The sequence below is a fragment of the Dipodomys spectabilis genome, unplaced genomic scaffold (genome assembly GCF_019054845.1).
Source record: "Dipodomys spectabilis isolate Male_0828 unplaced genomic scaffold, ASM1905484v1 ptg000039l, whole genome shotgun sequence".
Lineage (NCBI taxonomy): Eukaryota > Metazoa > Chordata > Mammalia > Rodentia > Heteromyidae > Dipodomys > Dipodomys spectabilis.
The window spans coordinates 1,870,370-2,114,359 of NW_024870716.1; the positions used below are offsets into that span (position 1 = coordinate 1,870,370).

Consider the following 243,990-nt stretch of genomic DNA (forward strand, 5'->3'; position numbering starts at 1 on the left):
TTATTTTAATTAAAAAAATTATTGTCACACTTAAATAATAAAAAATTCATGGAACTACTTACTATGATTGCCCCGACTGTATAACTAATGAAACTGGGTGACAGAAAGCCAGGTAACATATTCATAGTTAAATAGGCAACAAATGGTAGATTATTGTTATATACTATAAACTGTATAAGTATGCTTGGAAAATCTATGAACTTTCTACTAGTTTTGTAACTTACTGCTATGAGCTTAGCAACGTATCTAGTCTCTTGTTGACTGTCTCAGAAGGCTATAGGTTAGAAGTTGAGGTACAGAGCGAGCAGCTGAGTCTTCTGCTTAGAGACTCATCAGGCTGAGACGGATGGGTTGGCAGGGCTGTGTTCCCTTCTGGAGGTTCTGGGTATGGATCTACTTTCAAGCTCAGATGGAAGACTGTATTAAGCTTCTTTGAGTTGTAGGGTTGAGGTCACTGCTTCTTCGCTGGCTCGCTGTTGGGGCTGGCTTTTACTCCTAGTGGTTGAGTTCTCATAATGGTCATGCATCCCCCCCACTGAGTAGGAGTGGGCCAAGTGCCCTCAGGCATTGCCTTGAATCAATTTGACTTGTATTCCTGCAACATCTTTCTCTTACCAGTGGAAGGAAGTTCTCTGTAGAGGGCTAATGAGATTGGATCTGGTTATCTTAGATAGTCCATTAAAATCTCCCATTTCATGGCCTGTTTTTTTTTTTTTGCCTGTTTGTTTTTTGGCAGTCACATGGCTTGAACTCAAGGCCCAGGTATTGTCCCTGAGCTATTTCGCTCAAGGCTAGCACTCTACCACTTTGAGCCATAGCTCCACTTCTGATTTTTCTGGTGGTTAATTGGAGATAAGAGTCTCACACACTTTTCTGCTCTGGTTGGCTTTGAACCACAATCTTCAGATCTCAGCCTCCTGAGTAACTAGGATTCCAAGTGTGAGCCACCAGTGCCTGGCCTAAGGCCTTTAATCTTTCTTTTTTTTTTGGGTCCGGTTGTGGGGCCTGAACTCTGGGCCTGGGCACTGCCCCTCAGCTCTTCAGCTCAAGGCGAGCGCTCTACCACTTGAGCCACAGCGCCACTTCCAGCTTTTTTCATTTTGCTTATGTGGTGCTGAGGAATCGAACCCAGGGCCTCAGGCATGCAAGGCAAGCACTCTACCACTGAGTCATCTTCCCAGCCCAAGGCCTTTAATATTTATGTCATCTTTTTCACCTACAATACAGTTTATTCACAAAATTCAGGGAATAGGTTATGGATATCTTTTATGAGGATATTCTGGCTTTGGGATAGTGGTTATCTATGGGATGGGAAAGAGGAACAGAAGGAGAGAGGGATTATAGGATTATGTTAGCAAGCCTTCAAATCAACTTCATATTTTTGAAAAATAATCTGAAGCAAGAATGACAAAAGTGTAGCAAGTAAAAAGAAATCTATATTGTATCCCTCATAATAAAATTATAGAAAGTCAAAAGTCAGAAAATACAAACAAGTAGTAAGAGGAGAAAAGGCAAATTAATTCCATAGGAAGAAAAATTAGACTGTCAACTGAATTCTCAAGAGAAATGTTAATTCTGTACAATTAAAATAGTATTTAATAATAAAAATGAAATAGTGGAGATCAAAGGAAGAATGAAGGTGAGCTAGGTACAGTATTCCTCAGTATTTGGAAGGTGGAGATCAAGGAATTTCAGTTTGAGGCCAGGCTCTTGCAGAAACAAAGTTTGCGAGACGCTATCTCAAACAATGTTTGTGCATGGTGGCACACACCTGTCATGTCAGTAACACAGGAAAGTACAAATAAAAGAATCACAATCCAGGATGACCTAGGCATAAAGCAAGACTACCTCAAAAATAACAAAAAAGGACTTGTGGAGTGGATTAAGTGGTAGAGTACCAGCTTAGCAAATGTGAGGCCTAGAGTTCAAACCCCAGTACCTCCAATAAAAATGAAGATGAAATAAATGCATCACCAGAAGACTTACACTAAATAAACAATTTAAAAGGAGGATTTCACTAAAGCTTGAAATTCTAGCTACTTAGGAGGCTGAGATCTAGAAGACTGCAGGTTGATGTCAACTTGAGCAGAAACGTCTCTAAAACTCCATCTCCAATTAACCAGGACAAAGCTGGTCTAGAGACATGGCTCAAGTGGTAGAGCACCAGATGTTTAGTTTAAGCCCTGTTGCTTGCAAAAAAGAAAGAAAGAAAGAAAAGAAGGTTTCAATGTTCACACTTTGAAATTATTTTTCTACCTTTTGATTCCTTAAAACCTTTTAACAGTTTTGACTAATTTGGGCCAAAGGTATCCTTTGAAATCTTAGTTATAGCTATTAAGCTTTTGAATTCAGATGCAGAAAAGTTGAACAAAAATGTGAAACATGTTAATAACTTTAAATTATCAATGATCATGTAACACCACATATAACAGTATAATTATGCCTTTGATATATATAGCAATTTAATAATATAGTAGTTATATCTCTAGTGTCTATACATTAAATATATTAAACATAAAATACTAATAAATATGATCTAATAATAAGCTGAGAGTCAATTCACTTCAGTGGAAAGTCTCAGAGGAAGCATGTAGCAACTGTTTTTTTTAGCTAATAAGCCCACATTGATTTCTAGCAATCAGGATAGACTCAGATACCTTTGGGACATTCAGGTCATCTCTTGCCTGTCCCATTGGCCACATTAACCCAGAAACCCTTCCACATTTCTTTGTTAGAATGGTGCTGTTAGCACTATATTAACAACTGCAGAAAGATTATTATGTAATTATTGCTAGAGGAAAGATGAAAGAAGTTACTATTGATACTTGTTAAGAATTTGATGTTTTCCTTTTCTTTGTGGTTAAAACTACAAAGGAGTCTTTCAAAGATAAGAGCAACAATGCTGTCAAAGTTCAGGAAAGCTTGCCAAAGTCTTTCTTTGCAGGAGCTTTTGAGGAATAAGGTTGCATTATTTCTCTTTATGCACAAAAGGTCTTAAGTAGAAAAGGCCAGGACACTTCCTAAGACTGGAAAGTTATGGTACATTATTATCTTTAATGTGAATTTCTCTGGAATTCAGAGGCACAGCCATTACCTCAGAGAAACAGGACACATTCTGCACCAAGAAAAGGCAGAGCATGGTAATAATCTTTCTGGGTCCTCTAAGGGTTCTCCTAGTTTCTACTGCTACTCAATTTTCCTGTCAGTACTTTTTTCCTCTGAATCTTCTCCTCTTCTGTTTATCTGTTCAGTTTGTTCTGTCTGATGTAGTTTTCATTTCTGTTACCTAAGATGCTTTGGTCTGCCTCTCAAGACCATTTCTTTTCAGCCTTTTGTGAACATAAGACATTTGGGTTTCACTCTGGTCACTCTGGTGCATATACTTGTTTGTGATTCCTCACAGCACTTCAAGGCAGTTACTTTTAGCTTCTGTTTTACATTGGGGAACACTGAGACAAGATTGGCTTTGTATGTCTTGCTGCATTCTTTGTTCCTTGTTCTGAAGGTCTGCGTTATACAAAAGAACTTGGAAAATTTGGGCGCTAACGATAGAAAGCAATCCATAAGGAGTAGAGGGAGATGAAGGCACTATTGATAGACTTGGAGAAATTTGAGATTTACAAGTGACTATAAACACACAAGGTCAGAGAGGATCCATATATTTAATTTAATTTAAGTATATTCTATAAAGGTAACTGGAAGTACAGAATAATACAAGAGCTACTACTTTGGATCAAACCTTTCCAGGTAAAAAAAAAATGTCTTACTACATTCCTTCGATGTCTAAAATCCTTTAAGGGTTCTTAATCAGGGCTGTTGTCTGTGAGCAGTGAAGTCCTAAACTATTTTCCTCCTTAGTCATTCACTTATTCATTCATCAGCACATGAACTTTCATTTATAGATAACACATCTTTTTGGAAGTACTAGGGTTTGAAGCCACGGTCCTGAGCTTGGTAGATAAGTGATCTAACCCTTGAGCCTGACTTCTAGTCTCTAGATAATGCAGTGTGTGTGTATGTGTGTGTGTGTGTGTGTGTGTGCACGAGAGAGAGAGAGAGAGAGAGAGAGAGAGAGAGAGAGAGAGAGAGAGAGAGAGAGAGAGAGAGAGAGAATGTAATTGGGCTTAAACTTAGGGCCTAGTGTTGTCGTTAGCTTTTTCAGTCAAGGCTGGGGCTCTACCACTTAAACCACAGCTTCACTTCTGGTATTTGTGAAGAGTAGCCTCACAGACTTTCCTGCCTAGGCTGGCTTTGGACTGTAATTCTCAGATCTCAGTCTCCGGAGTAGCTATGATCATAGTTGTGATCCTCTGATGCCCAGCTCAGCCCAGTTTTTGTTTTTGCTTTTTGGTTGGTTGTGGGGCTTGAACTCTGGGCCTGGGAGCTGTCCCTAAGCTCTTCAGCTCAAGGCTAGCACTCTGCCACTTGAGCAATAGTGCCACTTCCAGTTTTCTGGTGGTTAATTGGAGATGAGTCTTACGGATGTTCCTGCCCAGTATAGCTTTAAACTATGAAGCTCAGATCTCAGCCTCCTGAGTAGCTAGGATTATGGTGTGAGCCACCAGCTCCTGGATGGTACAATTTTTGCTAATGCTTTGAAACCCCACTGCTCTTGACACTCTAAGAGACACAGTTTCTGCAGTTACCTCTTATTCTTCTCACAATCTCACCCTGTGTACTAGATTGTTATCAGTAGTTTGAAAACATTCTCCAGAAGCTTTAACAATAAAACATCAGAGCTGGCCGCTGGTGACTCCCACCTGTAATCCTAGCTACTCAGAAGGCTGAGATCTGAGGATCATGGCTCAAAGCCAGCCCAGGCAGGAAAGTCCCTGAGATTGTTATCTTCATAAACCACTAGAAAACTGGAAGTGGTGCTGTGGCTCAAGTGGTAGAGTGCTTGCCTTGAGCTGATGAGTGCCCAAGCCCAGAGTTCAAGCCCCACAACAGACTAAATAAATAAATAAATAAAAACATCAGTAACAAACTTTAAAGCAGTTAAGGAAAAATAATAAGGCTAGCTGGGGACTCATCTAGAGTTGAGGCTTTGTAGAAAAGATTATCACAGGGTTTAGAAAATCTAGAGACTGGGGCTGGGAAGTTGGTTCAGTGGTAGAGTGCTTGCCTCACATGTATGAGGCCCTGGTTTCAATTCCTCAGCACCACATAAGCAGAAAAAAGCTGGCAGTGGACTGTGGCTCAAGTAGTAGAGTGCTAGCCTTGAGCTGAAGAGCTGAGGGACAGGGTCCAAGCCCAGAATTCAGCTCCACAACTGACAAAAAAAAATATCTAGAGACTTATAGAAGTTTATCATTTCTAAATGTAAACTTTTGGATAGACATAAGACGTTGGGAATGAGAGGGCACTTAGATATTTGGTAGGCATAAGAAGAGATTTCATTCAATATATTTCTTATATTCCAAAGAAAACACCAAAGGCAATGAGAAACCACAGTGCTGTCTCTGAGTTTGTCCTCCTTGGCCTGTCTGATGACCTTTTGATCGAGGCTCTGCTCTTCATGATATTCCTGGCCATTTATCTCCTGACCATACTGGGGAACCTGATGATGATGCTGGTGGTCAGGACCGATTCCCACCTCTGTACCCCTATGTATTTCTTCCTGGGACAGTTGTCCTTTCTGGATCTCTGCCACTCTTCTGTCACTGTGCCTAAGCTCTTGGAAAACCTCTTATCGGAGAAGAAGACCATTTCAGTGGAAGGCTGCCTGGCTCAGGTCTTCTTTGTGTTTGCCACTGGTGGCACTGAATCCTGCCTGCTTGCTGTGATGGCTTATGACCGCTATGTTGCCATCAGTTCCCCTCTACTCTATGGCCAGGTGATGAACAGACAACTGTGTATTGGGCTGGTGTGGGGCTCATGGGGCTTGGCCTTTTTGGATGCTCTCATCAACATCCTTGTAGCTCTTAAGTTAGACTTCTGTGAGGCTCAAAATATCCACCACTTCATCTGCGAATTGCCTTCTCTCTACCCTTTGTCTTGCTCTGATGTATCTGCAAGTTTTACCACCCTCCTCTGCTCCAGCCTTCTGCATTTCATTGGTAATTTTCTCCTGATAGTTTTTTCTTATATTCGCATTTTGCTCACCATCCTGAGCATCAGATCCACCTCAGGTAGAAGCAAGGCCTTCTCTACTTGCTCATCCCACCTCACAGCTGTGAGCTTCTTTTATGGCTCAGGATTACTTCGCTATCTCATGCCAAATTCCGGATCCACTCAAGAATTAATCTTCTCCTTGCAGTACAGTGTGATCACTCCTATGCTGAATCCCCTCATCTACAGTCTGAAGAACAAAGAGGTGAAGGCAGCTGTTAGAAGAATGTTGAGAAAATGTTCCTAGAATTTCAAATGATAGATTGAAAAGCAGAATGATGAGTAAAATGGATAGATTGTCAGTGAGTAATGCCTTATTAAAGACACTATTATGACATATGGATATGCACAGTATCTTAAAATTTTCGTTAAAATTCTTGAGAAAAGGTGGAATTTAAGGTATAGACATCCAAGGACTATGGAGACATCTGATACTGTTTATTGGACCTAAGCATGCTCAACAGAACCTGATGACTATCTACTTCAAACTGTTTACTCAATAGTCAATGATCTGTAATGTGTGTGTGTGTGTGTGTGTGTGTGTGTGTGAGAGAGAGAGAGAGAGAGAGAGAGAGAGAGAGAGTGTGTTAGCTGTCCATATAAACTTATAGTTAGGTTACTATTCAGCCTTCATGGTACTGTAGAAATAGCAGAATGTGAGTGAGCCAATGGCAGAGAATATGCTGGACAGAGCCAATGGTAAACACAGGAAAAAAATCAGCTGAATTTTGGGAAATGTCATGAAACACAATTAGAGATTTTTCCAGTTAAAAGATTTGAGTGTATGAAGTGTATGGTCTAGAATTATCATGGTCAGAAATTGTTATTCTTTTTGATGTTACCTTTTACCTTGTTTATAAGTTGCCAATCTGTCATTCTCACCTTTGTTCTCTTTCATAGCAAAGAACATTAAAAAACAAGGATGTTTTTTATCACTACTTTTTAATGCTTTCTATATGTTTGCTATACAATAAATATTTTCTGAGTGTGCAGGTTATGGGCCAAAAACCTAAGAATGTATTTACAATGAATTCTCAGGCAATAGCCCACTGTGGAAACATGCTGCATGGATAGAATAGTCTGTGATGTAAATGCTAATCAATCCATGAATTCACAGACTCTGCAGTCATGGCTGGGCAAGCAAAAACAAAAACAAAAACAAAACTTTTTTTTTTAGTACTGGAGTTTGCTCACCAGGTAGGTGTAATACCCCTTGAGCCATGTCCCCTTCTCTTTTTTCCTTTTGTTATTTCTCAGGCAGTGTCCCTCTTTTTTTTTTTCTGGGCCTAGGCTACAATCCTCCTTTTTGTTCTTTTTGTGTAGCTTGTATTATAGCTGGATGCCACCGCACCAACACTTTTGTTGATTTGAGATCTTGTGATCTCTTTGCCCAGGCTGCCCTAGTACTGAGACCCTTTCAATCTCTGCCTCTTGAGTATCTTTTTATGATTACGGATACTAACCACTAATTTTTTCCAGTCCTTGGATTTGAATTCAGGGCTCCTTGTTCTTGCTTGGCTTTTTCATTCACGGCTGGAACTCAACTACTTGATTCCACTTCTACTTCCAGCTTTTTGCTGATTTATTGGATATAACAGTTTCCCAGATTTGTCTTCCTGGGCTAGCTCTGAACAGCAATCCTCAGATTTCCACCTCCTGAATAATTAGGACTATGGGTGTGAGCCACCACTCCCTGGCTACAACAGTTTTTTTAATTTAAATTTTATTTTGAACGTAATATACAGAAGGGTTACAGTTACATATATCAGGTAATGAGTGTTAACTTTCCCTCATTTTCTCCTTTTCCCTTCCTGACCTCCTTCCCCACAAAGTTATAAAGTTCATTTCCTACACAGTGTCGCTAGTGAGCATCACTTCTGAATTGATTCACCTTTTGTCCCACCATTTCTGTGATTCTCCTTCCCCTCCCCAAATCAGATAACCTTATATACAAGACAAAGGGTACAGAAATAAAAAACAGTGACAAAAAGGAATGAAAAAAAGGAAAAAAGAAAGAAAAAAGAACTGCAAACAGTACAATATAAAAACCTCTTGTTTCCATCTTGCTACAACAGTTTTGTCCACTAAGGCTTATCTATTGCCTTTGGTAAATTTATTTTGATAAAGGCCACATACAAAATTCTAAAAATAGATCACCAAATACCTTCTTTTTTTTCCTTTTCATTTTTATTGTGTTAAAAAAATTCAAGCCGGGCTCCGGTGGCTCATGCCTGTAATCCTAGCTACTCAGGAGACTGAGATCTGAGGATCATGGCTCATAATCAGCAGGGGCAGGAATGTCCATGAAACTCTTATCTCCAATGAGCCACCAGAAAACCAGATGTGGCATTGTGGCTCAAGTAGTAGAGTGATAACCTTGAGCTGAAGAGCTCAGGGACAGCGCCCAGGCCCAGAGTTTAAACCCCACAACTGACAAAAAACAAAAACAGAAACAAAATTCAAGCACACATACTACTTAGTTATTTCTATTTCTAGGGGTTGTTCACTAATACTCTTAAATTTTTAAAGGGCACCATTTACCTTATCCTATGAACTCATGGCAGCATCCCTGATCCTTAGCACCACTCAGATATAAGTAACATAGAATGGAGCCTCTTGTGGAATGGTAGTTTGCCTGATTTGCATCTTCTTTCCATATAGAAACTTCCCTTTTCTGTGTACTAGAAGCCCCTGATGATTACAAGGTCCTTAATAGCCTGTGTGCTGGGTAGTTTCTCATTTGTTCCACAAGATCACCTGTTTGGAAAGCAACTGTCTAAGCATAGGGCTGTCTTTTGAATGTGTCAGAGAATCAGTGAGAAATGAAGGACAAAGGCCCTCTGCTTGTATGGAGGTTCCTCAAAAGACTCCACATAGAGCTCCCCTATGACCCAGCAATCCCACTTTTGGGCATTTACCCTAATGTTTACAAACAAGACCACACTAAAGCTACCAGCACAACTATGTTTATTGCAGCATAATTTACCATAGCTAAGATATGGAACCAACCCAGATGCCCCTCAGTAGATGAATGGATCAAGAAAATGTGGTATATATACACAATGGAATTCTATGCCTCCATCAGAAAGAATGACATTGCCCCATTTGTTAGGAAATGGAAAAACTTGGAAAAAATTATATTAAGTGAAGTAAGCCAGGCCCAAAGAAACGTAGGTCCCATGGTTTCCCTTATTTGTAATATCTAGTATATGTATGAGTCAAGCGGAAAAGGTCAGATAATGTGATGTCAGGAAAATGAACCCTTAGATGTGTATTTTAATGTTTTTTTCTTTCATGCATGTGTTTCTAACACATTTATAAGATTATCTCTTTGTTGCTTTGTATGTCCCTCCCCCACAGTATAACCCCTGCTTTCACTATATTTGATGTCAGTATAACTTGTGGAGGAGATGGGGGAAAAACCAGTTGTTTAAGGATACAGGTGGACCTGTTGCAACAATGAGAAGTACAAGTTGTCATGTCCAAAACGAGCTTTACAACGTTGGTGCGGGGGGGGGGGGGGGGGGGGGGGAAGGGGGGAGGGAGAAGGATTGGGATTAGGGGGGGACGGGGGAGGCTGGGAAGGGATGTGAAGGGTAAACAAAGGAGGAGGCTGCAATGCTTGGTAAGAAATGTACGCATTATGGCTTCAGTGCTTTCAGATGCTGCCCATCAATTCATATCCCTTTAGGGGAAGGAGGTAGTAGAAATCATGTGATTTATAAAATCTGGGCTTGGGGGTCTCAGTCCTGCTTGGTAGCAAGCACATGCCAGGATAAATCTCCTGGAGATGGGTCTGTGTTTTCACAGAGTCAAAATAGAAGATATATCTATTTCATCTTGCCATTCTTTCAAAATGTCAGTATTTTTCTAAAGGACATTATTATGGTAAATAGGAAAATTTGAGCATGGGATATTCGTTAGATAGTATGATATTGGGGCAATATTTCTTTCTTCCTTCTCTTTCTTTCTCTTTCTTCCTTTGTTTTTGTTTCTTTCCTTCTTTCTTTCTTTCTTTTTTCTTTCTTTCTCTCCTTCCTTCCTTCCTTTCCCTCCCTCTCTTCCTCCCTCCCTTCCTCCCTCTCTTCCTCTCTCTCTTCCTCTCTCTCTTTCCTTCTTTCTGTTAGGTTTTTTTTTTTTTTTTGGGTCCGGTTGTGGGGCCTGAACTCTGGGCCTGGGCGCTGTCCCTCAGCTCTTCAGCTGAAGGCTAGCACTCTACCACTTGAGCCACAGCGCCACTTTCTGGCTTTTTTCTCTTTTGCTTATATGGTGCTGAGGAATCGAACCCAGGGCCTCAGGCTTGCAAGGCAAGCGCTCTACCACTGAGCCACCTTCCCAGCCCGTTTCTGTTAGGTTTTAAAAAAGAGGTTGCCAAGTAAGAACCACACCATGCACATGATATTCAGGTAAGGGGTAGGTTTATTCATTGTCCCAGCTGGAACTGTTGTGCCCACGTCGCAGGACCCCACCAAGAAGACCACCGAGAGTCAGACGTTCTGAAATGCAGAAGCAAGGTTTTATTTAGACGGGCTGCAGCTTGAGCCTTGTCCTGCACTCCGACACAGCGGAGCCTAGGAGGAGAGCCCTGAGGTAAGGATTTGCAGGGCTTATAAAGGCACACAACCGGGTGTTTGGATTACCACCACGTGTTGCTCTGCTAGCTGAGATAAGCAACAAATAGTCACTGCCTCAAGAATGGAATTACTTTAATGCTTCAGCACCAGGCCATGTTGGCCCTCCACACGGCTGGGAAAGAGCTGGGAGAGTTGGGAAAGAGAGCTGGGAAAGCTGGGAAAGAGTCTGGGCCTGGGCTAGGCCTTATCTAGGGTATGGGTGGATAAAGGTGTGGCCACATCAAATTCAGATGTGACCTCAGCGGATGCAGATGTGACCTCATCCAGGTGTGCCAGTTGCCTAGGTAATGCAGGTACTGGGAGGAAACTTTGCTGCGAGGAGGGTGGAGTCTGCTCACCATCCAAGAGTGGACCTTACACTTTCTTTCTTTCTTTCTTTCTTTCTTTCTTTCTTTCTTTCTTTCTTTCTTTCTTTCTTTCTTTCTTTCTTTCTTTCTTTCTTTCTTTCTTTCTTTCTTTCTTGCTTTCTTGCTTGCTTGCTTGCTTGCTTGCTTTCTTGCTTTCTTGCTTTCTTTCTCTCTCTCTTTCTTTCTTTCCTTCTCTCCTTCTCTCCTTCCTGCCTTCCTTCCTGCCTGCCTTCCTGCCTCCCTGCCTTCCTGCCGGCCTTCTTGCCTTCTTACCGTTCTGCCTTCCTTCTTTTTGTTGGTCATGAGGCTTGAGCTCTTCAGCTCAAGGCAAACACTGTACCACCTGAGCCACAGTGCCACTTCTAGTTTTCTGGTGGTTAATTGGAGATAAGGTTCTCATGTAGTTTCCTTCCCGGGCTGGCTTTGAACCTCAATCTTCAGGTCTCAGCCTCCTGAGTAGCTAGGATTACAGGAGTGAGCCACTGGCATCTGCTACAATATTTCTTGAGGGCGGTGATTTTTGTGTGATTTTGTTGAAAAAAATATATTTGTATTCCTACTAGATCAGAGGAGTATGTAAAAGGAAATGAAAACTTAAAAGTTAAAAAGCAATTTCAAAATTTAATTTCTGAGACTTTGTGTTAATTAAAATTGTGGGTTTAAAACTAATGGGCAGAGGTCTCTATAAGATGTAGCAGAAATTGGTTTATGCTTGTGGTATCCTTCCTATTCCTAATATCTTGTCAGTATCTCTCTGAGCCACTGTTTTAGGACTAGAGTTTGGACTGGAGAAAAGCCACAAAGATCTGTGTGAAATCAGTTTCCAGATAGCAAAAAATGAGCATAGAGGAGAAGAAACAAAACAAAATCAATGTGAGTCCTAATTCTAGAACATATGAGGAAAAACTGACAAAAAGTTAATAATTGGGGCTGGACAGGTGTCTCAGTGTTAGAGTGCTTGCCTTGGATGCATAAGGCCCTGGGTTCAATTCCTCAGCACCACATAAGCAGAAAAAGCTGGAAGTGGCTCTATGGCTCAAGTGATAGAGCACTAAGTAGCCTTGAGCTGAAGAGTTGAGGGACAGCGTCCAGGCCCAGAGTTCAGGCCCCACGACCGACCCCCCCGCCCCCAAAAAAAGAAATGTACTGATTACCTTGCCCATGTAATTGTAACCCCTCTGTATGGTATTTTGACAATTAAAAAAAAAGATATTCTGAACCAGGTAGAGTGCATATAAATATTACAAGCACTAAAGAGGATGAGGCAAATGGATTAAAATTTTGAGGTCAGCCTGGGCTACATAGCAAGAACCTTACTATATCTATTAATATCTCTATCTCTCTTTGCATCTATTTATCTGTCTATCCCAAGAGATTCCAAATGTTCTATGAGACATAACTTCAGTTTTTAACAAATTATTTTTAAAGATTAAAAAAATACAAAAATGCAATTAATATTTTGAAAATAGGAAACATGGCTACTGACAAAAATATTAGTATATGAAATAAACTCCAAGTATATTTTATTATTAGGATATCTCAAACTTGTTAAAGATGGAATATCTTACTGAGGAATTCATATATAATAAAACACACAGACAAAGATATTAACGGAATGAGTTCTTAGGAAGTCCCAACATCCATCCAATAGGAATGTCTAATAAAATTTGAAGAAGCAAAATCTTAAATAATTGTAACAAAATCTCCATGATTTAGAAAGAGTGTGACTTTTGAGTTATTTCAAGGAATTGAAAATTTTATATTAGGTAAAGTGAAATGGTAGGCAAATGATAGAGTCAACCTTTAGCTTCAGTCCAGAAATGAAAATTTACAGCCACACAACTCATAGTGAAAGTAGCTAACCTGAAATATCCAGGACAAACACCTTCAGAGAAAACTAGGACAATACAACCTGAAAGCTGTTAGGGAAAATAAACACAAAAATGAAATCCTAAAGGCTAAATGTGAATTGGTGTGAGTATAAAGCCACTGGGGGCTATAGACACATGGGATTCTTACCTTCTTGCAAAGTTTTCCTCTGAGACATGTAAAGAAACAAAGGCTGAAAGTCTCGGAGAAGTCATAATTTTAATCACACACTGTACCATCAAGAAGACAATCGAAGGGAATCTTTATATCATTGCAAGAAAGAAATTGTAAACAGAATTGATCTAACAAAAAATAACCTTCAAAAGTAAGGAAGAAGGAACCAGGTATGATGACTGACACATGTAATTCTAGCTGTCTAGGAGGCAGATAACAGGAGTATCATAGACTGAGGCAGCCTTGGATAAAAGTGAGGCCCAATCTTAACCAACAAAATTTGGGGTACAATGGCACTTGCCCATCATTCAAGCTATGTGGGAAGGGTAAATAAGATGTTTATGGTTCAGGCCAGATTGGGCATAAATATATGATCCTATTTGAAAATAACTAAAGCAAAAAGGGCTGGAGTGGTGGCTCATGTAGTAGAGGACCTGCTTAGCAATTGCAAGACCCTTAGTTCAAATCTTAATGCCACAGATTTTTTTTTAAAGGAAGAAGTATAGACTAGCTTAGCAAGCAATATATGAGAAAATATATTTCCATCGGATATACACTACCAACATTTTAGCAAAGTTCCTATGATATAAGATAGACCTTGGATATATACAAAAATGATATAAATGAAGGCAAAACGTAAGCTTTTGAAACCTTTGCATCTTGAAGTCTGTTTAAAGCAAAATAGTAGCAATACAATATACATTTTTATAGAATAAATAAAGATGAAAACAGACAGCAGTGGCAAGGAAGATAGGAAAACAATTGCACATGGAAAGTGAAATAATTAGTACAGCACAATGTTGTGCTTGTTTTAGGGGAGAGACAAATTATTTTAAAATGTATTTGGTAAATACAAAGATAACCATTAATTTTGAATGTGAATGATCTAAACATATATACAAAGTGCACTAAAAAGCAAGTCCCAAATATATGCTTTGTATAAGAATTAAAATTTAAGAAGGCAATAATACATTTAAAAAGTGATATACTAAGATATATTTTGGAAAATGACTCAAAATAAAGGGAATCCTCTGGATTAAATTTTCAAAATGTACCTTAAAATAAAGAAGATCCCTCTTGGAAAGATAAGGCTGTTACATATGATAAAGTCATCTAATTTTCAAACACACATAAATTCATTTATATATATGTTGTGTGGATCTAAAGCTAAAGCCTTAAAAACACACAAGGAAAAAACTGATAGGTATAAAAAATATAGACAAATATAGACAATTGTGAGATTTGAAGACCTCTTTGTCATTAGTAGAAGTATATAGAAAATCATCATCAGGGTCATAGAGTGTATCAGAAATGTTATCAATCAACTTATCTAATAAGCACTTACAAAATATATGCCAATATCAACAGAAAGTATTTTCTAGTGTATATACACAAATCATTCAACAAGATTCTACAACACAAAATAAATCTTTGCAAATTTAACATTAAAATCATTTTATTGATGTTTAGACCTCAAGAGAATAAAAATGGGATGCTAAAGACAATTTTATGCATATAAATTTGATAACTAAGATGAAATGGATATATTTCTGGAGAAATCGCAAATTATTAAAGCTAACTAAAGATAGAAAACTTAAGTTCCTCTATTTATTTATTATATAAATTGAATTTGTAGTTAGAAACTCAACAAAAGAAAATACAAGAATAAGGGGGCTGGGAAGTGGCTCAGTGGTAGAGCACTTGCCTTGCATGCCTGAGGCCCTGGGTTCGATTCCTCAGCACCACATAAGTAAAAAGAAAAAAGCTGGAAGTGGCACTGTGGCTCAAGCAGTAGAGCACTAGCCTTGAGCTGAAGAGCTGAGGAACAGTGCCCAGGCCCAGAGTTCAGGCCCCATGACCGGACCCCCCCCCAAAAAAAAAAAAAAAAAAGAAAGAAAAGAAAATACAAGAATAAGTCAGGTATAGATGGATTTATTTATTTATTTATGTACCAACAAATTGGGAAAATTTATTGGTACCAATAAAATTGGTATAAATTCTACCAATTTTGTGTGTGTGTGTGTGTGTGTGTGTGTGTGTGTGTGTGTGTGTTGGCCATGGAACTTGAACTCAGGGCCTGGGCACTGTCCTTGAGATTTTTTGTTCATGGCTAGCATTCTACCACTTCAAGTATACTTCTGGCTTTTTTGGTGCTTAATTAGAGATAGTCTCACAGATTTCTTGCCCAGGCTGGCTTTCACCTGTGATCCTCAGATCTCAGCCTCTTGAGTAGCTAGGATTACAGGTGTGAGCCATTCACACCCAGCTCTACTGGTAATTTAGAAAACTAAAAACCCTTTTTTGGAGAAAATACTAGAGAAGGAAACAGTTTTTAGCACAACATTTTCCAAGGCTAACATTACCTTCAACCTAAAGAATATCAAAATTGGATGAAAATAATCTGTAGTTCAATTTCCATTATTCATAGACTCACAATGTCCTCGACAAAAAATTAGGAACTATAAACCAGAAATATGTTTTATAAAAATAGTGCATCACAGTCAAAACAGGTTTATCTCAGGAATGCAAGGCTGGTTCAACACTGGGAAAATGAATATACTTCACTATATTTGCACACTAAATGAAAAAAAGAACTTCAATAAAATTTTACATGTACTCAAGATTTTTTTTTCATCATGAGGCCTGAACTCTGGGCCTGGGTGCTGTCCCTGAGCTCTTCAGCTCAAGGCTAGTGCTCTACCACTTGAGTCACAGTGCCACTTCCAGCTTTTTCTGCTTATGTGGTGCTGAGGACTTGAACCCAGGGCCTCATGCATGCAAGGCAAGCACTCTTACCACTGAGCCACCTTCCCAGCCCTCAAGATTTTTTAACTCTAAAAATAAAGCTGAAGTAATCTTCAATGTTCTTAGTTTTATAAAGTATATAGTAAAAAAACAGCTAACATACTACTAAATAGTGAGGAACTTAAGGGTTTCTGCTTAACAATGTACACATTCATCATTTTTATTCAATACTAAATACTCAGTACTAAAATTGAGATTGTAGCAAGCACAAAGCAGAAATAAAAAAATGTAAACACATTTTTTTAATTTGCAGCTGACATGATTGTCTTGGTAGAAAATGCAAGCAAAATTTTTAAAATTAGTAAATGAGTTAAGGCAACAGCATATGACATGAATATAAAACACCATGGGCTGGGAAGGTGGCTCAGTGGTAGAGTGCTTGCCTTGCATGCATGAGGCCCTGGGTTCAATTCCTCAGCACCACATAGGCAGAAAAAAAAAGCCAGAAGTGGCGTTGTGGCTCAAGTGGTAAAGCGCTAGCCTTGAGGTGAAGACCTGAGGTACAGCACCCAGGCCTAGAGTTCAGGTCCACAACTGGACCCCCCCCCCCCAAAAAAAACCACCAATAATATTTCTGTGTATTGGAAATGAAGAATTGAAACTTGAAATAATAAGAAAACATATTATCACATATAATACTATCAAAATTTGTGCTTTGGATAAAGTTAACAAAATATATGTAAGGTCTTTATGTCTCAATACAAAAAAATACAGATGCAAGGAATCAAGAAGATCTAAATAAGTAGAAAAATATACTGTATTTTTAGATTATGGAGCTGAAAAATACAAAAATGAAACTAAAACATTCAATAGAGATCTATAGCACCAGATTATATCAAATAAAAGAAATGATAAACTGAAAGATAGGCCATTGGAAATGAGAATAGGAAAAATAAATAGTAAATAAATCACAGGTTTAGAGATTACCATCCAGAGAGCTACCACAAGAGTCAGAAAATATTTACTTTAATGGAAAATGAAGAAACAATACTTAAAAACTTCTTAGACCTGAAGAAAATATGGAAATTTAAAGTTTAAATCCTCAAAATTGCAATCCAAAGAAGGCTTCAGTAATATATATTATAACCAAATAACTGTCAGAAACTAAAAGCTAAAATAATATATAAAGCAGTGAGAAAAGAAGCCTAATATATATACAAAGGAACTTCTAAGAGGTTAATAGTGGATTTCACAGCAGAAATTTTGCAGGACCAGATGATATATTGAAGGTGTAATGATCTATTCAAAGTGCTTTAAAAATTATTACCTAAATACTATATAACTATGAAGGGGAGATAAAGTACCATCAAGGAAACGAAGGATGAGGGATTTCATCATCATTCAAATTGCCTTACAAGAAATGCTAAAGAAACTTTTAATCATTATAGATAATAACATGAATACATAAAAATTTAAAATTCACTGGTAAACAAAATAGTCAAATTAGAATGCTCTAACATTGTATTGCAGTTTGAATTCATTCATAAAAATATTATTGCTATTGCTATTATTTTAGCTATTACTAAAATATTATTGCTATCACTCATATTACTGTGATATTATTCACTCATAACTTTAGTATAAAAACATTATAAATTTTGATATCCAAAACAGAGAATGTGAGAAAGAATAAAATTGTAGAGCATTTGTAGAAAATCAAATTTAAAGAACCATCAGTTCATTTTCAAACCATTCATGGATGTTTCATGGAAATATCATTAATTTGGAAAATCATTAATTTTGAACTATATCTCATGCCATATAGAAATTTAGCTTGAGCTGTCCTAATTGTTTGTGACTAGTGAAATAATCTAGATTCTAGAAGAAGCCTTGGGAGTATATTCATGATTTGAGAGTATGTGTGGGTCTTCTAAAACACTAGTTCTAAAAGAAAAAAATAGAAATTAATTGGGCTTAATTAAAGTTTGAGTTTCTGTTAATCCAAGGTAAGAAATATAAATGAATTCTAGACTTGGAATACTCTGTCTATTCTCAACAAAAAATAGAATAAAATACTGATAAGAAGAATTTGTACTCATTTGGCTATTCTGATATTCAACCTAGTTGTATTTAACAGTTTATTTTGTGTTTTCGTGGGAAGATGATCAGGAGCTAGTAGATAATCACTTCTCAGCTTTTAGAGGAATCCTAAAGTGTTCATTCCCCTTGTATTTGGCTGAGGGGAAAAATCTTTGCCTTCTGCATGGGTGTCACATTTTCTTTTTTCTGTCTATTCCAGTGGAGCTTTTCATCTGTAAAATTCCTCATTTAATAATTCAAGGTGATTGCTTCAACCTAGAATTCCAAAGATGATTCATAATAAATTCCCCTGTTGGTATAAAAAAAAATTCTCTGCTTAGTTAATTATTACAATGTCAACCTTCTTGTGTGACTCCAGGGACTGTCTGGCATTGAATTAGCTGGATTTTTGGCTCCTTTTCAGTCTGTCATCCGCTCGCTCCCTAAATTCAACTGCCTTCCTCTGACTGGGTACACCAGAGGATCTTTTCTTCAGAAAATGCTAGCAATTGACTATTAGTCATAGAAAAATTAAGTGGACGAGTGGCTGTGATCAGTGGACAAGTGGCTGTGATCAGAATTAGGGAAGGTGAAAGAAATCGCTAAAAGATTCCCCAACAGAATAAGAAAAATGTGCTGAAGGTTTGTGTACAGTGTCTTTCAGAGCCTGGGCAAATGTATTTATTTCTTCTCACCCAACTTCCTAGGTTGAAGACTGTACATATCCTGCAGCTGAAGAGTTGTGAAGCATGCGATCTTGATGAGAATCACCTGAGGTAAGATGTGTTCGCGTCTCCACTCTGAGCTCTAAGATGCAAGCCAAGAGCTGCTTTTTCCTTCGTCCATCTTTTCATGGATTTCTGAGACATTTATTTGATTTCCAATTATTCTCATTTCTTTCTTGCTATTTTGGAGCTTTCCTACATTGTTACCTCCTTCAGACTGGCTCTCCTTGGACTAAGCTGTGCCTCTCCTAATTCTAAGATGGGCCTTTTTTTTTTTTTCTGGAGTATTGATAACTGAAAACAAATAGAAAAATCCGATGTTTTATGTGTACTATATAATCAAACTTTGACAACACTCTGCAAGGTGCGTATTGTTATTTTAACTTTGAAGATGTGTAACTCGCAATCAAAAGCTGAAGTACGTGTGCAAAGCTCGAAGAACTGGAAACTAGCACACGTGGGGTAAAGGCTTCCATATGTATGTGTCTCCAAGGAGCTCTACTACACCTCTGCTTCTCTCCTATCGAGTCTGTATCTCTTCAGGGTCTGGGGAGGTTAGAGGTGCTGAGATATTAAGTGAATTAGTCTCAGCGGCGGCGGCGGCAGCGGTGGTGGCGGTGGTGACCCACAGTAATTCGACCGCGGCACAGGGGGCTGGGGGCGGGGGCTGCGCGGGACTCTTTTCTTTCAGACTGACCGCTGGAGCTGGGGAAGGCTCAGAGAAGGCTCATGCGAGATTTGAAGCAATTGCAAGAGGACCCACCCGTGGGGGTCAGTGGTACACCATCTGAAAACAACATCATGCCGTGGAATGCAGTTATAGTTGGGCCAGAAGGACACCCTTTGAGAATGGTACTTTTAAACTAGTAATAGAATTTTCTGAAGAATATCCAAATCAACTACCACCTGTTAGGTTTTTATCCAAATTGTGTACGCACAGGATAGCCTATGTTTAGATATCCTTCAGAATCGATGGAGTCCAACATAGGACGTATCTTCTGTCTTAACATCAATTCAGTCTTTGTTGGATGAACCGAATCCAAACAGTTCAGCCAATAGCCAGGCAGCACAGCTTTATCAGGGAAACAAACGAGAATAGGAGAAAAGAGTTTCGGCCACTGTTGAGCAGAGCTGGAATGATTCATAATAGACAACTGGTCTGTTCCTGTTTTTCATCATTGTTGTGTATAATTTACCTCCCAGTAGAAAGGCTAACAATTTTTAAGTACCACAGGTTTTAAGGATTCTGCAAAAAAAAGAAAAAAAAGAGAAAGAGTCCTTCAGTTTAGAACCTACAAAAAACTTGTGTATCTTGATTAATGTACTTTTTATTGCATGGTGTGAACTAAGTCATTTCTGCATAAATTTGTCATATATCCTGTTTTGTATTTTTTCCAAGTATATAATGTTGGTGAGAAATTTTCATGACAGAATATAGGCATTTTGTAAATCTGTACTTTTTTCAAATATTGAATGCCTTGTTTTTGAATTCTTCAGATTTTTAAATTGGAGAAAAGCACTTAAAGTTTTTTATATACGAATATTACACGTAAACCATTAAAATACATAACTTCAGTGTGAAAAAAAATAAGTGAAGATTTCAAATCATTTTAGAGTAAAGTCTCCTCCATACTTCAAAATATCAAGATCTGCTGCTTTTTTTGGCTCTTCAAAAAGGAATTTTATAAAGTCTACATCAGGTAACTTACAGCTTAATTATGTTAATGTAATTGAGTGGTCACTGTTTTCTTAAACATCAGTACTATAAAATAGTATCTTTAAGAAATGTATATATTGTAACAAGAAACACATTTGGCCCTCTCATTTTCCTAAGTAGAAATATTGCAATGCTGTCTTAAAAAAAAAATACATTTGTAAAGCCAAGAAGTCAAAACTGACTTTACAATGTAGAGTGCATTTACACCCATTTTTTTTTTATTGCTTCGCAATAGAAGTTGGAATTCTTTTCAGCACAAACATGCTAAAACTATACTTAAATTATTTTAAATGGTACCCAATTTAAAAATTATCAGTAGACCCAAACAATAGTTTGGTAACTTGAGATTTGTTTTTCATTTCTGTGCATGACCTTAGTTGTTTCTACCGAATTCTATTGACTGAAAATATGGTTTTAAAATTGTCAACTAGGGACCCAGGGCACCACACTCTTGGCCTTGAGGGCCTCTAGCACCAAGGGCTGAACACTCACCACTAGAACAATAAAGCAATTAGTCTAGCTACATGGTTAATATGCTGCAGAAAAATAACTGGTTGGATTCTTCCACCTCAACTAGCTGATTTTCTGTCACGTTAGCACAATTTTAGATCTCTGATGCTTCCACTGTAGATGTTTGATATGAGTGTGTGTGTGTGTGTGTGTGTGTGTGCGCGCGCGTGCGCGCGTGTGCGCACGCGCGCGCGCACACTGGTCCTGGTGCTTGAACTCAGGGCCAAGGTGCTATCTCTGAGCTTTTTTATTTTTTGCACAAGTCTAGCACTCTACCACTTGAGCACAGTTCCACTTATGGCCTTTTGGTGGTTAATTGGAGAGAAGACTTTCATGGACCCTCGTTTCTGGGTTGACTTCAAATTGCAATCCTGAGACATCAGCTGGGATTACAGGCATGAGCCATTGGTACCCAGCTTGATTTTTTTTTTTTTTTGGTCTTTTACCACTTTGCCTAATACTATATATACATATATATCTATATATGTTGGATAAATTCTGTATGTCTTTTGTTCTTATTTTCCACAGAGCTAAGAACTCACATTTTTCATCTAACAAAACAAGAAAACCATTTGAATGCTTGTTTTAATTATGTGTCTTGATACACAATGTATAATGGAGAATACCTTAATATAAGGGTAGAGGGATTATAATTTAATCAAGGGTGGAGTTTTACTATTAAGTATCCATTGTAAATTTTATAGTCTTGTAACCAAGGGAAATACATAGCTGTTTTCTATGAATTATTGTGATTTAAGCACTATCATTTAGCTTTAATTAAAATTACCCTGGTAGATAAATGTCTATTTTTTAAGTAAAACATGGTCATTAAATTTATGCTTGTGTGTGTTTTATGTGTGTGTTACAAGGTTAGTCAAAAATCCAAAAAATTAAGTTTGAAAATATTTAGACATATAGGAAAGTTGAAAGACTAGTTAATAGTTTACCTTGATCCTTGAAAATGGTTAACATTTTCCTCATTGCATGTACCTCATCTACCTTTCCATCCATGTATGTTTGTGTCTATGTATCAGTATAGTTTATATAATTTGAGAGTGAGGACAGAAGGATATTTACACATCCATCCTTGAGTATTTCAACATTCATCTCTTACAATGAGAATGTTCTCCTAGATTACCACAACCCCACAAGCAGCCTAAGACAATGAACAATAACAATAATATCTAATGTTGAATCTGTTTTTTTAAACAGGCTGGATTTGAAGCATTTTCACACACACACACACACACACACACACACACACACACACAGTACTTCTTTGTTCTCTAAGATACATTTTAGCTGTAAAGGACTCTTAGAGTAATTGTTCTCTCAGTGTTTGATGGGCCCCATGCCGTGCAGTCCACTATCTTAGGGCAAATATGAAGGCTGCAGGAGGCTCGGCTATGTAGTGGCAAGCTCTGTCCTTGGGTGCTCTTCCCCACTTGTTGGAACTGTGCGTTCTGTATAGACGGCTTCAGTTACTATGTGGTGTGCACAGCTATTCCTTGCTCAGGTGGAGAAATACCATTCAAATCATAGATGTGAAAAGGCAGTGGGATTTGTATGTAAATCTAGAGAAATTCTACTTCATTCCGATGTATGTAATGAGATTTATTTTCAGAGTTTTAAAATCTATTATAGGCTGGGAAGGTGGCTCAGTGGTAGAGCGCTTGCCTTGCATGCCTGAGGCCCTGGGTTCCATTCCCCAGCACCACATAAGCAAAAAGAAAAAAAGCCAGAAGTGGCGCTGTGGCTCAAGTGGTAGAGCGCTAGCCTTGAGCTGAAGAGCTGAGGGACAGCACCCAGGCCCAGAGTCCGGGCCCCACGACTGGACCTAAAAAAAAAAAAAAAATGTTAAAAATCTATTATAAAATAAAACAAAGCAAAACACTTCTCTTGAGGGGATGTAAATGCATATATGGGGTATATGTCATCAGGCAAAGAGGCAGGATGCAGGACAAAATTAGAATGCATTTAGAAAACAGGTGCAATTTATTCTTGGTGCTACTTTAGTATTTTTCCTATAATGTTAGGTGTGTCTCATACATCTAGAGCTTTCAGGCTAATACTTTTTGAAAGCCTGTGTTTTGTTTACATAGATTGACCTGTCTTCCAAGAGCAGTCTATCTCTCTCTCTCTCTCTTTCTCTTTCTGTTTCTCTCTTTCACCTAATACCATGGAGAAATGCCTATGGGCTAGTTATTACACACAATGTCCTCTGTTTGACTTTGAAATGAACAGAGGAGCTTTCCCTTGCCAGGGGCAAACTGTCCTCCCCAATAACAGTGCTCCTTTTTTTTCTAAAAAGATTTTCATGTTAGGTTTCCATAATTCATAATACATGTATTGTATACATATTGTGTGTATATACATCTCTATGTATCTATATTTATCTATATTTATAGATATAGAGGTGTGTATGAGTGTTTGAAGGGATTAGAGGAGGTAAAGGAAAAGAGAATGTGAGAGAATAAACAATACAAAAAGACATTGGAGCTCTGAATAAAAATAGCAAAACAAAATACAGAAAACTAGCAAATAATAGGAGGCAGTAGGAAAGAGGAAAGAGAGAGTGAGCCAGGGATCAGTCTGATGAAAAGATAGCATATACCTGTGTGACATACCACTGTGAAACCCCTATGAACAATTAACATGCACTTTTAAAAAGTGAATGACAGGAGCGTAAAATGAGTGGGCCCTAGTGGGAGAGGTGGGAGGGAGAGCAGAGAGGGTGAAGACACCAAAGGGGGTCGAAGTACAATGAAGGTTGTTGAGATTGTTTGGGAAAGGGGGTGGTGAGTCTGATTGGAGTACATTGAATGCGTATATGGGCCTGTCACATGGGCCAGTCTACAACTAATTATTGCTAATAAAAATGGGGGGGGAAATGAATGGATAAGCAAAAATACCTAAGTTGCAAAAATCAACAATGGTGATATTTCAGGCATCACCCAGTCTAAATGGAAGTTTTCATTTTACTCTTAAAAGATTGTCCTAAGTAACTAATTTTAGGATGTTACAAAACAACTTGATTTGGTTAATGCTTAAATAACTTTGAGGAAGAAACCAATAGACTGAAGACTAGCATGACCTTTATTCCACTGGCTATTTGTATGCAAGATTTTTCCATTGATCGAAGACTGAGTGTCTCCTCTGTTACTGGCAGCACCAATTTATCTTTCTCTCTTCATATCTCCCTTTCCTTGCAACAATAGAATTCTTTTTTCAGTCTCAATCCCCAGCATTTGCTATGGTCATAACTTGGTATGTTTAAATTTTTATGTTTTTGACATAACAAATATTATCTCTGGCCACTTGAATTGCACCAACAAGCTTAGTTTCTTTAAGGAAAAAAATCAAGTTGGGCTTCTCTCTATGTTTATAGGATCTCTGCAGCTGGGTTGTGCAGTTTTGGTTGGCAGTGCCTCTCAAATCACATAGCACAGGTCTTATTCATGGCTACTGTGAACCTTTGCCTATGGTCCTTTGCTCTGGAGATGATGTGAGCACTGGATACCCCATGTCTTAAATGTGAAAGAGGAAAAATCCCAAGTGATTATCTCCTCTTATCTGTTCCTCACATAATGCAATAATTGCTAGGTGTTGCCTATGATTTGTCATTTTTATATCACTGATGTTGAATGTCATATTGCTCACTTTCAGCATGACTTCTCCTTTAAAACATTCTTCTCAATGTTGACTCTTATGAGCTGAGCAGTTTATCACTTAATGGATCTGGAAGCAGTGTTATAACCCAGTGGATACCAGCTGAAAATTCAGGTAATTGGATTTTGTTCTTTACCACAACAGGGAGGATCTGCTGTCTGGTCAGTCACCATCAGTCTTAATGGAAGAACTAGTACAGAAAGAAGGCCAGTGTACTGAACAGTTATCTAAAGATTTAGACAGGTGAAATCTAGACAGGTGAATCAGATCATTATGGGGAAATAGACAAAAGTTAAAAAGAGTGAGAGGGGCTGAGAAGGTAGCTCAGTGGTAGAGTGCTTGCCTTGCATGCCTGAGGCCCTGGGTTCGATTCCTCAGCACCCCATAAGCAAAAAGCTGGAAGTGACGCTGTGGCTCAAGTGGTAGAGTGCTAGCCTTGAGCTGAAGAGCTGAGGGCCAGTGCCCAGGCCCAGAGTTCAGGCCCCTTGACTGGACGCAAAATCAAAAAACAAAACAAAAAGAATGAGAGTAGAGCCGGACACCAGTGGCTCATGCCTGTAATCCTAGCTACTCAGGAGGCTGAGATCTGAGGATGGAGGGTCAAAGCCAGCCCAGGCAGGAAAGTCTGTGAAACTCTTATCTCCACCTGAAATCCAGAAGTGGTGTTTGTCTCACGTGGTAGAGCAATTGCCTTGAACTGAAGAGCTGAGGGATAGCACCCAGGCCCAGAGTTCAAGCCCCATGACCGACCAAAAAAAAAGAGAGTAGAGTTCAGGTAACTGCATGGAGCTTTCAAGCCTGGTAGGAGTAGTGACTTCATATATCATTAAATATGTAGGCTTTAGGACAGCCACTCTAGATGACTTCACATTTTCTGATGCCTTACTATTTTTCTGTTAAAGTTTCTTACATTTTTACCGTGGACCCATTCCCATTATATGCTATCACTATCACTATCAACATCTTTTAAATTTCTTACAGGGATGGGGGCATGCCTTACACATATGCACAACCAGTGATCTCATGTAAACTTATTGGGGAAAAGATGGAAACAATGAAGTAAGGATTCTCTTAATTTCTACCTGGTCCAACATTTGACTTTCCCTTCTAGTTAGAATTAGCCAGTTCTGGAAGTAGAAGTGTAGCTCAAGTGGTAGAACCCCAGCCTTGAGCAAAAAAAGCCAAATGAGAGCATGAGGCTCTGAGTTCAAGCCCCAGTGAAATAGATAATAAATAAATAGAAGAGAATAGACAATCTCTGCTCTAAATTCCCATCTATTTTGATGTAGATCTAATCCTTTCTCTATTTCTCAAGTAATTCACTTCTGAAAATTTCCTATTTCTCTTCAGATATTGTTCTTGTATGAATCACTCTAAAAATGAAACACTCTCGCTCAGAAAAAGATAATAATACATTGGTGATTTAGAATGTAAATATCAATTTAGGATATTGAATTATAATGATGGGCAACAAGTTAGCTTTTAAGTATCTGGACATGGATTTGGGGCTAATAGTAAGAAGACATTTAGAGTTAGGTCTGGGGTAACAATGGAATATTGAAGGTCTTTTGATGGATTTTGTTTCTTGTATTCTAGAAGGAGTACTTCTCTATATGACAATGAAAAACTACAGTGCTGTCAGCGAGTTTATTCTTCTTGGACTGTCTACTGACCCCTACATTCAGCCTCTACTGTTTGTGTTCTTTCTTCTGATATATCTCCTCACTCTGATGGGGAATTTCCTGATGCTGCTGGTGATCACAGCCGATTCGTATCTCCACACACCCATGTACTTCTTCTTGAGACAACTGTCCTTCCTGGACCTCTGCCACTCATCTGTCACAACTCCTAAGATGCTGGAGAATCTCCTTTCTGAAAGGAAAACCATCTTTGTGGAGAGCTGCTTGGCTCAGGCCTTCTTTGTGTTTGCCACTGGTGGCACAGAGGCCTGTCTGCTGGCTGCCATGGCCTATGACCGCTATGTAGCTATCAGTTCCCCTCTGCTCTATAGTCAGGTGATGAGTAACCAGCTCTGTGTTGGGTTGGTATGGGTCTCCTGGGTCCTGGCTTTTGTGGATGCTCTCATCAATATCCTCCTGGCTATCAATTTAGACTTTTGTGAGGACCATATTATTCCCCACTTCAGCTGTGAGCTGTCTTCTCTCTTCCTTCTATCTTGTTCCGATACCTCGATCAACTTCACACTCCTGCTCTGCTCTTCTGTCTTGCATTTCTTTGGAACCCTTGTTATGATAGTTTCTTCCTATGCCCGCATTGTCTCTACCATCCTGAGGGTCAGCTCCGTCACAGGCAGAAGCAAGGCCTTCTCCACCTGTTCCTCCCACCTCAGTACTGTGATCTTGTTCTATGGATCAGGTTTCATCAGCTACCTTTTACCATCTTCAGGCTCTGCTCTGGAAATGTTCTTCTCTTTGCAGTACAGTGTGATCATTCCCATGCTGAACCCCCTCATTTATAGCTTGAAGAACAAGGAAGTGAAGGTAGCTGTGGGGAGGAGAGTCAGAAAATATTTTCATTTGCTTCTGTAACAGACACAAAAGTGATCAGATATTAGACTTTGAAAGGTTTTGGTTGTCCATGTTGAGTGATACTCCTGGAAACCTGAAGACTTTTCTTTTTTTGGAAAGGTTTGTGAAAAGGACAGAGAACTCTTAAGATGACCAGTCTTTTTTTGGGGGGGTCTGGTCGTGGGGCCTGAACTCTGGGCATGGGCGCTGTCCCTCAGCTCTTCAGCTCAAGGCTAGCGCTCTACCACTTGAGCCACAGCACCACTTCTGGCTTTTTTCTTTTTGCTTATGTGGTGCTGAGGAATTGAACCCAGGGCCTCATGCATGCAAAGCAAGCACTCTACCACTGAGCCAACTTCCCAGCCCGAACTGTTACATTCTTTGTTTTTTTTGGGGGGGAGTCCGATCGTGGGGCCTGAACTCTGGGCCTGGGTGCTGTCCCTCAGCAAGATGACCAATCTTATTCAGAGTTGGAAAAATCAATCAGTTAACACTTTTATCCAGAGGATCATTAATGAATATCTATTGGTCACTCACTAATATTTTACACTTTTTTCCCTAATAATTATACCATAAATTCTTATGGTAACTGATTCTCTCAGATTCATATGGTAATCAAGAAGGAAGGGTGTTTTTGAAATTAAGATAGGCTAAATCTTCTGTCCCTTTCTCCTGACATTGTGTTACAGCAAGGAGTGAAATCAAGACTTCAGTGAGGTTATTCAGAACCTTCCTCTAAGAAACTCAAATAGCAAACAAACACAAGAAAGAAAGCAAGTTCTTGGAACAGACTGTAAGCCCTCAAGAATTCAGAACTGTAGCTGTCATAGGTTTAATAACAGCAAATATGTTACATTTCTTAAGCTTAAGCCAAGAAGAACACTTAAAGCTCTTGTGACAGAAAGATGCCCCCCTCTGAATCTCTGGAACCTGTACATATCCTACGTTAAATGGCAAAAGGAATTGAGAAGATGGAATTAAAGTTATGAAATAGGAAGGGTATCATGAGTTATCCAGGTCAGTCTAATTATATGAATCTTTAAAAACCATGAACACTCTCCAAGTATAGGCACGAAGAGGGGTCATGATAGTACAAGCATAGGGAACATTCAATGCCCATTGCTGACTTTTCTGATAGAGGGAGCCATGAACCAGTACTGTGGACAGCTGCTAGAAGCTGAGGACCTCACTAGCCATGAACCAGCCAATAAGAACTTCAGGGAAGCTCATAGAATTCATGACACTCAGCTCTGACAACACCCTGAAGTAGCCTGGAAATGAAGCTTGCTGACACGTTGCTTCTTGGCTTGTGTAATATAGAATTTGAAAACAGATGAGCCCATCTAGACTCTGATCTAAGGAACCGTGACGTAACACATTTCTATCATTGTAAACTACTAAGTTTGTGGTAATTTGTTGTGGCAGCAATAGCAAATTAATATAGTACTTTGTTACCTTCTAAAATCCTACCACGAGTCCATGGAATAAATTCAGTTGTCAGTTCTTCTCTACTGCTGAGGAAATGAGATGTGAGATGACAGTACGCCCATCTTATGCTTCATAACAAGAAGGTGGAGCTGGAACTCAGCTGGAGTAGTCCAACTGAACTGAACTATGTTGACAGTTATTGAGCTACTGCTCCTTTCCATAATTATATACTACCCAAGTCAGTTGCTTACAACCAAAGATGGTAACTGAGCCTAAAATGACTATCAAAGGTGAATTGTAGACTAACAGAACTTCAATGAAATGCATAGCATTTTGAATAAGACACTACTTACTTACTTATTGTTGCATAATGTTATTACCTTTACGCATATCCACATATCCACAGTCTTTTCTCTTATAGTAAGAGGCAACCCAAAGGGGGCTTTTGCTGAACTCTGAATTAAAAGTCCCCAGAACTTCCTATCTGTGCCCTTTGATCCAAGCGATTCTCTGCTGCAGTCCCTTTGTAACTGCCTTGGGCTCCAGTAGAGAGGATTCAGTGAAACACTGCTAGTGTGGAAGATAACACCTCAAACAAGCATTGCTTTCTTATTATCTTAAAGAAAACAGTAAACATCTCAGAAGGTCACCTTGTTCCTCTTCAGTTCCAGTAGTAAAGTGATGACAAAGACTTTGTGCTCTAGGGACAAAGAATGAGATAAAGGTCAACAGGGTAATTTGGGACTGTTTGAACAATACATACTTTTCTCACTCACTGCCCCTATTTCTCTATTCTATCTGAAGCCAATCTTTGTACCCCTGAAGATGGCTGAAGATGTATTGAAGTGTTGTCTTCCCTTGGCTGCCATATGATAAATCTCCTTTTCTGCCTTTTACCTCATTTCTTTATTTGGCAAATGAGGACAAGTGGTTAGACCTAACTTGGGGCCCTGGACTTTAAGGCCTGGGGTCTAAAAACTCAGTTTTATTATCTTATTTGCTATTTTTAAAAATCAGTATTCAAGTGCCTACTTATATTAGTCTTTGTATTCCAAGCAGTCTTTTTTTTTTTTTTTTTTACTGTGGTTTGCTCATTGTTACTTACCGTATCTTTGGCTATCCAATATATTTGGTCTTTTATATAGTCACACATAATATATTTTCTTCAAACATTAAGGTGTTTTAACCATCTTGGTAAAGGTCTTCACTTTTAAATAGTTGTTCATAAACTAATTTGATATTTTGTTTTTACGTTTAGGTGTAATGATTTGGGTTTGTAATTGGTGAGATAGAGGTCTAACTGCATTAGATTATAATGTATAGCAACTTACATTATTTTTTTCTAACTGAATTAAAATAGTAATTAAGTCACACATTAAATTCTGAGATAAATTTTAGTGATTTATTTTTTTTTGTTGGTTGTGGAGCTTGAACTCTGGGCCTAGGCGCTGTCCCTCAGCTCTTTAAGGCAAGCACCCTACCCCTTGAGCCACAGTACCACTTCCAGTTTTCTGAGTGGTTAATTAGAGATAAGAGTCTTATGGAGTTTCCTGCCTGGGCTGACTTTGAACCTCGATCCTCAGATCTCAGCCTGCAGAGTAGCTAGGATTACAGGCGTGAGCCACTGATGCATGGCAACTTCTGTGATTTTTTTATCTCTTCATAACAAAATGCCATACCATATTATTTTTTTTGAAATTTGATAAGAAACATCTCCTTCCACATTATCCCTCCCATACACTATCACTATTATTCTTTCTCATCTTCTATGTGATCTTAAACATATTTCTTTTTTATTTATTTTTTTATTGTGGAAATACTGTACAGAGGGTTACAATTACAGGGGCAAGATAATGAGTACATTTCTTATCAAGCATTGTAGCCTCCTCTTTTGTTTCCCCTTCCCATCCCTTCCCATCCTCCCCCCCTCCCGTCCCCCCACCCAATCCTTCTCCCCTCCTCACCCCCCCCCACCAAAGTTGTAAAGTTCGTTTTTGACATAACGACTTGTACATCTCATTGTTGCAATAGGTCCACCTGTATCCCTATTTAAATGATTTGTTTTTCCCCTTCCCCTCCACAAATTATACCGACATGAAATACAGTGAAAGCAGGGGTTATACTGTGGGGGAGGGACATACAAAGCAACAAAGAAATAATCTTATAAATGTGTCAGAAACAATCGCATGAAAGAAAAAAACATTTGAATGCATATCTTAGGTTAAACATCTTTCATTCTACTACAAAAAAAAATGTTTTGTTGTGTGCCAGTACTGTTTGAACTCAGGGCTTTGAGCTCTCACTTTGCTTTTTCTTATCAAAGCTGGTGTTCTATCACTTGAGTCCCACCTCCACTTAAGGCGTTTTGTTAGTTAACTGGAGATAAGAGTCTCTCAGATTTGCTTGCCCAAGCTGACTTCTTTGATTCTTAGATCCCAAGAACTGCTCTGAGATTTGGCAGTCTCACCAAGTATGTATCCAAAGGAGTGAAAACAACTCAAAAGGGACATTTGTACTCACATATTTGTTGCAGCACTAATAATAGCCTAAATATGGAATCAATTAATTGTCCACCAACAGATAAATGGATTGAAAATATAAAACAAATACACAATGAAACCCTGCCATTTATGGTAATCTTGTGAACTTGGAAGTCTCTGTATTAAGTGAAGTAAGTCAATCACAGAGGGACAAAAAACTACATGACCTTATTCATATGTGGAATCCAAAAAGAGTTGACTTCATAGAAGTAGAGATGGCAAAGTGGTTAGCAGAATCTGGAGGGTAGGAAGGAAGGAAGGATGGGAAAGTAACTGTAAGGTCTGCACAGGGACACCTCTCTACCTCTTAGCTAAGTTTCCACCCAGTGTCTGTTACCTAGGTAACTGGCAGACCTGGAAGCAGTCACCTTCCCCTCCTGCTAGGTCACATCCTGGGCCACCTCTGACATCCATGCCTCCCATCTGACCTTAGGAGGGTCCCAGACTCTGAGGTCACATCTAGATCCAATGTGGCCACACCTTTTCCCCACCTGGCTACACCTCTTCCTGTCCCTGGCCTAGATAAGTCCTGGCCCAGGGGTGGGCCGCCCCTTCCTTTTTCAGCCAAGCCTCTCCACCATGCACTGTGGGGACAGTAGTTCAGTAAATAAACTTCTTTTCCTGCCTGAATAGTGCATGGTATTCTCTTCATCAGCTACCTAATGAAACTTACCTATTTAATATACCTTACAATAACAACTAAGAAGAATAAGTTCTTCATTGTTGGCAATAACAAATTGTTCATAATAGCTACATAGAGGATTTGAGTGGATTTGTCATATATGATAAATGTTTGAGTTGTCTTGACTTCATCATAATGTATACATAGAAGTATCAAAAATCAGGGCTGGAAAGATTGGCTAAGTGGTAGAGCTCTTGCCTTGCATGCCTGAGACCCTGGGTTTGATTCCTTAGCACCACATAAGCAAAAAGAAAAAAGCCAGAAGTGGCGCTGTGGCTCAAGTGGCAGAGCGCTAGCCTTGAGCTGAAGAGCTGAGGGACAGCGCCCAGGCCCAGAGTTCAGGCCCCATGACTGGATCCCCCCCCCCAAAAAAAAAGAAGTTTCAAAAATCATACTTGCCTAATAAATATATACAATGACTAGATTTCAATTAAAGACCAAATAAAATTTCACAAAAAACCCTGAGTTAATGAGTTGAAAACTTGGCCTCAGGCTATGCCTCCAAGGAATACCAGGCCTCAATAATGCTCTCCTGGGATCCAATTCAGCTGCCCTCCCATTGGTTATTTAAGCTGACTGACTTACCTGGTTGGACTAGAGAATGGTAGGTTTTGATGATATTCTCAGGTACTTAGGATGGTTTGGGAACTAGTTGTAAAACGGGAGTGAATGTGTGGCTGGGCATTTTGACTCCTTAGTTTATATTGGCTCTTTTCAAAGGAGTAAGTCTGAGTTTAGAAATAGTTTTGAAGTTGTGTGTGTGTGTGTGTGTGTGTGTGTGTGTGTGTGTGCGCGCGCGCGCATGCGTGTACACTGTATTGAGAGTCTGGGTGCTCTCCTTTAGCTTTTTTTTTTCTCTGTCTCTCTCAAGGCTGAATCATATCTTTACCTCTGGCTTTTGGGTGGTTAATTGGAGATAATAGTCTCATGGACTTTTCTTCTGATGCTGGTTTTGAATGGTGATACTCAGATCTCTGCCTCCTGAGTAGCTAGGATTACAGGTGTGAACCACCAGTACCTGGCTTCTGAGCATTTCTTTTGACAGCAGAGATTATTGGAATGTCAGTCTATGTTCTTTATATTCAAAAAACATTCCCAGAAAGAGAAAGAAAATTGTTCCCATATTTAGATAGTTGTGAATAGACTTCCAGAAGTCAGACCTGTTTGCCTATCAAGGTAGGTACCTGGGCCATGATTGCTCAATCTGCAGAAGACAGAACAAGGTACAATCCCTGAATACTCCTGGCTAGTTCTCTGAGTAGCTTATTTGTCCTTCTTCCCTCTTGCTGCTTTGGCACAGTCCTTTCTTTCTCTTTGGGACTTCTAATCACCTAATTTACTTTACTCACAGCAAACTCTCACCCCTCTTCTTGTTCCTTACCTGCAGCTCATTTCTGTGTCCTTGTTTCTCTATAGAAACAAGGTAGAAACACTGAATTTAGAGTGGTGAACAAGTCAAAAATACAGGTCTTGGCTGTTAAGTACTGTTAAGCATTGTTTATAAATTATTCTCAGAATTTTGCAGAGTATTGTTGTAAAATTAGTGAAATGAAAAAAAAAACCCAGGAAGGTTAAGTTACAAGTTGAAGTAGGAGTTTCCAGTCTTTCCTCAAGCCCAGTTTCATTCCCTCTCCTTCTCCTTCATCGCCAGAGCCCACCACGGTATCTCCTGAAAATCCATTGGAGATCAGAAGATCACCTCTAAAAGCTGTGCTGTAGAGAATAATGGTATGGAAAATAAATCTTAACAGCCTTGTTCCATATATCTAAATCCAACACCTCAACTCTGTGGGATCCAGAGAGGTCTGTTTATTTGTTTGGTTTTTAATTTGTGCCTGTACTGGAGCTGGAACTCAAGGCTTTGTGCTCTTGCTGGCTTATTCCACACAAGTGTGGTGCTCTATCAGTTGAGCCATTCCTTCACTTCTGACTTTTTGCTGGTTAATTGGTGGTAGCAGTCTCTCAGATTGGTCTGCTCTGGCTGGCTTCAAACTGGGATCCTTATGTCTCAGCCTCCTGATTAGCTAGTGTTAGGGGGTGAGCCATCACTACCCAGCTGAGTTGTTCACTCTGTTTTAATAACACCTCTCATCTTTGTCTATGTTGTGTCCATATCTGGCACGTGTGTAAAGATAGAGCAAAAGACAAGACACAGACAATTTCAGGACCAAATTTCACGATGGACTTTGTTTCTCACACCATTCTCCTAATTTCCTTGTGCTTTTTAATGAAGTAGATAATGTCCTTTAGAGTGACCCCTTGGGTGCTTCTACCAAGAGCAGCAAAGTTCTGGACCTTGATCTCTTCTATTTGTTTCTTTCTTCAACTAAAACTTGTGGAGTATCTCCTATGAGTCAGTGGGCTCTTTTGTGCCTCATGCTGGGATGATTTGTTTTAAGAAATCCTTTGGACATTTTCCAGTAAGCTCTCTCTCTCTCTATATGTGTGTGTGTGTGTGTGTGTGTGTATACTAAACTCAGGTTTTTCTACCCTTCTTAGACTTTTATTTTATATTTTGTTTGTGTAGTCTGCAGAAATGAATTCTAAATATTAGTGTATTTTCAAGCATTAGAAGAAAGAAAAAGACATGATATTTCTCTAGAGGTACTTTTGTTTCCTGGGGCCCTTTTAAATTTTCCTTCCACATCTCTGATAGTTCCTTCTTTCATTTTCATATCTTCCTTCATACTTAGAGCAAAAACACATATATCTTTGTGAGACTGGTTTATTTCACTGAATATGATGATTTTTAGTTTTGTCCATTTTCCTGCAAAGTGATGTAATTTCATTCTTTTTCACATCTGAATAAAATTATTTTGAGTATATACTAAATTTTCTGGCTTCATTCATGTATTGAGGAGTACCTAGGCTGATTTAATAATTTTGCTGTTGTGAATTGTGCTGTCATAAACATGAATGTGCCGGTATCTCAATAATAAGTTGACTGATTCTTTTGTATATACTCAGAAATAGTATAGTTGGGCCATATGGATATTATGTTTTAGTTTCTCTTTTTTCTTTTTTTGCCAGTATTGTGCTTGAACTCAAGGGCTTTGCACTCTTACTTGGCTTACTTGCTTATGGCTTGATACATATCTCCAGCCCATGTTTTATCTGGTTAATTGGAGATGAACTCTCATAACTTTTTCTGTCTGAGCTGGCTTTGAACCTTGATCTTCAGGTGTCAGCTTTCTTTTTTTTGCAATTTTATTTTATTTTATTTTTTTATTGTGAAAATACTGTACAGAGGGGTTACAATTACATGGGCAAGATAATGAGTACATTGCTTATCAAGCATTGTAGCCTCCTCCTTTGTTTCCCCTTTCCATCCCTTTCCATCCCCTCCCCCCCCCCCCCAGGTGTCAGCTTTCTGAGTAGGCAGTGTTATAGACGTGAGCCACCAGTGCATGGCTTTATTATTGTTGTTGTTGTTGTTGTTAGTGCTGGTTGTCTGGCTTAAACTCAGGCTCTGGGCCATGTCTTAGAGCTTACTTGGTCAAGATCAGTGCTTTACCTTTTGAGCCAGAGCTCCACCTCTGGATTTTTGGTGGTTAATTGGAGATGATAAGAGTCCCATAGACTTTCCAGCCCAGAACAGTTTTGGACCATGATCCTCAGATCTCAACCTACTGAGTAGCTAGGATTACATGCACCAACCACCAGTACCCAGGTACTGGCTCTATTTTTAAAGTTTTTTTTAAAGGAACTCCATACTGATTTCCAAAGTAGGTAGACCAGTTTACATCCTCACCAGCAGTGTATAAAAGTTTCTTTACCCTCTGCCTCATATCCTCAGCAGTATTTCCTGAGTTTTGTTTTATTTGGCAATAGCCATTCTGACTGGGATGAATGGAATTTCAGCATTATTTTGATTGGCAATTCCTTTATGGCTAAGGATATTTTCACATTTTTATTGGCCATTTGAACTTCTTTATTTGAAAAGGTGGATTACTGGTATGTACTGCCAGTCTCGGGAATATGATCAAAGTATATTCTTTTTCTTTCTTTCTTTTCTTTTTTTTGGTCATGGGGCTTGAACTCTGGGCTTGGGCGCTGTCCCTGCTCTCTTCAGCTCAAGGCGAGCACTCTCCCCCTTGACCCACAGCGCCACTTCCCGTTTTCTAGTGGTTCATTAGAGATAAGAGTCTCACGGACTTTCCTGCCTGGGCTGGCTTTGCACCATGATCCTCAGACCTCAGCCTCCTGAGCAGCTAAGATGACAGATGAGAGCCACTGGTGCCTGGCGATCAAAGTATATTCTATAGATGTATGAAAAGAAAATGTCATAGTGTAACCCACTGCTCTCACAACTATGTAAACTAATCAGTGTCAAGGGGAAAGGAGAATTGCTTTGAACATGTGTCTGAGAACCAAATGAAGCCAGTCTGAATGTGTGAAGTTCATCTGTCCTTATATTGATTGGATTATTTGGTCTGTTAGAGCTTAACTTTTTGAGTTACTTAATACTCTGGGTTACTTAATTCCTTATTCGGAGACTATCTGGCAAAGGTTTTTCTCCCATACTGTAGGTTGTCTCTTCATTCTAGAAATTGTTTCCTTTGCTGTGCATAAGCTTTCAAATTTGATGTAACCCCATTTGTTAATTCTTGCTATTATTTCCTGAGCTATTGGAATCCATTTCAGAAAGTCACTGTGTCTTTGAGTGTTTTCCCTATGCTTTTCTCTAGCTGTTTCAAAGTTTCAAGCCTTTACATTAAGGTCTTTGCCCATTTTGGACTGATTTTTATACAGTTTCCCAGTGCTACTTGTTGAAAAGGCTGTCTTTTTTTTTTTTTTTCCAATGTATGTTTTTCATACTTTTGTGGAGAATCAGATGGCTGAAGATTATGGGCTTATTTCTGTATCTTCTATCTTGTGTTTTTGGTCTCTGTGTCTGTTTTGTGCCAGTAACATGGACATGTAGTATATTTTAAAAGCAGGTATTATGATATCTCCAACATTGTTCTTTTCCATCAATAGCACTCTGGATTTTTTTTTCTATTTCCATGTGTATTTTGAGATTAGTTTTTCTATTGCTGTGAAGATGTCATTGGAAGTTTGATGAGAACTACACTGAATCTGTGTATTACTTTGGGCCATTTTAGCAGTATTAATTCTGTTGACCCATAAACATAGGAAGCATTTACATCTTCTATAATTTATTTCTTCAATGTCTTATGGTTTGTTAAATAGATTTGTTGTTGTTGTTGTTGTTGTTTGTTGTGGGGCTTAAACTCTGGGCCTGGGTGCTGTCCCTAAGCTCTTCAGCTCAAGGCACATACTTGAGCCACAGCATCACTTCCAGTTTTCTGGTGGTTTATTGGAGATAAGAGTCTCATGGTCTTTCTTGCCCAGTCTGGCTTTGAACTGCCATCCTCAGATCTCAGCCTCCTGAGTAGCTAGGATTACAGGCGTGAGCCACCAGCACCCGGCTAAATAGATATTATTTTATGCCATTATTATTGGTATTGCTTTCTGGACTTCTGTTTCAGAGAGCTTGTTGTTGATGTGTACAAAGGCTACTGATTTTTGTGTGCTCACTTTGTATTTTGCTACTTTCCTGGAACTGTTTATCAGATCTGAGAGTATTTTCGTAGTGTCTTTTAGGCCTATTAAGTATAAGGTCACATCATTTCCTTTTTTTTTTTTTATTGTAAAGATACTATACAGAGGGTTACAGTCACATGAGTAAGGTAATAAGTACACTTCCTATTGAGCATTGTTACCCCCTCCATTGTTTTCCCCCTACCATCCCTTCCTTCCCTACCTTCCCTGAGGTTCTTTTTTTTTTTTTTTGATTGTGATTAAGTGATTACATAATTTCCTGAATTTCACAGTCTTGTGGAATAATGATGCTCATTTAAAGTTACAAGTTCATTCTAACTTTCCTGGAGCAAATTGTCTATCACAATCTATAACATATATCGGTGTATACATGTTATACACCATACATGTGATCAGCAGCATGGGGATATTTAGTAGTGGTTCGACCAGATGAGTGGGAGTTCTTTGTTTCTTAAGTCCTGTTAGTTTTGTCATATCACCTAACATTTTGGATTTAGCATCCACTTATCAGGGAGACCATGTACCGTTTGTCTCTTTGCTCTTGGCTTACCTCGCTCAACATGATTCCTTCTAGCTCCATCCATTTCCCTGCAAATGCCATTATTTTGTCATTTCTAATGGCTGCATAATATTCCATTGTGTATAGATACCACAATTTTTGGATCCATTCATCTGTGGTGGGGCATCTGGGTTGTTTCCATATCCTAGCTATTGTGAACAGTGCTGCAATAAACATGGAGGTGCACGTGTCCTTGTATATTGGTTCCTGTTGTTCAGGGTAGATGCCTAGAAGTGGTATGACTGGGTTGTAAGGGAGGTCAATCTTTAGCTTTCTAAGGACCCTCCAGACTGCTTTCCAAAGTGGTTGTATAAGTGTACATTCCCACCAGCAGTGTAATAGGGTTCCTCTTTCTCACATCCCCTCCACCATTTGTCGTTGGCTGATTTGGGTCACATCATTTTCAAACAAGATCATTTTGTTCTTCCTTTCTTATTTATTTCTTTTATATTTCTTTCTCTTAGTGCTGTGGCTAAATTTTCAGGCACTATGAAAAACAGTGAACACTTTTCTTATTATGCATTGGGGAGAAAATGCTTTCACAATTCAGTAAAATATTGGCTACTGGTTTGTCATATTTTGCCTTTATTATGTTGAAATATTCCTACTTTCTTCAGAACTTTTAAGGAACAATGGATTTTTGTCAAAGGCTTTTCTGTTTCCATTGAAATGATAATGTGATTTTTTTGTTGTTGTTGGTCAGGGGGCTTGAACTCTGGACTGGGTGCTGTCTCTGCTCTTCAGCTCAAGGCGAGCCCTCTACCACTTGAGCCATGGTGCTACTTCTGGTTTTCTAGTGCTTTATCGGAGATAAGAGTCTCATGGACTTTCCTGCCTGGGCTGGCTTTGAACCACGATCCTCAGATCTCAGCTTCCTGAATAGCTAGGATTACAGGCGTGAGCCACTGGCACACAGCTGATAATATGATTTTTGTTCTTGATTCTATTTATGTGTTGTGTTATATTTATTAGCCACTATTGACCTATCCTTGCCTCCCTGATGTGAAATCAAGTTGAATATGGTGTATAATCTTTTTACTGTATTGTTGAACTTGGTTTGCATGGATTTTATTGAGAATTTTTGCATCCATATTCAGTGAGAAATTTGTTTACTGTTTTCTTCTTTGTGTAGGTCTTTAACAAACACCTTAGTTATGGTCAACACTTATACCAAGTATAAACACAACCAAAGATTTTTTTAAATCTGTTTCCATCCCTAGCTTTCTTCCTTGTCTAGCCAACTACTCTTACAGCAGTGACTCTTGAGAAGAATTCAGAATTTCAGCCTCTTGAAGCCATGAAACGAAAATTTTCATTCTTCATCTATATCAGACATGCCTTCAGTTCTCTTCAGAAGAACATTACCTAAAATAAAACAAGAAAACCCCAGCAGCCTGTGGCAATATGGGGCAGAGGGCTGATCTAATGACAGTCGAGTCACTTAAAATACCAAAGTTGTTTGTGGTGTCTGGATCAACAGTCAATGAACTTTGGATCCCATGGCCATCAGGAAATACTGTGTTTGAAGAAGAGAAATAAGGCACTGAGTATTTGGGCATATAAGAAGAAGTTTCATGTTTCTTTCTTTTATTCTAAGGGAAAGTCCCCTGTGTAGCTATGAGAAACTTCAGTGCCAACTCTGAGTTCATCCTCCTTGGCCTGACTACTGATGCCCAGGTTCAGACTCTACTCTTTATGCTGTTCCTTGTTATTTATGTCCTGACCTTGACAGGGAACTTCACCATGCTACTGGTGATGCTGACTGATACTCATCTTCATTCACCCATGTACTTCTTCCTTGGTCACCTCTCTTTGCTAGATCTTTTGTATTCATCAGTCACTGTGCCCACAATGCTGGACAACCTCATGTCAAAGACAAAGTCAATCTCCATGGGAGGATGTTTTGCCCAGGCCTTCTTTGTGTTTGTCAGTGGGGGCACCGAGGCCTGCTTACTTGCAGTCATGGCCTATGACCGCTATGCTGCCATTTGCCACCCTCTGCTCTATGGCCAGATAATGAGCAGTCGGCTCTGCAGGGGACTTGTCGGGGGCTCCTGGGGCCTGGCATTCCTGGATGCCTTCATCAATACCCTTCCAGCTGTAAATTTGGAGTTCTGTGAGTACAGAACTATTCACCACTACACCTGTGAGCTTCCTTCTCTCTTCCTCCTCTCCTGCTCTGATATCTCTGTCAATATCACTATCATGCTCTGGTCTTTTGTCATCCATGCCTTCGGAACTTTTCTCCTGATTTTATCTTCCTACGGTTGCATTGTTTCCACCATCCTGAGCATCAGCTCCACCACAGGCAGAAAGAAGGCCTTCTCCACCTGCTCCTCTCACCTCACTGTAGTGATTCTGTATTTCGGTGCATCATGCTTACGCTATCTCATGCCAGCCTCAGGGTCCCCCTGGGAGTTAATCTTCTCTTTGCAGTACACAGTGATCACTCCCATGCTGAATCCCCTTATATACAGTCTGAAGAACAAAGAGGTGAAGACAGCTGTAAGAAACATGTTTAGAAAACATTTCCAGCATCGGCAGTAGTTAATCTTAGACACAAGATAAAGAAACAACTTGAAAAAAAAACTGGTTATGATGCAGTGTGTTAAAACCCAAATAACACTAAGTCTGATGCTCTTTGAAAATATTGTTTTGCTTGGTTGCTTTGCTCTCAAAGTCAAAGCATTGACTCTTTCAAGAAATTAAAACATGTTGATTTATTATATACTTAGTGGACATTTCTTGGTTTGCTGCCCCAGTGCTTGCTTCTAATAATAAGACCCGTTTCATTTGGCAAAGGACCACTGTCTCATTTTATTTGTAGTGGTGGCTCTGACAATTATAGTGTCCTATCCTCTACTCTAGAAGGAGTGATCATGGGACTTGGTGCACTGACCATTGTTTTACATTTCCTTTCAACAGAGACTGTTCCAGGGGGTGGTTCATTAATTGCAAAACTGTCACATTCCCTCCTTTCCCTTGCAACTACCCCCTTTGTGAGTTGTTTTTGCTGTTCTTTCTATTAAGAGGTCTGTTTTCCCACCTGCTGAATCTGCGCTAGCCTTGTGGCTTGCTTTGACCTGTAATGCCAGCTCCAAGTCTCAGGTGGCCTTCCACATTTTACTTCTTTTAGAGTCACGCCTCTGTCATCAGAACAAGCTAAGGCTAGTCTAAGGTAGATAAGAAACTAACCTAGATAATTCCTTAGGCAAAATCAAAGTTCAGCAAAACAAAAAATCTGGAAGCTGGTGCTGAAGGGGTTGGGTAGGGTCAGGGGGAACGGAGTAGACAAATGAAGAGGAGGAGAATGCAGACAAATATCCAATGTCTATCCTACAAAATTGAGAAGAATGAGGGAATGGGTAGGGGAGGGATGGGTGAGAATGTTGAAAGGGCTGACATTGATCCAGATATATTAATAAACTGATTTGTTAAGTAACAACTCCTTTGTACCACTACTTACATATAAGAAGAAGAAGAAGAAAATATCCCGTGAGAAAAAGAACACCTCAACCTACTGACAGCTGATGCCCACATGTAAGAGCCCAGTGTGCTTCCTGCCTTCCCCAGGGATGATTGCCATAGCACAGAGCCACTCAGCCAAAATGAGAACTGCCCAGACAGGTTGCAGATTCATGACTAGTAACAAATGCCTCTTCGCTCAAGCTACTGGTATATGCATTTGTTCTTTGCTCAAAATTACTGTGTGTGTATATGTGTATGAGTGTGTGTATGTGTGTGTGTGTGTGTACTGATTAAAAAAATGAACTCATAAACCAAAGTAGGCCAATATTACTTTTCCTTTAGGGAAGTTGTATATTAGCCAGTAACAAACAAAAGGCGAAGGTAATTGAAAATGAGACAATCTGGAAGCACGGTCCTGAGACAGTCCATTAGGTTCTATACTGAGATCACAACTAGTTAGATTATTTTCTTACTCAGAGTAAAATTTTTCAATAGGAAAATGATTATAAGCATTTTTAAAATTAAGCAGCTGTTCAAAGGGATTTCAATTCAACATGTCAATTTATAAGTATAATAATTCTTGATCAGTGTCATCCCTTCCATCAGTCTCCACATCTCTTCCAACCCCATCCATCCTCCCAAGTTACCCCAAGTTACCTGGTTGCATTTTCACATATGTGCATTGAATATTATGACTGCATTTGCCCTCTACTCCTTTCTTCAAACACAATGTGATGATCCCCCACAAAAAGAATATAAGATGTAAAATTAGAAACAGAATAAAATTATTGATTATTAAGAATAGGGCCAAACTTGAAAGGCAGGAGCTTCCTGTAGAGAAAAAAAAACTCCAGGCTAGTCATTAAAAGGAATTCCAAAGATAAAGGCATGAAGTAAACACCAGGTTACTGGAATTCGGTAAATAACAGTGAAATGCAGCCAGAAGACCTGGAAGGTGGCTTGATTTGGGGGTGTGATAAGAAACTTGGAATGAATGGATCAAGAAAATGTGGTATATATACACAATGGAATTCTATGCCTCCATCAGAAAGAATGACATTGCCTCATTTGTTAGGAAATGGAAAGACTTGGAAAAAAAATTATAATAAGTGAAGTAAGCCAGGCCCAAAGAAACTTAGGTCCCATGGTTTCCCTTATTTGCAATAACTAGTATATGTCTGAGTCAAGCAGAAAAGGTCAGATAAGGTGATGTTAGGGAAATGAACCCTAAGATATGTATTCAAATGTTTCTTTCTTTCAGGTGATTGTTTCTAACACATTTATAAGATGATTTCTATGTTGCTTTGTATGTCCCTCCCCCATGGTATAACCCCTGCTTTTACTGTATTTCAGGTTGGTATAATTTGTGGAGGGGAAGGGAAAAAACAAATTGTTTAAATAGGGATACAGGTGGATCCATCGCAACAATGAGATGTACAAATTGTTACGTGGAAAAATGAACTTTACAACTTTGGTGGTGCGGGGGAGGAGGATTGGGTGGGGGAGGTGGGGGGAGGATGTGAAGGGATGGGAAGGGGAAACAAAGGAGGAGGCTACAATGCTTGATAAGAAATGTACTCATTATCTTGCCCATGTAATTGTAACCCCTCTGTACAGTATTTTCACAATAAAAATATATATATTAAAAAAGAAACCTGGAATGTGGTTTTTGCTTCAAGGACTTATTACTTTGCTTATATAGACCATAATTGCTATATCACTAACTTGCTTCTTTGATGGGAAGATTTGGGATAAGGACTTTGCCTTGTGACTTATTGCCTTGGCTATAACTTTGCCTTGTGACTTATGGCCTTGGTTATTTAAATGACTGGAATTATAATAGCCATTTTGTAATCACTAACTGCTAGCTCTGCTTCTGGAACTTGCTTCTTTGCTGATTGTGAAGCTACTACTGACCACCTACCTGTGAGTCTTCCCCCCTCTCCCCCAATGGATCTTTCCTTTAAGTACTCTGAGCCATTTGACTTTATTACTGTTCTCACTGTCTTAGTATTGTGAAGGGCAGTTGCCACAGCTAACATAGATTCCTAGACCTATTGATTGTTGGTGACTCTATTAGCTGATCATGGGTTCGAATCCCACTGGCCTTGGGAAATAGGGATACTTCAACAACATGTTTCAATTTCCTGGGGTTCATTTTGTTAAACTGTCACTTAATTACAACAAGCTGCTCAAGAAATGCTTATGCCAAGAATTCTTTTTTTTTTTGGGGGGGGGGCGGGGGGCTCTGGTCGTGGGGTCTGAACTCTGGGCCTGGGCGCTGTCCCTCAGCTCTTCAGCTCAAGGCTACCACTCTACCACTTGAGCCACAGCACCACTTTCCGGCTTTTTTCTTTTTGCTTATGTGGTGCTGAGGAATGGAACCCAGGGCCTCATGCATGCAAGGCAAGCGCTCTACCACTGAGCCACCTTCCTAGCCCAACCAAGAATTCTTCTAAATGCTTCATACATTGTCCTGTGTCCAAGTTCAGCTGACCTAAAAGTATTAGGTCCCTCAGATGTAGAAATGGAGATGTCAAGAGATATAAAACCTGTTTAAGACCTCTGAGAGAATAGATGGTAGACCCAGAATTGCTTTCAAGCCAGGAAGTTTTAATTGAGAATCCAGGTTTTTAATCACCACTTTGTTCTACATTGCCCATTTTTCTATGTCTGTTACTTGCCCACTACCATTCCACACATATCCATTACCATCTATGGGAACCAAGATTAGATTCTTTTGATGGTATAAAAATCCAAACAGTGGGGCTGGGAAGGTGGCTCAGTGGTAAAGCACTTGCCTTGCATACTTAAGGCCCTGGGTTCGATTCCTCAGTACCACATAAGCAAAAAGAAATAAAAGATGTAAAAATCCAAACAGATATTAGAATGCTGTGACTGCTTTAGGATGTTGCATTTCTGTCCCATTATATTACCTCTTTTTCTTAAATCATTTTTAAAATTTTGCATAGCCAAGCCAGAGTCTATTTCTATAGCTTAGAGCCAAAGAAAATAGTATATTCTTGAATTTGATCACGAAATTCACAGAGGCAAGAACTGTATGGAAGTATCAGAGGAAAAAAAGAAAGTATGAGGACAATTAAAATTTGTTATTAATTGTGACAGAATGAACTGAAAGGAAATAGACATCTAATTATATTCTCCAATGAGAAACAAAGAAACACCCTAACTAATAGGGAAGAACATCTTTGGTACTCCTTACTCACTCTGCAGGAGTACAGCATGCTTCCCCTTGAGACTGTTCTCTTCAAAACTTTTCCTTTGCTTCCTAGCAGGGATCTTTCAATGCAGAGAAAACCCAGCCTCCACGTAAGCAGCTCAAATCTGAGCCTTCTTGAATAAATGGATTCTTAGGTCAAGTTCAGTTTTCTTAGACAATATGCAAGGGCAAAAATAGAATGGTTAAAGCAAGAGCTACACACAATTAAATTGGGTTTAGGTAAGTGATGAGTTTGAATATTAACGGTATATTACTTCTCTCCAAAGGTATTTTTGATAGAAAGTACTAAAAGTTTACTTAAAGGTGTAAAATTAAAATCCTGTGCACTGTGTTATCATCCTAACAACTCAGTTGTTTCTTTTTTTCTACTTAGTATATAGGCCCCTATTGTGTAAATCTTTTTATATAACAATGAATTTCAGCTAATTGTATTTTTTAATATTTTATGACATAGCATATTAAATGTTTTCTGGTTCCAAATATCCTCTATAGTTACCAGTTTAATCAAATAAAAATATTCTGTCATATGTTTCTACTAAAATGCAGCTGGCCAGGTTTGGTGGCTCACTCTTGTAATCCTAGTTACTCAGGAAATGGAGAGCAGGAGGACTGTAGTCCAAGGCAACCCAGAGAAAAAGTTCATAAGACCTCATACAGACAAATAATGTGGGAAACATAAATAGGAGGGTCAAAATTGAGGCTAGTCTAGGTATAAATACAAGAACCTGTCCCAAAATAAAGCAGAACAGTTGGGCATGCGACTCAAGTGATATATCACCTGCCTTAGCAAGGGCAAAGCTAAGTTCAAACCCCACTTCTGCCAAAAATGTAACTATTCTTGTCATTAGAGCTTACAGTGAGTCCTAGAGTTACTGTCTTGAAATAATATTGGAATATGTATTTTGCACATGCAGTCCTTTTCTCTTCTTTTGAAGCATTTGTTTATAATAAATTTCCAAACGATATATATTTTTTAAAAAATTTCCTGTTGCTACCAAGGCATAATGATATACCAACAACATACCAGGTAATATAAATCTCTTCAAACCTTTCTCTCTTTATCATCAAAACTAGTTTATTTCCACATAAAGAGAAATAGAACAGTATTATTGTCTTGTTTTAGTTTGCACATTTTTATTCTGAGTAGAGGAGAAATTTTACACTATTCTGATAATATATGCATAGGATTTGGGTGTCACTGAGTGTTAGATCATAAATCCCAAAGAGGAAATACTATAGAAAGAGGGAAATATAAATGTATTGAGATGACAAAGCAGAATGGGAGAGACTTTCCTGTGCCCAAAAGCATGTTTAGATCATGCACAAAAGAATCATCTGTAGCATAGTTCTCTAGTTCTTACCAGAAACACAGAAGTTCAGACACTGATAAGTTGCATTCATTCTGAAACTAGTATTACCCGCTTAAGGACACATTTGTCATTTTGATAACTATCCTAATGAGTGCAAAGTGACATCTCATTGAGCTTTACATTTCATTCCCCTGATGATTAGATAAGGTAAGCACTTCCAAATATACCCGATGATCATTTGTCTATCTTGGTTTTTTTTCTTTATATTTTTTTGTTTTGGTACTTTATTTTTTAGTACTTTATTTCAGATCACAATCCTTTATTAGATAGTGCTTTGCAAATACTTTGTGTCATCCTGTATATTTTCACTTTGTTGATTATTGTCCTTTGTTATACAGAAGCTTTGAGTTTGATGTGACCTAACTTGTCTGTTTCCCCTTTTGTTGCCTATACATTCTGGAAGAAGGTAACATAATCACTGTCTAGAACAAGTAGTTTCTCCACTGTTTCCATTTAGTAAGTCAGTTTCTGTTTGATATTTGTGTTTAGTGTGAGATAGTCTTAATTTCATTCTTCTGCATGTGGATAGATATCCAATTGTTCTAACACTATTCGTTGAAGGCACTGTCCTTTCCCTACTGGATATTCTTGATGTCAAAAGTCATTGATAGCCGGCCTCATGCCTGTAATCCTAGCTACTCAGGAGGCAGAGATCTGAGGATCACGGTTCAAAGCTAGCTCAGGCAGGAAAGTCCTTGAGACTCTTTTCTCTAATAAAACCACTGGAAAACTGGAAGTGGCACTGTGGCTCAAGCGGTAGAGTGCTCGCCTTGAGCTGAAGAGTGCCCAAGCCCAAAGTTCAAGCTCCATGACTGACAAAAAAGTCATTGATAGTGGAATGCGTTACATGTGTCCCTATTCCATTTTTTCTCATAAGCTCAAACATCAGCAATGTCCCAGTGGAGTCCTGAAGCACAGATGAGGTAGTAACAAAGCCACAGCTGTTTCAGTTGACAGAGAAGTATTTCCTTTTATCTTTTAGTCATTGTAATTTTGGGTCATTTGCCATCACAACACAACTTAGCCTAAACCTGTACCTTCCACTTATTCTTCTGTAGTTTCAACAATCTCTTTTCAACTCTGGCCTGCCTCCATTTCTCCTTTTACAGTACAGATCTTGTCATAAGCATACAATCTTTGTGAGATCACTTCCATTTCTGTAACTTATCAAGTATCCAAATCATTTTTCTTATTTTTAAAACATCTTGAGCATTCATTGTCAGGGGTGAAGAGAGCCTTCGTTAAATTAAGTTGAGCAGAGTTCACCAATTAATCATATTCTAGCTCCGTTGAGCCCCTACTCCTTAAGCCATGCCTCTAGCTCAACCATATTCTTTATGTCTCCCAGATTTCTGAATGCAATAAGTGCATTGTCCCAGGGGGAATAAGGGAAGCATAAAAAGAGGTGACAATGGACTAAAAAGTGAGTGAGAAGGATACCACAGTATTGACCATTCTCCAAAAACTTGCTGTAAAGAGAAGTAAAGACAAGGAAGTGGATCTCTTATGCTTTCTTAGATACTTTAGATACTTAGCTCCCCTCAAGTTTAATTATAGAAGAGTAATTTCTAATTTATAGAGGAAAGCCAAAGTTATGGTTTCATTTTTTTGTATGTATATGTACTGGTCCTGAGGCTTAAACTCAGGGCCTGGGCACTGTCCCAAGATTTTATGCTCAAAACTAGCATTTGAGCCAAGCCTCTATACGATCGTCAGATCTCAGTGTTCTGAGTATCTAGGATTACAGAGCCACTTTTTAGTGTGTGTGTGTGTGTGTGTGTGTGTGTGTGTGTGTGTGTGTGTGTGTGTGCAGGAAGTACAGGAAGAAGGTTGTTCCCTGGTACTCCCAGGACAACCTGGTCTGGTCTTAGGGAAGCTGACTCTCTCTGTAAGAGGAAGGGCTTAATTGTCTCCACTTTAGTTTTAAGTAGAAAACCCCTCAGCAATAATGAGCATAAAGGTTAACAGAGAAGAAGAGAGACAGCAGGATTACAGAAAGGAACATTATCCCTGTGAGAGAGGAGGGAAGAGTGAGATGAGAGCTGGAGAAGCAAGGGTATTGAGGAGTAAATACCTTCATAGGAGCAATGGAAAATTTTGGTTATGAATGCCTAAGTATGTATTGTGGATGTGCATGCACAAACACAAGAATCAGAGTGCTGTCTTTAACTAGAAAAATCCTTTACACCGCTTCCTGGTCTCTGATTCTTAATGAGTTAAGGAATTTGTGGCCAGAAGCCTTTAGTACTCCTGTGTCCTGGCATGGTAATAGCCATGTGATTAGCCGCTGTGTCCTGGGACTGGTGGCTACTCTGGCTCTGGAGAATGTTCTCTCTCCCTTGAGCTCCTTCTTAACACATCCTTTCCCCAGGGTTCACCTGACATAAGATCCCAGTGCTTTGCAGAAAGAAGTATAAGTCATGCAAACTGGCCAGGATCTCTCCTTGGGACTGAGGGACTAAAGGGGAGAGGGCAGAGGGAAGAAGAAAAAGACCTAAGATATCACTGAAAAGATGCTCATCAGAGCTTATTGGATATTATTTGGCTTTGAATCACCATCGGCCTCTATCTGTTTGTGGTCATATTACTGATTGAGAAACAAAGTGTATTTTTTTTTTTTCTGGAACCTATCAGGAGGCTTCTCATCTTTAGCTACTTCCAGTCTCTTTCCAGCAAAGTATGCTGTGGCAGGCAGCCTGACTTGAAAGCCTCTTGAAGACGGGTCAGATTCAGTGGAGTCCTTCTCAGGAAGGTTGGTAGGAGACACCCAGAGGCACCTGTGCACACAAGTATATTCTCTCTGTCTCTGTCTCTTTCTCTCTCTCTCTCTCAACTAGGAGGAATCTTCATAGAGATCTGTAGGCATCCTTCATTATGCGTGGGATGAAACTAGACCCAGATTAGAGAAATGTCTTCCTGAAAGCCAGACTCTCTACCTCAACCAGGTAATGGCTGAGTTGGAAGACTGAGACACTTCTGCCCTTCATCAGTATGGAATCTTTCCATGATGTTCCTCAAGACCTACAAAAAATGTTAGCCTTTTATTTTAAAATATGCTACTGGCTGTATAACTAGATGGACGGTAAGGGGGATATTACTGAATGATTGGAAATGGAAAAAGGGAGAGAATAGGGAGAAAGAAAAAGGAGTAGTAAGAACACTTAGTAATGGAACCCTTTCTTCAGTAAAATTCTACTATCAAACCAAGTGTGAATTCAAACTAGATAAAAGGAACGATATGGTAACTGAGGTGACTGTGAGGGACCAGACACCCTCAGACTCCTTAGCCCTCAACAGTTAATGATGGCCTCAGAAGCGCTTTGACAGAATGAGCAGAATACCATTTAACACACTTGGATAAGATTGCCCTGGTACTGTTCTGGAATGCTGAACTGAGAATTCAAGAGGGCAATCGTCCAGTCCTAGACTCAGATGGAATCAAATTACTGAAGTACCCAATGTGGATAGAGAAGACACCATAAGGTCATTTCTTCTTTAGGAGTTTAGCTTTCTTTGCCACATGGCCTTTCTCTCACACAAACTTTTCTTTCTAGAGAAAACAAAATTAAGCCAACTTCCTAATGCTCTTTAAGTCTTGTAAAAATTCCAAGTCTACACATATATTGCATATATGTGGGAAAATATACATTAGGTAAACTGTTCAAGAGAAAACTGACCATCATTCTATGAGCCAGAGGAGAAATGTGTATTTATCTAACTTCTGTCAGTATCTTTCCCTGTTTCTCTCTCTGTCTCTGTCTCTCTCTATATATACACATACACGTATATATGTATATCTCTATATCTGGGTTTTATATAGTATATCATAGGCTATATGATCCAAACAGTATTGCTTTAAATTACTCATACTTTTTTTTTTTTTTTGCCAGTACTAGGGCTTGAATTCAGAGTCTAATTCAGCTTTTTTCACTCCCAGCTGGAGCTGTACCACCTGAGCTATAATTCCATCCCAGCTTTTTGTTTGCTGGTTTATTAGAGATAGAGTTTTGTACATGTTTCTGCCTTAGCTGGCTTAAAACTGAAATTCTTAGATTTCAGCCTCTTGTGTCACTAGGGTTATAGGCATGAGCCTCTGGCACTCATCTCAGTTGCTCACTTTTTACAAGTAAATAAGTCTTGAAAAACTAACTTTTCCCAGATGATACTACTAGAATATGTGAACCAGGATTCAAATTAAGGTTTTTACTTTAACCTTAGTGCTTTTTTCATTTTCAGCATCAGCTGACCCAGCACTATAGAGCCCACTGGCTGAGTGTGAAAACCAAGCATTATTGGTGTATAATTTAAGTGAACTTCTCACTAAAGAAGTTGTATCTGACCTCTGCACACCCTCAACCCATGTAAGACTCAGTCCTAATAAATCCACCAAGGGAGGTATGCAAGAAGCATAGAAGACTAATCCAGACACCTGGCTCATGGCCGAACCTTGAAAGGCTTTGCTATAAGACATCATGCAATGTGGTCTCTTCATTTGCAAGTAAAAGAAAAGAAAGTAGCTGGGGCTGGGAATGTGGCTTGCCTCACATGCATAAAGCCCTGGGTTAGATTCTTCAGTCATTTTCCCAAGGGTTTCCTTACCCATAGACAGTTTTCCAGGTTATACCACTGGGCAATTCTCCTTGTTTTGATTGATAAAGTTATGGTGGATGATGAAATTGCATGAAGAGTTAGCCATTACACTGAGACAGTGCTAGTAAATACAGAAGAAGGGAAAGTAAAGAAATTGTATTTCAGGAGACATGTCCTCATTCTGAGTTTCCTACTAGGTGAGGAAGGATACTCTGGATGAGCAGAAACTTGTTTTCTGAGAATGACTTAAATCAATTTTCCACCAAATGGAGAACCATATATTTCAACTGAAGGTCCTGTGAACAACCATGAAAAATGTCACTCTTCTTTCTGAGTTTGTCCTTATGGGACTTTCTAGTGATCCCGAGATCCAGATTATGTGTTTTGTGCTGTTCCTGGTGATCTATCTTCTGACTTTGGTGGGAAATCTGGTAATGATTCTGATCATCAGGGTTGATCCTCACCTTCACAAGCCCATGTACTTCTTCCTTGGACATTTATCCTTCTTAGATCTCAGCTTCTCCTCTATCACTGTGCCCAAGACGCTGCAGAATTTCCTCTCTCAGAAGAAAAGCATCTCAGTGTGGGGTTGCATTACCCAAAGTTTCTTTTTCACTCTCACTGGGGGAACAGAAGCTTGTCTGCTCTCTGCCATGGCTTATGATCGCTATGCTGCCATCTGCCACCCTCTGGTCTACAGGGTGGTCATGAATAGACCTTTCTGCATGGCTATTGTGAGCACTGCGTGGGCAGTGGGATTCCTGATTTCCTTGCTGAACTGTCTCTTTATCCGGAAGTTACACTTCTGTCGTTCCAACATCATCCGGCACTTCAGCTGTGAGCTGCCTCCACTTTTCCCTCTGTCCTGCACCGATCCCACTGTCAATAAGATTCTTCTAGCTGGGTCGTGTGCATTTTTGGGTCTACTGACACTTTCTCTGATCCTCTTCTCATACTCCAGAATCATTTCTGCAATATTGAACATCCGTTCCTCTACGGGTCAAGGCAAAGCCTTCTCCACTTGCTCTTCTCACCTCACTGTGGTTCTCTTGTTCTATGGGACAACTTTTTTCAGATACCTAAGCCCCGCATCAGGCTCAGTGTTGGAACGTGTGGTCTCCATTCAATACAGTGTGATCACGTCCTTGCTGAACCCACTCGTCTATAGTTTGAAAAACCAGGAAGTAAAGGCCGCACTGCAGAGGATGCTGAGGCAGCCACAACATGTCTTAGGCTCAGCAGAAGCTATGTGATCCTGCTCAGGAGATAAAGAAATCATCTCTAAGGGAGAAAGATTTTTCATCTTGGAAATATTGGGTTTCGACTAAATTCAAGCGTTTGACTTACAAAATTAATAAAAAATGAAGACTTGAGAGAGGAGTTCGATGCAACGGTGTCTATCCAGTGCCCCTTTGCAAAATAAGTTGAGAAGGGGTGTTGGTTCCATCTGAGAATGTCTCAGGGTTGAGAAAGATGAATTCTGTTGGAGCAAAAGCAGAATCTCTGGCCAACTTACTGAGGATTTTTTTACCCTTGGGATTTTCACAAAGGTGTACAATAAACAATGAGCTCTATAACAAAGAGGAAACCAAATATAGATATACAGTACTGTGCTGTAAAATGGAGCTAGTCAGAGACTTCTATTCACTTGACCTAGTTTCACTCAATGGCATGAAACAGCTAATGTGTTATGTATAGGTACAGAAAAATACAATAGAAAAATGAATGGATTGTCCATCACACTGAAGATCAGTATAATGTGACTGCTTTGTTTTCTCTGAGTCCTCCTATGTGGAACTTACACTTAAAAAATACAGTATTTGCCTGTGATTTAGTGAACATTGCTCTAAAAGAAGCAAGCCAGGCACAGAGACATGAATACTGTCTGATCTCAGCTATTTGTGGAACCTAAATAGTAAGTCTCTCAGTCTTACTGACAGAGTATACAGGTAGTTACAATTACCAGAGACTAGGGGAATGGATGGGGAGGGAAAATGGGGAGGAGTTAGTAAAAGGTACAAAGGCTTAGTTTATAGGAATAAGTTTTTGAGCTATACTGCTTGGTTATTACATGTACATTTCTGTGTGCGTGTATATGCACGCACACACACACATTCACGTGTGCACGCACACATGTGCATGTACGTGTGCAGGTACTGGGGCTTGAACTCAGGGCCTGGGCACTGTCCCTGATACTTTGTGCTCAAATCTAGTACTCTAACACTTGAGCCATGGCTCTACTTCTGGCTTTTTGGTGGTTAATTGGCGATAAGAGTCCCATGGATTTTCCTGCCAAGGCCAGCTTCCAACCATGATCCTCAGACCTCAGCCTCCTGAGTAGCTAGGATTACAGGTGTTAGCCACTGGTGTCCAGCTTACATTTTAAGATTGCTAGAAAACAGATCTTTAATGTTCTCTCTCACCACAAAAAATTGGTAAGTTGGTAATTGATGGATATATTAATTAGATTTATTGAAGGTCAAACACCATATTATATCCTAGCAGAATATATTTTATATAGTTTGTCAACTAATCCATTGTAGTATGAGAAGAAAGTTAAATCAAGTATATAACACAATAAAAATGATGAAAAACATTTTTCCTTACTATGAATGTGGTATATTATTTTATAAATCATTAAAATGTTTGCCTCTTAGACTTCCAGAATGACAGTCTAATGGAACTGGGGTTTTTTTTTTATTATAGTGAGAATAGACATATTTGACATAACAACTTTATTTCCTTTGGATCAAGTGGTGGTTTTATTTTTCACTTTTTGAGGAAGCTCCCTACTGTTTTCTACAGAGGCTGCAGTAATTTACAATACCAACAACATATCTGCATATCTTGACCAATACGTGTTGTCTTTTTGTCATAGTCATTCTAACAGGCTTGAAGAGTTATTTATTTTTTTGTAGTTTTAATTTGCATGTCTCTGATGATTACAAACTTTGAATATTTTTCATGTATCTTTTGGCCATTTCTATGTCTTCTTTTGAGAAATATCTATTCAGATCCTTGGCTTATTTAAAAATCAAGCTACTGATATTTTAGGGGAGGAATACAAAGGCTCAATACCTATGTGCCTCTGATCACATAAAATAATGAACTCCAGGAAGTGGAAACAAGAGGTTTTTTTTCTCTGTTGTTATTTTTACTGTATTTTCTTTTTATCTTGTTTGTTCATTTATCTGTCTTTGGGAGGGTCAGGGTAACAAATAAATGTAGCAGTGGTAGTCACTAGACACTATGATGAAAGTGAACTATATAACTTGCGGGTGGGGACAGGAGGGAAAAAGGGAAGGGGTGATGCTGTCCAAAAAGAAATGTACTCATTACCTGACATATATAACTGTCACCCCTCTGTACATCACCTTCACAATAACAATAAAAAAATTTTAAAAATCAAGCTAATCGTTTTCTTGATATCAAGTTGCTTGAACTCCTTATATGCTTTGTACATTAGCTCTATCTAGTTATGGTCTACAAATATTCCCTCCCAGTCCACAGGCTGTTCCTATTCTCTTTTGTGGCCTATGCATTTGTGGAGCCCTGTTCAAGAAATCATTGCCCAAACTAGTCGCCAAATGCTATACATTTTCAAGTCTTAATGTTTGTCAGCTATTCATATTGAGGTGAGAGGAGGGTCTGATTTCTCTGTATGGCTATCTACCTTTCAATTCCATTTATTGAAGAAAAACATCTGCCCATTATGTGTTTTATTACCTTTGCAAAACCACCAATTAACTTTAAATTTCTTGGACTTTCTATCCTGTTCCACTGGTCAATATGCCTTTATTTTGTGATCACCGTGGTATTTTCATTGTAAGATCTTTATAGTAGACCACTTAGGCTAGCATGTATGTTTTAACAATTCTTCTAGTTTATGAGAACATGGAATATATGTCTTTGTCTTTTTTCAATTTCTTTTATTGATATTTTCCAGTTTAGTGATCAGATATTTTACCTCTTGGGCTAAACGTACTCTGTGTGTGTGTGTGTGTATGTGTGTGTGTGTGTGTGTGTGTGTGTGTGTGTGTGTGTGTGTGTGTGTTGGTCAGTTGTAAGACTTGAACTCAGGGTCTGGACACTGTCCCTGAGCTTTTTCACTCAAAGCTAGCATTCTAGCACTTTGAGCCACAGCACCATGTCTGGTTTTCTGGTGGTTACTTGAAGATAAGAGTCTCACAGACTTTCCTGCCTGGGCTGGCTTTGAACCACAATCCTCAGATCTCAGCCTACTGAGTAGGCAGGATTATAAGCAAGAGCTACCAGCACCAGGCTAACTGTACTCTTGGACAGTTTGTGTGTGTGTGTGTGTGTGTGTGTGTGTGTGTGTGTGTGCATGCGAGCTCACACACAAGTGTGCTCTCCCGTGATGAGATTGTTTCCTTAATTTCATTTATGGAAAGTCAGTTGTGATTATATAAAAAAACTAATGATTTTTGTATGTTGAGTTTAATAAATTTTACATCAGTTCTAATTTTTTTGTAGAGTTCTTAGGGCTTCTGATACATAAAATAAAAGACAGTGTCATTTCTTCCATTCCTTAAGAATGCCTGCTATTTCTTTTTCTTTGCTGATTGCTTAGCTAGGACTTCTAGTAAATAGGAGTGGTGAATGTGTTTTACTGTTTTGTTTCTATTCCTAGAGGAAAAGCATGTCACTGTTGAGGGTGACACTAATCAAAAGGGACTGCATATCTAGTTTTTATTCTGTTAAGGCACACTACTTCTATATCTATGTCTTTGAAGATCCTTTTTTTAAAAAGTCATAACTGGATGATTACCTTCGCCAAATGCTTTTTCTGCATATATTCAATTTTCCATGTGTGTGAATTTCGTTCTGTTAGTATTTCACAGTTGTTGATTTATGTACATTGTATGTTTATCCCAGGCCTGCCTGGGATAAATACCATCAGAGGAGTAATTATTTTAATGTACTGTTGAATTTGATTTATTGGTATTTGGTTGAGTACTTTTTCATCTATGTTCATCTGAGATTGTAGCCTATAGTTTTCTTTTTTTCAAATGTTGTCCTTGTCTGAGTTTGGTATCACAATAATGCTAGTCTTAAAAAATGAGCTTGGAAATACTCTTTCCTATTTTTTTGAAAGAGGCAAGAAGCATTGGTGTTAATTCTTTTTAAATTTTCACTAAAATTCAGCAGTAAGCCCTCAGTCCAGTTTGTTGTTGTTTCTTTCTTTCTTTTTTTTTAAAGAATTCTTTTATTAATTTTTTTTTTTTTTTTGTCGGTCGTGGGGCTTGAACTCTGGGCCTGGGCGCTGTCCCTCAGCTCTTCAGCTCAAGGCGAGCGCTCTACCACTTGAGCTACAGCGCCACTTCCATGTTGTTGTTTCTTTTTGATTCAGTCATGGAAACATTTGTGTTCCCAGGACTTCATCCATTTCTTATAGGTTCTCCAATTTGTTAGTATATATTTGTGTACCATTATCTCTTGTGATCTTTTTATTTCTGTGGTAGCAGGTGTAAGGTGACCCTCAATTCTGATTTTATTTGAGTCTTTTGTTTTTCTTTTTTGCTCTAGCTAAAGATTTGTCAGTTATACACACACACACACACACACACACACACACACAAATTTATTTCCTTCTTCTAGCTTTGGGCTTCCTTTTCTAATTTAAAAGAAAGTATTAGCTTGTGTATTTGAGCTCTTTTTCTTTTCTGTTGTAGGTACTTCTCGTTATAACCTTCCCTTTCAGGACCACTTTTCCCCCATCTCATTAGCCAGTGGTATGTTGTGCTTCCATTTTTGTTTTTCCCAAAATATCTTTAAATTTTCCTTTTACTTTATACTTTAATTCATTGGTGATATCAGGAGTATGTTGTTTATTTTCCACATATTTATGAGTTTTCCAATGAATAATTTCAAATAAATATAATGATACAACTAAAAACTTCCAGATAAACCAGAATAACCCAAACCTGAAATTGGTAAATGAAGAGAAATCAAAAGATTTTTAAAAACTGGGTAAAGCTGGGCACCAAAGGCTCACGCCTATAATCCTAACTACTCAGGAAGCTGAGATCTAAGGACCACTGTCAAAGCCAGCCCAGGTAGGAAAGTCCATGAGACTCTTATCTCCAATAAACCACCAGGAAACTGGAAGTGGTGCTGTGGCTCAAGCGGTAGAATGCTAGCCTTGAACTGAAGAGCTGAGAGACAATGCCCAGGCCCAGAGTTCAAACCCCTCAACTGACTGACAAAAACAAAACAAAACAAAAAATAGGTTACTCCTGTTTTTAAAGAGCAAAATAAATAAGCAATTTTATTATGCTTAAGATTGAACCCAAGACCTCACTCATTCTAGGCAAGTGCTCTACTATTGACTTATATATACAGCCCTCCTCCCACTGTTAATTGACTGTGTATGCCCTGGGGAAGAAGAATAGTCAGAGCTTCCTATTCTGCCATGTTGCTGACATCACCACTGAGGGAAAATTTCTAAACCCAATACATGAAAAATGCTAACTATAATAAACTGACAAGTAGTAGTATATTAAAATTAAGAAATTTATTTATCCAAAGACTTTCTAAAAATGAAAAGATAAACCACAGAGTGAGAAAGGTTATTTAAACCCACATGAATAGTAAAATCTTAGTATCCTACCTAATCAAAAGAAAAATTAATCAACTTACTAAAAAAGACAATGACAGGAACTTCATACAGGACAGGCTAATTAATACCAATTCTCCTTTAAGTTATTCCAAAAATAGAAATGTGATGAGTTACCTAGATTACAATGTGAAATATATTTCTTTCTACATCATAATATGGATCTCAAACACACACAACACACACACACACACACACACACACACACACACACACACACACACACACACACACACACACCTACATGCACACATTTGAAAGCCACTGGTTTACTCCACCTAAGTTTAGAAGTAGAATGTGTTCTTTTTTCTCTTATTGTTGTCCTAAGTTCAGATTTTCTTCTTCCCTAAATTATGTCCAGTTGCTTTGAACCACATGCCATCAAACCCTTTCAGACATTGCCTGTCATTCTCCTTTCATTAGCAACTCCATTACCTGTCATCATTTCTGGTGACTTCATCCACATGGACAATTATCTAAGCAGACAAGTATGAGCAAGTATGATTGAATCACTTGCAAAAATACAAAAATATTCTCATAGTCACTATCAGTTCTCTTGAGGGTCATACACCAATGATTGAGATTGAACCCAAGGCCTTTCCACCAAGATTTGCCAAACTGCTCCATGTAGAATTAACAGCACTTGGGTATCAAGTTTATAACTTGAGTCCTGTAGAGCATCAAGTTGAGTCATATTTGAGGCCATTCAAGCTTCAGATGGAGGAGCACTGTGCTGCAATGTGGGGAACAGACGGGGTGGTACTGGTCAGTAAGCCCAGGATGGGCTCTTCAGACCCATTCCCAAACATCTGCCCTCTTATTCTTCCATACCTATGATGAATGGTGCAGAGTCTGCAGTCTCTGAAATGCAGAGACCATGTCTATATGAGTTCAAATTTCTACCAGCATTCTGACTCCAACCACTTAGGTAATTTCTGAGAAATTCTATTTTTTTTTTCTTTCATTCTCTTGCTGATTTTTTTTTTCTCATAGTAACCTTAGAGATTGGTTGCTCAGGTATACCCTTAGTGTTCTCACTTTTGAAAATTCTCTTTCATCATCTACCATATGATCAGGTTGAGAATTTCCCAACTCTTTCTACTCTGCTTCCTTTTTAATAAAAAATTCTGTCTTCAAGTTATCCCTTGGCTCTCTCCTTTCACTGTGAGCCTTTAGAAGTAGTCGCATAGCAGCCTGGATGTTTTGTTGCTTAGAAATTTCTTCTGCTAGATACCTTCGTTTATATAAGTTTATCTCTCTTACGTTCCACATTCTATAGTCCCAAGGTCTTAACACAATGTAGCCAGAGTCTTTGCAGCCAGAGTCTTTATTCGTTTCCAATACCCTCTTTCCAGTTCCATTTTGCCATAATGGCCTTTATGGGTCCATATTCTGGCTCCAACCACTTAGGTAATATCTGAGAAATTCCAGACTTTCAGTCTTTCTAAGCCTTTACCAGAATTGCCCTTGCAACTCTGCTCAGAGCAGCAAAGGCTTTTTCTAGCTTTCAACTCAAAAATTTTCTAACCTTTACCACTACTGAGTTCCAAAGTCACTCTGATATTTTCAGGTATTTGTGAAACAACTCCACTGTTGGTACCATTTTTAAACACATGCCCCATTTTCTGTTTCCATAATAAAATAGCTGAGTCTAGGTAAATTGTAAAGAGCAGAAGTTTATTTGACTCATTATCCTGGAGGCTGGATGGTACAGAATCTTCTCAGCATCTTGTAAGGGCTTCCTTACATCATCACAACATGACTGAAAGCTCCTTTTCCTCTTCCTTCTCCTTCCTTTCCTACGTTGTCACAGCCCTCTGAGACCATGGACAAGACAGTAATGGACACCAGACTGTGGAATTGAGGTTTGGGCACCAGGGATTGAAGCCTTCCTCCAGCTTCAGGTCCTTGGGTCCATTTTACAAGATATTTATTGAGTGGAGTACAGGAAGGTATGTGAGGTCACAATATCCTTGAAGTCACAAGCATCAATCATGTGGTATACTCTTACTCAAGAAGCAGGTGTAAGTAGTGCATGACTTACAGTTAGCATTGATTTTTGTCTGTCCTCAAGTTCCCAGAAAGTTTGGTGTGGAATTAACCTACACCCAAGATAGAAATCTGAATTCACATCAAGCGAGGACTGACTGAACTTTCCAGGAAACTCAGTGTTCTGAGGGTTCATGTTGGGAGGAGGCATTCCACCCTCCCAATCCTTTCAGGTCTCACAGCTCAGCTTTTGGGGACTCTCACACTTCCTTACTTCTTACTTCTTTCCTTTCTTTTCTGATAATACCAGGGTTTGAAGTCAAGGCTTCATACTTGCTTGGTTTGCTTACACAGTTGGTGCTCTTACCACTTGAGCCATATCTACAGCTCTACTTTTTCCTAGTTAATTGGAGTTAGATTCTCACAGACTTTTCTACTTAGGCTAGCTTTAAATCACAGTTGTCTAGGTCTCAGTTTCTTGATTAGTGAGTACATGTATGAGCCATCAACATCTAGCTTTGACCTCTATTTTCTTGACACTAAACTAAGGATACAGATAATTTACCTCCTTGAGTTAGGATGATCACATATACACAAAGACACTGCAATATATAAAGTGCCCTATAAATGTCAGCAAATACATATTTGCTAATGACTAGAGAGCCTTTCTCGCCTCAGGAGTCCTAATGCAAGACTTTCCTCAGCCTTCCCCTTTCCTTATAACTGTGGACATACAAGAAGCAACAGTCTTCACTGATGACTGTAGGAAATTCATCTCTTATACAAAGCCTTAAAACTTTTGAGTGAAACCAGGTTCCGATGGCCCATACCTGTAAACTTAGCTACTCAGGAGGCTGAGATCCAGAGAATCATGGTTTGAGGATAGCCCAATCAGTCCTTGAGACTCCATCTCCAAAATAACCAGCAGAAAGGCAGTCTGGAGACAAGCATAGGAGACAAGCTAAGTAAGCAGACTGAGCAAGTGCTAAGCACTAAGTGCAAATCCCAAATCCAGCAAAATCAAAAACAACTTTAAAATATAGAGAGAGATGGTGGTTAGGTCATTAGGTAGTTAGTAACCAAAGGCATAGTTTCATATGTCTGAACAGACATTTAAAGGCTATACTATAATTCATTACAATCAACTGACTAATAATCCTTTTCCAACACTTCCCTTAAAGTGGTGAACACTTGCATTTTACTTCCTTTTTTAAGTCATGATGGAACAGGAATCCAGAAAGAAAGGAGTCAAGGCTGATATATTCCCCCCCCCTAAAAAAAAAAAGTCTCTGAAGGTATTTTGAACTTTTGTGGAGAACCTGAAACCCTATTTGAGACATCTCTCTGATGCTGGGGAGGAACACTGCTGTGTTCTAAGAAATGGTGTCTTCTACACATTAGAATCTACGTGTGGGCCCAAGTCTTTCTTTCTCTCTACTAGATGTTCCTTAATAGGGCAGCCGGGGACCATCCGGCTTCCTGGTGAAGCTATAATTAGAACCATCAGAGCTGTCCCTTCCTTATAAACACAGAGAGGGGAACACTTCATCACCTGTCATTGCAAATAAAAATTCTTGTCCTGCCATTCTTTCTATTAGTTTTCCAATTTTATTTCTTCTCTACTTTACAGATAGGAAGTTCATATGCAAGAGCATACCCCTTTCTGCCTTCTGAGCTGCCTTGGGATGATGTCCTTTATTATCATTCACCTTCTAAGCTGATCCTAAAACTCCCTCCCCCACCAAATCTTAAAAAAGATAGAGTCCTCTGTCCCTGTGATTATCCATGTATTTAATTATGCCATCTTGAAATATTGCCTAGGAGTTTGAACTGTGAAAGGTAAGGAACCTCTCTGGAGACTGGAGCATCAGATCAGAAGCCAGACCACGGTTTAGTTTTCTATTTTGCCTCTGCTTATTACGATTTTTATTGTGACCATGAAATAATGCACATGATTTCTAAATATAAACTGATTCTAACAAGGAGACCCCAGGATTGGGCTGATGTTTTGTAGGCCTTTCTCGTCTTTGCCAGTCGACTGGCAAAGCACTCGAATGCTGCAGGGGAGCATTGTCCAACAGAAACACAATGCAAGCCCCATCTGTAATTAGAATGATTAGTAGCTGCATTAAAAAAAAAAAAAAAAAAAAAAGCTAAAAGTAGTAGGTGATGTCAATTCCAAATTCAGTTCCAAATATTACTCAGGAGCTCTTTCCCATGTTTTTCTTTTTTTTTTCAAATTAAGTCTTCTAAACGTGGTGTCGCACACAGTCTTCCGACAAGCCACATTTGAAGAGCTCACGGGGCCACGCGTGTGTGTGTGTGTGTGTGTGTGTGTGTGTGTGTGTGTGTGTGTGTGTGTGTGTGTGTGTGTGTGTGTGGTGGGCAATGCGACAGCACCATCTTGGGCAAGTCACCCCGCACATCCCCTGCCTCACTCGCTGCACGCAAGCCCGGGGGCCTCACAGACGGTGCCAGGGGGCGAGACACGCAGCCTAAGCAGCTAAGCGTCTGGCACCATCCCACGCGTGGCCCTCACGGCCACGCTCGGGCCTGTCGCCAGCGCGTACCAAATCCAAGGTGATGAACGGAGCTTCCTGCGGAGAGCCCCGCTGGGAGGCTCCGTGGCCGGCCTGGAAGATGGTCCACGTGTGGGAAGCGCACGGCCACCACCGTCCGCGGCAGGTCGGGGATCCGCCGCATCCCGGGCATCGAGGTCCACGGCTCCGATGGATGGCCCGAGCCACGACCCCGCTATTCGTTCCTCGTTACCCACCCCCTCTTTAGCACCCTCCCCCCCCGTTCCTCCCCCCCGCCGAGCCCCGGAAGCGGGCGGGGATTTCCTGTGCCCGCCCCGCCCGCGCCCGCCGGCCGCAGTCGCCTGTCGGTCGCCCGCTCGCACGCCCGCAGAGGGCGGCGGAGGGCGGAGGGGAGGGGAGGGGAGGGGCCGGCGGCCGCCGCCAGGCAGGCACCGGGCTGCGGGCCAAGCCGGGCCCCGGGGTGAGTGCGGGGGCCGGCCGCGAGCGGGTGGTGCGCCGGCTTCCTGGGGTGGGAGGGCGCGGGGCGGGGGGGGCGCGGCTCGGCCACCCGCGGCCTCCGCTGGCCGCCGTGCCCCGGGGCCCCACCGCCGTGCCGTGCCGCGCCCGCGCTCCGGCCCCGCCGGGCAGCTCGCCGCTGTCACCCGCTCCCCGGGGTACCCCGGCACCCTTCCCACCGGCTTCCTTTGCCCAGCTCCGGTTCTGCCTGGCTGGGATTCTCTGAAATCTTACCCCGCTTCCCGGGGCGCGGTGACGGGAGGAGGGAAGAAGCCACCTCTCCTCTCCACCACCAGCCACCCCCCTCCGCCCAGCCCCGGGCGGGCCCCGTCCCGCCTCGGCCACACCCCCGGCGGGGGACCAAGAGCCTCTCACAGTTGTCTGTCCCTGTGTCCTTGGGCCGCTCTTTGTGTGTGTGTGTGTGTGTGTGTGTGTGTGTGTGTGTGTGTGCTTCTGTCCCAGAGCACTGACTGCAAAAACTTCTCTGTCCACAGATGCCTTTGCCAGCCTGATGCGTGAGAAAAAAATAAGGTGGGAAAGGAAAATCCAAAAGAACCCAGACTCCAGTAGACATGGGATCGTCCTGGAACTAGAAGGAATCAGGTTAGGACTGCTCCCTTACCGAACAGTCCAGGTGCTGCTTCTGCCATGAACATCTTAGGAAATGCAAGCTGGGAATAGGTACCCAAGCCCTGCAGAGGCTGAGGTTGTTGCTAGCCTTTCTGTCAGATGCAGCATGGGTCCATTGAGCTCTGCAGAAAGAGGCTTCCCATCAAGGGATTATTCTAACTGGGGAGATGGAGAAGTGGGTTTGAAACCGTGGTCCAGATGCTTTACTAGCCATAAAGACCTGGAGGAACATTTGCCATGAAAGCTAGAGAACATGGAATGAGGAATGGGAACCTTATGTGTTAAAAGTGAAGAGAATACAGGGGCTGGAATTAAGAGAAAAGAGCTAACATGGGAGTTTCCTTTTTATTGTAAATAATATGATTAATACTTATATGTATTAATAATTATTTCTTGGGAGCTTGAACTCAAGACCTAGGTGCTGTCTCTTAGCTTTTGTGCTCAAGGATGGTGCTCTACCACTTGAGCCACAGTTCCACTCTTGGCTTTTTGGTGGTTGGAGAGCAGAATTATAGACTTTTCTGTCTGGTTTGGCTTTAAACCATGTCTTCAGATCTCAGCCTTCTGAGTAGCTAGGATTAAAGGCATGAGCTATTGGTGCCCAGCTCCTTTTATTATTTTTTTGGGGGGGGGTCCGGTCATGGGGCCTGAACTCTGGGCCTGGGCACTGTCCCTCAGCTCTTCAGCTCAAGGCTAGCACTCTACCACTTGAGCCACAGCGCCACTTGCAGTTTTTTTCTTTTTGTTTATGTGGTGCTGAGGAATCGAACTCAGGGCCTCGTGCATGCAAGGCAAGCACTCTACTACTGAGCCACTCCCTTATTATTTCGTTATTGAGATTTTCCTTTAACATGAGAAGTCTCTGAAGAGGAAACCTCAGCTAAGATGCTTCCATCAGGCCTGGAACCATCTCTGGACTTCTGAGATGACAAGGGAATTTCTTCAGTCTTTGCATTAGGCCTGGAATTCCTTCAGACCTCTTTTATTGAAGACAGGTATGCCAGGAAACAAATGACTTCGCATCTGTTATGCCCTATTGAGTTCTTGCAGATGTTATTGAGTGGATGGATCCGGGACCTGTTCTAACCTGTCCCTGGAAATCTTTTATGGGTTCAATTCTTGAGTATTGAATAAGAAGCATAAAAATATGTTGTCAAGCGAAAAAAAATTCTGCATAATGTTAGACTCTTTCTCAAATGAGACCTGTCCTGCTCTACAAATGTCTGAAGAAAATAGAGTCCACAACTCAGTCTTATGTACTGTAGTATTATTAAGAATTTGTTCATCTAAACTAACTCTCTTCCCTTTTACAAGAGAGAAGTGAAAAGTCATTTCTTCTGTTTGATCAGTAGAGTGACATCCATCAATAACTCCACTCATCAGCCTTCTTCTGAAACAAGAGAAAATGGTGTCTGTTGTTTTTATCATTTCCATCTCGCTGAATTTCTTATCCCTTTCTTGACTTTACTTTCTTCCAAAGAACACTTGCTGGCTTCCTATACCTTTCTTTAAAATTGAATATATTTTTTCTAATGGGATATGACTAGTGCCTGCCTGTCAAACAAATTTGTTCCTCTGTCTCAAAGCACTGGGCTGTTCATTCATCCTAGCTCAGGTTAACAGCCCTACTCCTCCTTTACTATCCCTGTTCCAAGTTCTTTTTTCACTTTTTTTCTGATGAAACTTTAGCTGTGTGCTGACCAACAACTTCTTTTATCTGCAAGGGCTGTTTCAGAGATTTATACCAGCTCTCTGAGTTACTGGTCTTTTACCATGTCTATAAAGGTTCTCCTGAGAATGACACATCATGTGTCTTTTTGTTGAGTGAGATACCATTTATTTCAGCATTACAATTTCTTTAAAAAGCTGTTTCTTTATGATACAGTACATCCCCTGGCCAAGATTTCTTCCTGTAGTAATTATCTCACTTTAATTGATGAGAATGTGATTTATGGCAGAAAATCTTATAAATGATATGCCCATCTTTGTTGAGGGCAGTTCTGAGTGCATTCTTTCCTGTGTTGTTTCCAGTTTTATTACCTTTCTGTACTTTCAGTGGTTCTTTAAGGGAGTTTTCCCAGCCTTCAAGGATATTCTGTTTTTTCCTTGAGGTCCCAAAGTAACAGTGACTCTTACATAGCATTAACATTTCTCTTTCTTTTTTCCTTTCTTTCTTCCTTCTTTATTCCTGTCTCTCTCCCTCCTTCCTTCTACTTCTCTTTTTCTTTCTTCTTCCTTCTTTCCACTTATCTGTGTGTGTGTGTGTGTGTGTGTGTGTATTGTGCACGTGTGTGTGTGTGTGTGTGTGCATGGTAGGGACTCAGGGCCTCATGCTTGCTTGGCTTTCTTGCTTTATCATTTGTGCCACACCTCCAGTTGGTTATTTTGGAGACAAATTCTCATGGACTGTTCTGCCTGGGCTGTCTTTGGGCTGCAGTCCTCTGAATCTTAGCTTTCTGAGTAGCTAGGATTACAATATAAGCCAATGGCTCACAGCTAGCACCTGCGGTTTCTTAGTTCCTCCAAGAAGCTTAAGTCAGGCTCAGTTGATTGGAACAGATCAAACTTTTAGAGCTCATCTTCCCTCAGTCTCCTCTTAACCTAGTTTCATATTTTATCCCTGGGGCTGATCTCTTTAACTTCTTTAGGAATATCACTCCCTTTTCACTTTCATGGGAAAGAGCTGTTATTGATTTCATTGCTTTCTTCCAGGTCACAAACTTTGACTTGCCACAAAAATGCTTTCAGAACAGACAACAGCCCTGGGGACAGGATGGGAGTCAATGAATGTACAACTGGATGGAGCAGCGCCCCATGAAGAAAGGGGAAGCCTGGAAGAAGGGACATGGAGAACTGCACCAGGGCCACTGGAGCACCCGTGTCACAACCTTGAAGAGGAGCCACAGTCCCTTCAAGAGAAAAGTGAGGATCCACAGCATGCATGGGAAGCACAGGGCATAGTCTCCTGATCTCTGTTCAGAAAGTAGGATTACAAAAGAAAATCCATAAATTGTCACGGACAGAGCAGCAAACTCAATACTAGGACCAGTCCATTCTTCCCGGGTCCTTTTCTCAAATACAGAATAGGCTCTTGGCTCTCCGAACAATGTGACTGGACTGTTCCTGTTTCTTACATAATCACTGTTTCTACATTAGTAGTGTTAAATGTGGGAGATGGAAGTGGTATCTGGACTGATTACTGTTGGAGAATACAGCCAGTAAGTTTCATTTGCTGAAAATTCTATTACATTCAAGTAATGTAAATTCAAACCACAGTTTATATACCTAAGAGCCACCTAGAACCCTCGCAGAACATTTTGAGTGAAGGCCTCTTCAATTTTTTTTTTTTTTTTTTTTTGGTTGTAGGGCTTAGACTCTGGGTCTGGGTACTGTCCCTGAGCTCTTCTGCTCAAGGCTAGTACTCTACCACTTGAGCCACAGTGCCACTTTCCTCTTCGTTCTTATTTATGCTTATGGGCATAGATGTAGCAGAAGATGAGACCTTCAGCTCCTGTAAAATGGGACTAAGGTACATATTGGAAAAGGATTCATAGTTCATCTCTAATGGCTCCTCTCTCCCCTCACCAGCTCAGTCTGCTCCCTGGGTTCCTGCAATTCCCCAGGAGGGGAGCACCGGAGACTGGGAAATGGCAGCTGCACTTCTTGCAGCCGGATCACAGGTGGGCTGTGTTTCCCTTGGCCTCTCCCAAGGTCTCATCACAAAGGCCCTTCTATAGCTTTGGCATCATTCCACTGATGTGTTAGTTCACATGCATACTGATGGTATGCTCATCTTATAATGGTACAGCTTCTATCCCTTTCCCAGGGGCACATAAGACCCTTAGAGCTTTTGATGTGTGGCTGTGTTATCCACAGGTGGGATTTTTAAAGAACAATTGATTAGCTATCTTTAAGAAATAAATCTGAAGCCAAGCATGGTGTGGCATACTGGTGGTCTGAGGCTAGTGTAGGTGTCATAGTGTGAGCCTGTGTTGAAAAGTAAAACTAAACATAAGACAAAAGAAATAGCAAAAAAGTAATGCTGCAAAGACTAGGAAAAGAGAACCTAAGGAAGTTTGGAAGAATATGAAAATGACAGAATTGTGAAAGTGATAAAGCATAAGAGAAAAAGAAATCCCTAAAGAGAGACAGGTTAGTGAAGATTCAGAAGGGAAAAGACTAGCCATGGAAAAGCAGTAATGCTTATAATCTGTACCTACACTTCCAGAGTCCTTGTCCTGTTTGCTCTTTTCAAGTGCTTTTTCTGAGAACAACTCAATCCTCCCAATTTATAGTTAGAAAATCAGAGCAGAGACAGCTTAAGATTCCTGTACAACAGTATTCTGCCTCGATGTGCCAAAATGCATAGTCATTAGGTTCCAAAATCTAGACCCAATTACCACATCACCATATTGTGTCACCAGAAGAGATAAGGCTCTAGCATAAGAGGGAGGTGGGAAAGAAAATGTTGTTTCTATCATTTTGTATTGCTAGGAAAGGAAAGGATAAGTGGAGGCAGGTGAAGATGATACAGACTTTCTTGGAATGAACAGAATGAGGCAGGTAAGAAGAGACTGAGTAGATACCTGTGGTTAGACATACAGAGTGGTGAGCCTGTGACTTCTCACTGTTGCACACAGCATTCCCCTCTCTCACTGCTTGACTCATTTCTCCTTTTTTTTTACATTCTTTTATTATTATTACCTTTAAGTAGTCGTACAAAGAAGTTCCCGTTCTACAAAACGTATGTGAATACAAGGTGCCTGACAACATTTTAACTCATTTCTTTCTTCCTTCCTTTCCTCATCTTGCCTTTACCCAAACTGTGTGTCCTGTGCAGCAACCTGGGAAGTTATTTCCCAAGATCCTTTTGGCCCTCTCTCTTCTACTATCTCAGCCTTTCATACTGAGATCACATTTTCCATAAGGAACAGCTGCTGACAGATGATGCTCTGTTTCAGGGCCTGGTAACCATCAAGGATGTGTCACTGTGCTTCTCTCAGGAGGAGTGGCGGAGCCTGGACCCCTCTCAGACAGACTTTTATGGAGAATATGTCATGCAGGAAAATTGTGGAATAGTAGTCTCTCTGAGTAAGCATGGCCTTCCTTAGTTACAGACAGGTTGTACCCTGGGAGGGAGGAGCCTTCTGCTTACGGCTCTTGGAAGTATCTGCCTAGAGATCTTCTAGGGAATCTGTGTAGGCTTCCATCAGAGGAAGAACACCAGAATTACTTTAGAGAATGGTGGTGAGGGGTAACTCATAAAACAAACAAAAAACACACCTTAGTTGGGAATTGTGACATTCTTACAGAGCAAAGAAAGGAACCTCTGGATCTAGGTCCTTGGAAACTTGGGAACCATATAGGGGAAGATGGGGGTGCAGGGGTGAGACAGTTATAGTAAAACAAAAAAGTAGGACATAACTAAGGTTATGACTAGCAAGGACTGGAAAGATTTGAGTGGAAGAGGTAAAAGAATTGGATTTTTCTAGGACAAAGAAGAGACACCTAACAGAATGGTAGGGGTCAGAAGGCTTGTTATTTGGCCTTATTTTACCTTGAGTGTCAATGACTAAGCTAGGAAACAGTGTTTGTTTTTCTTTTCATAGACATAGAAGTACTGTTGAACTTACAGACATCTCTGTTTTCTTTTACTGTGGGCAGGATTTCCAATTCCCAAACTGGACATGCTTTCTCAACTAGAAGGAGGAGAAGAGCAATGGGTCCCTGATCCCCAGGACTTAGAGGAGCGAGATATACTGAAGGTCACATACACTGGTGAGGACCCAGAATAAACTTTCATTTCCTCTCTTGGGGGAATCCTCATTACATGTCCCTCTAATCAAAAGATTTCAGGATCCTATTCTTCCAAAAGGAAGACAGAATATCAGAAAGGGTCAGAGGGCAGGCACTGGAGTCATGGATTTGGGTTCTGGAATGTGCAGGTGGAACCTTAGGTTTCTTCATCTATAAGTTATTGTCAGAATTGAATATGTTAGCACATTAGAACAGTGGAATTATATGCCTAGCCCAAAATAAGCACTTGGTAAATGTGATTGTTATTGTTGAAACTGTTGTTCCACCTCCTACTGGTTGCAGGGATGACTTCTCAATGTCCCTGGAATTGCTGACAGGTGGCCCCCAGCCAGTGATGATTGGAGCACATTCCTTCAGTCAGTCTCTACTTCTATACTTAGGCAGGAAGTTGGTGACTCATAGTAATGGACAGCCGTAAATGAACAGTAGTATATAAATAAAAAAATAGCATAAATCATTTACTGCGTGTTTATTGTGAGCAGACATTGTGCTATTGAAGTGTTGTTATTTCTGTTTTAAAGAAGAAATGAAGGCTAAGGAAAGTAAGTGGAGTATCTACTACTCTACTACTCTGCTTTTAAGCCTAGGCTTTTGAAAACTTCTGTACCTATCACTCTATCTTGTACATTAATTACAAGATATTCTCTACTCCTTTAGGAGTGAGGCGGGGCCTCATACAACCTGTATGGCATCATGCATACTTGTGTCTTGGGTCCTGTGGGTAGTCTTTTGTGACTCCTCCTTTTAGGGTTTATATCTTCCCTTCTTCACAGGAGATGGAAGTGAACATGAGGGGGATACCCCTGAACTAGAAGCAGAGCCCCCGAGAATGCTGTCCAGTGTGTCTGAAGATACTGTTCTCTGGAACCCGGAGGAGAATGAGAGCTGGGAATCCACACCCAGGAGCTCTAGAGGAATGCTCCTGGGCCCCCCTTTCCTCCAGGAAGAGAGCTTCTCAAACCTTTTGTGCAGCACAGAGATGGATTCCCTGTTAAGACCCCATACTTGCCCTCAGTGTGGGAAACAGTTTGTGTGGGGTTCCCACCTTGCCAGGCATCAGCAAACACACACCGGAGAGAGACCTTATAGCTGCCTCAAGTGTGAGAAAAGCTTTGGGCGAAGACATCATCTGATCAGGCATCAGAAAACCCACCTTCACGACAAGCCCAGCAGGTGCTCTGAGTGTGGAAAGAATTTCCGATGCAGTGCCCATCTGGCCAGCCACCAGAGAGTGCATGCAGAAGGCAAATCCTGTAAGGGCCAAGAGGATGAAGAGGGCCCCGGGGCTCGGAAACGGCAGCGCGCCCCCCCAGTGCCAAAATGTCACGTGTGCACAGAATGTGGGAAGAGCTTTGGCCGAAGGCATCACCTCGTGAGACACTGGCTGACTCATACTGGGGAGAAACCCTTCCAGTGTCCTCGCTGTGAGAAGAGCTTTGGCCGGAAGCACCACCTGGACAGGCACCTGCTGACCCACCAGGGACAAAGTCCCCGGAGCACTTGGGACAGAGGGGCATCTGTCTTTTGAAATGTGCTTCCGCTGCAGCTATGATCAAGTCTTACCAGCCGGTGCTACCAGTAGTCACTGCCAGGGCTGCCCCTCTCCTGTATTCCCATGGCCAGATTTGTGAGCTCTGACCCTATGTGTAGAGGGTGATGTGCCAGCAGTGGATAGAGCACTTCTCACCAGTTCTGTGAGCTGACCATAAAAAACAGAGTTCTTTGGACAAAATGTTGGGAAACTATGCATACTACAGGGGCTATTGTTTGACCTGAGCCTATTATCAAGGGTTCAGTGAAGCCAGCAGATAGGGGCTGAGGTCCATTCTTATTGGCTGAAGTCTATGTCATACGGGTGGTTAAATATTTTGTATATCACCCTTTTCTAATAATTATAATTATACCCTCTCTATATACAATGGGTATATAGAGAAAATCCATTTAACATAGCAGAGGCTCTGAGAACACCTGCAGCAAACTGCTTAGCGTCTATTAATGCAGTGTTTGCTAAATTTACCTGGCCTCCGTGTCCTTTCTGTTTCGTGTCCCACAGAACTGGTGACTTCATAAATATATTCCATTGAACACTGGATTAGAAAGTAATGAGGAAACAGGAAAGAGATAACGATCAGAGCCCCCATTTTTATCCACATGGAAGTTGGGGCAGATGTTATTCCTGTGTGGGTCCGTCATCCCTCTCCCATCATATACAGGATACCTCTCACCCCTACCTGCTTACAAACCAAAACCAAAACCAGTGATAGTTCACTCCCTTTTTCCTATTCCCTTCAGCACATACAGGTATCATCATGTGACAGTATTCAAAGATGGACCCTCTACATCCAAGTAATCCAGGCCCACACAGATGAAAAACCTTACCCCCTTGAACAGACCCCTCTCCTCTAGTCTGTCTTTATGTGTCTGTGTATACGTGTGCAGGATCTTTGAAGAGAGCATGCTCAGTGAAAACTGTACAAGCTAGATTTTCTTGGGGTTGTGTTCTAGGGATGAGGTAGTAGGGCTTGTGTGTGTGGTTTTTGTTTCCTTTCAAGATAGGAAGTAATCTGCGTGATTAAAGAGGCCCCTAAGTAGAAATGGTCAAATGATGAGTTGTGTACAAAGTTTTCTCTAGTATTTCTCAGATGCAGACAATTGTGGACTTATGTGTCAAAGTCTGAATCTCTGGGCTGACAATTGTTACCTGGGGGGGGAGAGAGAAAGAAAAGTTCAATGAGGTAAGCTGTGTCTTGTGGATTTCGGGCAAGGTGCATATATAGGTTTGTGCTGAGTGAGGTTTTCAGTCTTGTCTTGTTTTAAGTGCTGGGAAATTAGGACAGGAGTAACAGTGTTTGGAACTTGTTATCATACTATACTCTTGTTTGGATTTGGTTCTTTCTATGGGGGAAGAGTTATTTTTGAGGATCTCATTCTCTGAGAGTTTGAACTTGAAGGGAAAAGGCTGTTGGCTTCGTTTATCAGCTGATGCAGGGCAATAAGCTTTCTGACTAGTTTCCCACCCAATTCTGGGAAACTGTTCACACCAAGATTCTTAAGTATAAGGCATCTTATACTGGGGCTGATAGAAGTATTCTGGCATCTTGTTAGTTGATAAGTAGATTATTATTTCTATTTATTGATGATTTTAAATCTTAGGATTTAAAATCCATCTTGTATAGAAGAACAGTTTGGGACTAGGGAATAAGAGAAGCAAAGAGGATAAAAATGGAATTTTTTCTCTTTAGATTCTTGTATTTTCCCTAAGACACTTATGTCGCAAACGCAATTGAAGGAATTAGCCAGAAATGCAAGAGGAAGTGAATTGCATGAATCTCCTTTATTGACTGTTTCATATACTCAGGAATAACTGGGTGAATCACAGCTTCTCAGAATTCTGGGCTCAAATGGAATAGAAAATGTGTTCATGTTGCTAACTGTGCTTTTTTCTTCTAGTAGTCCAGCTCCTACCTCCCTCCAGCTATGGAGAGCAGCCTGCAATGCACTTGGCCTGGGATGTGTTTCTCTGGCCAGCCCTTTGCAAGCTGACTTTACCCTAGGTTCCAGAGACAGTGTTTTAGGATCAGTATTATGAGATGTCTAGGGGAATAAGTAAATATTGGATTTCAGTGTTAAAACTGAAAACAGCATTATACCATTTGTTTTATTATCCTGCCTTAATACAGATCAGCTCTGTATTAGGCTATGTATAACAATGTTTTGGGTCACAGTCCCATTTGAAAATATGAAAAAAACCTGAAACCCACTGTCTTTTTTTCCCGTTAATGGGCCTTGAACTCAGAGCCTTGGACTCTTACTTGACTTTTTCACTCAAGTCTGGTGCTCTATCACCAGAGCCTTAGTGTCACTTCTGGCTTTTTGGAGATTAATTGGAGATACTAGTCTCACAGACTTCCCTGCCTACACTAGCTTTGAAACTTGATCCTTAGATCTCAAGCCTCCTGACTAGCTAGGATTATAGGCATGAGCCACTGGTGGCTGACCAGAAGCCTAATTTTGAGAAAAGCAGATGATGCAATTCACTCAGTTTTGCATACACATGTAGCAAGTTTAGAGCCCATTCATGGAATCATTGAACTGAGGGTCAAAGAATGGAATTAGCCCTGACTCAGTATGGTTATTGTATATCTGTGTCAAAATTACAAGGCCAAGGTCGCTAAATATTTACGGATGAATATGCCAGATGAACAAAATATGAGGACAGAGTCTGATCTCTAATGACTAGAAGACATTGCTTACATTCTACTCTTCAGTTTTAAAGGAGGATCTGAGATGCTGACAAACCCAGCTCCTCATAAACTAGGGACTTGTGGGAAATGATGTTCTATACTATTGGATTATACCTCTCACATAACTACATGTTAGCCTCCAGATTTTACTCTGACTTGGTGATTGTATAAATAGAAAGTGAAGCCTCAAAGTATTGGTACAGTTACAGAACCCAGCTGAAATGCATCCTGGAGTCTAAGGGCCTTCTGTGGAAGGGGTGAGCCTTTGAGTCATTTCTTGTGTACTACTGTCTTCTCTACCTCGGTCCAACACCACCTCCCTTGAACAAATAATAAAAGAAGCAACAGCCATCAGATGTATATGAATAAATTTCAATGATCCCATGTGGATTCTACCTGAAACTTTCATCTTCCACTCAACTCCCTTTACTTTGATGAACACCCTTTCCTCTTTAAATAAAAAGCATCTCCATGTTTTCTCTAGACAAAATATCAAAAGGGAATTCTAAGTTTAGGAATCTACTATGCTTTTCTATTTTTGGAGTTATTTAAAAAAAACTCTAACATACAGTCTCTTGCTTAGAATAGAAGAATGTAACAAAGTATTAGCTCTCACCGAGGCTATTTACATCTTAAGCCTTGCTTTTTCCCTTGTTAAATGTGACCTCATGGGATAAAGAGGGAATAGTTTGGGACAAAGCTCCATCCTTCCCAACACTTCTGCAATCAAACCACATTTTCCTATTTCATCAAGTGCAAAGGAAGCCCTGACTCAGACCCAGAAGGACTAAAGACAGTTTTGTTCAACCTGTGTTCAGGTGGGTTCCCAGAAGAGATCAGTGGAGCTCTCCAATAACCAAAAAGTGAACTCTACTCCCATAGGTTCCTCAGTGGAAGCTAGCAAAACTTCCCTCTAACCCCTTGTGTGCTATATCAGATGTGGTACTCAAAATGTGATTCTTAGAGTCCTAGAAGCACTATTATGCTCCAGAAATGGGACAAATTAGTGAACCTTTGGCTGGGGGTGGGGTTGAATTTTATTTCAAACAGTGGCATATATCACACTCTTCAGATGGATCTTCACACTCCTGCTCTCAGTCTTTCCAGGCTAGTGCTCCATTCTACTCATGTTAGGTCATGAAAGAACTGGAGCTAGTTCCCAATTTCAGCAATGACCACTTTTATGATTGGCTGGGCTGGAGCTCTACATATGAACACGGAGGACACATGTCCTGAAACCTGAATACACAGATGCAGACAACTCAAAGAATGTAAAATCTATTCAAGGAAATGTCCATCTTTTGATAGTTATCTGGTACTTTTCCTATGTGTCTAACATGTCCTGGAGACAGATGGAGTGAGTGTTCAGCTCAACGGCAGACAGTAAGTAAAGGCCTTTTGTGTCAAGCCCTTAACAAACCAGATTTTCTGAACTCATAAGTGGATTAGGGGCCATGTGAGGGATCTGACAATTTCCTGTGTGCTATAGGCAAGAGCAGAAGGAACACCAGAGATCCCAAGGCTTGTCTAGTAAAACATGACACAAGGGCAAATCAAACCATACTCTGTTTACTAGGCAGGGGTGACCAATTAAGCCATAGTGCAAAAAAAAATGCATTCTGCTTTGAAGATTCTATCCAGTGGAGGCTGGGGAAAAGGAACTGTCTTGAGGTCCTGGGTCAGCCTCCTCCAGTTCCTCTTCCAGGTACACCCATGGACAGACTAGAGGGACAATTGCAAACGAGCCCACAGAGGCTGGGATAGCTCTATTGAGCTGTAGAGTGTAGCTCCAGGCCTCAGGCTCTCTCTCTTTCTCCTACAAGTTCCGTTTTCCAATGGGCAGCGCTCTTCCTCCGTTTTTCCTTGTCTTATCTCCAAGTCTTTTTGTGTTTTTTCCTTCTTGTTGTTTTCTGTTGTTTTTTTTTTAAATTTTTTGCTTGATTTTTGTTATTTTGCCTGAGCAATGCTGGTTCTTCCCAGGGGCGTTTTTTCTCTGTATCTCCTTCTGTTCTATAATCCTAGATTCTCTTTTCCAGCTTTGGCTATGTCCATTCTATCATGAGTCCACTCAGCACCTATTCCCTCTCCCTCCTATCTTCTATCAGCTTTAAGCCTACTCATCTTGGGTCGTTTCCCACTGCTTTCCCCCACATTCTTAGCTTGGCTGTAGTGCTTCAGCTGTCTCCTTCCTCCCTCTCTCTTTCTCTCGCTCTTCTACCCCCTCCCACACATAGTATATCCTTACCCTAGTGCCAGACCTATTTTCTTTTTCTGTTCCCTAAAGGCTCTTTTTCCCTGGGTGTTGCTTTAAAAAAAATTTTTTTTTTCTTGTAAAGATGCTCTACAGAGAGGTCACAGTTATATCAGTAATGTAATGAGTACATTTCTTGTTGTGCATTGTTATGCCCTCCTTTTTCTCCTACTATTGGTGTCTCTTTTAAAGTCATTTTGCACTTTCTTCCATTTAGTTTACTTGCTTCCTACCTTTGTGGCTCCTGAGAAGCAAATGGCCCCAATTCTACAAGCAGTGTTTTTGGTGCCTTACTGTGTGCCAGGCACTGGAAGTCCTTGGCCTGCGAGATCAAGTGCGACCACAATCACTATGCTGTGAGAATTCCCTGGCCATCACCCGCCATGGTGTAGGACTTGGTCGCTGCATACTTGCACCCCTCTTCCAGGGCATTTTGGGGTAAAGCCCACCAGTTACACAGCACTGCTGCTCCTACCAACTGACTTGTAAATGTTGGAAGACACAGTCAGCCCTCTGGTGTCAGAAAGTGAATAGACACACGAAATACGGGAGATTTCATCAAGCCATTTTGCTTCTGTACAGAAGGGTGGTCTGCCATTCTCTCCCCAGGCAGGCACACTGGACAGGGTGGTCTAATGGATTTTTATTCCAACCGAAGGAGTTGTTCCTTCTCCTGGTTGCTAAGGAGTCAAGCTCACCATGTTTTGCAATTGGTCACCAAAGTGATAAAGTAATACAAGGAATCTAGAAAGTACTCTAACCATCAGTGAAAGGTCCCTACTGAAAGGAAGCTGTCCTTTTGGTGGCAAAGGCTTACATTCTTCTCATCAAAGCTAGCTGGGAATGGGCCTGAGAAATGGTTACAGATTACCTTCTAGACCACCTTGTTCTTTGGGTTAAAACATCCTAGGTCTGCAAAATCGATATGGTTCTTATCAGGACATTTGATTAACTTTGTTCTAAAATTTTGAGACAAATTGATTTTTTTGTTTCTTTTCAGATAGTTTCTGATGATTCTCTGGTTCTGTTGGCTTCCTTTTACCACTTTAAATACAGGGTAAGCCAGGTGCCGGTGGCTCACGCCTGTAATCCTAGCTACTCAGGAGGCTGAGATCTGAGGATCGCGGTTCAAAGCCAGTTCGGGCAGGAAAGTCTGTGAGACTCTTATCTCCAATAAACCACTAGAAAACCGGAAGTGGCTGTGGTTCAAGCGGTAGAGTGCTCGCCTTGAGCTGAAGAGCACAGGGACAGCGCCCAGGCCCAGAGTTCAAGCCCCATGACCGACAAAAAACAAACAAACAAAAAACAGGGTAAACTTAATTAAAGCCTGGGAAAATCCCAAAGTTCAGATCATCTCTAGATGGGATACATTGAAAGTATTTTGCTATTACTTGGCTTTGCATAGGCTTAAGGCAGCGAGTCTCAGGGTATGAAAGGAGAAATAGCATAACTAAGATCTGGGTTTATTTGAAGTACATCCAAATACATACATCAGGAAAAAGTTCCCAGGATGTGTGAATACATTCCCATGTCCACTGCCACTTTCTCTCAAGAATAAAAGCACTTTCCAGTATTCCTTTCCCCATACTCCTTTGGTTTCACTTTTCCCCACAAATCAGCTACTTCGATGTTTTAACTTCTCTAGGAACTGCTGTGTTGTGTCACATAATTACCAAGCTGTTCTTAAATCATACATTCAAAACAAAGTCATACTTAGTCCTCAATATGTTATAGTTTCAGAAAAACAAAAGGCCAATATAGTCATTATCTGGTCATTGCTATTGTCTGCTTTTCTTTTCTTTTCTTTTTTTTTTTTTTTGGGTCCGGTCGTGGGGCCTGAACTCTGGGCCTGGGCGCTGTCTGTCAGCTCTTCAGCTCAAGGCTAGCGCTCTACCACTTAAGCCATAGTGCCACTTCCGGCTTTTTTCTTTTTGCTTATATGGTGCTGAGGAATCGAACCCAGGGCCTCAGGCATGCAAGGCAAGCGCTCTACCACTGAGTCACCTTCCCAGCCCTATTGTCTGCTTTTCTAACATTCTGTAAATCTTTGTAGCTTCCTGTCTAGGGATTAGCACTCCAATTGATCATTCCTTTGTTGAATTTTGTCCAGCAAAGCATTCATCATGATTTTATGTGTGTGTGACAATCTTGGAGCTTAAACTGAGTACTGTCCCTCTAGCATTTTTTCAAAGCTGGCACTCTGCCACTTGAGCCATAGCTCTACTTTCCATACTCTTTGGTGGGTAATTGGAAATCAGTATTAATGGGCCTTCCTTTCTGGATATAAAGTTATGAACCACCAGCAACTGGTCACCATGATATTTAAGGATTCTTAATATTTACAGACATTTAACATCTCAATTTATCCTAGCACAACTCCAATAGTTTACAAGGAATCTAAGAGTTTGAATGAATTTAAAGTCTTTGTAATAGAACGTTGACTAGACTCTTGGTCTCCTTAGAGTGTGTAGTTTTCTACTCTAGTACATGACCACCCCCTTAGAAATTACTTCTCTATGATGAGGATCAAGCCCTGTGCTAGATGCTTTCCAAAATGAATTGAAGAGTCCTTTGTAAGATGTATTTTAACAAATTCAGGGCAACAACTACAAAGGGTATAATAAATTGGAGAAGGAACTTTCTCCTAAAAGGAATTTTAGGGAAGAACACATTGGAACAGGGAGACACTCAAAAGCTCTATCTAGCCAGGCGCCAGTGGCTCACGCTTGTTTGTAACCTTAGCTACTCAAGAGGCTGAGATCTGAGGATTGTGGCTCATCTGCCAGCCCAGGCAGAAAAGTTTATGAGACTCTTATCTCCAATTAACCAGGTTAATTAACTGGTTAATTGGAGATAAGAGTGGAGATGTTGCTCAAGTATCATCCTGGAGTAGAAAAACCAAATTAGGAGAGTTGCCCAGGCCCTGAGTTGAAGCCCCAAAGCAGGCAAAAGAGAAAAAAATAAAAGCTATCTGTCTCCTGACAACCCTCTGAGGTCTTGAATTCGACTTCTGTCTAACTCTGTTAAAGTTGGTGGCTTTCTTCTACCCTTTCCCCCCACCCCCCTCCGGCAAGGACCCTCTGGGTCCTGGAGCAGGAAGACAATGCTCCTCCTTTTTCCCCTCTTCACTTCACATGCCATTACAGACCGCTCTTTCTCCAGGCCCAGCCACCCCCCCCCCCCACTCCCCCTTTTCCATGAACGCTCAAAGGAGACAGACCACACCAGGTAGAATGGTCTGGTAAATAGCTTTAATCAGACGAGAGCCGCAGTGTTGGGGCCCACGGGGTCGATCCCCGGGGGGGACTATGGGTTCTCGGCTGCGTTCCGTGGACTGTCAGACTTCACGGAGGATTTGCTGCGCACCTTGCCCTGTCCGGGGCCACTGCAGTCACTTTTCACCGCCGAGGACTTCTGGATGGGCTTCTTCCCCGGCTTCTCGGGTTCCGGCTTCCTCTCCTCCCTGACCTTGGCGCTCAACCTCCTTTCAGGCCCGGTATCTTCCTTGGAAGCCCGTCCTCTGCTCTCATCCATCACCTTGGCTCTGGCTTCCTCCTTGGCGCGGACGCGCACCGACCCCCTGGCCTTGGCCTTGACCCGCCTGGTCTTCACGGTGACCTTCGAGTTGCATCTCCAGACCTCCCTGGCTTTCTTGGCCGCCTGGCGACGCGTGTGCCTCCTCCGGGGTAGGGCCTCGGGTCGGATCCTCCTCCAGCGGTTGGCCTCCTCCTGCTTGGGCCGGCTGGACTTTTTCCTGCCCTTGGGGATCTTACAGACCTTGAAGTAGCCGGCCGCCTCGCTGCCGCTGACCCGCAGGAGCGTGCCCCTGACCTCGGGCTTGCCCGAGTCCCCCGAGGAGCGGCCGGGCTTCTTGCGCACCAGGTAGCCCGCGTTTCCCAGCTCCCTCTTGAGCACCGCCAGGGTCAGGCCCTTGTGCTCGCCGATGGCCCTGAGCAGCAGCTGAGATACCCTGAGCACCGAGCGCGGGTCGCGTCTGGGGAGGCTCCCCAGAAATTTCTCCGCAGAGTGCTGGGTTTTACTGTCGGCACGTTGGGGTTTGTCACTGGGCTCGGCTGCTTCCGCCATGGCCCCGCTTTCCCCCTGTGCGGGGCCACCGGCTATTTTGAATCAGCTCTGAGCGGGGCTTTGAACTTCACCTGCCCAACGCACAATCCGCTGAGGCTGGCGGCCGCGTCACAAAGGCAGGCGTGGGGTGGGGTGGGGTGGGGTGGGGTGGGGTGGGGTGGGGGGTGGAGGACTTTCAGATCCCAATTCCAGGACTGGCCCATCCCAATCAAGTGGGGGGGGGGGGCTCTGTGTGTGTGTGTGTGTGTGTGTGTGTGTGTGTGTGTGTGTGTGTGTGTGTGTGTGCCATTACTAGGGCTTGAACTCAGCCCAGGTTCTGTCCCTGAACCTTTTCACTCAAGGCTGGTACTCTGACACTTGAGCTATGCCTCCGCTTCTAGCTTTTTTTAAATTTATTTATTGTCGAGGTGATGGATAGAGGAGTTACAGTTACTTAAGTAAGGTAATCAGTGCATTTCTCGTCCAACTTGTTACCCCCTTCCCTCATTTTTTAAAAATGATTTTTACTGAGATTGATTACATACATTTCACTAATTTCACAGTATTACGGGATAGCAATACCTAAAGTCAGAAACACGTGTTAACCCTCACAAGGCAAATTGTCATTGTCATGGTGTATAAAGTTTGTGAATTCTATCAGCTTTGACAACTATTTCTTCCCAACCTGGGGATATGTACATTTCTTTCCTTTTGTAAGAGGTTCCCTCTATCCCTCTCCTTCCCTCCCTCCCTCCCATCGCTGCCCTTGAGTTTTTAGTTCATTTTTATCAATGTCCAGTGCAGCTGATGGACCCCTCTATTGTATTTTTTTCCCTGTTTCCCTCTGATTCTGTGCCCTCCTCCAAGCTTCCCTCAGATGTGCACATGTATATACATGGAGTCATTTAGAAATGATGCGACAAATTAAGAGGAGGGCCTTTGTTTCTATTTTGTCATATCTCCTTGCATTTTGGATTTAACATCCATATATCAGGGAGACTGTGTACCTTTTGTTTCTCTGATCTTGGCTGACCTGGTTCAACATGATTTGTTCTAGTTCTATACATTTCCCTGCAAATATTTTGTCTTTTTTTTTTTTTTGGTTTGTTGTGGGGCTTGAACTCTGGGCTTGGGCACTGTCCCTGCCCTCTTCAGCTTAAGGTGAGCACTTTACCGCTTGAGCCACAGCGCCACTTCTGGTTTTCTACTGATTTATTGGAGATGAGAGTCTCATGGACTTTTCTGCCCAGGCTGGCTTTAAACTGTGATCCTCAGATCTCAGCCTCCTGACTAGGATTATAGATGTGAGCCACCAGTGCCTGGCTATTTTGTCCTTTCTAATGGCTGCATAATATATATAGGTATCACAATTTTTTGATCCATTCATCTGTAATGGGGCATCTAGATTGTTTCCATATCTTGACTATTGTGAACAGTGCAGCAATGAATATGGAAGCACATGTGTCCTTGTATCCTGGTTCCTGTTGCTCAGGGTAGATGCCCAGGAGTGGTATGGCTGGGTTATAGAGGAGTTCTTTTCTTTTCTTTTCCTTTCTTTTTTCTTTTCTTTTTTTATTGTGAGAATACTGTACAGAGGAGTTACAATTACATGGGCAAGATAATGAGTACATTTCTCTTTTTCTTTTTTCTTTTTATTGTGAAAATACTGTATAGAGGGGTTACAATTTTACATGGGCAAGATAATGAGTACATTTCTTATCAAGCATTGTAGCCTCCTCCTTTGTTTCTCCTTCCCATCCTTCCCCGCTCCCCACCCAATCTTCTTCCCCCCTCCCCCCAAACTAAAGTTGTAAAGTTCATTTTCGACATAATGACTTGTACATCTCATTGTTGTAATGGGTCCACCTATATCCCTATTTAAACGATTTGTTTTTCCCCTTCCCCTACACAAATTATACCAACATCAAATACAGTGAAAGCAGGGGTTATACTGTGGGCAGGGACATACAAAGCTCAAAGAAATAATCTCATAAATGTGTTAGAAACAATAGCATGAAAGAAAAAAAACACTTGAATACATATCTTAGGGTTCATTTCCCTAAAATCACCTTATCTGACCTTTTCTGCTTGACTCAGACATATACTAGTTATTGCAAATAAGGGAAACCATGGGACCTATGTTTCTTTGGGCCTGGCTTACTTCACTTAATGTAATTCTTTCCAAGTCTTTCCATTTCCTAACAAATGGGGCAATGTCATTCTTTCTGATGGAGGCATAGAATTCCATTGTGTATATATACCACATTTTCTTGATCCATTCATCTACTGAGGGGCATCTGGGTTGGTTCCATATCTTAGCTATGGTAAATAATGCTGCAATAAACATAGTCATGCTGGTAGCTTTAGTGTGGTCTTGTTTGTGAACATTTAGGTAAATGCCCCAAAGTGGGATTGCTGGGTCATAAGGGAGCTCTATGTAGTCTTTTGAGGAACCTCCATACTGCTTTCCAAAGTGGTTATGGGTACATTTCTTATCAAGCATTGTTGCCTCCTCTTCTTTTTTTTTTTAATTTTATTTTATTTTATTTGAGAACATACTGTACAGAGGGGTTACAATTACATGGGCAGGATAATGCATACATTTCTTACCAAGCATTGCAGCCTCCTCCTTTGTTTACCCTTCACCTCCCTTCCCAGCCTCCCCCCTCCCCCCACCTAATCCTCCCCCCTTCCCCCCCCCCCCCCCCCCCGCAACCGAAATTGTAAAGCTCATTTTTGACATGACATTTTGTACTTCTCATTGTTGCAACCTGAATCCTTAAACGACTTGTTTTTCCCCATCTCCTCCACAAGTTATACTGACATCAAATATAGTGAAAGCGGGGGTTACACTGTGGGGGAGGGACATACAAAGCAACAAAGAAATAATCTTATAAATGCGTTAGAAACACATGCATGAAAGAAAAAAAAACATTAAAATACATATTTAAGGGTTCGTTTTCCTAACATCACATTATCTGACTTTTTCCGCTTGACTCATACATATACTAGATATTGCAAATAAGGGAAACCATGGGACCTATGTTTCTTTGGGCCTGGCTTACTTCACTTACTATAATTTTTTCCAAGCCTTTCCATTTCCTAACAAATGGGGAAATGTCATTCTTTCTGATGGAGGCATAGAATTCCATTGTGTATATATACCACATTTTCTTGATCCATTCATCTACTGAGGGGCATCTGGGTTGGTTCCATATCTTAGCTATGGTAAATAATGCTGCAATAAACATAGTCATGCTGGTAGCTTTAGTGTGGTCTTGTTTGTGAACATTTAGGTAAATGCCCCAAAGTGGGATTGCTGGGTCATAAGGGAGCTCTATGTAGTCTTTTGAGGAACCTCCATACTGCTTTCCAAAGTGGTTGAACAAGTTTACATTCCCACCAACAATGAAGTAAGGTTCCTTTCTATCCACATCCCCTCCAGCATCTGTTGTTGTTAGAGTTCTTGATTTTTGCCGTTCTAACTGGAGTGAGGTGATATCTCAATGTTGTTTTGATTTGCATTTCTTTTATGGCTAGGGATGTTGAACATTTCTTCATGTGTCTATTGGCCATCCTTCTTTCTTCTTCAGAGAAGTTTCTCTTTAAGTCTTTCGCCCACTTATTCATTGGGCAGTTGTTTCTTTGAGGAGTTGTTGTTGGGGGGTTTAATTTTTTGAGTTCCAAGTATATTTTAGATATGAGACCCTTGTCCGTTGTATGGCTAGTAAAGATCTTCTCCCAATCCGTGGGCTTTCTATTGATCTTGCTAGCTATGTCATTTGCCCTGCAGAAGCTCTGCAACCTTATGCAATCCCATTTGTCCAACCTTTCTTTGATTTGTTGTGTTTCCGGGTCTCTATTCAGAAAATTTCGGCCTGAGCCAAGGAGAACTAGGGTTTCTCCTATTCCATCCTGTAATGTTTTCAGAGTGTCTGCTTTGAGTTCAAGGTCTTTGATCCATTTGGAGTTGATTCTGGTGCAGGGTGATATATAAGGATCTAGCTTTAGTTTTCTACAAGTAGTTAACCAATTTTGCCAGCACCATTTACTGAAGAGGCTGTCTTTCTTCCATTCTATTGTTTTAGCTCCCTTATCGAAGATTAGATGGCTACAGGTCTGTAGGTTCATTTCTGGGTTTTCAATTCTATTCCATTGGTCCTGAGGTCTGTTCTTATGCCAATACCAAGCTGTTTTGATTACTATGGCTTTATAGTAGAGTTTGAAATTTGGTATTGATATTCCTCCAGCAGTGTTCTTTGCGTTGAGGAGTGTTCTTGCTATTCGGGGTCTTTTATTGTTCCATATGAATTTTTGGATTGCCTCTTCTATTTCCTTGAAGAATGAGGGTGGAATTTTGATAGATATTGCGTTGAATTTGTAGATAGCCTTGGGAAGTATTGCCATTTTCACGATGTTAATCTTTCCAATCCAGGAGCATGGGAGGTTTTGCCATTTTTTAAGTTCTCTGTTGATTTCCTTTTTCAAGATTTTAAAGTTTTCATCATAGAGGTCCTTCACTTCTTTAGTTAAGTTAATTCCTAGGTATTTTATTTTTTGTGGGGCTATTACAGATGGAGTTGCTTTCCTAATTTCAGCCACACTTTTCTCATTGTTGGCATACAGAAAAGCCATTGATTTTTGGGGGTTAATTTTATAACCTGCTACTTTGCCAAAGTTTTGAATCAGCTTGAGTAATTTGGGAGTGGAGTCTATGGGATTCTTTAAATACAAGATCATGTCATCTGCAAAGAGGGAGAGTTTTATTTCTTCTTTCCCTATTTGGATCCCCTTTATGTCTGCATCTTGTCTTATTGCTGTAGCTAGGCATCCTAATACTAGATTGAAGAGAAGTGGAGAGAGTGGGCATCCTTGTCTTGTTCCTGAGTTAAGAGGAAATGGCTTTAGTTTTTTGTTGCCTCCTCTTTGTTTCCCCTTCCCATCCCTTCCCATACTCCCCCTTCCTCCCCCCACCCGATTTCCCCCCCCCCCCCATCAAAGTTGTAAAGTTCATTTTTTGACATAAGGACTTGTACATCTCATTGTTGCAATGGGTCCACCTGTATCCCTAGTTAAACGATTTGTTTTTGCCCTTCCCCTCCACAAATTATACCAACCTCAAATACAGTGAAAGCAGGGGTTATACCATGGGGGAGGGACATACAAAGCAATATAGAAATCATCTTATATGGTAGAAACAATTGCATAAAAACATTTGAATACTTATCTTGGGGTTCATTCCCTTAACATCAACTTATCTGACCTTTTCTGCTTGTCTCAGACATATACTAATTATTGCAAATAAGGGAAACCATGGGACCTATGTTTCTTTGGGCCTGGCTTACTTCACTTAATATAATTTTTTCCAAGTCATAGAGGAGTTCTATATTTAGCTTTAGCTCCAGACTGCTTTCCAGAGTGGTTGTATTAGTGTACATTCTCATCAGCAGTGCAATAGGGTTCCTCTTTCTCTGCATCCCCTCCAGCATTTGTCGTTGGCTGACTTTAGGATGTGGACCATTCTGACTGGGGTAAGGCAGTGTCAGGGTTATTTCTATTTACCTTTCCTTTATGGTCAGGGATGCTGAACATTTCCTCATGTGTTTCTATGCCATTTTTATCTCTTCTTCTGGGAAGTCTCTCTTTAGTTCCCTTGCCCATTTAATGATTGGTTTGTTCGGCTTGGGAGGAATTAGTTTCTTGACTACGTTGTATATAAGGGATATTAGGCCTTTGTCTGATATATTGCTGGTAAATATCTTTTCCCAATTGGTTGGTTGTCTTTCTAGTTCGGTAGCTATGTCTTTAGCTGTGCAGAACTTTTTATTTTAAGGTAGTACCATTTGTCCAATCTTTCTCCAATTTGTTGTGATCCTGGGACTCTGTTCAGGAAGTTCCTGCCTGTGCCTATAAATTCAAGTGTCTCTCCTACTCTGTCCTGCAGTAGTTTCAGAGTTTCAGGTTTGATGTTAAAGTCTTTTAATCCATTTTGAGTTGATGTTAGTGCATGGTGACAGACTGGGGTCCACTTTTAGTTTTCTGCATGTGGCCACCCAGCTTTCCCAGCACCAATAGTTGAAGAGGCTATGTTTCTTCCACTGTATGTTTTTGGCTCTTTTGTCAAATATCAGCTGAGTATAGGCAGGTGATTTTATTTCTGGATCTTCTAATCTATTCCGTTGGTCTTCGGGTCTGTTTTTTTTGCCAGTACCAGGCTGCTTTTGTTATTATGGCTCTATAATAGAGCTTGAAGTTTGGTATCATGATCCCTCCTGTGTTGTTTGTTTTGCCTAGAATTGCTTTGGCTTTGTTGTTCCATATGAATTTTTGGATTGTTTTCTTTATTTCAGTAAATAACATCATTGGGATTTTGGTGGGAATTGTATTGAATTTTTATATCATTTTTGGCAGTATGGCCATTTTCACAATATTGAGTCTGCCTATCCAAGAACATGGAAGGTCTTTCCATTTCCTGGTATCCTCTTTGATTTCTTATTTTAGGCTTTTATAGTTTTCACTAAATAGGTCCTTTACATCTTTGGTTAGGTTAATTCCTAGATATTTTTTTGAGGTTATTGTGAATGGGGTTGTTTCCTTGATTTCCCTTTCTGTTTGTACATTGTTGGTGTACAGAAAGGCAACTGATTTTTGTGTGTTAATTTTGTATCCTGATACTTTGCCAAAGTGGTTTATAAGTTCTAGAAGTTTGGGAGTGGAGTTTTGAGGGTTGGTAAGTTATAATATCATGTCATCATTTCTTCCTTCCCTATGTGAATCCCTTTAATGTCTTTTTCTTGCCTTATTGCTCTGGCTAAACTTTTAATGGTTAATGAGAGATAAGAATCTCATAGACTTTTCTGCTCTGGCTGGCTTTGAACCAAGATCCTTAGATCTCAGCCTCCCAAATAATTAGGATTGCAGGCATGAGTCACTGGCCCAGTTTTTATTTTGTGGTGGGCAGGATGGAGGGCTTATTTTTAATTTTCATAACCTTCTGAGTGTCTCCTCCTCCTTGGTCTCAACTATCCCAAACCTTTAAGGCCTGTGTCTTCCTGACATCACCTGTATGATCTCCAGTATTTTATTCTGGACACATACTTACTCATGGCCCTGAATACCATCTACCCACATTTCCCTAAGATGAGAGGAACTGCTTTCAACTCTCCAAAAACAAACCACACATTGTCTACATAAAGGAAAGGTGGAGTCATGTGCCAGGGGCTCACGCCTGTAACCCTAGCTACTTGGGAGGCTGAGATCTGAGGATTGTGGTTCCAAGCTAGACCAGGCAGGAAAGGCTGTAAGACTCTTAACTCTAATTAACCATCAGAAAACTGGAAGTGAGCTGGCCCGCGGTGGCCCATGTCTGTAATCCCAGCTACTCAGGAGGCTGAGATTTGCTGTTAGAAGCCAGCATAGGCAGGAAAGGCCCTGTGAGCCTCTTAACTGCAATAAACTACTTAGAAAAAAATGGTGCTGTGGCTCAAGTGGTAGAGTGCTAAACTGGAACAAAAAACAAAAACAAAAAAACTCTCACTGACAACAGTGCCCAGGCCCTGATTTCAAGCCCCAGGACAGGTTAAAAAGAAAAAATGAAGGAAAGAAAGGAAAGAAGGAAGGAAGGAAGGAAGAAAGAAAGAAAGATAGATAGATAGATAGAAAGAAGTGGCACTGTTGGCTCAAAGCAAAAGAGCTGCGGGACAGCACCCAGGCCCTGAGTTCAAATTCCATGACCTACAAAGAAAAGAAAAACAGGAAGGGTGGTCTTTGAAACACAAGCCACTCAGAGACCTCATCTTTAGGTATCATCCATTAAATATCTGCAAAAATGGCTTCCCTGACTCTGCACACAAGACTGTGAAGCAAAAAGAAGGAACCATGATGGTCTCTCTACTCTAAACATAGAATCTTTTTGTAAAATTACCTTTCTTTATTGTCTGTAAGCAGTTTAAAAAAAAGTTATCATTCAACAAACCAGCTTATAAGTACAATGCATCTTAATGGAGAAACATCGATCCTTACACCTGGGAAGTTGTGGTTTCTTCTTCTGTTAGAGTGAAATAATCAAATGTTCTTTTCCCCATGTGAAAGGTTGTGTTCATTTTGCCTGGCAAAACTAATAAATCTTCACTTCCTTTTCTCCAAAACCCTGATCTCATTATGAATTAGCTTTGAGTTCAAGGGACCAAATTCCTGGTACCAAGATATATTTTCCTTTTGTTGACTTATCATCTTCTATCTTTCTTAAATTTCATAATAATAGATATACTCTTTTCTTGGCTCACTCATTTTCAAATTCCTTTGTTACATGCTTGAGAAATATTACCTTTTGTCATTCCTGGTCTACTTCCTTACATGCTCTATCAACTGCCAAAATAATAAATAAAAAGTATTTTTGAAACCACACATAGGAGAAAACTCTAGGGCCTTTATGAGACCTCAAGAGATGTGGAGGGCGGGATTTTTAAACGAAAGACTGGACTTCAGGATTAGTATTCAAAGGTTTGAATTATCCAGAGGATTGTTAAAAAAAAAAAAAAAGAAAGAAAGAAAGAAAAAGAAAAACTCTTTCCTCTAAAGTTTTTGAGTTCTAAAATATAACTTTTTACAAGACATACACCAGACTACAAGTAATTACTTTGCAAAGTGTCTACTGTGTTGGCACTACAGGCTTTCAGATACAGCTGTCACTTTCTCTCAATTCATTAGTTGCTTATGTATAGCAATTCTTCATATTTTTATGGGAAATTTTGGTCCTCTGAACTCAATACCAATTCATAAAGAGAGCATGATTTTGAAGAAAAAGGGAGCAAAGATAGAATAATTTTTCAAGATAATATTCAAACTATACACTGTTTTCTCAAGGGTAGGGAGGGGCGGGCAAGTTTTTAAGGAAACATCCCTAAAGTTTATGCCTCTAGATGTACATATTGAGGTGTGATTGGGGTAACCAGATGGTAGCCTTGAATCTGATCATTTCCAGATGTGTTGGCATCAATCTCTTGCTGTCTCATATGCAACTACATGGTCAACAAGATAAGGAGGGGAGTCTGGTGACCTTGTCCAGACATTCTTGGGTTCCCTCACATAGAGGAAAGGGGTGGGGAGGGAGATTGGACAAGGAGAAAGAAAGAAAATGCCTTTTCAGCTTGCAGAACTGAAAGCATGATTGTTAGTATGTTGAGTTAGTACACATAAACTACAGTTGCGTGCACATTAGTGTCTCTTCCCGTTATAATATGTTAGGTATTTCCTTATGGCCCACTCACCTTAAAATCTCTAAGAAGTACCAAATCTACTGTGTGCTGATGAATAATATCTGTGTCTCTAACTAGGGAAGGTTTAGTCCTATAAAGTTAAGATGCTGTGGTTTGAATGTGGTTTGTTCTCTCAATCCATGAAAACAAAACAGAAAAATAAAACACCTCACACTGAGTTTCATTGCTAATGCAATTAGCAATTTTGAGGGGTGTTCAAGTCAGAGACATGGAGAGCTTATGAATGCCTTTTTCACACAAGTGGACTCTCACTGTCCCTGAGGACTGAATTAGTTGTTACAACAGCAGACTGTTATAAAGCCAGGTTGCTCCCCTTGGCGTTGTTTACTCTTCCACATGCTGAAAGAAGAGGAAAAAGAGCAGAAAGGCAATCTTAACAGTCCAACAGGTTTTACTTGGAAGGAAAGCTTAGGAAGGGCAACCAAGTCTCCTTCAGCCTGGCTGAAGGGGAAATGACACACATCCCCTTCGCCTTATAAGTAGGGTCCCTTTAAATACTAGGCAGAAAAAGTGAAATCGGGGGACAGATGGAAGCTAGGTGAGGTGAAGGCGGGATGGGTGAGCAACATTGTTTTGACTGAGGAGTTTCAAGGTCCCACCAGCATCTGTGTCCACCAGTGGATCAGTACTAGATGTGGCCTTGGTCTCAGGCTCTCTTCCAAGATGGCAGGGTACATTTGTTCAGGGGGAAGGGGAGGGGAGATGATTCAGCAGCCAGGACAATGCTAAAATATGGCTGTCAGAAGAAAGGTGAGTGCTCTCAGTTGAAGTCATTTTCCATCATGTGCACCAGCTGGCCATTGCATTTTCCACCATGAATCGAAGCAGCATAAGGCCTTTGTTTATGCCATGCTCTTGGACTTCCCCATCCTCCAAAGCATAAGACAAAAGAAACCTCTATTCTTTATAAATTATTCAGTATCGATATCAGGCATCTTATAATTGCAACACAAAATAGGATGAAGATATAAATGTTCATTCTTCCCTGTCTGTGGCTCCTGGAATTTAGCAGTTATGTATCTTTTAAAATAATTTTTGTAAGTTATTTTTCTAAGTCTTCAATATAGGGACACTGCATAGAAAAATACCTCCAAAATGCTATAGGCTATAAAAAGTGAATATTCCTAAAAGCGCAAAGTCCTTAAAAAGGAAAACATCAACTCTGCCAAGTGCTTGTGGGTTATGTCTGTAATCTTAGTTATTCAGGAGACTGAGATCTGAGTATCATGGCTCAAAGCCAGCCTATGCAGAAAAGCCCGTGAGATACCTATCTCCAATTAACCAGAAAAAAAGCCAGAAATGGAGCTTGGGCTCAAGTAGCAGAATGCTAGCTTTGAGCAAAAAAAAATCTCAGGGACAGCATCCAGGTCCTGAGTTCAAGGGCCTATGTCCAAGACTGGCACAAAAGAAAAAAAAGAAAGAAAAGAAAAGAAAGAACAACAATACAAAACAAACAAAAATACCCTCTGTTCTCTTATGGCTATTGCTATAAGACTCACAACCCACCCATGCTGCTGTTCAGAGAAAAACAGTACCAGAGAGAAATAGTACCAAACAAGTCTCTGAGGGCCAAAGACTGGAGGAGAATGTCAGACACTTGCACAGGCCCAACTTTTATCCATACTTCTTAGCCTGGCTTGTTTTCTTTTGCTGTTTGTTTTTGGCTTATGAGTTTGTTGTGGGTTTTCTTTTTACTTCCCCATACATTCTTTATTTCTCTATAATAATAACAGAGTGCTCTCTCATAATTATTTCCTATACCTCCTTTCTCTCCATAGCTTCCTCGTATCATCATTCCTTATAATACTAAAATTTTAATACTTTAAACTATTGTTCAACTACTAGTTTGTCCCTTAAGAATTGAATTCTAGGGGGGGGGAGGATTGGGAGGGGGGGTGGGGGGAGGATGGGAAGGGATGGGAAGGGGAAACAAAGGACAAGGCTACAATGCTTGATAAGAAATGTACTCATTATCTTGCCCATGTAATTGTAACCCCTCTGTACGGCATTTTCACAATAAAAAAAAAAAAAAAAAGAATTCTAACCCTCTGTGGCCTTACTGGGGAGGAACCTGAGGCATCTACTCACTTTTTACTTCATTTAAGTGTTTGGTTTATTGTTCACCTGCTGAAGTTTTTATTGCTGTCAGCTCTCTTATCTCTAAGAAAATAAAAGGGAAACTCACCCCAACAGTGTGAAAATCACAATGTAGAAAAGCATCCATATGAAGAAGCAAGGCAATATTATGTCTCCCCAAACCTCACCAACTGAATAACTGAGTCTAAAGATAATGGATTGGCTAAAGGGCAGAAGAATTCAAAAGTTTACTTTTGTCTGTGTGTTTTCCAGTCTTGGGGCTTGAACTCAGAGCCTAGGTGCTGTCACTGAACGATTTGCTCAAGTCTAGCACTTTGCCACTTGAGCCACAGCTTCATTTCTGGCTTTTTGATGTTTCATTGGAGATAAGAATCTCATGGACTTTCCTGAGCAGTCTCTGAACCAAAATCCTCAATCTCAGCTTCTTGAGTAGTTAGGATTACAGGCATGAGCCACTGGTGCCTGGCAAAAGTTTACTTTTAAAAATGATCATTGACCTCAAAGAAAACTCAAACAAACAGATAAATGGAGTCAGGAAATCAATTAAAGGCCTAAACAAGAAAGTCAGCAATATTAATGAGAAAATCAATAAAGAAATGGTCATTTGTTAGGAGAACCAAGCAGAAATGTTAAAAATGAAAAGATCAGTGAATCAAACAAAAACCACAATGATAATACTATCAGAAAAGATCAAGCAAAAAAAATATTAGAGATAAAGGATAAGATGAGGAACTATTGTCCTCCAGACAATAACAAACAAAAAAAATGGGACTATGACTACAACCTATAAGAACTTTGAGACACAATCAAAAGACCAAATCTAAGAACCACAGGATTGGAGAAGAAGCTGAAATATAAACTAAAGGCACAGGAAACTTACTTAATGAAATTGCATCAGAAAACTTTCCAAATCTTGCTAATGATACAGACACCCATGTACAACAGATATTTGGAGCTTCAAATAGACAATATCAGAAAACAATCACAATCAAATGTCAAGGTTAGAGAACAAAAGAAAGGATACTGAAAGCTACAAGAGAAAAAAATGTCAGCTTACACACAAAGGTAAACACATAAGAATCACCTTTAAGCTGGGTGTCCATGGCTCACATCTATAATCCACACTACTCAGGAGACTGAGATATGAGAATCGCAATGTGGAGCCAGCCTTGGCAAACAAATCCATGAAACTCTCATTTCCAAACTATTAGCAAAAAGCCATACATGGAAGTGTGGCTCAAGTTGTAAAGTGCTAGCCATGACTGAAACATCCAAGAGCCATGTAAGAGCCCTGAGTTCAAGTCTTAGTACCAGCACACATAGAAGAAACATCTGAGACTTCTCATCATGAACCTTACATACTAGGAAAACATAGAATTATCAATTTCAAGCCCTAAAAGAAAAGAACTGCTAACCAAGAATATGATGCTTAACAAAGTTATCACTCAATTTTTATGGAAAAATAATCAAATATCCTTTTGTTTCTTGCCATGGCAAGGATGACAGGTGTGCTCTACCATGCCCAGCTTCTTCTGCTTAGATCTTAGCAACATGATTCTTCTGATCTCACCTCCTTCAGCTGGTATGACAGGTGCATGGTCCCACATCCAGAGGGAGTCTTGACAACTTTTTTGTTCAGGCTGGCTAGAACTATTATCCTTCTTGATCTCAGCCTCCCAAGTAGCTAGGATTATAGAGACAAGCCACCAGCACCCACCTAACAGATACCTTTTTTTTAAAGAAAGAATTGACTACATTACTTATCACACATCTGAAATGACCATTTGCTCAAATAAGTATAGTCACAGGAAAACTGTGCTTAAGCTATTGTAAAATAGGAGCAAAGACTGTTTTCTTTTGCCTTCAAAACTATTAACAATGTTACCTCATGTTGTTGAGCCCTTCGATGTTATTTCAATCTAATTATTTACAGGTTGAGGCCTCTATTCAAAAGAGTTCTGAACATAGAGATAACCCCAACATGGAGCTAATGATCCTGATCAGGGACCATTTATGAAGTCCCTCATTGGCTCTTCCTTCAGATAGTTTGCCATCTCTGGTATTCTTGGTAACTCACACTACCCAAAGTGCTGGATGAGAATTTTGAATATAATGCATCTTGGTGTCAGAAATTCCCATTTCAAGTGTTAATCTCGTACCTACCCATTGTTGGAAGGATAATTATGATAGCACATGAAATCTACATGGAAATGTGCCAGAGCAGAGCAGAAATCACATCTGACTTATTCAAGGCTCTATTCTCAACGAAAGCAGTGCCTATCAGCATGGAAACATCCTCAATAAATACTAGTTAAATGAAGAAACATAATGGTACCAATCCAGGATTGAGAGCTAAATAGACTTCTTTCTTTGTAAAGTTACCCAGCTTTAGACATTTCAGTATAGCTGCCCCTGGCACTGCTCCCCTCCCCGTCTCCCCCCTCTCCCCCCCCCCCCCCCCAGCAACCCAACCCAGCTCGGGGCAGCAGTGACTGCAGTGGTGGCAGTGAGCCGCCCCAGACTTGCAGTGCCGTGTGGTGCCTCTCTACACAGGCCCTTGTAAGCAACCCAGCCCAAGGACCCAGACTGGCAGCGCCACCCTGCGCCTCCCTGTGCTGGCCCACAGAAACAGTCCAGCCGGGCACGGGTCTGACTGTCGCCAGAGCTGCGACACCAAACAGGAGAGCATAAACAGTGGTAAAAGCCATGAAACACAGACCCAGCCTGCACCACCACCCAGCATAGCCCACAATCATCTCAATGAACGTGGGACACGGTGTTGACCAGCAACCTACAGCACACAAAACCAGCGATCTGCCACAGCACCGCTGGACAGCTCCCAACCAGTACCAGGATAAGTGAGTATCCCGCAGGGGACACCCTCCACCTAACCCCTCCCTCCCCAGGGGAGACCAGCACTGGTGGTAACCCCAAGAACTGGACTTGGCCACCACCACCTGCACTACAGGTCCTAAGGAAGCTGGGAGCTGTGCAAGTGCACCAGCAACCACTGGGCACATCAGCAAGCCAGGCCTGACCAAGAGCACGCCTGGGAGAGAACACAAGCAGTCTAGGCTGCTGTGCCTTGACTAAAAGCAGAAACTGCTTAGGATATCTAGTAGGCAGTTGAAGGAACCCAATCTGTGTCCCAGGCAGGAACCCTAGCGATCTTAACTGTCTGCCCCTGACTGGTCAGGATCTGAGTGCACACCTCAGAAGAGGGTGGAGTGTATTTGCCCACCACAAACTAACAGGAGTAAGGCCTAAGTGAGTCAGACCAGCAGCTGGACAGCAGCCCCTCCCACAACAGAACCTCGGACCAGGTAAAATTCTTTCAACCAGCCCAGTGCTGAGAGCAAGCTACATCAATTGATCCAGGAACAAATCCAGAACCACGCAAAGGTAGCCACCTAGTAACCAAAACATTGGTTTCCAACAATCCCTGAATCCACATGTGAAAATCACAGTGAAAAATTACAAAATTCACCAATGGCTAAGACAGTAAACCAGACTCAAACCAGCGACCACACAGGGGAGAATGCCAGTGGGAGCGAAAAAGAAATGGAAGACAAACGCTACATCCAAGAGATGATAGAGGCAATGACTCAAGAATCAAAGTGAGAAATAGATCAGAAATGTAAAGAACAAAGGAATGAGCTATCAAAAGAGATCCAGGCCTTCATACAAAACTAGATGTAGTACACACTTTACTAAAAGATGAGATTAGTACTCTAAGGAATGACATAGAAATTATAAATGGCTCAATCTCCTCCATGCAAAATTCAATTTCCTCCATGCAAACCACAATGGAAGCCACAGTTAATAGAATAAATGAAAGGGAAAAGAGAATATCAGATACTGAAGACAAAATGCAGGCACTGGAAAAAAAAGTTACAGATATGGAAAAAACTCAAAACATGCCAAAGGGAAGCCCAAGAACAAGCAGACAGTGCCAAGAAATTTAACCTTCATATAATTGGAGTGGATGATGGGGAGGAATACCAGAATAAAGGAATGCAACACTTATTCAATAAGATCATCACTGAAAATTTCCCCAGTCTTAAAAGAGAATATCTTACCTACATAACAGAGGCCTACAGAACACTAAACATGCAACATCCCAGGAAGAACACTGCTAGGCAAATTATAGTGAAAAATGCTAGATTTTAGCAATGAAGAAGCAATCTTGCATGCAGCAAAAGCAAAGAAGGAGCTATACTACAATGGGAAAAAAATTAGAATCACTGCAGATCTATCCACAAAGACACTGAATGCAAGGAAAGCCTGGGAAAGTACCATCTGAGCCCTGAGAACCAACAACTGCCAGCCCAGACTGGCATATCCAGCAAAGCTAGCATTCACATTCAAGAGAGAAACTAAAATTTTTAATAGTAAAGAAAAATTAAATGAATTCATAAACAATGAGTCAGCATTACAAAGAATATTAAGAGTGGGATTACAATCCAAAGAAAGCATTCAAGAACAGGAATCCAGACCAGATATATATTGTTAGGAGACCAACTTAGTAAACACAGGAGGAAAGGAAAGAAGAAAAACTTAGGAAAGTAGAAAATGACAGGAAATACAATATATCTCTCTATAATAACCATAAATATTAATGGATTCAATTCATCAATCAAAAGAAAAAGAACTGCAGATTGGATCAGAAAACAAGATTTTCTGTCTTCAAGAGACCTGCCTCACAGCCAAAGATAAAAGCAAACTCTGAGTGAAAGGATGGAGGAGGATCTACCATGCAAATGCCCCCAGCAAGAAGGCAGGAGTTGGGCTGGGAAGGTGGCTCAGTGGTAGAGCTTGCCTTGCATGCCTGAGGCCCTGGGTTCAATTCCCCAGCACCACATAAGCAACAAGAAAAAAGCTGGAAGTGACGCTATGGCTCAAGTGGTAGAGCTTTGAGCTGAAGACCTGAGGGACAGCACCCAGGCCCAGAGTTCAGGCCCCATGACTGGACCCAAAAAAAAAAAAGAAGGCAGGAGTTGCCATTATGATATCTGATAAAATTAACTTTACACTAAAATCACTACGAAGGGGGCAGGGGGAGGATGGGAAGGGATGGAAAGGGGAAACAAAGGAGGAGGCTACAATGCTTGATAAGAAATGTACTCATTATCTTGCCCATGTAATTGTAACCCCTCTGTACAGTATTTTCACAATAAAAAAATAAAATAAAATCACTATGAAAAGACAAAGAAGGTCACTATATAATAATACAGGGAACAATCCAAGAAGAGGATATCAATCTATATGCCCCAAACATTAGTGCACCCAAATATGTTAAACAAATACTCTCAGATTTACAGGAAATGATGGATCCAAATAATACTCCACTCTCACCAAAGGTCTACCAACCAAAGAATTGGCAAAGAAGTTTCTGAATTAAATGATGTCATATTTCAAGCAGACTTAACTGACATATACTGAGTTTTCCACCCAACAACAACCCAGTACATTCTTCTCAGCAGCCCATGGAACTTTTTCTAAAATAGATCATCTCTTAGTTCATACAAAGAATTTAAGCAGCCGGGCGCTGGTTGCTCACACCTGTAATCCTAGCTACTCAGGAGGCTGAGATCTGAGGATCGCGGTTCAAAGCCAGCCCGGGCAGGAGAGACCGTGAGACTCCTATCTCCAATAAACCACCAGAAAACCAGAAGTGGCGCTGTAGCTCAAGTGGTAGAGCGCTCACCTTGAGCTGAAGAGCTGAAGGACAGCGCCCAGGCCCAGAGTTCAAGCCCCACGGCCGACCAAAAAAAAAAAAAAAAAAAAAAAAAGAATTTAAGCAAATACAAGAAGATTGACATAACCTCCTGTATTTTATCTGACCATAGTGGAATCAAACTAGTTCTCAATAACAAGGCATACGGTAGAAAAAACTCAAACACATGGAAATCAAACAGCACACTGCTGAGCAACACATGGGTCACAGAAGAAATTAAAGAAGAAATTTAAAAGTTCCTACAAGTCAATGAAAATGAAGACACATCATGAAGAAACCTATAGGACACAGTGAAAGCAGTCCAGAGGGGCAAGTATTTTGCTCTCAGTGCACACATCAAGAAAACAGAGACAGACCAAATAAACAATCTCATGATGCAACTAAAACTGGTAGAAAAAGTTGAACCTAAAGTTGCTAGACAGCGCCATAACCAAAATAAGAGCTGAAATTAATGAGATAGAAACTAAGCAAACTATAAATAAAATTAATAAAACAAAAAGCTGTTTTTTAAAAAAATCAATAAAATTGATGGATCACTGGCAAGATTAAAAAAAAAGAAGAGACTCAAATCAATAAGATCAAAGATGCCACAGGAAAAATTACAACAGACATCCAAGACATCCAAACAATTATAAAGAAATATTTCCAGACTTTATACTCGCAAAGGAAGGAAAATCTAGCAGAAATGGATGAATAACTAGAGAAATACAAATTGCCCAAACTGAACCAAGAAGAAATAAATCAATTAAATACACCAGTAACCTACAATGAGATAGAGGAAGCAATCAGAAACTTTCCAACAAGGAAAAGCTCAGGACCAGATGGAGTCACTACAGAATTCTATAAGACCTTTAAAGAGGAACTAATATTTCTCAAGCTCTTCAGAGAAATAGAAGCAGAGGGAATAATCCCAAACTCATTCTATGAAGCCAATATCACACTCATTCCCAAACCAGGCAAAGACCCAACAAAAAAAAGAGAACTACAGACCAATCTCTTTGATGAACACAGATGCAAAGCTCTTCAATAAAATTCTAGCCAACAGAATCCAGAAACATATCAAAAAATCATATAACCAAGTAGGCTTCATCCCAGAGATGCAGGGATGGTTTAACATATATGTCAATAAATGTAATCCATCACATCAACAGATCCAAGGTCAAGAACCACATGATTATCTCCATTAATGCAGAAAAGGCTTTTGATAAAATACAACATTCATTCATGTTAAAAACTCTGGAAAAAATAGGAATAGCAGGAACATTCCTTAAAACAACAAAAGCCTTATATGACAGACCAACAGCCTATATTATACATAATGGGGAAAAACTACAACCAATTCCCCTAAAAACAGGAACAAGGTAAGGATGCCCACACTCAATATAGTTCTGGAATCCTTAGCCAGAACAATAAGGCAAGAAAAAGACATTAAAGGGATCTGCATAGGGGAGGAAGAAGTTAAACCATCTCTTTTTGCAGATGACATGATTTTATACCTTAACTATCCCAAAGGCTCCATCACCAAACTCTTAGAGCTTATAAACCACTTCGGCAAAGTAGCAGGATACAAAATTAACCCACAAAAACCATTCACCTTTCTGTACACCAACAATGTACAAGCAAAAAGGGAAATCAAGCAAACAACTCCATTCACAATAACCTCAAATGAAATAAAGTATGTAGGAATTAACTTTACCTAAGATGTAAAGGGTCTATTTCATGAAAACTATTTAAAGCCTTAAAAAAGGAATCATAGAGGATACCAGGAAATGGAAAGATCTCCCATGTTCCTGGATAGGCAGAATTAACATAGTGAAAATGGCTGTACTGCCAAAATTGATATACACATTCAATGCAATTATTAAAATCCCAATGACGTACTTTACTGAAACAGAGAAAACAGTCCAAAGGTTCATATGGAACAACAGTCCAAAGCAATTCTAGGCAAAAGAAACAATGCAGGAGGGATCACAATACCGGATTTCAAGCTCTACTATAGAGCCATAATAATAAAGACAGCTTGGTATTGGCACAAAAAGAGACCCAAAGACCAATGGAACAGTCTAGAGGACCCAGAAATAAAACTGCATATGTACAGTCAGTTGATATTTGACAAAGGAGCCAAAGACATACAGTGGAAGAATCATAATCTTCAAATATTGATGCTGGGAAAACTGGGTGGCTACATGCAGAAAACTGAAAGTGGATCTTAGCCTGTCACCACGCACTAACATCAACTCAAAATGGATTAAAGACCTTAACATCAAACCTGATACTCTGAAACTACTGCAGGACAGAGTAGGAGAGACACTTGAACTTATAGGCACAGGCAGGAGCTTCCTGAACAGAGTCCCAGGGTCACAACAAATTGGAGAGAGACTAGACAAATGGGACTACCTTAAAATAAAAAGTTTCTGCACAGTTAAATCTATCGCAACCAAGCTAGAAAGACAACCAACTAATTGGGAAAACATATTTACCACCAAAATATCAGACCAGGGTCTAATATCCATTATATACAGGGAACTCAAGAAACTGACCCCTCACAAATCTAACAAATCAATCATGAAATGGGCAAGGGAACTAAAGAGAGACTTCTCAGAAGAAAAGATAAAAATGGCAGAGAAACTCATGAGGAAATGTTTATCATCCCTGGGTGTAAAGGAAATGCAAATGAAAACAACACTGAGATACCACCTTACCTCAGTCAGAATGGCCCACATCCTAAAGTCAGCCAACTACAAATGCTGGAGGTGATGTGGAGAAAGAGGAACCCTACTGCATTGCTGGTGGGAATGTATACTAAATATAACCACTTTGGAAAACAGTTTGGAGGTACCTCAGAAAGCTACATATAGACCTCCCTTATGACCCAGCCATACCACTCCTAGTCATATACCCTGAGCAACAGGAACCAGTATACAAGGACACATGCACCTCCATGTTTATTGCAGCACTGTTCACAATAGTCAAGATTTGGAAACAACCCAGATGCCCCACTACTGATGAGTGAATCCAAAAATTGTGGTACCTATATACAATGGAATATTATGCAGCCATTAGAAAGGACAAACTAATGGCATTCGCAGGGAAATGGATGGAACTAGAGCATATTATTTTGAGCGAAGTAAGCCAAGAATGAAAGACAAACAGCACATGGTTTCCCTGATATGTAGATGCTAAAGTCAAAATACAAGAAGATATGGCAAAGTCATAGGACTCAAGAAACAAAGGACAGCCACCCATTTTGTCATATCATTGCTAAATGACTCCATGTTCTTAACCACATATATGGTACATATATGCACACAACAGAGGGAAGCTACTTGGGAATAGAATACACCTGATGTGGGAAAAATAATTTGTATTGTCAAAGCTCATAGAATTCACAAACTATATAGACCATGATACTGACAATTTGCCTTGTGAAGGTTAAAATGTGTTGGTGACTTTAACTAAGTATCATTATTCCACAATACTGTGAAATATATGAAATGTATGTCATCACCTAATCTCAATTAAAGAAAAAAAAGTGAGAGAAGGGATGGGTTGGGATAGGTGGGTGACAATGTTGTCAGACACTTTGTACTCATACACTGTTTTGTAGAATGGGAACTTCTTTGTACAACTACTTACAGATAATTTTGAAAAAGAAAGAGTAAAAACAAAAAGAAGTTTTTGTAGGTTACAATGGTTAAAGAAGTAAGGAAATATGTGAAAAAAAAAACCTCCCAGGGAATATGGTTGACAGACAAAGGTGCATTACTCACATCCTTGGTGAGTTCCAAAATTATATAAAGCCCAATTGCTTACTTAGGATGAAATTAGGTATTTGTGAAAAATAAAGTCTAATTAAAGCTAAAGATATACCTTTAATCAAAGAATTCCTGAGAGGCTATGATTGTGTCACCACCTGGTGACCTGTGGTGACATGGGAAGTCCCTGGAGAGGAGAAGGTGGTACTGGTGCTGGCAGATGGGCCTTCAAACCCTCCAAAGCTAATATAGTGTCACCTTGTTGTGGCCTGAGCTCTCAGTTTTGGGAGTTTGTAGCCTGTCGTGGCATAGTCTCTGGGTCTTCAAAGAAGCAGCTAACAGAGTGTATCTTCACAGCCTAAGTCCTCAAAGTGTCAGCTGTAAGGTCTGCCCTGGGAAGGTGGGGCAGACTCCTCCCTCCTCTTGGCTAAGTCTCCTCCCAGTACCTGTACACGGGACTGTGAGAGGGTCCCAGGCTCTGAGGTCACATCCTCATCCAGTGGTACCACACCTTCCCTTCCCTGGTCACACCACCTCCCCACCCCTTCCCTAGTTAAGGACGAGCATTCTGGACTTCGGCCATGTGCTGTCCACCATGCACGGCAGGGCAGCAGTTGGTAACATAAACTTCTCTTCCTGCCTGAATACCACATGGTATGAATACCTAGGTTTGAATACCTAACTGAATGGTGCTGAAACCTGGGAGGGGTTTTTGAGTCAGGAATGTTAGAATTTCCTGTCCCTCAGCTCTTCAGCTCAAGGCTAGCACTCTACCACTTGAGCCACAGCGCCACTTCCAGCTTTTTCTGCTTATGTGGTGCTAAGGAATCGAACCCAGGGTGTCATGCATGAGAAGCAAACACCTTACCACTGAGCCACCTTCCCAGCCCCATGGAATGTTAGAATTTCCTGACCACCCCTTTTGCATTAAGCGAACTGCCTCAAAACTCCATGAGACTCTTCAGTTGGAATGCCTCTTGCAATTGCAGTGGGGCTTAGTCAAAATATACAGTTTTTGCTGCTGCTATGGTAATGGTCAGAAATCTGTTTACTTTCAGGCTTCCTTTGCTCTCTCCCTCTTTCTTTTCTCCATCCTTTTGGTTTGTGCCCTCAAGAGTGTTATACAGGTTGGGTCCCGGGGACACCTGTCTAATTTCCCTCTCAATGGCTAGCCATTCTAGGTTTGATCTTATAGTTCAATCTCTCTCTCTCTCTCTCTCTCTCTCTCTCTCTCTCTCTCTCTCTCTGTCTCTCTCTCTCTCCCCCTCCCACCCCTCCAGAGATAATTTAATTTAATTTGGTCAGAATGTAAGTTAAAACTCTCATTATGACCACTGAGTTTTGTTACTGATTTTCCTCCTCGCATTATCTAGGCAGACCCACAGAAAAATAACTGCAACACAAGTATTTGTTGGTCAATTCTTAGCAAGTTACAGGTAAGCTCTGCTCATTATTTCTGTTGGTCTCCTTGTTGCTTTGATTGGAAATAAAAAAGTTTTGTGGCAAAGACTCGTTGAATCTAGGATTGCAGTTCAAGGCCAGCCTGGGCAGAAAAATTCCTCTGAGACTCCATCTCCCAACTAACCAGCAAAGAAAGAGCCAGGGTGGAGTCCTGGTTCAAGAGACTCATCTCTAATTAACCACCCAAATGCTGGATGTGGCACTATGACTCAAAGTGGTAGAGTGCTAGCCTCAAGCAGAAGTGCTCAGGGACAGTGTCCAGGCCTGAGTTCAAAACCTGTGAATGCCAACGAGGACAAGCTACCTCTGCAACAAGCACCTAGACCCCCAGGAGGAGGCCAGATCTGACAATGAACCATGGAGAGGAGGTCATGTCACATCAGCCACTTTGTTCCTGACCTTTCAAAACTAGAGTCAGGAGGTCAATAGAAATAAGAAGCCATGGATTTAACTTACCTAACATCAGTCAAATTGAGTGTAGAGATGTTTTGAAGTCCAGTTGTTGAGGACAATGACTCAAATATGGAGTCTCTGTAAGGTGTGCTGTAACATTCCTGAGAAGGAGAATTCATTCCAAGTTCTCTCACAAAGGATCTCACATCACACTCCCAAAGGAAGGTGGAGAATACACTCCAGAACAAAAACAACATGCCACCAGTGAAACATGTGCAATCATTTCTAAATGTCAGGAGAAATACTCTGGAATCATGGCTGAGCAGACAGACAGGTACAGCGGATGGCTCACAGAAATGACCACACATCCTTTTCTCACCACTAACATGAGGGTCTATTCCTGTTTTGCCAATTGCAGTTTTAACTACATTTGAATTCCATCCACTTCCCAGATAATAATATTAATAGATAGTATCAATAGATAGTATTAATATCTAATAATATATTATTAGATTATAATATGTAATAATACATTATAATGAGATAATTATCTAATACTATTTTTTAAATCTTTAAAAAAAAAAAATAAGATCTGCCTGGCGCTGGTGGCTCACGCCTGTAATCCTAGCTACTCAGGAGGCTGAGATGTGAGGATCACGGTTCAAAGCTGGCCCAGGCAGGAAAGTCTGTGAGATAAGATGCTGCTTGTCTACAGGTGTCTTTCCTGCTATCTTTAGCTGGTGTTTCCTGATATTGGATGTCTAGATGTTAACCCCTTGCTTTCATGCATGATAGATGCTTTCTCCTTGTCCTTCTCACCTTGCTCCAGGGATCTTCTCTTATTGCTAGGTTCAATTTTATCAGTCTTATCCTTTATGGCTTCTTTGCTTTGTGACATGTTTCTTTACCTTAGGACTTAAAAAAAAAATGTATCCCCCTATTTTCTTTTAATATTTTTTTTTACTATTTTTAATGTTTAGGCTTCTAATCCGTGTGTGTGTGTGTGTGTGTGTGTGTGTGTATCTCCAGTACAACAGCATGGGCTAGGAATTAATTCACAGCCATCACCTTTTCTGGGGAGCTTCCTGGATCTTTTTCCTCATGAGGGAGGAGCTGGGTTCCCAGCGCACATCATTTCTCCGGATAGTTTGCATGAGAGGTGGACAATGGTTTTTCTTCTTATCACGCCCGCATGTCTAGCACGTTGCTGGGACAGGATGGTGTCCACCTTGGATTGCGCAGCCGCAAAGGGGCGGGCTTCTAGCTCCGCAACGTCAATCTCTCACAATGATTGGCTGAACTGACCCCTTGTTTCCGCAATCTCCTGCCCGCTAACGACAAGGAACATTAAAATGGGGTGTTTGCACGCAGCCCATCTGTCCACCAGGGGGCGGCCCAGAGCTACCTCAAAGGTGAAAGTCTGGGGGCCTGGAGTGGATAAGGATGGAAAAGTCTCTCCTATCTCGCTGGGCACCCCTTTCCTGCACCTTAAGTCTAACTGGGTTTGCCGGGCCCTCCAAACGCCAGGCCCCCATCCCACGCGCCGCCCCCTTGGCGCAGGCGGAGGATGGAAGCTGGGTGGGGGCTTCTGGGAGTTGTAGTCTCCCGGGCACGTGCCCTGCAAAGCTCTGGCAGTCCTTCACCTCTGTTCCTCATTAGTGAAACATGGGTGAATAAGGATTCTGCAGGAGGCTACAGACAAGCTGGAGTAGAATATGATAACCTCTTGAATTTCAACCTTGTGGAGACCTGGTCCTTCTCGTTCAGTTTCTCTGTTGAAACTTGAGTGTTTCCAAGCCGGTTTTCTTTCTTTCTGTTTGCTTGTCTATTTCCCAGAGAGCTCCTAACTAGTACTTTTCACTAGAAAGTTTCAAGTATGTGAAGGTGATCAGCACAGGGCTTGGCACCATGGGTGTGTCGTGTTAGTCAAATTTATTTATTTTGGTGCCAATCCTGGGGTTTGAACTCCAAGCCTCGGTGCTGTCCTTGAGTTTTTGTGCTCAAGGCTAGTGCTCTGCCACTTGACCCACAGCTCCACCTCCAGCTTTTGGGTACTTAGTTGGAGATGAGAGTCTCATGGACTTTCTTGCCCGGGCTGGCTTTGAACCCAAATCCTTCCATTTCAGCCTCTAGAGTTGGTAAGATTACAGGTGTGAGCCATTGGTACCCAGGTATGTTTGTTGAATTTAATATGGTAAAGAGAAGTTGATTATTCACTGTGGCACTAGGGGGTGGGGGGAGAGAATGTATGAGGTCAAAATACAGCTCAGCTCTCTCATTTTCCAGAAAACAGAGACAAAGGGCGCCACCCAAGGCCTACCACTGCACATCAACAGTGATATGAGGACCTAGGGTTCTTCTCTTTGGGTTTACCTCCAGGCCAGCTAAGGAAGCATGGAGATCTGCCACTCACAGCTCTGAAGGGTAAATAAAGGCTAGGGAAGCATTTGGGGGTAGATTATGCCATAATCTGGCCTCTGGTCCAGGTAGATAGAAATCTCCTGCTCTTTGAGAATCTTCTGGGTAGCTAAATTATGCAAAGACAGCCCCAGATTTCATCCCCGCCTAATGATCATTATCATCAGTTAAAAACTAACCTCAGAAATGATGGAATTAGAGGATTTACTCCTTTCCTTCCTGAATCCCTTAGAAATGGAATCCCTAGTTGAGTGATGTTCAGCAGCATGGGAAATAGAAGAGCAGAGGCCTAACTTTAGAAAAGCCTGGCTTTGAGTGTCAGATCTACCATTAAGTCTGACATCATCAAATTATCTAAATGTTCTCACCTATTAAATGACGGCAATAGTACTTATTTCATGAAACTATTGGCAAACACAAGTAAGACTTTTACTGTAATTAAGCACTTACCAAAAGGCTTGAACATGATTTCTTTCAGATCTCCAAGTGTCCCTGATTGCAATAAAGAATTAATTAAGATTTCAGAATTAATTAAGATATAAAGATAAAAAATTGTTAGCAGAAGTCATCATGGATAAGTTGTTGTGGATAAGATCTTTCTCCTGGGTCAGTATGCGGTATATGATAGTAATTTGGGATGCTATAGTATTTATTTTCTACACAGCTTCTGTATGTGAAAGACTGAACTTCTGAAAGTCTGTATCTTTTTTTCTTAGGAGCTGGCTCACTCATGATCAACGGTTGTAAGCTGGACTAGTTAACACCTTCAAGAAGGTCAAATGTTAGAGCAGAAGAATGCCTATTTGCGAAATTCCCCTGCTAATGGAATCCAATGTTCAACCTTACTGGGAAGTCTTTTGACCCTTATAAGTTCCTCCATAGCTTCTTTAAACTAGCTGTGACTCCATACCTTGAGGGGCTGAAGCCAGAGCCACTCCTAAAAATACATCTAAAAGTTACAGGAGCAAATTCTTAATGTTCTGCCTAAGGATATGTAGAAGTGAGTTCAGGAGCAGCATCTAAAAAGTGATGAGAAGTTTATGGCCATGACAAAAGAGAACTTAAAGAGTCCTGGAACCTCCACAAGATGAGATGGAACACGCAGGTTATCAGGGAATGTCTTTGTCTTTTTTCTGTTGCTAATAACACAACACTACAGACAGGGTAGTTACAGGGTACTTGACAGGATACGTTACAGAGAAAAGAGGTTTATTTTGCCTCATGATTCTGGCTCAAGGTCAATGAACAACATCTGGTATTGGCCTTCTTGCTGGCTGATTCCGGAGGCAATGCAGGGGGAAAAGAACATGAAACATAGTAAGACTTCATTTTAAAGCTAGCCTTCTCTTTAGATACTCCATTGATCCACTCGTTGTGTGAATGGAATAACTCATTCATAAAGGCAGAGCCCTAGAATCACTGTTCTGTATATATCTGTATGCGCTCATGTGGGTGCCAGTACTGAAACTTAAACTTAGGGCCTCGTGTTCTCTCTTGGCTTTTTAATTCAAGGCTGGTGCTCTACTACTTGAGCTACAGCCCCAGTTGCAGCTTTTTTGGTGCCAGCGTGGGCTCTGAACCTTGATCCTTGGGTGTCACTCGGGCTCCTGACTAGCTAGAATTACGGGTGTGGGCCGTCAAACCTGGCTGGAATCACTCTTTAAAAAACAATTGTAATTGCTATTATAAAGGTGATGTACAGAGGGTTTACAGTTACATAAGTCAGGTAAAAAGTACACTTCTTTTTGGACAATGTCACTCTTTCCCTGGCTCTCTCCCAGTTTTCCCTCCCATCCCCACCTACATGGATTCACTCTTAAACAGCATAAGATAATAAGCTTGTGAGCTTACTATCTCAAGAGGGGATTGAACTTTAATGTGAGTTTCAGACTAGGGAAGTGGCCAAATAATGTGCTAATGGGGAGGGTGGGCTAAGGTGAGGTATTTGCTAATCAAAATATTTGCACCATTGGCCAAGGTGCCTTAAGATAGAGGCACCTTGGCCAATGGAACCTAACCTAGTTTGATTTAGTCTTTGTACTTCGTATTGATGACTTTTCTCATTTGCCTATTTATATTTAGAGAGAAGGCTAAAATATATATTGAAATTCTAAGTGTTTGGGAATTTTCAACTTTGAGCCTTTTAATTAATTAATCTTGTTACTTCTCTGGGAAACCTTTATATAAACATACATAGGTTTTTTTGTGTTCTATCTAAAAGCTAAAAGCTTGGCTGCCAATATTCTGAGAGTTAAACAGGAAAAAAATCTGGAAGAGTTAGGAATCATTTGTTTTTTCAATTCCTCTATTTGGGGCACAATATTAATACTTTCAAGTCAGCCTAGTATGTCCATGACCATTTGGTCTCTCCAAAGAGTGAATCTTTCAATTTTCTACTAGAGTGGGTAAGAGATAGTTTTACTGCTGTGTGGGTTTTAAGTGTTCTTAAAATAACTTTCAACCAGTTCTTCCTATTTTAGCCTTCACTTGACACCCTTCACTCCCAAATCCAGAGGATTTTCCAGTGCATTCCAAAGTTGATTCTTAGTTCCACGTTCTAGACTCCCTGCTGATTTATATTTTTCTTAGCCCCATCAAATTAGATGGCCCATACATCTGCTAGGCCTCTTCCACTTTTAACCACAGCTCCATTTTTGATTTTCTGTAGTTAATTGGAGATTCGTGGAATGCACTTTCCTGCCCCAGCTGGCTTTGAACCATAATCCTCAATTCTTAGCCTTCTGAGTAGCTAGGATTACAACATGAGTCAGCAGTGCCTGGTTTCTTTTCTATAATTTTAAAGGAGTTAAGCAGGATACAAAGTTAGATATATGTGCTTAAGCCACAGTCTGCTGGTTCCCAGGAATTTTTACTTCTTTCATTGGCTCTCAGTTAATTCGCTCACAATATATGGAACACCAATTCAATGAAAGCAAACAACTAGAAAGGGTTCAGGGAAGATGGCTTCACAAGAAGATCCGGAAGTCTTTCTTAACTAGACAACAGTTACACTGGCAGAATCCATCTTACTTTGAACTATTTTTTAGAAAATTGGAGTCTGTTGAAAGCACGCAGCTTTCAGGAAAAACTTGGACAATAAAATGCCCTTTCTCTATTGTTTTAAGCCTTTCAGATTGTGGTAATTTGTTACAGCAACCTTACATGGCTCATCCATTTTTCTCAGGTGTTATGTTAGAAATTATATCTCTGTGCTGTATGGCTCCATCACAATTTTAATTTTTCCTAATTATAATGCCAATTTAAAATTTTTAAACTTTCGATTTAAAATTATTTCCTAATTATAATTGTAAGGTCCACTTCTGGAAGGCGAGCAGACTCCACCCTCCTTACAGCAAAGTCTCCACCCAGTATCTGCATTACCTAGGCAACTGGGACACCTGGAAGAGGTCACATCTGCATCCGCTGAGGTCACATCTGAATTTGATGTGGCCACACCTTTCTCCGCCTGTACCCTAGATAAGGCCTAGCCCAGGCCCAGACGCCCTCTCTCTGCTCTCTCTGCTCTTTTCTAGCTCTTTCCTCTCTTTCCTCTCTTTCCCAGCTCTCTCTCATTCCCAGGCCTTTCCCAGCCACGTGGAGTGCCAACCTTGCCTGGTCCCAGCAGGTCTACTGAATAAACCTACCCCTTACCTGAATACCACGTGCGTGGTGCTGTTCTTATTCAGCTACCTCTTTTTAAAAACCTAACAATAATAACCCATGGTATTAAAAAATAAAGAAAAATAACATTTAGAAAATGTATCTGGAGCTTCTGTGGTGATCATTTTGGTATTGGCCGAAGTGTGATGTAACATAATTTCCCACATACTATGTAGAATTTTTCACTCTTATTATTTTTTTTTTTTGCTTAAATTTATAGTAAAACATATATCCATGGTCTACACAGCATGGTAGATCCCTCGATGACTGCATAAAATGCCATTTTATAGGTGTTTTGTATTTTGAAAGTGTATCTTTTTATTAGTCAAACCACAATTATTACTGGTGTATTTTCTATTTATTGTTATTAGAAATATGTGTGATGGACAACACAGAGAGATGAGATGAAAGAGTGTTCATTTGCTGCTAAAAGGAGATTTAACTTGGCCATTTGTGATGAGTGCCTGTTTACAGATCATCTTAAAGGGAGGGGTCAATCACTCCATACCAATCCAGAATTAATGGCAAGAGGGAGGGAGCTTTAGGGTGATTTGAAAGGGCCTTCAGGGACAGTTGTTAAGTCACACAGCAAGAAGAGTCACCAATTTACTGAAGATGCTTCCGTGGTATCTCTTGAACACATGCCCTTCCACCCCTCTTTTAATGAACTCCAGCGGGAAGAGGTGAGGGACAGCGCCCAGGCCCAGAGTTCAGGCCCCATGACCAACCAAAGATAAAATAAAAATAAATAAATAAATAAATTCTAGCAGCTTCTGATCTATCTCTGTAGGCAACTTACTAACTAACCTCTGGAGATTCATTTAGAGTCAAAGCAAAACTTAGGCTTCCCTTAATTGATGTGAAGTAAAGATGCCTGTGGAGATTTCCACTTTGAGGATCTCTGGGACAATCTAAAGTAACAAATACTAATGAGGCCCTGAGGGTCTTATTTGAATCTACCTTGCATTCCCCTTAGGTCTATTCCCATAGACACCAGAGAAGGCCCAAACTGGGCGGAGACTGCTTTACCCAAGGGCCTCCTCAGCCTGCTCAGTGCTGTCACCCTGCTTCCCCACGGAGGCAAGTTGGGGAGTTCAAAGAGAATGGCAAGCTGTTAACACTTGAGATTATTAAATCTACAAAAAGATCCATCCATTACTTATATCTTTCTCTGGTCTACTTCTGAAAGTAGCATATGGCAACATCATGTCTTTGACAGAATGTTTGCAATTAAGAGAAACATCTTTGAAGCAGATTGGGCCCTTCCCCAAGAGGATGGACTCTAGGTGACCAAATCTATGAAGACCCTTTACACTTGCCCTAGAACCACAAAATGTTTACGTCAGTTTTTCACTCTTTCATTCAAAACATATTCATCCTACTGTGTACCAAGCAAGGTACTGAGGAATATGGAAACATGAATAAAGTATGGCCTTTGCCTAAAATAGGCGGAATTCTAACAGGAAAGACAGGTCATTTGAAATAGCCGCTGTGAGAGGAAATGGTATGTACTCCAAACAAGACACAACAGAATTTGCAAGTTGTTCAGTGTGGGACTATACTCAGTTTCTGACTGGAAAGAGGAGGAGAGCTCTCAGAGAGGATTAGCCATTTCATCAATCTTTAAAGATTCTAGATTTCTCTGGCAGAGAAGAAAATGTATGGATTCTGTATGCACTTTGACAAAAGATTCATCAAGACTTCCCAAGAGAGTGTATATGATGAGTGGCAAAAATGAAGGAATCACAAATGACTTGTGAGTTATGGAGGGAGCAATTCTACTTGTAATTTCTTGAGACCCTTGCATATTGTTTTCTGTTGTGGCTGAACTAATTTACAGCCCCACACACAAGGTATAAGGGTTCCGTTATTCCCACTTTCTCACCAGCATTTGGTGGTGTTTTCTTGATGGTAGCCATTCTGTCTGGGGTGAACAGTGGATCTCAATATCTTTTATTTGCATTTCTCTGATGGCTAAATTTTCTTCCTGTGTTCAGTGCCCATTTGTATTTCTTCTTTTGAAAACTATCTGCATAATTAATTTACTTATTTGTCACCTTATTTAAGGAGTTGTGCAAAGGGCTTTTGATCAAAAATTATGCTCAGTTTATGAGTACAATGCCTCTTGATCATTGTCACATCTTTCATCATTCTCTCTTATCTATCCCAACCCTTCCCAGGATCTCAACTTTCCTTGTTCCATTTTCACACACACACACACACACACACACACAATGTTATGGCTGCATTTATTCCTTTGATGTTTAAGTTTTTGAGTTCTTCATGGATTCTGGATATGAGTCCTTTGTCAGGTGACAAGGATTTTTCTCCCATTATGCAGATTTGTGTCTTAACTCTGGTTATTGTTTCCTTTGATATGCAGAACCTTTCTAATTTGATTCAATCCCATTCTTGTTCTTATTTCCTGGGCAACTAGGGTCCTATTCAGAAACTCATAGCCCAAGACTACATCTTCAAGTGTTTCCCCATAGTAGTTTCAAAGTTCCATATCCTGTATGACTTTTTTTTTTTTTAATACTTGTCTTGGGGCTTAAACTCAGGGCCTGGATACTGTCTAAGCTTTTTTACTCAAGGCTAGCACTCTATCGCTTGAGTCACAGTTCTACTTCTGGTATTTTTATTGGTAATGGGGAGGTAGTTAGTTAATTGAAGATCAGAGACTCATGGGCTTTCTGCACAGTCTGGCTTTGAACCATGATTCTCAGATCTCAGCCTCCTGAGTAGCTAGGATTTCAGGCATAAGCCACCAGAACCCAGCTGATTAGTTGCTTTTTCTTCAGAGCATGGCTTTAATTAGGTGCATGCAGGAATGTTTCACCTGCTCAGTCTTATTTTCTTATCCCAGCATTTTATGTATTCAGCCTTGGCTTCCTCATCCTACGGATCTACTGCATTTTGTTCCTACCATATCTTCTTTTCCCCATTTCCCGACCCCAGAACTGTTCTAAACTTTTGTTTAGAAGAAAACATAACTTGGGCTGGAAAACTGCAGAAATGAAAGATATGTCAACATTGCATAGCATCAATAGAATTCCATGCTGAGTTTAGTCCCACAGGAAAAGTCATACAAATCTCTCAGTGTGTAGTTAAAGATTAGGGCTATGAGGAAATCAACAAGGAAGTTGAGATAGTTACCTTTTTTTTTTTTTTTTTTTTACTGTCTGCAACTCTTGCTGTCTACAACTTTCCTCTTTGGGGAGGATCCTCTGGTATATGCGTAGAACCCACATCATTTCCTGAAATATAAGATTTGTATCTATTTTCAAGGTAACTCCCTGAGGGGATTTGGTTCTACTAAGTGAAGAACGTTGCAAATTCTGTACTAAGCTCATCCTTTGGAACATTACTGTCATGACTTGGTTCTTCCCCAGGCTCCTTCAGCCAGCACATTTGTATGTGCTTCAGGGTGGTGAGAGAGGCCTGCTTGACCTTGACCACCACCAGCTTGGACCTACTTAGGAAGTACTCTGGCTCTGCTTCCTTCAGATGTGATGCCTTCATAAACTGTTCATTATTGGTTCTCCATGTTGGTTTACCATGGAGACTACCTTCCTGAGGAGTGACTGCTATCCATCCATCCATCTCTCTGGCCCTCTGGAAATGTGCAAAGTGGTCAAAACCATGCCATTTGCTCTAGCTGGACAAGCAGGAGATGCTAATCAATCTCAACTGCCTTAGCTTTGCAATTCTCCAGCACTGACTATTTACATCTTTCCTTTTAGCAGAGATCAATTTGTGTAGCAGTTCCACCTCTGCTGCCCCTCGGGAGTCCTTGCTGACATAGATTATTACTATTCTATGGATTATTTGAGGCTTTGGCTCTGCAGCTGACCTCTGGTAGGCACTTCTCCTCCTCCCTCCATGAAGATTCTCCAGGTCAATCTGAAGCCATTTGTTTAAGCCAAGGAAGGAGGAAATCTTTCTGGTTTAGAGATTATCCCCCTCCCTCTCTCTCTCCCACTCTCTCTCTCTCCCACATATATCTCTTATATATCTCTATCTCCCTCCTTCATTCTCTATCTCAATGTATCTTCCTATCTCTATCATGTCTATCTATACATCTATCTAAGTCTTCATTCACATGTTCCATGGTATTAGATCTCTCTTCCTGCATTTTGTGGAGTCACCCCTAGTTCACTCCTGTATATCTTCTGAGGGCTAATTTTTAGGGCCAGTCTTTTACTCGTAACCCTGATTGTGGGGCAATTTCCCCCCCCCCCCTCCTTACCTATTTACCCATTTCTCTATGTTAGATGCATTGTTTCCTTTATAAATCCATCTACTCCTTACTGTTGCCTCCCCTAATTTTTCTCACCACAGTCTTCCTCCTGAGCCACACACATGATGATTTTGTTTCAGGTTTGTGGAGGTGCAGGAAAAAGTTGACTGGCTCTCTCAATCCATCATTTCCTTTCCTTTTTCTTCTTCTTGACAGAGGATCTCACTATGTAAATCAGGTTGGCTTAGAACTCACTATGTAAGGCCTTGAACTTGTGACCCTCCTGACTCAGCCTCATGAATGTTGGATTAAATGCCTAGCTGAAATGTGCTATATCTTAATAGAGATAGTAATTATATAACCATATATATTTTGTCAAAACTTGCAGAATTGTTCACTTTAGATGGGCATATATAAGCATATATTTATATAAAATTAAAAAAAGAAATGAAATAAAATTTTAAATGATAAAAAATAATCAAATATAGAAAAAGATGATCCAACACAAATGCAAGTATTCTTACTTAAGATTCCACAGACACTGAAGAGATTCTTACATAGAAACTTGGATGAACTTTAAATCTTAGTTTTCACTTAATCTAGCTGAAAATTGTTATTTTATTTAATTATACCACAGTAGTATTAGCAGGCCCTCTGACTGTCACCAGATTTTTTTACATTACATTGCAATTATTGCAGATATTTTAATTATTGTTTATATTCATTGATCCTCAAATTTGGACAGCTATTGGTCCTCCTACTAGCTCAGGTTAGAACAGATACCTATGCTTATGTAAGCTTATTATTTAGTTCATATACAGAAGCGCACATGTTACATGTACAAGTGTGCTTTCCATTGTTCAATTGTGGTAAACTATATTAGTACTTTAGTGATTTTAGGTGTATCGTTCTATTCCATTGGGTTCATCTATTATTAGTCCATTACTGCCCATCTCTAGAACTTATCTATGTTTCCTAACTGAAACTGCTTCCATGAAGCCCTGATATTATTTCTCTAGCCCCTCACAACCATTCTGTTCTTCTCTCTTTCTCTCTTTCTTCCTTTCTCTCTCTTTTTTCTTTCTTTCTCCCTTCCTTCCTTCTTCCTTCCTTCCTTTCTTCCTTCCTTCCTTCTTTCTTTCTTTTCTCTGCTGTAGGGCCTGTATGCTATACTTTTTCACTCAAGACTAGCACTCTTCTGCTTTGAGCCACAGCACTACTTCTAGTTTTCTGGTGGTTAATTGGAGATAGGAGTGTCATGGTACTCTCTCCACTTCTCTTAAATTTAGCATTAGAATGCCTAGCTAGAGAAATTAGACAAGATGCAAACATAAAGGGAATGGATCTCCTTTAGGGAAAGATGAAGTAAAATTCTCCCTCCTTGCAGATGACATGATCTTGTATTTAAAGAGTCCACTCCCAAGTTACTCGAGCTGATACAAAACTTTGGAAAAGTAGCAGGGTATAGCATTAACCCTCAAAAATCAATGGCTTTTCTGTATGCCAATAACAAGAAGAGCACAACTGAAATCAGGAAAGCAACTCCTTTTGTAATAGGCTCATAGAAAATAAAATACCTAGAAGTTAACTAAAGAAGTGAATGACCTCTATGAAGAAAACTTTAAAAACCTGAAAAAGGAAATTAAAGCAGAACTAAGGAAGTGGAAAAACCTCCCATACTCCTGGATTGGAAGGATCAACATCCTGAAAATGGCAATACTTCCCAAGGCGATCTACAAATTCAATCTGATACCTATCAACATCCCAACCTCATTCTTCAATGAAATAGAAGAAGCAATCCCAAAATTTATATGAAACAATAAAAAACCTTGAATAGCAAAAGCAATCCTTAGCAGAAAGAATAGTGCCGGAGGAATATCAATACCAAATTTCAAACTCTACTACAAAGCCATAATAATCAAAACAGCTTGGTACTGGCATAAGAGCAGACCTGAGGAACAATGGAATAGAACTGAAGACCCAGAAATGAACCCACAGACCTATAACCACCTAATCTTCTATAAGGCAGCTAAAAAAAATAGAATGGAAGAAAGATAGCTTCTTCAGTAAATGGTCCTGGCAAATTTGGTTAAACACCTGTAGAAAACTAAAGCTAGATCCTTATATAGCACCCTGCACTAGAATCAACTGCAAATGGATCAAAGATCTCGGAGTCAAAGCAGACATTCTGAAAACATTACAGGAAGGAATAGGAGAAACTCTAGGGCTCCTTGGCACAGGCTGAAATTTTCTTAATAAAAACCCAGAAACAACAAATCAAAGAAAGGTTGGACAAATGGGATTGCATGAAGCTACAGAGCTTCTGCATGGCAAAGGACATAGCTAGCAAGATCAATAGAAAGCCCACAGACTGGGAGAAGATCTTCACTAGCCATACAATGGATAAGGGTCTCATATCTTAAATATACTTGGAACTCAAAAAATTAAATCCCACAATAACAAATCCTCAAAGAAACAGCTGCCCAATAAGTGGGCTAAAGACTTAAAGAGAAACTTCTCTGAAGAGAAAAGAAGGATGGCCAATAGACACATGAAGAAATGCTCAACTTCTCTAGTCATAAAAGAAATGCAAATCTAAACAACATTGAAATTCTACCTCACCCTAGTTAGAATGGTTAGAATCAAGAACTCTAACAACAACAGATGCTGGAGGGGATGTGGCCAAAAGGGACCCCTACTGCATTGTTGGTGGGAATGTAAACTTGTTCAACCACTTTGGAAAGTAGTATGGAGTTTCCTCAAAAGACTCCACATAGAGCTCCCCTATGAACCAGCAATCCCACTTTTGGGCATTTACCCAAGCGATCACAAACAAGACCATACTAAAGCTACCAACACAACTATGTTCATTGCAGCATTTTTACCATAGCTAAGATATGGAACCAACCCAGATGCCCCTTAGTAGATGAATGGATCAAGAAAATGTGATCTATCTATCTATCTATCTATCTATCTGTCTGTCTGTCTGTCTGTCTGTCTGTCTGTCTGTCTGTCTGTCTGTCTGTCTGTCTGTCTGTCTGTCTGTCTAATCTATCTATCTATAATGGAACTCTATGCCTTCATCAGAAAGAATGACATTGCCCCATTTGTTAGGAAATGGAAAGACTTGGAAACAATTATATTAAGTGAAGTAAGCCAGGCCCAAAGAAACATAGGTCCCATGGTTTCCCTTATTTGCAATAACTAGCATATGTCTGGGACAAGCAGAAATGATCAGATAAGTTGTTGTTAGGTGAAATGAACCCCAAGATAAGGTTTCAAATGTTTTTTCTTTTTTGCTATTGTTTCTAACATATTTATAAGATTATTTCTTTGTTGCTTTGTATGTCCCTCCCCCACAGTATAACCCCTGTTTTCACTGTATTTCATAGTGGTATAATTTGGGGAGGGGAAGGGAAAAAACAAAATGTTTAAATAGGGATACAGATGAACCCATTCCAACAACGAGATGTACAAAACTTTAGGTCAAAAAACGAATTTTACAGCTTTGGCGCGGAGTTGGAGGGGGAGTTAGGGGGAGCAGTTGGGGAGGCGGAGGACAGGAAATGGGAAGCAATGGTAAGGGGAAGCAACAATACTTGATAAGAAATGTACTCATTACCTTGCTCATGTAATTGTAAACCCTCTATACGGTATTTTCCCAATTTAAAAAAAAAGACTTAAAGAGAAATTTCTCTGAAGAGGAAATAAGAATGGCCAATAGACACATGAAGAAATGCTCAACTTCTCTAGCCATAAAAGAAATGCAAATCAAGACAACATTGAGATTCCACCTCACCCCAGTTAAAATGGCTAGAATCAAGAAATCTAATAACAACAGATGCTGGAGGGGATGTGGCTAAAGGAGAACCCTACTACATTGTTGGTGGGAGTGTAAACTTGTTCAAACACTTTGGAAAGCAGTATGGAGGTTACTCAAAAGACTATACATAGAGCTCCCTTATGATCCAGCAATCCCACTTTTGGACATTTACCCAAATGATCACAAACAAGACCACACTAAAGCTACCAGCACAAATGTGTTTATTGCAGCACTATTCACCATAGCTGAGATATGGAACCAATCCAGATGCCCCTTAGTAGATGAATGGATCGAGAAAATGTGATACACACACACACACACACACACACACACAGTGGAATTCTATGCCTCCATCAGAAAGGATGACACCACCCCATTTGTTAGGAAATGGAAAGACTTGGAAACAATTATATTAAGTGACGTAAGCCAGGCCCAAAGAAACATAGGTCCCACATGGTTTCCCTTATTTGCAATAACTAGTATATGTCTAGGACAAGCAGAAAAGGTCAAAAGCTATGTACATATGACCATATAAGATGATGCTAAGCAAAATGAACCCCAAGATAAGGACACAAGTGGTTTTTTTTTATCTTTCTTACTGTTGTTTTTAATGTATTTATAGTACCATGTGATCTTTTTTGTTTCTTTTGTATGTTCTTCCCCCACGGTATAACCCTTGTTTTTGGTGTATTTAATGTTGGTGCCCTGGATCTTGTATAGACATTTTTCTAATTTGGGGAGGGGAAGGGAAATAAAATGCTGAAATAAAGATACAGGTTGACCTATTGTAACAATGAGATGTACAATTCACTATGTTGAAAAAGAACTTTACAGCTTGGAGTGGGGGGGGGAAGAAGTTGGGGAGATGGGGAGGGAAGGAATGGTAAGGAAAAATGAAGGAGGGGGTAACAATACTTGATAGGAAGTATACTCACTACTTTACTCATGTCACTGTAACCCCTTTGTATAGTATCTTTACAATAAAAAATATATATTTAAAGCGTTGTGGTATAAATGTGTGTGTATATATATGTATATTTTTACTATCCAGTTTGTTTACTTGTAGATTTATAAGCACATTCTAATTACCACAAATGAGGGTAACTATGCAACCTATTTTTCTTTGGGTCTTTCATATTTCACCTGATACAATTTTTTCCAAGTCTTTTTATTTCCTTAGGAATGGTACAGTATTGCCCTTTCTGATGGAAGAGTAGAATTATATTGTGCATATATATCACATTTTCTTGGTCCATTTATCCACTGAGGGGCCTCTGGGTTGATTCCATATCTTGGCTATGGTAAACAAGACTCTGTTGAACATGTTTGTAGTGGTGGCTTTACTGTGTCCTTGTTTGTGTTCTATTGGATAAATACTCAGGAGTGGGATTTGTGGGTCATAAGGTTTAGTCTTTGAGGAACCTCTATACTGCTTTTCAGAGTGTTGAACAAATTTATACTCCCACCAACAGTGTCATAGAGTACCCTTTTGACCACATCCCACCAGCATATGTTGTTGTTAGTTTTCTTGATAATGGCCGTTCTAACTGGGGTGGGGTGGATTCTCAATGTTGTTTTGATTTGCATTTTCTTTATGGTGAAAGAGGTTGAACATTTCTTCATGTGTCTATTAACCATCATTACTTCTCCCTCAGAGAAGTCTCTCTTTTAAGTCTTTAGCCCGTTTATTAATGAGGCTGTTGAATCTTTGAGGGGTTTTTTTTTGGGGGGGGGGTCCGGTCGTGGGGCCTGAACTCTGGGCCTGGGCGCTGTCCCTCAGCTCTTCAGCTCAAGGCTAGTGCTCTACCACTTGAGCCACAGCGCCACTTCCAGCTTTTTTCTGTTTGCTTATGTGATGCTGAGGAATCGAACCCAGGGCCTCAGGCATGCAAGGCAAGCGCTCTACCACTGAGCCACCTTCCCAGCCCCCGAGGGTTTGTTTTTGAGAAGTTTAATTTTTTGAGCTCTAGGTATGTTTTAGATGTGAGGCCCTTATCTAATGCAAAGCTGATAAAAAAAAAAAAAACAAAAAAAACAAAAAAAAACCTCCCATTCTGTGGGCTTTCTCTTTATCTTGTTAGCTATGTCCTTTGCTATGCAAAAACTCTTTAGTTTGTCCTGTTTATACAGTCTTCCTTTGGTTTGTTGTGATTTGGGATCTTTACTTAGATAAATTATTCAGGTCTCTAGACATGCACACAGCAAGATCAAAGGAGGCTACTCATAGGAGTGGATCACGAAGGCTCAAGAGCTATGTGCATATGAACATATAAAATAATATTTTTGAAATGAACTCCCAAGAAATGGAAACAAGAGATTTTTGTTGCTGCTGCTGTTGTTTTTGTTGTCCTTTCCTTTTGTTTTGTTACTTTATTTGTGTTTGGAAGTGTACAAGGGGGCACAGAAAAGATGGGACAAAGGGTGCACGAATGCAGTCTAGCACTCACTAGACACTAAGTGGAAAATGAACTATATAAGCTGTGGATAGGAACGGGAGGGAAATACTGGGAGAGTGAGGGAAGGGGTGATATGATTCAAAAAGAAATATATTTATTACCTGCAACCCCTCTGTACACCACCTATACAATAACAATAAAGTATATTTTTTTAAAAATTGACTTAAAAATTAGTGCCCAGCTACTTTCTGACTATTGTAGGTACCTTATAAAGTTGAACCAAACAATGACTAACTTTTGTGACTAACTTCCTTCACTTAGCATAGTGTCATCATGTTTTATCCATGTTGTAGCAATGGCTTCAGCTGACCTTGGACTGAAAACTCTGAACCTATGAACCTAAGTAAATCCTCCCTTTTTTATGGTAGTTATGTCCAGTATTCAATCACAGCAATTAAGGATTAGCTCGGCCTGGCGCCAGTGGCTGATGCCTGTAATCTTAGCTACTTAGGTGGCTGAGATCTGAGGATAGTGGTTCAAAGCCAGCCTGAGCAGGAAAGTCGTGAAATTCTTACCTCTAATTAACCACCAGAAAACCAGAAGTGGCGCTGTGGCTCAAGTGGTAGAGTGTTAGGCTTGAGCTGAAATGCTGAGGAACAGTGCCAAGGCCCAGAGTTCAGGCCCATGACTGACAAAACAAAACAAAAACAAGAAGGATTAGCTCAAAGGGAAGAGGATGACAGGAAAACAATATAGATTAAGCCAGCCAAAGTGGTGCATACCTATAATCTCAGAACTTGGGAGATTGAGGCAGGAGGCTCATATGTCAGCCTGATCTACATAGCAAGACCCTGCCTCAAAAAACAAAACAAGAGGGACTGGGAAGGTGGCTCAGTGGCAGAGTGCTTGCCTTGCATGCTTGAGGCCCTCCCTGGGTTCGATTCTTCACCACCACATAAGCAGAAAAAGGCGAAAGTTGTTCTGTGGCTCAAATGGTAGAGCACTAGCCTTGAGCTGAAGAGCTGAGGGACAGTGCCCAGACCCAGAGTTCAGGCCCCATACTGACACACACACACACCAAAACCAAACCAAACCAAACCAAACCAAAAACAAGAATGAGCAAATAAAAAAGCCAGCATAAATTAGAAGATACTTGAGATAAAATCGCCAATCACAGTTTATAAGATAGGAAATAGGGACATTGAGTAGATACTTGAAGTTTACTAAGATTTTTCATCAATAGTTTTAGGTATTAAATAGCATCATGCTAATTTTAATGGTTATCATCTTTAGAGATATTTACAGGAGGGTGAAATTATATGACAACCGGAATAGATAGATAGAGAGAGAGAGAGATACTAGTTATTGCAAATAAGGGAAACCATGTGGGACCTGTTTCTTTTGGCCTGGCTTACTTCACTTAACATGATTCTTTTGTGGATACATAGCATATTTTCTTTTTCTTTCTTTTTTTTTTTTTGGCCATGGGGTATGAACTCTGGGCCTGGGCACTGTCCCTCAGCTCTTCAGCTCAAGGCTAGTGCTCTGCCACTTGAGCCACAGGACCCTCAGGACCCTTGCTAGCTTATATCCAACAATATGCTTCTCAACAAATATGAGATAAACCTTTTTACATATGAGTGAGATAATATGGAACTTGCCTTTTTGTACTTGGTTTATTTATACCTATTTTTTTTCAAAATAGGTATACTAAAAAATATAAATAATAGTAAATGCTGGCAAAGATGCAGAGGCAAGGTAACACTTGCCCATTGCTGGTGGTGGGAATGCCAATTAGTATAACCGCTGTAACAAACATTATGGAGGATTCTCAACATACTATTTGAGCAACAGCGCCACTTCCGGCTTTTTCTGCTTATGTGGTGCTGAGGAATCCAATCCAGGACCTCATGTGTGCTAGACAAGCCCTCTACCACTGAGCCACCTTCCCAGCCCCAGCATATTTTCTTTACCCATCCATTATTTGATGGATACTTAGGCAGTTTCCATTTCTTAGCTATTGTGAATAGTGCTATAATAAACATGGGAGTGTAGCTATCTCTTTAGCATATGGATTTCATTTCATTTGCATGTCCTTAGTTTGGGGGTTGCTGGATTATTTGGTAGTTCATTTTTAGTATGTTGAGAATCCTCCATAATGTTGGTTACAGTGGTTAAAATGTTACTAACATAAAACAATTTCGTGTGTGTGTGTGTGTGTGTGTGTGCGTGTGTGTGTGCGCGCGCGCTGATTTGGGGCCTGAACTCAATGCCTGGGTGCTGTCCCTGAGCTTATGTGCTCAAACGTCTACACTCTACCACTTGAGCCACAGCTCCACATCTGGCTTTCGGGGTGACTAATGGGAGGTAAGAGTGTCATGGACTTTCCTGCCTGGCTGGCTTCAAGCTACAATCCTTAGAGTTCAGCCTCCTAAATTGCTAGGATTACAGACGTGAGCCACTGGCACCAGGCATAAAATAGAAATTTTGTTATGTTACTCTCATAAAATGAAATAAAGATAACTTGGTCTTTTCTGTGGTGTAGTTAGTTGGAATCTATTTTTTTTTTTTTTTTTTTTTTTAATTGTAAAGCTACTATACAGAGGGTCACAGTTACATGAGTGAGGTTATGAGTACACTTCCTCTTGAACATTGTTACCCCCTCCATTGTTTTCCCCCTACCATCCCCTCCCTCCCTCCCTTCCCCGAGGTTCTTTTTTTTTTTTTTTTTTTTGATTGTGATTAAATGATTACATAATTTCAAAGTCACAAGTTCATTCTAACTTCCCTGGAGCAAATTGTCTACCACAGTCTGTAATATATAACAGTGTTCACATGTTATATACCATATTTGTGATCAGCAGCATGAGGATATTTAGTAGTGGTTCAACCAGATGAGCGGGAGTTCTTTGTTTCTTAAGTCCTGTTAGTTTTGTCGTATCACTAACCTTTTGGATTTAGCATCCACTTATGAGGGAGACCATGTACCGTTTGTCTCTTCGTTCTTGGCTTACCTCGCTCAACATGATTCCTTCTAGCTCCATCCATTTCCCTGCAAATGCCATTATTTTGTCATTTCTAATGGCTGCATAATATTCCATTGTGTATAGATACCACAATTTTTGGATCCATTCATCTGTGGTGGGGCACCTAGGTTGTTTCCATTTCCTAGCTATTGCGAACAGTGCTGCAATAAACATGGAGGTGCACGTGTCCTTGTATATTGGTTCCTGTTGTTCAGGGTAGATGCCTAGAAGTGGTATGACTGGGTCGTAAGGGAGGTCAATCTTTAGCTTTCTAAGGACCCTCCAGACTGCTTTCCAAAGTGGTTGTATAAGTGTACATTCCCACCAGCAGTGTAATAGGGTTCCTCTTTCTCCACATCCCCTCCAGCATTTGTCGTTGGCTGATTTGTGGATGTGGGACATTCTGACTGGGGTAAGGTGGTATCTCAGGGTTGTCTTTATTTGCATTTCCTTCACCACCAGGGATGATGAACATTTCCTCATGTGTTTCTTTGCCATTTTTATTTCTTCATTTGAGAAGTCCCTCTTTAGTTCCCTTGCCCATTTAGTAATTGGTTTGTTAGGTTTGGGAGGGATTAGTTTCTTGAGTTCCCTGTATATACAGGATGTTAACCCCTTGTCTGATATATTGCTGGTAAATATTTTTTCCCAATTAGTTGGTTGTCTTTCTAGCTTAGTTGCGATAGATTTAGCTGTGCAGAAGCTTTTTATTTTAAGGTAGTCCCATTTGTCGAGTCTCTCTCCAACTTGTTGTGACCCTGGGACTCTGTTCAGGAAGTTCCTTCCTGTGCCTATTAGTTCAAGTGTCTCTCCTACTCTGTCCTGCAGTAGTTTCAGAGATTCAGGTTTAATGTTAAGGTCTTTAATCCATTTTGAGTTGATGTTGGTGCATGGTGATAGGCTGGGGTCCACTTTTAGTTTTCTGCATGTGGCTGCCCAGTTTTCCCAGCACCAGCGGTTGAAGAGGCTGTGTTTCTTCCATTGTATGTCTTTGGCTCCTTTGTCGAATATCAGCTGGCTGTAGGCCTGTGGATTTATATCTGGATCTTCTATTCTGTTCCATTGGTCTTCGGGTCTGTTTTTGTGCCAGTACCATGCTGTCTTTGTGATTATAGCTCTGTAGTAGAGTTTGAAGTTCGGCATGGATAGCCCTCCCATATTGTCTTTATCCCCTAGAATTGTTTTGGCTATTCTAGGTCTTTTGTTGTTCCATATAAATTTTTGGACTGTTTTCTGTATTTCAGTGATGTATGTCATTGGGATTTTAATAGGAATTGCATTGAATTTGTATATTAATTTTGGAAGTATCACCATCTTTACTATATTAAGTCGGCCTATCCAGGAGCATGGGAGGTCTTTCCATTTCCTAGTGTCTTCTGCAATTTCTTTCTTTAACTTTTTATAGTTCTCATTAAATAGTTCTTTTACATCTTTGGTTAGGTTAATTCCTAAATATTTTATTTTTTGGGAGGTTATTGTGAATGGGGTTGCTCCCTTTATTTCCCTCTCTTCCTGTGCGTTATCAATGTATAGGAAGGCAACTGATTTTTGTGGGTTTATTTTGTATCCTGCTATTTTGCCGAAGTGACTTATGATTTCTAAAAGTTTGGGGATGGAGTTTTTGGGATCGTGGAGGTATAGTATCATGTCGTCTGCAAAAAGGGATAGTTTCACTTCTTCTTTCCCTATGCGGATCCCTTTAATGTCTTTTTCTTGCCTTATTGCCCTGGCTAAGGGTTCTAGGACTATGTTGAAGAGGAGTGGAGACAGTGGACATCCTTGCCTTGTTCCTGTTTTTAGGAGGATTGGTTGTAGCTTTTCCCCATTAAGTATAATATTGGCTATTGGTCTGTCATAAATGGCTTTTATTGTTTTTAGAAATGTTCCTTCTATTCCTATTTTCTCCAGAGCTTTTAGCATGAATGAATGTTGAATTTTATCAAAGGCCTTTTCTGCATCTGTGGCGATAATCATGTGATTCTTGACCTTGGCTCTGTTGATATGCTGGATTACATTTATTGACTTACGTATGTTAAACCATCCCTGTGTCTCTGGGATGAAGCCTACCTGATCATAGTGTATTATTTTTTTTATGTGTTTCTGGATTCTGTTAGCTAGAATCTTGTTAAGGATCTTTGCATCTGTGTTCATCAAGGAGATTGGCCTGTAATTCTCCTTTTTGGTTGGGTCTTTGCCTGGTTTGGGGATGAGTGTGATATTGGCTTCGTAGAATGAGTTTGGGATAGCTCCCTCCTTCTCTGTTTCTCTGAAGAGCTTGAGGAGTATGGGTATTAGTTCTTCATTAAAGGTCTTATAGAATTCTGCTGTGAATCCATCTGGTCCTGGGCTTTTTTTTGTTGGAAGACTTTTGATAGCTTCCTGTATCTCATTATAGGATATTGGCTTATTTAATTGGTTAACTTCTTCTTTGCTCAGTTTGGGTAACTTGTATTTCTCTAAAAATGCATCCATTTCCGCCAGATTTTCTTCCTTTAGAGAGTATAGCTTTTGAAAGTAGTCCGTTAGAATTGTTTGGATATCTTGGGTACGTGTTGTGATGTTTCCCGTGGCATCCCTAATCCTATTAATATGGGTTTCCTCTCTTCTTTTTTTAATTAATCTTGCCAACGGGCCATCAATTTTGTTTATTTTTTCAAAGAACCAGCTTTTTGTTTGGTTTATTTTGGTTATGGTTTTCTGATTTTCTAATTGGTTAATCTCTGCTCTCAATTTGGTTATCTGGCTTCGTCTAGTAGCTTTAGGTCCCATTTTTTCTTGTTTTTCTAGCTGTTTTAGTTGCAACATGAGATTATTTACTTGGTCTGTCTCCATTCTCTTGATGTGGGCACTGAGGGCAATAAATTTGCCCCTCAGGACTGCTTTTGCTGTGTCCCACAAGTTTCTTTGTGAGGTGTTTTCATTTTCATTGAGTTCTAGGAAATGCTTTATTTCTTCTCTGATCTCTTCTGTTACCCAGGCCTTGTTAAGGAGTGTGCTGTTCAATTTCCATGTATTAGAGAAATTTCTGCGGTATGCTTTGTTATTGAGAGCTAGCTTGATTCCACTGTGGTCAGATAGGATACAGGGGATTATGTCGATCCCTTTGTATTTGCTTAAGTTCCTTGAATGAACTATGATATGGTCTATTTTGGAGAAAGTTCCATGAGCTGCTGAGAAGAATGTGTACTGTGTTGTTTTAGGGTGAAATACTCGGTAGATGTCAGTTAATTCCGCTTGAAGTATGGCCTCACTTAATTCGGTAGCTTCTTTGCCAATCCTCTGGTTGGTAGACCTGTCCTTTGGTGAGAGTGGCGTGTTAAAGTCTCCTAGTATTATCGTATTGGGATCTATTTTATTCTGTAAGTTTGAGAGCATTTGTTTAACATATCTGGGTGCACCGATATTTGGGGCATATAAGTTGATGATGGTTATATCCTCCTCTTGGATTGTTCCCTTTATTAATATGTAATGTCCGTCCTTGTCTTTCTGTACTGATTTTAATGAAAAGTTTATTTTGTCAGATATCAGGATAGCTACACCTGCTTTCTTATTGGGGGAATTTGATTGGTAGATCCTTTTCCACCCCTTCACTCTGAGTTTGTTTGTATGTTTGGCTGAGAGGTGGGTCTCCTGAAGGCAACAGATGGATGGGTCTTGTTTTCTGATCCAGTCCTCAGTTCGTTTTCTTTTAATAGGCGAATTCAGCCCATTTATATTAAGAGAAAGTATAGAGAGATGCATTGTTGTCCCTGCCATTCCGTTTTCCTAAGTTTTTCTTCTTTCCTTTCCTCCTGTGCTTGCTCAGTTAGACTTTGAGTAATGCCTGTTTGGGGCAGGTCCCAGTTCCTGGTTGCTTTCTTCAGGTTGTGTCCCCCCTCTTAGAATTCTTTGTAATGCTGGCTTAATGTTTATGTATTCATTTAGTTTTTCTTTGCTATTAAAAGTTTTCAGTTCTCCATCGAATGTGAATGCTAGCTTTGCCGGGTATATCAGTCTGGGTTGGCAGTTATTGGCTCTCAGGGCTCGTATGGTGCTTTCCCAGGCTTTTCTTGCATTCATTGTTTGTGTGGAGAGATCTGCAGTGATTCTAATTTTTTTCCCGTTGTAGTATAGCTCCTTCTTCATTTTTGCTGCATGCAGGATTGTTTCCTTATTATTCAGATCCATCATTGTTACTATTATGTGCCTAGAAGTGTTTCTCCTGGGATCTTGCTTGTTGGGTGTTCGATAAGCTTTTGTGATGTAGTTAAGATGGTCGTTTTTGAGGTGGGGAAAATTTTCATTGACTATCTTGTTAAATAGGTGTTGCATTCCCTTGCTCTGGAATTCCTCACCTTCGTCCACTCCGATTATGCGAAGGTTAAATTTTTTAGCATTATCTGCTTGCTCTTGAATTTCCCTTTGGTTTAATTTGAGTGATTTTTCCATATCTGTCACTTTTTGGTCCAGTTGGTGTATTCTGTCTTCTGTATCTGACACTCTACCTTCCATTTCATTCACTCTGTTGACCGTGGCTTCTATTGTGGTTTGCATGATGGAAATGGATCCCTTTATGGATTCAATGTTGGTTCTCAGAGTACTGATCTCACCTCTCAATGAGGTGATATCAGTATGCATTACCTCTAATTTGGCGTTTATCTCACTTCTTACTGAGGTTTGTGCAGCTTCTATTTTTGCATCCAATTTTTGTTTGATATCCTGTATATCTTTTGATAGTTCATCCTTGTGCTCTTTCAATTTCTGATCCATTTCTCGCTTTATTTCTTGAGTCATTGCCTCCAGCAACCCTTGGATGTAGTTTTTGTCTTCCATTCCTGCTTTGCTCCCACTGGGGCTCTCCCCTGCGTGGCTGCTGGCTTTTGAGGTGAGCTTGCTGTCCTGGGTAGTGGTAAACCTTGTGATTTTTCTCTGTGATTTTCGCATGGGGGTTCAGGAGACTGCTCTTCAATCTTGTTTTGGTGTGTCTGTCTTTGCTTGGTTGCTGATTCTCTATTGGTAGAGAGAGTCTGTGTCTGATCTGGATTCTGTTGGGAGCCTATTTCCAGCTGCTATTCACTTAGGATTCTCAGCTCTCTGCTGTAGCAATTCCCGCCTTTGGAAGGGTTGAGCAGCCTAGACTGCTTGTGTTTGCTCCTGCGGGTGCTCTTGGGAAGATCAGATGCTCTGGATGCACTCTCCCAAATACTGGAGTCTGCTATGGGCTCCTGATGTGTTTTTGTTTGTTTTGGGCTGGTTGTGGGCTTGAACTCTAGGTTTGGGTGCTGTCCCTCAGCTCTTCAGCTCAGGGCTGGCACCCTACCATTTGAGCCACAGCCCCACTTCTGACCCTTTTTGCTTTGTTCAGGCGCCGGTCCCCTGGCCTGGTTCCGGCCCCAGCCTGGAGCGCGCTCGTTAGGCCTGTGCTAATGTGTATACCACCTTGGTTATGCAGCCTGGAGGACACAGTTCAAATTTCTTCTACTGTTGGTAGTCTTGACCCAGGGGCACTGTTCCTGGCTTGAGCATTTAAGCTCCCTTCCCGGGGCGCTCTTGCTCTGGCCTGGCCAGCAGAGTGTGCTCCACCGGCTGGTGGGGCTCTCGAACAGTTCCCAGTTTTAGTGGGTCCTGTGGTCCGGGTGTTGGGGTAGGGAGTCTAGGTCAGGGTCTGGGGATTCCCTCCAGCTCTGGTCTCCCTTGATGGATTCCCTGTCCCCTGATGGGTACTCACCCTGTAGGTCGTCAGTTGTTGTTGCAGTCCGTCAGTTGTTGTTGCAGTCCGAGTTCAGTTGGGGTGGTTGCGGGCTGGGTTGGGCGGCCCCCCGCCGGGTCGTTGCGATCGCGACAGGTCCCTTTGTGGCGCTGCTGGTGCCGGGCGGCTTTGGCGGGATGGAGCCTCTCCGCTCCGGTGGAGAGTGATGGGTGGGGTGGGATCCTCCTGGAGACTCCCGGCTGGTAGGTTTCTCTGTTCCTGGCGATCCGCTGTTCTGCAATCCGGTACCTGGTGATCTGCAAGCAGCCCCCTGTGTCTCTGTGGCTCCGGCAGCCCCTGCCGGGCCGGCTGGCCGGCGGCTTGGCGCACTGCCGCGCGGCCAGTAAAGGTTGGGGGAGGGGTCTTCGCTCTTCTCTGTTCTGAAATTCTTCTTTTCCTCTCTTTCTTTTTTTGTTATTTTCCACCTCTGGTTTTTCTCTGAGTGTTCGTCTTTTTGTTGTTGTCGGTCTCTTGGGGAGATTAAAGGTTGGAACTCGAACTCTCTTTTTGGTTGGAGAGAGCTGTGGCGTTTCCCTACTGCCCCGTCGCCATCTTGAGAACTCTCTGTTGGAATCTATTTTTCATGATCAATATTTTAGAATAGTTTTTTTGGGGGGGAAGCAAAATAACCAGTTGTGTGTAAATAACCGTTTTTTTCTTTTTGCTAATTTCGCAAAAATCTATGCTTTATTTGTGCTCTTCCCAAATCTCTACAAAGTTCCAAATACGTGAAAGGCTATGAAACCTAAAATTCTGTTAGCATCACAAAAAAAATCTTCCTGATAGAACTAAGGTTGTGAAGTTCTTCTTTTTGAGGTATTGGACCTCGAACCTTTACCACTGAGCTACATCCATAACCCTGGTCTTGTTATTAAATTAGGACAACATAGTGGAAGTGGCACAGTTCCTCAAGTGGTAGAGTTCTAGCCTTGAGCACAGAAAGGCTCAAGAACAGAGTCCAGGCCCTGAGTTCAAGCCCCAGGACTGGCGAGGAGGAAAATGTTTTTAGGTGGGCACCAGTGGCTTGTGCCTGTTATCCTAGCTACACGAAAGGCTGAGATCTGAGGATCGTGGTTCGAAGCCAGCCTGGGCAGAAAAGTCCTGGTGAGACTTTTGCCTCCAACTAACAACTCAAAAACCAGAAGTGGCACTGTGGATCAAAGTGGTAGAGCACTAGTCTTGAGCAAAAGAGCTCAGAAACAGCACCCAGGCCCTGAGTTCAAGCCCCATGACCAAAAAAAAGAAAAATGAAAGAAAGAAAAAAAGAAAGGAAAGAAGGAAGGAAAGAAAACATAGTAAGAGAACTGCTATTCACCAAACAAAATAAATAAAATGAAGTGACTCAACTAGAAAAAAAAAAATCTGATAAATTGTGGTACCTGCCATGTTGAAGACATGAATATATAGAATTCTAGTCACTTGACCATTCCCTCCAAGACAGGCAAAGGTAACCAGGAGAGCAGAGAAAAATGTATTTGGGGGAAAAAGAGTATTATCCTCCTTTGGGATAAGTAGTACCACAGCCATAGAAATTCAATTACAACAAATATTTTTTTTCAGATCCTACAATTGCCAGGCATTGGATAAAAGACATACTTTCTAACCTTTAGGGACTTTCAAGCTACTTTATATTTTTTAAGGAGGTTGGAAGAAGGAAGGAATAAATCATGACCCTACACAAAAGTCCAACCTGCCACTTTAGCATTATCTATAACCCACAGTCTATTGCTCCATTAAAAAAAAAAGACTCTCATTCTATGAACCCGAGCTTAACTGTGTCTCCCATGGAGGGAGTGGTCAAGTGACCCAATGATGAAAAGACAACAGGGAGGGAGATTTAAAGATGGTCATCAAAGTCTGCATTAAAGTTGCTGTCTTGAAGCAGGCGTGGGCCAGGCTGATAGCAAATGAAGGTGGAACGGATGCAGTGCCTGTAATTACACACATGACCAGTAGAGGGAGCAGTATGAGCAAGGCACTTTAGAGGAATGGCTGGCACATATTAATGGTGTGGGATGAGATACCATAGTGAGAGAGAAACATGGAAGGAAAGTTGTCTTCCAGAAGAGGGCCTCATCATTATTATCATAATTTATTGAGCATATCATATATTTTATACACCATGTCAAATACTTTAGATATATTATTTAATCCTAATACTGTTGCTACTCTACTAATTCTCTTTATCTGGAAGAGAAATTGAGGAAATGAAGGAGCTAAGTCAAGTCATCCAGTTAGGTTCACAGAGCTGAGAAGTGGTACGGCTTGGATTTCAGCTCAGACCGCCATGTTAACAACTTAGGACTTTGCCCTTTACCAGTCCAGAGAGACCACAGGAGGGATTTTAAAAGTGATCCAAGTGGCAAAGTTCCCTGCGCTGTAACAGTCTGTAAGTCTCTCCATGTCACTGCATCTTTGTATTCCCAGAATCAAGCACACTGCTGGATTCTTGTCAGCAGCTGTCTGTAGAATGGATGAATGAATGTTCAAATATCTTATTAGGCAATGATAATGAAACCTTTGTTTTCTAAGGACACAGAAGCCATGATTTGATCACCATCAGTGAAACCCTTGACTAATTCCACCCAAGCAGTGGTTCTCCATGTCCTCTCCTCCTCCTTCTCTTCCTTCTCCTTTTATTTTGTGCCAGTACTGGGGCTTAACTCAGGCCTCATGTTCTTGCTTAGCTTTTCCACTTAAGGCTGCCACTCTATCATGTGAGCCACAGCTCCACTTCCAGCTTTTTGGTGGCTAATTAGAGATAAGATTCTTATGAAACTTGGAAGGTGGCTCAGTGGTAGAGCGCTTGCCTTGCATGCATGAGGCCCTGGGTTTGATTTCTCAGCACCACATAAGCAGAAAAAGCTGAAAGTGGTGCTGTGGCTCAAGTGGTAGAGTGCTAGCCTTGAGCTGAAGAGCTGAGGGACAGTGCTCAGGCCCAGAATTCAGGCCCCATGACCAAAAACAACAAAAACAAAAGATTCTTATGGATTTTTCTGCCTAGACTGGCTTCAAACCATTACCCTCAGATCTCAGCCTCCTGAGTAGCTAGTATTACAAACATGAGCCACCATTGATAAGCTGCTTATATCTTTCTTTAAAAAAATTAAAATATAGTTTGTTCAGAGCCAAACAGACTAAGAACCAGATGCAAGTTACTCTGAGTGACACACTCTTACTTACTCTCTTTAAGTTACAGTTTTCCCACTTAAGATGAATAATTAGACCAAATGGTCTGTAAAGTCTCTAAGAATCTATGATTTCTTTTGCTAATGAACAACAACAAAGAAGGAGGAGCTGCAGAAGTTGGGCACCAGTCTCACTCTTGTAATTCTAGCTACATAGGAGGCTGAGAACTGAAGGATCACGGTTCAAGATCAGCCCATGTAGAAAAGGTTGTTTTTGGTTTTGGTTTTTGGTTTTTGGTTTTATTGGTGGTGGTGGTCATGGGGCTTGAACTCTGGGCCTGGGCACTGTCCCTCAGCTCTTTAGCTCAAGGCTAGTAGTCTACTACTTGAGCCACAGTGCCACTTGCAGCTTTTTCTGTTTATGTGAAGCTGAAGAATCGAACCCAGTACCTCAGGCATGAGAGGCAAGCACTCTACCACTAAGCCACTTTCCCAGCTTCCCATCAATAGTTGAACACAAATATCTGTTATTTTAACTACAACAGCAAACTTAAAATAAGGGAGATTTCAGCCTAGGTGCATACCAGAAAGGAAGCAAGATCATAGTTAAAAAAATAACCAGCTCAGGCTGGGAAGGTGGCTCAATGGTAGAGCGCTTGCCTTGCATGCAAGAGGCCCTGGGTTCGATTCCTCAGCACCACATAAGCAAAAAGAAAAAAGCCGGAAGTGGTGCCGTGGCTCAAGTGGTAGAGCGCTAGCCTTGAGCTGAAGAGCTGAGGGACAGCGCCCAGGCCCAGAGTTCAGGCCCCACGACCGGACCCCCCACACACACAAAAAATAAAAATAACCAGCTCCCAAAAAGGCTGGAGGCATAGCTCAGTGGTAGAATACCCACCTAGCTAGCATGAGGCCCTGCATTCAAATCACAATACCACCAAACTTAAAAAATGAGCCATAGAATAATGATTTTAAAAAACAACAACAATGGACTGAAATTTAGGTTTTCACCTACATTTGAGAAAGTCACATGGACTCTGTGGTTTAAGGTCCTAGTCTTTAATTAAAGCAAGTAGACTCTAACTCTAAAACTCTAGAATGGAATTTCTCCAATACCATTTCTGGTATTAATATATTACTTTTTATCTGCTTTATTTATCTTATTCCTTCTTTTGGAAATCGCACTCCACCTTAGCTTTCTGGGAAACTATATATTCCTTTTCCACTTAACCCTGGTTGAACTGTCACAGCTTCATTCATTAGTCCTCCCATACCTAGGCTGGTAAGGTGAGACTTCCATCCAAGATAGGTCAGTAAGACTTCTTCTCCCCAAAGAATCTGAATCTAGAGTGAGTGACACAGGAGTTGTGGCTGGGCCACATCTATACCAGCACCCCAAAGCAGAAGTCTCTTGTTCCTATACTGACACTGAAGAACTGCTCAGACCTCTGCTAGCTAAAGTTTGATCATTTGGATTTTCTTGTGACTACAATATTGTCAACACAGCTCTCTGTGATTGAAGTTTATTTGGTTTTCTATTTAAAATGGGACTGGGTCATAGGGAAGCTCTATGTTTAGTCTTTTAAGGAACCTCCATATTGCTTTTCAGAGTGGTTGAACAAGTTCACATTCCCACCAACAGGGTAGTAGCATTCCCTTTTGGCTACTTCCCTGCCAGCATCTGTTAAATTGTTACTTTTCTTGATAATGGCCATTCTAACTGAGATGAGATGGAATCTCGATGTTGTTTTGATTTGCATCTCTTTTAAGGCCAGAGATGTTGAACATCTTTTCATGTATCTACTGGCCATTCTTACTTCTTCTTCTAAGAAGTCTCTCTTTAAGTCTTTAGTCTATTTATTAATTGGGTTGTTGTTTCTTTGATGATTTAGGGGGGTTAATTTTTTGAGCCCTAAGTATATTTTAGATATGAGGCCCTTGTCTGATGCATAGCTAGTAAAGATCTTCTCCCATTCTGTGGCTTTTCTATTTATATTTCTAGTTATGTCCTTTGTCATAAAGAAACGCTTCAGTTTGAAGCAATCCCATTTTTCCAGTCTTTCTGTGATTTGTTATGATTCTGGATCTTTACTTAGGAAGTTGCAACAAACACCAAGAGCTCTAGTGTTTCCCCTATCGCTTCCTATAATATTTTCATTGTATCTGGTCTTACATTGAGGTCTTTGATCCATTTGGAATTGATTCTGGTGCAGGGTGATGTATAAAGATATAGCTTCATTTTTCTGCATGTGTATAGCCAATTCTGCAGCACCATTTGTTGAAGAGGCTGTCTTTCTTCCATTTATCCAATTGATCACAATTCAGCCCACACTAAAGCTACCTGCAAAACCATGTTCATTGCAGTATAATTTACCATAGCCAAAATATGGAATCAACCTGATGCCCTTCAGTGGACGAATGGATCAAAAAATATGGTATATATACAAAATGGAATTCTATGCTTCCATCAGAAAGAATGACATTGCCCCATTCATAAGAAAATGGAAAGACTTGGAAAAATTATATTAATTGAAGTAAGCCAGGCCCAAAGAAACATAAGGTGCATGTTTTCCTTCATTTTTAGTAATTAGAATGTGCCTATAAATCTACAAGTAAGCACAGTGGATAGTAAAAGACAAAAAAATTACACTTGGACGTGATATATTAAACAAGACTCAAGCCATTCATGCAGAGATCAAAGGGAGATATTCTTTGAAGAAAATCACAAAGACTCAACAGCTATTTACATATGATCCTACAAAATGATGTTTATCGAATTGAACTCCAAGAAATGGAAACAAGGATTTTTTTATTTTACTTTTTGTGCTTTTTTTGTTTTTTCTCTTTGTCACTGTTTTTTTATTTCTGTACCTTTTGTCTTGTATGTAAGTTTATCTGTTTTGGAGACAGTAAGGGGAAGCACAAAAATAGTGGGACAAAGGGTAAATTAATTCAGTAGTGATACTCACTAAACACTATGTTGAAAATGAACTGTACAACTTGCAGGGGAGGAGGTTCAGGAGGTAAAAACTGGAGAGAAAACAAGGGAAGAGGTGACAATGTTCAAAAGGAATTGCACACACTACCTGTCCTATGTAACTGTAACCCCTTTGTATGTCACCTTTACAATAATGATAGATAGATAGATAAAAGGGGGATGAATGTGGGTAGCAGTGGCTCATTCCTGTAATCCTAATGACTCAGGAGGCTGAGAATTGAGGATCAAGGTTTGAAGCCAGCCTGGGAAGGAAGTGCTCTGAGACTCTTATTTACAATTAACCACCAGAAAACTGGAAGTAGAGCTGTGGCTCAAGTGGTAGAGTAATAGCCTTGAGCAAAAGAACTCAAGGACAGTGCTCAGGCCCTGACTTCAAGCCCCAAGACAGACAAAAATGCAGTGGGGCGGGGGGGGGGGGGGGGGGGGGGGGGGAGGAACAGGAGGAGCGACTCACTCATGTAATCCTGGCAACTCAGGGGGCTGAGATATGATGGCTGCAGTTTGAAGCCATTAAACTACCCATAGCTGGAAGTGGGGCTGTGGCTCAAGTGTTAGAACCTTGAATTTGAGCAAAAAGAAGCACAGGAACAGTGCCCACGCCCTGAGTTCAAGTCTAGGACTGGCACAAAAATAAATAAAAAATAAAAGCAGGATGCCCTTTGAGATCGAATAAATTTGAGTTAACCAAAGCTAAATAATGTTGTTTGCTGCAAAATATCTTAAATCTTTCTTCTGCTAATGTGCAGTGTAGATTTCCAATTATTATTATTATTATTATTATTATTATTATTATTATTATTATTATCGTATCAGATGAGCATTTCCTAAATGTATTTGTGATCTAATCATTTTCTCACAAATCCTTATTACCATTTCATTACATAGGAGTTTACCTTTGTTTGTTTGGGTTTTTACATAAGACAACAGGAATTTGGAAATACCATGCTAGCAATTCTGAATGAGAAAAAATTGTACCTAGATGATCAAAACAAACTCAGAAATTCAAGGTCCTCTTGGCAGGAAGCACATGTCCCTGGAGATCTTAGGCCTTTTCTGATCTGCATAAACTTCAGAAACCTGCACAGACTAAGCCTGTTCATTTATTCTGGACACTTTCTCATTGGTGAGCAGGGAGAAGTAGTTTCTTCTTCTTGGTGATGAGATCCTATTGGATGCCCTGCTATCTGTAAGTATGCTGGAGCTTCTGTGTGTGTGTGTGTGTGTGTGTGTGTGTGTGTGTGTGTCTGTGTGTGTCTCTGTGTGTGTGTGTAACATGGAAATTCTATAAATAGGCAGTTAGTTCGCTGCAGAACTCATTGCACCTTTGCTCTGGCCTGGGTCCAGCACAGCTGATAGCCTTGCCAGCATATCCCAAAGCCAGTGCGGAAGGTCAGTGAATGCACTCAGTTCTTCAGGGAAAGAAAGCCTGCCTTGGTGGGTTTTCACAGAGATGAGCACTCCGGTATGGGCCAGGGAAGAGAAGTCACAGACCTTAACTCCACAGGCCTCCCTCTCGCTGCTTCTCCAGATGTCTAGCTCTGTGCCTGCAATTCCAGTGCTGTCTGGTTAGTGGTTCCTTCCTCTGTAGTTCTGTAAGGATCTCTCCACCCTACTGTCCTGATTATGTCTGAAGGGAAGACAGCTTGCATGTGACTGACAGGTCCAGTCTGATTTTGTAGTGATCTGTGTACAGGGTCGAAAGAACTTTTAAAAAGAAAAGAAAAAGATCAAGTGTTCTCAGGGCTATCTGGGCAAAGGTAAGAGGATGCCAGAATGTACTGAGAGGAGGTTGGTCCACATCATTGAGGACGTGTATCATGATACTCGTAAGGACTTGTCAGCCTGTGGTCCATTGGGCTGTTGTTCCTGTTTCTCTGACCTTCCAACTGTCTCCCTTGGTCCCTCATATCCCTCTCTTTACTCTTCACCATTTCTTCATCCTCTTTCAACAGGAACAGAAGAAAGGACTGTGTCAGGAGCCAGATAACAACTTTTGGTTCAAGTAATTTATACTCGAGTGGGCTTGATGCTAAAACATTTTGCTTCTGTGGCTCTTCATCTACTTGACAAGTTAGGTCAATTACTTTTTACTCTTTCCTGATTCTCTTTCTCCATCCTGAAGTCATATCAGAGGCTCCTTCTTCAACCAACAATTTCCCACGCATTGTGAGGTACACGCAAGAGAATGTAAACTGTGGAGATTTACAAAAATACGAGGGATCTTTGCAATTGAAATTGTGTTCTCTTGTTTCTGAAGTTTTTGTTGATTTCCCTGTTGGGTTTCAACATTTTCTTCTTCATCATCCACCTCTCTCCCTCTTTTATCTGCCTCATAATTTATTCCTCTTCCTCCTCAACCATCTGTGCTTTTGTCTCATTTCATTTCCTTCCATGAATAGTCTTTCTGTCTATCTGTACGTTTTTAATTTCCTGCTCCTTTGAGAAAAGATGGCAGAAGTGTCCTAAAGTGGTTTGCTGAGTACATTCCAAAATGAGATAAAGAACACGGTTACCCAGTTTTCCTCATTTCCTCTAAGAGCTACAGAATAAATAGAAATAAAAAGGAGTGAGAGGGGCTGGAAATGTGGCTTAGTGGTAGAGTGCTTGCCTAGCATGCAGGAAGCCCTGTGTTTGATTCCTCACTGCCACATAAAACAGAAAAAGCATGAAGTGGTGCTGTGGCTCAATTGGTAGAGTGCTAGCCTTGAGCAAAAGAAGCTCAGGGACAGGGCCCAGGCCCAGAGTTCAAGCTCCAGGACTGGCAAAAAAGAAAAAAGAAAGAAAGAAAAGAAAAGAAAAGAAAGACAGAAAGACAGAAAGAAAGACAGAAAGACAGAAAGAAAGACAGAAAGAAAGACAGAAAGACAGAAAGAAAGAAAGACAGAAAGAAAGACAGAAAGAAAGACAGAAAGACAGAAAGAAAGAGAGTGAGGAGTCACAAATAAGATAGAAATTTAATGTGTTGTACAAAAAATTTCCTGAAAAACCCAGAAAAGTAGTCTTTTCAAAACCATAGCTTCTGCTCAGTGGAAGTAGAATATTTCTGGAGTCTCTGAAAGCTCTTCTAACGTATAGTATAAGGAAAAAAAGGAGGGGAAAAGAAGGTAATGAATAGGTAACAAGCAATTATTGATCATCATTCACACGAAGCATACTATGTAAATTGTCAGTCTTCTTTACATCAACCCAAAGATTGTACCAAAGTTAACCAGCAAATGGAAAATGGAAATTTAAGCACAGTTTGAAAATCCCTAATCTGAACTGCCAATATTTACAATACTCTAAAATTATCTATCTGTCTGTCTGTCTGTCTATCTATCTATCTATCTATCTATCTATCTATCTATCTATCTATCTATCTATCTATCTATCTTTGTTGTTGTTGCCAGTTCTAAGGCTTGAACTCAGGGCCTGGGTATTGTTCTTGAGCTTTTTGTTGCTCAAGGCTAGCACTCTACCACTTGAGCTACAGCTGTGCTTTTGGCTTTTACATTTGTTGGTGGTTAATTGGAAATAAGAGTCTCATGGATTTTCCTTACTGGGATGGCTTTGAAGCAAGATCCCCAGATCTCAGCCTCTTAAGTAGTTATAGTTACAGGAGAAAGCCATCGGCGCCTGGCCCCCAATTAAAAAAAATCTTTAATCGTTGTACAAAGGGGTTTTATTTCTTTAAATTTTATTTTATTGTAAAGATGCTGCACAGAGAAGTTATAGTTACATGAGTAAGGCAATGAATACATTTCTTGTCAAACATTGTTACCCACTCCTTTGTTTTTCTCCCACTATCTGCTCCCCCTCCCCCACACCACTCCCCCCCCCCCCCCACCATCCAAGTTGTAAAGTTTTAGAAGGGAAAGGGAATAACAAAATGCTGAAACAAGGACAAAGGCTGACCCAATACAACAGTGATACTCACAAGACACTATGTTGGAAATAAACTTTACAAAGGGGTTTTAATTCAGTGTTAGTTTATGAGAATAATGCATCTTGATCCTTTCCATCATTCTTCCCCATCTCTCCCAACCCCAGACATCCCTTCAAATTATCTGGTGCCATTATCTAAAAGGCAACATTTTTTGAGGGCCAAATGATGCCACAAATGTGCAACTGACCTCATGTGACCCAGTTGCCATCAGAGTGTAGATGTAAATCATGTAGTTTATTCAACATCTCCAAGGAAAATGAGATACACTTGGATGGAGGTAATGATGCCTCTGCTTTCTGATGGTTCAGTGTTGTACAAGTTGTTGCATGCACACAATCCCTGAATAACGTTCAGGCTATGTGTATAAGGTGCATAAACATATACGCAAGCCTAAATAAAAATGGCCTTCAGAGTTAGGTTTGTGTTCTCTCCTCCAGATATATCATCATATGTACATACTCATATTCCAAAATAGAAAATGCTTCCGGTGTTGAGTATTTCAGACAAAGGATGCTCTAGTTCTGATCTCTATAGAGATCTGAATCATCTGTATATGCTGAGTCTCTAGAAAGGTATCTGTTTCACTCTCTAACGGTTATTGACCAGTCAACTGTTCAGTTCTTTCCAAGACTTTCAGATATGATTATCTTATCCTCTTATCTTAGTGTTTCTGATTATTCTTACAATCAATATAATTTCTTGTTTAAAGACAAGTGGCACTGTAATTTATGGGGATCACGGTCTCCCTCAGACTGCTGAAAAAAGTCATACACAGTTTTGCTGTGTTCAATGGCAAAGATCTTTTGTATAGTTTTCTGCAAACTCATCTTGTACAAATAATCACACTATTAGCATTTAGGGGCTAATTCTGCATGTGAATTAATTGATCACCTCTTCAACTTATGTTTTCTATTTTAGACTATACGTATATAAGCTGGGCATCAGTGGCTCCTGCCTGTAATCCTAGCTACTCAGGAGCCTGAGATCTGAGGATCACAGTTCAAAGCCAGCCCTGGCTGGAAAGTCTGTGAGACTCTTATCTCCAATAAAGCACCAGAAAACTGAAGTGGTGCTGTGGCTCAAGTGGTAGAGCACTAGCCTTGTGCTGAAGAGCTGAGGGACAGTGCCCAGGCCCAGAGTTCAAGCCCACGACCTACAAAAAAAAGAATATATATATATATATATATATATATATATACTACATATGTGTATATATACATATGTATACATACAAGCAAATATATACAAAGAAAATTAGACTTCCATATCTATCTATATATGTATGTACATATGCATGTCTATATAGATAGATAGATATGAAGGTCTCTCATTTTCTTTGTGTCAGTACTGGGGCTTAACCTCAGGGCCTGGGCACAGTCTTTTAGCTTTTTTACTCAAGGTTGGTGCTTTACCACTTGAGGCACAATTCTACTTCTGGCTTTTTGGTGGTTAATTGGCGATAAGAATCTCACAGACTTTTCTCCTCAGTTTGGCTTCTAATAGTGATCCTCAGATCTTAGCCTTTTGACTAGCTATGATCTCAGCATGGAAGGTTTCATTTTTTTATTGCTTGTTATTACAAATTAATGAAGCCACCACATAGAGATGGTTATTGTCAAGAGAAAGAACTTATGCTCTGGTATGTTTGATTTTTTTTCTTTCTGTTTAGTTTGGGACACTAATGAGGAGATGATAAGCAGTTACTAAGTATTTTAGTGAAAAAGACAACTGGATATAATATTCACTCAGCCTGAGGAAAGTAGATTGAAACCAAGCAAGGTCTCCTATGCTGTCTTCCACTTGTGTGGATCCTGGAAAGGTTTTCTTGTGAATAGAGCCTATGCTTTTGTTTTCTCTGTTGTAGTAAACCTCTAGCATGGCATTCAGTCTATCACTTAAGGGAACTGAGGTTCAGGCGCCCTCAGTTACTGATATTTAGAGAGTTCATAGAAAATGCAGTACAATACAAAAGAGAACAAATTGAGAATGGATGGAGAATAAAAGAAATAAACTACATTTACCTTGGAAAAAAGGCCTTGATAACATCACACAACATATTATCATAATTTAATAAACTTGTTAAACTTGTCTAGCACACAGCTGAAGTCAAACATAAATCTCACTCTTTGCTATGGCTAGGACAAAAATGAATAGAACCCAGAAGAGATTCCATGAAGACCTAGCCTGGCATTTGATAGCAGTATTCCTTTTAATTCCAATAACAATCTCAACAGCTACTGAAATCTTAATTCTATCATGAAAACTCATTCTTCTATAAACCTAGTGATTAATTTTCAAGGACACATTTACCTAGGATTCACATTGACTAAATTTGTAACATCTTGCTTAACAATATTACTTAACATCTTGCTTAACAACATTACTTTGCATCCATTTCTAGAGAAATTGATTATTCTTTCTCTTAATTTTAATATTTAAGTTATTTAAATCCTCTCAGAATATGATTGTCTGAAGTTTGTATTATCTGAGAGCTATTAAATTTGGTACACTCTTGTTGTTTTTTGGTTTTTGGTTTTTTTGGGGGGTTCGGTGATGGGGCCTGAATTCTGGGCCTGGGCGCTGTTCCTCAGCTCTTCAGCTCAAGGCTAGTGCTCTACCACTTGAGCCACAGCGCCACTTCTGGCTTTTTTTCTTTTTTTTGTTTATGTGGTGCTAGGGAATCGAACCCAGGGCCTCATGCATGCAAGGCAAGTGTTCTACCACTGAGCCACCTTCCCAGCCTCACTCTTCTTGTTTGAATCCTTATATATACTATGATTCTCTACATTAAGCGTGTATATGAAGTCTGGGCACTGGCAAATCACACCTATAATCTTAGCTACTGAGGAGGCTCTAAGGATTACAATACAAAGCCAGCCTAGGCAGGAAAGTAATTGAGACTCTGATCTCCAATTAACTATCAAAATGACTAGAAATATGACTCTAGCCTTGAGCACAAAGAAGCTCAGGGGCAGCACCCAGGCCCTGAGTTCAAGCCCCAGGACTGCCCTCTACAAGTGCATATGAAAATGCAAATGTTGCCGGCTGCCGGTGGCTCACATTTATAATCCTAGCTACTCAGGAGGCTGAGATCTGAGGATCACGGTTCAAAGCCAGCCTGGGCGGGAAAGTCCCTGAGACTCTTATCTCCAATAAACCACTTGAAAACCGGAAGTGGTGTTGTGGCTCAAGCGGTAGAGTGCTCCCCTTGAGCTGAAGAGTTGAGGGACAGCGCCCAAGCCCAGAGTTCAAGCCCCACGACTAACCCCCCCCCAAAATGCAAATGTAAAAAAATACTAGTTTAGAATTCGAAAATATAAAAAAGAATGAAAAACCAAATGAAATGACATAGTGGTGTGTTCCTACAATTTAAGTATTTGAGAAGCTGAAGCAGTAAGATTGTGACCTTGATACCAGCCTGTACTATATTGAGGCTCATTTTTCAATTAATGAAGTAATACATGCATGCATACACACCTAGATACCTCCCATAGGCAGCCACTCTCAGCCCATTTTAACAAACTTCATCCAGTCTTTTACCAATGCAAATGAATTTTTTAATTAATATAGTTATGAATATGCCAGATATACTGATAGATTTTTTTTTGGTCGGTTGTGGGTCTTGAACTCTGGGCCTGGGCGCTGTTCCTGAACTCTTCAGCTAAAGGCAAGTGCTCTACCACTTGAGCCACAGTGCCACTTCTGGTTTTCTGGTGGTTAATTGAAGATAAGAGTCTCACAGACTTTCCTGTCCAGACTGGCTTTGAACCATGATCCTCAGATCTCCTGAGCAACTAGGATTACAGGCATGAGCCACCAGTGCCCGGCTCAATAGATATTTTGCCTTTTGTTTCACTTTAAATTATAATGTATTTCAAACAATTTTGTTTCCTATGTTATAAGCATTTCCCTAATATAACTCCTAGGATTTTGTTCTTTTTAACAATGCTATAATGTATAATTTATACATAGTTTTGTAATAAGTTATTTGTTAGACTAAATTTTAAAAATAGATGAATCTATTTATTAAGTAAACTTCTCTAGTACCACTTTATGCCAGGCACTGTCCCAAGAACCTCATAAGAATTGCACTGCTCAAAAAAAAAAGAAGGAAGGAAGAAAGGAACAAAGAGAGAGAAGGAAGAAGGAAGAAGCAAGGAAAGAAGGAAGGAAGGAAGGAAGGAAGGAAGGAAGGAAGGAAGGAAGGAAAGAAGGAAGGAGGAAATTGCTTGTTAGCTGTACACCGGTGACTCACACCTGTAATCCTAGCTACTCAGGAAGCTGAGATCTGAGGATAAAGATTTGAAGTCAACCTGGACAGAAAAGTCCCTGTGAGACTCTTAACCCTAATCAACCACTCAAAAAACGGAAGTGGTGCTGTGTCTCAAAGTGGTAGAGTGCTAGCCTTGAGCAAAAGAGGTCAGGGACAGCATTCAGGTCCTGAGTTCAAACCTCATAACTGACAAAAAAAATAATAATTGTATTGTTCATTTAATAGTAATAATCTAATAATGTAGGGACCAATATTGTTACATTTTAGAGATGAAAAGATTTAGACTTGGTAACTTAAATCACCTCAGATCACACTGTTGTGGAGTGAAGCCAGATTTCAAATACAGGTCCATGGATTTCCTAGATTATAAAGTACTCTACATTAAAGAAAATAAAGATCTTGAAAAGCCCTTGACACATATTCCCATCTATAAGGGAACTTCAAGATGCACTAATGTTATGGTTTTTATTTTTTTTATTTTAATGGGTTAGAAATGGAATCTAATATGTTTTAAAGTATTAGTTGATCATTAGTGACTTTGAATGAGCTTTGAATTGGTATTCCCTTTCTATATATTGAGGTCTTGTACTTTTCTCTCATAATCTTGTCATTGATAATTTCTCTATTAAAATATACTTAATATAGTGCTGCTTCTTGTATTTGCATATTTTTCTAACCAGTTATTTATTTAAAAAATAAAACTGGGCCTATGCCTTTCATCCTAACCACTCAGGAGGCTGAGATCTGAGGATTGTGATTCAAAGCCAGTGTGGGCAGAAAAGCCCATGAGACTTATATCTCCAATAAACTACTAAAAACTGGAAGTGAAGTTGTGTCTAAAGTAGTAGAGAGCTAGCCTTGAGCAAAAAAAGCTCAGAGACAGTGCCCAGGGCCTGATTCAAGCCCCGGGATCTGCACATTAAATAAATAAATTAAGTAAGTAAGTAATTTTTGATGTACAGAAGGACATACAAGTCCTGTCTACTCTTGGCTCTAGGACCTTTTTGAGCTAAAACTAAAAGGAGCCATGCTATCTCATAATATATCCCATTTCTGAAGATCACAGAAAATGCTTTCATCATTCCCTTGTCAGTCATTTTTATAGTTCAAAATCCCTATTTAAGAAGCCCTCCTCTCTCTAGCCTAATGCTTTCCTTTTGCTTCTATTTAGTCTTACCTTGTCTTATGAGAGAGAAAAACAGCTGATGGTAATATTTGAGAAAGGATATCCCCAGGATTTTTTCTTGTGTGTCTCTCTTTTCAGCATTCTTTTGATTCAACCTCCTGCATCATAACATAATTTTTTGTTTTAGGAATGTTTTCTTTGATCTGCACTTTGGTCTGTAATTATATGGACTTTTTCCTGTTTTCATTTAAAAAAATTTTTTCCCTCTTTTTGGGTGCTGAAGTTTGACCTACACATTGACTTTCAAATGCAAATTGTATGTGCTTATTTAGTTGTTCTTATCATAACTTACCTCCATGTCTTTAGTTAATATCTTTCTTATTTTTTTATTTCTTGTCTTGTTAATGAGGAGATAAGAATAGTAAGAAAGTCTGAGGAAATAGGTTAAGAAGATTAATGATTGTCTTTAGATCTCAAAGGCTTATTCCCTTACATACAAAGGATAATAAATCACTTTTTTTCGTGATGGTGGTGTAGATCAATCCCAGGGCCTGGTGATGCCACACAAGAACCCTACCCCTGAGCCTCACTCAGTGAGGCTAATAAATCATTCCTTACTATTCCTTCCTGTGTATTAAACCAAAGAACGAGAAGCTAGAAGGAACTATATTATCAGCTTTAAGGAAAACTGTGTGTGTGTGTGTGTTCCCAGCAAAATGGGGCATTCATTAATGGTATAAGGTATATCTGCCCGTAGAGGTGGTAGTACCCCAGACACCCTGATGTAGAGGGAAACGCATTCTAAGGATTAAGAATGCTTCAGCTGTCTCATCACTTTCGTTTATTAGCTAAATGACCTTAGCAAAGTTACTTCAGCTTGTTGAAACTGTAAATGGAGATAGGATCTGTTTTATTGAACTGTAGTGGATTAGGTGAGATACTATGTGCTCTATAAACTCCAATGGGTAAATAACTTTGACATAGTAGATAATTTCTAAGTACATATGTCTCTGAAATAGTGGTAAGTAATTTCATTATCCTTGTCAACAAGGGCATCTTCTCTTCCAGAAAATATCCAAACGTCAGATGTCTCATCTGGACTAGTTCATCCTCATGCTCCATGAAATCGTCGCTCTAACCTGTGTCAGTGCTTCTATGGCAGACCATTTCCATTCCTAGCAACAGAATGGGGTAAGACATGATTTCCACAATCCTCTCCCAATTTGGGTATGTACCACTCATGCAACCATTGCCCAATTGAAGGATATTGGATTATTTCCAGGGCAAAAATGAACAGTGGGGTCAGAATTATTGCCTGTTACTCTCACCTACTGGGAGAAATTTAGGTAGAAATTCTGGCCTTCTTATTATAGCCTGAGACTGTAAGCACTTGCAACAGGCACTTGCAAATCATTACCCACTCATTTTTATCTTAGTGAAGTATTGAAATACAGCTGTACCAACTCAGAAGAGCTCACTGTTAATTCTTCATGAATTTTGAAAATTGGTTGTTAAACACAGTCAACTATTAAATTATATAAACATATAAATAACCTATAATTAAAAGCAAAGAGAATAAACTCAAATTTCATCACTTCCTAGTCTTCTTACTATAGTCTCCTATTATCTATATCCTCTTGGTAGGAAATCCAGTTAATAGCAATGCATCTCTTCTCCAGTGTCACATCCACAGCGGAAAAAGGTCATAGTGGGAGTATTTACACTCAAGCAAATGGCATACCTTACAAATAAGATGATTCATTTATTAAGAGTTAGAGTCGTTTTTAAGCATTTACCAGTATGCCACTCCTTCAACTCATTTGTCTAGACACTTTGGCTAGTGTTTTTTTTTTCAGGCATCCAAAAGCCCAGAGCAGTGTGAAGAGGTAGTTGACAATGAGACTATTGGAATCACACTTCCTCATTTTGATTTTGACCTTCACTATTTCACTACAACTTTATGCTAGTTACTAACCCTTTTTCACTGTTTCTACAAAACAAAATTACAGAAAGACTATATAATAGGTAAGATTTCCAGTGAAGCTTGAAGGAGCTACTAGTGACATATAGAACAAACCATCTCCAAAACATAGTTTGCTTTACAATCATTTCTAATCCTACTTTAATCAGAATTATTAAAAATCAGGCATTAAGGGCAAACTTCGCCAAGCAGCTCTTTAATGTGTATAGAACTGATTCCAAGTTCTTAATTTTCAATATAATAATATGGTAAGATAGTTTAATAAGATGCTTACTACTAGAATAACCTGAACCCAGCAATGAATTTCACTTGGCTTTTCTTTGAATATATTGCTGAATTATATTTGCTGACAACTCCTTTTGTGTATTTCTCCATTATTAATAAATTATCTTGTTTATAACTTTATTTTGTGTACTTTTTCAGGTTTTGGTCATCATAATGTAATGACATTGTGAGAGTCATCCAACAGTTTTATTTTTTCTGTTCTTCATAGAGTTTTAGTAGCCTTGGAAACACCTCTGAAAATTGCTGCAAAATTAGAAAGAACTTGCTTATGGAACTCTCAGATTTTGTAGCTCTATTGGCCCATGGCTATTTGACAACTTTCTCCAGTTGAATGATGCTCAGCTTTAGTTATATATTAGAATCACCTGGAGAACATTATAGATTATTGATGGTATATGTGGCCATGATATATTATTATTTTGATTTTAACCATTCCACAAAGTAAAACTATATCATAACACCACTGAACATACCATAAATATATAGATTAGATAGATAGATTAGATAGATAGAGTTATATCTCAATTAACTTCTTAACTGTTCATGACTGAAACCCTGTCAATAGCTTTCATTTTAATGCTATTGTATACAGCATGGGATATTTTTAAACAATGCAAGTGTCTATAATGTGGAGCTAATATACAGAACTACTGTAAACACTCATTTTGCTCAGCTACCAGTTTAATTTTGTCTCTCTTTTCAGCACTCATCTGAAAAATTATCTCTTTTCCTGTGCTTTCCAACTATCACAGAATTATCTGGAAGGGGGTGAGGTGCTAGTCCTGGGGCTTAAGTTCAGGGCCTCAGAACTGTCCCGGAACTTCTTTTGCTCAAGACTAGTGCTCTGCCACTTGAGCCACAGCTCCACTTCTGGGTTTGTTTGTTTGTTTGGTAGTTTATTGGAGGTAAGAGTGTTAGACTTTCCTGTGTGCTCTGGTGTTAAACCACGTCCTCAGATCTAAGCCACCTGTGTAGCTAGGATTACAGGCATGAACCATTAGCACCCAGCATCACAGAATTTTTTGAAGCACTGTTACACAACTATTATTTTTCCTATGAATCTAGTCCCACTCAATGAGGTTACACAGTAAAGTTTCTATTCTAAATAGGAAAATGTTGCTATTTAAAGAGGTCTCTCAGATTCTCCCCTGTCTTCCTCAAGAATTTGTTACATGGTTCCTCCATCCTCCACCATCCTGTTTGTATCTGGTCACAGACCTGCCAGTGGATAACCATGGAAAGTTAGAGAACCTATCAAAACAATAGAAAGAGCAAAACACATCAGTGAGGGTGATGGGCAGAAATGAGAGGAAAACATCAAGTGATACTGGAGTTACACTGGATATATCAGTTAGGATGGTCAGCATGCCATTGCAACCTCACGGACTGTGCAAGTCAAAGAGATAACTCTGGTGTAAGCTTCAGATATGGATCACAATGATGAGTCGATGTAAATACATGAATAGACCACAGTGTACTATTATGCTGTAGGCAGTTCATGGCAGGGAAGTGGCAGATGCAGAAATAAGGGAAATCTGCTCAGTTTTGCTGTGACTGGAAAACTGCTCTCAGTGAGAAAGCCTATCTAGAATATTCCAGGACTGGATACAAAATTTCAAGAGCAATCTGGCTAACTTCACTTTCCTAGGTTTGGGATATGGTTCCATTCCTGTAGCTTAAATAACATGGACATATCTGTAACCCTGATGCAACCAGTTCCTATGGTTTCATGCAATTTTAATTTACAGTCAATTCTATTCATTTGACCCCTGACCTCTTTTTATAAAAGTGAATAAGCTACCTGCTAGGTACCCACTAGGTAGCTAACTTGCTTATGACTTTCTTGTCCTCCATCTTCAAATAGGTCCCACAATGTGGATGCAAAGAACACCAGCACAGTCACAGAGTTCATCCTTGTGGGCTTTGAGAAGAGCTCCCCTTCCACACAGGCATTCCTCTTCACCATCTTCCTAGCCCTCTACAGCCTCGCCATGGCCATGAATGGCCTCATCATCTTCATCACTTGGACAGACCCCAGGCTCAACAGCCCCATGTACTTCTTCCTCGGCCACCTGTCTTTGCTGGATGTCTGCTTCATCACCACCACCATCCCACAGATGCTGGTCCACCTGCTGACCAGGAACCACACTGTCTTGTTCTCCTCCTGTTTGACTCAGATGTATCTGGTGTTTGGTGTGGGTGTGGCAGAGTGTATCCTCTTGGCCTTCATGGCCTATGATCGCTATGTTGCTATCTGCCACCCACTCAACTATGCTCAGATCATGAGGCGGCAGGTTTGTGTCAGCCTGGTGAGTACTTCCTGGATCTTTGGGATGATCAATGGCATCCTTCTTGATTACATGACATTTCGAGGTCCATTCTGCAGGGACAATCACATTGAGAACTTCTTCTGTGAGGCCCCCATAGTGATCGCCCTCTCCTGTGGAGACCCCCAGTTCAGTCTGATGGTGATCTTTGCTGATGCAGTTGTGGTGCTGCTGAGCCCCATGGTGCTCATTGTCACCTCCTATGCCCGCATCCTGGCCTCCATCCTCAGCAAAGCCTCCTCCTCAGGTCGGGGAAAGACCTTCTCCACCTGTGCCTCCCACCTGACTGTGGTCATCTTTTTCTACACCTCGGCTATGTTCTCTTACATGAATCCCCGCAGCACTCATGGGCCTGACAAAGACAAACCTTTCTCCCTCCTCTACACCATCATCACCCCTATGTGCAACCCCATCATCTATAGTTTCCGCAACAAGGAAATGAAGGGGGCCATGGGGAGAGTCCTCAAGAGAACTGGCCCGGCCCAGGCAGAATCTGTCTAGTAGACATGGCCATGGAGAAGAGGCCTGATTTCCTGGTGTTGGGGTAGTTACCACTTCTCCCAACTCAACAGGTAAATCCGCTGTGCTGAAAGGCTTCAGGAAAAGAGGGTCCATGGATTTCTTGGTACCAGAGCTAGACTTGGAAGTTTCTCCTAATGTCTAAAGCTCATCTGTCTGATTTTACTTCCAGTGTAAGTTGGGAAGAGTTCTCCTTGCACGTGGCATTCCTCCTCACCCTCTTCTTAGCCCCTTACAGCCTCATCATGGCCTTGAATAGCATCATCATCTTCATCACCTGGACAGACTCCAGGCTCAGACAGATCCCTGTACCCTGTGTACCTCCTCCTTGGCCACCTGTCTTTGCAGGGTATCTGTTTCATGATTAGTTTTAGTAATACACTTCCATCATAGAATAGATAGATATTTCATAGCTTGAGGAGAGAGGCAGGCATGGTTCTCAAGAAAAAATGATTGAAAAAGACAACCAGACTATGCCTTTAAGAGCATTTTATTCAAGGGGAGAAATCAGTTAGTAGTGCTTTGCTTTGGAAAAGGAGTAGATTAAATACACAGAGGATAGATATAAACAGTATGTTGGAGAAAAAAACACTGTGATGTATATGATTATATCCATGGATAGTAGTCCCAGTGTTCTTTAGGTTTCATGGGGTGGGGGGAATCAGATTTAACCAATGAGTTTATATTATTTGTCAAAGCCAGCAAGAGGAAGTATTGTATACCAATTAGGTATGGATTGTTGATGAAGACAGAGAGCAGAAGTAAGAGAAGACAGCCTGAAAACACCAAGTTTTCCAAGTTGTACATGGACCATAGAGCTATATAACAAAATATCTTAGGGTCAGGGTATCATTGAGTGGCATTTGCCTTGTATAAGAATGGAACAAGGACACTTGCAAATGATTTCAATTATTCACATAAAGGCTTAACAGATAATTGATTACCATCAAACACCACCAAAACTTTCTCCATTTGGAGCTTTTTAACCACTGCCCTTGGTGTTTGTTGTATATATAGTCTAGAAGCATCCATTTTATCTCTTGTGTTGTTCACAATGCATTCATTCCTTCACACTCTCTTCCCACATCTCTAATTTCATTGTCTCTACTCTTACTCCTTCATCTATGGTGCAAAATGAAGTTGTCCACCAGGGATGGGATCACCTCTAAAAGGATATTTGACAATGTCTTCAGACATTTTTGGAGATCCCATTTGGAGGAAAGTTTAGGCTATAGGCATCTAGAGAGCACAGGCCAGGGATGCTATTAAACACTCCCAAACACACTGGAGAATCTCTACATTACACACACACACACACACACACACACACACACACACACACACACACAGCCTACTTGTTGATAGTACCATGGTTGAAAACTGGTATGAAAAAGGGACAAAAAAAAAAGATGAGAAATATTCAAATGGGAAGAAGAGAAACAGAAGGAAACCCTTAAGAAAGAGAATGCAAAAATCTATCTGCAAAGCCACTATCCAGTTGCTTGTAGGTGGGATTTGTGCTGGTATTGCCCTGGTAACCAATGCTCTCTGTAAGTAGTTGTGATACCAAAAAAAAAAAAATCTTTCCAGGTAATGGTAGCTCAAGCCTATAATCCTAGCTATTCAGGAGGCTGCGATCTGAGGATCATGGTTTCAAAGCCAGCCTGGGCAGGAAAGTCTATGAGACTCTTCTCTCCAATTAGCCACCAGGGAACCAGAAATGGAGCTGTGGCTCAAAGTGGTGCTAGCCTTGAGCAAAAGAGCTCAGGGACAATGCCCATGCCCTGAGCTCAAGCCCTATGACCGCACCTCTCCAATCTTCTTTTAAACCTCTGTGTTTATGTATGTCAGAGCCAAAGCCTACTGCTCCAATATATACAGATTATGGGATTATCTAGTCATCTTCTTCCATCTGCCACTAGCTTAGATTTTCACTCAAATTCTCTCCTTTCCCTAATCCAAACAAAATCATATCCACCCAGTGGTTCTTTCCACATGCTCACAATTTCACGTTCCTGGATGGCTCACTCCCACCTGTTGACTTTTCTGATCTTCATTGGGGCTTCAACAAATGCTATTCAATGCCCTCTGTGGCTTCTTATGGGAAATCTTTCTGGAATTTCAACAGTTTTTCCAGTTTATCTTCCCATCTCCTTTCCTTGCCCAGCACATAAACTTAAGCCATCGTATCATGGCATTTCACTTCTCCCCCTCCCAGCTGAAAATGACAATTGCTTCTTTTGTCAAGTAATTTTCCTCATCCTAATACCTCCTACACAGGAAATGTGTTCCACGTACCCAGAAGAGTCTGTTGTACATTTCCTGTGTGCTGGATATTTCTTCTTATACTCTAAAAACAAATAACACACTTCTCTCCCCAGATCTGGGCCATACTAGGCACTCTACTACTGACTGTTAGTGCTTTTGATTGCCTTTTGATTTCTAGTTGAGTTCAACTAATTCCAGCTGCTAGCAGAAATCAGAAGGCCAGGAGGACATTCTGTGAGGCATTCATTCTCCCACTGCTTTCCTTGGTCATCCACATCCTATGAGCTTGGCCTTTAGCTACAGATATCTCTGCGCCCTTCCCTGTCCTTTTAAAGGTGATATATATTCCTTATAATGTAGCCCCTGGGTGCTTCACTACCCTTAATTGAGTCACCTCATCTTGACTATATTTCTGTAAATTCTTTAATTGTCTAGTTAAAGGTGCCATCTCCTTCCTTACAATACACTGATTAATTCAGTAAAACTGGTACATACTAGAGACATAGAATCAACCACAAATGGGAAATTTCTCAGAACAAATCACATAGTGTTTCATGGAGCAAATCATTCAAAGAATTAAAACCACACAGACCATATTATCTGACTACAAAGCAATTGTTAGACAGTATAGTATATATACAAAATGGAAGTTTACTCACTCTTTACAGAGAATGATATTACATCATTTGCAAAGAATGGATGGGCCTGGAAGATTTTATCCTAATTGAAGTCAGGCTCTAAGAGACAAATGAGGCATGTTTTCTCTTATATTTGGAAGTAAGATCTAATATATAAATATACAAGCAAACATACATATGAGAGGGTTTACAATGTATGAATCAAAGTAAGGTATATGCAGGAGATAGTTCAAAAAGTGTAACTCCTTGGAAAAGCTAACTCATTGTCTAATAAAATGAATACCAGGAAGCTGGGTATGTGTGAGATGGTGTCAAATAGAAAGGGGGGAGACAAATGAAGAGAGGAAGTGGGAATCCAGTCATAATATTCAATGCACATCCCATGAAAAGAAGAAAATTGTGGAGAGGAATGTGGAAGAATGATGAAAGGGATGATACTGATCAAGTTGCGTTGTACTTATAAACTGATATGTAGAATGGCAACCATTAATAATAAGAACTCTCATTTTTGGAAATTAAGATGGATACTCTAACCAAAAGATAAAGAATAAGCTATAAGTGAAGTCTAACAATGAAGAGTACAAATCTTGGAATACTTGCCTGCCATCACTACCCAAATGAGGAAGACTGAACAAACTGAATCACAACTGTTCTGTTTAGATTCAGCAGATCATGGAAGTCTCAGAGCAAATTATCAACCAAACACTGGGACAAGGTGATCAGAGTTTCACAGTTTGCTGAGAGCCCAAGCCAGCTGGAGGCTGGTAGGAATAGTTAAAAAGGCAATTGACTATAGAAGCACTGGTTGTTCATACCTGTAATCCTGGCTGTTCAGGAGACTGAGATCTGAGGATCAAGGTTTGAAGCCAGCCAAGGCAAAAAAGTTTGTCAGACTCATATCACAATTAACCAGCAAAAAGCTGGAGCTGAGGTATATGCAGGAGATAGTTCAAAAGGTGTAACTCCATGGAAAAGCTAACTCATTGTCTAATAAAATGAATACCAGGAAGTGGCAAAAAGTGGAGCTGAGGCTCAAGTAGTAAATTGTCAACCTTAAGAAGAAAAGCCAAGCAAAGTCTTGAATTTAAGCCCTAGTACTGACACACACAAACCAAATTCTATTCTAGCTATTTTAGAATATATGATGCATTATTACTAGTTCCCCACATGCTACTACACAATGATTTATTCCTCTTTTCTACTTGAAAGTTTGCATCCATTGCTCCATCTCTCAGCTTTCCTTACTCTTCTCCTCTCTAGTCTCTTGTAAGGATCATCTACTCTCTACTATCATGCAGTTAGCAGTTTTCCATTCTACAGAGGAGTGAGAGAAGATACCATTCTGAAAAGTCTCCAAATATAAAATAGGAACAATCCTAATTTTACAAAGGCCACTGTAACCTAGTTGCCAGTAGTTCATGTTTGTAATCCTTGCTATTTAGGAAGCTGAGATCTAAGGACAGCAATTTGAAGTCAGCCTAGGCAAGAAAATCTGTGAGATTTTTATCTCCAATTAATCACCCAAAAACTGGAAGTGGAGTTGTGGCTTAAGTGGTAGAGCGCACACCATGAGCACAAAGCTCAGGGCAGTGCCCAGGCCCTGAGTTCAAGCCCCAGGACCAGCTACTCCCTCCTTCCAAAAAAGAAAGAACAACTTATTAGAAAAGTATGCTCCATCAGGGATTTTTGTCTATCAGTTTATTGAATTATCAGTTAATATATGGCTCTGATACAGGACCATTTGGGATAAACCTAATGATATAAGAAAATATCTAATTGGGGCACAAGTCCTAGTAATTAAGTCAGCAGAGACCCAGGAAGAAAATTAAAATTCAAAGTTAAATTGGGAAGTAGGTGTACAAGAGTTAAAGGACTTGAAGGTTGGAGGCTGAGGATAATAGTTGCAAGTTCTCTATAAATGTATCTGATAGAAGGCACACAAATTTCCTAGGAAAATCTGAGACTGTGCTAGATCTATCAGGTCACCTGGGCTGGACATTGTCTCACAGAATAGTCTTAGAAAGGCCTAGTACAAAACTATCTTCAGGGATAAGGTTGAAATATTAGGTTTCAAGAATAGATAGTTTGCTTTATTCCAGCTGGCTCCCAACTGCAACTAGTTGAAAGCTCATGTGTATGTCTGTGTGTGATGGGATGAAAAAGGAAGAGAAGGTGAGGAAAGCACTAGAGGAAGGAGCCCAGATGACGAGTCTATAAATGAGCAACCTTACTCTGTACCTGCAACAAGCACAGCCAATGTCCTCCTTGGCATGTGCCAAAACCCTTGGACAAGGCCAGTGAGTGAATTCACTCTACTATGAAGCTGACCTTGTCTTTATGAGCATGCTCAGAAGTGAATGTTCCCTGGCTACCTCAGTGACCATCTGTGTTCACATCACCTGGGACTCCGCACACCGTGGTCCTCGCGGAGAAGTGGCAGATCTTGACTCTATAGGTCTACCTAAGTCTCTGTTGTCCTGGCTCTTCTGTTAGTTACTGCCTCTGTTTCTTCACTCTGTGTTTCCCTCAGGTTCTCCAGGTTGCCAGCCTGCCCTTTTGGTACTTGTTGATGGGCAGATGGCTTGCATGTATCTGAAATGACCAGCCTGGCTTGCACAGATCAGTCTCCAAAGGCTGGGGATGGGGAGGAAGACTCCCAGGTCAGTCTCTTGTTTCTAGAGCTTAGGAGGGTACCTGCTCCTTAGTTCTTATTCCATCTCATTGGGAAAGCATGGCCCAGCCTGTTGGCAGCCTCTAGGACTCTTTTCCATATTGGTATTTTGTCTCCTCTTATTTATTTATTCATTTTGTCTATACATTAGGGCTCTTGCTACCTGTGTCTGCTGATGAACTAGGTGTATTAACCTACCCTACAGTCCTCGATTATACTGTAATGCCTTCTTTGGCTTTCACCTTTTTCCTTCTCTTATGTTTAGTGAGATTTCTCTCCCTGGATAGATTCTCTTATTCCAACTCTTATTCTCATTTTCAACTCTGAATCTTCCTCTTTTGGCCTGTGCATGTCTGTACATTTGCCCCCTAATTAATTGATATTTTTCTTTCTTGTTCCCTAGGGAAGGAGGCTAAGAAATTACTCAAGGATGGTCCCTTCTTTTCTTTTCATTTTTTTTTTTATTGTGCCAGTCCTGGGGCTTGACACTGGCCTAGACACTGTCCTTGAGCTTTTTTATTCCAGGCTAGCGCTCAACAACTTGAGCCCTAGCTCTACCTCTGGCTTTTTGGTGGTTAATTAGATACAAAGATCCATGAGATTTCCTACCTGGTTTGGTTTTGAACCGTGACCCTCACATCTCAGCCTCCTGACTAGCTAGAATTACAGATGTGAGCCAGCCATGCCCAGCCAAGGATGGCTGGGCATCTAAAAAGAGACTATGATGCACAGCAGAGATTCCATGGTTGTTGCTTTCTCTCTGTGTTGTTAATTGTTTTTTTTTTTTTGGGGGGGGGGGGTGGTTAGCAATGTTCTAGGAGCCAGATTCAGAGGAAAGGCTCCCAAATCGATCAGGAAAAAGCCAAAGTAGAGGTAAAGTATTTAGGAAACATTGGGAAGGATGAGACAGGGTGAGTGAGAGCCTCTCTTCTCTCTGGGTTTCTGCAGGAACATTTCAGCGGATGAGTGGGAGGCTGGCCAAGTCCTGCAGTGTTCCTTCCATGCGTGAGGGAAGCCTTGGGGAGATGAGAAGAAACAAAGATCAGAACTCGCTCATGTTTGTTGTCTAGTCCACGCCAGGCTCTTATTATGTCATTTTGGTTCATCTTCATTTTAGAGGAAAAAAGAAGTGGAGACTCCGCCAGCCAGCCCCACACATTGAGTCATATTCTATGTAAGTCTTCTATCAGTATGTTACTCTCCTTTGTGCTGGGCATCACTGCTTCTTATATATGATGAGCTTAACTTTTGGGTGCATTTTCTAAATGCACAAACACTTAATATTCTATATTTTTAATTTATACATCAGCTTTCCAAATCATTTTAAAATGATTTGATCTAGAAGCCAACGGATTAAGTGGTCAGGGGAAAACATTTTGTAAGTGATTTACCTTGAGTCACAAAGTCATTTCAATTTCTGACCCAAATTTGACTCAGAGTAAGCCTTGGAATTCTGCTTTTCATTAACAAAAGAATATTATTTATATTGATAGTGTGCACTGTAATATTGTAATCTAGTATATGTTGAAAACTATGGTTAAAAACTAACCTATTTTCTATGGCATAGTTCTTTACTAATAAAAACATGTAAAATGTGTTCTCCCATATTTAAGATTATACAATATATTGTGGTCAAGTATAGTCAATATGCTCTAAAGCAGATTTCTTGAATTTATTGTCCCCAAGTGAAGTTTTCTGCCCATTAATAAACAGCTCCCCTCATCCCAGATTACTTCACTCAGGATAATGGGATAATGTCCTCTAGTTTCATCTCTCTTCTCCCTACTGACAGACTTCAATGGTTTGTTTTTTTTTTTGGGTAGGTCATGGGGCTTGAACTCTGGGTTTGGGCGCTGTCCCTGAGCTCTTCAGCTCAAGGCCAGCGCTCTACTGCTTAAGCCGCAGCACCACTTCCAGTTTTCTAGTGGTTTTATTGGAGATAAGAGTCTCACAAACTTTCCTGCCTGAGCTGGCTTTGAGCTGTGATCCTCAGATCTCAGCCTCCTGAGTAGCTAGGATGACAGGCGTGAGCCACTGGCGCCCTGGGACTCTAATACTTTTAAATGACTAGTTATTTCTTCATGTATGTATAGGTATATATGTATGTGAATTTATATACCACATTTTAAAACTATTCCTGTAATGATATCTGTCATTTGATCCTATATCTTCACTATTGTAAATAATGCTGCATTGAAATTAAGTGGAATTATCTCTTTAATATACAGATTTCATTTTTTTCAATATATAGCCAGATATATTCTGCTGGATCATATGGTTGATTTATTTTTAATTTTTTTCAGGAGCCTCTACAATGTTTTGCCTAATGGTTGAAGCAATTTTCATCCACACCAACAGTGTGCAAAGGTTTGCTTTTCTCCATATTCTTGCCAACACTTCTAAAAAGGGTGAGGTTATATTCCACTGTGGCTTTAATGCACATTTCCATGCTCATGTTGTACATGTTCAATGTTGATCATTTGAAATGATGACATTGTGAATAAGGAGAATTTAATTCTTCCTTCCCTTTTTGAAACTTTATAAGTTCTTTCTTTTGTTTTATTTTTCTGGTAAGGCAAAATCACTAATATTACTTATATCAAATAGGAGTGAGGAGTATAGCCCTCATTGTCTCATTTCTGAGTTTACAGGAAATTATTTCAGGTTTTCCTTATATAGTATGATGTTGGCTATACATCTATTCTGTGTAGTTTTATATATATATATATATATATATATATATATATATTTGGGTATAATTCTTCTATTCCCAGCTTCTTCAAAGCTTTTATTATAAAAGAATGTTGAATATTTGTCAAAGGCATTTTTGTAAATGCATAAGATTTTTATACTTGCCTCTGTTTAGGCACCACATTATGTTTATTGATTTGTGTTTATTGAACCATACTTGCATCCATAAAATGGAACCAAATTGATCATGGTAAATGATATTTTTTTTGTCAGTCATGGGGCTTGAACTCTAGGCCTGGGCTCTGTCCCTCAGCTCTTTAGCTCAAGGCAAGCACTCTACCACTTGAGCCACAGCACCACTTCTGTTTTCTGGTGGTTTATTGGGGATAAGAGTCTCATGGACTTTCCTGCCTGGGCTGGCTTTGAACTGTGATGCTCAGATCTCAACCTCCTAAGTAGCTAGGATTACAGGTGTGAGCCACTGGTGCCCAGCTGGTAAATGATCTTTTTAATGCTCATTCTTAAAAGATTTGTTTCAGAAATCATAGTCACAAAGTCAAGGATTTTTCTTTTACAGACAAATATGGGTTTGTCTCAAGCTAAAAACTAAACACTTTTCTTTTGTTGCTAATATTTCTTCAACTAACAGGGGTGTGTGTAGTTTGTAAGTCAAGGATGGAGACAAAAACCATAAATGTAGAGAATAAGATTATTCAGCAACAAGCAGCTTTTATGCGCATGAAATATTTCACATCTTTTACCAATTGCTGTGCATATGTACAGTAATTCTTGTAAACATTCATTATTAATAGTAAAGAACTAACAATATCAATGGACATTTCTCTCTTCCAGAGCGGACCTCTAGGACAGACCATCCTCCTTGGACAAGCATGAGATCTTCTCTGTTACTTGCCAGAGTAATTTGGTGACAAATGTCATTGTCAGCAGAAAAGCAGAATGAGGTAGGCTATTATTACCAATAAATTATCCTACTTATTCAGATAAATGCCTGCTTGCGTTGCTGGCAATAGTATCCAATGAGACAGTCAATGTTGGGTATCAAAGAATACTGTACGTGGCAAAGTAAATTCTTGAACTTCTTAATGATTTGTTGGGTTAGGCTTCAATATCTCCTTAAGAAACTCCCAGAACTGGGTGCCAATGGTTCATGCCTATAATTCTAACTACTGAGGAGGCACAAATCTGAGAACTATAGTTCGAAGCCAGCCTGGGCAGGAAAATCTGAGACTTTTTATCTCCAATTAACTAGCAAAAGCAATAAGTGGAGCTGTGACTCAAGTGGTAGAGCACAAATTTTGAGAGGAAAAAAAAAAGCTAAGAAACAGAGCTCTGGTCCTGAATTCAAGCCCAAGAACCAGACCAAAAGAAAACAATCCCCAGGATTCTTGAATTCTAACTCACTGAGACATTCAACATGTCCCCTGAATTCAGGATTCCCAGCCACACTGGAAATAGTAGAATCTCTCCTTCAATTCCATCTGTGGACATTTGAAAGAAGTCCTTTATCTAAGAACCACTTGAAGTGAGGAGGATACTGCCTAGACACTGCCTTGCCCTGCCAGTAAAGCATAACTAAAGGGAATCTAGAACTGCAAGGAGTAGCAGTGACAGAGTGGGTAGCAGCAGTGACTAGTGGCGGGAGAGGAGGGGGGTGAATCTGGGGAAAGCTGAACTACTAGGTAGATCTTGACATGATTGTTTCCAGAATTGTGCAAATTACTTTCCCAGGAGAAATAGTACTAAGACTTGGAATGCTTGTATTGTTCTGAAACTTCATCCTACTCACCATCTTAAAGCAGATACACACATGACTCACCATGTTTTTCTTCTATCAATATACACCTTTAAATGTCTCACAACTACTTCTTAATTGTGATCTTCTGTACGCTACAAGTGCCATGCAATCTCCCTTCAACTCACTCCATTCCTCCATTCCTTAAACCATTCTTCATCTGACACAGGCCACAGGCACAGTTAGCGCTTTCTCTCTCTCTCTCTCTCTCTCTCTCTCTCTCTCTCTCTCTCTCACCTCTGAATGCAAAAGTGGCTAATCTTTTAATATTGAAGGCCTTGTAACAGAGGGCCTGACCAAACCAGGCATAGTAGATCCTTGGTATCCCCCTTGTATTTGATTCCAATGAGACCACCATTGAGGAAAAACAACAAATACCTAGGATGCCTCAAGTTTAGTCCTGTACAATAGATACTTGGTTCATTTTTCCCACAATACCACCAAACTCCTGACAGAGACTTGCTGCATTTCAACAAATCTAAATTTTACACTTGATCATGTAAATGGAGCACATTTACTTTTGCCATGTTTTATTGGCACCAATTGCTGTGGTATAGGAGTGTTTTCACTTGGCTAAGGGATAAGAAAGACTTGGCAAATCATCTGGTGATTTGAATATAACATAGGACTGAGAACTTTTCCATATTAATTGATCTGTATAATAATGTGTGTGAATTTAAAAATGTTGAGATTTCTTCTCATTATTTGTTATTTACTACTTTTTTAAATAAATTCATGAAGAAGGTAAGCTTATTGTAAAGGGTAATCCTAACCTTGATCTTTAGTAATTTTAATAACAGAGTCTGGGGACCCTGGTGTGTGTTTGCGCACATGTGCTCATGCATGAATGTGTGCATGCTAGAACTAGGATTGAACTCAAAGCCTTGCGCAGTCTGCTATCTTGCTCCAGTTGCACTCTTGAGTGCAGCATCTAGTCTGAGATTTTGTTAGTTAATTGGAGATGGAGTCTCAAAGACTTTTCTGCCAGGGATGGCTTCTAGGTCTCTATGCCCTAAACAGCTAGAATTACAGGTTAGATCTGTCATTTTTACCACTCAATTACACTTCCAATTTACTAGACATTAATGAGTTCCAAAATGATTTCTACCACAGTCTCATAGTTGGCTTTCTAGACTTAAATGAATACCCTGCATTACCCTACAATAATCTCGACTGTGCTTTTCCTGTCCTCCATCTTCAAACAGGCCCCATACTGTGGATGCAAGCAACAGCAGCACAGTCACAGAGTTCATCCTTGTGGGCTTTGAGAAGAGCTCCCCTTCCACACGGACATTCCTCTTCACCCTCTGCCTAGCCCTCTACAGCCTCGCCATGGCTATGAACGGCCTCATCATCTTCATCACTTGGACAGACCCCAGGCTCAACAGCCCCATGTACTTCTTCCTCGGCCACCTGTCTTTGCTGGATGTCTGCTTCATCACCACCACCATCCCACAGATGCTGGTCCACCTGCTGACCAGGACCCATGAAGTCTCCTTTGTCTCCTGCATGACCCAGATGTATCTGGTCTTTTCCATGGGTGTGGCAGAGTGCATCCTCTTGGCCTTCATGGCCTATGATCGTTATGTTGCTATCTGCCACCCACTCAGCTATGCCCAGATCATGAGGCGGCAGGTCTGTGTCAGCCTGGTGAGTACTTGCTGGATCTTTGGGATGATCAATGGCATCTTTCTGGAGTACATGTCATTCCGAAATCCCTTCTGCAGAGACAACCATGTTGAGAACTTCTTCTGTGAGGCCCCCATAGTGATCGCCCTCTCCTGTGGGGACGTCCAGTTCAGCATGAAGATGATCTTTGCTGATGCCACCGTGGTGCTGCTGAGCCCCACAGTGCTTGTGGTCATCTCCTATGCCTGCATCCTAGCCTCCATCCTCAGCAAAGCCTCCTCCTCAGGTCGGGGAAAGACCTTCTCCACCTGTGCCTCCCACCTGACTGTGGTCATCCTTTTATACTCATCGGCTATGTTCTCTTACATGAATCCCCGCAGCACTCATGGGCCTGACAAAGACAAGATTTTCTCCCTCCTCTACACCCTCATCTTTCCCATTTGCAACCCCATCATCTATAGTTTCCGCAACAAGGAAATGAAGGGGGCCATGGGAAGAGCCCTTGGGAGAACTGGCATGGACCATTCAGAGTCTGTCTAGAAGGCCCTGGCGAAGAAGCTCCCTCACCTGCAGAGGGCGAGGTTGCCCCTTCCCAAGCTTTGACAAATGAGTCACTCCCCAGTGCTGAAAGGCTCTAAGAAAGGGTTTATGGCGTCCTTGGAACCAGAGTCACTGAAGGTTCCTCATGCTGTCTGAGGTCCCTCTATGTGATATCATTTCCAGCATAGACTGATCCTCCCTGATGCCACTCAGAAACAGGCTTTCTGAATTAGAGACACAGGTGCTGTGCAGAGGGAGTTTATTTTGAGAAAGGTCAGGCAGGCATGCTTCTCATGAAAACGTGATTGAAGAAGTCAGCCAGACTATGCTGTGGGGACCAATATTTTCTGAGACCAAGTGAATTAGTAAGACGTAGAGCTTGGAGAAATGAGGAGATGGAAAGGCACAAATGGATGTGTGGAACAGCAAACATACCTTGTGCTATGTAATTCCACCTGGATGTGATGGCTGCCAAGTTCTTCAAATAAGTGTCTAGGGAAAAAAAAGTATTGATGAGTGTTTATTACTTGCCAAAGCCAACAGGAGAATGTATTCTATGCCAAATAGGCATAGATTGATGCTGAAGAGAATAGAAAGTCTGAAAGCACCAACTTCCCTGAGTTGTAAACTGGGATTTGAACCGTAAAACAAAACATCTTCATCATTTTCATCATTTTATAGAGATGGCTGAATTATACAAAAATGGAACAAGGGCACTTCAACTTATTCGTGTATTTACTTGCGAATGTTATATTGTTGCTGTTTGAAACAAGTTCTTCAGCTCATGGTCCTCTTTCTTCAACCTTCTAACTACTGGGATTACAGGCATGCACTGACATACATGTCTCTATTTGAAAATTTGTCACTGGCCTAGATGTAGGTCATGGAGTACATATTTACAATTTTTAAAGTTTTCTGCTTGTTTCTGCTTTTGCTTACAATAAAATCATGTTTCTCTAGCCTCTCTACAACTATTTCTCTATTAATGGTGTAGAATAGGGTTCTCAATAAAGGGCAGTGTGGCCTCCAAAATGATTATTTGTCAGTTTGGGGGAGGAGGATCCCAACTGGAAAAAAGGGTATAACACAGGCATCTAGAAGGCACAGACCAGGGGAGCTGCTAAATGCTCCAAAATATACTGACTAAAATAAAATGAACCCCAAGATATCAATAGTGTCAAGTTGACAAAGGTTACTAAAAAGAGGTAGAAAAAAAAATGACAAAAAGTATTAATAGGGAAGAAAAACAAAAGAAAACAGAATACAAATTCTTTCTGCCCAACTATCATCACTGCACCTGTTTGCATTGGAGGTAATAAAACCTCTTTGTCTTTATCTGGGATAAGCCTAACTACTTTGAGTTGTTTCAAATCATAGAACGCTTCTTATCCAATCATGCCCTTCCATCTACCTCTAACATAGATTCCTACTCAAATTCTCTTCTTTTCTACTTCAAACCAAATATATCCACCCTCACCAACTTTACATTCCTGGCTGGCTCACTGCTACTCCTTGGCTAAACAATAAAAACCAAATAAATTTAAGAACTGTTTCGTTTGTATGCCTAGATAAAGACAGTATGTGGTTTTTTTTTTTAACTGTAAAGGTAGAATGCAAAGGGGTTCCCATTATATGTCAAGTAATGAGTGCAAGTATTTGTTCTTTTGTGTTTTCTTTTCTGAAAGTTTTTTTTACATATTTCTTTACATTTTTCAGTTCTTTACATATTCTGTTCTTTTTATGTCCCTTTTCAGGCAACAATTTCCTCTCATTTTATAGGATGTCTCTTCACTTTGGTAATTATTGCCATTGGTGTCCATATATTCTAGTCTAATATATTGCCACTTACCAATTGATGCTATTATCTCCTACGATGATGAAGTCCTCTTTAAAAATTGATCTTCTAGGGCTGGGAAAGTGGCTCAGTGGTAGAACGCTTGCCTTGCATGCCTGAGGCCCTGGGTTCGACTCCTCAACACCACATAAGCAAAAAAAGAAAAAAGCTGGAAGTGGCGCTGTGGCTCAAGTGGTAGAACGCTAGCCTTGAGCTGAAGAGCTGAGGGACAGTGTCCAGGCCCAGAGTTCAGGCCCCATGACTGGACCCAAAAAAAATAAAAATAAAATAAAAAAGAAATCTTGACAAGTATGTGAAGAAAAGACAAGGCTGTGCCCCCCCTTATTAGGAATGTAAATGATTTCAAGTAGAAAAGTTGGCTGAGAATTGAGGACATTAGAGAATTTCTGGAGTTCTCTGGACTGTGCAGAATTTACTGGCAGATGCTTCAGTACCATAAAGGATACTGCAAGAAGAGTGAATGGATTGGAGATAGGAAGGGTATTATAGCTTTCAAGAAGATAATTTTGCTATTGAAGAGGTAGAAAGGATGAAGATTATGAGGAAAGACTGCTAAGTACCAGTGGCTCACACCTATAACTCTAGCTACTCAGGAGGCTAAGATTTGAGGACCACAGTTTGAGGCCAGCTGAGGCATGGGCTAGGACTCTTATCTCCAATTAACCATCAAAAAGCAGGAAGTAGAGCTGTGACAGTGTAGTATAGCATCAGCCTTGAGCATATATATATATATATATATATGTATATATATATATACATATATATATATGTGTATATATATGCTGAATCCAGGAGCTCTTTTGTCTATTTATTAATATGGTCCTGGTACAGCATGGGTGCTAAGACCTTTACTGCTCATTTTCACATAGTATAATATTAGTGGGACATGTCTGCTTGAGGACACAGGAATAGTAATTAAGTCAGCAGAAACCCTTGCAGAAAAGCAATTGAAGGTTTAATTTGGAAATCAAAGAATAATATTATATTTTCTTTGTATATATTTGCTTGTATGTATACATATGTATATATACACATATGTACTATATATATATATATATATATATATATATATATATATATATATATTCTTTTTTTTTTTGTAGGTCGTGGGCTTGAACTCTGGGCCTGGGCACTGTCCCTCAGCTCTTCAGCACAAGGCTAGTGCTCTACCACTTGAGCCACAGCACCACTTCAGTTTTCTGGTGCTTTATTGGAGATAAGAGTCTCACAGACTTTCCAGCCAGGGCTGGCTTTGAACTGTGATCCTCAGATCTCAGGCTCCTGAGTAGCTAGGATTACAGGCACGAGCCACTGATGCCCAGCTTATATATGTATATTCTAAATTAGAAAACATAAGTTGAAGAGGTGACCAATTAATTCACATGCAGAATTAGCCCCTAAATGCTAATAGTGTGATTATTTGTACAAGATGAGTTTGCAGAAAACTATACAAAAGATCTTTGCCATTGAACACAGCAAAACTGTGTATGACTTTTTTCAGCAGTCTGAGGGAGACAGTGATCCCCATAAATTACAGTGCCACTTGTCTTTAAACAAGAAATTATATTGATTGTAAGAATAATCAGGAACACTAAGAGGATAAGATAATCATATCTGAAAGTCTTGGAAAGAACTGAACAGTTAACTGGTCAATAACCATTAGAGGAAGTGGCGCTGTAGCTCAAGTGGTAGAGCGCTCGCCTTATCCATAAAGTTATCTAGTAGAGTGACCATAAATTTCCTAGGTAAACCTGGGACTTTACAAGGCCTTCCAGGCCACATGCCATGGACAAAGCCTCACAACAGAGTCTTAGAAAGGAATGGTACAAGGTATCTCTAGGGATTCGATTGGAATAGCCAGTCCTCAAGAACAGGAAGTTGGCTTTATTACAATTTGTCTCCCAATAGTAACCAATTAGAAGATACTACCTGCCTCAATGTGTGTGTATGTGTGGAAGGGGGGAGGGAGGATGGGGGAGGGGGAGAGAGGGGATGGAATGAGATGAGAAAGGAGGAGGAATACATGAAGGCATGGCAAGCCCAGATGCCCATGCTTATAAGCGAGCAGCCACTCTGCAACGGGACCATTGCAAACTCACTCTGTACCTCCACCTTCCTCCTGGGGAGCTTGAAACCAGCACAGCCAATGTCCTCCTCAGCCTGTGCCGAAGCCCATGGACAAGGTCAGTGAGTGAATTCACTTCTGCTGTGAAGCTGACCTTTTCTTCATGAGCATGCTCAGAAGTGAATGTTCCCTGGCTACCTCAGTGACCTTGTGTGTTCACATCTCCTGGGGTCTGTACACTGAAGCCCTGGGAGAAAAGTGGCAGATCTTGACTCCATGAACCTCTCTCTTACTCAGAGTCTCCCTCTGTAGGTCTCTAGCCCAGGCTCTGATGTCCTGTCTCCCTTCTGTTGCTTGCTTCTGCCACATCTCCCCTTTGTATTTCCATTCTCATCTGTTTCCCAACCTGCCCTCTGGTACTGGCTGCAGGTGGCTTGGGTGTGGCAGAGATGGGCAGCCTGCTTGCACAGCTGTGTCTCCACGAACTTGGGAGGGAGAGACACCCGGAGTCAGTCTTTCCTTTCTAGAACTAGGGGAAAGACAAGGCCTGCCCAGTCTGTTGGTCGGCATCCCAGACTCTTTCCTTATCTGTCTTTTTCTCTCCTCATTTTATTTTGCAGTTTGTTCATTGAAGCCCTTGGTAACTATGTCTCCTGATCTCCCTGTTCTGTTAATAGTTTCTCACTCTCCTCATCTCCTTCTGTTTCATTCTAATTCTTTCTTTGTTTTTTTTTCTCTTTCCCTTTTTCTTTTCTTTAAAGAGATCTCTCCCATAATTTAGGTTTCTTTCATTTTCAACTTTGGGAATCTTTCTTTTTTTGGTTTGTGTATATCAGTTTTTTCCCTATGTATTTGGTATTTATCTTTTTTGTTTGTTTGTTTTCTGGGGAAGAGGACATTGGAACATGACTCAAGGATGTTTCTCTCAGAAACTGTGATACAGAGCAGGCATTCTACACTTGGTTGACTTTTTTTTTTTTTTGTCGGTCGTGGGACTTGAACTCTGGGCCTGGGCGCTGTCCCTCAGCTCTTCAGCTCAAGGCGAGCGCTCTACCACTTGAGTTACAGCGCCACTTCCTGTTTTCTGGTGGTTTATTGGAGATAGGAGTCTCACGGTCTCTCCTGCCCGGGCTGGCTTTGAACCGCGATCCTCAGATCTCAGCCTCCTGAGTAGCTAGGATTACAGGCGTGAGCCACCAGCGCCCGGCGGTTGACTTTTTTTTTTAATGGTCCTGGGGTTTGTTCTCTGGTCCTCAGGGCTGTCCCTGAGCTTCTTTTGCTCAAGGCTAGCACAATGACTTGTGCCACAGTGCTACTTCCAGCTTTTTCTGAGTAGTTTATTGGAGGCAAGAATCTCACCAACTTTCCTGCTCAGTCTGGCTTTGAATTGGGATCCTCAGATCTCAGCCTCCTGAGTAGCCAGGATTATAGACATGAGCCACTGGTGCCCGGCAGTCATTTGTTTTTAGTAGTATGTAGCCTAGCTTCATCGTGTTCTGCTTTCTTTGTTATTGTTACTATTCTGCAATTTTACTCAGAGCCAGATTCAGAGGAAAGGATCCTTAAACATATTAGGAAAAAAGCCAAGTTAGATATAAAGTACTTCCTGGCAGTGAGAAGCAGGAAACCTTAGGAAAGAGTAGACAGGGTGCGTGAGAGCCTCTCTGGATTCCTGCAGGAGCATCTCAGTGTGTGAGTGGGAGTCTGGCCAAGTCTTTGCAGTGTTCCTTCCATGTGTGAGGGAAGCCATCAGGATATGAGAAGGAACAGAGATCAGAACTCACTAACGTTTCTTGTCTAGTCTGTGCCAGGCACTAATTATATTATTGTAGTTAATCCTCATTTTATTTTATTAACTTTAAGTAGCTGTACAGAGGAGTTGCCATTTAACAAAGCAGTTTATGAGCACAATGCATCTTGATCAGTGTCATCTCCCATTCTCACCAATACCTCCCTGATTCTGCCCTTTCCTTACTTATCCTAATATTGTAGTGTATACTTCGCATTCTGGACTGCATCCACGCCTTTTCCTCTTCATTCATCTATCCCTCTCCTCTTGGTCCCACCCCACCTCTCGCAAGTACCCACATACTGGCACTTATTTTGATGGGTACTGACTTTGCCTTTCTAAGGAATTACACACTATATGAGTTTTCCTTTAAAATTGCCATATTTCAGTTAATATATTTATTACCACTTTTATATAAACCAACTTATTTCCTGATGGGATGATAAGCTAGTTCTAGCTACCACATTTGAGAGAAAACATGCACACTATGTTTCTCTGGGCCTGACTTACTTAACCTAATATAGTTTTTCCGAGACTTTCCAGTTCTTTACAAATGGTACGTTATCATAATGGACTGAGTAAAATTCTACTGTGTATATATACCACATTTTCTTGATCTATTTGTCCACTGAGGTGCATCTGGGTTCATCCCATCCCTTGGCTATGGTGACTAGTGCTGCTGTGAACATGGTAATGCTCGTGACTTTACTATATCCTGATTTGTGATCTTTTGGATAAATACCCTGAGTATAATCACTGAGTCATACTTTAGTTCTATGTTGAGTTTTTTCATTGTTATTATAAATATATTTAGTTTTTTTAAGGAGCCTCCATACTGCTTCCCAGAATGGTTGAGCAAGTTTACATTCCCACCAACAATGCAATAGGGTTCCCTTTTGGCCACATACTCACCAGTATTGGTTATTGGTGTGTGTGTGTGTGTGTGTGTGTGTGTGTTTCTTGATAGTGACCATTCTGACTGGGCTAAGGTAGGATCTCAATGTTGTTTGATTTGTATTTCCTTTACGGCCAGAGATGTTGAGCATTGCTTATGTGTCTATTGGACATTTTTAGTTCATCTTCTGAGAAGTCTCTCTTTAGGTCATTAACCCATTTATTAATTGGATTGTTGGTTTGGGGGGTTTAATTTTTAAGCTCTATGCATGTTCTCTCTTTCTTCTTTTCCTCTTATCTTATTCACTTTTTCTTTTTCTTCCTCCCTGAGCTATTGAGAGCCATTCCAGATTTGTTTTTTTTAATTTTTATTTATTTTTTATTGTGAAAATACTGTACAGAGGGGTTACAATTACATGGGCAAGATAATGAGTACATTTCTTATCAAGCGTTGTAGCCTCCTCCTTTGTTTCCCCTTCCCATCCCTTCCCATCCTCCCCCCTGCCCTCTCCATCCAATCCTCCCCGCCCCCCCACCAAAGTTGTAAAGTTCGTTTTCGACATAACGACTTGTATTTCTCATTGTTGCAACGGGTCCACCTCCATTCCAGATTTGTGTGGCATATTAACTAGCAAAATAGTTCAGATTACTCAATGACAGAGAAAAGCTTTATTGCCTACTCTGATATTGAGTAATTCTTTAAGATTACTAAATTCTCCTTCTTAATTTCTTATTTTCACTTACTTGAACATATACATAGACTCTGAGGAGCATCAATGTAGATGTCTTCACAATTCACTCTATTTCCCTTTGTTTTCTTGAACTTTTAACCCATGTTGGAGACCACAACAAGGGGAGAGAACAGCAAGTCTGTCTGGTTTTAATTTATCCTCTAGTGGGATAGTAGATTCATGTTTGTTTTTTTTTTTTTTTTGCCATTCCTGCTCTTCCTGAGTAGTTTATTGGATATGAGTCTCCTGGACTTTCCTGCCCAGGCTAGCTTCGAACTGTAATCCTCAGATCCTGGCCTCCTGAGTAGCCTAGGTTTACAGGCATGAGCTACCTGTGCCTGGTTCTAGATTCACTTTCAGTGGTGTGAGGGAGGGGGTTGTTGATGGGGCTTGAACTCTGGGCCTGGGTGCTATCCTTGAGCTCTTCAGCTCATGAGCGCTCTACCACTTGAGCCACAGTGCCACTTCCTGTTTTCTGGTGGTTAATTGCAGATAAGAATCTCACAGACTTTCCTGCCCAGGCTGGCTTTGAACCGTGATCCTCAGATCTCAGCCTCCTGAGTAGCTAGGATGACAGGTGTGAGCCACTGGCCCCAGCTTCACTTTTTAAACAGAGCTAGAGAAATATTAGGGATAATGGCAGGAGATCAGGTTTTGGAGATGGACAAAGGCACATACAGAGTATGTCCTCACCCATCAAATAAGATCAGAGTTATTTCTCATATAGTCATTCAGAATTTCTATTACTTATGGTGTTTGCTATTGATGTATCTCGAAAAGAACCTTCCAGGAGAGTTTGTGGATTGCACTTGCCTTTTTCAGGCAGAGATCCGTCTCATACTAGGGATTTAGAATGCCAACGCAGGGCATAATATAACTCTCAGTCCTAGCCAGGCATCTTCAGAGTGGCAAGGTACCTCAGAGACCTTTAGTTTCAGAGAGATGTGAAGAAACTCAGTATCAAAGAGGTTTGTTCTTCATGGGCTTCCTTCCTATTTTGTTGCCACAGGTTTCTTGAGCTCCCTCAGCTGTTACTGAAGGTAAGTTTAGAGTTTTAATCATATGGGTAATGCTAGGCAAATAGCCCAACCTCAATTGTACTATAGCTCTTCCAGGACACTGAGTCCATAGCACTTAACAATGCTTAGAAAACAAATTAATTTTTTTTAATCTCAACACTGTGGATTGAATTCAGGATCTCACTCTCTTGTTCAGCTTTTTCTCTTGTGGTTGACACTTTACCACTTGAGCCATGCCTCCAGTGTTTTGCTGGTTCATTGGAAACAAGAGTCACAAAGATTTGTCTTTCCTTGGCAAGCTCCAAACCATGGTCCACTGTTCTACTGTCTTGAGTAGTCAGGATTATAGGCATGGGTCACTATTTTACAACAGAATATATATATATACATATATATATATAGAGAGAGAGATGTGTGTGTGTGTGTGTGTGTCAGTTGTGAGTCTTGAACTCAAGGCCTAGGCACTGTCCCTGAGTTCTTTCGCTCACAGGTAGTGCTCTTCCATTTTATGGTAAAGATCATTTCCAGTTTTTGAGTGGTTACTTGGAGATAAGAGTCTCATGGGAACTTTTCTATCTGGGCTGGCTTTGAACCATGATCCTTGGATGTCAAACTCCTGAGTAGCTAGGAAATACAGTTTAAATGATGGATTTCATTTTTAAAATATTCAAGCGTGGGACTGGGAAGGTGGCTCAGAGGTAGAGTGCTTGTCTTGCATGCATGAGGCCCTGGGTTTGATTCCTCAGCACTACATAAGCAGAAAAAGCTGGAATTGGCACTGTGGCTCAAGTGGTAGAGCTCTAGCATTGAGCTGAAGAGCTGAGGAACATTGTCCAGGCCCAGAGTTCAGGCTCTATGATTGACAAAATAAAGAGAAAAAAAGATTCAAGCATGTTAGAGATTACTAGCATTGAAAAACAAAGGTATGTCCTAATTAATATTTTTCATTTATCCAGTAACCTAGAAAAGAGAACAAATACATGGGAGTTCATTTACAAAAGAAAAAGTAACAAGATTGTGTGTGCCACTTGTTATAATTGACAGGATTTAATAACATAGAAAATTAGAACTCACATCTTTATTCTATTACTATTTCAAAAATTACATTGAAAAGCTCCTCTGTGTTGATAGTGTGCCAGGAGATAAGGACTGATAGAAATTAATAATCTCTATATTCAAGGAGTTCATAAGCTGAAGGGGAAGACATAACAGTAAGTAGGGGCATGAACAAGTAAAATTTTACATGGGCTGAGGAGAACAGGAGTTACTGAAAGCTTCACTATGAATGGAAAAGTTGAGTTTGGTCCTGTTGAAGTAGAAGGAAATCAAATGAGAAAAGGTATTGAGAGTATGAATTTAAGGAATTCATACTCTCAAGTTAGCAAGACAGGAGTATACTTGAAGAAGAGAGGTCTAACCAGGAATGTGGTCTTAGTGATAGTGTGATTGCCTACCACTCTACTGGCAATACAGGAAAGAGAGACAGAGAAGAGACAGACAGACACAGACACACACAGAGAGAAAGACATAGAAGGAAAGAGGAGTCAGACAGAGACAGACAGAAGGCAAAATAAGATAAATCTATGTAACAACTCAACTTTAACTCTCTTTATCAGAACTCTTTGAAAACTTTTCTACCTGCCTTTCAGAAGTTGATAAACCTTAGACTGTCTAAGAAAAATGCTCTAATATACATAAATTCACTAAAATGTTTTAGAGGTGCACAAACATACTGAAAAAGATTACTGATATTCTCAAGGAAAGGATTCTATAAACTCCAGGTTAAATTTACCCTATAGGGTTTTTTTTTTTTTTACAGTAAAACAAGATGCTTTTCTGTGTTATAAATGATATGCTTACTTCTAAACATAAGGGATTTAAGTATACCTACTAGAAACCAGCTGTCAAGTGAAATTTGAAATTATAGAGGCACATTATACTTAAAGCAGACCCACAAAAAGATAGTTAAGCCTTGCAGAGAATGAAACTTTCTAAGAAAATGATCTGTATACTTTAATCGTGGCTGGTGAGTTCGTTACAATTCAGAGGAACCGATTCCAGGCCTAAAATGATTCTATAGGATTATTGAATCATAAAATACAATATTATGGTTTATTTTCCTGGAGTCAGAGGAGGCTAAAAGAACAAGATAAATGATGTGGTGAGCTGGTCAATGTGTCCCACTGCTCTCTAGCATATTTGAAGAGTCAGAGCCTCACATCCTACTGGGACTTTTCCATACCAGCGAGCTCTACAGCGAGCTCGTGAGTGTAATCCTCTCTTCCTACCTCACCAGGACTCTGCTTGAGTACTTAAGTGTTTCAGCAGTAGGATTCTTTCCTTCCGGAATCTGCTTTAGAGTTTCTTTTCATTATAACTCAAACTCATCATGTTTCTTTGCTTATAATTTTATTTCCATATATATGATGATGATCTTAATAACTATTGCTTGGGAATTTAAAGGGGTCCAATACATATTCATACTCTTCTTGTCTGGTTCTGAGTCAAGTGAAAAAAAATAAGACCACGGGGTGACAGATAGAGGCCAGAAGATCATCTTTATTAATAACAGAACAGACATGGACTTCCTAATATAGAAGTAACACAGAATTCTTCACCAGCCACTGATAGCTCTGGACAGTGGCACAGCCCTCACAAATGGTCAAACAGGGTGGCTGGAGAAAGACCTCCTAAGAGGAAGGAGAAAGGAAGGGCTAGATCACATATAATGGATTCTTCTTTCTAATATCCCTAATCAAGTAAGCTCTCTCTCCTACCGGGGTATGAAGGAAGATGAGACAAAGATCAGGAGTGCCGTGTTATAATAATGCCCTTCAATTGGAAGACTACATCTGGAATGTGAAGGAAGTTAGTCCTCACCCTGTCCTGCCTATTTTAGTATCCACCATTTCATTCTTTTAACTCATCGAATCTGTGGTTAGAAGGCCAGGAGTAACAAAGATGGTCCTGATGCTATCCTTACATGGCTACATCCCCAGTACAAATTTATTCTTCACCTGTTAAGCACTTTCCATTTTGCTATTTGATAGTTAAAAAAAATGGACCTGAACAGTAGATTAATTCAATTGTGACACCACTGTAGACCCACAGATAAAATTTCATTCTCTGTACTATTTTCCTGCCAGACTAAGATTATTTACATAGGTCAAGCTAATTTACTAAAGGTTCTTCAACGAGATTAAATTACATCAATAAGGGATATTAATAAAATTAAGTGTCAGATATTATACTATATAGGAACTACTTTGTAACTACTTTTTTATTTAAATGAGACCATTATCTTGAGGCTATGGATTGGAAACCCAAGGAATCATAAATAATGTTTTATTTTATCTGTGTAATTTGCAGAAGAAAATATTATTGTGTGATTCTTGTTTAATTAAGAAATCCTACAAGTAATCACAAACAACACATGAGTACACACCTTTCAGAAAAGTGATATAAATGTAAATATAAGCACAGTCATAAATTTAGATAACCAAGAAAATTACACGTTTTAGGTTTGATAATCCTTTTAAGAGACAGAGCAAAGGTGTTTCATGTTCATTATTGGATGATTCTTAGTGAAAATAACATTTGTGAGGGAAAGTTTTGTTATAGAATAACATAAGCTTGCCTCATTATTTCTTCAAGGTATGTAGTTTTTAAGTCAATCAAGGACACACAAAACTTTGAAAATAAAGAGGAAAATATATATTATGAAAAAATAAGACAAATGTAGAAGATGTACATTTTCTTTCTTTTTTTTTTTTTTTTTGGTCGGTCATGGGGCTTGAACTCTGGGCCTGGGAGCTGTCCCTCAGCCCTTCAGCTCAAGGCAAGCACTCTACCACTTGAGCTACAGCGCCACTTGGTTTTCTGGTGGTTTATTGGAGATAAGAGTTTCACGGACTTTCCTACCCGGGCTGGTTTTGAACTGTGATCCTCAGATCTCAGCCTCCTGAGTAGCTAGGATTACAGGTGAGAGCCATCCGCGCCTGGCTAAGATGTATATTTTCTATTTATGTATATCTATAAATCTCAAATGCTAATTTTAGCAGACCTTCATCTGCAATAGTACAAATATCAAAGAACAAAGGTCACCAGGTCCCATTCTCTTACAGTATTGCCCATCAAGCCAGACCATCCTCTCTGGACTAACTCTTCTCCAGCCCATTCTCCCTGGAGCAGTTCTTCAAATGTCTGAGATCGTCTCTATATTGCCACAATGACTCATTGACAAATATCACTGACAGCAGAGAAACAGAATGAGGTAGGATGTGACCTTCAATAAACTGTCCCATTTATTTAGATAAATGTTTGACTACTTTACAGCTGATAGTAGCAAGCTAAACCTCAAGTGCAAGAGAATCACAGAATATTCTCTGTGGTACAGAGAACCTACAGGAAATCATTTATCCTCTGAAATTGCTTTTAAAATTAGCACCAATTAGTGGGACAAGGGGATTTCATCTTAATATCCATTTATGCATATTCTTAATCAGGGTCATTGCCTCCATCATTCTACCTCCTTCTCACTCCCTTCCTAAATCAGTCTTACCAAGTTTCCTTTTTTCATTTTCATGCTATGTACACAGTGTATCTTTGGTATATTTGTCCTCCTTATCCCTCAGTGTTTGTCTGCTCCCTCCCACTAGAATCTGTACCCCAGATAAGATATGTTTCCACTTTGGAATATCCATTTTTGTCAAAGTGCATGTCACTTGTTTGAAGGGCTTTAAAAAAGATCTCTCAAAGCAGAAAATTCAGCTCTTCCCTCAAAGATTACTCCTATGTTATGCTCAAATGTTTATATTCCAGGAAATGTTTATACAATTGACCAATTCAGGAATCTGAGCATTAATCTCATTTAAATAAAGCATTAAGTGCTCCTGCCTATAGTTTTTCATATCAAAAAAGCATATGATACTATCTAATTAAATGTATTTCATAAATAAAATTATGCAATCAATGTAAAAAAAAAGATCTCTCATATATATGTATATCTATGTATCTTTATACATATTCTTACATATATAGTATGTATACATATTTGTTTATATGATATCTATCTATATAGCACATGTACATATATGTATACTTACATGTGAGACTATATATAGTCATATATATATGACTACCATGTCTGAATACCTACCATATCTACATACCATGCACATCTGGCTGCCATAATTAGTCAGATTGAGCATATGTACATGCTTGCATACATACATACATAGGATCCTGTATGTACTTATAGTTTAGTTCTAACATTATTTGCTGATATTTCTTAGTGATTCCTTAAGTTAAACATGATTTTTTTCTTTGAATACTCCCCGACTTCTCTAGAGACTAAGCCCCCCTCTAATGTTGGGAAATTTTGACTTCAGTTTCAGTATGTCTAGTGGTGCAGGATTTTAAGTCCCAGCTTATACAGTGGTATCTACCTTTCTCTTCCCTCTCTGGGCCCTGAAGAAAAGCTCTAGGTATAAGAACATCCTGAAGGGAAGAGGACAAGGATAGACTACTGTGCAGACACTGCCTTGCCCTGCCATGAAATCCCAGCTTGAGAGAATCTAGAGCTGCAAGAAATGGGAGTTCTACTAGGTAACTTTTAGAATGGAGACAGAAAGTACGAAAACTTGAGAGACATGAATAAAAGAGAAGAGTGGGTATTTTCACTTCATTTAGAAAAATGGCAATTTGCCATTATCAAAGATGGGAATGGACTCCAGAAAAGAAAATAGAGATGATTGGAAGAGGTAGAAAAAGAGGAAAAAAATGACTAAAAGAGAAGAGTGAGAATGTATAGAACAGGGAATAGAGGAAGAGAATTGAAGAGGAGTCGTGGAGAGCAGGCAGGTCAACAGGAATATACGCACCATGTATAAGCATCACAGTTAGAATGGATATGATACATATGCACTCCAAAATAAGACAAAAAGTACAATAGAGAATAGTATAGACTTAATGGCATAAAATTCCAGTAGTGAGATCAAAGCATGAAAACTATGAACCCTTATTCTATGAAAGATGGAGGAAGGGCAGGATTTTCTCCTAGAGGGAAGGTGTGGTCAAAGTCCATTCTAGAAAAAAAACTGGATTTGTACCCATCTTATTGTCTTCTGATAAGAAAGCAAGAGCTCAAAACCAGGCCCCATCTCTCCAGCTTAAAAAAAATACGTGGATGTGTTCGTCTGGTTTTTCATGGCTATGACAAAATGCTTAGTATAAATAATGGAAAAGGAGGAGGATTCATTTTAGCTTCTGGTTATAGAGGTTTCAGTCCAAAGTCCTTGGCTCCATTGATTCTGGGCCTGTAGTGAAGCAGAACACCATGGTGATGGGAGCTATTCACATCGGGGTAGCAAAAAGTACAAGAATGGGATCCAGGGCAAGATATGGCAATGCAACACACACCCCAAATCAGGACCTGTGTACCCCTGAAGTTTCAAAATCTCCAAAAACAGCAACACCATCTGGAGACTAACCATTCAGTACATAAGCTTAAGAGAGACATTGTTTTTTTTGGGTCCGGTCGTGGGGCCTGAACTCTGGGCCTGGGCGCTGTCCCTCAGCTCTTCAGCTCAAGGCTAGCGCTCTACCACTTGAGCCACAGCGCCACTTCCGGCTTTTTTCTTTTTGCTTATGTGGTGCTGAGGAATGGAACCCAGGGCCTCATGCATGCAAGGCAAGCGCTCTACCACTGAGCCACCTTCCCAGCCCCAAAGGGAGACATTTTATAATCAAACCATTACAGGGGTTGATGTAGCATCAGCAAATGCAGGATGCCAAATGTCTGGGGAAATGTGGGTTTGGGGGAAGAGCCTCACATGACTCACTCAAGAAGTATGAAAATGAGTTACACAAGGAACAATCCTGAGAGTTACAACATGTTCATTTTCCCTGAAACTTGAAGCTATTCATCATCATAAATCAGGAACGCAAAGGTGACCTGAATTTTTCTTCTAGAAATATGCAGGTTCATATATCTCTCCAGGACTTTCTAAACATGATGCTCTATAAATTAAAAGCGACAATGCTCTCTCCTCAAACACTCCATTACTCAATTCCTTAAAGTTTACCTCATTTGACACATGTGTAGGCACGTCTACTTCATTTTTTCACTGCTGAGTACATTCTGATTAGTAATTAATTTTTTTATTGAGGGCCTGAAAGCTGATGTAACACTTCAGAGGAGATCCTATTAAACCACAGTAAAGTATGATAATCATATTATGATTGTATTTACAGAAACTGTGGTGACCCTGGCATCTTCACTACCCATTATACCACCAGTCTACTAGAGCTGTCCAAATCCCAAAGGTTTACTACCACTCATCAACCCAGTTTTATACCTGGTTTTCTGGACACAAGTAAATACCTTGCATTACCCTACTGTGCTTTTCCTGTCCTCCATCTTCAAACAGGCCCCATAGTGTGGATGCAAGCAACAGCAGCACAGTCACAGAGTTCATCCTTGTGGGCTTTGAGAAGAGCTCTCCTTACACACGGGCATTCCTCTTCACCCTCTTCCTAGTCCTCTACAGCCTCGCCATGGCCATGAACAGCCTCATCATCTTCATCACCTGGACAGACCCCAGGCTCAACAGCCCCATGTACTTCTTCCTCGGCCACCTGTCTTTGCTGGATGTCTGCTTCATCACCACCACCATCCCACAGATGCTGGTCCACCTGCTGATTAAGAACCACACTGTCTCTTTTGTCTCCTGCATGACCCAGATGTATTTGGTCTTCTTTGTGGGTGTGGCAGAGTGCATCCTCTTGGCCTTCATGGCCTATGATCGCTATGTTGCTATCTGCCACCCACTCAGCTATGCCCAGATCATGAGCCGGCAAGTTTGTGTCAGCCTGGTGAGTACTTGCTGGATCTTTGGGATGATCAATGGCATCTTTCTGGAGTACATGTCATTCCGGAATCCCTTCTGCAGAGACAACCACGTTGAGAACTTCTTCTGTGAGGCCCCCATAGTCATCGCCCTCTCCTGTGGGGACGTCCAGTTCAGCATGAAGATGATCTTTGCTGATGCCACCGTGGTGCTGCTGAGCCCCATGGTGCTCATTGTCACCTCCTATGTCCGCATCCTAGCCTCCATCCTCAGCAAAGCCTCCTCCTCAGGTCGGGGAAAGACCTTCTCCACCTGTGCCTCCCACCTGACTGTGGTCATCCTTTTATACTCATCGGCTATGTTCTCTTACATGAATCCCCGCAGCACTCATGGGCCTGACAAAGACAAGCCTTTCTCCCTCCTCTACACCATCATCACCCCTATGTGCAACCCCATCATCTATAGTTTCCGCAACAAGGAAATGAAGGGGGCCATGGGGAGAGCCCTCAAGAGAATTGGCCCAGCCCAGGCAGAATCTGTCTAGAAGTCAGGGCCCTGGAGAAGAAGATTCTTCCCCTGGTGATGGGGGAGAGTACCCCATCCCAGGCTTTGACAGATGAGTTACTCCGCAGTGCTGAAAGGCTTCAGGAGAGAGGGTGTATGGCATCCTTGGACCCAGATTGCAGTGGATGTTCCTTGTGTTCTCTGAAGCCCGTCGATCTGATTTCACTTCCAGGATAGATTAATCTTCCTTGACACCTTTTAGTGACGTGTTTTCATAGTTGGAGGGACATGTGCAATGAAAGGGTCTATTTTTATCATTTGAGAAAAGTAGGCATAGTTTTCACAGGAACAGGATTGAAGAAGACCATCAGACCATAGTTCTGACAGTATCCATTTCTAGGAGAAAGTCAAATGGTAGGGTTTCCTTGTCAAAAGGCATAAAATTCTTCAGTCAAGTTCCTAGGTAAAAGATAAGCTTTCATCAATGGGTGTGTGTTACTTGCCAAGGCATCACAGCAGGTCACCTAAACCAAATAGATATGAATCGAAGTTGAAGAAGGAAGAAAGCCAAGAGCCTGCCCGCATGCCTGCCCCAAGTTGTAAATTGGGGTTTGACTTAAAGAACAAAATGCCTTTGGTCATGGAATCTTAGAGAGACATTTGCACTTTACAAGAATAGAACAAGAAGGGGGTTACAATGCTTGATGGGAAATGTACTCATTACCTCACTCATGTAACTGTAACCCCTCTATACAGTATCTTTACAATAATATATATATATATATGAATAGAACAAGAGCACTTTAGCTTATTTTCATGGTTCAAACCAGGAGTGGCACACACTCACACAAACACATGCACACACACACACACAACACACACACACTTACACACACAAAGGGCACAGGTTAGGAAAGTTATGAATTGTAAAATACACAGAACAAAATAATATGAAGTTTAAGATATGAACAGCATCAAGTTGAAAATACATTTTTATAAAACAAAATGAAAGATAATGAGAGGTAACATAGGAATATTAATATGGGAAGAAAAGAAATGGAAAGAAATTATTCCATCTGCAAAGAATGGAGTTCTCTGAAAAATCATCATCAAAGTACCTGTTGGCCTTGTGCTGTTTATATTGGCTATAATAAAAATCCTTTCTAAATCCTCTTGGTGTGTCTCTATCTGTGCTAAGCCCAACAACTTCATTTTTTTTCTGGTCCTGCCACTTGAACACTGAGCCTAGGCTCTGTCCCTGAGTTCCTTTTGCTCAAGGTTAGCACTCTAACATTTAAGCCACGGTGCCATTTCTGGTTTTTTCTGTGATTAACTGGAGATAAGAGTCTTACAGACTTTGCTGCTTTGTCTGGCTTTGAACCATGATCCTCAGATCTCAGCCTTCTGAGTAGCTATAATTACAGGTATGAGCCACTGGCACCCAGCAACAACTTCAATTTTTATAAAGTACAGGTCTCTTCCTGTCCAGTCATGCCCTTCTGTCTGTCACCAGCACACTCGCCTACAGATTCTCTTTTTTTCCTACTCCAAACCAAATCATATCTACCCAACAGCTATCTTTCCTTGCCCTTACCAATTTTATACTCCTGGCTGGCTGATACTCTATTCCATCTGTTCTTCATTGGGGCTCCAACAAAAGCTATTTAGTGCCATCTGTGGCCACTTGTGAGAAAACTTCCTAGAATTTCAATTTCACTGTGTGTGTGGGGGGGGGGGGGGGGCAGGGGTACGCATGCGCGCATGCATGCGTGCACGCTGCGACTACTATTCTACCATTTGACCCGTATCTCCAATTCCAGCTTTTTGCTGGTTGATTGGAGGTAAGATTCTCAAGGATTTGTCTGGTTGGGCTGGCTTCCAATCCTGATCCTCAGATCTCAGTTTCTTTGGTAGCTAAGATTACAGGTGTGAGCCCAGCTAAACCTGAACACTTTTTTCTCATTCTCTTTCAGAATCCTTTCTTTTATCAATGCCCATCTTCCCCTACCGAGCGCAAAACTGAGCTTTCCTTATTGTAGAACCTCATTTCTCCCATTCCAACCTTAAGACTCTAACTGGCCCTTTTCCAATTAATTTCCCTCTTAACATCTCCTACACCGGAAATACATTCCACTCACCCAGAAGCATCAGCTCCACCTTCCCTGTGTGCTGGGTATTTCCCTTTGGACTCTAGAGCCAAATAACCATGTCTTACTCCACATTTGCGAAATCTGTTGACAGCCTTAAAGACCTTCATTGCCTTTTATTTCTGGTCTGGTTCAAGTAATGAGAGTGCTAGCAGGATCCAGGAGAACAGAGGATATTTATGAGGGTGTTTATTCATTTAGTCACTTCCTTCATTATCCTTCTTTATAGCCATGTATTTCTTTTCTTCCTTCCCTGCCCCTTAACGTGGTTCATGCCCCCTGCTCTTGACGGGTAGTAGTACCAGGATGCTTCATTTATCCTGTATCATCCTTTCTAATCAGGCTTATTTTTCTATAAGTTCCTTCACTGTCCTGTTGAATCTTCCAATCCACTGATTAATTTAGTAACGGTGCCAGACCCATAAGAAGTGATATTGCAAAATCACTGAACTCAAGCAAAACACACACTCATTAACTTACTTGGTTCAATACTTTCTAGGAAGAGAGAAATCATTTGGAGCATCTGGAACTGCACTTTGTGTTTTACGTCAATAAAATTCCGTCCATAAAATGTCCCGGAGCAGAGGTTACTAGGAAGTGAGTTGTCCAATGAGCATGGCACTTAGTGTATCAATTGATTGGCCTTTCAGTGCAAGGAAGTATAGAGATAAATGCTTTTAAAGTTCTAGAATGGTTGGTATTTCCAGGAGCTTTTGAATAGCTATCATGATACGAGTTAGTAGAAAAGCAGCAATCAGGAATTCTCAGCCTACCTATAGAACTTGCAGGTGGTAAGATAAACTGATAAGCCAAAAACCTGCCTGGAACAAAATTGGGGCAGGCAGAATGAGAAAGAGAATGAAGAATGTAAGAATGAGGAAGTAAGAAGGACAAGAGAATAAGGACATAATGGAACAGTAGTGGGGCTGAGAAGGTGGCTCAGTGGTAGAGTGCTTGCCTTGCATGCCTGAGGCCCTGGGTTCCATTCCTCAGCACCACATAAGCAAAAAGAAAAAAGCCGGAAGTGGCGCTGTGGCTCAAGTGGTAGAGCGCTTGCCTTGAGCTGAAGAGCTGAGGGACAGCGCCCAGGCCCAGAGTTCAGGCCCCAGGACCGGACTCCCCCCACCCCCCCGCAAAAAAAAAAAAGAATGAAACAGTATATCTTTGGGCACAGAAAGGAGACCCACCCATCAAAAAGCCATCCATATCAAAAACTCCAATTCTCACTATTTACCCTAAAGCAAAGCTCTGTAAGCAGGAAGACAGCCAAGATGTCTGCAATAAGCTGAAGTGTGGTCTCCCTGCAGCAAATCTGTGCTACAGACTCTTTCTCTACCATATTTCTTCGAATACATTTTTTTCTATCACCTTTACTTATGTTCACTTATGTTACCAGATGTTCACATCTGGTCTGAATTCTCCTCTTGACAGATGCAAGGACCAAAGCTAACGGCTATTTGGCTGCCCTAAACATTCTGGTAACCTATTTGATATATTGGCTGAGAATTAGGGCATTAATTAACTATGTCTTTTTCTGACTTGGATTTATCAAATGGTTACCAATATGAATGATCATTAGACATCTTGTCTCCTGTTGCTAAATTTATGCCTGCTAAGGCACAACCTAATTTATGCTATCAAAAATGTTCTAAGTATACTAGATTCAGTAATATCCCAACTTAAGAGATGGTGTTAGAAATACATGATAGAAGAAGGAGTGGGGGAACCAAACCACCACATTGGGAATAAGTCAGGACACATGCTTTTTTAAACTTAAATTAGTTAATAGATCAAGATTTCCAGAAGTAGAAAAGCTGCCTGAGGATTGAGGTAGTCTGAGGATTACAAAAGTTCTTTGGGCTATGTAGAATTTAAATGGCTGATAATTCAGTACCAGAGAGAATTTTGGAACAACAGAGAAAAGATCAGGGAAACAGAATATTTCAGCTTTTTTTTTAAAAAAAGGACTTTGTATTAATATATACTAGTTGTAGAAATGAGGTTCCATTGTGATATTTCCATACAGGCACAAAATGCAATCCATCGACCTCACCCTTCTCTTAAATTTCCTTACCTTTTTGTTAAAACAATATCGATTGGGTTCCTTGTTCTATTTTCATACAAGTATACAAAACACTTCAATCAGATTCACCCTTATTCACTCTCCATTCATTTCCACCCTCCTTGTGGTCCTTATTCATGTACAGAGCCTATTTGGGTGTCTGTCAGCTTTGAAGAAGAGAACTGTGCTACTGAAGAGGTGGAGAGTATGGCAGAAGAGGAACCACAGAGAAGATGTCTGCTCCATCAGGGAGAGCCTTTGTCTATCTGATGCCACATGACCAGGGCAGTCAGAATAGTTCTGGCATAGAATGAGTGGTCAACCAACATTTACTGTGCAGTTATACTTGGTAATATACTGGAAGCTCTTTAAATTTGGAAAAATTAAGTCAGCAGAAAGCCTTGCCAAAAAAAAACCCCCACAAATAAACAAAAGAATTCAGGGTTTAATTGGCAAACATGGATAAGACTTAAAAAGGTACCCATGTTGAAAACTTAGGCCACAAAGATCACAAGACCCTCTTCTCTATAAGATATATATATATGTATGTATATATATGTATATGTATATATAACATAAATTTGCTAGGAGCACCTGGGACTATGCAAGATCTCCCTGGCCACCTGCCATGTTCATGGCCTCACAAAGGAGTCTTGGAAAGGAATGGTACAAGACTATCCCTAGGGATAATTTGGAATGGTCAGGCCTCAAGAATAAATCTTTGGCCATATTACAATTGGTTCCTAACAGTAACCAATTAGAAGCCAGTGCCTATTGTGTGTGTGAGCATGCGTGTGTGTGTGTGTGTGTGTGTGTGTATCTGTGTGTGTGTGTAGGAGGGAACTGAGATGAGAAATGAGGAGATGAGGAGGGCACAGAAGAAGGAACCCAGATGACCAGCCTATAAATGAGCAGCCACTCTGCAACGGGACCATTGCAAACTCACTCTGTACCTCCACCTTCCTCCTGGGAGCCTGAAACCAGCACAGCCAATGTCCTCCTCAGCCTGTGCCGAAGCCCATGGACAAGGTCAGTGAGTGAATTCACTTCTGCTGTGAAGCTGACCTTTTCTTCATGAGCACGCTCAGAAGTGAATGTTCCCTGGCTACCTCAGTGACCATGTGTGTTCACATCTCCTGGGGTCTGTACACTGAAGCCCTGGGAGAAAAGTAGCAGATCTTGACTCCATGAACTGCTCTCTTACTCAGAGTCTCCATCTGTAGGTCTCTAGCCCAGGCTCTGATGTCCTGTCTCCCTTCTGTTGCTTGCTTCTGCCACATCTCCCCTTTGTATTTCCATTCTCATCTGTTTGCCCACCTGCCCTCTGGTACTGGCTGCAGGTGGCTTGGGTGTGGCAGAGATGGCCAGCCTGCTTGCACAGCTGTGTCTCCACGAACTTGGGGGGGAGAGACACCCGGAGTCAGTCTTTCCTTTCTAGAACTAGGGGAAAGACAAGGCCTGCCCAGTCTGTTGGTCGGCGTCCTAGACTCTTTCCTTATCTGTCTTTTTCTCTCCTCATTTTATTTTGCAGTTTGTTCATTGAAGCCCTTGGTAACTATGTCTCCTGATCTCCCTGTTCTGTTAATAGTTTCTCACTCTCCTCATCTCCTTCTGTTTCATTCTAATTCTTTCTTTGTTTTTTTTTCTCTTTCCCTTTTTCTTTTCTTTAAAGAGATCTCTCCCATAATTTAGGTTTCTTTCATTTTCAACTTTGGGAATCTTTCTTTTTTTGGTTTGTGTATATCAGTTTTTTCCCTATGTATTTGGTATTTATCTTTTTTGTTTGTTTGTTTTCTGGGGAAGAGGACATTGGAACATGACTCAAGGATGTTTCTCTCAGAAACTGTGATACAGAGCAGGCATTCTACACTTGGTTGACTTTTTTTTTTTTTTTTGTCGGTCGTGGGACTTGAACTCTGGGCCTGGGCGCTGTCCCTCAGCTCTTCAGCTCAAGGCGAGCGCTCTACCACTTGAGCTACAGCGCCACTTCCGGTTTTCTGGTGGTTTATTGGAGATAGGAGTCTCACGGTCTCTCCTGCCCGGGCTGGCTTGAACCGCGATCCTCAGATCTCAGCCTCCTGAATAGCTAGGATTACAGGCGTGAGCCACCAGCGCCCGGCGGTTGACTTTTTTTTTTAATGGTCCTGGGGTTTGTTCTCTGGTCCTCAGGGCTGTCCCTGAGCTTCTTTTGCTCAAGGCTAGCACAATGACTTGTGCCACAGTACTACTTCCAGCTTTTTCTGAGTAGTTTATTGGAGGCAAGAATCTCACCAACTTTCCTGCTCAGTCTGGCTTTGAATTGGGATCCTCAGATCTCAGCCTCCTGAGTAGCCAGGATTATAGACATGAGCCACTGGTGCCCGACAGTCATTTGTTTTTAGTAGTATGTAGCCTAGCTTCATCGTGTTCTGCTTTCTTTGTTATTGTTACTATTCTGCAATTTTACTCAGAGCCAGATTCAGAGGAAAGGATCCTTAAACATATTAGGAAAAAAGCCAAGTTAGATATAAAGTACTTCCTGGCAGTGAGAAGCAGGAAACCTTAGGAAAGAGTAGACAGGGTGCGTGAGAGCCTCTCTGGATTCCTGCAGGAGCATCTCAGTGTGTGAGTGGGAGTCTGGCCAAGTCTTTGCAGTGTTCCTTCCATGTGTGAGGGAAGCCATCAGGATATGAGAAGGAATAGAGATCAGAACTCACTAACGTTTCTTGTCTAGTCTGTGCCAGGCACTAATTATATTATTGTAGTTAATCCTCATTTTATTTTATTAACTTTAAGTAGTTGTACAGAGGAGTTGCCATTTAACAAAGCAGTTTATGAGCACAATGCATCTTGATCAGTGTCATCTCCCATTCTCACCAATACCTCCCTGATTCTGCCCTTTCCTTACTTATCCTAATATTGTAGTATATACTTCGCATTCTGGACTGCATCCACGCCTTTTCCTCTTCATTCATCTATCCCTCTCCTCTTGGTCCCACCCCACCTCTCGCAAGTACCCACATACTGGCACTTATTTTGATGGGTACTGACTTTGCCTTTCTAAGGAATTACACACTATCTGAGTTTTCCTTTAAAATTGCCATATTTCAGTTAATATATTTATTACCACTTTTATATAAACCAACTTATTTCCTGATGGGATGATAAGCTAGTTCTAGCTACCACATTTGAGAGAAAACATGCACACTATGTTTCTCTGGGCCTGACTTACTTAACCTAATATAGTTTTTCCGAGACTTTCCAGTTCTTTACAAATGGTACGTTATCATAATGGACTGAGTAAAATTCTACTGTGTATATACCACATTTTCTTGATCTATTTGTCCACTGAGGTGCATCTGGGTTCATCCCATCCCTTGGCTATGGTGACTAGTGCTGCTGTGAACATGGTAATGCTCGTGACTTTACTATATCCTGATTTGTGATCTTTTGGATAAATACCCTGAGTATAATCACTGAGTCATACTTTAGTTCTATGTTGAGTTTTTTCATTGTTATTATAAATATATTTAGTTTTTTTAAGGAGCCTCCATACTGCTTCCCAGAATGGTTGAGCAAGTTTACATTCCCACCAACAATGCAATAGGGTTCCCTTTTGGCCACATACTCACCAGTATTGGTTATTGGTGTGTGTGTGTATGTGTGTGTGTGTGTGTGTGTGTGTGTGTTTCTTGATAGTGACCATTCTGACTGGGCTAAGGTAGGATCTCAATGTTGTTTGATTTGTATTTCCTTTACGGCCAGAGATGTTGAGCATTGCTTATGTGTCTATTGGACATTTTTAGTTCATCTTCTGAGAAGTCTCTCTTTAGGTCATTAACCCATTTATTAATTGGATTGTTGGTTTGGGGGGTTTAATTTTTAAGCTCTATGCATGTTCTCTCTTTCTTCTTTTCCTCTTATCTTATTCACTTTTTCTTTTTCTTCCTCCCTGAGCTATTGAGAGCCATTCCAGATTTGTTTTTTTTAATTTTTATTTATTTTTTATTGTGAAAATACTGTACAGAGGGGTTACAATTACATGGGCAAGATAATGAGTACATTTCTTATCAAGCGTTGTAGCCTCCTCCTTTGTTTCCCCTTCCCATCCCTTCCCATCCTCCCCCCTGCCCTCTCCATCCAATCCTCCCCGCCCCCCCACCAAAGTTGTAAAGTTCGTTTTCGACATAACGACTTGTATTTCTCATTGTTGCAACGGGTCCACCTCCATTCCAGATTTGTGTGGCATATTAACTAGCAAAATAGTTCAGATTACTCAATGACAGAGAAGAGCTTTATTGCCTACTCTGATATTGAGTAATTCTTTAAGATTACTAAATTCTCCTTCTTAATTTCTTATTTTCACTTACTTGAACATATACATAGACTCTGAGGAGCATCAATGTAGATGTCTTCACAATTCACTCTATTTCCCTTTGTTTTCTTGAACTTTTAACCCATGTTGGAGATCACAACAAGGGGAGAGAACAGCAAGTCTGTCTGGTTTTAATTTATCCTCTAGTGGGATAGTAGATTCATGTTTGTTTGTTTTTTTTTTTTTGCCATTCCTGCTCTTCCTGAGTAGTTTATTGGATATGAGTCTCCTGGACTTTCCTGCCCAGGCTAGCTTCGAACTGTAATCCTCAGATCCTGGCCTCCTGAGTAGCCTAGGTTTACAGGCATGAGCTGCCTGTGCCTGGTTCTAGATTCACTTTCAGTGGTGTGGGGGAGGGGGTTGTTGATGGGGCTTGAACTCTGGGCCTGGGCGCTATCCTTGAGCTCTTCAGCTCATGAGCACTCTACCACTTGAGCCACAGTGCCACTTCCTGTTTTCTGGTGGTTAATTGGAGATAAGAATCGCACGGACTTTCCTGCCCAGGCTGACTTTGAACCGTGATCCTCAGATCTCAGCCTCCTGAGTAGCTAGGATTACAGGTGTGAGCCACTGGCCCCAGCTTCACTTTTTAAACAGAGCTAGAGAAATATTAGGGATAATGGCAGGAGATCAGGTCTTGGAGATGGATGAAGGCACATACGGAGTATGTCCTCACCCATCAAATAAGATCAGAGTTATTTCTCATATAGTCATTCAGAATTTCTATTACTTATGGTGTTTGCTATTGATGTATCTCGAAAAGAACCTTCCAGGAGAGTTTGTGGATTGCACTTGCCTTTTTCAGGCAGAGATCCGTCTCATACTAGGGATTTAGAATGCCAACGCAGGGCATAATATAACTCTCAGTCCTAGCCAGGCATCTTCAGAGTGGCAAGGTACCTCAGAGACCTTTAGTTTCAGAGAGATGTGAAGAAACTCAGTATCAAAGAGGTTTGTTCTTCATGGGCTTCCTTCCTATTTTGTTGCCACAGGTTTCTTGAGCTCCCTCAGCTGTTACTGAAGGTAAGTTTAGAGTTTTAATCATATGGGTAATGCTAGGCAAATAGCCCAACCTCAATTGTACTATAGCTCTTCCAGGACACTGAGTCCATAGAACTTAACAATGCTTAGAAAACAAATTAATTTTTTTTAATCTCAACACTGTGGATTGAATTCAGGATCTCACTCTCTTGTTCAGCTTTTTCTCTTGTGGTTGACACTTTACCACTTGAGCCATGCCTCCAGTGTTTTGCTGGTTCATTGGAAACAAGAGTCACAAAGATTTGTCTTTCCTTGGCAAGCTCCAAACCATGGTCCACTGTTCTACTGTCTTGAGTAGTCAGGATTATAGGCATGGGTCACTATTTTACAACAGAATATATATATACATATATATATAGAGAGAGAGAGAGATGTGTGTGTGTGTGTGTGTGTGTGTGTCAGTTGTGAGTCTTGAACTCAAGGCCTAGGCACTGTCCCTGAGTTCTTTCGCTCACAGGTAGTGCTCTTCCACTTTATGGTAAAGATCATTTCCAGTTTTTGAGTGGTTACTTGGAGATAAGAGTCTCATGGGAACTTTTCTACCTGGGCTGGCTTTGAACCATGATCCTTGGATGTCAAACTCCTGAGTAGCTAGGAAATACAGTTTAAATGATGGATTTCATTTTTAAAATATTCAAGCGTGGGACTGGGAAGGTGGCTCAGAGGTAGAGTGCTTGTCTTGCATGCATGAGGCCCTGGGTTTGATTCCTCAGCACTACATAAGCAGAAAAAGCTGGAATTGGCACTGTGGCTCAAGTGGTAGAGCTCTAGCATTGAGCTGAAGAGCTGAGGGACATTGTCCAGGCCCAGAGTTCAGGCTCTATGATTGACAAAATAAAGAGAAAAAAAGATTCAAGCATGTTAGAGATTACTAGCATTGAAAAACAAAGGTATGTCCTAATTAATATTTTTCATTTATCCAGTAACCTAGAAAAGAGAACAAATACATGGGAGTTCATTTACAAAAGAGAAAGTAACAAGATTGTGTGTGCCACTTGTTATAATTGACAGGATTTAATAACATAGAAAATTAGAACTCACATCTTTATTCTATTACTATTTCAAAAATTATATTGAAAAGCTCCTCTGTGTTGATAGTGTGCCAGGAGATAAGGACTGATAGAAATTAATAATCTCTATATTCAAGGAGTTCATAAGCTGAAGGGGAAGACATAACAGTAAGTAGGGGCATGAACAAGTAAAATTTTACATGGGCTGAGGAGAACAGGAGTTACTGAAAGCTTCACTATGAATGGAAAAGTTGAGTTTGGTCCTGTTGAAGTAGAAGGAAATCAAATGAGAAAAGGTATTGAGAGTATGAATTTAAGGAATTCATACTCTCAAGTTAGCAAGACAGGAGTATACTTGAAGAAGAGAGGTCTAACCAGGAATGTGGTCTTAGTGATAGTGTGATTGCTTACCACTCTACTGGCAATACAGGAAAGAGAGACAGAGAAGAGACAGACAGACACAGACACACACACAGAGAAAGACACAGAAGGAAAGAGCAGTCAGACAGAGACAGACAGAAGACAAAAGAAGATAAATCTATGTAACAACTCAACTTCAACTCTCTTTATCAGAACTCTTTGAAAACTTTTCTACCTGCCTTTCAGAAGTTGATAAACCTTAGACTGTCTAAGAAAAATGCTCTAATATACATAAATACACTAAAATGTTTTAGAGGTGCACAAACATACTGAAAAAGATTGCTGATATTCTCAAGGAAAGGATTCTATAAACTCCAGGTTAAATTTACCCTATAGGGTTTTTTTTATAGTAAAACAAGATGCTTTTCTGTGTTATAAATGATATGCTTACTTCTAAACATAAGGGATTTAAGTATACCTACTAGAAACCAGCTGTCAAGTGAAATTTGAAATTATAGAGGCACATTATACTTAAAGCAGACCCACAAAAAGATAGTTAAGCCTTGCAGAGAATGAAACTTTCTAAGAAAATGATCTGTATACTTTAATCGTGGCTGGTGAGTTCGTTACAATTCAGAGGAACTGATTCCAGGCCTAAAATGATTCTATAGGATTATTGAATCATAAAATACAATATTATGGTTTATTTTCCTGGAGTCAGAGGAGGCTAAAAGAACAAGATAAATGATGTGGTAAGCTGGTCAATGTGTCCCACTGCTCTCTAGCATATTTGAAGAGTCAGAGCCTCACATCCTACTGGGACTTTTCCATACCAGCGAGCTCTACAGCGAGCTCGTGAGTGTAATCCTCTCTTCCTACCTCACCAGGACTCTGCTTGAGTACTTAAGTGTTTCAGCAGTAGGATTCTTTCCTTCCGGAATCTGCTTTAGAGTTTCTTTTCATTATAACTCAAACTCATCATGTTTCTTTGCTTATAATTTTATTTCCATATATATGATGATGATCTTAATAACTATTGCTTGGGAATTTAAAGGGGTCCAATACATATTCATACTCTTCTTGTCTGGTTCTGAGTCAAGTGAAAAAAAATAAGACCACGGGGTGACAGATAGAGGCCAGAAGATCATCTTTATTAATAACAGAACAGACATGGACTTCCTAATATGGAAGTAACACAGAATTCTTCACCAGCCACTGATAGCTCTGGATAGTGGCACAGCTCTCACAAATGGTCAAACAGGGTGGCTGGAGAAAGACCTCCTAAGAGGAAGGAGAAAGGAAGGGCTAGATCACATATAATGGATTCTTCTTTCTAATATCCCTAATCAAGTAAGCTCTCTCTCCTACCAGGGTATGAGGGAAGATGAGACAATGATCAGGAGTGCAGTGTTATAATAATTCCCTTCAATTGGAAGACTACATCTGGAATGTGGAGGAAGTTAGTCCTCACCCTGTCCTGCCTATTTTAGTATCCACCATTTCATTCTTTTAACTCATCGAATCTATGGTTAGAAGGCCAGGAGTAACAAAGATGGTCCTGATGCTATCCTTACATGGCTACATCCCCAATACAAATTTATTCTTCACCTGTTAAGCACTTTCCATTTTGCTATTTGATAGTAAAAAAATGGATCTGAACAGTAGATTAATTCAATTGTGACACCACTGTAGACCCACAGATAAAATTTCATTCTCTGTACTATTTTCCTGCCAGACTAAGATTATTTACATGGGTCAAGCTAATTTACTAAAGGTTCTTCAACGAGATTAAATTACATCAATAAGGGATATTAATAAAATTAAGTGTCAGATATCATACTATATAGGAACTACTTTGTAACTACTTTTTTATTTAAATGAGACCATTATCTTGAGGCTATGGATTGGAAACCCAAGGAATCATAAATAATGTTTTATTTTATCTGTGTAATTTGCAGAAGAAAATATTATTGTGTGATTCTTGTTTAATTAAGAAATCCTACAAGTAATCACAAACAACACATGAGTACACACCTTTCAGAAAAGTGATATAAATGTAAATATAAGCACAGTCATAAATTTAGATAACCAAGAAAATTACACGTTTTAGGTTTGATAATCCTTTTAGGAGACATAGCAAAGGTGTTTCATGTTCATTATTAGATGATTCTTAGTGAAAATAACATTTGCGAGGGAAAGTTTTGTTATAGAATAACATAAGCTTGCCTCATTATTTCTTCAAGGTATGTAGTTTTTAAGTCAATCAAGGACACACAAAACTTTGAAAATAAAGGGGAAAATATATATTATGAAAAAATAAGACAAATGTAAAAGATGTACATTTTTTTTTCTTTTTTTTTTTTTTTTGGTCGGTCATGGGGCTTGCACTCTGGGCCTGGGAGCTGTCCCTCAGCCCTTCAGCTCAAGGCAAGCACTCTACCACTTGAGCTACAGCGCCACTTGATTTTCTGGTGGTTTATTGGAGATAAGAGTTTCACGAACTTTCCTGCCCGGGCTGGCTTTGAACCGTGATCCTCAGATCTCAGTCTCCTGAGTAGCTAGGATTACAGGCGTGAGCCACCGGTGCCTGGCTAAGATGTATATTTTCTACTTATGTATATCTATAAATCTCAAATGCTAATTTTAGCAGACCTTCATCTGCAATAGTACAAATATCAAAGAACAAAGGTGACCCGGTCCCATTCTCTTACAGTATTGCCCATCAAGCCAGACCATCCTCTCTGGAGTAACTCTTCTCCAGCCCATTCTCCCTGGAGCAGTTCTTCAAATGTCTGAGATCGTCTCTATATTGCCACAATGATTCATTGACAAATATCACTGACAGCAGAGAAACAGAATGAGGTAGGATGTGACCTTCAATAAACTGTCCCATTTATTTAGATAAATGTTTGACTACTTTACAGCTGATAGTAGCAAGCTAAACCTCAAGTGCAAGAGAATCACAGAATATTCTCTGTGGTACAGAGAACCTACAGGAAATCATTTATCCTCTGAAATTGCTTTTAAAATTAGCACCAATTAGTTGGACAAGGGGATTTCATCTTAATATCCATTTATGCATATTCTTAATCAGGGTCATTGCCTCCATCATTCTACCTCCTTCTCACTCCCTTCCTAAATCAGTCTTACCAAGTTTCCTTTTTTCATTTTCATGCTATGTACACAGTGTATCTTTGGTATATTTGTCCTCCTTATCCCTCAGTGTTTGTCTGCTCCCTCCCACTAGAATCTGTACCCCAGATAAGATATGTTTCCACTTTGGAATATCCGTTTTTGTCAAAGTGCATGTCACTTGTTTGAAGGGCTTTAAAAAGATCTCTCAAAGCAGAAAATTCAGCTCTTCCCTCAAAGATTACTCCTATGTTATGCTCAAATGTTTATATTCCAGGAAATGTTTATACAATTGACCAATTCAGGAATCTGAGCATTAATCTCATTTAAATAAAGCATTAAGTGCTCCTGCCTATAGTTTTTCATATCAAAAAAGCATATGATACTATCTAATTAAATGTATTTCATAAATAAAATTATGCAATCAATGTAAAAAAAAAGATCTCTCATATATATGTATATCTATGTATCTTTATACATATTCTTACATATATAGTATGTATACATATTTGTTTATATGATATCTATCTATATAGCACATGTACATATATGTATACTTACATGTGAGACTACATATAGTCATATATATATATATATATATGACTACCATGTCTGAATACCTACCATATCTGCATACCATGCACATCTGGCTGCCATAATTAGTCAGATTGAGCATATGTACATGCTTGCATACATACATACATAGGATCCTGTATGTACTTATAGTTTAGTTCTAACATTATTTGCTGATATTTCTTAGTGATTCCTTAAGTTAAACATGATTTTTTTCTTTGAATACTCCCCGACTTCTCTAGAGACTAAGCCCCCCTCTAATGTTGGGAAATTTTGACTTCAGTTTCAGTATGTCTAGTGGTGCAGGATTTTAAGTCCCAGCTTATACAGTGGTATCTACCTTTCTCTTCCCTCTCTGGGCCCTGAAGAAAAGCTCTAGGTATAAGAACATCCTGAAGGGAAGAGGACAAGGATAGACTACTGTGCAGACACTGCCTTGCCCTGCCAAGAAATCCCAGCTTGAGAGAATCTAGAGCTGCAAGAAATGGGAGTTCTACTAGGTAACTTTTAGAATGGAGACAGAAAGTACGAAAACTTGAGAGACATGAATAAAAGAGAAGAGTGGGTATTTTCACTTCATTTAGAAAAATGGCAATTTGCCATTATCAAAGATGGGAATGGACTCCAGAAAAGAAAATAGAGATGATTGGAAGAGGTAGAAAAAAAGGAAAAAAATGACTAAAAGAGAAGAGTGAGAATGTATAGAACAGGGAATAGAGGAAGAGAATTGAAGAGGAGTCGTGGAGAGCAGGCAGGTCAACAGGAATATACGCACCATGTATAAGCATCACAGTTAGAATGGATATGATACATATGCACTCCAAAATAAGACAAAAAGTACAATAGAGAATAGTATAGACTTAATGGCATAAAATTCCAGTAGTGAGATCAAAGCATGAAAACTATGAACCCTTATTCTATGAAAGATGGAGGAAGGGCAGGATTTTCTCCTAGAGGGAAGGTGTGGTCAAAGTCCATTCTAGAAAAAAAAACTGGATTTGTACCCATCTTATTGTCTTCTGATAAGAAAGCAAGAGCTCAAAACCAGGCCCCATCTCTCCAGCTTAAAAAAAATACGTGGATGTGTTCGTCTGGTTTTTCATGGCTATGACAAAATGCTTAGTATAAATAATGGAAAAGGAGGAGGATTCATTTTAGCTTCTGGTTATAGAGGTTTCAGTCCAAAGTCCTTGGCTCCATTGATTCTGGGCCTGTAGTGAAGCAGAACACCATGGTGATGGGAGCTATTCACATCGGGGTAGCAAAAAGTACAAGAATGGGATCCAGGGCAAGATATGGCAATGCAACACACACCCCAAATCAGGACCTGTGTACCCCTGAAGTTTCAAAATCTCCAAAAACAGCAACACCATCTGGAGACTAACCATTCAGTACATAAGCTTAAGGGAGACATTGTTTTTTTTGGGTCTGGTCGTGGGGCCTGAACTCTGGGCCTGGGCGCTGTCCCTCAGCTCTTCAGCTCAAGGCTAGCGCTCTACCACTTGAGCCACAGCGCCACTTCCGGCTTTTTTCTTTTTGCTTATGTGGTGCTGAGGAATGGAACCCAGGGCCTCATGCATGCAAGGCAAGCGCTCTACCACTGAGCCACCTTCCCAGCCCCAAAGGGAGACATTTTATAATCAAACCATTACAGGGGTTGATGTAGCATCAGCAAATGCAGGATGCCAAATGTCTGGGGAAATGTGGGTTTGGGGGAAGAGCCTCACATGACTCACTCAAGAAGTATGAAAATGAGTTACACAAGGAACAATCCTGAGAGTTACAACATGTTCATTTTCCCTGAAACTTGAAGCTATTCATCATCAGGAATGCAAAGGTGACCTGAATTTTTCTTCTAGAAATATGCAGGTTCATATATCTCTCCAGGACTTTCTAAACATGATGCTCTATAAATTAAAAGCGACAATGCTCTCTCCTCAAACACTCCATTACTCAATTCCTTAAAGTTTACCTCATTTGACACATGTGTAGGCACGTCTACTTCATTTTTTCACTGCTGAGTACATTCTGATTAGTAATTAATTTTTTTATTGAGGGCCTGAAAGCTGATGTAACACTTCAGAGGAGATCCTATTAAACCACAGTAAAGTATGATAATCATATTATGATTGTATTTACAGAAACTGTGGTGACCCTGGCATCTTCACTACCCATTATACCACCAGTCTACTAGAGCTGTCCAAATCCCAAAGGTTTACTACCACTCATCAACCCAGTTTTATACCTGGTTTTCTGGACACAAGTAAATACCTTGCATTACCCTACTGTGCTTTTCCTGTCCTCCATCTTCAAACAGGCCCCATAGTGTGGATGCAAGCAACAGCAGCACAGTCACAGAGTTCATCCTTGTGGGCTTTGAGAAGAGCTCTCCTTACACACGGGCATTCCTCTTCACCCTCTTCCTAGTCCTCTACAGCCTCGCCATGGCCATGAACAGCCTCATCATCTTCATCACCTGGACAGACCCCAGGCTCAACAGCCCCATGTACTTCTTCCTTGGCCACCTGTCTTTGCTGGATGTCTGCTTCATCACCACCACCATCCCACAGATGCTGGTCCACCTGCTGACTAAGAACCACACTGTCTCTTTTGTCTCCTGCATGACCCAGATGTATTTGGTCTTCTTTGTGGGTGTGGCGGAGTGCATCCTCTTGGCCTTCATGGCCTATGATCGTTATGTTGCTATCTGCCACCCACTCAACTATGCCCAGATCATGAGACGGCAGGTTTGTGTCAGCCTGGTGAGTACTTGCTGGATCTTTGGGATGATCAATGGCATCTTTCTGGAGTACATGTCATTCCGGAATCCCTTCTGCAGAGACAACCACGTTGAGAACTTCTTCTGTGAGGCCCCCATAGTGATCGCCCTCTCCTGTGGGGACGTCCAGTTCAGCATGAAGATGATCTTTGCTGATGCCACCGTGGTGCTGCTGAGCCCCATGGTGCTCATTGTCACCTCCTATGTCCGCATCCTAGCCTCCATCCTCAGCAAAGCCTCCCCCTCAGGTCGGGGAAAGACCTTCTCCACATGTGCCTCCCACCTGACCGTAGTCATCCTTTTATACTCATCGGCTATGTTCTCTTACATGAATCCCCGCAGCACTCATGGGCCTGACAAAGACAAGCCTTTCTCCCTCCTCTACACCATCATCACCCCTATGTGCAACCCCATCATCTATAGTTTCCGCAACAAGGAAATGAAGGGGGCCATGGGGAGAGCCCTCAAGAGAATTGGCCCAGCCCAGGCAGAATCTGTCTAGAAGACAGGGCCCTGGAGAAGAAGATTCTTCCCCTGGTGATGGGGGAGAGTACCCCATCCCAGGCTTTGACAGATGAGTTACTCCGCAGTGCTGAAAGGCTTCAGGAGAGAGGGTGTATGGCATCCTTGGACCCAGATTGCAGTGGATGTTCCTTGTGTTCTCTGAAGCCCGTCGATCTGATTTCACTTCCAGGATAGATTAATCTTCCTTGACACCTTTTAGTGACGTGTTTTCATAGTTGGAGGGACATGTGCAATGAAAGGGTCTATTTTTATCATTTGAGAAAAGTAGGCATAGTTTTCACAGGAACAGGATTGAAGAAGACCATCAGACCATAGTTCTGACAGTATCCATTTCTAGGAGAAAGTCAAATGGTAGGGTTTCCTTGTCAAAAGGCATAAAATTCTTCAGTCAAGTTCCTAGGTAAAAGATAAGCTTTCATCAATGGGTGTGTGTTACTTGCCAAGGCATCACAGCAGGTCACCTAAACCAAATAGATATGAATCGAAGTTGAAGAAGGAAGAAAGCCAAGAGCCTGCCCGCATGCCTGCCCCAAGTTGTAAATTGGGGTTTGACTTAAAGAACAAAATGCCTTTGGTCATGGAATCTTAGAGAGACATTTGCACTTTACAAGAATAGAACAAGAAGGGGGTTACAATGCTTGATGGGAAATGTACTCATTACCTCACTCATGTAACTGTAACCCCTCTATACAGTATCTTTACAATAATATATATATATATATATGAATAGAACAAGAGCACTTTAGCTTATTTTCATGGTTCAAACCAGGAGTGGCACACACTCACACAAACACATGCACACACACACACAACACACACACACTTACACACACAAAGGGCACAGGTTAGGAAAGTTATGAATTGTAAAATACACAGAACAAAATAATATGAAGTTTAAGATATGAACAGCATCAAGTTGAAAATACATTTTTATAAAACAAAATGAAAGATAATGAGAGGTAACATAGGAATATTAATATGGGAAGAAAAGAAATGGAAAGAAATTATTCCATCTGCAAAGAATGGAGTTCTCTGAAAAATCATCATCAAAGTACCTGTTGGCCTTGTGCTGTTTATATTGGCTATAATAAAAATCCTTTCTAAATCCTCTTGGTGTGTCTCTATCTGTGCTAAGCCCAACAACTTCATTTTTTTTCTGGTCCTGCCACTTGAACACTGAGCCTAGGCTCTGTCCCTGAGTTCCTTTTGCTCAAGGTTAGCACTCTAACATTTAAGCCACGGTGCCATTTCTGGTTTTTTCTGTGATTAACTGGAGATAAGAGTCTTACAGACTTTGCTGCTTTGTCTGGCTTTGAACCATGATCCTCAGATCTCAGCCTTCTGAGTAGCTATAATTACAGGTATGAGCCACTGGCACCCAGCAACAACTTCAATTTTTATAAAGTACAGGTCTCTTCCTGTCCAGTCATGCCCTTCTGTCTGTCACCAGCACACTCGCCTACAGATTCTCTTTTTTTCCTACTCCAAACCAAATCATATCTACCCAACAGCTATCTTTCCGTGCCCTTACCAATTTTGTACTCCTGGCTGGCTGATACTCTATTCCATCTGTTCTTCATTGGGGCTCCAACAAAAGCTATTTAGTGCCATCTGTGGCCACTTGTGAGAAAACTTCCTAGAATTTCAATTTCACTGTGTGTGTGGGGGGGGGGGGGGCGGGGGTACGCATGCGCGCATGCATGCGTGCACGCTGCGACTACTATTCTACCATTTGACCCGTATCTCCAATTCCAGCTTTTTGCTGGTTGATTGGAGGTAAGATTCTCAAGGATTTGTCTGGTTGGGCTGGCTTCCAATCCTGATCCTCAGATCTCAGTTTCTTTGGTAGCTAAGATTACAGGTGTGAGCCCAGCTAAACCTGAACACTTTTTTCTCATTCTCTTTCAGAATCCTTTCTTTTATCAATGCCTATCTTCCCCTACCGAGCGCAAAACTGAACTTTCCTTATTGTAGAACCTCATTTCTCCCATTCCAACCTTAAGACTCTAACTGGCCCTTTTCCAATTAATTTCCCTCTTAACATCTCCTACACCGGAAATACATTCCACTCACCCAGAAGCATCAGCTCCACCTTCCCTGTGTGCTGGGTATTTCCCTTTGGACTCTAGAGCCAAATAACCATGTCTTACTCCACATTTGCGAAATCTATTGACAGCCTTAAAGACCTTCATTGCCTTTTATTTCTGGTCTGGTTCAAGTAATGAGAGTGCTAGCAGGATCCAGGAGAACAGAGGATATTTATGAGGGTGTTTATTCATTTAGTCACTTCCTTCATTATCCTTCTTTATAGCCATGTATTTCTTTTCTTCCTTCCCTGCCCCTTAACGTGGTCCATGCCCCCTGCTCTTGACGGGTAGTAGTACCAGGATGCTTCATTTATCCTGTATCATCCTTTCTAATCAGGCTTATTTTTCTATAAGTTCCTTCACTGTCCTGTTGAATCTTCCAATCCACTGATTAATTTAGTAACGGTGCCAGACCCATAAGAAGTGATATTGCAAAATTACTGAACTCAAGCAAAACACACACTCATTAACTTACTTGGTTCAATACTTTCTAGAAAGAGAGAAATCATTTGGAGCATCTGGAACTGCACTTTGTGTTTTACGTCAATAAAATTCCGTCCATAAAATGTCCCGGAGCAGAGGTTACTAGGAAGTGAGTTGTCCAATGAGCATGGCACTTAGTGTATCAATTGATTGGCCTTTCAGTGCAAGGAAGTATAGAGATAAATGCTTTTAAAGTTCTAGAATGGTTGGTATTTCCAGGAGCTTTTGAATAGCTATCATGATACGAGTTAGTAGAAAAGCAGCAATCAGGAATTCTCAGCCTACCTATAGAACTTGCAGGTGGTAAGATAAACTGATAAGCCAAAAACCTGCCTGGAACAAAATTGGGGCAGGCAGAATGAGAAAGAGAATGAAGAATGTAAGAATGAGGAAGTAAGAAGGACAAGAGAATAAGGACATAATGGAACAGTAGTGGGGCTGAGAAGGTGGCTCAGTGGTAGAGTGCTTGCCTTGCATGCCTGAGGCCCTGGGTTCCATTCCTCAGCACCACATAAGCAAAAAGAAAAAAGCCGGAAGTGGTGCTGTGGCTCAAGTGGTAGAGCGCTTGCCTTGAGCTGAAGAGCTGAGGGACAGCGCCCAGGCCCAGAGTTCAGGCCCCAGGACCGGACTCCCCCCACCCCCCCGCAAAAAAAAAAAAAGAATGAAACAGTATATCTTTGGGCACAGAAAGGAGACCCACCCATCAAAAAGCCATCCATAATCAAAAACTCCAATTCTCACTATTTACCCTAAAGCAAAGCTCTGTAAGCAGGAAGACAGCCAAGATGTCTGCAATAAGCTGAAGTGTGGTCTCCCTGCAGCAAATCTGTGCTACAGACTCTTTCTCTACCATATTTCTTCGAATACATTTTTTTCTATCACCTTTACTTATGTTCACTTATGTTACCAGATGTTCACATCTGGTCTGAATTCTCCTCTTGACAGATGCAAGGACCAAAGCTAACGGCTATTTGGCTGCCCTAAACATTCTGGTAACCTATTTGATATATTGGCTGAGAATTAGGGCATTAATTAACTATGTCTTTTTCTGACTTGGATTTATCAAATGGTTACCAATATGAATGATCATTAGACATCTTGTCTCCTGTTGCTAAATTTATGCCTGCTAAGGCACAACCTAATTTATGCTATCAAAAATGTTCTAAGTATACTAGATTCAGTAATATCCCAACTTAAGAGATGGTGTTAGAAATACATGATAGAAGAAGGAGTGGGGGAACCAAACCACCACATTGGGAATAAGTCAGGACACATGCTTTTTTAAACTTAAATTAGTTAAAAGATCAAGATTTCCAGAAGTAGAAAAGCTGCCTGAGGATTGAGGTAGTCTGAGGATTACAAAAGTTCTTTGGGCTATGTAGAATTTAAATGGCTGATAATTCAGTACCAGAGAGAATTTTGGAACAACAGAGAAAAGATCAGGGAAACAGAATATTTCAGCTTTTTTTTTAAAAAAAGGACTTTGTATTAATATATACTAGTTGTAGAAATGAGGTTCCATTGTGATATTTCCATACAGGCACAAAATGCAATCCATCGACCTCACCCTTCTCTTAAATTTCCTTACCTTTTTGTTAAAACAATATCGATTGGGTTCCTTGTTCTATTTTCATACAAGTATACAAAACACTTCAATCAGATTCACCCTTATTCACTCTCCATTCATTTCCACCCTCCTTGTGGTCCTTATTCATGTACAGAGCCTATTTGGGTGTCTGTCAGCTTTGAAGAAGAGAACTGTGCTACTGAAGAGGCGGAGAGTATGGCAGAAGAGGAACCACAGAGAAGATGTCTGCTCCATCAGGGAGAGCCTTTGTCTATCTGATGCCACATGACCAGGGCAGTCAGAATAGTTCTGGCATAGAATGAGTGGTCAACCAACATTTACTGTGCAGTTATACTTGGTAATATACTGGAAGCTCTTTAAATTTGGAAAAATTAAGTCAGCAGAAAGCCTTGCCAAAAAAACCCCACAAATAAACAAAAGAATTCAGGGTTTAATTGGCAAACGTGGATAAGACTTAAAAAGGTACCCATGTTGAAAACTTAGGCCACAAAGATCACAAGACCCTCTTCTCTATAAGATATATATATATGTATGTATATATATGTATATGTATATATAACATAAATTTGCTAGGAGCACCTGGGACTATGCAAGATCTCCCTGGCCACCTGCCATGTTCATGGCCTCACAAAGGAGTCTTGGAAAGGAATGGTACAAGACTATCCCTAGGGATAATTTGGAATGGTCAGGCCTCAAGAATAAATCTTTGGCCATATTACAATTGGTTCCTAACAGTAACCAATTAGAAGCCAGTGCCTATTGTGTGTGTGAGCATGCGTGTGTGTGTGTGTGTGTGTGTGTATCTGTGTGTGTGTGTAGGAGGGAACTGAGATGAGAAATGAGGAGATGAGGAGGGCACAGAAGAAGGAACCCAGATGACCAGCCTATAAGTGAGCAGCCACTCTGCAACGGGACCATTGCAAACTCACTCTGTACCTCCACCTTCCTCCTGGGAGCCTGAAACCAGCACAGCCAATGTCCTCCTCAGCCTGTGCCGAAGCCCATGGACAAGGTCAGTGAGTGAATTCACTTCTGCTGTGAAGCTGACCTTTTCTTCATGAGCATGCTCAGAAGTGAATGTTCCCTGGCTACCTCAGTGACCATGTGTGTTCACATCTCCTGGGGTCTGTACACTAAAGCCCTGGGAGAAAAGTGGCAGATCTTGACTCCATGAACCCCTTTCTTGCTCAGTCTCCCTCTGTAGGTCTCTAGCCCAGGCTCTGTTGTCCTGTTTCCCGTCGGTTTCTCGCTTCTGCCACATCTCCCCTTTGTATTTCCATTCTCATCTCTGTTTGCCCACCTGCCCTCTGGTACTGGCTGCAGGTGGTTGGGGTGTGGCAGAGATGGGCAGCCTGCTTGCACAGCTGTGTCTCCACGAACTTGGGAGGGAGAGACAACCGGAGTCAGTCTTTTGTTTCTAGAACTAGGGGAAAGACATGGCTTCATTGTTCTGAATCCATGTAAGCAGGTAGGTCTGCCCAGCCTGTTGGTCAGCAGCCCAGATTAGTTTCCATGTATGGTTTTGGGTTTTTTTGCCATTTCCTGGAATTTGTTTATGTTTGGCTTATTATCGCTTGCATTTTAAGTTCCTATCTGTAGATTGGGTTTTTGGTACCCTGGTCTTCTGATTCAAACATAAGTAAAACCTAGCCTGCAAGCCTTGTAAGGTAAGAGAAATCACTGGTCTCTGACAGGACAGATATTTACGTATCTTGTCAGCTGCCCACAACTAGTTGCTTTCCCTATATTGATAATTTTGAATGGCCTGAAAATAATGTGCTCAATATCCAAATGGCCCTTGGCAGTAAAAAGGTTTCCCATCCCTGCAGTGAAAATGTTTATTTGGCTTTTACCTTTCTGTTTCTTTTGTGTGATGAGATCTCACCTATGCCCAATTACTCTCATTTGTTTGTTTTTCAGTACTGGGCCTCTAACTTGTTCAGCTTGTACTCTATCACTAGGGCCATGCCTTTCCAATGCAGCTTTTTTCTGGCTATCTTAGAGATGGAGTCTAGTAGACATTTCTGCCTGGGCTGGCCTGAATCATCCTTTTCCAAATCTCAGCATCTACAGACTACAGGCACAAGCCATCTGCACTTAACCATCTGCATTTCAGTCTTTCCTGAATCTTGCACTTTCAATTGTTGTATGTTGATTTTTTTTCCCCTGCTTCTTTAGTATTGACGTTTGTCTTCTCTGGGTAAGGGGATATTGAAAAGTAGCTGAAGGATGGGCCTTTTTTAGAGATTGTGATGCAATAAGATTTCCACACTTTGTTGTCATTTGATTTCCCCCCCCCCAACATTTCTAGGAGCCAGAATTAAAAGAATAAGTACTTAAATAAATCAAGAAAAAAAAAGCCAAGGTAGATGTAAAGTACTTCCAGGTAGTAAGAAACAGGGAACATTAGGAAGGACTAGACAAGGTGAGAGAGGGCCTCTTTCTCCTCCAGTTTCTGCAAGAGCGTTTCAGTGGATGAGTGGGAGGCTGGCCAAGCCTTTGCAATATTCCTTCCATGTAGGAAGGAAGCCAGTGGGACAGGAGAAGAAATAGAGATCAGAACTCACTAATGTTTGCTGTCTAGACTGTACCAGCCACTAATTATCTTATTCTAGTTAATCTTTATTTTAGAGGAGAAATGAACTTGGGTACCAACCAGCCAACTTGACACATTGAGTACATTTCCTGGGAGGCTGGCATCCATGTTCTCCTATGCTCCTTTGCTGGACATTCCTGTTTTCTATATATGATGTGCTAAACTTTCCTACATTTTTCTCTTTAATGCATGAACATTTATGGATCGTGCCTTTAAGTCTATATGTAAGCCTTACACATCATTTTTAAATGAGTAGGTCTGAGGTCAGGGAGGAAAGATGAAGTAGTCAGGGAAAAATTATTGTTTGGCAAGTCATTTAGCTTGAATAATAAAGTCATGTCATTTTGGGACTCAGATCTGACTCAGAGTAAGATTGGATTCTATCTTAATAAACAAACATTATATGTATTTACGATGAAAAGAATGTTTTAATATATGTATGTATTGTGAAATGGCTACATTAAGCTAATTCATGTATTTAGTACCTCACATACTTACCACTTTTTGTGGTTAGAGCACTTAAAATCTACTTTCAGTAAAATTTAAGTATATAGTATATGTCATCAGACAGGCAACACGTTGTACAATTGTTTCGGGGGGGGGGGCGGGCAGGGAGGGAGATGAGGCGTCCTGAGGCTTGAATTCAGAGCCTAGGCACTGATCCTGAGCTTTTTTTGCTCAAGGCTAGCACTTCTGGGGGGGGGGGGTTGGAGGTTTATTGGAGATAAAGATCTCATAGACTTTACTGTTTAGGCTGGCTTTGAACCACAATCCTCAGAGCTCAGCCTCCCGAGTAGCTAGGATTATAGGCAAGAGCCGCTGGCATGGAAATAGTGCAACAATTTCTTGATTTTATTCCTTCTCTCTAATTGAAATCTATGTTTGGACCAACATCTCCCCAATTCCTGCTCCCAGCTCCAGCTTCGGTTCTGGGTGTCATGCAATCCACTTTTTTTTTTTTTTAACATAGAAGTGAGGTCCTATGGTCTGTGTCTCTGTGCCTCACCTAATTCATTTAGCATACTTTCCTTTAGGCTCATCTATGTTGTCCCAAGCAACAGAATTTCATGCTTTTTTAAGAATAAATCATGGAGCATGGCACTAGTGCCTCATACCTATAATCCTAGCTACCCAGGAGGCTGAGATCAAAGCCAGCCCGAGCAGGAAAGTCCTTGAGACTCTTATCTCCAATAAATTACCAGAAAACCGAAGGAGCTCTATGGCTCAAGTGGTAAAGCCACTAGTCTTGAGCTGAAGAGCTGAGGGAGAGCCCCCAGCCCAGGGTGTCGGGGCAGGGGGGGAGGAGGGAGAATAAATCATGGGCTGGGAATGTGACTGAGTGGTAGAGCGCTTGCCTAGCACGCATGAAGCCTGGGTTTGATTCCTCAGTAACACATAAACAGAAAAAGCCTGAAGTGGTACTGTGGCTCAAGTGGTAGAATGCTAGCCTTGAGCAAAAGAAGCTCAGAGGCAGTGCCCGGACCCAGAGTTCAAGCTCCAGGACTGGCAAAAAAAATGAATCATATTTCCTTATATGTATATATACTATTTAAAAACGCTATTCGTGTATGGAGGGGAATTGTATTTGATTCCCTATCTTGGCTATTGTGAATAATGCTGTAAATATAGGTGTGAAACTGTCTTTTCAATACACTGATCACTCAGATATGAATAGCTGGTTCATATTGTAGATGTTTGATTTGTCAAGAAACCTCTAGAATGTTTTACCTAGTGGTTGAAATCATTTACATTCCTAATAAGGGAGTGCACAGCCTTGTCTTTTCTTCACATACTTGTCAAGATTTCTAACCGGTATAAGATTGTTATCTCATTGTGATTTTAATTTGCATTTCCATGATCATTTAGAAATGTTGAAATTTTTTAATGTATTTGTCAGTTATTTTGTGTCTTCTTTTGAGAAATATCTAGTCAGGCCCTCTATCAATTGATAATCTGGTTGTTTGCTTTCTTGATATTGAGTTGTTTTGAGCTTCTGAATCTCATGAACATGCAACAGTCTTTTATTGATCTTTTTTTGGTCAGGAAATACATGGCAAATTTTTATTATCTGTTGTCTTTCCATTGGAGATAGGAGTCTCACAGACTTTCCGGCCTGGGCTGGCTTCAAACCGTGATCCTCAGATCTCAACCTCCTGAGTAGCAAGGATTTACAGGCATAAGCCACTGGTGCCTGGCCATGGCCTTGTTTTTCTAATGACAGTCTGAAATACAAAGGCTGTGGTTCTATAGTGTCTTTGTATAGACAATGTTTTTTCTCTTCTTCTTTTTTCCTTGTATTATTGTTCCTGATGAAGATTGATATTGTATTTTCTTTGTGAAATGTCTAATGTGAGGCTGTTCAACCAGAGCTAATTTCTTGCTTCTTGTGCTTTCTCTTTTTGTTACTGGCTATGGGTCCTTCCCTGCCCCAGGTCTCACTAAACAAGGACTTCTGTGAGAGCTGGGTTGTCTTTGCATTTAGTAGAGCTATTTTCAGAGCTCATTCTTCTTTGATGGCTTAGGGTATGCCAGAATATCTGGGGGAAATGTCGCCTTTATTAAGAACAAAACAGATGTGGACTTCTAACACAGAGGATACTGAGACTTCCTCATAAGCCACTGACAGCTCTAGACAGCAGTAGAGCCCTTACAGATTGTCACACAGGGCAGCTCACTCCTAAGAGGAAGGAGAGGTAAAAGGGCTAGAACACATGTAATGGGTTCCTCTTTCTACTATCTCCAATCAGGTAAGCTCTCTCTCCTACCATGGTATGAAGGAAGGTGAGGCACAGATGAGGAGTGTCATGCTATCACAATTCTCTTCACTTGGAAGGAAACATCTGGAATGTGGAAAGAAGTGTGTCCCTACCTGCCCTGCCCTTCTCAGTAACCAGTATTTTATTATTTAATCCCTTAAGTTTATCGTGCAGGGTTGCAATCAAGACCGTCCGGCTTCCAGCCTCATATGGCTGCTCCCCTAGAAGAGATCCCTGCTCTTTGAGAGGCTTTTGTGATGTTGGGAACTTTCTCTTTGGCTCACAGATGACTAAAAATGGGTCAAGCAGTAAATTAAGTCAGCCCTGGTACCACTCTAAACCCATAGCCTAAAACTTATTCTTGGTTCTTTTCTTCTAACAAACTGCTCAGTTCTGTTGTCTAACTTACCAGCAGTTCTTCCATGACATTCAATTACATCATTAGAGGGCAGTAAGAAAATGCATGCTTAAATGTTATGATGTACATAAACTATTTTGCAAATTATTTGTAATTGAAATGGGATCACAAGTCCTTGAGTCTTCAAGTAAAAGAAAGCTAAAGGTCATGTTTATACTATCTCAGTGCTGATTGCAGGAGAAAATACTATTGTACTCTGGTTTAAAAGAGAAATGTTACATATGTATATAATACATTACATATATAATATAATATATACTATTTGTATACTGGTATGTATAGATGTATGTATGTATACATTTCAAAATGAGAGTCTAAACAGCTCCACAGTTACTAATGAAGATAACCAATAAACATAGCATTTAAGAGTTCAAAATTAGTTTTAGAAAATGTAACTACTTTTTTTTTACATTTTTATTAGTTGTACAAATATATGAGTCGTACAAAGGCATCTCTTCATAACATTTTCATATATTTATGTAATATACTCCAAGTTTACCCTCTCTGTCATTATTTCTCATCCTTTCTCTCTGCCTCTTAAAACAAGTCCAACAAATTTTATTTCTTTCATTTCTTTGTATACTAAATAATTTGAGCACATTCCTCCTATTCAACCTTCTCCTTTTATCTCCCCCACACACACACCACTAGTATCCATTCCCAAACAGAACATGTTTTATGCTTTCTATCACTCTTTTTTTTTTCATTCTAGGGCTTGAACTTGGGGCCTCAGCTCTTGCTTGAGCAAGAAAGCTTGCTCACAGCTGGTTCTTTGTCATTTGAGTCATGCCTCCAATTGCTAGTTAATTGAAACAGAGTGTCATGGACTTGGCTGCCTGGGTTAGCTTTGAACCTTGACCCTCCAGGTCTAAACTTCCTAAATAGCTAGGATTACAGGCATGAGAAACCAACACCCAGCTCTGACAATATTTAAGGGCTAGATCTTGCATATGAGAGACAATTTGCAGTATTCATCTTTCTCAGTCTAACTTATTTACCTTAACACGATAATCTCTAGTTTCATCCATTTTCCTGAAAGATGATGCAATGAATAAGTAATATTCCCTTGTGTATAGATACCACATTTTTATACATTTATTGGCTGCTGAGCCTTTGGACTGACTTCATATATTGGCTATTGTGAATGGTATTACTGTAAACATGACTGTGTAGGTATCTTGACTGTATGTTGGCTTACATTCCTTCAGGTATATATGCCCAGAAGTAGAGTAGCAGGATACTTTAGTTATTTTTAAGGAATCTTCATACTTATTTCCATAGTGAATGCACTAATTAACATTCTCACCAACAATGTCTAAGGGTCTCTTCTTTCCTCTGTCCTAGCTAGTATTTGTTGTTTCTTTCTTGATGACATTCTAACAAGGACAAGATTGAATCTCAATAATATTCTATTTGGAATACCTTTATGGTTGGATATTTCTTCATGCATTAGTGATTTGTACTTATTATTAAAATTTATTTGATTGCCCATTTATTAATTAGATTACTTATTCTTTTTTTTTTTTTTTTGTCGGTCATGGGGCTTGAACTCTGGGCCTGGGCGCTGTCCCTCAGCTCTTCAGCTCAAGGCTAACACTACCACTTGAGCCACAGCACCACTTACAGTTTTCTGAGTGGTTTATTGAAGATAAGAGTCTCACGGACTTTCGTGCCCAGGCTGGCTTTGAACCACGATCCTCAGATGTCAGCCTCCTGAGTGGCTAGGATTACAGGCGTGAGCCACCGGGGCCGGGCTACTTATTCTTTTTGATGTTTAGTTTTTGGAACATTTTATATGTTATTAATCCTCTATCCAATAAATAACTTGCAAAGATTTTCTTCCATTCTGTAGTCTTTCCTTTTTTAAAAATTATAAAGGTGATATACAGAGGAGTTACAATTACATAAGTCAGGTGATGAGTACATTTCTTTCTGGACAATGTCACTCCTCTCACTCTCCCCCAGTTTTCCCTCCTGTCTCCACCCACAAGTTGTATAGTTCATTTTCAACATACTGTCTAGTGAGGACCACGCTGCATTTATTCACCCTATGTCTCTTCATCTTTGTGCCCCTATTACCCCCCAAAAGACAAAAAATATGAACAAGACAAAGAGAAAAGAAAACAAAAAACAGCAACAGTGAAAAAAAAAGCCCAAACCTGTTTCAGTTTCCTAGAGTTCATTTTGCCCTACCCTTCCCTGCCTTTTCTTTATTTCACTTAGTCTCTCCTTTCTCTCTCTCTCTCTCTCTGTCTCTCTGTCTCTGTCTCTCTCTCACATCAGCATTGGGGCTTGAACTCAGGGCCTTGTACTTTTTTTTTTAATTGTGAGAATACAGTACAGAGGAGTTACAATTACATGGGGAAGATAAGAGTACATTTCTTATCAAGCATTGTTGCCTCCTCTTTATTTCCCCTCCCCATCCCTTCCCATACTTCCCCCTCTTCCCACCCGATCCTCCCCCCACCCCCCACCAAAGTTGTAAAGTTCGTTTTTCGACATAACGACTTGTACATCTCATTGTTGCAATGGATCAGGGCCTTGTACTCTTGCCTAACATTGTTTTCTTAAGGCTGGAACTCTTTCATTTGAGCCATACCTCCACTTCCCTGTAGGCTTTCTTTTGTCTCTGGTAATTGTTTGCTGTGCAGAAGCCATTAATTTTTATTTATTTATTTATTTGTAAAGAAGTTGTTATTCAATAAAGTAGTATATTTAATGAAATCCCATTTTTCAATTCTTGTTATTTCCTGAGCATCTAGGGTTCTATTCAGAAGAGTGTTACCTATGCTTGTACCTTCTAGGATTTTCCCTAGCAGCTTCATCTAGCATCTTCAAAGTTTCTGCTCTTACCTTAAAATACTTGATCTGGGGATAGGAAGGTGGCTCAGTGGTAGAGTGCTTGCTTTGAATACATGAGGCCCTGGGTTCGATTCCTCAGCACCACTGTGCAGAAAAAGCTAGAAGTGGTGCTGTGGCTCAAGTGGTAGAGTGCTAGCTAGCCTTGACCTAAAGAGCTGAGGGACAGCACCCAGGCCGAGTTCAGATCCCACGACCGATAAAAAACAAAAACAAAAAAACTTGATCTGTCTATGGATAGCTAGTTTCCCCAACACTGTTTGTTAAAGAGAGTATCTTTTCTCCAAGAAAATAATTTTGTATACCTTTGTCAAATATCAGAGGACTGTATCTGTGTGCATTTCTTTTTTTGTATGCAATTCCATTGATCCATGTGTCTATCTGTGTTGATACCATGCTTTTTATGTTTCTATGGTTCTCTAGTATAATTTGAAGTTGGATTATTATCATCTTTCCTGAATTGCTCTTTTTCTTGAGAATTGCTTTGGCTGCTTGGGGTCTTTGTGCTTTTAAATGAATTTTTAGGACTCATTTTGTTTATTATTGGTATATGGTTACGCTGATTTATTTTATTGTTGATTTTGTATCTTACTGCTTGGCTGAAGGTATTGATCAGGTCTCAGAGTTTTTCGGTGTAATCTTTAGGGTCCTTTAAATATAGGAGCATAAGGACAATTTGATGTCTTCCTTTCCCATTTCCACCCTTTTTCTTTCTTTCTTTCTCTAGTCTTATTTCTCTGGATAAGAACTCAGGCACTCGGGGCTGGGAAGGTGGCTCAGTGGTAGAGCACTTGCCTTGCATGCATGAGGCCCTGGGTTCGATTCCTTAGCACCATATAAGCAGAAAAAGCCGGAAGTGGCGCTGTGGCTCAAGTGGTAGAGCGCTAGCCTTGAACTGAAGAGCTGAGGGACAGCACCCAGGCCCAGAGTTCAGGCCCCATGACCAGACCCCCAAAAAAAAAAAAAAAACGAACTCAGGCACTTTATTGAATAAAGGTGGACACAACCCTTGTCTCACTCATGACCTTAGAGGACATGGTTTCAGATTGTTCCCCATTTGGGATGATGCTGTATCCAATCATTTCTAACATTCATTCTTAGGAGATTCTTTGTCAGGAATAGTTGCAAAGACAAGAGTTTTCTTTGGTTACATAAAAATATATGCTTGTCTGGAAATAATATATATGCTTATCTGGAATTTCTTCAGGTAACGGAAGGGAATGTAATTTTTAGGTCAAAAATTTTTAGGAAGTAGGGTGCCAGGCTCAAGCCTGTAATCCTAGCTACTCAAAAGACTAAGATCTGTAGTCCAAGCCAGCCCAGGCAGCCAAGTCCATGAGACTCTTATCTCTAACTAACCAGCAAGAAGCCTGAAGTAGAGCTGTGGCTCAAGGGGTAGAGCACTAGTCTTGAGTAAGAAAGCTCAGGGACAGCACCCACGCCCTGAGTTCAAGCCCTAGAATCAGCACACACAAAAAGTATTCAGAGATAAAAATTATAAAGGCTTGAATATGTAAAACTATACACTATAAAAGACAAAATATGAATACAATGTGCTAACAAGTGGTATGTGATATTTCATAACTATGCTATATAGTCCTGTATACATGTAATTCAGTAGTTATTTAAGCAGAGATGCAAAGGAATAACTAAATCACAAGATACTCTTCTCTTCCAGAGGGGCCCACCAGCTCAGACCATCCTCCCTGGACTAGTTCTTCTTCAAATACCATGAGATCTTCTCTACTACTTGTTATGGTGATTCAGTGACAAATATCATTACCAAAAGAGAACAGAATGAGGTAGATGATGGTAACAGATATACTGCTTTATGTATTAGGATGTTCACTAGCATAGAGGCTAATGGTAGATAGCAAGGCACTCAAGATTGGGCATCACAGAATATTCTTACCAGCACAGTGAACTCTAATAGCTCCTACTGACTTATTGGGTTAAACTTCAATTTTTTTTCTTGGACAAGTTCAATATTACTCTGGTGTCTTTTTTTTTGTCCAATGTGGGGCTTGAACTCAGGTCCTGGGTGCTGTCCTTGAGCCTCCTTGTGTCTAGCACTCTACCACAGTGCCACTTTCAGTTTTTAAGTGGTTAATTGGAGATAAGAGTCTCAAAGGGACTACCCATGCTGGCTTCGAACCATGATCCTCAGATCTCAGCCTTGAGTAGCTAGGATTACAGGTGTGAGCCACTGGCACCTGGTTTACTCTGGTGTCTTAACTCATAGACTTACCTTGTCCATACTTTGATTTCAGTCTCCATGTATCCACTCGACTGTACATCTTAAACCATGCTTTTTGTTTTCCCCTGTCCCATTCTGGGTCCTCAAAAGAATGCCTTGATATAAGAAAAATCCCAAAGTGAAGATGGTAGGAATAGACTGCTGCCCAAGTACTCCATTGACCTACCAAGAAATCACCCCAATAGGGAATCCAGAGCTTCAAGGAATGGCAGGCCTTATGGTAGGCAATGACTAAAATGCAGATAGAAAACACAAGAACTTGAGAGACATGGGAAACGGAGGTGAGTGAGGATTCAATAACACTTAGATAAGTAGTGAGTCCTCATCACCAAAGATGAGAAAGGATGAGAGAAGAGAAAATAGTCACAAAGTAGGTAAAAAGGAAAAGAAACCAACTAACTGAAGACAGAGTAAAAATGTATAGAAAAGAGAATAGACGAGAAATGGAAAGTAGTGAAAGAGAGCTGGCAGGTAAAGAGGAATATATTTCAACATTTATTAACTATCTAAGGGTCTGATACCTCCTACTTCAAAATGAGATGAAAAATGCAAGAGCCATTAGTGTGAATGTGATGACTTCCTACAAGATCAGAGCATGAGCCCTATGAATGCTAATTCTCTGAAGATGGAAGAAAAACAAGATTTACTGCTAGGAGGAAGAGATCAATCAAAGTTCATTCTAGAAAGGATAGATGTGTGCCCTGTTCAGAGATACACCATTCTCATGGATAGAGTTGGATGTTTTCCATCCGAAGGAATATATGTTCCAAATTATCTCCTGGTAAGAAAGTTAGAGCTCCCAACAAGGTCCCATCTCCAGCCTCACAGCCTAAGTGGCTGTGTTATGAGCTTCCATCACTGAGACAAAAATACCTGAGCAAAACAGCTTTAGAACAGCAACATTAACTGGGGCCTCTGGTTTCATTCCATGGACGTTAGCTCCATCAATTCTGGGCCTGTGATGAGGCAGCACATGATGGTAGTGAAAGAATGCAGCACATGCTACTCAAACCATGGGTACCAGAAAGCAGAAACAAAGAGGGTCCAAGAGAAGATATACTCCCCCAGGACATGCACCAAGGAATCTACTCCCTTCAGCGAATCTCCAGCTCCTAACGTTTCCAGAACTCGCCCAAAGAGGGACACTTTATGGGGGACTATGAATTCAGTAGACAAACCTATGGAGTGGACGTTTCAGACTCAAATCAGAACAGTAGTTGATGTAGCATTGGCAACAGAAGGCAGAGTACGACTGGGAAAAGGTGGGTTAAGAGGGACCAGTCTGCTGAGTATATCCAGATGGTGCAAATCAGTCCCAAGCTAGGTCCAATGCCAAGAGTTACTGATTTTTTATTTCCCCTGAACATGGAACCCAGTCATGATATTACATTAGCTGCACGAAAACCTGAATCTATTTTTCTCCTAGAAAAACACCTTCAAGGAGCCGTGAAGTGAATCCTAAATACTGTCTCCATATGGTAATACCCACCATCTCCTTTCCTCAGGCACTCCATTTCTTTCTTTTTTTTTTTTTTTTTGGGTCCGGTCGTGGGGTCTGAACTCTGGGCCTGGGCGCTGTCCCTCAGCTCTTCAGCTCAAGGCTAGTGCTCCACCACTTGAGCCACAGTGCCACATCCGGCTTTTTTCTTTTTGCTTATGTGGTGCTGAGGAATCGAACCCAGGGCCTCAGGCATGCAAGGCAAGCTCTCTACCACTGAGCCACCTTCCCAGTCCCGACACTCCATTTCTTAATTCCTTAAAACTTTTTCATTCAGCACTGGTCATAAGCAAGTCTACTTTATTTTTTCACCTCAGTACATTCTGTTAGTGACTAATTCTGTAATATTGGAACAGAGGCAACACTTCACAGGGGACCTGATCAAAACAAAGTGTAGCCACTTCCTCTTTAATGTTCAATATCATGATGATAATTACAGAGCCTGGCATTTTCCACTATCCATTATACCACCAGTCTACTAGAGCTGTCCAAGTCCCAACTCATCAACCCAGTTTTATACTTGGTTTTCAGGACACAAGTGAATACCTTGCATTACCCTACAATAATCTCAACTGTGCTTTTCCTATCCTCCATCTTCAAACAGGCCCCATAGTGTGGATGCAAGCAACAGCAGCACAGTCACAGAGTTCATCCTTGTGGGCTTTGAGAAGAGCTCCCCTTCCACACGGACATTCCTCTTCACCATCTTCCTATTCTTCTACAGCCTCGCCATGGCCATGAACAGCCTCATCATCTTCATCACCTGGACAGACCCCAGGCTCAACAGCCCCATGTACTTCTTCCTTGGCCACCTGTCTTTGCTGGATGTCTGCTTCATCACCACCACCATCCCACAGATGCTGGTCCACCTGCTGACTAAGAACCACACTGTCTCTTTTGTCTCCTGCATGACCCAGATGTATTTGGTCTTCTTTGTGGGTGTGGCGGAGTGCATCCTCTTGGCCTTCATGGCCTATGATCGTTATGTTGCTATCTGCCACCCACTCAACTATGCCCAGATCATGAGACGGCAGGTTTGTGTCAGCCTGGTGAGTACTTGCTGGATCTTTGGGATGATCAATGGCATCTTTCTGGAGTACATGTCATTCCGGAATCCCTTCTGCAGAGACAACCACGTTGAGAACTTCTTCTGTGAGGCCCCCATAGTGATCGCCCTCTCCTGTGGGGACGTCCAGTTCAGCATGAAGATGATCTTTGCTGATGCCACCGTGGTGCTGCTGAGCCCCATGGTGCTCATTGTCACCTCCTATGCCCGCATCCTAGCCTCCATCCTCAGCAAAGCCTCCTCCTCAGGTCGGGGAAAGACCTTCTCCACCTGTGCCTCCCACCTGACCGTAGTCATCTTTTTCTACACTTCAGCTATGTTCTCTTACATGAATCCCCGCAGCACTCATGGGCCTGACAAAGACAAACCTTTCTCCCTCCTCTACACCATGGTCACCCCTATGTGCAACCCCATCATCTATAGTTTCCGCAACAAGGAAATGAAGGGGGCCATGGGGAGAGCCCTCAAGAGAACTGGCCTGGCCAGCAGTTAGGCCATTCCAGAAGAAGCTCAACTCTGGAAATGAGGAAGTCTTCCTCTTCCTCAGCAGTGTACTGAAATAATTCTCCAGTACCCAAAGGCTAAAGGAAATTTTTTTTCTTGGAACTTAAAGCGGAAATTCCTATTGTCTGAGGCTCATCTCTTTCACTGCTTTTTAAGCTGTTTTCCCCTTCCCCTTCCTTAAGCAAATCTGAGACATTCCTGGAATTTTTCCTTTAAGTTCTCACATTAAGATTCAATAAATAAGCGCATTAACTTTTTCATTTGTATTATATTTTTCCTTGTTATTCTGCAGCCTGATATATATGTATATTTAGAAATAATCTTTTTTCTCTTTACATATGTTAGCCTGTTTTTTTAATTTATATTCTACTCTCCTTTGCTAGATCTGGCTGCATCTGCCCAACTCCTATATGAGAGAAAGTAGGTAAAGAAGAAAACAAGAACCATGTTGACATTAAGAAAAATCAGAGAAGCCGGGCACCAATGGCTAATGCCTGTGATCCTAAGTACTTAGGAGGTTGAGATCTGAGGATCACAGTACAAAGACAGCCTGGGCAGTTAAGTCCCTGAGACTCTTATCTCAAATTAACCATAAAAAAGCCAAAAGTAGAGCTATGATTCTAGTAACAGAGAACTAGTCTTGAGCAAAAAAAAAAAAACAGTAACAAAACCAGCCAATATTGTGTGTGTGTGTGTGGGTGCTAGTTCTGGGGCTTGAACTCAGTATCTGGGTATTGTCCCTTAGGTTTTCCTCTCAATGCCAGTGCTTTACCACTTGAGCTACAGCTCCACTTCCAGCATTGTGGTGGTTAATTGGACATAAGCATCTTACAGACTTTCTTGTCCTAGATGGCTACCACTACCCTCAGATCTCAAGTGTCCTGAATAGCTAGGATTATAAGCCTGAGTCACCAATGTCTGGCTAAAATTATTGCTTTCTCTTTTTTTCTACCATGCCTTTAATGTTCTTTTCTTTCTTCCTTTTTTTTCTTTTTTTCTTCTTTTCCTGCCAGGACTGGGGATGAGCTCAAGGCCTGAATGTTGTCTTTTAGCTTGTCTGAAGCTGGCATTCTATTACTTGAGCCACAGCTCCATTTCCACAGCTAATATTTTTTAAGAGTATTATGTCCTAGAGTTTTACATTTAATCCTTATAAATCATTATGAGATACTTGCCTATTTGCAGAGGCAAAAGCAGGTTCATAAAAATACAGTAAAGGTACTTGCTCAACATCACACTGCATAAGATGCTATCTTTGTGGTGCTAAGTCAGACTCCTTCTAAGGAGGTCTGGAAGAATGGGGCCAGCTTTGTATCAAGGAGGTGACATTATATTAGACTGGAAAATAAGGGAGAGTATTGGGTGCTAATGATCAGTAAGATCCCATGCGAGAGGAATTGCCCGATTCCCAATAGGATCAACTCGCATTGGAAGACATAAGTTGGGGCCGGTAACGCAGGAGGCAGGTGACCTAGAACTGTCAGCTTTCTCTTCCAGGCATGGTGAGGACAGACAGACGCGCACCCCGGCGGCGCCCTCCCCACCCAGGGCCGCAGATTGGTCCTCGATAGGACACAAAGAGCCCTCCCTCCCCTCCCACCCCCCCTCAACACAAAAAAACGCAATCCCGAGACGCCACCCAGAAAAACCCACGTCCCTTCCCAGTCCCCGTGCATTTTCAGACAAAAGCCACAAAACGCGCAGCCAAGATCCATCGCTATGGTCGTCCTGCTCCAGGTAGAGAGGGTGCCCAGAAATCCTAGCCTGGAGCTGACCAGGTCACACACACACTACCAAGCCGGCTGCGCCATTGCCCACGAGGCTGTGGCAACCCTAACCCAATTAGAGCCGGGAGAGGCGGTGGGCGTGGCCCGCGCTGAGCGACGGTAGCCAATCAGCCTCTCGGACGCTGTGGCAACCAATGAATGTCTTCTCCTCAACAGCCCTCCCTGCCCCCGCCCCCCTCCGCGCGCCGGGCGGGGAGGGAGTGGTGGTGAGCTCATTTGTCTACCTCTGGGAGACACGATCTATTTTGAGAAGTTATTGCGGCTGCAGCGGTTCCCCGGCAGCTGGCGATGCGGACTCGGGGAGCTTGGGATACCCTGCCAGCTGCGTGGACTTACGGAGATGTCCCGCCCCTTTGGCGGAGGAGGGTGGACGGTGTGGGCGGAGCCAGACCAGAGGCGGGCTGGAGCAGAGACTCGTGCCAATCATCTCGGGCTGTCCAATCCGCGCTACCCAGGCCTCGTCCTTTCCGAGAGGTTGCCCCATTTTTTTAGAGAATTGTTGAATATGGAGCTCCTCTTCCTGCTGGTGCACCTGCAGTGTCCTCTAAACTGTCTCACCGCCTCATTCCCCATAACCACTCCAGGAATCCTCCCTCAGCGCCCTATCCCTTTCTAGATTTGTTTTTTTTGCGTTTCCACAGTCATCTGTGCCTTCTCCTATTGCGGTGTCCTCTTCACTCGCTTGGAATCCGTTTATTGTTGTCTCCCTCCACTCAGTGGGATTTTTTTTTAAGCACTGTCACAGTACCTGACCAGATATGGCGCTCTGATGTTATTTCTTCGGTGAACTCAAGCAGATCCTGATGTATTAACCAATTAAAAGCCAAGCCGTGGAGAGGAATATCCAGAGCCTGGGCTCTCTGCTCCGTCCTCAAAGAGGCCTCTGAATCATGTTAGTGGCTTCCTCTGAAATACTCAGTTTAACATCTAGAAATATGGCTTATTCAAGACAGGACAATTAATATGTTTAGAACCTCTAGGAACACTTTTTAAAAATCTCATCTTTAGGGGATTCCAATATAATTGTAATATTTGCTTTCATTTTTCCAATCTGAAAACCTACCTATCTTCTCTTCACCTCTTTCACATGTCTCCCATCCTAATTCACCCAGCTATGGGCTTGGAAGGCTGACTTGTGTGGACAGTAAGCTCCTTTTGCTCTGTTTCCTCTTGAGTTTTGGCCTATCAGCACCAAAGACAGATCAGAAAGAAGCAGGAACTGGAGGTTGGGTATATAATATATATAATGCTTTCTCTGTGAGGATTATGGCAAGCTCTTAACTTAAAATTTGAATTCCTGTCCCCTGGGGCTTTTCACCCATTTCTCTATTTCCAAGCTCTAAAATGGAACCTTTTCATTTCAACTTCATCTATTAGTTGCTCTGATACTGGATTCCTTGTGATTTCCCAATTTTAGGAATGAATCCTGTCCTACAGTGTTTCTGTGTAATTTTATTTTCCTCATTGTACAAAACCCTCAAATCCATGTTTTTCTTACCCATATTTGGTTTAGATGTTTTCGATGCCATGTATAGTTAGTTTTGAGGGGAGGGAAAGTGTCTGTTAGTTGGTACTTACTTTCTTCAAAGTAAGTAGCTGCCTCTGCTACTGCTTTTCTTCCACTTCATACTGGACATTCTCTTTAGTATAAAATTGTGTATTTGGGGGCTGGGAAGGTGGCTCAGTGGTAGAGCGCTTGCCTTGCATGCATGAGGCCCTGGGTTCGATTCCTCAGCACTACATAAGCAAAAAGAAAAAAGCCGGAAGTGGAGCTCTGGCTCAAGTGGTAGAGCTCTAGCCTTGAGCTGAAGAGCTGAGGGACAGCACCCACGCCCAGAGTTCAGGCCCCATGACCGGACCCAAAAAAAAAAAATTGTGTATTTGTATGACTCATCTTTTTTTTAACTTTCATTTCTATTTTACCTTGTTCTATCTACACACATTCCTACTCTGTCTCTCTCTTTCACACACACACACACACACACACACACACACACACACACACACACACACATACACAAGGCCCATTTTGTAAATACTTAAGTTAGTTGGCAATGCTCACGGAACATGTTTTCAGTCTCTGAAAAACACTTTGTTCCAATTCAAGAACATATTATTTGCTAACCAGTAGACTGAGAGCTCCTTAAAGGGCTATGGCTTTGTGGACTCTGCTTTATTGACTACCATTTTACATGAGGCTTTGTGCCAATCCTGGGGCTTGAACTTGGGGCTTGAGTGTTGTCCCTGAACTTTTCTATCCAAAGGATAGAGCTCTACCACTTGAGAGCCATACCTGTTTCTTGCTTTTTACTAGGTAATTGGAAATAAGAGTCTCCTGAACATTCTGGTCCCAACTGGCTTCAAAGCACAATCTTCAGATCTCAACCTCCTGAATAGCTAGGATTACAGGCATGAGCCACCTGCCCAAGGGCCCCTATCATGTTATTTTAATTTGTGGCTATACATTTTGCAATTGTCCATTTTTATCTTTATTTCTGAAATGACAACTTGTAATTACTGGTGGCCAAGCAGCTAACACAAACCAACACTTGCCTGAACCTAGCAGTTATTCCAAGTGGGTCCATCTGGGAATCTACAGTCCCTAAATATTTCAATTAATCAACATCACAGGGTCCTTAAAGGAATATTAGTCCTATTTATTGTCAGCTTCACTGAGCTCTTTCTGGTAAGATTTCTTTTTAAAGTGCCAGCAGTATAGACCAGTATTGTGGCCTGGAGGAATTTCAGAAATAACTTTTTCCTTCTCTGTAAGAAGTGCTGCTTCACTGCACTTCATAGTCAACATGGCCTAGAGAAGAGATGGAAAAGTACAGGCAACTCAAAATCAGAAAGTGATTCAGAAGGGTCAAACTCAAGGTGAAGAAATTATAATACCATAATGACTTTTAGTGATATGTGTACCTAACAGTGATCTTTTAAAGTGCTATGTCCAAGCAAGTATAAAAACTTTAAGAATGGAACTTGATCTGGGTGTTCATGCCTGCAATCCTAGCTACTCAGGAGGCTGAGGTCTGAGGACCATGATTCAAAGCCAGCTGGGGAGGGAAAGTCTGTGAGATTCTTATTCCAATTAGACAGCCAGAAGTGGAGGTGTGACTCAAGTGATAAAATGCCAGCCTTGAGTGAAAAAATTAAGATAGTGCCCAGGATCTGAGTTCAAACCCCAGTACCACCACATACACCTGTGTGCACATATGCGCGCGTGCACACGCGTGTGCACACACACATACATACAATTTTTTAATTGATAGAAATTATTTACTACATTCCTAGAATTAAAAGCATAAAGGAAGCCAGGTACCACTGGCTCATGTCTATAATCTTAGCTACTCAGGAGGCTGACATCTGAGTATCAGGGTTCAAAGCCACCCAGGGCAGGAAACTGCATGAGATTCTTATCTCCAATAAACCACCAGAAAACCAGAAGTGGTACTGTGGCTCAAGTGGTAGAGCACTAGCCTTGAGCTGAAGAGCTGAGGGACAGCACCCAAGCCCACAGTTCAAGCCCCACGACCGACCAAAAGAAAGCATAAAGGTATAGCCAAAAAGATTTGCTTACTTTCTTTTGGAGGATTTCTCACTCATAGATAGCATAAAAGAAAGGAGCCAGTTGCCGATGGCTTGTGCCTGTAATCCTAGCTACTTGCTACTTAGGAGGCTGAGATCTGAGGATTGTGGCTCAAAGTGAGGCTGGGCAGAAAAGTCTCCGTGAGATTCTTATCTCCAATTAACCACTTAAAATCTGGAAGTGGCTCTGTGGCTCAAAGTGGTTGAGCGCTAACCTTGAGCAAACAGCTGAAGGACAGTGCCCAGGCCCTGGGTTCAAGCTCCACAACTGACAAAAATAAATTTAAAAAATAAAAAAAGAAGAACAGCACATAGGGAGGAGGTTAAGGGGCCAGTAGTGTGGGTGCCTACACCCACACCTTTTCCTGGAGGAGGGATTTGTGTTTGCCTGCATTTGGGGGAAACTAGGATTGGGTCAGAATGACCCATTCAAACCCCTCATTTAGGGATTAAAAGGAGTTGGGACCATCTTTAGGAATCATTTCCAACTCTTGCTTGGATGAAATGTGCTCCTGACTTGGTCTAGAAAATGTATTTGAGAACCTAGATAGATGAGTGGAAAATGGGAAGACCTTTGCTTCCCCCCGACCTAGTCACCCACACATCCGATTTTATACTTAAGAAGCCCTGGAGACATGGAGCAGATTGCTGAGCATGAATTTTCAGAGATCTGGTTAAGTTTTGGACTAGAGATATGTGGGCGAGGCGGGAAGGGATTCCAGTGTGGAGTCACTGCATTCTATTTATTCAGCTTCTTCATCTCTCCTTGCCACCCACCATTTGGCAGAAAGCCAGGCCTTTAGGAGGTTTTCGGTAGTGCTAGCTGGAGTCATAAATTCACTTGTAATGTCTCTTTCTCTCGACAGGTGGCACCATTACAGCATTATTTACAGAGTAGGATTCCTTCTCTAAGCACAGTGCTTCCAAGCAGAAAAGCTATTTTTTTCCCCCCTGAGGGAATTCACCTCCTGGGGACAGTCTAGAAGTGAAGGGGGAGGGGGGGATGATGGCTACAATTAAAAATTGGAAGGATAAGTCCTTTGTTATTTCTATCATCTCAGAACATCTTGGCTGACATTTCTATTCTAAGCACATAGGTGAGGAAAGATGCTTACGAAAAGTTGCCTTTTAAAAGCAAAGCATTTTATGTCTTGCAAAAAATATACACGAGTACATGTGGGGAAGAAATGATGCTTATTTCTGGAAAGCTTTTAGGTGACTCATGTCATTATACCTATCAAGCAGCAACCATAATCTGTGATGATGTTGAAGATCATATAAAACTGCATGTTCTTGCTGGAGGCTGGTATGCACTTTAGGGAAGTAACTAATTTTCTAAGAGTAGATGTTAGCAAGCTAATGTTGTACCTTAGTGCTGTAAAGGTGTGTGTGGTTTTGCACTGAAATGAAGCTTACCCCCTGAGAGAGGCCTTAAAAGCCAGCTAGAGATCTGAGTGCCCCAAACTCAGTTGTGATGAGATATGCAGTGTGGTGTTGGGCCCAGACATAAAGGACAGCACAGAGCCATGAAGGGATCCATTTGCTTACTTCTTGTACATCAGCAATGGTGCTCTGGCAAACATCAAGGACTACCAGACTCAGAAGCGTTGGGAAGTGTGATGAATGTCAATAAAGCTTGAGTTGGTTGACCAGATGGCAAGTGATCAGATTTAGATGAAGATTGCAGTTTAGAGTGGGGAATACTCTAGGGGTTGTAGGAGGGAGGAATGCTAGGAGTACCAGGTGCAAGCAGGTTATTTCTTGTTATTTTTTGTTATTTATATTGCCTGTACTTGGGCTTGAACTCAGGACCTGGGATATCCCTTAGCTTTGCTCGTTCAAGGCTGGTGCTTTAATATTTGATCCACAGCTTCACTTCCAGCTGTGTGTATGTGTGCACGCGCGTGTGTGTGTGTGGTAACTAGAGATAAGAGTGTCTCAAGGACTTGTCTGCCTTGAGCTGGCTTTAAACCTCAACCCTCAGGTCTCAGCCTCCTGAATAGCTGGGATAATGGGGATTAGTTACCCATGGCCCAGCTCTAATTCCTGTGTTTTAAGGATTAAGTTGAAACTATGGCCCTTCTGACCAGAAAATGTAAATGCTTTGCATTTGATTTCAAGAAGTAAGCCTCCCTGAGGTTCAGTTGTGACCTCTAGCCATAAATCAGTGTGATTAGAAGGTCCAGCTAAAACTCACTTATCTAGAACTTTCCATAGAAGAAACCTGACATTTGTGGGAGTTCAGGAGAACAGATGATGTGGGAGAACCAACATGTGCTCTATCTCTGTGAGGGGCTCTGGGTGCAGGTGACTATAGAGGCTGAAGAATCCGTTTCTCTAGGGAGATTTACAAAAAATAAAAAGACTTGTAGAAAGAAAATAGCTAGTAGAGAATTTCTAGAAGGCCCTAAGGGAATGAGGATGTATTTTGGAACAGTGTGTATAAGAAAGAGGAACTAAAGTGTGGTCAAGGGTTAAAGGACCCAACAAGAACTTTGTAAAGAGTCAAAATGGCTAAGCTATGTCAGGAAATGGTGACCTGAGCTCCAGGGAATGGGAAGGCACCAGCACATGGAACTGTGTCGGGGAATACATACCCGGCAACATCGGCTGTCCCCAATCAAACAGCATGTTTAGCCCACCATCATCTTGATTCTGTTTGTATATTGTCACACACTAGAGTCTCATAAGAATCACTAATCTAAACTGAAATTGAAATTTCCTGTTCCAATTGAGAAGACATAAAGTGGCTAAAGATGATTTCCTTTTTATTTTCAGGATTCTTTTAGGGTCTTTGAGGAAATGGGGTTCTCTGAATGTTTCAATAAGAGCAATTAGCAAGAGTGTTCCCATCCAGGGTTCTTTCAATCAGACTAAGGTATAAGTCCTGATTCTGCCCAGTAGCAGTCTGTGACCTTGAACAAATCAGTCTGGTTTTGAATGGTTATGTAAAAATAATAATATTAATACCCACTTCCTAGGATTCTTGGGGCATAAAATTGGATACAATGCTTAATCAATGATGCCGACAGCTGGTAATGAGTGCTGAAATCTAGAACTGTGACAGCAATCTCCCAGTCCTCAGGGACACTTGCCTACTTACATATTCTAGCTACCCTCCCTAGGGCCCTGGCACACATTTCGCAGCCACTGCATAACTCAAGGCCTTCTGTAGCATCCTGTGCATACAGAGCTGGTCCCCAAGACCTCTAGCTATGTGACATATAGTCACACAGTCATAGCTATAGGACCTTTAAGATGAAAAGACCCATGCTAGCTTGGGAATCTCATCATTCTCCATCCTTAATTCTTTACTAACGAGTACTTGATAGGGTTATATTTAAAAGAGAGTTTCTGGAACCTTCCCTGGGAGGTTTTATTTTCCCAGAAGTGTCAGTGACCACTTTCACCTACCCCCAAGAATACTCTAAGGAAACCTAACATTTGCACAGTTGCTTCATAAGTACAATTTTTTTTCTAGGTGTTAAACATTTTTCTCCCTTACGACTTTTGTATCCCCATTTTATACAACCCATAAAATCGATTCTGTGTTGGAACTGAGAGACGAAGATCGGTGCCTCTCTGCAAAAAGCATGAGCAAGTTTTCAAAGATGCGTGTGTACTCACGCACACGCGCACACCCACACACATACACACACACACACACACACACACACACAGAGGCAGCACTCCTGCTTATTCTGCTCTTAGATTTTGATCTGTAGCAATCTGGGGAAATCTCCATTGCCCAAAGGAGCAGCTTTGAGCTGATGTCAGTGTACACTCCTGGGGGAATACCTTACAGGCATCCTCCACTAGAGGCCCCTGGGCAGTTACTGTGCTTTCCTTTGTGATATGTCATTCTATTCCCAGAGATCTTGGGCAATCCTTCCGGAATAATACCCACTCCCTCTCCCCCACTCCCACACACACACCCTTCACTCCTTCTATATAACAGGTGTCATACCTGCCATTCCAGGACTCCAATTCAGAAATTATCTCCCAGGGGCCAGATGCTTGATTGGAAAGGTCCAATGCACATGTGGAGTGGTGGCTACTAAAAACTCCTTGTTAGCTTGGGAATCTTAATACATACCCCCCCACCTTTGTCTGTCCACTTTGAGATCATATTCAGGGCAGAAGAAACAGGTAGCAGTGGCAATGCCTGTCCCAATCAAAACAGGGACAGCCAATTCCTTGAAACTGGAGGCAAGGAGAGAGGAGGGAAGGCATGGCCCTTCATTACACACTCAGCCTGGTCCATGCAGTGAGCCCAAAAATCCCACCCTGACATTCCCCTTAGCACCAGTCAGCAAGGAGGGGAGATGACGCCTTTTTATTAAGGTTCACACCAAGGAAAGCATTGAAAAGGAATACACCAAGGAGGGGAACGGGCACACAAAGTCACCACTTCAGAAAGATAGGAGAGAGGCACATTAGCTAAGGAAACTCAGGACAGCAGCATGCTCCATGCCCTGATTGGGGAGGGGAACACAAGGGGAGAGAGAAAGGGCAAGCGCCATGATCACCTGGGGCTCACAGAAGGGTCTGAAGCCCCTGGAACCTAACACCAGAGCTACCAGCCCTGCCCCTCAGGGCTCACACACTATTGCACAAGTGGACACACAGAAGCACATACAAGACATTTATGGAGGCAACATCGAGAGGCAGCGAGTCAGAAAGGAAAGGAACTGAAGTTAAGCAGGTGTAGCCAGAAGAGAGTTTTTGGCTGTAGCCCTGCCCTCCCTCCCCAGTCCCACAAATGTCCCCTAAATCTGGGCTGTTGCTGAGTGTACACCCACCCACCCCTAAGTCTCTTTCCTGTGTCCCGTGAACTGGGCTCTTTGTTCTCTAAGTCCCAGCCAGTAGAAAAGCAATCCCAGATGAAGTCAGTGACGAGGGAGGATCGGCTCTGCATGCAAAAATCCTAGAGGTTGATCTATTATATCTTCATGCACATTCAAAGCCAGCTCCTCCCAGCCCAGGGGCCCAAGGAACCTCATTCACTCAGATTCTTAGGGCTGCCAGTTCCCTCCTCATGCTTCCTTTACCAATCAGCAAGCCGCAGAGATCTGGGGGGGGGGGGGGGGGTGAGGAGGGGGGGAGAGGTTTCTGCAGAGTTCTGAATATCTTGGATTTCAGCAAAAGGGTTCGTTTCCTGTTGCCGGAACAGAATTACCCCCCAGATTCCTTTATTTTCTAGGTACATCGTTAAGAGGTCATTTGCCCCTCCTCCCCCATAGTCCTAGATAAGTCCTTTTCAGAGTAGAAAAAAAAAAAAAAAAAAAGCTTAATTTTATTTACATAATTCCGGGGTTCTCCGGTTGCCTGGGGGAAGGGGAAAGGGCAGGGCAGGGTTTCCGATCAGGAGTCCGGAGGTGCGTACTTTTCTCTCCCGGAATCTCACCTTTTCCGCAGTTGGTTATGACGCTAGGTTGGGCAAAAATAGAAATCTCGAGGCTCCCAAAGTCTTTCTTCTACAAATCCTTCCCGAGGGAGTCTTTTCTCCACACCTGCCTCAGAGGCGCAGCTGTTAGGACGGGCGCAGGCTACACACCTCGCGGTTCAGTCCCCTGGCAGCGGTCAATACTCAGAAACCCAAAGCCAGCCGTGGAAGTTAGTGGTCCCCCCCCCCCCCCCGCCCCTCATCCATCCACCCAGCCCGCCAAGGAGTCCCCTCACAGACACGCCTCACCCTCCAGCTGCAGCAGCGTAATGTCAGGCAGATCGAGGGGTTCCACAAGTGGCCCGTCCTCCCCGAGGAGATCAGCACAGGGGCTCTCCGAGCGCTCACAGCGACTCGTGGGTGTGGGGAGGCTGGGCATCTCTTTCTCCTCCAATTCATCTTCGTCCTCCTCGTCCTCCGGATCGTGATCCAGCAAGCTGGTGTCCCCAATCCCAGGTGGAGGGCTCTCCGGTTCTTGGGGGGCATCGGGAAAGCTCCCTTTGCCACCGACCACACCCAAGGCGCCCTGGCGGGGCGCGGTGGTCATAATCTGGCACATGGAGACGATGGCCCGTTGGTTGGCGCACACGTCGTCCGAGAGCACCTGGATGTGCGAGGCCTGCTCGTCCAGGGCCCCTCGCATGGCCCTCACGTCCTCAAACAGGGCCTGCAGCTGGGCCTTCAGGTGTTCCATCAGCTCCTTCATGCCGCCGTTGTACTCCCCGGAGATCACGTCCCCCACGGCCGGAACGGTGGACACCTCCAGGGGCGCAGGCATGTCGCCGCCGTCCTTGGTCATCATCTCCAGCAGACCGTCCTCCATTGAGCGGCACAAGCGGGTGGTGGTGGCCTTGGATGGCGTCCAGCCCGGCCTCCGGGGGGGGGGGTGTGAGGGACGGGGTGGAGGAGAGGATATGAAGGCGCAGAGGAGCCTGGAAAGGTGGGGAATGACCCAAATGGGGGTGGGGGGCTCAGAGGCTCCCAAGAGAGGCAGAGGGCGCTGACGGGATCCAGGGAGACCCAGAAGATTCAGCTGGACGAAGCCCGGAGAGGGTCCCAAGGACAGCTTTTTTGGGGGGAGGGGGTCTCCCTTCTAGGGGTGCAAAAGCACTCTCTCGTCTCCTCCTGGACTGCACCCGTGTGTCCGCCCGACCGCTTGCCCCGCACGGCGGCGAGCAGAGCGCGCCTGCAGGTTCCCCGTGTCCCCGAGGCGCCGGCGGAGGAGATCCGGGTCGGAGGCTGAGCCCCGCAGCGCGTCCTCGGACTCGGGACTCCCCCAGGCCATTAACCGGCAGCGCCCCGCAAAGTGTGGCTGGAGCGGCGGCGGCAGGGGCGGGTCTCCCCTAGCGGCGCCGCGGATGCTCCTCTGTTTCCAAGGCGACGCACGGCACGTAAATGACGTGTGTCTCCATGGTAACCAGGAAGTAGAGAAGAAATAGGGAGGGGGGCGGGGGGGGGGAGAAGGAGGAGACGAGGATGGTCCTGAAGCTGCAGTAAGGGGTTCTGTTGTCTGGGCAAGCAAACGGGGCGGGGCCGGGACGCTGCAGTGGCCTCCGCTTGACTGGAAAGGGCGATCGGTTGTTTTGAATAGAAGAAAAAAGCCATGAGAAAGCAGTTCGATGCACGAACTTCCCCAGGCCTAAGCGACAGACCGACCATCTACCCCAGCTCCCAGTCTAGGTATCAGATCATGAAATCAGCTGTCTTGGGAGGATTTTCACCAGCCCTCCTCCTTCCTTTCTCAGAGGCGGTGCAGAGCCAGGTGGGTTCCTTGTCCTCCATCATCGGCTGGCACGGCTCAGAGGAAAGCAGAAGGAGGTCGAAACCGATGCTAGCAATCCTCAGCTTGACCTGGGATTCCATAACACCCTGAATCCGGATCCGGATTGGGTCCGACTAGGCCTGGTGGTGCAGAAGTAGGGAGAGAGGGGGGATATCCCAGAGGGTGCAGCCTGCCTGTAGGCTTCTGCAGTAAATCATCCTTCTCGCTAGAAAATAAATGGGAGAGAGAGAGAGAGAGAGCACAGAAACTGGGAAAAGCTGGGATTCTCTTTCTCATGAAAGAGTTTGTTCAGGATGATGAAACTACGTATCTAAGTTTTGGTAATGAAATTTCCAAAAGGAGTTTTTTTGTTTGCTTAGTTGGTTGGTTGCCTCATCTGCAACCGCCATGGTGGAGTTCCCAACACCTCAAATAATGGCTAGGACCTAGTAAGTCGATACTTAATGTGTTTCTTGAATGAAGACTTCAACAACAACAACAACAACAACAAAATACCGAGTTCCATTCCCTCAGCCAGGAGACTCTGGCTCATGCGTAGTGGATTTTTAGAAGGCTTGCATTCAATTGCATTCTGCCACTTATTGGTTCACAGTGTATGTGAGGACCATTCCCACACATTGACTCAGTGTCACCTTTGTGACCAACTTTTTCCTGTTTTAAAGGGAAAACAGGAGAGGAGAAGGAAAATGGATATATTTATTTACAGATAGCACAGATTAGGAAGCAGTGGTGTCATAGGCAGTAGCATGCCAATTTAGTAGCCACCCTAGCAAACCAGAGAAGCCAAATCTTCAGAAACCAAAACAGATGACATTCACAAGAACAAATAAACCTGGAAAGGAGAAATGAATAGTCACTTAAAGATAGGGAAGAACAAGGTATGAGTGAGTATTTTCAAACACTGGTGGTTCACTGAGAGCAAATGTGTTCCCTTTGGGCTTTCTTCCTTGTATGCCCTCATACTGAAGAATGAGGGAAAGTTGTATGGCACCAAGGAAGCATTCTCCCTTTCTAACTGTTCTTAAAAGCAAGTTGGGAATATCCTAAGTGTTGTACCACAGAATGTTTAAAATAATCCAAGGCACTGCTGACATAAAAAATATGTATTATGCAGTACTTAGAAATTTGATTTTCCCAAAGAAATTTGTAAAGGAAATCCTACAATACGGTATAGTCTGAAATGATTCAACCGTTGTGCTTGTTCTTCTACAACTATGTCGTGCTATTATCTTCAGTATCACATCTGCCTTTGCCATATACCCAACACATATTTAATGAAATTTATATTGTTCTTAAAGCACTGACTCAGAAGTGTACACAAATGCTTTTTTTTTTCTTTTGCTGGTCATGGGGGCTGAACTCTGGGCCTGGATGCTGTCCTTCAGCTCTTCAGCTCAAGGCTAGCACTCTATCATTTGAGCCACAGTGCCACTTCCAGTTTTTTCTGCTTATGTGGTTCTGAGGAATCGAACCCAGGGCCTCATGCATGCAAGGCAGGCACTCTACCACTAAGCCACCTTCCCAGACCTCATGCTTTCTTTAGTATCTCTAAGTATAGCCACAGTAAGCTGGTTTTTACCAAAAGACTGGATTAAACAACATTCTTTAAGAAAGCTAGAAACAGAAGCAAGATATATAAGACAACTGAGCTTACACAGCATAAGTTTCTGATCACACTACAGTAAATATATTCTCAGAGTTTATAGGGTTAACACTGTTGTTCCTCTCCCTCCACCAAGAAACCTCTACGATAGCTTACAGAGACTGGGTTAGTCTTAGTCTATCTGCATGGGTTTATGACTTCCTATTTCTTAACCAATAGTTCATGTGGAAGACTTTCATCTTGCCCGTTTTTCAGCCTTTAGGGAGGTCCTTACCTTCTACTTACAAAGAATGATCTTGTTTCCAGTGTAAAGCCTCCCATCTTTGCCATCCCATAAGCTTACATGAAACACAGCCCCTCATACAGCAGGAGCTGGGTTATGCCATCATACAAGGCCCTTTGCTACTACATTGTTGGGGATACCATTGTATGTCAAGGCTTTCAGCATCAGATTACATCATGTATGTGGCCATGCAGTCCCACAGAGAGTACAGGGGATCTGAGCCAAGAGGGAGGGGAAATTATTGGAGAAGCACCAAAGACCATGGGAAAAAGGTGCAGAGATCCAGGAGTGTGGCTGATCCGATCCAGTTCCAGGTCAGACATTTGAGAGGGTAGGTGGGAACTGGGGGAGTAAACCAGTGCTAGAATTTGAAAACATTTAGGGAGGAGACATTTGTGTGTTTCAGATGTAGAATGATCCATTTCAGAGATTCTGTGTGAAAATTAGACAAAGGAAAATAAGACAGAGTTCTAGTGTGAAGAAAATAAGGAACATGAATGCAAAGAACAGAGCCCTCAAGGCAGGCTGGGTTTCTGGGTTGAGTCCTCAGAATGCCAAGGCTTTGTTGGGTGATCCATTACCAAATAAAAGGAGGCTGATATCCCAGCCATGGTGCTGGAGTAGTCAGAGAAACTCCTCAGAGAAAGAGACAAAAAAACCCTACACCCTCCTCCACTTCTTGCTTATCCTCTGAGGATCACCAAGTTGAGTCTGTTCCTTCATCTTGTTCTTATTAGCCCACTGGGAGAAGATAGCCCTTACTACATGGATACATGTCTCTATCAGTACATCTAATCCCAAATAGCACATGCCCACTAAAATAATTATTCTGAAGAGACCTGGCCATTTTCCTCTGCTTGATGTCTAGTTGCTTGTAGCCTCTATGTCAGATAGCTGGTGTAATTTTTGGACAGCCAATTAATGAAGATGCTCACTTTATTCAAATTTAGAGCAATCAGCTAAATCAAAGTACAGTTTACTGGATCACCTTAGTCCAAGATCTCAGACAATATTTCCAAATATGGGGCTGGGAAGGTGGCTCAGTGGTAGAGCGCTTGCCTTGCATGCATGAGGCCCTGGGTTTGATTCCCCAGCACCACATAAGCAAAAAGAAAAAAAGCCGGAAGTGGCGCTGTGACTCAAGTGGTAGAGCACTAGCCTTGAGCTGAAGAGCAGAGGGACAGCGCCCAGGCCTAGAATTCAGGCCCCACAACCGGACCCCCCCCAAAAAAAATATTTCCAAATATAAGCTCTGAAGATGTGCTTTCTTATGGCCCATCTCAGTATGGTAACACATTCAAAAGAAACACATTCAGTAGTCAAAAGGAATCAAAAAGCAATTGTGTGCATATGTGAAAATGGAACCAGGTAACTTCAAGGTCTCACTATGAAGCTCAAGCTGGTCTTGAACTCTTGGTTCTCCTGCTTCATTTCCTGCCTGGGTTGGTTTTGAACTGTGATCTCAAGTCTCAGCCTCCTAAGTAGCTATGATTACAGGTGTGAGCCACCAGTGCCTGGCACAGAGCACTTTTGATTATAATAAAACTGAGGCCTTTTTGTTCCTTCCTTAAGCCCTTTCCTGCTTCTTTTCTAAAAGCAAATCAAAAACTCCATAATAACAAAATATATAAGAAAGCATATATGGAGATCACTCTTCCCAGTAGAGTAAAACCAAATCAAACCAAACAGGGATCAAAGAAACATTGTTCTGGGAATTGAGGTTAGTCTATGAATAGCCTAAGTGGGACAATTTCAGTAAATCCCTGTTTATCCACTACAATGTGGTTCAGCTCCCCAAGAAGCAGAGGGAAGCTTGAAGTGTGAGGTTCACTGGTGATTGCTTAGACTGAGTGAATTCAACAGGACTAGATTTTCCTCAGAGGCTCATCCTGAGTGTTCATACGGCTCACCCCTCACCATTATCACAACACGCCTCCAGTTGTTTCTTGTCTGACTAAAATTCAATTTCCTCTTACCAAATGGCATTAGTGGCTGATGCCACTCAGCAGAAAAATTACTCTCAGCTAAGACTCCCCCGTGTGATAGGCAATAATCTACCCACCATTTCACATAATTTATACTTATGCTTAAATTGTGATAAGGTCTGGGGGACATAAGGTCTCTCTCCTTCATGCTTGGGGGTTTTATTAATGTTTTGAGAAACACTCTTTGTAGAAAGGAGTGTGGAGAAAGGTGCTGGGAAAGGGGGATGGAGCACAGACATAATGTGATTGGAAACCTGAGGTTATAATTCAGGACTTAAACTCTAAGGAAGAAGCAAAGTAATTGGCAGAGCTAGAGGGGACTTCTCAGTGGATTTTTAACTTTGAATGTAATAGTATTATTGTCACTTCCACTGTGAGAGCAAGATATAAGAAAGAAATGAGTGTTCGTGTCTCACACCTTTAATCCTAACTACTCAGGAGGCTGAGATCTGAGAATCATGGTTCAAAGCCAACTGGGGCAGAAAAGTCCATGAGACTCTCTCTCCCACTAATCAACAAAAAGCTGGAAATGGAGTTGTGGCCCAAGTAGCAGAACATCAGTCCTGAGGGGAAAAGCTAAGGGACAGCGCCAAGGCCCTGAGTAAGTTCATGACATTCTTATCTCCAATTAACCACCAAAGAGCTGGAAGTGGCTCTGTAGCACAAGTGGTAGAGCACTAGCCTTGAGCAACAAAAAGCTCAGGGACAGTGCCCAAGCCCTGAGTTCTAGTGCCAGGACTGGCACACAAAAAAAAAAGGAAAAGAAAGAAAGGAGGGAGGGGAAAAAGGAAGGAAGAAAGGATGGAAGGAAGGAAGGAAGGTAAGAAGGAAGGAAGGAAGGAAGGAAGGAAATAAATATATCACTAAGCATCTCCCTAGCATCTCACTAAGCATCTCTGTCCTTGTCCTCACTCTTATCCCAGTCAAACCTACTGCATCCTAAAAATGACTACTACCTTAACTTTATAATAATAGTAATCACCTTACTTTTCTTTATAGTTTAATAGATCTATACATTTCTAAGCAGTTCAGTGTAACTGGTTTAAAATATCATAGAGCCAGATCACAATAAGTTTTCTAAAAAAAACTTTATATGAATGGACTTGCAATTTTTTCATCTTGTTTCTTTGGGGCATTATATTTGCAAAAGCCATCAGTGACATTGGGGTGCCTGTGGTTTGCTCATTTTCAGTATTCTACTTGTATTGTATTGTGTGAGCATGCCACTTTGGGTTTTATCTGCATTCTACTGTTGCACAGTCATTTCTGTTGGTGAGATTCACTGTTGTTTTCCAATTTGGGCTATCATTAGCAATACTGCTATGAATGTTAACCATGAAATAGTACAATGAAGTGTAAGAGCTCTTTGCAGTTTGTTTTGTTCTTAGAATATATTCCACCAAGGAAAGATAAAGTCTGTGTTCAAAAGCCATTGGTAGTTAGGAATGGTGGCGTATGCTTGTATCCCAGTTACTCTGGAGGCAGATATATAAATAGCAATTGTGAGACCATTCCAGCTCAACAAATAAGATGGTTATAGTGGTATATGCCTGTAACCCTGTGGGGGGGGGGGGGAGGGGCGCATTATAAGTAGGATGGCAAAAGTATGAAACCCTATCCATAAAATCACTAATGCAAAAAAGGGCTGGGGATGTGGCTCAAGTGGTAGAGTACTTGCCTACCAATCAGGATGCTCTAAGTTCAAGCCCCAGTACTAACAAAAAGGGGAAAAGGCCTTTTGAAGTAAATGTTCTTGATAGTATTACCAGTTTCATATGTAATTATGTGTATTTATTTTATTTGTTTTCAATTTTAGGGATTGCTTTGTTCTTTACCTTTTCTTTATTTTTGCAAATTTTTGAAGATGTAAAACAATTACATGATTTTAGAGTCAAAAGTACATAAACAGATACACTCAAAGGCCTCAGCTGCCTGAGTAGCTAGGATTACATGTGTGAGCCACTGGTTGCCTGGCTTTCCATATTATCTTCTAACTGGTTCTTCCTTGTATCTATGAAACCTTCTAACTTCTGTTTGTGGTTTTCAAATCCTCAATCATCTTTTTGTTTACAGCAGTTTTACATTGCTTTCTCCCTTTTCTTTCTCTCCTTTCCCTTTCTTCTTCTTCCTCCTCCTCCTCCTTCTCCTTCCTTTTTGCCTCATACTTCCAAGGCACACTTGAGCCACACCCCAATACCTTTTTTGCTTTAGTTAGTTTTTAGGTAGGGCTACATTTGCCCAAGATGGTCTGGACTGTGATCCTCCTGTTTATACCTTCCACATGACTGGAATCACAGATGCACATCACTACATCACATCATTTTGTTGAGACCTTGATCCTCCTGTCCTCTATCTCTCAAGCATCTAGGATTGCAAGCATAAGTCATTGTGCCAGATTGGCTAGCCTTTTCTACATATACTATCATGTCACCAATAATTCTCATAGAGCTAATTGTTTTCTCTTGTAAAAATGCCTTGGCAAATACTTCAAAGCTATGTTAAAAGTTGCAGTGATGGTGGCCATCTTTTTCTTGTTTCAGACATTAACAAGAATGCCTCCAGTGTTTTCCAATGAAAATAGTAAGCTCTTAGTAAACAAGATGCATTACAATATGAAAATATGCTCCCGTTCCTCTTCTAAAATTATTTTTAGTAGGAATACATCTTCAATTTTTCAAGGCTTTTTAGCATTTATGGATATAATCAAAGACTTTTTAGTTATAGGAATATTCATTGAATTGACAAATTTCCTAACATTAAATCATCTTTGCACTCACAAAGTAATTTCCATTCACATAACACATTGGTTTTGTTGTTTGTTTGTTTGTTCTTGTGGTACTGGGGCATGAACTTAGGACCTTAAATTCTTACTTAGCTTTTCCCCTCAAAATGGTACTCTGTCACCTGAACTACTCCTCCACTTCCTGCTTTTTGCTGATTAAATGGAGATAAGAATCTTTCAGATTTGGGCTGGGAAGGTAGCTCAGCGGTAGAGTGCATGCCTTGCAAGCATGAGGCCCTGGGTTCAATTCCTCAGCACCACATAAACAGAAAAAGCCGGAAGTGGCGCTGTGGCTCCAGTGGTAGAGCTCTAGCCTTGAGCTGAAGAGCTGAGGGATAGCGCCCAGACCCAGAGCTCAGGCCCCATGACCGGCAAAAAAAAAAAAAAAAAAAAAAAGAATCTTTCAGATTTGTCCCCTCAGTAGATGAATGGATCAAGAAAATGTGGTATATATATACAATGGAATTCTTTCCCCCCCCCCCCAATCCCAATCCTTCTCTTTCCCCCTCTTCCCCCCCCCCCCACCGACCTTGTAAAGCTCGTTTTGGACATGACAACTTGTACTTCTCATTGTTGCAACAGGTCCACCTGTATCCTTAAACAACTGGTTTTTCCCCATCTCCTCCACAAGTTATACTGACATCAAATATAGTGAAAGCAGGGGTTATACTGTGGGGGAGGGACATACAAAGCAACAAAGAGATAATCTTATAAATGCGTTAGAAACACATGCATGAAAGAAAAAAACATTAAAATACATATCTAAGGGTTCATTTTCCTGACATCACATTATCTGACCTTTTCCGCTTGACTCATAGATATACTAGATTATACAATGGAATTCTATGCCTCCATCAGAAAGAATGACATTGCCCCATTTGTTAGGAAATGGAAAGGCATGGAAAAAATTATATTAAGTGAAGTAAGCCAGGCCCAAAGAAACATAGGTCCGGGCTGGGAAGGTGGCTCAGTGGTAGAGCGCTTGCCTTGCATGCATGAGGCCCTGGGTTCCATTCCTCAGCACCACATAAACAAAAAGAAAAAAGCAGGAAGTGGCGCTGTGGCTCAAGTTGTAGAGCGCTAGCCTTGAGCTGAAGAGCTGAGGGACAGTGCCCAGACCCAGAGTTCAGGCCCCACTACTGGACCCAAAAATTAAATAAATTAAAAAATAATAAAAATAAAAGAAACATAGGTCCCATGGTTTCCCTTATTTGCAATATCTAGTATATGTCTGAGTCAAGCAGAAAAGGTCAGATAAGGTGATTTTAGGGAAATGAACCCTAATATATGTATTCAAATGTTTTTTTTTCTTTCTTTCTTTTTTGGGGGGGTCCGGTTGTGGGGCCTGAACTCTGAGCCTGGGCGCTGTCCCTCACCTCTCAGGTCAAGGCTAGTGCTCTACTACTTGAGCCACAGCGCCACTTCCGGCTTTTTTCTTTTTTCTTATGTGGTGCTGAGGAATCGAACCCAGGGCCTCATGCATGCAAGGCAAGCACTCTGCCACTGAGCCACCTTCCCAGCCCCTGTTTTTTTTTCTTCATGCGATTGTTTCTAACACATAAGATTATTTCTTTGTTGCTTTGTATGTCCCTCCCCCACAGTATAACTCCTGCTTTCACTGTATTTGATGTCCATATAATTTGTGGAGGGGAAGTAGAAAAACAAATCGTTTAAGTAGGGATACAAGTGGACCCATTGCAACAATGAGATATACAAGTCGTTATTTTGAAAACGAACTTCACAACTTTGGGGGGGGGGGGAAGGGTGGATGGGATGGGAAGGGGAAACAAAGGAGGAGGCTACAAGGCTTGATAAGAAATGTACTCATTATCTTGCCCATGTATTTGTAACCCCTCTGTACAGTATTTTCACAATAAAAAAAGTATTCTACTGTAAAAAAAAAAAAAAAGAATCTTTCAGATTTGTCTGCTAGGACTGGCTTTGAACTGTGATCCTCAGATCTCAGCGTCATGAGTGGCTAAGATTACAGATGTGAGCCACCAGTGCCCAGCCATATTGTGCTCTTTGATTCCATTTTCTAATATTTTATTTACTATTTTGTCCTAATATATACAAAGGAGATTTATCTGGCTGGGTGCCAGTGGCTCATGGCTGTAATTCTAGCTATTCAGGGGGTTGAGATCTGAGGATCTCAGTTCAAAGCCAGCAGGAAAGTCCATGAGACTCTGCAATTAACCACCAAAAAGCCAGAAGCAGAGCTGTGGCTCAAGTGGTAGAGCACTAGCCTTGAGCAAAAGAGCTCAGGGATCAGGCCCAGGCCCTGAATTCAAGACCCATGACTGACAAAAATAAAGTTTTCTCTGAACTCTTCAGGTTGTGCTAAGCGCCTCTTTTCTGGGCTTCTACTAGACAAAGTCCATTTATAAGTATATAGCTACATTATATTGAAACAGCCCACTAGTGGAACCATTATCCTCCACCAGTTATCCTTCTTGAAGATAAGGATTCTGTATTGTGTTTACTTTTGTTTTCCAGAGTTCAGTCCTAAGCATAGTTCCTGATATATACTAGAATCTCTGATAAATACTTAAACTAATCTTAACTCAGATTCCCCCCTCACATGCTCACATGCACATCCACATGCACACACACACATGCATGCATGCAAGTACACACATTATATCTAGGCCCTAACTTAGTAAATGGCTCCTTAATTCATCCAGAAGATCACAGTAGAAATGTAATTGTCCTTTCTGACCACTGGGCACCTCATCTCCAGCTTGTAATCATTACCAAGTCCTATTAGCTCTGACATGAAAATAGTTCAAATGCACCCACAGTGCTCCTTTTTTGTGGACTCCATCTTAGTCTTAATCCCCATCATTTTTGCTTAGATCACGACTGTTGTTTGCCTAATGCTAATTCTTACCTTTCCCTCTCTGTACATATGGTCTTCTTTGGAAAGTCAAAATGACTCTTCAAAACTGCAAGTGTGGGTTGGAGACATGGCACAATGAAAGAAGCATCAGTTACAGAGTTCGAGTCCTGGTCTTGGGTAAAAAAAAAGAAACAAACCAGGGCTGGGAAGGTGGCTCAGTGGTAGAGTGCTTGCCTTGCATGCATGAGGCCCTGGGTTCGATTCCTCAGCACCACATAAGCAGAAAAAGCCGGAAGTGGCGCTGTGGCTCAAGTGTTAGAGTGCTAGCCTTGAGCTGAAGAGCTGAGGGACAGTGCCCAGGCCCAGAGTTCAGGCCCATGACTGACAAAACAAAACAAAACAAACAAACAAAAAACCCCCACAGGTGTGATTATTCATTTACATGAGAGCTGTCAGTAGGTACTCATTCTCATACAAGCTCAGAATCCTGAGCATGTACCCCAAAGCCCTCCCTACCTTTCTAGCCTCAACTTGGGTCTCTTGTCTCCTTTCCATTCTAACCTCTTTCTCATCTTCCAACCTCCTAAGCTCTTTTCCTCTCAAGATTTTTGCAAACCCTGCTCCATTTGCTGGAAATCCAAATCCCTGCCCTCCCTCTATGTCTTCGGACTGGGTTTTCCTGTCTTTCAAGAAAGGTTTTCTTGATCTTTTAGCCTAAATAAGGCCATTTGGTGAGTAGTCACATTACACTATATACTTTCTATCTTAGGCCACTCGGGATAGTATAACAAACTGAACAGCTGGGTGGTTTTACAACAATAGAAATTTCTCATAGATTTGCCATGTCCATCTAAGTGTCCAGTGCTTCTTGATCAGTGTCATCCCTCCCATCATCCAGTCTGTTCCTTCCCCACAGACTCATTTCGCATATCCCACTTCCTTTATCATATATGTATATTGAGTATTCTATTCTCTGTTCGTTTATTCATCCTCCTATTACCTTCTCTTGCACAATCTCATTTCAGCTTCCTGATATTTTGTTGACTTGTCTGTTAATTGCTTGAAAGGTTTGCTCCCTGGAGTTTCACTCCTGTGTTACTATACTTTCGGCAGTTAAATCATGTACCTAAACATATGCTTCCACATGTATTTTTATGGGTGGCTGGAGTTGGGGTCTAAGGTTGTTGTAAATCTCTACCAATGTCATACTACATGGTAAAACAACAACAACAAACCATTTCCTCTGAAATCAGGAACAAGACAAGGAATCCTGTTTATATCATTTTCAGTTGGATCGACAGCACAGTAACAGGATATCATAAGTACTGGATTGATGAATGGATGATTCAAATAGTCAATGAACCAATGAATGAACAAAGAATTCACTATTGAACTTTTGAATGTCTGAAGGAACAAATGCTTTATTTCTCCGCTAGGAGGAGACATACTTCTACTAAAAATAGCTCCCGCAGCAAGAGACCTTAAAAATTTTAGATCAGCTCTGAGGGCCCTGAAATAGATTGAAACAACCTGATCATTGCTTTGCTAATAGGGCTGTACACATGGGTCAGGACCACCCAAAGCTACCAGACTAATGGATATATCATCCATTAATCTTCTTCTTTGCCCAATATTTAAAATTCTGCTGCTAAAGTTTATCTACTTCAATGAATGCCTATGTTTTTGGAAAAACAGTATCATATCCATATTATTTCAATATTACCATGAAGGTTATTATTTATAGTTGTGTGTGTGTGTGTGTGTATGTGTATGCACGCGTGCGCATGCATGCATGCATGCCAATTCTGGGGCTTGAACTCAGGGCCTGGGTGCTGTTCCTAAGCTATTGGGTTTTTCTTTTTGTTTTGTTTTGTTTTTGCTGGTCCTGGGGCTTGAACTCAGGGCCTAGGCACTGTCCTTAAGCTTCTTTGTGCTTAGGTCACTCTACCACTTGGGCCACACCACCACTTCATGCTTTTTCTGAGTAGTTTATTGAAGATAAGAGTCTCACAGACTTTCTTGCCTGGGCTGGCTTTGAACTTTAATCCTCAGATCTCAGCCTCCTGAGTGGTTAGTATTACAGGCATGAGCCACCAGCACCTGGCTTGTCCCTAAGCTTTTGTTGGTACTCAAAACTAGCACTCTATCACTTAAGCCACAGCTCCACTTCTAGCTTTCCTCCTCCTCCACCTCCTCCTCCCTCCCTCCCTCCCTCCCTCCTTCCCTCCTCCTCCATTTTCTTTTTGGTGGCTAATTGGAAATAAGAGTCTCACATTCCTGCCTGAACTGTCTTAAAACCATGATACTTAGAGCTGGGAAGGTAGCTCAGTGGTAGAGTGCTTGCCTTGCATGCATGAGGCCCTGGGTTCAATTCCTCAGCACCACATAAGCAGGAAAAAAAAGCTGGAAATGGTGCTGTGGCTCAAGTGGTAGAGCACTAGCCTTGAGCTGAAGAGCTGAGGAACAGCACCCAGGCCCAGAGTTCAGGCCCCACGACCGGACCCCAAAAAAAAAAAAAAACCATGGTACTTAGATCTCAGCTTCCTGAATAGCTAGGTTTAAAGATGTGAGCAACTAGCGCCTGGCCAATTGTTTATAGTTTTATTACATTTTGTTTTTACCAAAATCTCACAGGCAATCTTTCTCCATGAAGATCCAAATATTTTTTAATTATTCTGATAGTGGAAAATACTGGGATTTTGTAAGACCAAAATTAATAAAATATTGATGAAAAGAGAGTTAAGGAAAAAGAAACAAGCAACAACCTAATTCACAAATTACCCAGAGCTGTGGGGAAAGTTAAAAGGAATAAGAAAAAAGAGTAACGTTTGAATATTGAGAGCACGTCTGCCTCGAGCAGTTTCTAAAAGTAAAAGAAGTCCTTGTTTGATCCCTTGGCATGCGGGGAGGCAGTCCCTGATGCACAGTAATACTGTTCTGTTCCTGGCCAAGAAACTTTCTCCACTACAGGCTGAAGCATATGAAAAGTCTTCTGAGGTTTATATTAAATTTCCTTTGAACTTTCTTTTTATTTTTTTTCTTTTCTTCCTTCCTTTCTTCCTTCCTCCCTCCTCCCTCCCTTTTCCTCCTTCCCTCCCTCTCACCCCTCTTTCTTTCTTTCTTTCTTTCTTTCTTTCTTTCCTTCCTTCTTTCTTTCTTCCTTTCTTCCTTTCTTTCTCTCTCAATCTCAAGGGGCTGAGGTGCTGTCTCTTAGGTTTTTCACTCAAGGCTGGTACTCTACTGCTAGAGCCACAGCTTCACATCCAGCTTTTTCTGTTTGTTTGTCATGGGGCTTGAACTCAGGGCCTGGATGCTGATCCTGAGCTTTTCTGTTCAACGCTAGTGTTCTGCTACTTTGAGCCACAGCACCACTTCCAGCTATTATATTATTTCTAAGTATAAAGAATGTGTTGTGAGTGATAATCTTAAAAATCAAAGAAATTTAAAGTAAAATATATATATATATATACTATCAGTGAGGCAAAGCTATTTTTCCCCAACTAGTCAATGAGTCATATTTAGGTTTTTTTTCATCCTACTCTATTGTTTCTGACTGATCTCTTCCCTCCTTTCAGCTTAGAGAGTATCAAACTTCCTATTAGTTCTTTTCCTGTGGTGATAAGAGCATCTATTTAGAAAGAATCTCTTCCTCATGCCAAGGTCACCTTTCTCTAGGAAGGAGATCAGAGAAACTTCACCAACATTGGACAGGTAGTTCCAGGACAAGGTGCTCTGTGATAGAAAATGTTTGATGAGTTTGGCCAAAGGCCAAAAACAGGCCACATGAAAGGTTTCATGTGACCGCTTAGAAGGTTACAGAGCAGAATTCCTCTCCTCCCACACACTGTCACGCTGAAAGATCCACTGGAAATTAGAAAATTATTCAAAGACAGCAGAAAAATGAGGGTTTTTTTTAAATCCTTTCATATAAGGCGCAAAGGGCAAGATACCAGATCTGTGACCTTTACCAACCGAGTGTGGATTCTAATCCATGTTGAGCAGTGACTGCAGGAATCATGAACAACCACAACATCACTATCAAATTTCCAGCTCAAGTTCATGCCAAGCTCTGAAAATAGTCAGCAGGAAAACAGACACACTAGTTTTCCTGTCCATCAAGACCATCTAATTAACACTTCTTGAGTGTGGATCTGAAATTAGCAGAGAAGAAAGATTAATGACCTAAAAGTCTTATGGGAGACACAGCATGCAGGAAAAAGAAAGAAAGAAAGAAAGGAAAGAAAGAAGAAAGAAAGAAAGAGAAGGAAGAAAAGAAAGAAGAAAGAAAGAAAGGAAAGAAAGAAGAAAAAAGGAAAGGAAGGAAGGAAGGAAGGACAGAGAAAAGAAAGAAAAGAAAGAGAAGAAAGAAAGGAAAGGAAGGAAGAAAGGAAAGAATGGAAGGGAGGAAGGAGGAAAGAAAGGAAAGGAAGAAAGAAAGAAAGAGAGAGGAAGGAAGAAAGAAAGAGAGAAGAAGGAAGGAATAAAGAGAGAGGAAGGAAGGAAGGAAGAAAGAGAGGAAAGAAAGAAGGAAGGAAGGAAAGAAAGAAAGGAAAGAAAGAAAAAATACAAGCAGGCAGTAAGCAAAAATTTCATGGCATTAATTGTAACCAAAACATGAAAAAAAGAAATAACTAAAATACATAATATAGTTGGAATCTAGTTATGGAATGCAGTATTCATGAGATGTGATCAAGATACATCTTTATTTCTTGGCTTTTACTATCTTTAATTTTTTTTTTTTTTGGTCCGGTCGTGAGGCCTGAACTCTGGGCCTGGGCGCTGTCCCTCAGGTCTTCAGCTCAAGGCTAGCACTCTACCACTTGAGCCACAGCACCACTTCTGGCTTTTGTTTTTTCTTTTTGCTTATGTGGTGCTGAGGAATTGAACCCAGGGCCTCATGCATGCAAGGCAAGCGCTCTACCACTGAGCCACCTTCCCAGCCCCGTCTTTAATATTTTTTAATTGAGAAGAAAGGCAACAAAAAAAGGCAGTCTAGCTTTTGTAGTGTTAACGTTTCTCATCAAATACTTCAGTCTTCATTATAAGGTGTTGGTCATTCTAAGACTGCTCTCTCCTCTCCTCTTCCCCAAGGCCAATGGCTGGCTGCCTGCCCTCAGCTTTCTCCTCCACTTATCTCCTCCCCCACTAGCCAGCTGTCGTGCAGACTGATTATGTAAAAATTAGGAGGAAGCTGGACAGCTGAGAGAACAGGGTAATTCCTTGGAAGAATGGCTCTGAATTTGGCAAACGGTCAAAGGTGGCTTTTTTTCTTTAAAGAGGGCTTTACAATTTTGCTGGAAATTCCATCATCAGAGATTTCTTATGTGAGTAGAGTATCCATGGCCTAGATACATGCAAGTGACAGCCCTAAACAAAGTGTAGATCCTAGGATTCTGAATTCTTCTCTAGCTTCAGGTCACTTGGTCCTCCACACCTCTAGGTAGCCCTTTAGAATAGACCAAAGGCAACCTTACGTTTGTCTATCTGCCTTCTATGTGAACTGCATTGGTATCCAGGGAAACAAGGACTAATGGATTCATTGACCCCGATGATCTGGGAATTAAAGCAGATACCATCTCTGTGACTACAGCCATCCTTAGTTTACAGACAAGAGCTAGTGCAATTCTCCAACTTACAACTAACTACAAGTAACAATTTTCAAGCTCTCTTATCCCAAGGAAGTTCTTCTTTAGGCTTGAGGGAAAAAAATAGCTGAGAAGACAATGGGCACTCAATAGTGTTAGGTTTTTAAAAGAGGTAACCAAAAATACTGGGAATATCTGTGCTAACCTTACCTGAATACCACGTGCGTGCTGGTGCTGTTCTTACTCGGCTACCTCTTTTTAAAAACCTAACAAATAGCACATGCAAGTTTTTTCCCTATGAAAAACTCTTCATGGGCTGGGAAGGTGGCTCAGTGGTAGAGTGCTTGCCTTGTATATGCATGAGGCTCTGGGTTTGATTCCTCAGCACCATATAAGCAGAAAAAGCTGGAAGTGGCGCTGTGGCTCCAGTGGTAGAGTGCTAGCCTTGAGCTAAAGAGCTGAGGGACAGTACCCAGGCCCAGAGTTCAGGCCCCACGATTGACCAAAAGAAAAAAAGAAAGGAAAGAAAGAAAGAAAAACTCCTCATTATTCTCCCTTTCCACATTCTTCTCATCTCACCATGAAACAGACCTGTTCTTCAATATAGATCTTGCACATTAAAACCTTGTTTACATACTCATATTTTACTGCAACTGACAATGTTCACATCAGTCTCCGATCTCTTGGTTATAAGAACTAAATCTAGGGCTGGGAAGATGGCTCAGTGGTAGAGTGCTTGCCTTGCATGCCTGAGGCCCTGGGTTCAGTTCCCCAGCACCACATAAGCAAAAAGAAAAAAAGCCAGAAGTGGCGCTGTGGCTCAAGTGGTAGAGCACTAGCCTTGAGCTTAAGAGCTGAGGGACAGCGCCCAGGCCCAGGCCCAGGCCCAGAGTTCAGGCCCCATGAGCCCCCTCCCCCCCCCCAAAAAAAAAGAACTAAATCTCTCTCTTTCCTCTATGCATCTAGGCACAGAACCTGAAAAAAAAAGTGGGGGTGTTTAATAAGTGTTTGGTGAGTAGATGGATCTGAAAACAACTTTTGATGTGCAATGGTCTCTTGAAGACACTTGAAAATGACCATGTGGCTACTCTATTATTTTTGTTTTTGTGGGTCCTTGGGCTTGAACTCTGGGCTTGGGCACTGTCCCTGAGCTGCTTTTGCTCAAGGCTAGTGCTCTATCACTTGAGACACAGCACCAGTCATCTTTTTCTTAGTCGTTTATTGGAGACAAGAGTCTCATTGACTTTCCTGCCTGGACTGGCTTCAAACTGTGAGCCTCAAATCTCAGCCTCCTCATTGGCAAGGATTAAAGGTGTGAACCAGCAGTGCCCAGCATGGCTACTCTATTTTTATCACCTGCTAGTTTACCTCAATCATTCTGTAATGCAGATTGCTTCCTATGATTCAAGTACCTTAGCATTTTTTTTTTTTTTGTCTTTTCTTTTTTGGTACTGGGGATCGAACCCAGGACGTTGCACTTGCTAGGCAAGCGCTTTGCCACTGAGCTACATCCCAGCCCTCAAGTACCTTAGCATTTATCAGTGAAGAAATTTGAGAACGAGACAATACTGTAGAAAACATCTTTTTCTGGGGCTGGGAAGTTGGCTCAGTGGTAGAGCGCTTGCCTCGCATGCATGAGGTTCTGGGTTCGATTCCTCAGCACCATATAAGCAGAAAATAGCTGGAAGTGGTGCTGTGGCTCAAGTGGTAGAGTATTAGCCTTCAGCTGAAGAGCTGAGGGACAGCACCCAGGCCCAGAGTTCAGCCCCCACGACTAACAAAGAAAAAAAAGAAAATATCTTTTTCTTTTTTCATGGAAGAAATTGATAAATGGTTAAGTCTTCTAACAAATTTCTACCAGGCACAGTGCACAAGTGTTAGTAAAGCACTGAATTTCATAGGGAGGGTAGATGCCATCCTTTGTTTTGCTGGATGTAAAGTAGATTCTCAGACCAGTAAAACTCCAGAGATCTATTAATCACAGGATTACCTTTAGCCCTTCATCCACAGAGCAGTCCACACAGCCTTTGGTCCAGAGTTTGGAAAAGATAGCTTTCAGCCTTAATATGGCTTCTTTTAAAAAAAAGTTTTTTTTAAAGTGTGAACATAGCCAGTACCAGTGGATTTCATCTATAATCCTTGCCACTAAGGAGGCTGAGATCTGAAGGATCTCATTTCAAAGCCAGTTCAGGTAGAAAGACTATGAAGATGCCATCTCCAATCAACTAGCAAAAAGCTGGGCTGGAAGGGTGGATTGAGTGCCAGTTTGTGAGCAAGAAAGCCAAGTGATGGGATGAGACTCAGAGTTTAAGTCCTGGTTGGGAAGGGGAAGAAGCCAACATTTGCAATTTGGGAGAATTTGCTTTTTAAAAAAGAAAAATAGAATCTAGGTTTCGGCTTCTTTTGAGAAATGGGACAATTTCATCTGCCATTTCTGTAATGGCAGATGGTAGAGAAAAGTTTGCTGCATGGCAAAAATCTCTGAATTTGAAATTCAGAGGATGCACGCATTCCTGAGCCTCCCGAACTTTAAATTCACCATCCTTTCACTGATGTACATGGACTAATGCACTCTCCTTTCATTTTTACTGGTTAGACTAGTTGCTTAGAAGAAGCAATAAGGAGTAAGATCTGGAACATCATCATCATCATCATCATCATCATCATTATTATTATTATGGTGCTAGTACTGGAACCTTGAACCCAGGGCCTGGGTGTTGTCCCCTAGTTTTTTCGCACAAGGCTGGTTTTCTACCACTTGAGCCATAGGTCCATCTCTGGGTTTTTTTTTTGTCGGTCATGGGGCTTGAACTCTGGGCCTGGGCGCTGTCCCTCAGCTCTTCAGCTCAAGTCGAGCGCTCTACCACTTGAGCTACAGCGCCACTTCCGGTTTTCTGGTGGTTTATTGGAGATAGGAGTCTCACGGTCTCTCCTGCCCGGGCTGGCTTTGAACCGCGATCCTCAGATCTCAGCCTCCTGAGTAGCTAGGATTACAGGCGTGAGCCACCAGCGCCCAGCTTCTGGGTTTTTGGTAGTTAGTTGGAGATAAAGAGTCCCACAGTCTTTCCTGCCTGGATTGGCTTCAAACCTCAATATTCAGATCTCAGGCTACAGGTGACAGCCACTGGTGCCTGGTCAATTTAGGCGCTCTCTTTAAACAGAATGCAGGGTAGATCACAGCACTTATAAGCAGTCTGCCTGTGTGGGTTGCTTGATGCTTTTCATGAATTACCATGTGTTGCTGACTTTGAAATGCTTGGGCATGGAAAGGTGTCAGGTTCTCTGTGTGTGGGAAGGGTTATGGTCATTTGGAGTATTGCATCTTTTGGGAGGTTGACTTTATGCATGGTGGTGGACACCTACACTCTTACCATTGAAGAGGAGAAAATTGCTGGATCTGGGCCGCGCTGATGTACGAAGAGAGACAAGAAAAGAAGTAGGGAAAGTAGGACAGAAGGAAAAAAGAA

General features: G+C 41.0%; 12 protein-coding genes and 1 pseudogene across 14 annotated transcripts; 11 read left to right on the forward strand and 2 right to left on the reverse strand.

Annotated features, from left to right (window-relative positions):
- Positions 1-5,440: 5,440 nt before the first annotated feature.
- LOC122106182 (olfactory receptor 8S1-like) lies at positions 5,441-6,358 on the forward strand. The gene has a single exon (XM_042677485.1). It carries the CDS (start codon positions 5,441-5,443, stop codon positions 6,356-6,358), a length of 918 nt encoding a protein of 305 aa, XP_042533419.1.
- A 13,043-nt stretch (positions 6,359-19,401) lies between these two features.
- Positions 19,402-20,028, forward strand: LOC122106341 (annotated as a pseudogene).
- A 6,165-nt stretch (positions 20,029-26,193) lies between these two features.
- Positions 26,194-27,129, forward strand: LOC122106184 (olfactory receptor 8S1-like). The gene has a single exon (XM_042677486.1). The coding sequence runs from the start codon at positions 26,194-26,196 to the stop codon at positions 27,127-27,129; it is 936 nt and encodes a 311-aa protein (XP_042533420.1).
- Positions 27,130-39,499: 12,370 nt separating this feature from the next.
- LOC122106363 (olfactory receptor 8S1-like) lies at positions 39,500-40,429 on the forward strand. The gene has a single exon (XM_042677747.1). The coding sequence runs from the start codon at positions 39,500-39,502 to the stop codon at positions 40,427-40,429; it is 930 nt and encodes a 309-aa protein (XP_042533681.1).
- Positions 40,430-50,859: 10,430 nt separating this feature from the next.
- On the forward strand, positions 50,860-51,804 carry LOC122106185 (olfactory receptor 8S1-like). The gene has a single exon (XM_042677487.1). It carries the CDS (start codon positions 50,860-50,862, stop codon positions 51,802-51,804), a length of 945 nt encoding a protein of 314 aa, XP_042533421.1.
- A 10,334-nt stretch (positions 51,805-62,138) lies between these two features.
- Znf641 (zinc finger protein 641) lies at positions 62,139-72,438 on the forward strand. Of its 3 annotated transcripts, XM_042677628.1 has the most exons (7): positions 62,139-62,177; positions 62,707-62,815; positions 65,555-65,764; positions 66,431-66,522; positions 67,804-67,933; positions 68,507-68,620; positions 69,433-72,438. In XM_042677628.1, exons 3-7 carry the CDS (start codon positions 65,581-65,583, stop codon positions 70,185-70,187), a joined length of 1,275 nt encoding a protein of 424 aa, XP_042533562.1. In that variant the 5' UTR covers positions 62,139-62,177; positions 62,707-62,815; positions 65,555-65,580; the 3' UTR covers positions 70,188-72,438. The 3 variants fall into 3 exon arrangements, with proteins under 3 accessions (XP_042533562.1, XP_042533564.1, XP_042533563.1); XM_042677630.1 differs by lacking the exon at positions 62,139-62,177 and having other exon boundaries at positions 62,807-62,846; XM_042677629.1 differs by lacking the exons at positions 62,139-62,177; positions 62,707-62,815 and adding an exon at positions 63,756-63,837.
- Positions 72,439-78,460: 6,022 nt separating this feature from the next.
- LOC122106186 (testis-specific H1 histone) lies at positions 78,461-79,240 on the reverse strand. Its single transcript, XM_042677488.1, has one exon. It carries the CDS (start codon positions 79,238-79,240, stop codon positions 78,461-78,463), a length of 780 nt encoding a protein of 259 aa, XP_042533422.1.
- Positions 79,241-93,354: 14,114 nt separating this feature from the next.
- On the forward strand, positions 93,355-147,772 carry LOC122106187 (olfactory receptor 10AD1-like). The gene is made up of 2 exons (XM_042677490.1): positions 93,355-93,452; positions 146,809-147,772. Exons 1-2 carry the CDS (start codon positions 93,355-93,357, stop codon positions 147,770-147,772), a joined length of 1,062 nt encoding a protein of 353 aa, XP_042533424.1.
- Positions 147,773-147,777: 5 nt separating this feature from the next.
- On the forward strand, positions 147,778-160,040 carry LOC122106188 (olfactory receptor 10AD1-like). The gene is made up of 3 exons (XM_042677491.1): positions 147,778-147,815; positions 147,963-148,139; positions 159,077-160,040. Exons 1-3 carry the CDS (start codon positions 147,778-147,780, stop codon positions 160,038-160,040), a joined length of 1,179 nt encoding a protein of 392 aa, XP_042533425.1.
- Positions 160,041-163,926: 3,886 nt separating this feature from the next.
- On the forward strand, positions 163,927-176,787 carry LOC122106189 (olfactory receptor 10AD1-like). Its single transcript, XM_042677492.1, has 2 exons — positions 163,927-164,078; positions 175,824-176,787. The coding sequence occupies exons 1-2, from the start codon at positions 163,927-163,929 to the stop codon at positions 176,785-176,787; spliced, it is 1,116 nt and encodes a 371-aa protein (XP_042533426.1).
- A 5,076-nt stretch (positions 176,788-181,863) lies between these two features.
- LOC122106190 (olfactory receptor 10AD1-like) lies at positions 181,864-194,707 on the forward strand. The gene is made up of 2 exons (XM_042677493.1): positions 181,864-181,985; positions 193,744-194,707. The coding sequence occupies exons 1-2, from the start codon at positions 181,864-181,866 to the stop codon at positions 194,705-194,707; spliced, it is 1,086 nt and encodes a 361-aa protein (XP_042533427.1).
- A 16,226-nt stretch (positions 194,708-210,933) lies between these two features.
- On the forward strand, positions 210,934-212,831 carry LOC122106191 (olfactory receptor 10AD1-like). The gene is made up of 3 exons (XM_042677494.1): positions 210,934-211,036; positions 211,201-211,225; positions 211,877-212,831. Exons 1-3 carry the CDS (start codon positions 210,934-210,936, stop codon positions 212,829-212,831), a joined length of 1,083 nt encoding a protein of 360 aa, XP_042533428.1.
- An 11,064-nt stretch (positions 212,832-223,895) lies between these two features.
- Positions 223,896-224,486, reverse strand: Ccdc184 (coiled-coil domain containing 184). The gene has a single exon (XM_042677755.1). It carries the CDS (start codon positions 224,484-224,486, stop codon positions 223,896-223,898), a length of 591 nt encoding a protein of 196 aa, XP_042533689.1.
- Positions 224,487-243,990: the final 19,504 nt, after the last annotated feature.

What these genes read in the sequence shown, in the direction of transcription:
- LOC122106182 (XM_042677485.1), top strand. Translation starts at nt 5,441, where the DNA reads ATGAGAAACCACAGTGCTGTCTCTGAGTTTGTCCTCCTTGGCCTGTCT.
- LOC122106184 (XM_042677486.1), top strand. Translation starts at nt 26,194, where the DNA reads ATGACAATGAAAAACTACAGTGCTGTCAGCGAGTTTATTCTTCTTGGA.
- LOC122106363 (XM_042677747.1), top strand. Translation starts at nt 39,500, where the DNA reads ATGAGAAACTTCAGTGCCAACTCTGAGTTCATCCTCCTTGGCCTGACT.
- LOC122106185 (XM_042677487.1), top strand. Translation starts at nt 50,860, where the DNA reads ATGAAAAATGTCACTCTTCTTTCTGAGTTTGTCCTTATGGGACTTTCT.
- Znf641 (XM_042677628.1), top strand. Translation starts at nt 65,581, where the DNA reads ATGCTTTCAGAACAGACAACAGCCCTGGGGACAGGATGGGAGTCAATG. An exon ending in ACAGTCCCTTCAAGAGAAAA is followed by an intron (nt 65,765 to 66,430) that starts GTGAGGATCCAC and finishes TCCCCTCACCAG; the next exon opens with CTCAGTCTGCTCCCTGGGTT. An exon ending in TGGAATAGTAGTCTCTCTGA is followed by an intron (nt 67,934 to 68,506) that starts GTAAGCATGGCC and finishes TACTGTGGGCAG; the next exon opens with GATTTCCAATTCCCAAACTG.
- LOC122106186 (XM_042677488.1), bottom strand. Translation starts at nt 79,240, where the DNA reads ATGGCGGAAGCAGCCGAGCCCAGTGACAAACCCCAACGTGCCGACAGT.
- LOC122106187 (XM_042677490.1), top strand. Translation starts at nt 93,355, where the DNA reads ATGAACGTGGGACACGGTGTTGACCAGCAACCTACAGCACACAAAACC. An exon ending in CCCAACCAGTACCAGGATAA is followed by an intron (nt 93,453 to 146,808) that starts GTGAGTATCCCG and finishes ATCTTCAAATAG; the next exon opens with GTCCCACAATGTGGATGCAA.
- LOC122106188 (XM_042677491.1), top strand. Translation starts at nt 147,778, where the DNA reads ATGGCCATGGAGAAGAGGCCTGATTTCCTGGTGTTGGG. An exon ending in CCTGATTTCCTGGTGTTGGG is followed by an intron (nt 147,816 to 147,962) that starts GTAGTTACCACT and finishes TTTTACTTCCAG; the next exon opens with TGTAAGTTGGGAAGAGTTCT. An exon ending in TGGCCACCTGTCTTTGCAGG is followed by an intron (nt 148,140 to 159,076) that starts GTATCTGTTTCA and finishes ATCTTCAAACAG; the next exon opens with GCCCCATACTGTGGATGCAA.
- LOC122106189 (XM_042677492.1), top strand. Translation starts at nt 163,927, where the DNA reads ATGGCAAGCCCAGATGCCCATGCTTATAAGCGAGCAGCCACTCTGCAA. An exon ending in TGCCGAAGCCCATGGACAAG is followed by an intron (nt 164,079 to 175,823) that starts GTCAGTGAGTGA and finishes ATCTTCAAACAG; the next exon opens with GCCCCATAGTGTGGATGCAA.
- LOC122106190 (XM_042677493.1), top strand. Translation starts at nt 181,864, where the DNA reads ATGAGCAGCCACTCTGCAACGGGACCATTGCAAACTCACTCTGTACCT. An exon ending in TGCCGAAGCCCATGGACAAG is followed by an intron (nt 181,986 to 193,743) that starts GTCAGTGAGTGA and finishes ATCTTCAAACAG; the next exon opens with GCCCCATAGTGTGGATGCAA.
- LOC122106191 (XM_042677494.1), top strand. Translation starts at nt 210,934, where the DNA reads ATGAATTCAGTAGACAAACCTATGGAGTGGACGTTTCAGACTCAAATC. An exon ending in CAGAGTACGACTGGGAAAAG is followed by an intron (nt 211,037 to 211,200) that starts GTGGGTTAAGAG and finishes TTTTTCTCCTAG; the next exon opens with AAAAACACCTTCAAGGAGCC. An exon ending in CACCTTCAAGGAGCCGTGAA is followed by an intron (nt 211,226 to 211,876) that starts GTGAATCCTAAA and finishes ATCTTCAAACAG; the next exon opens with GCCCCATAGTGTGGATGCAA.
- Ccdc184 (XM_042677755.1), bottom strand. Translation starts at nt 224,486, where the DNA reads ATGGAGGACGGTCTGCTGGAGATGATGACCAAGGACGGCGGCGACATG.